The 287,805-nt window shown below is 39.8% G+C and overlaps 4 protein-coding genes and 4 long non-coding RNA genes across 24 annotated transcripts; 3 read left to right on the top strand and 5 right to left on the bottom strand.

Moving 5' to 3' along the window:
• Positions 1-15,205: 15,205 nt before the first annotated feature.
• On the bottom strand, positions 15,206-32,215 carry LOC113942800. Of its 2 annotated transcripts, XR_003526057.1 has the most exons (4): positions 32,092-32,215; positions 31,637-31,789; positions 19,297-19,417; positions 15,206-17,100 (listed from the first exon to the last, which is right to left on the bottom strand). It is a non-coding gene; the product is annotated as an uncharacterized LOC113942800 (long non-coding RNA). The 2 variants fall into 2 exon arrangements; XR_003526056.1 differs by lacking the exons at positions 31,637-31,789; positions 32,092-32,215 and having other exon boundaries at positions 15,206-16,089; positions 16,922-17,100; positions 19,297-19,489.
• Positions 32,216-44,469: 12,254 nt separating this feature from the next.
• CEP57L1 (centrosomal protein 57 like 1) lies at positions 44,470-69,588 on the bottom strand. Of its 6 annotated transcripts, none has more exons than XM_027634026.1 (11): positions 69,470-69,588; positions 55,673-55,817; positions 53,765-53,944; positions 53,065-53,186; positions 52,521-52,637; positions 52,172-52,249; positions 50,457-50,555; positions 49,647-49,724; positions 49,309-49,538; positions 47,528-47,672; positions 44,471-45,463 (listed from the first exon to the last, which is right to left on the bottom strand). In XM_027634026.1, exons 2-11 carry the CDS (start codon positions 55,812-55,814, stop codon positions 45,248-45,250), a joined length of 1,407 nt encoding a protein of 468 aa, XP_027489827.1. In that variant the 5' UTR covers positions 55,815-55,817; positions 69,470-69,588; the 3' UTR covers positions 44,471-45,247. The 6 variants fall into 6 exon arrangements, with proteins under 6 accessions (XP_027489830.1, XP_027489827.1, XP_027489829.1 ...); XM_027634028.1 differs by having other exon boundaries at positions 69,568-69,584; XM_027634024.1 differs by lacking the exon at positions 69,470-69,588 and adding an exon at positions 57,250-57,893.
• A 669-nt stretch (positions 69,589-70,257) lies between these two features.
• On the top strand, positions 70,258-147,991 carry SESN1 (sestrin 1). Of its 3 annotated transcripts, none has more exons than XM_027633919.1 (10): positions 70,258-70,536; positions 138,360-138,425; positions 139,316-139,516; positions 140,442-140,624; positions 141,905-142,147; positions 143,417-143,564; positions 144,380-144,492; positions 144,734-144,924; positions 145,138-145,282; positions 146,869-147,991. In XM_027633919.1, the coding sequence occupies exons 1-10, from the start codon at positions 70,273-70,275 to the stop codon at positions 146,953-146,955; spliced, it is 1,641 nt and encodes a 546-aa protein (XP_027489720.1). In that variant the 5' UTR covers positions 70,258-70,272; the 3' UTR covers positions 146,956-147,991. The 3 variants fall into 3 exon arrangements, with proteins under 3 accessions (XP_027489720.1, XP_027489722.1, XP_027489721.1); XM_027633921.1 differs by lacking the exon at positions 70,258-70,536 and adding an exon at positions 130,880-130,897; XM_027633920.1 differs by lacking the exons at positions 70,258-70,536; positions 138,360-138,425 and adding an exon at positions 138,738-138,827.
• Positions 89,923-93,759, top strand: LOC113942810. Its single transcript, XR_003526061.1, has 3 exons — positions 89,923-91,534; positions 92,709-92,786; positions 93,572-93,759. It is a non-coding gene; the product is annotated as an uncharacterized LOC113942810 (long non-coding RNA).
• Positions 119,237-137,275, top strand: LOC113942811. The gene is made up of 3 exons (XR_003526062.1): positions 119,237-119,247; positions 123,723-123,725; positions 137,004-137,275. It is a non-coding gene; the product is annotated as an uncharacterized LOC113942811 (long non-coding RNA).
• Positions 139,511-215,591, bottom strand: ARMC2 (armadillo repeat containing 2). 9 transcript variants are annotated; one of them, XM_027633914.1, is made up of 21 exons: positions 215,428-215,519; positions 214,995-215,047; positions 213,973-214,089; positions 212,899-213,146; positions 211,594-211,666; positions 209,258-209,426; positions 207,808-208,018; positions 193,710-193,780; positions 190,236-190,328; positions 186,205-186,383; positions 185,056-185,158; positions 181,953-182,173; positions 176,608-176,753; positions 174,270-174,369; positions 162,829-163,150; positions 161,266-161,388; positions 159,340-159,453; positions 157,832-157,964; positions 156,390-156,547; positions 152,070-152,226; positions 139,511-139,623 (listed from the first exon to the last, which is right to left on the bottom strand). In XM_027633914.1, exons 4-21 carry the CDS (start codon positions 213,114-213,116, stop codon positions 139,617-139,619), a joined length of 2,598 nt encoding a protein of 865 aa, XP_027489715.1. In that variant the 5' UTR covers positions 213,117-213,146; positions 213,973-214,089; positions 214,995-215,047; positions 215,428-215,519; the 3' UTR covers positions 139,511-139,616. The 9 variants fall into 9 exon arrangements, with proteins under 9 accessions (XP_027489715.1, XP_027489710.1, XP_027489711.1 ...); XM_027633909.1 differs by having other exon boundaries at positions 212,899-213,130; XM_027633910.1 differs by having other exon boundaries at positions 186,205-186,380; positions 212,899-213,130.
• Positions 215,592-237,323: 21,732 nt separating this feature from the next.
• On the bottom strand, positions 237,324-251,156 carry LOC113943024. Its single transcript, XR_003526161.1, has 3 exons — positions 249,639-251,156; positions 243,143-243,812; positions 237,324-237,507 (listed from the first exon to the last, which is right to left on the bottom strand). It is a non-coding gene; the product is annotated as an uncharacterized LOC113943024 (long non-coding RNA).
• Positions 251,157-251,740: 584 nt separating this feature from the next.
• On the bottom strand, positions 251,741-253,046 carry LOC113941032. The gene is made up of 2 exons (XM_027632195.1): positions 252,339-253,046; positions 251,741-252,196 (listed from the first exon to the last, which is right to left on the bottom strand). Exons 1-2 carry the CDS (start codon positions 252,873-252,875, stop codon positions 251,741-251,743), a joined length of 993 nt encoding a protein of 330 aa, XP_027487996.1. The 5' UTR covers positions 252,876-253,046.
• Positions 253,047-287,805: the final 34,759 nt, after the last annotated feature.

Raw genomic sequence — 287,805 nt, 5'->3', positions numbered from 1 at the left:
GAGATGAGATGAGATGAGATGAGATGAGATGAGATGAGATGAGATGAGCTCTGGGGAAAGTCACCCACTCTACATATTTTTAATTTCAGTGCAAGTGAAATACATGGTGAAAGAAATAGTGACAAATAAAAAAAAAATATGTATCTATACCTCCTCATACTGGCATTAAGGTAGTAATAGGAACCATGAGTCTGCCTGGGCCAAGCTAGACACATTGAATGCCCTTTTATTTGTACCTTCAAACCACAGGTCGTTCAATTAACACAGTTTTCAGTGCTCAGCTTCCAGCTAATCAGCACTGAGTAATATAAAAAATAGCTCTGTACCTTGTTAGTGCACAGTAGCCCACATAAAATCCAGGAGTTAGTAAGTGGGCATACAAGCCCCGAGACTAAGCTCTGTTCTACAGGAGGAGCAAAGTCATGTTTGATGGCCTTATCCTGGCCCACTTAGTATTTGTCGTAATTTTGCAATGTTTTCAACTGTAAACTCGTTGATGCTTAGAAACTCCTGAGAGGTGTCTGGATTTCCTCCTCTAGCTAATTAAAGGTTATCTCCATAGGGTTTGATGTGAAACGAGAGTCATATAGAATGGTTTGGGTTGGAAAGGACCTTGAGGATCATCTGGTTACAACCCATAGCCATGGGCAGGGACAGCTTTCACTGGACCAGCTTGCTCAAAGCCCCATCCAACCTTGTCTTGAATGCCATCAACAGGGTATGATGAGACAGCCAGAACTCTCAGACCACCAATTCACACATGAAACAGGGTGTTTGGGAACATGCCCTTACAAATGAGATCCCATCAATATGTTTTTCATGGTGAAGACCCAGTGCAGTGTAAAGCAGATGGTGCTTGGGGATTTGCACATGCACCTGACTGACTCCTACCCAGCAGAGTGGGCTTGGTCGGTGTGTAACAATTACCTTTACAAGGCACGGAATAAATCTGAAGAATGCTGAGGAGAAAATGAAGTAGCTGATGTGGTCACTTGCAGCAGACAATCTTCTGTTTCACTCCCAGATGCTGAATTTCCTCCACTTACTTGCTGAACTGCTCTGACTTGTTAGACTTACATTTCCTCCCTAAAATATCATGAATATCAATTCTGTGCTTGGTCTCATAAAGACTGGCAGCTCTTCCTACTAAATCAATGCAGATTTGCAATTCTGTATGCTTTCATTTACTCTAGTTTTATGCTACAATAATTCACTGGGATCATTGAAAGTCACAGAAAAAAACATTTCTCATTGAGCACAGGCATAATGAAACTGCAGCAGCAGCATAGAGGCAGTACCCTATTTATAAATCAGACAACATTACAACATTTACAGCATTTGATCATCTGCAAATAAAATATGAATATTCACAGATAGTCACATTTTCAAATATGTACATATAATTGCATATCTAGATCACTTGTCTGGAAAATCAGTTTGCCTCCCCAAAACCATAAAAAACTACATACATTCCCCCACACCTCCTGTGTAAGTTCCAGTGGCTCCTGCTATGAAGGAACCTCAGAAATGTCTGTGCATTTATATAAAAATAATCCTAATTTTCAAGTAGGAACAAGTGGTACTTTTCCAAGTTGTTGAAGTCATATTTCAAAAGCGGCACAGGCACTTTGAAGTCCAGCGGTACTAAAAAAGCACACTAATTCCACTGCAGATCAAGGAGAACTGTTATCTCTTGCATATAGTGGGAAAAGGAAAGACCAAAGTGGTGAAAAAAGGCCATGTTTTGAGGGCTGAGTTCTTTCTCTTAATTAAGTATTATCTTGGCTTGGGTTAGTGATAGCTTGTAGACAGGTCTACCAAAGAGCACCTTGGCTCTGTTGTAGTAGAAAATGGATTTATTGCCCAGAGAAAAATTCTTCTGAGCACAGAGAACATCCTACATGTATTAAAAAAACAGTGGTCAGCAACTGCCTTAGAAGTAAATGGGCGGACATGAGCAATGTCCTCGTTGCTGAGAAATACTTCAGCCTATAAACAAAGTATAGAAAAGTTGGGCACTGATGTTTCAAATACATGGAGTTCATAATTCTGAAAGTCTTAGACTGCTATCAGACAGACTGGTCTGCATGAGGACTTACTGCCCTTCACAGCACCGTCCATGGGTGTTGGCGATCAACCAACCAGCTTGTGGCAGGTACTGCAAAGCACACAGCTCCCTTGGCATCACACAACCTTCACATGGGCTGAAGGGAGACACCACGAAATTTGCCCCATTTTGTGTGGGCAGTCATACTACCCACAGCACTGGTGGGTCCCTCAGTGCAGACACAGCCTCTGACATCCTGCAACCATCTCCTTTTGCTATGTAAGGAGGTTTTACAAGATTATTTCCCAGTTTTACATGTTATTCTGGCATAACAGATGCATGACCACCTTATCACTGCCTCTGTTGGTTGTATTGATTGCCCTCTGTGTCTGAGTTTGATAAATTAGCTAATACCCACTGACTGTAAATCGGCAAAAACTGATTCAGAATGGATGCAGCAGCCACTGAATGATTTACAGAGGAGAGGAGACATCTGAAAACAAAAAATACAGTTACTGCGATTCTGTGGGAAAGAAACCATTCAGCATTTAGACAGTAAGAGAGCTCCAAATGTTTGGAAGATCAATCCTTTTCAACTGGTTCCTCAGTTCCACTGAAGACTTCAGTGCTGCAGGATCTGATTAGAAATGAAGACAGGTAATCTCAAACTTGTCTGTGTCGGGACAGGGTACAAACCATGTAGTGGTAAAACAAGTTTGTTCTGGAGTGAGTGTTGACCCTAGAACCTCCTTTAAATTCATCCCCAATGTAAGCAAAGAAAGTGTATAGGACATTGCTCTAGGAACAGCAATTCATCCTCACAAGCTTGCAAGTCACAGCTGCAGCTGCATGTGATGTCTTTCCCTCCTCTCCCCATGCTAAATCTCTGAGTGACCCAAAAGGAGACAACAGAGAGTCATGACAACATCTATTTTTTGGGTTTGAACTTAGAAAGAAACTGGTGTTGTGTCACACAGGAAATGTTTTGGCCTCATTCCCTCAGCTGGTTCATGTCTAACAACTTTTGAATCCTCTGACTAATTTTAAATACATTTGACATAAGAACAGAGGTCTCAAGGGTAAAAAAATCCTTCCAGTTTTGCTAAATCAGCATTCGGCTAGTGAATTCTCTGCTCAGGGAAAAAGCAAGGAGGGTTTGATCCCTAGCTATTTTGTTTGCTATTTTGTTCAGCTCCCAGGAGGCAGCAGCCAGCTGGGTTCCCAGCATCACAGCCAGACAGTCAGCACGTGCACAGCCACAAACCTGCAAAACACAGTGTTTCTTGCTTAGCTAGACAGCAAACCACAGGCACTTCCCATTCACAGGAATGGGCTGAGGATACCGCCTGGTGGTGAGGGATTGAGTACAGGGTGTATCAGGGATGCAAGAGGGGACTGAGGAGAGACAGAAGAGGTATACTAAGGAACTTGGAAAGAGATGGCAATATAAGCACAGAGAAGGCACAACAAACCCTAAAGAATCTCTATTTGCTTATGAATTCAATATTGCATACGAGTTCACAGCTCACCACTGTAAAGCATCTGTCTCTGGTGGAGACACTAAACAGCTGCGAAAGAAAATGCAGGACAGAGCCCTACAAAAATTTAGCATGTATGAAGCAAGAGCAGCTTCTGAACACCATATATTAAACATGGAATGGGACAAAAAAAAATCCAAATATAAAATGAGTGAGACAAATGCTGGTGACCTTGGCAGGTAGCTCTTGAACCAACTTTATGGCATCAGGCTGGCATTAATGTTTCCCATAGCAAATAGTCTTGACCCTACTTCTCTTTTCAGAAGACAGAACAAATGAGACTAGTGGGAACTCATGGTTTCACCATCCCAGAAGAATGCACATTTCAAGGTCAGGTTGTGATTGCTAGCCTTACTGCATACCACAGGCTTTAAGATTTCGCCTGTGCCTTTTGAATTCCATTCATCTCCAACCTCTTTCAGTCCTCTCTTGGGTATTTTTAGCTGTGCTTCATCACTTACCCAACTAATAGACTTTGAATAAATCACTGATGTGGCGCCATTTATTTTTATGTCATATGCTAATACACAACCACTGCAGTTCCTGTAGTCATCAGTGATGCTGTTCCAAGTGTTGTGCAGGACTGCCATCCAATTGATTCTAAGCAGAACTAACAGATAGCCTCTTAGGTCTAGGTCTGAGGAACCTTATTATTATTAGTGCAATGTGAAGAAGAGGATCCTGCTAACCTTTATGTCCAGGGTATGGGGAGACTGGATCAAGTAACAAAAGAGGCTTGCTGGATGTCTGCCAAAATAGCATGATCTGACAGGCTAGGATAAGTTGCATCCTCCTTATTCCAGATGGACACAAGAGTAAGGAAAGGGAAAACAATGTGTTAGGCATTTCCTCTGCTACTCACTTTACAGACATCACTCCCTGTTTTGTAGTACTTCAGCAGCTTCATTTATAGAAAGGAGGGGTAGCAAGTAAGGGAGAGCATTCTATTATATTTGTATACGATGTTATCATTGAAACATGACTAAATGTGGAGATCAAGGAAACATTTCATTCATTTGTGCTTAGTGAGTTGTATTCTCAGCTCTACTCTGTAGAGCAGGACAGTGCCAGACAGTGCAGCTAAGTGCAAACAGGCTGGTAAAGGAATAGATACCAAATAAAACCTTTGGTTTTCCTTGGTAAATTTTTAATTACATGTCTGTGTGCTGCAGAGCAAAGGCCATGACTGTGTAGGTGGCAAGAAGGATACTTTGTGGAGAGCTTTAAAGAAAAAATGTCCATGGCCAGGCAGCCTGTGATACAGTTTTTATACATTAGTACAAAGAGGAAAGGACTAAGTATGCAAAAAAGCATTGAAGACTAAGGTAGTTTTCTTTCCTTACAGAACAATTAACACCAAATATTGTTGTTATATGTGCATACAGCCACACACAGGCATCCTGCTTTATTTAAAAAAGTTTCTCAGACTAAATTTTGCTGAGTTAAAGACTTTCATCCCAGTAAGGATACCTAGATTAGGCCACATTAACAAACAAATTTTCAGTGCAATTTTAGAACTTAATGATAACCAGTAGATCATATCATATCATATCATATCATATCATATCATATCATATCATATCGTATCATCCCTAAGAGAAAGAAAAACAATAGAGAATTTTACAGTCTACTAAACCCATGACTGAGACCTTGACATACTCTAGCAAACAAATAATAACGTAATACACTTTTTTCGCTTGTTCTGCAAATTAAATTGTTCACTTGCATTACACTGTCTCTTGTACAGACACTAAACTCTCCAATATGACTATCCATTTCTTGATGCTTAATGATAAGCTAGATGGAATATATCTGTAATAAAAGCAAAATTATTTATCAACATGGAGTACGACACAGAAACAAGCCAAACTGAGGATAGACGGAAAATAATGATAAATTCAGAAATACTTTTTTTTTCCCTCCTTTAAATTTGCAACAATAATGAAATTGGTCACTCTAGTCCTTACTTTAGTGATATTAGGATGTTGCTTTAGTGTTTAAAGAAATCTTGTAAGAAAATTAATATAATCTTGTGACTTTTTATTGTTGACTTTACAATACCTCATAAGCTCTTCCAAGATAAGCTTGATCTGTGCCAGTGAAAAATTTGCTTGTTCAGTTTCTTTAAGTATTGGTTACTAATGTGGGGGTTTGTGCTTGTCGTGGTTTGAGCTCCCCAAAAATCCAGTTTCCAAGCTTCCCCACAATTTGCTTCGGTATGAGAGGGTTTTCAGACATAATACAACTGCTAGCATGGGGAAATTATATCACAATTTATTACTAACACAATAAATACTATAGAAACTAAAAAGCAAATAAATACACAGTATTAATACAATCTCTACCACCCCTGAGGCTCTCCCACATCAAACCAGAAGAAGAAAAACCATCAGGGCAATAGCTAAAGTCTCTCTCTCACTGGGGTATTGAGGAAGGGGTCTTTTGCATCTCCACCAGCTCCTCGGCCTCTGCCAAGGTCTCCTCCTGGACTGCAAGAGAACACTTGCTGCACCAGGTCTTCATCACGAGCTACAGGGAGTCAGCTTTTGAGTCCTTTCCCTCTGGTTCGTGAAGATTCCTCCCAGGAAGTAAGATTCAGGGATTTCTCCACCTCTTCTCCCCAGGTTGCAGGATTCTCTGTGGTTTTGCTCAGTCTTTATACCACAAATAGTTTTCACCAAAAGTCTTTACCCAGAAAAAGCCTGCTTGGTTTGGCTTCTCTCTGTTTCAGCTGCAGCTTCAGCTCAACTTCTACATGTCACGGGAGGCATTTCTCCCCCTGCATTCCTCTTTCGGTTTTCGGCTGCTCCCACCTAAACCTCGCATAGGGCCTCCTCCAAGCCCCTTGGACCTTCTCTCCATTGCTCAGTCTCTACTCAGGGTTGCCTGCTCCACCGCTGTTGTGTGGGGGGGAAAGTGGCAGCGAGATTGCTTGAAGTCTTTCTCTCATCCTCTGCCTGGAATTCTTCCAGCTCTGCACGATCTCTGCTGCTTCTGCAGCTCTGGGCCACCCCTCGGCCCATCTCTGGCTCCAATGCCGTGCCTGCCTGCCAGGGGGGGCTGGTTCCAACCCCTGGCTGGCCTCTCAAGCCCCACACCACCATCTCTTCAGGGCAGTGGGGGGAAGTGGCGAAGAAACCACTCTGGCCCTGACCGAACCAAGGCTGTGGAGGCCCAGGGGCTCCCCAGGTTCGGGGGCCCCTTGCCACCCCTTGTGGCTCTGATTCTCTCTGCCAACCACTTCCTTCCGGCTTCTGTAATATCCTAATTTCACAGGGGCAAAACGCAGCTCTGACTGGCCCCTGATTGGAAACTCACCTGGGACCAACCACTTCCAGCCCCTCCGGGGCGGGGGGGGCAGCTCAAACCACGACAGTGCTGCTGCACTGTCTTCTGGGTTCTGATATCCATTGCTGCCCCAATTCAATTAGTAGCTGAAGTTTCATTCCAGGTTACTTACCAGTGGTAAACTTGTTCGGAACAGCCCAGTTTACACAGCAGACTAGACTGTATGCAAGCGAAGAGGACGCAAACAACAGCACGGGACTGCAGATGGTATATGGGGAGTCAAATGGGAGTTCTGCTGCCCATGCTTAGCCACAGAGAATGACTGAGGGGATGCCCTCCCTGAACATAGTGATAGAATTCACAAGTTGTTTCTTTTCTTCCTCCTAAACCCTAGGTTTAAAATACACACAACACACACACATAGGCAAACTAGTGTATTTACGTATGCTTTTACACACGTTTATCAGCTCTTTAAAGAGTAAATCACAGTAAAATCTACCTATACCAGTCACTTTCCCCAGAGGAAAAGGGAAGATAATAAATAGCCTTTTCCTTGTTCAGAGATTGGGTCCAGTAGTCACTGAGTTGAAAAACAAAGATCAAAGAGGTCACTTCATGAAGTGCAGTATAACTCTAGGAAAATAAGCTTTCTTTGTGCTCAGAGTTAGGAATTTATCACAACAGTTTCTGAGGTCCTGTTTCACTACCTATGGGGTTTAGGGCACTCGCTTCCAGGTCAGCCCCATTAGGAATAGCTCGCTTTGAATGAAAATGCACTTTAGTTGCAAAATTGTCAGCATTCTACACAAATTCAGTGTTTTCCTTACTTTCACTACTCAACAGCTTCAAGGGAGCATTATTCAATCCCAGACTCTATAAAAATAGGAAACAATTCATGCAGCATTTTAAATTTTATGCGTGAATCATTTTATGTATTTTACACACTGAAGTTTTTGTGGCGTATGTGTGAGCCTAAGCAGACTAAAGGCTTGATCCCATCTAATCTAAAGAGATTTTGCATCGTGGAACACAAAAAAGTTCAGTCTACCTATCAACACTGCTGTCATCTCCCAGGAGAGATGTAATGAGTATTGGTGGGATGTGGTCTGCTTTCTCCATGTGAGATGCTGATTCAAAGAGCATGGGCCTCAGGTACAAATACAAAACCTGCTTTCACTGCAAAAGCCTTATATAACTTAGAGACAAATCCACATGGATGCATTTGAAAAATTTTCTTTCCTCCTGCTGTAAGCAGTACACATCTAGAACCTACATCCATCAAGTTAGTTTCAATTAGACACCTGCATTCAACTTAAAACATTTCTTGGCATCTGAAATGGTATGATGGATGCAAAGTAAGTGAGTGTTGTACCCAGATGGCTGATGGTTGCTTAGTATCGCCCATTCAACTCAAACAGACAGCACTTACAAAGGACAGTCAGCTGGGAGCCTGTAATATCATAAGGGAAAATAAAAGGAAATAGGCTAACTGTTTCTATTTAGAAAGGACTGCATTTGGCAGAGAGATGAATAACATTATTTTAGACTAGAAATTGGTCAAAGAAGTGACTGCCAGAAGGGAAGCTTCAATAGACAAGCAGAGCTCATACACATTATTACTATTTAAACAGTGACTTCATGACTTAAGAAACGTTTATTCTAGATGCCTCCAGTAAGACACAGCCCTAATACAACCTCCCCCATTTAATGAGTTGTTAGAACAGTCCATCAGCAGACAGTAAACATATGGTATAGATGCAGCCACTAGCTCAGGAAACCTCTGAAGAACCAAGTGTCAGAAGTCGGGCACTGTTCTGCTTTTAGCATTCCCTCCCTACAGATCCATCACTGCACTCCTTCAGATGCAAGACCACAGCAATATTGATCTGGCCTGTGATGGCTCTTCTCATATAGTGTAAGAAGATGTTAAAAAAGAAGGCTTTGACTTTTTGGTACAGAGTACAAAGTAGTAAGATATTCCCTTGCTTCCTCCCAGCATCAAACGAGGTGTTTTATCAATCAAGCAATCAGATCACAGAGAATGTATGTTGTGAGAATGTGACAAAGACACAAACAGGACCTCCTAATCTTTTAAAATCAGGTGTCATTCCCTGCCTGCAAAGTAAGAGCAAAAAAGGGGGAGGAGGCAAAATAATGTATGATAGACACCATATGCATCAATCAATAATAATATGGACCAAAGCCAAAATCAACTCCAGAGTCTTAAAACAAAGAGCTCTGTATAATTATTATAAATGTTGCTCTCAGTTGACCAGTATAGACATATAAAGGGCCTGTACAGAACAGTCATGGGTGCACAAATCGGCTTATTGTTGCCGTGTAAAGGGGGAAAACAGAGAAAATTAAAAGACATTGAAAAGGTGACTGTGTCAAACAAAACCAGAAAGAAGCAAAATTCAGATTAAACCTGCACTGTCTAGCTCTAGTTTTCTATAAAAGGTGTCACTTTTCATCAAACAGTAGAAGACAAACACTGAGAATCTGAGAACTGGGGAAATACTGGGGAACAAAGAGAAGCTGTAAGGAACAGTACATACAGCATAAGGGATGTAAGGAACAGTATATACAGCATAAATGTGTGCTTTTAAATGTAAATGACCTTCCACTCCAAGAATGGAGAGACAGTCAAGTAATGGGAGTAATTCTGGCAGAGTCCCCCTACAAAAGTCTGACAGGAGCTATGGTGTGAGGTGGAGGAATCCACAAATGTGGGTACACTCACTACATTGAACAATGCATAACAGGAAAAGAGATCAGTAACCTTTCTGATGTTTCAGTCTGAATCTGAGTCTCTATCAGTTCATATGATAATGAACTGTGAACATCACAGCAAAAGAAGATGTAAAAATATCACCTCCAAGTAGCCCATTAAAGAAACTATATGTATGGTATTTAGATTGACTGAACCATCATCTGTTAAATGAAGATAACATTATGCTTTATGGCTTTCATATTCGTCATGAGGTCTTACTTTCTGTCATAACTTTCCACTGAATTCTTATCCTGGAAAATGACAGTTTACTGCTATTTTTAAGGGTTTTCTAAGTATGTAATCTCAAATAAGTATGCCCTCCTAGTCCTGCTCCCCCAAAAAATGCAGCCATGCGATGATCTGGACTGCCCATCTGTCTTCTCTAGATAACTTTTAAATCAGTTGGTAAATATTAATGAAATCTGATAGAGACAGGACTTTCAAGATACCAAGTTCCTACAGATTTCACAAAAAAAAAAGGTAATTGGATATTGATTTTTTAAGCTAAGTGAAAAGTTGTAGTGCAGCCTTACCCCTTATTAATTACCAGAAAATATTTGTGAGTGTATGTATGCATGTGTATAAGTAAAGACATACAGAGATAACCAGCAGAAGTTTAATTAGAATTTCTATTTCATTAGAAATCTGAGTATCCAAAAATAAACACAAATTGCCAGGAAAGGAGACCTCCTTGCATCATGGAATTGCTTGGGTTGAAATAGGTTAACCTGTTGGTTAGTTTGTTCAAGAAAGTTCCACATATCAAATTATAGATCAAGAAGTTGTTATTTCAATGGAAAAGAGTTGTGACAGAAAATTAGGTTTTCCACTAAACTAAGTGAAATCATCATGGCTCACATACCTTAAAGATGTCTAGGTTTTCAGCTGCTGAAAATAAAATCTGCTGACTTTTTGACACAGATGCTGAATTTTCAAGAAGAAAGCCAGAGAAAGGGTTAAGACCAAGCAAAACCATGACTGAAATGTCATCCATCCTACACACCCAACTTTGCTATTGCAAGCAATCATGTCTCACAAATCCTTTCCATAAATGAATCAAGCCCCACTTTAAAACTGTTAATTTTCTACCCTTTGCTCTTTCTCTTCCAGAACTTTATTGTCTGATTCTTAGAAATCCCCTATTAATTTCAAGCTTAAATTTATTCACAGTGATTAGATCCATTTGTTCTGCTGCCAAAATTGGCCTTTAGCTTAAACAGCCTCTCTCCATTCTCAGTGCTTATCTTCCTGGTGTATTTATAGAGAACAATCTTATCTTCTCTCAGCCTTCATTTTTGCTAGGATAAACAAGCCAAGCTATTTCATTTGATTTTGTAAAATGCATTCTTCATTTGCCCTCAGCATGCTAGTATATCTATATTTGCCCTTGTTCCAGTCTGAATTTATCTTGTCTGAATACAAATCTCCAAATTATACTTATTAATCCAGGTAAAGTCTTACCAGAATGACATACATGGCATCAATTTTCCCTCTATTTACTCATTACAAAACTCATTGCCTGACTCAAAGTAAGAAATAATGGCTCTTCCCTCATCAGAGTTGCAATATGTTGACAGTTTACAGTCATCCCATGGCCAGCTAAACACCCAGTTCTTTCTCCTCCTCTGTTACTTCAAACAATAAGCTCAAAGGCCACAGGAGAATTTCCTACTATTTAACCTTAAGCTTTGTGTTATTGATGTTAATCTCCTTTCTATTAGTCCAGTCCTTAGAACTGGGAATTCTTCCTGTAAGATATTTCCAATTATTTTCCATATCAGTTTTATCTGCCAACACTACAATGTCTCAGATTTAATAAGAGACCCTTTTACGTTTTCTACTGAGATCATTAATAAAAATGTCAAGCAATATGGAGCTGAACAATGGGAATTTCACCAATAACCTACTTCCAAGAAAGTAGTTCAACATTAGGCTTTGTAGCCTCCCCATTATCTCAGTCCTTGTCTTTGTCTTCTGGTACGAATTGTCATCTCCTCCAGCTGATAACTCCATAAATGCATGACACTGACTTTCCTTGTCCCTCTTTTCCAGTACTTCACAATGTGCTTTTGTGATTCTATTACTCTGGATGGGTGGGACATGACAACCCATCTTTATATGCTTCTTCACCGAGCTGCTACAAGGAGAACAGCATCTTCCCTATTTCCAATGAGGACAGGAGATGAGGTAGCAAGCTTAGACTGTTTTAGTGCACATCTGTGCTAGACTTTAAGGGGAACTTGATAATGGTGAAGCTGGTGAAGCACTGTGACAGACTGCTTGGAAAAGTCTATCACATGGTGTGTTTAAGAACAGGAGAGGTACCTTACCTCATAGGAAAACATAAGTGTAGCTGCCCCTTGCTTGGGGTGAGAGGGAAAGATCTCACAGCTTCCCAAGGATCATTTAGTCTGATACTCACAGAATTCACTTTTCTTTTTATATGACCTCTCTGGTGTCTCCACATAGAAAAATCACCTGTTCCCAGGCAGGCAGCATCACTACCTCACCCCCGGACAATTTGTTTGTTATGAAGTTTGTCTACAAAGATGTTTAGAAAGTCAGTTGGGGAATAAAAATTGGATCTTGAAAAACCATTCTTAGTGAATGGCTGGAAAAACCTGAAAGAATGAGTTCCAGGGTCACAAAAGGAGCAGTCCAGAAAAGACATAAATGTTGATTTTAGCACAACAAGTCATAAAGAAAAACAATATGTGATCATGTGAAGACTGCATCATCATATCCATGCAGAAGTAAACCAAATTAGATCTGCTCTGGCAAAACTAAATTTCCTAAAATCTAAATGCTGGACTTCTACAACTTTAGTGTCTTAGAAACATTGCCTGCATCTGTTTGTCTCATCTCCAGCTTCTGTTGGAGGAAAAGGAAGGAGACAGAGGTAAACACAACAAGATCCCTCCCTTCCCCGTTGGCAACCATAGTATAACTTTCTGATCCATGCACAGATCTTTGATGCTGACCTCTAGGATTTAAAATTTAAAAAGAAAATAATTGTTTGTGATCTGCTGTGGATGAGAGAGTAGTAGGACACTGCCAGTGGATTTTATTGGCAATGGAGAGATGCTGGATAAGTAATTCATGTATTTAGTTCTAGGGCAGGGAGAGGAGCATTCTGGGAGGCTGTACCCTTCTGCCTTTGGTTTGCCTCTGTACTTTCTTGCCTGTCACTGTCTTCACAGTCTCTTCATCTAACCAGTTCTGCCTCCACGCCTCAAAGTTTTCATTTTTATCCCCAGTTCCTTGATTAGCAAGTCCTGCTATGACTGGTTTGGGACAGCTTGAGACAATCTCTATACCAAATCACTCTCAATCCTCCACCACCTCCTGAGGTGTGTCCTTGCCCCACCCCAATTTGCTGTGCACCTTTTTCCCCCATATTTTTTCTTTCCAAAAGCAAGAAATCCACTGGATTTTAGTTCTAGCCCCTGTCTCCCAGCTTTATAGCTACCTCAACTTGTCATTCCCATTCACTGTCTGCCACCACACTTAACAAGCCAGCTGTATCTTCACTGCACTCCCGCCCAGCTCCTGCTCCAGTAATAGAGCTGCCACTTCTCTGCAATCTGCTCAGCCAGCTTCCACTGCTGCCTCCAGTGAAGGCAACACAAGTGACAGTGCAGGCAAACAGCTCCAGGTACTCATTTTCAATGGTCAGACCCAAATCAAATGTGGATCATTTGGACCAGCGCTATTACTGCAGTGGAAAGTCCTGATTTGCCTCAGGTTATAGATATATCAGGGCACACAAACTTCAGATAATGTCTGCAATAATGTTGCAAGAACGTAGTTTAGTTTAGTTTATGTTGACCAAACTTTGCAGGAATGAAAGCATAGTGTATCACTACCTAATGAGACTTCACAAACTTGAAAAGTATGCTCCAAAGCATACTTGTATTACAATCTTGTAGAGAAATCAGATCAAATTATTCATTTTTCATTTCCTGCAACAACTAAGCTGACTAATTAAAAAAAAACCCCAACCTGCTAGAGACATCCAACATCAGTAATTTCATTCACAATAATTAGCATTTATCAAAATTATAACCAACCAAATTTGGAGTCCTCTACCAGGAAATGGTGGACATTATAGAAATAACTGGATTCAACTGTAACAATATTTGCTTTAATGTCCAGTCTTTTTTTTCTTTGCAGACTTCACACAGGCACAAATGTAAAGTCTAGAGATTTATTGTGATCTCACATCAGTTTTAATTGTGCATATTTTCTTTCTCATTAAGCTGATTGTTCCTACTTTCTATCATAATGAGGTCAAAAGTTCTACCTCTCTGTGTTAATTCACAGAAAAAAAATCTTGTTTTAAAGGTGGATAGAATGGATCTTCATTGATCTTAAGCAAAAATTAAATAAATTAAGAATCACATTACTAGAACTTTAACCATCAACTGTAATTGAACTAGCAAGACCACACTCTTGGGCATTCTACTTGAAAGAGCTACTACTAACATAAGCAAAAGTGGAACTTACATCCTTTTGAATCCGAGAGTTGTAGAAAGTTTCTGGTTTTTTTACATAGTTAGCCGCTTGTCAGCTATTAGCTGAAGTACTTATTTTGCTAGATTACTTGCTTTGCTGCCTGTTTTTAGTCTGCAGATGATGTGGAATTCTGGGTAGATACACTCAAGAGCCTGCCCATTAAAACTGCTGCACTTGGAAATAAGCCCTCAGATAACGAACACAAAATCACAATGTCTGTGTGGGGAGGAATAAGGGCAAGGGGCTTAAGACATGGGCAAGAAGCAAGAAAGGACCTAAGGCAAGGAGTTCTTGTCTTCTGGGTGCATAGCAGCTGCTGTGTGACCCCTTTGTATAACACAGAGTGTTGCAGGATGAAAAACGTGGGGCAGGTCTGTACCGCCCCTGTACTGCAGTTAATGTGTGAATTCCACGTGTGACTTCACAGTGCACACACATCCATCCATCCGTCCATCCATATATACAGCTGGGCAGCTGTACTCAAAAGAGTAATAGACTGTGGCCAAAGGGCGGGGAAAGTATTAACATCAGGTCAGAATACTGCAACAAACCTGAGGCAAGGCTAACCTCAGCAATTACTTTCACCATTACTGTTTAATATTTGGTACCCATAGGAGTACTAATGTCCAGTGCACTGCAAGATGCAATTATCAAATGCATTGTCATGAAAGGGCAGTGTAAAGGTGGTGGGAGAGCAATCACTTTTTTCCTTTTTCTTTTTTTTCTGGATATCTAAATAGTATGAGAATTTTATCTGTTTCTTGGTTCACCTTAAGACTGTAATTTTTTCAAATAGTCTTACTTTCAGGTGTTGGATCCTGAATTTTTTACAGTCAATGTGGTGGCTGGATGGCAGGTGCTCACCAAGAAGCTCTATCATTCCCCTCCTCAGTAGGACAGGAAAGAGTGAATCTAACAAAAGCCTCATGGGTTGAGAGAGGGGCCAGGAGAGATCACTCACCAGTCACTGTCACAGGTAAAACAGACTTGACTTGGAGAAAATTAATTTATTGCCAGTCAAAATCAGAGTACGATAACGAGAAATAAAATCAAATCTTAAAACAGCTTCCTCCCACCCCTCCCTTCTTCCTGGTCTCAATTTCAGTCCTGATTTTCTCTATCTCCCCTGACCAGTGGGGCAGAAGGATGGAGAATGGGAGTTACAATCAGTTCATCACATGTTATCTTTGCCACTCCTTCCTTTTCAGTGGGAGGACAGCTCATGCTCTTCCCCTCTTCCCTCCCACAGGAAACAGTCCTCCACAAACTTCTCCAACCTGAGTCCTTCCCACAGGTTGCAGTTCTTTTCAAACTGCTCCAGCACGTGTCCCTTCCATGGGGTGCAGTCCATTATGAACAGGCTGCTCTAGCATAGGTCCCCTGCAGCATCAGAAGTCCTGCCAACACACCTGCTCCAGTGTGGGCTCCTGTCCCCATGAGGCCACAGGTCCTACCAGGAGCCTGCTCCAGCACAGGCTTTTCATGGGATCACAGCCTCCTTTTGGCATTCACCTTCTCCAGTGTGGGGTGCTCCAGGTTCTGCAGGTGGATCTCTGTTCCCCCATGGACCTCCATGGGCTGCAGCGGGACAACCTGTCTCACCATAATCTGCACAATGGGCTGCAGGGGAACCTCTGCTCTGATGCCTGAGGCACTTCCTCCCCCTTCTTCTACACTGACTCTGGTATCTGCAGGGCTGTTTCTTCTCACTCCTCTCTCTGAACGCAGTTACTGTTGCACAGGTTTTTTTCCTCCTTCTTAAATCTTTAATCCCGGAGGTGCTACCACCGTCACTGCTGGGCTCAGCACTGACCAGCAGTGGGTCCATCTTGGACCCAGCTGGCATTGACTCTGTCGGACGTGGGGGAAGCTTCTAACAGAAGCAAACAAGCCTTGTGGGTGTATTCCCTCTGGGCATCTGCCTAAAACTTATAAATAAACACAAGTGACATTAGCCAATAAAATCCACATATAGTTAGAGTACAAGTCAAAAATCAACTATTCTTTATTTAAACATAAGCTGGAAAAACTTCTCTCTATACATATACATATATATATTTACAGGTTTTCAAATCAATTATCTCTATACCCACTCTTGATGAATCATTCATGCAAAAATTATTTTGAGTCTTTCATATTCATTCAAAACAAAACTTGAGCTCCAATGATGCTGACAATGTTCCATTTTTATTGCTAGCAATATGGTAGCACCAGTGGCAACAGCAGCACAACAGTAGCCTATTGCACCAAACCCCAAACTTCCAATTGTGGACTAAAAGACAAGTTACAAAAGCTAGCTAATTAAACTTCCCAACTTGCAGCCTCTGAAATCAAAGCTCAGAGAAAGAAAATATCCTGTGGCAGTATATAGAGGAAAGCTGAGGCAGATTTTTAGACCAGAGGAAAAACATGAGGATTTGAAATGCTGTTCTTTAATTATAAGTGCAGCAATTCACAGCTATCATTTTATTTACCTTCCGTGCCTCTCAACTATTATTTCCAGTTGTCACAAACAACACCAGATGTGGCATGACATATGAAGCTCTGCAATTTTCCAACATTTTATTTCTTATGCTGAGGAAATTATAGCTTTCTCTTGAACATCGGGCCTTCTATTTACAAAACATCCATGGACTTCATTTTTATATTAGTAGCAACCCATCTTAACACTGTAAACCTGTGCAGGCTTTAATCAAAGTTTCCCATTATGGATTTCACCTCCTACTCACCCAACGTGGCTGTACCGTAAATTCAACCTACTTATTGGTTTACTGTGTCCCTCAGCAGCTTGAGGTGAAGTTGCAAACACATACATTCATCTGTGTAGGTGCTGACATACACTGAAGCTTGAGATCAAACCGTGGATGTTTATACATGATCTCAATCTTCACTTGGGCCAAAGTTAATCTTTCCTCTGGGTTTCAAAGCATGCTGGTGAGCTTCAAAGTAAACATATAGAAGCACATTTAGTAGTGTTTATTTACCTAAATATTCATTCTTTGCCGGGGAGAGATTTCTGAACATGGTGGTTGCTGCCTGTATCAAACCAACAGTAAGCTGGTGCAGCATCATGTTTCTAGTACAGGATATTACTGAATGCTTCATCAGAAGGCTCAAGAACAGAACATGGAATAAACCGCTCACAGGAGAAGTTTCTTCCAAATCTCGTGAAGTTAACTTTTGTTTTTTTCTACTGAAACATAAAGATTTTTATTCTACCCATTTTTCCTTTTACAAAGTACCAGGCAATGCACTTACTGCTCTGAAAACACCTGTTTCTTTCCACAAGTAATCCATTCTCATATATTTGAAAAACTCCATTTCCCTCAACTTGAAACCTGCAGACTCATGCAAGACTTTCCATTACCACATTTGGCAGTCACTGTCACTGTTAGTCTATATTTTTGGGAAAAACTCCAAATTAATTGAAGATGTCATTAAAGATGTACAGCTACTCAAGCCCTCCTTAGGCTCCTTTATCAAGAACAGCTCTAAAGGGTTTTTTAAATAAAAGTTTTAATTACAAATACCCACAGCATAGATCAGAAAAAGAAATGTTCCAAGCACAGTGGCACATGGGAACTCTCTAGATGACATTGTAGTACTTTTTGGTCAAATGGTAATTAGAGGATTGCCAATATGAATGTCTAGTGCTCTTCCTTATGAACATATTGATAATGTGCATTATGCAATATGCAATGATCTAGATCTTCCTCTTTTGCATTGACACTTAAGCAGAAAAGCATTCACATTATTTTCCTTACTGAAACCAGAAGACTGTGGAAGAGGAAGAAACAGAAAAGCTTAGGAAGTAACTCAGTAGCTGAGATTGCAGATTTCAACAGTCAAGTTGTCTGATTTAGAACCTGCCTGACCTGAACTGTTCTGAGGAAGCTAAGGAAGTGCTTGAGCAATAGGCCGTTAGCAAATTTTATATTGGTTAAGCTAAGCTGTCTCAGCTGCTGGACAAAGTGCTATTGTTTCCTCATTCTTCTGCATGAACTCTGTCCCACATGTTAACAAAGCCAGCAAGACCCATTTCCATTCCATTTCAGCTAAAAGCAAAAGACCTCCAGCAACAGCACATTTAACCCTGCCTAGAGAGCTGTGTTGTGAGAGCAATTCCAGAATATACTCTGATGGTTTTGGAAGAGAATTACCGTATTGTTGTTGTAGAGGTTTCATTCTTCTCTAGCAGGAGTTTTTTCTTCAAAAAATAAAGTAAGTTTCCTTAAACAGAAGACCCATGATAAAAACGAAAGGTAAATTCACAGGGGTAGCACGATCATACAGCAGTGGAAAGCAAAGTCTGTTGCGATGAGGGCAGAAGCTTGGTGAACTAGGCAATTAGACAGTATTTTATATAGCTCTGTAACACAAAACTCCCCTATGAAAATGGGAGAGTGGCCTTGGGAGATTTCCTAAACTACATACTTTTAGTTTAAAAGGTTTTCTATTTAAAGCCTCTTCAAGAGTACACAGGAGATTCCTTAACATCCTCTACCATTCCTATTTTGAGAGCTGCCCTGTTACTCCAGGACTGAGGACAAAACATTTCAAGTGTGTAAAGGCAACCTCAATTAGTGCCATTTCTCCCTATTTCTGAAGTGGATTATCAGCTCCTTTCCACTTCCTGACCCTTTTAGAATTGTCCTTGAGACTGCTGAGTCCCATAGAGAGAAATATATTTCCAGACTCCTCTGGGTCCATTCCTCTGAACTTGTCCAGTCTTCATCTTTCAATGTTCAAATCTCTGGGCAGAAACCCTGTGTGCTTCCATGTTCCATGGCAAAATACATGTCTGGAATCAGAGGGAGGAAGGGGAAAGACGTCAGAATATGCAGCAGCCATTGTGAATAAAACTGTTATGCTTTGCTTAATACACATTTAAGTGTTAGTTTGTTTGTTGTTGGTTTTTTTAACTACATAATAAAACATGGAATTTTTTTTTGCTCAAATAGATTAAATAACAATGAGAAAGTAAATTTATATAATAACATTTATAGAATATACATGGTTGCTGGCTCTAGCATCTCTGTATAAGCAACAGAAAACATTGTTGGAAGGGAACCTTACACAACCTGAAGTGAACTGATTGCAAATTACTGTTTTCAAACCAAGAAAAGCTTCTGTACCTGGCATTTTTTCCCCAAGAGAGCAGTTTCACAGGTCCAGAGGTCAAGCAGCACAGGGCATTGATCCAGAGACACGAGCCAAGGATGTTGCTGCCACTGAATTGCTCACAAGTTACATTGCCTGAGATGCACAAAAAAAGGAGAAAACAGTATCAGAGAGATTTCCACATGCCTACAGTCCCACAGTCCCAGGGTTTGTGGTAATTCTCTTTATTTATAGCACAGGATTGTGGTTTTTGCTTGCAGGGAACCCCAGGACAGAAAAAGATTTCAACTTCCATAAGCTTTGGCACACCCCAGAGTATCCTGCAAGGAGCCATTTGGTTTAAATTTATCTCTTCCATCATCTTTTAACAAATATTCTTTGAGAGGTTCAAGTTCAAAAGAACCACACCAAGAGATAAAGCCAGAGAAAACATATAAAAAATAGGGGAGGAAAGTGAATAGAAGCTTAATTTTTCCCAGCACCAAATCATGTTGGGATCATCTTCATCCCTTCACCTTCACCCTCAAATCAAAGACAAGCAATATATACTACTCAAAGATAAATTTTACAAAGAGATATGGCAGGCCAGACAGCAGATTGAGGTGAGGGCTTTCTTTTCAGATGGCTTACTACCAGAAAAGTTACTTTTTGTAATTTAAAAATTGCTGTGAAAGGAGGAAAAAACATCACTACAAATGTTTCAACACTATCAGCCTATGAGAAATACTTAAAGAAATCATGCTTTAGTTTTCTTGTGATACCATGTAAATTAGAGCTATTTTTGACAATAACTGACAAATGCAGTAGAGTGAATCTGAAAAGTTTAGGGCTGCAGGGTTAAAAATCAGCCTTGGTGTAAATAGAAGAGGCTTCCACAGCTACTCTTCAGCTCCAGACTTGGTCTTATTTTTCAAAGCTGAACAAGAGGGTAATTTGAAGTCCATGATCACTGGAAAAGTCAGCATGTAAATAATGTTTGAGTCTATGGCACACAGAAAGAAACCATAACAAGAAGGAACATAGGGCAAGTCGTATATGATCAGTCCTCAGGACTACTGTGTGAGGGTGATAATTAAGTCACCTATAAACACAAGATCTGCTATTCCAGACTCATTCAGTAGCCTGCCTCCTGTGATGATGGAATCACAGAATGGCTGAGGTTGGAAGGGATCTCTGGACATCACTGAGCCAACCCCCTGTTCCCAAGCAGGGTCACATCAGGGTCAATTGCCCACGACTGTGTCCAGTCAGATTCTGAATATCTCCACCAGCCTCTCAGCAAACCTTTATCAGTGTTTGATCACATTCACAGTTAAAAAATATTTTCTTGTGTTCAGATAGAATTTCATATTTCAGTCTGTGCTCAGTGCCTTTGGTCCTGATGGCAGGGATGGCTGAGAAGAGTCTGGTCCCTTACCTTCATTCCCTCTCATCAGGTGTTTATACACACTGATTAGTTCTCTCCTTAGCCTTCTCCAGGCAGAACAGTCCTAGCTCTGTCAGTCTCTCCTCACATGAAAGATGCTCCAGAAAAAGGGTTCATAATGAGGACCTTCTGGTGACTTCAAAAGAGGTCCTACCAGCTATTTAGACATTCATAAGTTTGTAAAGATTTTTGATCATCTTGATGCTCAGGTCTGCCCTGCATTCTATCAGAATATTCAATCTTAGAGAAGATACTAAAACATCAAAAGCATTATTCTACCAATACAGAAAGTAATCTCAATAATTTGATTTAAGAGATATTTTATGGAATTCTCTGCACAGTGTACGTGTTTGTGCCATTTATTCACTGTTTTCTAATGACCCTCCCCTCATACTTTCTACAATTCCAAGCTTTTTCCTCCTCACCCATCTAGAAGTACAACTGCTCTTTTTTAGAAACCTGTTATACAGACTCCCTTAACTCATATCTTACTATTTAAAAAGGAAAAAAGAAAACCCAGGAAAAAAAGGAAGTCTGGAATGTCAAGTAATTTGCAGATTCTTATTTACAGCTGAGAAAAGTTTAAAAGTGGTGGGAAGTAAATTTAGTTCTGTTAAAAAGCAATCCAAAACATTAATTAAAAGACATTCAGAAGCAATTAACATTTTTCTTTTCTGACTCTCTTTCTGTGCCTTGAAGATGTGCTAGCTCGTTATATTACTTAGCTGCATCAGTAAATGTCCTTCTGTGTTATTATTCCCTACAGGGTGACTTTGATGTCTGTGACCCTGAATAAGTGCAAAATTGTGACATTAACATCATGTGACAAGCAATTCCACATGCTCAGTTAGGTCTTTGTAGCACATTTATCACTTAGCTAACTAGGAGAATAAAGAAAAGTCCCAAAAATCCAGTCAGCACTTGGACTTGCAGAAGTACACAACAATTCAAGGAGTCATGGGATTGACCTACCTTGAAAACAGCAAACTGTCACAGGTCTTTTAGACCTGTGGATATCTTATGTTTATCTTTCTCAGTGTACTGGCTGGTCACAAGCACCAGCTGGTTCCCAAGCTCCTTTGGGTCCTCTAAATTCATATCATGTATTATGTAAACCCCTCACTGGTCTCGTGTATGAATACATCCATCTTCTCTAGTGTGAGAGTTGTCATGGTTTTCCACCTCTGCAAACTCCGTAAACAGAGTGCTGTGGACCTGTGCTATGAAAAAGAGACACATAGCAGCTGTCAGCTCTGAAAGGATTGCAATTCTGTATAATTAACCTAAGAGTGGACCTCGCCTCAGAACATGTCGCTAGCAGAGAACAACTAAATAAAATATCGCCAAAATATTATTTTTTACAGGGAAGACCTACACTGTGTCTTCATTTATGCTACCACAGAGTAAGCCAAACTGTACGAAATTGTTACTGCGTCTAGTTTTTCCTTCAGTCATATACATTCACAAAAAAACATCAAGAAGACATGAAAAAGCAAAAGATTAGCTCTTGAACTAAGGTAGAACTTTTTTCTTTCTTCTAATCTAGCTCAAATTTGGCAAAAAGTGTCTTAAATTCTGACATTCAAAGTCGACATATTTTTAAAGCCCTCTTGGCTAAGTTCCACTTGCAAGATCTGTAGATAAGTTCTCACACACAAGGACTTTAGTGCTAATTATAAAGAATGCCCATTGACTGGTGTCCCAAATTGCTATGAAATCAGCACTTGTTAAGTAGAATAGTTTAACAATGACCTTAATTTTCAAAAAAAACCCATCAGCATCTTTAAAAGAGAATTGTCTACCTTGGCAGTGAGTCATTAGCAACGAATGTAACACCCAGGCAAGAATTCAGTACTGCAGTCAGCAGAAGTGGTGTTAGTTTTCAAAAGATTCTGTTTCTTAACTGTAAGTGCCACACAGAGAATTACATACATCTGTCTCTAGATGTATAATTACTGAAGTTAATCTTCCAGTGTAAATAAACACTTGGGGTATAGGGGTAATAGCCATGGAATTTTCTTAATGGTTCTTATTATAAGAAGCTAGCAAGCAAATACAAGGTTCTCCTTTTCCACTGTTTGTTTTTGCTGTTTCCTGCTATGTAATGCACTTTTGTTCTCAGTTCAGTGCCAAATAATGACACACGATTTATTGGGACTTTCTGTTTTCACTGGCTGTCCTAACATCTGCCTTGACAAGATCTCCAGTGCTACCAAAAGTTTCCCTGTTAGCACCTGGGTGTCTTAACTTTTATTCAAAGAAAGGATGGAGAAAAGGAAAAGGTATTTCCTTCGGTCATGGAAATCTGAGTAAAATTTAAATGTATTCAGAAGAACAGCTTGCCAGCTTCAGAGATATGTGCTGGATCAGAATTAATTCTTTACCATAAAGTTAATTAGGCAGCCCTGCAAAATGTACACCTAATTTGAACATAATGTTGGATAAGCCTGGTCAGATTCCTTTCCTTTTTTCCCTGTGGTGTTCTGCACTCTCTGTTCTTTCCTTATTCTTCTGAATAGACTATTTGTTTCGCTGATCTTAATTATGTGGTGCAGAATTTGATAAAGGTTAAATCAAAGCCCTTTATAGAACAATTAAATTCAACTTGATTTAGGTAAATAACTGAGCAAATACTAGGGTGACTTCACCATAGCAGATAGGAGGGGGGTTTGGTTGTGTTTTTAAATATCCTTATGAAAAACTTTCATTGAAATATTTCCACTTTCAAGCTCTTAATTTTTTTTTTCTGGCGATTCCTGCTCTGACTCACTCCTAAAAATCTCAGTCAAGACTACTGCACTCAGCAAAAGGGGCATGTGACTACAAAACTGGAGAGCTCTTAAAAACAAAACTAAAAGGAAATGAAAACTTTCTCCCTATCATATTGGGAGACTCCATATGGGATTCATATTCTTAAGACACTGTCCATATTTTTAAGACACCTTCTAAATACAACTTATTCCTATAAAAAAATGTTATAACTCAGTTATGTATCTATAGCAACAAATGGAGTAATTGGATATTTGTGCGTTTTTTTGCCTGCAGGTTTTGATTTTTCTCCTCTAGCTCTGCTCAGGTTTACTGGGACTTAAAAATCCCTTTTGGGTTATAAAGCAATATTTACACACCTTTATCTACTTTCTTCCAAGCTGAATCTCAAAAAGTTTTAAGGTAGTATAATGCAACACATTGGTTTGCAGGGCCTTGTGTCATTATAACACATGCCTCTGATCACCTCCATCCCAAACAGCCTGCCAGGGAGGGTGCAACAGAATCAGAATCTCAGTTTTGGATACTTTCTGTGCTAAGCCATCTCACCAGCTCACATCTTACAACATGGAGGGATTCCTAACACAGGTACTCCTCCGATTTTGGGCATAGATTAAATGATAATATTTTTAAGAAACAATGCCATTCATTTTGTGTTTATATCACATGCCAGCAAGTATGCTAGATAGGTGTCAGGTAGTTTGCCTGTAAAATGGCTTTACTGTTGTTTCAGTTCTTGAAAGACAGTCTGTGCAATAAATTAAAAATAAACCCAAAACACATTAGAAACTGTTGTTCAGGAAATACTGTTGCCTCTGCTTATAAATTCACTGCCAAATAAACTGTAATAGGATTAGTAAATATTTATCTAGGCTTTAGCCGAAGTTCAAGAGTATATATCCATATCCCTGTATTAGTCCAGAAGAAAGAGAGCCCAGTGTGCAATAATGTCTCTCTCATTGCTAGGGCTCTCTGAAGTACTTCACAGCTAATCTCCCGATCAGAGTGTGTACACAAAAGGCCAGAACTGATCTTTGCATCATTTCTTCTGCTACTGAAAAAAGAGGAATGAAGATAAAGGTATGCTACTTGGAATTTAGAAGGAGACTTTGTCCCAACACCTGCTTCCCAGAAAGCTAACAACTCCCATTGGAAAGTAAAAGTTTTTAAATTACTTTTTCTGACTTGAAAATCTGAAGATGCTGGAACAGTCTGTTCAACATTTCTTTAGCAGAAAAACACAGTTTTCTAGTTCCAAGTAGCTTTAATTTAAGAATTTTAACTGGTTATATTTTTAAAGGATAAATCACAGAATCACAGAATATGCTGAGTTGGAAGGGATGCAGAAGGATCATCGAGTCCAGCTCCTAGCCCTGCACAGGACTATCCCTAACAGTCACACCATGTGCCTGAGGGTATCATCCAAACACTTCTTGAACTCTGTCAGGCTTGGTGCTATGACCACTTCCCTGGGAAGCCTGTTCCAGTGCTCAACCACCCTCTACTAGTTTTCTTCACCTTTTGGGTGAAGAAAATCTTTTTAATATCCAACTTAAAGCTCCCCTGACACAACTTCAGGCCATTCCTTTGGGTTCTGTCACTGGTCACCACAGAGAAGAGATCAGTGCCTGCCCCTCCTCTTCCCCTCATGAGGAAGTTGTAGGCTGCAATGAGGTCTCCCCTCAGTCTCCTCTTCTCCAGACTGAACAGACCAAGTGACCTCAGCCACTCCTTATACAGCTTCCCCTCAAGGCCCTTCATCATCTTCACTGTCCTCCTTTGGACGCTCTCTAAGAGCTTAATATCTTTCTTATATCATGGTGACTAAAACTGCACACAATATTCAAGGTGAGGCTGCACCAGTGCAGAGCAGAGTGGAACAACCCCCTCCCTCGACCAGTTGGTGATGCTTTGCCTGATGCCCCCCAGGACACGGTTGTCCCTCCTGGCTGCCAGGGCACTGCTGACTCATATCCAACTTGCCATCAACAAGGATCCCCAGGTCCCTTTCGACAGCACTGCTCTTCAACATCTCATTCCCCAGTCTGGACGTACATCCAGGGTTGCTCCATCCCAGATGCAGAATCTGTTTCATCAAAACCTCAACCCAGATATGGCTAGTAACACATTTGACCTCCTAGTTTTTCATTTTTCTTCCAGACATAAAAGAAAAACTGATTTCTGGGCTCCAGCAGGTCATAGGATGAGCATAGGGCAAAATCATAGTGTGGAATGAAGAAGTAACATCAGATTAGGCTGTAGGAAAGTTTTACTGTGATGTGTACATAACACCCCCAACACAAGCATATATTCAAATCTCTAGCTAACGTTCTATAAAATGAAATTAAATAGTTGGGGTTTTTTTTCTCACTCCTTTCCAGCATACTCTGTGCCGTAGTACAAAGAGTAGCAGAAGAGCAGCAAACAGGAAAACAGCTACACCTACCTTGGTATCAATTCCATCAAGGCCTTCTGACAAGCATCAGGAATTACTCTACCAGTATCAGTGACATTAAACTGGCATTAGTATTAGTGTAAATGAGAAGGTCAATGTGAGTCACACAGTATTTATTTATTGTGGGTCATTATGGACAGTGATTTACTTGGCATTATCCAATTAACTTCCTCAGACAATCAAGTAGATAAGAAAAACTCTTCTATCTTCTCTATCCCAATTTATTTGTATGGCATAAATTGGAATTCTTTCCAGTTTCTAAAGGCTTCATAGCATTGATCTTGGCATTGTTTTTTCTGATTAAAGAAAATCTTATTAATGTATCTTTACAGATTTGTGCTTGTCAAATTTATCCCTCTCAACACAAGACATCCTAACAAAGCTACTCACAGAAGTGACATGGATATACTTAGGACTACGTTGGCAGTTCTATAAATTTGCAAGTTGACATGAGTGTATTGTCTCCAAAAATTCCTTCAAGCCTAACATCTTGATGACAAACTGTCAGGCAATGAATTCTTTACATAATCCTTGCAATGATAGATTATCTGTGAACAAATTTCTCTATCCTTACGAAGTATGATCATCCTCACTCATCCTGTCCTCATTGACTTCAAAGGTCTAATTTCTTAAACTTTAGAAACACTAAGTCCTTCCATCTCTATTACTTAAGATAATATGAGATCAAATAGTATCAAAATATATTTTCCTGAATAATGGCATTAGTTGTACATATCTGTTAAATACAAAAATAAGTATATGGACTGTCGGTGAAGCTTCTTCACTTAAAATTTCCAGTCTAAAAAGAGAGACAATGCTGTTTGAAAAAACTTGAGTGACATGATGAAAAAAGTGACAGTACATTTTTGAATAGCAGCTAAACTTTTATTTTAAATACACTGAGACCAGGACAGCATCTTTTTTTTCTTTGTGGAGGAACTAAGTCTAGTTTTTCAATAACCTTGATGACTAGACTGTTTCAAAATTGAGATCAGTCGTGTTCCTTGCATGGCCCCCAAGCAGGTACTCCTTCCCAACACAGTTGTGGACTTAGCGGACTTGAGAGAAGATGAAGAGCGCAATCCTGTTTTCTTTCTTTCTTTTTTTTTTTTTTTAATTAATCATCATGTCAACCCAATGTTTGGGGTTTTTTTCTGAACTTTTTATTAAGTAATCAAATATTTTCTAGTCTGGGTCAGCCTGAGGTAGGAAGAATTTCAGTATGTGGTAGCTTTTCCTTACAGAGAAATGTGGATATATTTTTTAACACAGAGTTGGCACCAGGCTTGGGGAAGATTAATCAGCAGGAAAGAGGGAATGGGTGGGAGACTAAATGGTCTCTCTCTCTCCCTCTGTTCCCTTTCCCCTGCTCCTGTATTCCTGACCTGTTTGGTCCTGGCCAAGCGTGGGGGTCCAAGACCTTCTCATTAATAGTAGGGCTGCATCCAGCCCTAGTAGCTGAGACCTTTCCTCTTTAAAAAACAAGAGCAAAACAAGAAGATTTTTCAGTTCTTTCTTACCTTGCCACGAGGGCCCTCTGGTGCAGGCATGTGTAGAGTGAGACAAACTGAACATTGGGTTGCAGATACAGAAACTTCTGGGATGTAACAGTTCTCTGCTTTTATACTTACCAAAGTAGTGGCTCTGAAGGACTTCTGAGTCAGAAAGACAATAAAGAAACAGGGAATCAAAGTCCATCTGCATCAAAGGGATACCTTCACATTCAGAGGATTAGTCACAGAGCTCGCCACACAGTTACTACAACTTCCCCAGATACCAGAGAAGTAGGTCCTACTTCTCATTCAGTACTCTGCCAGTGAGGCCATTTGGGTTTTTTCCCCTCCTCCAAAACATGAAGTGCTCTCACAGCTTCTGAGCCTCTGTGAGGTGATGCCCACAGATGCCACTTCCTCCTTGAGAGGAGGAACTTGCTATCACACCTGTCTCTGCACAAAGCAGGCATCTGCTCTCAGGTCCACTAGCTGCCGAGTGGCTTCCAGCAACAAAAGCACGCCACCATCCTTCCTCCCCTCTCCTCAATACACACATGCTAACCCATTCCCTAATACCATTACCCTCCAGTAAATACTAGGGCACACTTCTTGTGGCCAAATCCACACCCCAGTCCTGCTACAGACACACACATGTTATTTTTACATAGGTGCAACCTCACACTGCTTGTGCTGTACTGGACCAGTGGCTGCAGAGGAGCTGGTGAGCACCAAGGAGGAGAGGACATTATGCATATAACTTTGGCACACCACCACACACTGCAGCTGGGCAGTTCCTGCTTACCAGCACTAGCAGGAGATTGAATTCTGAAAAAGAGGAAGGTTGGTATCCAAACAGAAATCTATTAGAGAAACCCTCTATCAGAACTGACAAACGCCTGCTAGATGTGTTCATTGGCAATTATTTATAATTTCTACCCTTCTAAGTACCTGGTGGGGCTCAGTTCAGGCACAGATCTCCTCCCAGACATGATCATAGCTCTGCTGTCCAGAGTCATGAAAAGAAGCAGTAGAACTTGACCTCACAGGATTTGTTTCAAACACCTTGTGTTCCTGGAGATCCTCCATCCCTCTCTCTCTCTGTCCAAGACCTTGTTTCAGATCATATCAAATACAGACAAAAGATTCACAAGGCCAATGAGGCAGCATGCCAGACCCCATCCTGCAGTGAGTCAAGGTCAATTCAGAGCATCTAGCCTCTGCAGCACTGCTCCTTACTGCTTCTCCTGGATTTGGGAGAGTTCTCTGCTGCCCCCTCTGCAAGGTGAAAATTTAGAAATGGACTTGCCTGTTATAACATAAGGAGGAAATACACCAGATAAGAAAGAATATGAAAATAGGTTTTTTTCCTGAGATTTACATAGAGGAGGGACTACCTCTCTCCTTTCCTGTTACCCCTCACCCTTAATGAGTGGTAATCAAAATCAAACATATTGTATTTGGTGAGAAGTCACTATGGAAAAAACCAAGAAGAATGATCTTTTTTTTTTCATTTTATCAGTGAGCTGCAAGGCCATTTTACTTCTGCTAGTGGTGATGATGGTTTGCACCCAAGCATTCTAGAAAAATTACCTGCTGTGGCAAGCTTTGAAAGAACAGTTTCTTTGTGAAGTATTTGGCATGGCGAAAAGGTCTGAAAACAGAGATCATAAAAGAAAACTTATCTCACTGCTAAATAAATTTAAAAATAAAAGACCATAATTGTCTAATCTTTCTAAGAGTATCATCAAAATAAAATCCATTAAATTATTTAAAATATTGTAAAGCCGACCTCAGCTGTAAAATCTACACATCCACTTTCTGACTTTCGGAATGCAAGATGAGTTCTCTCTCAAATGCTTTGTGAGACCCACAAAAGTAATAATAAATGTTAGACAGAAACCAGGGAGACTAAATATATACAGAGTACTGCCAAATCCCAGGTTAAATAAAATTATTATTATTAGTAGTAGTACAAAAGTAATTTTTAAAAAACACATGTAATCTCGCAGGAGTTTTCTTAATTGCCACTTCCATCGGAAGTATAATTTGAAAAAATAGTCATGTTTTAGCAATTATTAGCATCAGTAAAATTTTGTTGACAGGAATTCTAGCAAAGCCTTGATAGGAATTCTAAAGGTACTAAGAACAGGAGTTTTATAGGACTCTTCATCACCTGTTTCGATGATAACCTCCTTGCTTCACACGGGAGGAAAAAAATTAAAAAGGAGGGTGCAGGGGGGTAAGTAGCCTTTAATAAAAATGTAAATTAAATATCAAACTCTATGGGAATTATTTTTCCATTGATTTCCCAAGTATTTCCTTAATTCACTTTCTTACTGGTTGGGAGTCAATGATTTCTGATCCATTACTGCTTCTCTACTAAACAGATACCATCCAGCAGGGATCCCACATCAAGGCTTGCCCATAACTTGAACACATACACAGCAGCATCTGGGACACTGTGACAAGCCCACTACCCCCTTTCTAGACAGTAGGGATCTTCAAGTCAGACAGAGGTATTTGGAAAGACTGGAGTAGTGGTTCCTTGGGAAGAGAAAACAAAGATGCTCAGTGACATTTCAGGGCTGAAACAGGCTCACATGAGCTTGAGACACGGCTTAAGGCTGCTCTGGTGTACTCAACACCATCAGAGCACTAAAGAAAGAAAGAGACAGCACATCAAAGACTTTCCAATTGTCAGATATGTGACTATTGATAGAAGAGGGCACACAGGGGCATGACTTCTGACAGCTTCAGAGGAGCTATTTATTTTCTGGTTCCTGTGTAAAATTGAAAGCTGAACTACAAGGTGCTCTTATTTTTTGTAGTCCTTCAGGCTCACCCAGGGGATGAGAGGCAGTACCATTATCCTTTGACTGCAAGATCAGTGTTACTGAATGATATTTATATAGATCCAGTCCTACAGTAGAAGTTCACCATCTTAATTGCATTAGTTCATGTCATCTTTCAGAGGAAGAGCACTGCTGTCATACCAGTTTTACAGATGAGGGTACCAGACCTGCTCAAATTTCACTGGGAAAAAGTGGCAAGACTCCAGCACACCTGACAGTCTGTCACACCCACAGCTCTTTCATGCATCTGCAGTAGGAGTGAATGAGCAGACCTTACTGGGCAGGTGCAGGTCAGCCCTGTAGGGTATACTCAGTGAGTAAGATGCAATTAGGACAAAGGAATGTGAGGTGTAAGAGGTGCCTCAAGCTCGATGTGGATGCAAAACAGACCTGATCTGTGAATATGCATTGCCATTTTTCCAAGGAGGCTGGGTAGCATGCAACCTAGACAGAGCTGTCCTGCAGCACATCCTCAAAATGTCCAAAACCAGCATTATATTACCGTAATCAAGAGAACCTGTGAAGCTAGAACCAAAATAGAGACACTCAGTAACAGCTCCCTGGGGTGCACTGTGCCCTACCAACTTGTACCTTGCTATTTGAGTCTCTCTCTTTATCTTAGGAGCACAGGTCTGAACCTTGATCACCTTAAAAAAAAAGGCAGTTCTGAACAATCCCTTCGAAACAAATGCCAGGGCTGATTTTGACCTGACTTAGGTGAACTTCAGAGCTTTTGAATATATATGGAAGTGTGCAAGCTGCCTTTTGAAACTGTTGAACTGAGAAAGACAGGGGAAAATATCTCTACAGCACCTTAGTAATGGGTCTTTAATGAATTCAGGCGTAAATACATGATAAATAAACCTGAGGTAACTTTTCTCTAGATTTCAATTTCCCTGGAAGAGCCCAATAAATAAATTAAAATAACTTTAAATTAAATCACTTTAAGTCATGTTAACTCTAGAGATTTTGAAGGAAGGTCCATCAGCTTAGTTCCTTTCTTCCATTGTTTCAATTTCATCAAAAGCTTTTGTTTCCAGGGATCTACTTTAGGCTTAACTTGGTTGTCATAAAAGTAACAAAAAACCTTATGAATACTGCTACATGTTTTTGATACAGGAGGCAATATTTAATAAAGAAAATGCAACACATGCATTTTGTATTTTCAACAGATATGAATAGAGGCTCTTGACTATACAGAAATATTGTAGTTTGATAAGGCCTGGATTATTAAAAAAATATTCACTCTGTTTGTCAGAAGGAACATTTTAGATTTTAATCACTGAAATGTATCTTGGTACATCCTGAAGACTGGTTAGGACTAACAATAACTTAAAGAGGGAAGTTCCTCATAATTACCTTTAAGTAAGGGATCCAGTTGTCTCTCTTTTTCAAAGCCCTGGCTGGATCTAGAGTGCCCCAGTTCTCTGACTGAAAAACCTCTGCATCATAAAGTGGAAAAGTTCTCATTGTCAGCTGTTTGCAGAAGATGCTTCTAAAGTTTTGGAGAACCTAAAACACAAAAGGAGATGGTACTGTTATAAATTTCCTACGATTGATATGAAATCATAGAGCAAAGTAATACTGCATATTATGAGAAAAAAAAAAAAAAGGAGTGGTAAAGGACTGAAGGAGACATTCTGGTCCTGTGTTTTCCATCTTTTCTAGCAGAGACAATGAAAGTCCCTGCTGTTAATTCTAGTGACTCCAAAAAGAAGACCAGTGTTTTCTAAACCACTGTCCTTCAACCAAAGTCAATAGCAGATCTCTTATCACTAGCTTTGTTAGGAGTAACATTAGCCTAGAGGATTTACTTTGAAAATCCTGTTCAAAAATTAAGAAGCCACTGCCAGCCTACAGTAAAGGTAAGGTACATCATTGCCTAGTTGTGTAAACAAGTCTGCCTGTGCTTATCTCTGATAGCTCAGTGAGTTCAGCTGAACTACTCAAATGTTAATTTGAGGAAAGGTTTACAGACCAGTTTATGCAACCAAACCGTCCTTTTCAGCTGACCACCTGCACTCATACAAGGTGCAGTTTGTAAGGCAAGCCATGCATTTAAAAGCAGTGTGCTATTTCTGTTAAACAGTTACGCATCTCTTCTGGACCCTGGACACACGGTGGAGATTTTCAGTTGGTTTCACGTTTTAGATGACAGAAAAAAATGAGTTTTCCTGCTGGTGTCCCCTGATCTGTGGAGGCTGGCAAGGTCCCGGGCAAGCGTGTGTTGCAGTCGACCTCTAGTGGAAGTACCACAGCTCAGGGAGACACCAAACAAGGGCAGAGAAACTGGAGAAACACACAAAACCAACAAAAACACGAGTGAGAGCTAAGAGAACAAAGGTAGGGCCTCAGAGCCATGATACTGAAAATGGAAATGTCAGTTGTTACTAGAGGTTAGCAGGAGCAAGCTGAACCTTTCTTCTGCTTCCTGTCAAGAGCAAAAATGCCACAATCTCATTTTTGTGACGCAAAACACAAACTCGTAATAAATGGAACTTTCTTCCATCCTTTTAAATTTTTTTTTCTTTTTTTTTAGCATTGAGAGATGCATTTCACTTACTCCATCTCATCAGCTGAGTTATTGAGATTCTTAAGGTTATAGTCCCAGGTTTTAGTTCTGTGCCAGGGCAAAGTGAAAACTGTGTCCTTGTGGCAGGATTCTGCAAAAAGCCATAATCAGACCAGCTGGAGAACATCAACACTTCAAGCAATGTGAGTGTAAGCAACATGTCTGTAAGCAGTGCCATCAGTGTCCTTTGCTTTGTATCCACACAATGATGTAATTCCCTTTTATTTAATCCTGAAGCTGAAGTATGTCAGAGAATGGAATGTGATGGGGGGGGGAAACCCACACTGTGTGGATTTTTATTATTTTCATATCTGTTTTAAGAAAAGGCCTTCTGCCAGACCCCAAAAGACAAACAGCTGTTGGAGGTTAAGGCACCTCCATGGTCCTTGGAGGAGTGCCTATCTTCAAGCATGGAAAGGATGCCAGCTAACAAATCCTTCTGTCTGAACAGAGTGCTGGCTCAGGAGCATACAACACTCTTCTCACACACACCTCCCAAATCTTCACATGTCATAAGAACTTTAAGTATGTTACTATTTCAGAGTTATCACTCTCTGGTATCTGATTCTGGTATGATGCTGCTATCGCCAACTTCTGAAACAAGAGTGTGCTTGGGATGGTGAATTTGGCCTGATATCAGTGTTGGAGAGTCTGTTGGCAACATAGCACACATTTTTAGAAGAACTGAAATGTTTTCTCCTTCTTTACATCATCTCAGGCCTGCTCATGGCTTTGAAGGATACCAGTATTCCTTCATCACTGAAGAGCCAAAACTACTGTGTTCCTGTAAGTTTTGTCATATTTTCTTCCCTTTTTCCAGCTCTTTGATGGGTATATTTAACACTGGGGGTTTGTTTGTTTGGTTGATTGGTTGGTTTTTGTCTTAGGCCAAACCATAACAAACAGCAGCATTTTTTCTGCTACTACTTTTCCAAAGATTTTTGAAAGCCTAAATAAGTATCAGCTGATTGTCCTTTACCCAGTATCGGTGAGTACTGCTGATACATGCAAAGATCCTAGCAGGTAAGTTAGAGTTTGCTAAAGTTCAGCAAAAATCTTGGTGGTTAGTGGAACTACATGTAATCAAATTTTTTTCTCATTGTTTCATCAATAAAGGGCCATCTGTGTTTCTAATCCATGCTTTATTTCTGCTTTGTTTTTTAATGTCTTGTCTAATCATTCTGCTGTTTCATCTATGATGCTCAGATCTACATTAATCTATAGCAGATTAATGAAGCTTATGATGGTAATATGATACTGTTCCTCAAATATTAGATAACTAGATACCGAAAATCAAAATGAGCTAGAGCATGTTTGATTTGCTTTTAATATCAATAAGGCTCTACTCCACAGAATGGCTCAGGTGAACTTTGTAATGTTGTAGGTCTTGCACCCTTCTCTGTACATTATTAGCCCATTATATCCAAGATCAAGGATCATCCCTCCTTCTCCTATCCTGTTCATATAAGAGAAATGTGGCAGGTTCAAAGGCCTTCATTTGGTTAGAGCTTAATTAGACCACTAACAAAGGGCTAAAGGCCCCTTATCTGTAAATCTGCACTTTCCCTAGCGCTGCTCTCAATGCTCACTGGTTGGGCAGTGCTACTCCAGCTGAGGGCTGTGCCTTCCTCCTCTGTGCAGACCCACAGGTACATCCCTTGTGGTAGAGGTTTGCAGTGAAGAAAGGAGACAGGTAGAACAAGTCACAGCCCCTTTTCATTCCTCCACCCTGGCCAGCCCATTCCTCACTTACAAGGAGAAGGTGTGCCCCCCCAGGAGAGAGGGATTGTGCTTTTCTAGAGAAAATGTGAGCTCCTAAAGTTCCACACCATTTCCACTCTGTAACAGCATGGGTTAACTCATAGGACTTAAACACCCTGTGACAGAAATGCTGCCTTGCTTGCTAAGTACCACTCACACAGGTAACTCTACATAAACAACATCACTCCCTTCCTTCAAAAGGAAAGAGAACTTGAAAATAACCACAAGCAAATTCTCCTAGAGTTATTTTAGTATAAGTCTTTAAATAATACTTTTCTTCTCTTAGTTTCTCCAGAAACAGGCCACCCACAGAAATATTTTACATAATATTCTTGCAGAAAATTGGCAGGATGAGTTTCAGGATTTGGCATAATTGGAAAAACATCTTGGATTCTCCACCAAGTTGATCCCACAAGTATCCTTCTTAACAGCCTGTCTTTGCAGCCCAGGGCACAGTGAGGCTGGAGGAGCAAACGCTGCATATTCAGGGCTCCAGACTCTGAAATCTGAACACGAGATTTCCAGGATTCTTGCTGACTTTAAAAGCCACACTCCAAACTCCTTAAGCATACAAACCAAGGATGGCAACATTTTCACTGTTAACCTTTCTCAGAAAATACATATCAACAAAAGATATGTAGGACTGTGGTTTTAAAAGAAAGCTGATAATTTCTCACCATTTCTTCCTAAAACTTTTAATCAGGGAAACACATCAGTATTAAAAATATCTGAATTCCTATCAAAAGCACTTCTTAATTTTTCCCAGTTGTCTTGGACCACATCAGGATATTTCTCATCAGCCACATTCATTCTATGAGAAATAGGCAATGGCTGGAGAACCTTGGGTTAAGAACATATTAGTTATTTTTCTTAGTCATTTAGAAAGCATAAAAACTGTTCAGTGGCAAATTTAGTAACAAAATAAAACACAAAAGAGAAAAAACAAACAGTAGTTCTCCATTGTATCTAATTCCAGAAGTTTATTCACTGTCAATGACTTGTAGAACTGATAAAATAAAATCATTGAATAAATTAGATAAAATAAGGAATTATTCAAATTTATTTCCAAAAGGTGATGCTTAAATAAACAAATACTCCCCAAGTCTGCAGACTTGAGATGTTTCAGTCCCTGACACTGTCCTGCTCTATCTCTTCAAGCTTTCTCCTCATCCTGGATCTCCTCAAATCCAAGCAGCTTAAAGCTAGCTACACTGCACACAAGGAGCTCACTACTCCACTTACCTAAATTAATTTTTATCATTGCAGTATTTCCTTTCTAGTAAAATCAATCTGCTAGAAGAATTGAAAGTCACATGTACGCAGTCTAGTTCATTAGCTACAAATCTCTAGATTTCTAGATTTCTTACATTGATCTTCCTTGTCTATTTTCTTACCCAAGAGTTGGATGTTTCATAATTATACTTCACTGTTCAAAAAATGCTCATCTTACCTGGAGAAAGCTGCCTTCAGAGACTGTAGGTGACACACTATAACCACCAGCTGTAAATCATCAGATCTTCCTGTGTCACTGGATTTTTCTTTCCTGTCAAACAATTTTACCTTGCCACTGAAAGCCTTGCAGCCCTCAAAACGTTGTATATGTGACTAATTTTCTTTTGCTTATATACATAAAAGAGAGACTGTCACTTTTGCATTTTCTTCCTGAATTAGCTAGAAGGCCATTGCATTCCCACTGCACGAGGAATCATAGCTTGTGAGTAATCTCAAAGGTTTATTTCCTCCCTAAATGATTACAAATGGTATTTCTGACCCAATGAGGAAAAGGGAATTTCAGTCCCAATAGTGAATCTTTCTGAGCAGCTAATTCTGACTATAAGTAGACAGCTGAGAGTGAAAGTCTAGACGAAAATTACCCTTAGCATTAATAGCTTTTAATTTGGGTGGAAAAAAAAGCAGTTGCTGACACATTGTTTTTCATGAGCAGCTGCTGTGCTAGATGTACACATGCTAGATCCTAGGTTTGATTCTCTCCTGATAAAGGGGATAAAACTGTCCAATAACACTGTCATGCACACAAAAGCTCTTCCATCTTAGCATGCTCAAATATTTACTCTGGGCTAGCAGAGTAATAATGTCTGCAAAAAACGTGAATAAAATCAGAAATAACCAGCAAATCACACATTTGTAAACAATAGCAGCTTGACTTTATAGGAAACTTGGACAGCATATAGATCACCCTTAGCATTGGAGAGTAACACCAAAACAACAGCTAGTCAGCCACCAAAGTGTACTTCCCCTAAGCTGACCCAGTGGAAGTAGTATTGGGTATTTAAAAAACCCTAGTTAATAGAAGGAAAATGGCAGAATTCAGTCCACCGAACCTAGAAATTTGAATTCCTCTTAAAAAGGAAAATACAAATAACAATAACCTGCAACACAGATGTCCTAGAACAGCACAAAGCCATCAGAGAATTGGGAGAACCTTGTCCCAGCCCACCTGATCTGGCATAGATTCTCGTCCTTTAAAGAAAGAGAAGAAGAGAAAATTTTCATATCATACAAGGGAACTGCAACCACTGATATTTTCATTCCTGTTTTCAGAAGGGAGTTTCATGCTGGTTTTATATCTTCAAACGTGCACAATGCAACCTGCTGGGCCAGAGAAAGCTCCTGGGTCCTTGCAGTAAGTGGAATCCCTACCTGGGCCAGTAGCAGGGGCAAGCTTGCTACTGTGTGCTCCCTTCTCCGGGTTATTCCCAGCTCTCTACCTCCCTCTGCATGACAGCAGTCTGAATAACACAGGGATTTGCTTCTGGCACCTGCAAAAGGAGAACACGTTGAATTTATCTATTTTTCAGGATACAAAAAAAATTCTAAAGAAGTGGTAAATAGAGAAAAATCATTAGGCTTTGAATTTATTTGAGAGTTGTCACAAAAATAAACGCTGCAGAGCCAGGTCCAGATTAGTATTCAACTAGGGTCATGCTGTGTTACTACTGTGCAAACAACATTACGACCCTTCCCATTCTGTCTTTACAGGCCAGATTCAAAAAAACATATAAGTCTCTCTGTTTTAATTTTCAGTTATTTCTTGGTAACAAGCAAAGAGATCTTTTTTTTAAACCAGTGTATATTTTAGCCACCTACCCATAAACCTTTCTTCAGTATTACCTCTCTTTCTTTTCTGAAACAAGATGCATCCTTTGGAATTCCAACAGAGTCACAGGGAAAAAAAAAGTTCAGTAGGATGCTACATACAAGGTGGTATAAAACAAACCTTTTTCAGGCCCAGCATAGCTCAGATGGTGAATTTAAGAGTAAGCAAGTTTAATGATATGAAAAGACTATATTGAACCAGCAGAATATATTTAATTAATCAATGTTTTTTGGCAAACTCTTTCTTCCACCTCAAAGCCCTGAAAAAGTCCATCAGGATGTTTGTCAATCCTATGAACACATACTACAATGCGCAGCTATGCAATGGAGCTCCTTGACAAGCATCCTTCACAATTTAGTCACCTTCCTAGTACACCTGTGTCACAGAAGGGGGAGCTGAGGAAACTTTTGGAGAAGAACTGGTTTTTAATTCCCATGTATCAACACTGGACATCAGGAAAGGGATCTTCACCCAGACATTGGTTGGTCACTCGAGCAGGCCCCTAGGGAAATGGCCACAGCACCAAGCCTGGCAGAGTTCAAGGAGTGTCTGGATGATGCTCTTTGTCATATGGTTTAGTTTGAGGTAGTCGTGTGAGGAGTAGGGAATTGGACTCATTAATTCTTATGGCTCACTTCCAACTTGAGATATTCTAAGATTCTATGATAAATATACTTACAGGAACCATACATTACACATTTTTAATGTACTTGAGTGAAACAAATCCATGAAAATTAAAAACAGGTGAAAAACTGGACCATTAAAAAAGGGGGCTCCTAAGTCTCATCCAAAAGCAATATATGGCAAACTCTAATGGAACACTTCAGAGTCTTAAAGAGGTAGGATCAGGAGGGGGCTTATGATCATCTACCACTTCCACTGCTCTAAGGCAGGAAAAAGTAAATCTGTTCCCTAAAGGTATTTATCTATCCTGTTCTTAAAGATGGATGGTCACTACAGATGGTCAGCAACCTCCTAGTCTAGAGATCAGTGTTTATTTACACTGTCTTTGGAAAGTTTGAATTTTAGCCCATTATTTTATGCCCGATTCATAAGTGCAAACAGAAGTTTATCTCTTCACCTTTACATCAATCTCCCATGTGTCTCAAGATTTATAATCTAGAGAAAACAGAGTGGAGACATAAATCCAGCTCCTTTCCTTTTTGTATTAACTGTCCTAATCAAGTGTTCTTCACCTCTGTTTTCCTCCACATATTCTCCAGGTAGTCTAAAGCTTCCCTGAAGCACAGTGCCAAACTTGGGCACATTGCCATAGTTTGCATCTCATAACCACTGAGGAAAGTGAGCGCAGCTGCCTTATATGTGACCACTCTGTTTATACATTGTAGCATTGGAGATGCTTCCTCTTCACTGTAAGAAGGACACACTTGAAATGCTAGGGAGATCTAAAGTTTTGCTTACAATATGCACCATGAAATCAATTTAGTTTATTTTTTGACATTCCTTTCCATTTCAGCCACAATTCTGTGGTAAACACACAATGGAAAAGCTGGTACTCCTGACTCCCATGTGTGTATTCAGATCTCAAAATTGAACAGTTATACACACACAACTTTTGTATCACAACTGAAAAAAAAAAAACAAACAAGAAGATACAACACGTTGCTATAACTTCACTCTCTCCTTCATTCCCCAGCAAATTCTTGGTACCTGTATGCCCCACTAGGCATTCCCTGGAGTATCCTGTTGTCTTCTATTTCCGCCTTCAGCTCTGTCAGCTGTGCTGCTAGTTCTTGTTCCAGCTGCTGGACATTCTCAGTAGAAGAGAGCTGGCATACTTCCAGCCATTCTGCCTATTTCATTTTGGCAGACTAAAAGAGAAAGCAGTCAAGAAGCAGCTCCTTTCTCAAGAGCAAATCACTTGTGAACTCTGGACCTGGAGAACCGTGCACGCAAAAAGTACAAATTTCCACTGCTATATAGACAATATCCACTTCATTAAATAATTGTTTATTCATCATCTCCTTTAACAAGAAGACTTTTCTTTTAATATCAGGAACAGAACTGGGTGAATGTGATTTTTCCCAGCTTGATTGCCAGCCTGAGGAAAACAGGAGAAAAACTGGGTCTCCTGCATCCCACTAACAAATGCAATCTCTTCCCTCCTTCACCTCCATTCTTAATGACACCTCAGAAAGTTTAGGTAATTAAGCATAAATTTGATGTGTTGAATAAAACATTTTACACAAGAAGAATCAAAACTTTTTCCTTTCTTTTTTTTTCCACAACCAAATATGCTGACATTCAAAATCTATTTTCTCCCCATTTTTCTCACCTGAAATTATTATTTAAAATTGACCAGAATAAAAGGAGTGAAAGAATTTGCAAGAAATGCCACTTTTTAACAAATGTGCTGTTTGTAAATAACCACTAGTACGAAATTCACTCAGTTCTAACAGGAAACATTTGGTTTGTGATAATTTCTAAAGTAGCCTTGCTCTCTTCTCAACATCTGGAATTGGAATTATTCTATTCACTTTTTAGAGGGGGTATAATCAAATAGAAAGAAAAGAATAGCTTCTAAGGGAAGAAGTAAGTAATTGCAGAAAGATTTGATGTTTCTTGGAAGCAAAGGGTAGGTAAGAGGATTGTAATCAATTTACAGAGAGATGCCTATCAAGCTTGAACTAACAACATAAGACACAAAATCTGACACTAAAAGCATAATATAAACAAGGTAGAATAGCAACTACACCTTGGCAGCAGGAAATGACATGCTTTGGAAAGACTGAATTTATGTTAAAGGTAATGAGATAGTCTGCTATTTTAACAAATTGACATTTATGTCTGAATAGCACCATTCAAAGTTCAAAGGGAATCTATGTGCAGTAGATTTACTTACATTGGGGAACGAAGATAAAGATTTCTACTAGATTAGTACTAAAAAGAAAAAATGTGCCATGCTCTACAAATGCCTTCAGCTGGTCACTGAACCTAGATGATACTCCAGACAGTTTTGGCAAGTGAGGAGAACATTTAGAGAAGCCATCATAATCTGGGTCAGAATGGAAGAACAAAACTAGACCTGAATGTTAAGTGCTAACACCCAAAAAGATCTAATTTATATAAATTAATAAAAGCAATTAGAAAACTCAAAAGCAACCAATACCTCAAGGATTTTGATATTAGAGAAGCTGGAGAATCTTTAAATCAATGATTAAAAGTTAAATGGAACTTGCCTTCAACAATAAAAGCAGAGGGAAGAGGTTGGAAGCAACCATGGTGGAGCTAACCCAAAAGTCAGGGCTAGGAAGCCCAAAACTAAAGCAAGAAATATCAGCTAAATTAAAAATTGCTAAGGAAAATAAAGACTGGGATGTTCTTCAGCTGTACAACTAAGAAGGAACCAACAGAAAAGAAATGATGCCACTATGCCAAGTGAAGTTCGATAAAAACAATTCAGATATAGCTATAAAACTAATGGCAACTATTTACCTCAGCTATTTGATAACATGGAAGTAAACTTAGGGTAGCAGAGTGATGCAGTGGGAATATAAATTACCATTTCTGGGTACAAAGAAAAAACTTCTGGCAAAATAGTTAAGCTGCCCATAAACAAATTCAGGTTGCAAAAAGAAATCATCTTAAGTAGCAACAAAATAAAATCCTCTAGTATACTGTGTCTTTCCAATGAAAACAGCACTGAGACCCTGATATCCTAGTTTTGGATTAATGAAACTACGCATCAAGGGGAAGTCACACTAAGTGCATTCTCAGGACAGGCACCCACATTTAGACCAATGCACAAGAGGCTGACATGAAAACAGGAGGAAAAATGGTTGTATGCAGAGCAATGCACAGAATTCCCAGGCTGTCAGTAGCCCAGGACTTACCCAGTGCTTCTGGATTTTGAAGAGCTCACCCAGGAACCCCAGAAATTAGGGAAAAAAGCTTCACATTTCATCAAAAACTACCTGGTCAAAATCTTTGTACCATATAAATACCTTAATTTAGGTTCACCTATCACCCCAGACTCCCTGTGTATTCAGTAGAGAGAATCAGGCATTTGGGATAAGATTCAGCTGACCTGTTTTAGCTGTAACACTTTCATCAGAAATGCTTGCTTCTCTTTGCTAATCTAAGACAGACTATGGCACCCACACGGGGAGCCCATGGAGACCTTCAGGTAAGCACCTGAGCCATAGCACAGGCAACTTGCACAAGCATCAACAGGTCCCAGCAGGGGACACAATAGAGGCAGCCTTGACCACTTCAGTACAGGCATTTTCCAGCAGAAAATGCTTCATCAGAAATAAGAACACTTGTTTTATTATCCCCACTTCCTTGGCTTTTTTCCTGCTATAAAATCATCATGTGTTTGTACAGTATTCTTATTCTGGGAATGTCTTTTGGTCCACATAAACATCTGCACTTAGTTGCATTAGCCAGTATCCAAATCTCAGTGAGATCCTGCCCTGATTATTTTGTTCTGAATGTTTTTGCCAGCTTCTATTCCCAGAACACCCTGGATTTACAGCTATGTCCAACCTCCAACTTTGCTGGTTAGAATATTTTAACTCACATGCTCAAACTGAATGCCTTTTGTACTAGGAAAAAGCCTTTCCAGTAGGCTTAAGTAATAAAGCATTAAATTGTGCTGGCATATTTCATTAGCAGCAGGAACTGCTGTTGCATACATTTTGCTGGTCTGTATTTTTCAAACTATACTGTTTGACCTACATCTTTTGTCCAATTTCCTTAATGTCCAGCCATAAAATATGACCCTAGATTCAAATACCAAGAGAACCTATTGTGGCAATTTTGCCTAACTCAGTGTAAAACAATCCAGATTTGGAGTAAATAAACCAACTAGCCTTTTTTGGGATCACTGTGTGTTTTTGTCTGCTGCCCTGTATAGCTAGATCCAAAACATTAATAAAAAATAAATACACAGTTTCATCTGAGAAGACAAACAAAAACACACAGGATATAAATCAAAACAAGGATTTGTAAAAGAGTAGAGTAAGCACTGATTGAGCCAAAAATATACTGTTCTTGTGAAGAACTCTGCTCTGACCACTGTGCTTTCTCCAGTGTACGTTTGTGGAGTTCCAGGCCAGAATATTTTTGGAGCATAAAGACATGAAGCATTCAGATCCCAGCAAAATTCACTGTCATCTGCCTAATTCTCGTGGAGCTGAACTTCGCCACAGTTGTGCACCAGCTTAACTTCACCCCTGCAGCTTCTAGGGAATTATTCACTGCTGTGTAAGGCTTATTTTACGTGATTGACAATTGCCTCAAACTGTGAATATGCTAATTAATAAATACTTCAGCTGACCTCCTACTCTACCCTCCCAAGATACAATCTGAAAACAAATTTTCTGCCTTTCTTCAAGCAACAAAACTGGTTTGGGATACAATGCCTTTGTATGTGGTTTGAACCTCCCAGCCCATGCTGAAATGTATCTGCTTTGCTTTAGTGTGTGAAAACACACGTACTAGAGAAACAAAAGCTTCAGAAAAAAAACAGCAAAAAAAAATTAAAATATAATTAAATCTTTTGAGATGAAATACAAGTGATTTACCCCTGTCAACCAATGTAATCTCATGTATCATCCATTCTTATTTTCCCCTCTCAAATCCCAGCTCCTGGGTCTGAGCAAGACAGCTTTTTTGGCTCATGGTGCCCCTCTGAAGCAGGCAGAGATGAGAAATGTCCAGCTGCCGGCAGGACCAGGTTCACCTGTTTCCCTTTCCCTCCAGCCACTCACCCCTGAGAAGGGCAAACACAGTAATTTTGTTCTGGGACTGGAGAGGTTGTGTCAATGCACACATTTTGAAGACTGTTGTCATTTAAGCACTGTCCCACCCCTCTTGTTGACCGGCCCAAAGTTGCAGCCCTCCACCAAAGCCCCTGACCAAGAGGGGAGCCAGGGCCCTCCTTCTCCAGTTCCAGCTCCAAAATAGCCCCCTCTCCCCAGGATTTTATAGTCAACTAAAATACCTGGTCAAGACACAGAGAACAGGTGATTTATGCATTGTATCCCTGCCAGTATCAGTGATTCCAGTGTCCAGAAATGCATAAACCTACCCCAGAAAGAATGCATAAACCTACGCCAGGAAAATACCATGCTTAGAATTTTATCTAAGTCTTTTTAAGCATACAATGTGTTTTTCTAAACCAGAAATAATACATAAGAAGGATGGCTGTGCAATTTAACAGAGTGGAGGAAACCCATCCCTGAATATCACCTGAACAACCTGGTCTTCCACGGTCCTGATAAATACATTTAGGGCATATAAACTACACACACACACACACACATATATATATTAAAAAGCTCACACGCATAACTCCTGTCAAAGATTGTAACACTCTATTCTAAATATAAATTAATTATGTGAAATTTTTCCTAATCCTTTGCCTTGAAGGGTGCCAGAGTAAAACTTACTGATCCAAAGACTCAACCTTCCACTAGGACCATACCCCATTACTAGCCTTTATTCAAAACCCTTGACAGTATGCCTCCAATTCTTATTTCTACCTGCATACAGGCTTGAAAAAACCACTGCATTCTTTTTATAAAACAGATCTGCAGCAGAACTTACACATCTGGAAGAAGCTATTTTTTTTCTGCAATATGCAAACACCCAGGAGATTCAGTATCAGTCATAACCTCAAGACAAGAATTTATTGCAGCTAAATAACCAGCGTTGATTTGAAGTCATCATTATGTTTTTTACTACATATACATAGTGGGGGGTGGAAAAGAACAGAGTCACCATTAGCATAAAGATCCATCTTGCATTTCTATAAGTACATAAATTCTACAATATGTACGGGTACACAGTTCAAGGTCTCCCATATGACAGCTCAGATATTGTACATTGTGCTAGAAGCAGGTTCTGTTGATGAGAAGACAAGCACCCAAGTGTTTGGTAGTGGCCCCTTCCATGCACTTAATCAAGAACATTCCCATATTATCATGGTTAAACCACATCATGGGTTGTGCTTCCAGACCCCAGCTGTCCCTAAGACTGTCAATAAAGCTTACAGAGTAATAATATTAATAATAACGAATATATATTTAAATAAGAGACAATATGTCTTCTTCTGCCTCAGGTGCAATGATCTGAATCTTCAGTTACTAGAGAAAAGGAAACCCATTGCTTTTAATTGCATAGAAGAACTAGTCCTAGTTATTCTGGAAAAGCAAACTCTAAGTATCTCCTTGGGAGAGGGAGAAACTGGACACCAAAGATCGCACTCTATTTTAGGGGTAAAAAAGGTATAAAATTTTATTTGACAAGTTAATAAATAAGTATTTAATTAGTCCATTAAAACACTTTATTACAAGAAAGCATACTCAAGTTATAGCTACCCTACATGAAAGTTGATTCTGAGGTGAACAAATTGAGAATAAGCGGTTTAGAATCTATATCTACATCTATACTGTATCTATTTTATTTTTAAAAGGTATTTTGTGCAATTAAAAATTTGTTAGATGTCAGACAACTTCAAAGACTAATATAGCAAACTTCAGAACTATTATTCTCAGATGACATCATCTTTTTTCAGAGATGATTGAAGTTTCCTCACAGTTTTTAGCAGCTGAAGAGAGCTTCTGCTTTTCTGCCCAGGACAAGATTTAGACTTACTTTCCTTTAGAGTGACTGCAATCTCTGTTGCTTCCTTTTGGTCACCACACTTTAGTTTGACATGAGTTGCCCTTTGCTTCAATTTCTGAGTTTTTCTCTTTAATTTCTGCACCTAGGAAGAAAGATAGCATGTTACGTACTCCAAAGACCACAACTGTACAGTTTACAGGATTTATACCAAACTCCAAACTACAGATGTCCAAGGAACATTAAAAAAAAAAAGTTTAAACTTACTAATCTTGCACAATTGTCTTGCTTTAACAGAAAACTGACCTTGCCCATACAGAAGGAATTACAGAAAACTAACCTCACCCACACCCAACAGGTTGTTGAATCCCATCACTCCCTAAGGTGAAAATGCTTGCTCGAGAGAGGCAGAATATCATCTGTTACCAATCTATATTTACAACAGTCTTTTTCCATTTCAGATTGTACTCCCCTAAAAAAAAAAAAAAAAAACCAACAAAAAAGCAATAAACCTCTAAAGTGTATACTGTTTCTTATTGGTTACTTTGTCTAAGCAGCTTACTTTGAGGTCTCCCTAGCAAAAACGGAAAACAGAATAAATAGGGTTAATTGCTAAAGAATGTTTTTTTAAATGTCAAATTATAAGTCTTGACTTGCACTTGGCGTGAAAAGGTCACTTCCCAAAGATAAAATTAGGCTGGAAGCATTCCAAATGCCAATTTAGGCTTCAAGTCCATTTCTAAAAATAATTAATTTTTAACTTTAATTGCATTCTAGAACATAGTATTAACTGTGAAACACCAAGATGACTATGACATTTTCAGAATGACAGGTTCTAGAAGTAGAAATATACATCAGAAATATTAAGAGTGGTCTGTACAAAATACAGACCTGTGTGCAAAAGCGTCAGTATAGGCAAAGGAGCTATGGGAATGGCCTGTATTGATAACCAGGGCATGACAGACAGCAATTATACAGACGTTACTATTTACATAATGATCCTAAAGGGTGTGCTCTGATAAGGCTATACAGGAGCACAGACGACTTGCCAGAAGATCTGCACCCTGATAATAGGCAAGGATGACAACAAGGTTGCACCATATTGTACGTGCAAAACAAACACAAACTGTAGCCATAAAGATATGTAAAAGAAAGAAATAAAGGTGTAGTTGTCCACTTAGGTTCCTGGATGATGAAGTCAGCAAGATTCTGAGGCAAGGAAAACACCATAATCCCAGAATATCTGGGATTTATTCAAAAAAAAGTTGACATTGCCAAGAGAGGCAACGAGGACTCAATATTGCTAACATGCGACTCTAACAATTCTGCTTCGATACAAAGCACCTTCATGCTTGCAATTACATGGACAATAAAAAGTTTGAGTGAATAAAATCTATCACAGAATGAGCATGAATAAAATTGGTCAGATTTAAATTAAATTAACTATAGCCTCCCCATTTCATAAGGCCTCACACTGAGTTTTGTTTTGTTTCCTGTATAAGTAAAATTCCCAGGTGAATCTATCTATCCTGAAACATAAGATGGAAGAACAGAAAGCTATCAGACAGAACTATGGATTTAATTTTTAATCATATGTTCCAAAACAAATTGCTACGAAAGAGTTAAGCTGTTCATCTACAGAAGAGTGATTTTATATGGGCACGTATGAAAAGTTGTTATCTATGGCTCTAAACCAAATACTGACAGAATGCAGACAGGTTCAGGGTTAAACAAAACTGAAAGTTTTGTCTGGCTATGATTTTGGAGAACCTCTGGTCTTTAACAAGAAGCTTCAATATTTCAGAAATATAAAAGACATTTAATCCAGTCTGTACAAGAATTATAGCTTCTATTTTCTTATTTCCCAGAGGGACATGAAAGAATGAAATCTCAACAGTTTGTCTTAAAACAGTGAGCAGAAGTGACAGACTGAGCAACCCAGCTCTGTATTGCAGAATGGACACAGGGCAGGAAGTTTTCCCACTAGCATACATTCCTAGCTGCCAGCTGTGAGCACTTTTTCTTGATCAAATGAAGGAATTGGGAGGTACAAGAACACGAGGTAGCAGTTTAATTACAATAACTCATACTGGAACACCCTGGCTCAAAACATTCCAGTGACATTGTAGCTGATGACAACAGGAGGCAGAGTTGTGGCAGCCTTTCAACTAGAACGTGACTAGCTAGAGACTTTTCACGTTATTCTTACAGTAGCTTGATGCTTTATCAGCTTGGATATTTGTTCTTCTTTAATCTCCATTTGCTTTACAAGGCAATCCAGCTCCTGTTCCAGGCCTTCATGAACTCTGGAATCTTGAGTCTCCTGTATCTGCTTCAGAAGTTCTTGATGCTCACTGTTAAAGACAAGAATGGCACGCTAAATATTCATGATACAGTCCCTAGGATTTCTTTCAATACTTCCAGTGTACTGCAGGAGCTATTAGCTATTCTGTCTGGAGTATAGTTTAGCATTATTTACCCTCTCACACAACACACGTTAATCCGGTATATATTAACATGAGAAAAGGAAAAGCTTTTCCCATGCGTCTGATTTTCTCATTCCAAATTTGTAGCTGATGTCCACCTTATTTCTCCCTCTTCCCACAGACTTAACAACTACACATACAGTAGTGTATGTGAGATTTTTTAAAGCAAACAGCAGCTATGCAATGCAGCATTTTCACTTCCTGCCTGCTTTAGTGCAGATTTTGAAAGCTTAGCGTAGTGCAGAAAAGTATTGTTTAAACTAGTACATTCAAGTTACAATTTTTCTGACAGATTACTCAAATTAAAATATTCTATTCAAATTTAAATTAACCATCTTAACTAAAAAAAATTGTGTAGATCTTCTTGATACTTAGATATATGAACTAGTTGAAATCAGAGACCCTCTCCTAGATAAGTCACTTCTTTACAAAAGTCACGGCTTATTTTCTGACTTCGAGTAATTGCTGCTCCTTGACAGTTTAATTGAAGCAACTGGTTGTTATAAAAAAAAAAAACCCAAAGCCTGTCCTTGAACTGCCATGAGTAAGCCAGACATTGTTTTTTGAAGATGAGGTTGCTTGCCAGTTTAAATTTTGCCACATCAAGGGTTTCAAATCACTGTCAACATCCTAACTGGTTTAACCAACACACCCTCCTCTGTGGTGTGTGTGCAAACCACAGCTCATCATGTCAACAGGTCTGCTATGACCAGCTACATAGCTTTGGCCCACCATTCTACAAGCTTGCATTAATCAGAAGATGCGTAAGAACACAAGTTTTGGTCCTCATTTACTAGCATGGCTAGAAAGATATATACACTCCCACTGAATGCATTAGCTTCTTCCACACCCTGCCCATTTTCTAGCAGGAGACTGTTCCTCTTTCACAACCCCCTTACAGGACCAGCAAGTTCTCCTGCAACAAGCAAACAGTATGAAGGGCACACTGACTGAGCACAAAGATCCATCAGCTACACATGTACAGAGAGAACAGAGAGTGAGTAAGTACAAAGGAACAGGACAGATGTTGTGACAAGACTATTCATGCCAGTGCTGTAGTAACCTATTCCACCACCCAGACTGACTGCATCCTGCAGGCCTACTCAGTATTAACACCACCTTTGCAGTTTTGTCCTGAAGAACATTTTTGGCCTACTCCGTAAATCCCAGAGTATGCTTATAATTTCTAAAAAGCACATGCTTAAAAGATTTTTTGTTTGCTGCAGCTGTTACTTCAGTAGCAGCTCATGTAAATACAGGATGTGGAAGCAGAAAAACCCAGATGAAAAGTATGTTGCTTGCTCACAAGACCAGTTAAACATTAGGAGAGAAAGAATTTTTTGAATGAGAAAAATCCTACCAGTCAAGCCTGCTCAGGTCATTCTGTTGAGGAGTAGCCCTACACCTAAAACAGGCTAGGCTCAACTATATATAGCACACCTGTAGCTTCTCAGGGCTACTGCTGAAGTCACTTTTACTCATAACACCAGGGATGAGTACTCACGAGCTCATTTGGCCCAGTTCATCCTGTGTGGCCAACAGAAGGTCTGAAAGACTTCTGGTGGCAGTAGGTGACGTGGAACACGATGACACATATTTTGAAAGGGCACTGTGTCTGCAAATCCCAGATGTAGCTCCTCTTTTTCTTTGTGATGAGATACATGGATTGCGATGCTTCATAATATGCAACACGCTTTGTATGTTTGCACTGACAGAATGGCTGGAGCTGACGGACTTAAAGAAGAATTATTAAGTGGTTTACAGAAGTAAATAACAATTACAGTAAAGAGACTTACTCAAACTGTAGATGCCACTTTAGTGAGAACGTTGGCTTCTACCCACCTTCCCAGCCACAAAAGGTAGTTCACCAGCCTTTACATGTAATTGTGAAAGGTGCATTTTCTTCATTGTAGGATTTCTCTGACATAAGAAAACATAAGGCAAGAAATTCCAATCTGCTGACCCAAGAGCACAATCTTAAACTTTATTTTTTTAGTAAGTAAAATTCAATTAAACACACAGAGAAATGCATCACCTCAGTTTCCCTCTGGTTTTAAAAAAATAATTTCCCTCCTGTATGTGTAGTGAGTAAGACTTTGTAATAGCTGAGATGAATAAATTTTATTCCATATGCATGTAGCAGATAGTTTGATAATTAGGTTGACATTAAAGAAACTGAACCTTGCTTAAATTTTCAAAACCACAGTTGCAAAAATTTGACTGATCTGCAACATGTGTTGCAAAATGAATTCTCTCAATTTCAGCAATCCCCTCAAAACACACCATCTTAAGATGCTGAGTTAAAACTCCTTTGGAAACTAATTTTGCCAGATAAACTGAAAGGCAGCTAAGAGAACATGTGGGATGGCAGTAGGACTATAACAAAGGTTATTGTTGAGCTGGTAAGGGAAGGTTTTCCAGTGAGGTGCTAACAACCCTAGTACCACTTTAATTATTGAAGGAAGGAAAGAAAAAGAAAAGGAAAAGAAAAGGAAAAAAAGAGTTATTCAGCACTGTTTGTCATTTTGAAAATGGAGTAAAGTGCAGCAGATGAATCAAGTGCCTCTTACATCACTGTTTTTCACAAATTCCAATCTCTGTGTGAGCCAGATGCTATCAGCAACAGCATGCTAATAAAATTTTTCATGTTACCTTCTTAGGTTTTTTCTTCTTCCCATTTTCATTTTCAGGTTCACATTGAGATGTTGCTGAAGACATCAAAATTCTGTTTATATGAAATCCTGTTTGAAGCTGTGGGAATAAGCAAAAAAGAAAACAACCATTTAATGTAATATTAGAAGTATGAAACATCATAGTTTAATTAATTCCCTCTTTCATGCATAGATAAGAACCAATTAAGGGAACTATTAAGTGTCCTGCTTGGAAGGCATAAGCTACTCTTAAAAACTGAACAGATTACTTGGAAGGCAGGGTGTTGGGTAGATCTTACAGCGCTGTCTTGGAATTCCTCATTTTCATATCCAGCTGCAGCAGCTGTATTTTTCCACTATGACAATCAGCACCTGAGATAAGCCAATTCTGCCACATGCTGGGGATCTGATCATAAAATCCAAATAATATGAACATTTGGCTTTACAATCTGGGGACAAACTAAGCCTCTCTGTGTAACATTGAGGTCAAAGCTGCTGGACAATCCTTAGATTGCTCTGTAGTTCAAAGTTGGTATCAAGGCCCATGATAAACAGGATAATAATCATTCTCAATTAAACATAGGACAAGGACTTTGTTTTGGCATGTGTAACAGTTCCGGCTAAACAATGCTGGAGGTCCACCACTAAAGTGAGAATATTCTCGCTTTTCTGTCATCAAAAGGAAGTGAACCATGCCACACCCTGTGTTTCCCAGCCCAGATCCAACAGACCTAAATCCATTCTGCAGGGCACTAAGATGGCACCAATACTAGTTTAGGACTCAGTTTATACTACTGCTAAAGTCAGACTACCTGCTCTGGGAAAGTCATTCTTAGTATGTTTCTCAGAAGACAAAATCTCTGTTCTAGGCTTTCTGCTCTGCAGCAGCAAGCCATTTAAGCAAGAAACCCAAAAGTCTGCAAGTTTTCAACTGTGTCATTCTACTAGATTATGGAGGTAGTCAGACACCTGGGCTACAATCTGCATGTTATTTAAAGCTTTCTGGATTGATGAAAACCCATCATCCTTGGATGAGGTATAAAAACTGACAGCAGCGATGAATTAAATTAAAGTGTCAGCTTTGTTTATGGCTAGGTTCTTTCAAAGTAACTCTTCAGCTCTATATTAACCCACCCCACCCCAAGGGAACCCCCTCACAACTGCTCTCTTTCAAATGGCTGCTACTTATCCACAAAGTGAGGTTTGGAATGCTACTACTTTGCCCCTTTAACAAAAGGTTTCTTTGATTTTGCTCTCTTCCAAAAATATTCCTCTCTCAGATGTATGGTGGCCCAACAAACTGATTATGGCTTCACAGAATAATGAATTATTCAAGATCTCATTTGATGAACAATCACTGATCAAAGATTTTTCCAAGTATAGCTCTATTTCTAGGTACTGCAAATAAAGGTTATCTGATTTAGTTGTAGATTTTCTAGAAATTAATCTTCTACCTAGATCACTTAAAGCAGCATTGAGGCAGATGAACTGTGTCATTAATACAAACCCAAGTAGAATCTTCACTGAGATATGCAACACACCTGGCAAGCTTTTCTAATACGTAGTTTATAACTAGTCTAAGAAGTATTGCTGGAGTTCTCCCTGGGTAATAAATATGTGGAGTTAAAATGTAATAAAAAAAGAAGGTATTTTGGATGAGAGAATAGCTTTCTTCAGTCCTAAAAAATAAGATAAAATAAAACCTTTTCAGTCTACCTGAGAACTTTTATCTTGTATTAGCTTACGTTGATGGTCTTCCTTACAAATCTTTTCTTCTAAGTGTTTGATCTTGTCCTGAATTTGAAGACAAGAATGATTAGTCACAATTCAGTTTGTCATGCTGAATCAGAAGTCTGAAGTAGCTTGCAATTGTAATGTGGGATAACAAAGGAATGTAGCAACTTTTAAAGCCCAGACTGAAAAAAGACTCATGCACATGAAACCAAAGTGGCATTCAGTCAGGTACGCTTTAACAGAAGTAACTTTTGCAAAACTTATTACTATTGATAGTATGCCATAAAATTATATCAAATGACTTTCAGACTGTCATTCCATGGATGCTTACTTCGGCAATTCTCTGAGTAGTAGTAAGTTGAAGACACTCTTTTTCTAGTATTTCAAGCTTTTCAAGTTTTGCATGCAGTTCCAGCCAGTTCCGATCTTCCTCTTTCCGCAGCTGGGCCTGGAAAAAATAAGCCAGAAAGGAGTTGGCAGCTGAGTGAAACTGTTTCAGATAGAAAAAAAAAAAAATAAAATCCCACACTACAGCAAAGGTGTTTGACTAGTTTAAATTTCATATTTTTTAAATTGAAATGTGATGAAAAATACCAGGCAGACAAAGATGACTTAAGTTTCCAGCAACCTTTTTGTTTACCAAATGTGCAAGTATTAGCATGGTTTCGCTCATTAGGAGTTCCACCCAGGGAGATTTTCATGCAATTCATTGAATGGTTGTCATCAGCCAGTCAGTCAGACAGTAAATTGCTTCTGTTTGCTACCACCCTGAGCAAAGCTGAGGAAAAATGATGGCCATAAAAAAATTCAGATCCTGCACATTTCTGTACTTTTGAACTATATAGTTACTTTGTAAGTATGTTAGAAGGCTTCACCTGTTGTTCTAAAATAATTTTCTTTTCCAGTTCCACACTGGAAACCATTTTCTTCATGTAATCCAGCTGTTTCTCCAGCAGGGAGCAGCGGGACTGTGCTGCATTTAACTGCTCACTTGCATCTACAGAGAGAAACAAGACGTTTGGTACAGCAAAGGGAGCTACACATTTAGCCAGACTGTAATTTCATTGAGGAGGTCTCTGTCTTCAAAACATGGAAGAAAAGTGTTGTTAGTACGAACCAATCATATGGTTAAAATGTATTTTATATATAAGACATGAGAATCAAAATGTTTTTTCAGAGCTAGTCTCTAATTTGAATTCCAAAGACGTGAGCACTGCAGTTACTTTGATCTGTATCAGCAGATATCTAACCAGAATCTGGTTTCTTCCCTTCTCCTATCTTTTCTCAAGTTAGCAGTGTTATGTAAGCAGCTGCTTGCTTATTGTAAGAGTTAAACATACCACCTGAAATATGTTTAGTCTTTAAAATAGCTTCATGGGTTATGCAATACTTCATTAATATATGTAAAAAAATATCTCAACTTGATCCACAATTAACAAGCTCCTATACCTCCCCAGTTTTGAAGCAAAGAATGAAGGGGGGCTGTGTTAATCAGCAGTTTTTAAAAACAAACACTCCTTGGATTATATAGTCTTAGAGCTGCTGTGGCTACACCTTATCACTTAAAAGAAATACCTTTCCTCTGTTGCATCAGTTCTTGATGTGCTGTGTCCTTCTCGTAGGATTCATGTTCTAAGGCCTTCTTATACTGAGCAGCTGCTCTGGAGAGGCTGTACAGATCAGCTGCAGCCTGTGACTTCTCCAGCTCTAGACGGTGGATCTTTTCTTGAAGAGTTTTCAGGGCTGCTACTACAGCTAGCAAACAATGCAGCAGTTACACCTTAAGTAACAGTTCCCAATTGTGATGATGATGATGATTAAAAAACACTTCACACTGCAATATAATACCTAAAGTTTCTTCCTAGGATCACTCCTAAAATTAATTATATTAATTATATCAATTATATTAATTATATTAATTATATTAATTATTAAATATACTAACATATGTAGAACATATTTCGGAGAAAATGGACATGTCTCCTGCATAACTGAGGTATAAAACATTGGTCCTATGAGCAAAACTAGTTTCACTCCAAATGGCAGCAAGCACAAAGAAATCATGACAAATAGAGTATAATAAATCCTGGGACTTCTGCTTACATAGAAGCAGGGAACACAGGTATCCAAGTGAGGTCACAAGTTTTGGTGTAATACAACTGGTCTGCAGAGATTAGAAAAAGAAAACATGCTCAGAACAGGGGGAGAAAACAGATAAAAAGAGAAAATTTAGCACTACTTTATTGTTTCAAAAGTTAATGATTCAATACCTAGTTTCTTGTATTTGATGATTCTTTAAACCACAGAAACAAGTTTGCAAGATTTTGCTTTTAGCTTTTTGACAAATCAGTATTTGTCAAAATTACGCCAAAAATAAAAGTTGTAATTTCAGCTACAAGAGAAAGTCTACCAACACTCCAAAAGGTATATACACCTGTGGAAGTTTAAGACATGTTCTGTAACAAGTCAAGTTTGTTTTCTGACATTTTGTAAGTCCTTATTCCAATTCTCTCATTAAAGGAATACCCATCAAATACTGCTAGCTCCTTAACAACTTTCATCAGCTTAAAAAAACCCCAAACCAATAAAACAAAAACAACTTCCCCTGCCACCCCTCCCCCCTCAAATAAAAACCAGATACCCAAATGCATAAAGCAGGACCATCTTTTCCATCTTTCTATTGGTATGTCAAAATTTCCTTATTTAAACACTTAGCTACGTAACATTACACTGAACATTTTAATGCCCAAATGCCCAAACTCTGCACAACATATGATAACTTCCCAAGTTGCAGATTTTTCAGGTGAAGAACAATGATCACATGCACACTCATGGGCTATGACTGTAAGTCCAAGGATGAGTATCCTTATCATCCACCAAGCTCTCCAGATACACTAAAGCCCCCAAGCATTTGCTTTGTGAGCTCCAGAGTAGTCACCCATGAAGGCACACAGCCACCATAGTGGACCTGTATTTCATATAGACTAACTTTCATGCTGATAACTTTCCTGAGAGTTTGGATTGTTCAGAAGTTCTCCCAAGGAAACATACCACACAAAAAATCACCTAGAAGTGATTTTAAGCTGTACGGAGTCAAATAGTGCTACGCAAAGCCAATTTCAAGTCATACCATACTGGAGGTACCATACTAATGACCTTTTTTTACTGTATTTAAAGTCATGAACTGGTTCTGCTGAGTTTGAAGCATCCTCCTTTGCTTTTAGAGGAAGTCTGACAACTTTAAGTTAAACAAATTTCAAAGGCAAAGTTTATAAGGATGTTAGAAGACTTGCAGAGGTTTCCACTCCAGACATATGACTTCAGGGAGACTACTCCCTCAGGACACATATACATCCTGTCTCAATGTCAGCCTGATAATCACAAAAAGCCATTGAACTGAGTAAAACAGAATGGGGAGTTTGCTCAGGAGATTTCACATGGAACAATTAAAAAGATCGCTTTAAGGACATATTTTGGCTTTACCCTGGTTATTTGGGATAGAAGACCTGTCACCAGCAACAGCTGCCAACTTCTTTGATTCTGTATAAGCAAAGGCTGCAGGAAACATGTGATCTGGTGGCTGAAGAAAGCTTCCTACGAAACTGTTCTTTGATTCAGAATCCATAGCCTGTAGAAAGAGAGCTACTTAACATTATTAGTTCTTTAACAGACTATGTAAGATTTTTCAAAGTATGTCACTGGGCTGTCCCTGGCTCTGTTTATATCAAACCACATCATGTGCCTAATAATAATAATAATAATAATAATAATAATAATAGCAACAACAAACCCCACAACCCCACACAAGTCCTGTATTTTAAAGTGACTCCAAAACAATGCCTTTCATAACACTAAACACAGCTCTCTTTGACCGCTCAAAATTTCCCAAGATTTTTCTCGGTGGTTTCTAGTAACTTATGCTGATTTCTGTACTTTTAAAACCTTAGTATTAACAGTATTTTCTATTAACTGTTTTACAGACTTCAATGTCTTGCCTCTAAGTGCTCCCTGCAGAGTAAGCATTACAAGTTTTACAGCCTGTTTCCATTTGCAGCCTCCTAAATGCTTTTCTCTCCATCTTTTTGGATGAAAAACCAAATTACACATGGTAAATAATGTCTATCATTACATAATAAAGACACAGTTCTCCACATTTAGTGTTGAGATATCAGAAGGATATTTAATATGCCATAGCCCCAGCATTATCTCCATTATTAGGCATATGTATTAAATCCTGTTTCTCTACTCCCTTTCTCCCCTGCCCTTTCACATTCTTTGTTTTATCAGAAGCACATCTGAAGACAGTTCACACCCTGTCAAATAGTGATTTTCCTTGATACTCAAGACATGGACAGTGAAACTTGCAGAAAGTGCTTTAGGCTATTACAATCTCTAGGAAGTTAAAGCAAGTTTTAAATCAACCTGTTGCTACCTAGCAAAATAATACCAAGCATTTCACTTGATACAGTGTAAGAAATGAAGAGTATATACGGCTTCAGCTAACAGAAAAACAGCTTATTTGAAGGTTCAGTGACACAACAATTATGGTATCACTTGTTTAAAATACAAGGCATGCAACTGGAGCAGTCTTCCTGCTTGGGCAAGGCTATTTACAGATGTTAGTCTCCAAGAAGGTCACCCAAAGGAGGTATCTAGTAACAGGAGGAAGCAAAATAAACCAAGACTGGAGCCTGTGGATGACGCAGACTGGGAAAAGCCATTCATACTGGGTGGGTGGGGAAAAAAGTTTTCAATAACAGAAAAATTTTCCAGGACCAGCTCTTACAGCACTGTTTCAGAGGCCATATAAAACAAGAAAAAAATTACCCCCCATCCATACCATCTCTTCAAGACATGCACTAAACCAAAGGTATGCAGAAGCCCTTTCTTCCTCCTCCACGCTGCCATCACAGAGATGTCAATATAAGCATCTCTTCGCCAGAGCTTGCTTGATTTAAGGCCTCCTAAAGACCACTATTTTTGTGTGCTAACGCTCCCAAGGCAGACCACACCATTCAGGGTGGACCCCCTGCCCCGAAGTGGGAAGCTATCCAGGCTACCTTTGTACAACAGGCCTTTTCCAAAGAGTTTCCCATGGGCCATCCTGTCCAAGCCCAGGCCACAAGCTGTCAGTGCTGGGTTGGCAGCAGGAGGCAGCCAGGCCCTCCACCATCTCTGGTAAGAGGTCCCACCTGGTGACCCTGCCACATTTATGGCCACAAAATCTGCTTATAGGCCTGCACAGCTCTGTCCTGGAGGACCGGAAAGGCCGTGCAGGGACACTTGACTGATTCTAACAGCCTGCCAGGCCTATCGGACATGTCCAACAACACAAGGGGCAGTGGCAGTGAAGGGCACAAAGCAGGGAGCTGCAGAAATCTCAAAATATGGATGGGAAAGTCCTGTGGCCACAGGGGTGGTCGGGGCCAAGACAGGGGAGAAGATGGTCCTGGCATGGCACAGTACGCCAACAGTGTTCCACAAATAAGAGATAAGCAAGACTGACCAATCTTCCCATTGCTTCTCAACCCCTACATGTTGGTGACGAAAATGACGAGTAAAAACAAGCATATGCGCATGCAAAAAGTTTCCCACCGCTGCTGTGAACAAAGGAAAGCAACTTTGGAAACACCAGAAGAAGGTGTTTTTTGCTCACACAACCCAACCTTGTGGCAGTCAGCGTAAGTGGAGACTCGCTTTTCCAACATCCTCTGGTGGAACATGGCTCCCTCGCATGCCTGTGCAGCTATGCACCAATTAGTTTCCTTATTACTTTCACATAAACAAGTTTTGCCGTTTCCAAGGAGATGGATCTGTGGGCAGTTATAAGGAGGGCAGTGATCCAAAACAAATAATGAATAAGAGAAGGAGGGAATAAAGCACCAGAAAATTTGAGAGTTTTGGTACAAGCTCAGCAACACGAAAGTGCAGGAACATGGGGGACACCCACTTGGGAGAAAGGGAAGTAAAAACCCTTTAGTTCTGCAAGTGAAACCAGAGGAAAGTGAAAGAGAAGAGGCCAACTCACCCACCAGCTGGTGATCCAGCTAATCCAGTGTGGGCTTCAGCATGAAAACCTGCAACTTTTTCAGCACAGAAGAGGGTAACATACACCCTGCAGCTGGAGTGGGGAGATCCCCAGGCTGCTCCGAACAGCACAGGCTCAGCAAAGGGTGTGAAAGAAAACACCACAGGACCAAGACACCTGTGTTTGCAGAAACTCAGCTGCAGGCATAGTTATGGATGCCTTGCTTTACCACAGCTTCCTCAGACGCAGAGGCTGTGTGAAGTAGGCTGAAGTAATGGTTGCTATAGTGCTTGGAGGCTCTGTCAGCATAATTACTCTAGGAGAGGTGCTCTGGTGTTGTCGAGTCCTAATATCTTAGTAGGTAAATATAGCTTATAATGATCACACTGCACAGGAGTAATGCCAACACTGCAGACTTCAGGCAAAGAGATGTGCCAGGAAAAGGATCAAGTCACTCTGCAGCAGCAAGACATCACTAAACATCCCAGCCACTTTCAGCCCATTGCGACAAGAAACCTATCAGGAAATAATTAAGTAGCTTGACGTATGTTTTAACGTCAACTGTCCTACCATCAACTTTTTTCCCCAAGTATTTAAGCTTCTGTAAAACCATCACAAACAGGTTTGCTTTTTAAAAAGTCTAACACAGCCCACATCCATTGCAAGCTTAAACCACTCTTTTATTCCATGCTACCATGGACACCTGCCCTAGAGAGGTGCTTTAAAGCAGATATTCCCAAACAGTGTTTGTACTAATGTAACTCCACAAGGCTTAGGGGGATCTAGCACTTGAACAATGCTCATTAAAGCAGCCAGAACACCATTGTTTAGACAAGCCCTTCTTTGAGGAAATCGGTGCACTCCTTTGAGTTTGGGGAACAGCCAAGGGAGAAGTATGCATATTAAACAGAGGTTGACAAAATACCCTAGTTATACAGAGAGGGGAGGGGAAGAAGGAAGAAATGCTGCACTCCCACCCCAGCAGCCTGCACTGCTGTGGTAAGCAGGGTGAAGCACTGTGCAGGTGCAGGTCACATCTGGAGTTAGCACCAGTTCTTTGAGTTTTTAAACCAGAACTGGCCCAGCCTGTGTTGGTGGATGCAACAGTGATGCTCAGATACCCAATGTTATTTTACACAGAAAAACACAAAGTAGTTGGTTCCTACATACTCTGCATCAAGCATAGGGCAACTTGGTGCTGACCATGGTCTTTCCATTTAACCATCAGCCTGGCCAAGCCATCTATGTTTTTCTCCAAGTCTGAGCCAGGAGGCTCAAAGAGTTCTGTGCCACACGTTTGTAACCCTGTGCATGGTGCATGATGCTAGGCACAGCAGATTAGCTCTGTGACAGTACTGCACTAATGCACATGCAGTGTCTACTTCCTTGCTGCAGCCAGCGTGCTCATCCCTGGCTGGATGATCATCCCTCAGTGGGACCACTTCTGCCTGCTGGCTCACCATCCCATGCAGGCTGAGAGCGAGCTTGCACAAAGTATGCTGGGGAGCAATCCTGTCATCAGGTCCATACCTGTATATCTGACTGACATGCCTCAAAGGAGAGTAAGCAAGCTGGAGTTTGGTACCTTAAGACAAACAGGGAATTTCCCATTTCATTTCAGTCATCTAAGCACTAATACAATTTACTTTCATACAGTTTCCACTTAGTTTTGCTGAATGTGGCCTGCATTAAATGCCAGAGTACTGGATTGGGTTGCTGTAAAAATCAATTGACATTTATTGCTGTCTTTCAGCATAACAACATTAGGGAGTTATAGAACACAACTGAAATCCCAAATGTTACAGAAAGATCAGTTATAACTTCTTCATCCCCCTCTTCCTCTCCTTTCCATTCCTCCCCTGCATTGCTAGCCACATCATTAAAAAAGTTTTAAAAAAATGTCTCCCAAAGTGAAAAGTCCTGAAACATTTTGCCACATACAGAATTATGTCCCATACTGTAAAGCAGCATGTGGAAAAGCTTTTTCCACATGTGAACTACAGCAGACTCAGGGAATAATGCTGGTTTAACAGTCTCTCAAAAGATACTAAATGAAAAATGTGATAATGTAAGGAATGTTTCCACTAAGTTCTCTGATGTTTGTTATCTCATGGAGACACTGGTTCATTTAAATCACTTGTGAGGGCAACCTTTTAGAACCAAAGAAAGAGGTGCTGTCAGAACACCTTCAAAGGAGAAAAAGAAAAAAACAGATCAAAGCATTTTTCAGAAAGAAATACAAAGATATATATCTTATGACCTGACCTACTGGGCATGCAAAATTTATAGTGGTTTTTTTCATAACTGAAAACAAAGTCTCAGATGAACCAAGGAATGATTCACTGTTTATCTGACCTAAGAGAAGTTTTAAGAACTGCCCCAACACAGGCTATACCAAGAAACTCCCAGAATTCTGGCTGCTGCTTTGACTGTACGAGCCAAGCTTTGCTGGCGAAAGGCTATATGAGAAACCATTTTCTTGACACAATCCAAATTGGTCTATTTTTCCACCCTTTCCTTTGAGAATCAGGGAAAGCTTGGTCAGCTGTAGTAGCTAGGCTGCAACACTCAGCCTTATTCCCAACAGAAAAAGAACAGTACTTCCACAGACAAAAAAAAAGAAATAAATAATGTTGTAGGCAAACTGCACTGTGGTTTTGGGAACATCCAGTCTCTAGCATCCTGATACAACTACTTTAATCAGCCTGAAACACATGACATTGCTCAGGACATATCTAAGTAACTGGTACTCCCATGCCATCTCTAATCTAAGTGGGTTAGAAGTGAAATGGCAACAGCTGCAAAGTAACAGGACGTAAAACCTCACTGAATCAATAAAGCATTTCAACATGTTTTTAAGGTTTGTCATGTTCCAGTTTAAATAAGTTTAGAGAAAATGGCCAAAAAATTGTTAGAGAAATTAAGGAACCTGGGGGCGTTTTGAAAAACTGACACAGATGAGTCCATGGGAGTCAGTGTGTTGTACAAATTGCAAGATACACACTGGCAGTCTCAGAATTGGATATATAAAGGTTAAGTGCCCAGTTTCTTCTTTGATACTACGGTAGCAAAACCTATTCATTCCTGAATCTCAAGTCTTATGCAGAACTTTCATACAATAATTGTTCTTCAGTCTTGGAAGAAAAGGAAAAGAAAAGGCATTTTATGTTTTCTCATGACACTGTACGTACTGTCAAGTAGGATAAAACCTGGCATTTTAATGAAATAAAAAACAAACACCAAAAAACCAACAAGCTCCTAAGACTTTTCACCGTGTCAGACCTAAGCATTTATATTCATATTTTTCTAGTTCCTAACTGCTAGAGATAAAAGAGAACAAAAAAAGAGGAAGAAAGAAAATGGAAATGAGTTATACAAGTACTTTGTGAACAAGGCAAAAAATAACCTGGTGGGGAAAAAACCGAGCTATTTTTATGACAATTTTTTTAGGAATAGGTTCTAACCTGGAAGTTCGAACCAGGCAAGCAAATTTGGGTCATAATGTCATTAGAGTTTTGTGTTTTTCTTCAATGAGCACAGCAGACCCAATTCCTCATTCAATTGGGCCTTCATTCAAAAGGGCATGATAGACTCATAATCAATACTTTCTGGGGAAATCCAGTTGGTGCAAACTGCTTTAACCGTATGTACAGACAATAACTGAACTCGGAATTCAGAGGAGCAAGACTGCAAGTTCCTATCTAGTAATATGTAAGCATGAAGGCATCTAGCCTGGAATATAGTGTTATCAAAATAATTACATTTATAAATCCTTAATCAGTCCAAAGTAATCAAATATAACCTTTTTGTAATAAGCATCAAACCCAAACTCAAATACTATAAATGGTCACTAATATACTTCCTCACTTCACTCATAGTTCCTCTTCTCCTGTCATCCACCCCCACGCTGCAGTTGGGTTTTGCCCCTCATCTCCTCTGTTTTCATTGTATTTATATCATCCTGTAGCTTTGTTCCTTGCCCTTCTCCATTTGGCATTCTTCTTGTCCCACTCCCTCTTCTAGCATAAAAAATTAGGATTTTTTTCAAAGTAAAAATACCCAGTTTTCCCTCAAACAAAAATAACTATCAAATTTCTTCCTTTTATACTTAAAATCCAGTTCCAACAGATGCTGTTTGCTCTTAGTACACTAACTGATGTGGTAATTGAAGGTGGTTTCCTCCATACTTTACATAAAAAATGTAAGAAGTTCCTTTTTCTCTTCACTATTATTTTTTGCTGATGCCATCACACTGTCTTCCATATGTAGTTTGTTTAGCTTAGTGTGTCCTGACAGACTGGAAGGCAGGAGGAAATTACTGGCTTTGGCCATAGGCCCTTGATTAAAAGGAGGAAGGTTTTGCTGTTGTGGAAAGGGAAGGTTTTCAAGGGCAAGTGACTCCAGTATAAAAGACTAAATCTGTGTACAGGCAGAATAATTAGAGATTAGAAAGGCAAATGCGAAAAGGAAAAGTCATATTAGAGTAGGGCAGGGGAAATGGAAGAGTGGGTTGAAATGACAATCATAGTGAAGAAATATTACGAGGTATGGGATAGTTCTTGCAGGTACTGACTCATTCACAGTAAATACTTTCACTGCATGATAATTTTCACCTTTTGTGTCTCAAATATTTAATAGTATCATTGACAGATTGTTACGAACGTTGCAACTTTAGGCAGATGAAACACACAGATTGTGTCGTCACCGCTGCCTTGGAATTTATTTTTAAAGTAAACTTCTGTTTTTACCAATATTTTCTCAAGGAAACACTCAGTCTCTTCATCCAGCATCCTAGCACGAAGATAGAGTAGGAGGTAGATTTTTAGACAGATAACTATAAAAACTCGACATGGATGAGAAAAGAAGCACAAAGAAGGTAATCACTCATAGGATTTGTCTCCTTTTACCAACTACCACACCTACATTTTTTTTCCATATATTCCTATGCTACTGATAGCTAGGCACCTGGCAGGGAAGAAGAACTCCATTCTTCATTTGTACATCAGGCAACCTAGGCATCAGAATGAGGAAGAAAAAAAAAAAAAGATGCTAACAAGGAAAAGATAAGTTTCACTCCAGGCAAGAAATTATTCCCAAAATCCTATTTTGTCAGGAACAGTTGTCTTTAACTACGCAGAAAAATTGCAAGCGGATCTGAGTCAGAGAAACTCCTCAATCTTATTCTGGAGACCTCTTTCGTTGAAGAATAATTTTAAATAATATCATCTGTTTACATGACTCAGAATATTCATTGCAACTTCAACGCATCCTCATTGTGCATCCTGACCAGGCACAATATCCTAAGTATTACTGCCAAATAGTTTATATATCATATGGTATAATGAGTACTCAGAAATGCAAAAATAGTTTTATCACTACTTCTGCCCTGAGTATTCAAAGTCATTACTTGCTTCTGTGTATTTAAACTTCCATGACTTCAGAGATGCAAAGTAAATCTGAGTAAGACGCTACAAAATTCTGCACAATGTTGCAAACAGAAAACTAACTTCAATTGATTATAAAATTTTTAAAGGCATTTCTTCCCTGTTAACTATATGCAGTTTCTGATTGCAAGGCAATTTAGTGGATCTCTAGTGTCTTGTCTTAAATTCTTGCCATTCTGTGTGATCTTAGTAAGTTAGAGGGATGGGACTGATAAGGGACTAATGTTCCAGGATACCCGAACCTTTCAGCCTCAAGGCTGAGTGTGGTGATGACAGGCTTGCATTCCCTGAATATAAAAGAAGTGTAAGTATAGGTCCAAAACAAGCAGCAAACTCAGTAAGGAGCTAACAAAAGTTGAGTTGGGGGAGACTCTATGAACATAGATAAGTATGAAGACCCACTCTCGTGCTTGGCACCTTTATACTCTTTGGACTTAGAATTTGGAGTCCTTTTCTGGCAGTGAGGGCCAAATCCATTCTTAAAAACAATGAATAAAGAGTCTCTGTAGCTTTTCTGGTCTGTGACTTCATTTCATGCAGCTGTTGGTCACAGCATTTTTCTTTGTGTTACTGCTGGAAAACACCAAGGTCTCTACCAACAGACAGCCTGCCAAAGGTGTTTAAATGGCCTTCTGGCCTGTCAGCAGATATAAATTCCCAATAAGCAATGTTCATTTTCTTTTAAAGTGCAGCTGGAGGAAACAGTATCCATCTTCTCTGTGCTGTTACCCAGCGGCCATAGCACTTGCCTGGAAGCGGGAGTTCCTGAGGAACATTCATGCCTCATCCCTGACGATCATGCTAGACTGGGAGGAAGAAGAACAGGAAGGAAACAGGGAGTCACCACCTTTTTGTTTGAAGTTACGACCCTGTTCTGAAAAGCACATAAAAGTCTAGAACAAGGATAAGGCAGCTGAGGCAATAGACAGAGTAAAACAAGGATGTGTCTCTCTCATCTAGTTTAATTGTCAAAACAGAGACCAGGGGTTTATTCATGCATTTTTGTAGTAAATAGTTCCTGGATAAAAAACAGCACTGGGCTTGGGACTAGTTACCAGAAACCAGGAATAACTGCCTACAGCTCCCTGTGTCTCCTTCCTTCTAGTTCACACCAGTGTCACACATTTGCCGTGCTTTCCAAAAGGGCATAAATTCAACAACTGAGGTGATGAATGTTTCCTTTCCATTTTGCAGTCCTTTTGAGCACCTGGGATACTTTTCTGGGAGTTAGGAGGTGTTGACATAAATGCCTTTGAGCTAAAAGCCAATATTCTCATCACTGATGGTGTACTGAAGGTCAGCACTCTACCAAATACAGCCAGGCACTGAAGCTAGCTGTGGCTACAACAGCAGAACCTGACTTGCTGGGCTTGGAGAGGTTTCACTCAGCTGGACCTCTCTTGGAGCTGCTCTACCTACTTCCTAGGCCACAAATGGGCACAAAAGGGAGACAGGTACCAAGATGCCCAGTTTGGAGCAATTCTGAATATTTCTATCCAGAAACAGACTAACAGAGTTCAGGTGGCTGCTCAGTGGAGTTTTTCAGAACTGAACTTTTAGTTCACCCATAGTCTTTTCTTAGCCTTCAGTGTTTCAGGCCACATTTATATAGTTAAGTACTGTATTTAAACAGTTAAGTATAAATGTAGTATAGTCAGAGGGTTGGCAAAGTGCAGCAGGACTTTAAGCGGCCTGTAGTTTTGGTATATCACAGCCCAGCTTTTCTCAAAGCAATCCACCCTTCAGCATAAACCTATTCCAAAGGCTTTCTGCATGAAAGATTTGGTCTCCTAAGAAGCAGCCAGTGACTCACCTACCCATCCCTTCTGCATTTGGGACCTCTAAGGAGGCAGGGTGGCAGACTTTGGTGCATATGTACACCTGCAATGCATAATAGGCCAGAGCACGTGCTAAATGTACAAACACATGCTCAGAAGTAAAACAAGGCCACCTTTTGTCCCACATAAAATCATAGAATGGTCTGGGTTGGAAGGGACCTTAAAGATCACCTTGTTCCAAACCCCCCGCCGTGGGCAGGGACACCTTCCACTACACCAGGCTGCTCAGAGATCCCATGCAACCCAGCCTTGAACACTTCCAGGGATGGGGCAGCCACAACATCAAGAGTTTCTTCCTAATACCTAGCTTCTTTCAGATTAGAGCCATTCCCCCTTGTGCCACTGTGAGGTATTCCATTCCTATGCGCCTCTGTTAAAAGTCCCTCTCTAGCTTTAGGTACTGGAAGGTGCTGTAAGGCCTCCTCAAAGCCTTCTCTTCTCCAAGCTAAACAACTCTCAGACTAAACTCCAGGCTAAACTGTCTCGGACTGTGTTCATAGAACAGGTGCTCCAGCCTCCTCTGATCATCTTCATAGCCTTCCTCTGGACTCACCACAACAGGTGCACATCCTTCTTACGCTGGGGACCACAGAGCTGGCCACAGCACTCCAGGTGGGGTCTCACAAAAGCAGAGTAGAGGGGCAGTATCACCTCCCCTGAACCTGCTGGCCACACTTCTATTGATGCAGCCCAAGAACACAGTTGGGTCTCTGGGCTGTGAGCACACACTGCCAGCTCATGCTGAGCTTCTCATCTACCAGGAGCCCCAAGTTCTCCTCAGGGCTGCTCTCAACACATTCTCCATCCAGCCTATATTTTGCCTTGGGATCCCCTGACCCAGATGTAGGATCTTGCACTTGGCCTTGCTGAACTTCAAGAGGTTCACACAGTCCCACCTCTCAAGCCTGTCAAGGTCCCTCTGGATGGCATCCCTTCCCTCCAGCACATTGACTGCACCACATACCTTGGTGTTGTCAGCAAACTTGCTGAGAGTGCACTCGATCCCACTGGCCAGGTCACTGACAAAGATGTTAAACAGATGTTAAACATCTTAACCTGTAGTTTGCTCAGTCTTCGAGGATAGTCTGTTGGAATGATATATAAGTCTGGACTTGACACCAAGCCTGAGCCTGTGTTGAAAGGCAGTAGAGGAGTAGCCTTTGGCTTTTTGGTATCTCGCTGCAAAACAAGAGTCACAGAACTTCGTTTCCTCAGAAGGTTACTGTGAAGAAAAACGCATTATACTGTGGAGTGCTGTTTATTATGGCAACATGCCAATACCCAGATCTGAAAAGGGAGGGTGAACTTTTAGAAGATAGTGATCCCATCCTAGGTATTTACTATTTGGAATGAAGTAGGCCTTAACAAAACTAGGTGTATAGGAAAGCAGTTGAAAGAATGTAATTTAAAAAGTAGTTCTTCCTAAGCTGCATGTTAGCATTAGTTCTACAGTAATCGACAAAATGCATTCTGCAGTAAACTGCTCTTCCGTGACATACAGAAACCAGAATGCACTTTTAAAAGTAAATATAATATATTTTAGGCCTTAGATGTTAGAAAGGACATGAATACAACCACTAGATACTGTATTTTCAAACATAATTCTGCCACTGGGTATCATTTGCATATGGCTATAGAAGTTCTTATCTAGTTAAAAAAAGAGGGAAGTCGATAAGTCATCAAGGAAGGAAATAGTGAGGTTTAAAACAGCCACAAATTTGTTTTTCTTCAGCTTATCATTTTGAAAACTCAAATGCTGTAATTCTGGATGAGCTGCCAGATTGTTTCCTTCATAATTCTGCCTTTCTCTTATCCACTCTTTAGAGATCAAAAACAAGCATATTAACTTCAGTCAGTGAACACGCAAATCAAACAAACACATTCCCCTAACTTCAGGCTCTGATTAATTCCACTGGTAGCCTTTGACCTTGATTTCCACAATGTCTTGCAGTGCATAAGGAAGCTTGAGCTTGTATCAGAAAACTGCAGAGATTTGGTTTGGAAAAAATAAACCACCTTCATCTCCATTACCAAAGTACTACACTAAAATCTATAAAACAAAGAGCTGAAATCTGAAGTTTAGGCCTTGGAGCCAGTTTCACAATCTGTTTCCTGTAGCCAGAGTTCACTTGCAGCCAGTGGAAAAAACAACTTCTAAAAGATAAAAGGCAGTGCTGTGGCTTTCTATCAGTCTTACCATTCAGCATGTGAATATAGCTATACCAAAGTCTAAACCAAAGCTCCAGTTCTAATTCTCGTTCACTTTATTGATCTTGGATATATGTAGCCATTATCAGAGACACCCAACAAGTGCAAACTTATCACAGGAAAAATAATATCTACCAACTTCTGAAGATCAAAATTTAGATAGAAATAAAGCAAAAATGCTCAACATGTCTATTCATAGGTAACTGGGAGACCATAATGAGTGATGACAGAATGGGACAGGAAGCTGAAGTGGTAGCTAATGTAAAAAACAAAACAAAAAAAACCCCAACAACAAAAAAAGTACTGGCAGAATTATTTTCTTTGAACCCATCAATCATGATGGGTGGAGGCCTTGAGTGTTCAGAGAAGTCAAGACCCATATTTATTACAGGTAGTGATGATTTTGGCAGATACATTGTTCGTGAGGGTGCCAAAGGCCTGGAGGAAGCAGCTGTGTGAAGCAGTCCAGGCCCGTGCATGCTGCCAAACAATAGCAATGTAGTCTCCTTGCAGAAAGGATTTTATGAGAAAAAGAGACTGATCTTCTTGAAAGGCACAGGTAATGACAGAATGACACTTCTATTGCAAGCTTTAAAGAAACAGGGACAGGAAAAAAAAGGGATGTCAGATGAAGAAACCAGATTCTTTACAAATAAAACAGCTATTGATGGTCCAAGTTCTGTTCCTGGACTCAGAAGTGGCTTCTGTATCTTTCTGTGGCAGAAGAGTAGATTGTTCTGCATTTACCTTTAGTTTTGAGGTTTGAACTTTAGAGTGGGAAATGTGTACATGAGAAAAAAAAAGTAATTACGCAAGACACTATACAGGCCCAATGTCCTGTTCCTAATTTACTTTCAAGTATTCTTTTGCCTTTCAGTATGCTCAAAATTTTAGTTTCACAGTTGCTTCAATGTGAGAGCTGTAAACAGTTCTGCCCTTGTCTCCCTCTCCTTTTCTCTGCCAAGAGGTGAACTGCATCAAGGAACTGACTTGGCTGAAAATTAACCTTATCAAAAAAAAAAAAAAAAGACCTTTTTTTCTCTTAAGTAAAAGCATGGGAAACAGCAATACCAGCCCATTTCGTGGCAGATTACACTTAATCACAGCATGGCTTAGGTAGGCAGGGACCCCTGGAGACCTTCTGGTCCAACCTCCCTGCTCAAGTAGGGCCACCTAGAGACAGCTGTCCAGGACCATGTCCAAACGGCTCTGGAAAATATCTAAGGATGGCGACTTCTCAACCTCTCCAGGCAACCTGTGCCAGCGCTTTGTCACTCTCACAGTAAAAAAGTATTTCCTGATGTTCAGAGGGAACATCCTGTGTTTCAGTTTATGTCCATCCCTTCTGACACTGTCACTGGGCACCACTGAGACGACCCTGGCTCTGTCCTCATTGCGCCTTCCCTCCAAGTACACATAAATGTATAGATATATACACGGATAAGATCTCCCAGATCTCCTGTTGAGCCATCTCTTTTCCAAGTTCATCAGCCCCTGCATCATTTGGATTAAACCCCTTCCCTTGCATTAACTTGGATAAAACCACTGCAGAACTGTTGTCCAGTTTAAATACTGCAGGGATGTTTTACCCCCTGCCATTTCAAGTGATGACGGCTCCATGTTTCACTAGCATCGACTGTTTTTCCCTTCCCTCTGACGAGTCTACTTAAGCTGCGTCCAAGGCTCCTGCTGAAGCGCGCCTCTCACACGCCTTCAGGGTCGCTTAAAACACGTGCGTGCTTTAGCTGTCGCCGGTGCAAACCTGATTCGGGGATTGCTTCACTCCCCGCTGCCGCCTGCCCTCTGCGCTCAATGACGGGAACACCCCGCGCGCTTCCCGCAGCGAACGCTCCCTCTTACCCTTCCCCAGCAGGATCCGGCGGGGCCAGCGCTGCCCCGCGCTGCCTGCTGGGACATGTAGTTCCCTCCGTGCGCAGCGCCGCCTGCCGGGACACGTAGTCCTCGCTCGCGGGCGCCACTGCACTGCCCTTCAGCCGGACTACACATCCCAGCACCCCCTCCTGCCGCTGCCCGCCACGATTGGGCCGCCGCGAGCGAGTGCTGAGAGACGATTGGCTGATCGGCGTGCCCGTCATGCGGGCTCCCTGTGCTGGCGGAACTCCTGCCCCCCGCCCGGTGTGAGGGGTTGCCGGGGGTCGGTCCGTGGCGGCCCCGGCGGGGAGGGCTGAGGGGCGGCCCCGGCCCTGCCTCTCCCGGGGCGGCCCCTTCCCTCCATGCCCGGGGCAGGGAGGAGGAGCCGTCGGCGCCGCGGGGTGGTGGCCGCCCCTCTCCCCACCGGGAAAGGCGAAGCCGCAGCGGCGCCGCTCGCTCGGCAGCCTCGGCGCGGGAGGGCGGCGGCGGCTGTCGGGGGCACCCGGCGGGGCTGAGGCGGCGCCCGCCCGCTCTGCCCCCCATGCGGCGCGGGCAGCGGGCTCTGCGCTCGTCGTCGTCTGTGTGGGCGGGCTGGCGGCTGCCGGGAGCCCGCCATGGGGCGGCCGCGGCGGGGCTGCTGAGGAGGAGGAGGAGGAGGAGGCGGCGGCAGGGGAGCGGCAGCCAGTCGGCCCCATGGAGGAGCGGGATGGCGAGGTGCGCTGGGACGGGCTGTGCAGCCGCGACGCCGCCGCCCGCGCCGCCGCCCTGGACACCATCGGGCAAGCCGTGCTCCGCCGCGCAGAGAGCATCGCCCCCGCCGCGGCCCCCGACGGGCTCCCGGCGCTCGCCGCCCGCGACGGGCTGGGCGAGGCGCTGGCCCGCCTGCTCATGCTGTCCAAGCGCTGCCCCTTCCCCGACGTGAGGGAGAAGAGCGAGGCGATCCTCGGCGGGGTGCAGGTGAGCGCAGCAGAACCCACCCCCTTTGACCGCTGTGGGTCGGGGGCTCTCCCGGGCCCGTCCCGCGCAGGGCACCCTCGGTTTTCTGAGGTGTGACCCGCTCTGTCAGGTTTATTCGTGCATTAATACGGGCCAAATGATCTCCCCCCTCCCCTCTCCCCGCGAAGAAACATTCAGAAAAGCGTTACTAAAAGGCAAGGCCGGGGGGGGGGGGAAGTGTCTCTGGAGACGTTCAAATCCCGCTGGACGCGTTCCTGTGTAACCTGCTCTAGGGGACCCTGCCTTGGCAGTGGGATTGGGCTGGATCATCTCCAGAGGTCGCTTCCAACCCTAAGTATTCTCTGGTTCTGTGAAAGAGCGTGAAGTCTTTCAGTGCAATCCGGCGGAGAGGATTTGGCAGTGAAGAGCTGGAAAGCTGGGACATCCCGAAGGAAGCGCTGAAATGACAACTTGAACACTCTAGTTTCGGTCTGCGTGACCAGTGCCGCGATATTACTAGGTTACCTTTAACAGAAAAGCAGGAAGTATTGACATTCGAGGTTGTGAATTGAAAATATAAATGGGAAATTTTGGGGCATTTAAAAGCCGTGTGAGCTTCAAGGCTAACTGAGCCAGAGCCTGTCAGAATTCCCTTCTTGCTTATTGGAAAATAGTTTCTCCACCGGAATCGATAGGATCCAAACTATTTTTTTTTTTTTTTTACAGCTCATAGGCGGCCTAGCCAGTAGAGGATTACTTTTACTGACCTAATGCTAACAAAAAATAAATGATACTTTGTACTCTTCCACTGTTACAATCTAATTATAGTTAGTCGCCTTGCAATTCTCTTGCTCACCTCAAATTTTTGTGCAGGTCTTGAAATTCTTGTATTAATGGGTCCAGCAGCACTGCTAAAAATACTACTTGCTGGAGAACAGGAGAAGGAAATTTGGGTATTTCTTTTAATCCCAACTGAATACATAGAACTATACTTGGAGTTAGCTGCCCTATTCCCACTGTTGTGCTTTTTATCCCTGAATGTTAACAGGTTGAATAAAGGAGAATCTAGGAAAAATAACAACAATAATAATAATATTTAAAAATATTATAGATCTAATAATTTGTACATTGCATATATGTGTATTACATGAAACCCACTACATATAATAATATATGTTGAAATACATTCTGAGTTTGGATTATTGGAGCTGAAAGAGACTCTTTATTTTATCTAACTTCTCAGTAGTGTGCAATGTGATAGATACAGTATAATTTATTTTGTACAGTTGAGGCTGTATGGGATGTTTTTCTCAAAGCAGATTTTTTCTGTAGAAGCTGATGTTTTTCGCATGGTCTATGTGAAAAGCTTGACAGCTTTTCTTTAAAAACCCAAACCAGTGAAACAAACCACCCCAAACTTGAATATTAAATTGAAAACTTAATTTGGCACCTTTGCAACATCATTTTCCCTGTTAAAGATTCAAATGAGAAGTGAGTTTTTTAACCAGTGAGAATGATGAGTCACTGGAACAGTGACTTCCCTGCTGAGGGAAGATGTGTTTTTATCAGGTTCAAGATATCAGTCTGTTCAAAGGCCAAACAGATGGTTATCTCTCACCTATATTTTGGAGGAGGTCAGAATAGGTGACCTGATTACTCCCTCTTAGGTTTTTATGTATTTGAAGTTAGAGGCATGATCAACTATTAGTCTTGTTTGGAAACTTTGTTACCAGCTTTTTTTAGCTAGGCAAAAAAGTTCTGGCAGAAAATATGTCCATCTTCATTAAGAAAGTGCAAGCTCAAATCCTGTGGTCATAGCTGGCTTGATTAATAAAAATAGATGAGAAAGGTACAACAGATATGAAACCAGCTGAATGCACACAAGCTGCAGTAAAGGTTTAAGAGCAAATTAAGCAAAATAAAATCAAGCGCAACATTATTTTAAGATAATCTTTAAAAGCTGCTGCAAGAGAGATGTATTCTACATTTTATGAATTTAGAGTGGCAAATCTTATTTCTTGTGTCTGTACTCATAAATGCAGATGTTTATTGTAATATTTGGATCCACATGTGTGGAAGAAATAATCCAATCCAAGTATTCCATTTTGGATGCTGAGAACTATTGTCAGGTGTAAAATGTTTTTCTGTTGATTACATGGCTAAGAGGAATTTTATTTAAATCTCTGCAATGAAGATGGCAGATAAAGCAAACTATTAAATATAATTATCCCATAGAACTTGTGGCTTTCAGCTGTGATTCCAAAGGTAAATAGCTCAGTAACATTGTAAAAATGTGAAATTCTATTCAGAACAGCATCAGTACTCATAGGACTAACTTGTATTACTTTAGCTCCTTGTTTTGGGATACGAAACAATATTTAAGTCCACAGCAATATGTACCATTATGCCATCTAAACCTTGCTCTTTGCCAGGTTATTAAATGACTTAGAGCCCAAGGCAGGAGAGGCAACTTGAAATCCAAAAGTTCTCCTGAGGACTGGGGTTCCCCTCCTTCTCTCTCCTGTCAGAGGGTCCAAATCAGACTAGTAGTCTGAGCCTGGACTGATTTATTTTTTTTATCCTTCCCTCTCTCCCCCTCCCTCATTCCCCTCAAAATGGAGAATTGTAAAATGTGCTTTCTTCATCTTTCAGCTTTGCTTCCAGGATAAATCAGTGAGGAAATCCAAGATTTGAATTTTCCACGTGGTCTAACGGCTGTTTCTGTCTGGGGCTAGTGCCCTCTTGCCCGTTGGGACAATCAGCAAATATTTAGGCATGAGCAACTGTGCTGCTGGTGTTTTTGCAGCTTTGTGTCTGGAGCAAGTTGGTAGAATGCATTATATGGCTGGTGTGAGCTGCAGGCTTGGCAGCAGCCGGTGTCAGCGTGGCATCCCTCTAAGCCTGCCTTTGTTACGGTCTTTTTTTTTTTTTTTTTCCTTTTCTTTTCTGCATAAAAAGTCCTCTGATATGTGGTGGAATGCTAAGTGTACAACTTTCTTCTTTGCTATTAAAAATAGCATTATTAATGCTATTATTAATAAATAGTATAAGAATTTATAAAAATTAATTGTTGCCTAGCATCAAGTCCTGTTGATCTGACTTATGTTCAGGATATTGAGTTTCTTATTGTAGGTTATATATATATTTATATATAATAATATATACATTTAGCCATTTAGAATATATCTAATTTCTCATTTAGGTTAGACAAGTTGTTTTTGTAAGTTATTACAAAGACAATATCAGCAAACTAGTCTCCTTTTTTTCGTTAAAACTTCCTTACTTTTATTAATAAAAGCAAGGTCCTAAAGCCACTTTGACCAAATAGATAATTTAAAAAATATTTTATAAATGTTTAAATTGCCATGCTTTAACGAAGTGAAAAGTGCTTGAATGTTTGCATTTGAAAATATTTGAGTATTTTTTTGAGCTAAAACCCCAAATACATATCATGGCTTTAGATAGCTTCTTGCACACGTAGTATTTTGCAAGTATTTATCCCATATTGCCTATGACCTTGCAGAATAGCCTGTCATTCCACCTAATATGTGTCTGCACACCAACACAAATATATTGGGAAAGAACAGCAGAGGAATGTCTAAGCACATGATTATTAAAAGAATTCTGCCAGCCTCCATCGGATCAATTAGATTTATGAGACTGGAATGTAAATACTAGGTGTACGTCTGTAGCTGGAGAAGAACCACTGAAAGTGTGAGATTTGGTAGCTAAAATCTCTTGTAACCATCCAGTGGAAAAGACTGAGCGGAACGTATTGCTCTTCTGGGGATGTAATTCGTAAAAATAGCTTTTTGTACAAACAAAGAGAATGCACAGATGGGAGACAGGTTCTGCAGGTGTGACAAGATGTCACCATACATAGGATAAAAGATGACAGAGCAGCAGAATAAAACCCATAAATGTCAAAAAGCTTAGCATGTAAAGCTTGACTGGAGACAAATACAAGGAAGAAAGAAACTAATCTCAGCCTCTAAGAAGTAATGTAGTTATACCAAACCCTTACATTGAAGAGGAAAATTAATAATGAAAAAAATAACTTTGCTCTCTATTGATCTTTTCATTGATGTAAACAAGAGATATACAAAAAATGGGAAACTGTATGTTGCTGAAGATGCAAAGTGCACAAAGATACATGAATAAAGCTGGGATGGTCAAAAACATAAGGAGGTATAGCTAAAGTGAATATTGAAAGAAAGCAAGAAATAAAAGATCCACAGATTAATGGATTAACAGGTAATGCTGAGGTGATTGAAATGTTTTGGGGTTTTTTTGAAATGGTTAATCCAGACAGTGTAGTCAATAGCCATGATAAAAGCATAAATAGTACCTTCCTAGGCTGGGAGGGGGGGAAATACCTATAGGTTGCTTGGATAAGCAACAGATTTTCAATCTGGTAGGGCCTGATGAAATTAATTCCAAGATGCTTAAAAAAACCAACTTAGCTGAAGCAATCTCATGTAGTGGATTGCAGTCTCGAGGTGGAGGATGGAAGTAGCAGACTCGAAAAGATTAATTGGTGCATACCTCTTCAGTGTGGGCTAAGTAGGATGGGATGAAGATGAAACTGGTGGATTTTAGCTTTAGCTCGAAGAAAAAATACTGGACCAGTGGTGAAACACATTTTTAGTGACTATGAGAAGTTGAGTAACGGCCAAACCAGACTTTTCCAGGATGAAATCTTTTAAATCCAGCATTGCTACTACTTTTATGATGGAGTAACAGGCCTTGTGGTGCAGAGATTCTATAATGTTAATAGGTTGTTATATTGGAGTCCTCAATGTTCACATAATATTCTTATTAACAAGCTAGGGAATTATGATCTATAAACTACCCTGTAATGAGTAAAATTAGCTGGAAAACCATACCCAGAAGGCAGGTGAGGCCAGGTAACAAGTATTTGGTACAGACTGTACAAGGTCCTGTCCAACACAATCTTGAGTAACAAATTTTTACACTTTGTTGAATTGTAGATTACAAGCTGGGAAGGAAAGTAAGAATACTGGAGAACAGCCATATAATATAAAATCATTTTAATAGTTTATGTGAGCTTGTATAATCTAGTCCTCTGATTTTTTTGTGAAGAAAGCTTGAAGTATTTAGTGTTGGTATGGTTGGCTAAAAGGAGGCTAAGACAATATTTTCCCAAATAAATGGGGGCTGGAAGGGATGAAAAGACTGCTGCAAAAAGGAAGGAAACATGAGCTAGAATGAATGATCAATGGATATAAATTTCAGGAAGACTTGAGTTAGATGTTTGGGGAAAATTTCAAGGTTAGGACAGTAAAACATGTCATGTTCATCACTAGAACTCTCTTTGTCTAAACTGTTCTTAAAAATCAGTCAGGAGCAATATGCTTATTTGATCTCTCCCTGGGAAAGGCAGAAGAACATTAACTGTTCGATTTTTCTTTCCAGCCTCTTTTTCTGTGTTTTAGGTTGGTAACTACTTGGAGAGACTTTGAGCACTATCTAAGTCTTTGGTCCTTTGGTCTCCAAGACTGTATTTACCAGAGAGGTAGCGCTGGAACTTGTGATCTGGAACCCGTCTCTTATATTAAAGCATCAGCTGGGCTTGGGGAGGCTTTGAGTACCCCTTTGTTTTCTCAGGCCTACTGCTCTGGGGGATAAATGTAACAGAATTCCATAGTTTGCTGAGGGCTGTTACAGCACAGAAGAGAGGGGTCATGTCAGCAGCCAGATATATCTGTCTTACAACCTTCAGGCACTGATTGTGATCTAGGCTTGCTTGGTAGTGGACATGGAATGGAATATCCTGTCAAACACTTTTATGGGTTTAAATGAAATGAACATCCAGAAAGGTCGAGAAGAGTTCTAGTCACAGCCAAAGCAGACATCATGTCCTCTTCCTCTGCCACAGTGGCAGGACAAATAAAGCCAGGAGAGGAGGTATTGATTCTCGTGTGTGTGTGTTCATGAAGGATAAAATAGGAGTTATTTTCCTGTTTCATTGCTAGATTTTTTTCTAGCAATGTGAAGTCACAAGAGAGTTCGCTCTTTGCTTTGTGGATGCTCCATGTTTGAGCTCTGTGGTGCATGCTTGTTAAGAGTAATAAGGGTAAAAATTATGATCCTTGCTCTCAAATGGTTTATCCTAATGACTCTGATATTACAGAAGACTGGCTAACTTTTGAAATCTTTAATCTGCTGTTGGAGTAATCTTTGATAAATAACTTTATAACTTTATCTAAAGTCTTTTTTTAGTTTTCATGCGCAGCACAAGTAACTTTCTTAAGTGAACTTTGAGATCTGTAGCTAGGCACATCTGTTAGGTTGTGGGGTTTCTTTTGTCCAAGTGAATTTGCCTGTGTCCTGCTGCATGATAGGGATGTTGCCCTGTGATGTTTACTGTTGGTCAGTCACCATAGAAATGTATCTCAGATGAAATTTATTGTCTGTTGAAGCTTATGAATTTAAATATAGTATCCTCACTGGTGGTGATGAATTTGAACCATCTGGAAGCAGACCAGTTTCCCTGCACAGTGCCAGTACCCAAATCGGTTTCTGTTTCCCACAGTACTCTTACATAAAGTGAATTAAAGCATCCTTTTTTGTGAGTTCACTCCATAGCAAAAGTCTGTTCTGTCTCTTCCAGCAATTAGGTGGAATGGATTTGATTAATTATTGTAGGGTGCTCCCTTCAAAATCCACATGTTGTTTTACCAGATCATTAGTTTAGAAAACATCTTGTCTTTTAGGGTATTTTTTGTGGTGTTCAGATACTCTTGCTTTTCTCAGTGTTGGGAGGGATTACTGAAGTAATTGCATGATGCACTTAAATGATTAGTCTTATTTACAGCTTCTGCTACCTCCACAGTATTTATTGTAAACATGTTCTGATGATGGTCTGTATCACACGTGTGGGGCAAGACTGGCTGGAAAAGTTTAAGGGAGAAGACTTAATCTTGACGTGTCAGGGAATATTCTGAGCAGGGCTGTGAACATATTTCTTAAAAAACTTAAACTGCCAATAATACTTAAGATTGTGTTATCTGCCTCCTCGCTCTTTCAGCCTATTTGCATCCTTTCTTCAGGCTTCAGGCAGTTGAGAGAGATGAAGTGAAATTTTCTTTTGTTGAGCTTGTCAACAGCAGAATTGCCTGACCTTGGAAATGTCTTTGGTTGGAATAAAGAGGTGCTTGAAAACAGTGGAGGTTCTCAAAGTGATTTGAAGTAAGGTACTGGGTCACTTCTAATGCTGTTTCTGTGTTTGGAGCCATTCCATAATTTTCTGTGCTAACTGTATGCCAATCTTCTTGTATGGAAATGAGTTTTGCTTAGTCCACTTTTTCTTATAGTTGTTTGGAATAACTTGATCTGTAAATTTATGAGTTTATGTGAATTGATTTTCAGGGCATCATAGCTAGAATTTTTATTTTCTAAAGAAGTGAGGAGTGAAGCATACATTTGATGATATTATCTTGGTTGGGTTTTATTTTTTGGCTGCATTGAAGTGCTTTAAACTGAAGAAATCGAACTAAAACGTTTCCTTATCTCTTACTGTTTAGTAATGAGGTAAGCAACTATAGGGTGTACATCGGTGACTTAGATACAGAGGTTTGTTTCCTGTCTTTTTTTTTATAGGAGGTAATATCTACAGATCTGTAGAAACCAGAAATGCTTCAGCTTGAATACATTTTGTAAATAACAGCATCTGTTCTCCTGACCTAGCACTTACTAAGTCATACAAGCTTTTTTTTAGATTTTTTTTTTTTTAATTTTTCTTTTGCTTCTGCTTCTCTTTCTAGAGGTAATTCTAGAAGTTGGCTGTTCATTTCAAGTCAGAGCTGGAGATGATCCTTTCCAGTCTACACTCATGTATGCTACTGTCAACTGTTAATCTTAAATGATTTTTCTCACTCTGATACTAATAGTCTGTGGGTAGAAGTGATTCTTCCCCTCTCTGCATTGACTTTGCTAGAATTCTGCTCTTCTTTAAGTTGCCAAAAACACAATTTATTTTTACTTGAATCTTAAATATTTTTTTTTCCTATTTATTATGAAAATAACTGTCTTCATTTTGGGGTCTTGGCATACATTTGAATGCTTTTTGCTCACATATGAAAAAATTTTATGCATCTTGAGGAGATGTTCAAGCAAAGTGAAAAGCATTAAGAATTTGAAAGGGTTTATAAATTAGCATACTATGTGCAAAACAAATTAGCTTATGGTATTAGGTAAAAAAAAAAAGTATGGACTCCTAGGTTGTGTAAGATAATGCATCTTCTATTAGCTAACTTAAAATAAAATTACACTGTCTCACTGTGACAGATGTAAAGTGAGCACTGAAGAAAAACTTGCTGTTTTATCTTCTTACTCTTGACTTTTTCTTCAGGTCAGGGTTTCTCCTTTTAAAATAAACATAGTGGAAAAGTACTGAATATACCATTGTGGGCCAGAAAAAATAGTTTTGAAAGCTTGAGTATATTTTCCTGTGGATACTGAGTGTTTAAATTTCCAAAAATATGGTTGCTGTCAGTATGGTTTTCTATTCTAGTAAATTGTTTACAGTTTAAGGGGGATGGGAGGGTGGGAATAGCTTAGGTCTCTCTTCAGAAATCAAGTGAAAGATGGAAATCTTCACTTGGAGCTACATACGTAAATTAAATCCAAAAAGTTAAGTGGTGGTTTTTTTCTTGTTTACTGCTTTCTTGATGTTTCCAATAACTTTGACTTTGGTTTTTTTTCTTTGTTTTTTTTTTTTTTTTTTTCTGGAAAGCTTAGGTTAGATGCCTGCCAAAAGTCGGTTTGGGAAGGTGAACTGGTTTAGTTCTATTTAAACCTGGTAAACAATTAACCATTTTCCTTACTTCAGCTTTATGTAGAAACTAAGCTTGTTCTTTCAAGTAATTTTGGGTTAGAAGTATCAACCAATGTTGTGTTCTAATGCCTGAATATTATCCCAAAATACATTGGGCTCGTATTTTAAAAATAGAGGTGATGGCACTTATGTCATGTAATCTGATATGTGTCCTCCTGGGCAACTACAGGAACTTACTTTCAATTCAGGCATTGTACTAAAGGATAGCACAGTGCTTCTGAAAACATGTGGTTGGTTTTTTACTGTAAATTAATTAGACATTGTAGCTTTTTTTTCTCTATTCTATGCTCTCTGGAGTCAATAATAAGGTTTTCTTGGTGTCAGGTCTTTCCTGGCAAGTCCTTTGTCTCCCTAAATAGCTGACTGGCTTTGTGGGCCTAAGTTTTCAGACTGAAGGTATAGTACCCTCTTAGTTAAATTTCCCTTCTGGGATATTTTTGCTTGCTATTGAATTGGTTTTAAGCAATTTTCTTCCAAAACAGGGTTTTGTTTTAAGAATTACTTAACTCCTAGAGAGTAAACATGAAATAATATGATATTTGTTAAAAGGCAGAACAACCTTCCTTATTTAAAGCTCTAAAGCCTTTCCTGTGTGCCTTTTTTTTTTTTCTTGTGGAGAGGAGAACCTCTTTTCTGAAAGATTTTTTTCCATTGCAGCTTGTTGCTGAACCTCCACTGTTCCTGGTGTTTTGATGCAACAAAACTTTTAGCTTTAAAATGCAGCCTGTTTGCCAACACAACATTCCACTTGGATTAAAGTGTTCATTGGATTTTCAATTTATTTGAGTTTTAAACTAGATTCACACTGATTTCCATATAGAAGAAAGACTGAAGAGAGGAGAAGTTTTTCTCAGTCTTTCTCTGAATTTTGAATCAATAGTCAGTGCAAATTTGTGTTGGTTTAACAGTACTAAATATTTGGCAGCTGCCACGCACAAAATGTGTTCTGAAGCTCATCATGTTATGAAGATAAGTCCTTACCAGGACAAGATTGCTTTTGATATTTGCCCTAACATCATATGTATCCATTCTGTCCTTCCCACTTGTGTTACAGAAAAGGTTTTGGAAGCCTTATAACTTTACCCAGATTACTTTTTTTTTTTTTAAGAGTTACATTTATGATGGTTGCTTGTATTTACATAGAAACCGATATATAAATAGTGTTGTATAAGAGAGGCTTAATTCTGACATTTTTATTGCTATTGTTCTGTTCCAGGATGCAAGAAAATAAACCAAATGGAAATGTTTTTGTCTGGCTTTTAGAAGGCATATTGGTATCTTGGTTTGTAGTGTTCTGCTTTTCTATCTATTCATAACATGACAGCTCTGGTGGATATTGTGTGGAATCTGTCAGAAGAGTATGTGTAAATCGGGAAGGTCAAGTGTTGCTTCTCTTTCCTTCATTTCTTGGTGTCAGGACTTTCCGTTAAAAGATTTGAGTTTTTGAGTAAGGTTTCATTCAGAATGAACACATGACAGTTTTGCCAAGATATGAACTGGGTATGCCATCATTTTTCCAAAATACTATGTACTAGAATTATATTAGGAAAAAAACCTCTCACTTTTTTTTTTCTTTGTATATAGTTGGTTTAGGCAGCTATAAGGAGATGTCTTCTTGATTCTGTAATAAACATACAAATCTATATCATCATGTGTTTTCCTAACTTTGGCAGAAAAATGAATACTAATCTTTGCACTATGTACTACTTGAATATTTGTTTAAAATCAGAGAGGACAATCCAACTTGTAAAAATCATCGAGTCCCTTTGCTGTCCAGAACTTCCAAGAAATGTAAGTGGAAATCAAATTGGAAAGAGCACATGCTGGAAGTTGTTGTTATGTATATACAGTATGATAAGATAGGCAATCTAATGAAGACCTAACTCTAAATTCTTAAGCCAAGCATAATTTCTTTCATTTTGAAACAGCACTGAGGGATTTTAGTAGGGATAATATTTTGTGAAATTTCTTCTCCTTCTGTGTGTAACAGAATAATATAATTTAATAGCCTCGTTTGAGACTTGATTCCTTTTTCTGGTGCAACAGTAGATTCTGATGCTCACTGAAATCAAAGATTCCATCTCTTAGAGATTAAGACAGTCTTAATCTGGATAATAGAGCCTGTTAACTACTTTCTCTTCAAAATGAGTGATACCTTTTACATAGTTTGTGCTTTTGAACATTGAGCTCTGGGAAATATTGAACTCTGAGACTTTGAGATGGCAAGGGAAGCTTCTTGTAAGAAGTTACTGGAATTCTTAACAATTCTGAAGATTGAGAATGAATAAAGACTTTAACCAGCATGCTATATAATATTCTGTTGCAACAGTCTGATTATAAGAAAATATAGAAGACAAACAGCTATTATGTCTTTGTGGCAGTTGCTTTCCTTCATTTATTTAGATGGGATAATGACTGTTTGCAGAGCATGGTCTGATTTGGAAATCCACTCATCTGCAGTAGAATATCCTAAAGGGAATATTCTTATTATTGAAGTAAATTCTAAAGTTCTAGAAATATCTTACGGCAATCTTTTTCATTTCTCTCTTGTAGTGGAAATGAAGTGTAGAAATGTGTGAGGCGGGATATTTGATAAAGAACGTTTTGGGCTTTTCTTCCGCCTTGGTTCTGCATTTGTATTGGGTTTGCATGGCAAGGTTTTGGTAGCGGGGCAGCTACAGGGGTGGCTTCTGTGAGAAGCTGATGGAAGCTTCCCCCATGTCCAATAGATTCAACACCAGCCAGCTCCAAGATGGGCCTGCCACAGGCCAAGGCTGAGCCCAGCAGTGATGGTGGTAGCACCTCTGGGGTAATGTATTTAAGAAGGGGGGAAAGAAAACCCTGGGTAACAGGAACTGCAGTCAGAGAAGAGAGAAGTGAGAATATATCAGAACAACTCTGCAGGCACCAAGGTCAGTGGAGAAGGAGAGGGAGGAGGTGTTCCAGGCACCAGAGCAGGGATTCCCCCATAGTGCAGACCATAGTGAGGCAGCTGTGCCCCTCAGGTCCATGGTGGAGCAGGTCTCCGCTGGCAACCTTTGGAGGACTCCATGCCAAAGCAGGCTCCTGAAGGAGGCTGAGACCTTGTGGAAAGCTGTGCTGAAGCAGACTCCAGGCAGGACCTGTGGCCATCTGGAGAGAGGAGCCCACATTGGAGCAGGTTTGGTGGCAGGGCTTCTGACTCTGTAGGGGACCTATGCTGGAGCAGCCTGTTCCTGAAGGAACAGGTCCCATGGAAGGGACCCAAGCTGGAGCAGTTTGTGAAGAACTGTAGCCCATGGAAAGAACTCACTTTGCAGAAGTTTCTGGAGACCTGTCTCTTGTGGGAGGGACCCCACAGTGGAGCAGGGGAGGAGGGAACAGCAGAGACAATATGTAATAATCTGACTGCAACCCCCATTCCCTTGTTTCCCTATGTTGCTGGGAAAGGGGAGATAGAGAAAACTGAGAGAGAAGTTAAGCCCAGGAAGAAGGTGGGGGGGGGAGTAAGGTGTTTGAAGATTAGGTTTTATTTCTCATTATCTTACTCTGATTTGATTGTTAATAAATTAAATTAATTTCCCCAACTTAGGTCTGTTTTGCCCACAACGGTAACTGGCGAGTGATCTCTCCCTGTCCTTGCCTCAACCCGTGAGCTTTTTGTTATTATTCTCTCTCCCTGGACAGCTGAGGAGGGAGTGATAGAGCAGCTTTGTGGGCACCTGGTGTCCAGCCAGGGTCAACCCACCACAGTATTTGAACTAGTTCTTTGGTGTGTTTTTCTGAGAGTGAAGTTCAGAATTTGCTGCGATATCAGTGTTTGCTTGGTTGTTACAAAGCTGACTGGTGACTCAAAAACTTTCTGTGAAACTGTACTGCTTTTAACAAAGTGTTTGCAGGGGAAGATTTCCTCAGTAATAAGTGAAAGTCCCATGAAGACTAGAAAGAAATGTACACTTAGAATAGCCAAAAGCTTTGAGCATGAGGGTCTCACATTCAAGTCTATGCTTTGCCCCTCTCAGATAAGTGATTTGAGAGGGCAGTTGAACAAAGTAGAACTTCTTAAGCAGTAGAAATTGCATGTTTTCTTTTAAAGCAGTAAAAATGTTATGTTTGCCTTGGATATAGGAGTATCTCATTTAAGCATGAGTGGGATCTGGACTGGACTGGACTGGAGTTTGAAACCTGGTCTGTCTCATCTCAGAACTTGACTTGGAGAAATGAGGACCTGGAGAAATAAGTAACCGAGGTCTTAAAATTTCATCAAGTTAGGAAAAAGCACCTGTTGTCCAGCTGCTGTGAAATTCATTTGCCCTCAGTCCAAAACTGCTTTAGATTAAAGCCAAAGTAGTGAGGAAGCTTTGAAGGACCTGTGAGGTGGGGTGAAGGATTTTACTTAAGTAGTTGTAATCCAGTTTTTAAATAAATGGAGTTCAACAACAATTTTGGTGAAGACTGAAACATGCTAAAATAATTTTCCCAATCATAACTTTTAGTATTTACCTTCAGTTTCTTTTTAAAACACTTCTAAATATGTTAACTTCAGAAAACTAGGATGGAGAAGTTTACATGGCTTTTTGAAACTTCAGCTTCTGGGATCTTTTTTTGAAGGGGAAGGAAAATATGTTGTGCTACAGAAAATGTCAGATTTTTTTTTTTTGTACCACAAGAGCAAGGCATTTTTTCTTTATTCAGATGAAACTTATTATGATATTAAACGCATCTGTTTATTAGATTGTTGTGGATGGATTTTTGGTTTTGGTTCTTTTTTTGCTTTATTTTTTTTTCTGAACAGTTTAATTTTGAACTGGAGTATTTATTGTCTTAGCAGTAGTATTTTGGCCACCTATGCTGTCGCATTTGCAGAGGGAACTGCTTTACTGAGGGCAGTTACATTATTACTATCTGATAATCTAATAATTATAGATCACAAATAAACCAGCAGGTACTTCATTAAGAGTGTTGTGTACAACATACAATTTTGACATTATCCTGAAAAAAAATCTTAATATTATTCCTGAGAGTATCCCTGAATTAACACAACTACTGCTCATGTGTGCTAAAGTGAAGCATATGTGAGCTTGCAGGGCTGATGAGGCTGTGTGCTGGCTGGTCTGTCCCAAAGCCTCTTAATACCTGGCTGCAGAATTCCCTTTCAAAACATTCTTTGTACTTCCATTTATTATAAACAATCTTGTGTCTCCTTTTACAGATTTCAGGTTCCCTAGAGTTTGTGATCACTGTGCCAAACTGACACTCTCGCTTGCCTCTTAATCTGAAAAGTTGCATCTTGGGTGTCGAATGCAGCTGCAGTGTTTTCAGGACTAAATTGGCTCGCTGTGGGCTACCAGGTGTGCCACCAGAGCAGTAAATAGATATAAGTCCACAACAGTTCAATTAGCTTAAGCAAGCTCTTCCTCACTTGTGCATGCTTCACAGAATGCCACATGGAAGGAACGTAAGCTGATGGACCCACTCCAGAAAGATGTAATGAATTTGAAGGAACACTTGGGGGAGACTTCATGTCTCATGTTTTGTTTCCAGTTTTTTGACTTGTTTGAAGTAACATCAATGTGAATTGAGATCTATTATTCTAAAACTCTTGAAAGATGAAACTTTTGTCCTTATTGCCTTATGCTATTTCTGGTTACTGAATAGTAACATGAAAGCTTCTTGACATAGGGCATATTTTTAGGTATTTTTGTTGGTGATGGTATCTTGCTAGTTTTCTTTAGAAATAGTGTAATTGTAACTGACTGATTAGCTAGATATGAAATCAATGATGCGTGATACAGGTATAGGAAAGGGAAAAGAGGAGCATGCATGAATGAGAAGTTGGTGATAGTAGGTGAATCAGCAGTTTATATATTAGTTATGAATGCTCACCACTATGTTCAAGGAGCATGCCTGTTTTTATTTTATGATTGTCAGAATTTCAGTTTTATAATGTATTTATCTTCAGCTGAAACGTCCTAAATTGTATCTCTGTAATGAATCTGTATCTCTTGTGTTAATCAAGACTTCACATCAACATGTCTTTAGAAAAGTGAAACGGAAAGAAGCTGTTAGAATTCACCTCTTCTAAACACAGGATGCATATGTTCCCACATATTAAAAAAAAAATCCAAACCCCAAATCAACAACAAAAAAATCCCCTACTCAACTATCATGATGTTTTAATTGTTGAAACAGTTGGGGTCAAAAAGCTGAGGTCTGTGGAGGAAATCAGGTGTGAGTGTGTACGATGGTGTCTTCTATTGCTGTTCGTGGCACAGACTGTCCCTCATCTAGTGAGAAAATACTAGTATAAGTACTAGGTGAAAAGAATAGCCATAATCAGTCTGGTTTCTTTTTCTGAAGGATCTAGCAAGGACCTTTCTGAAGGACCTTGAGGGAAATGAAATTGTCAGAGAACTTAGGTGAATAACTCCTAACTTTTATTTTGAGCTTACTAATGACAAATTTTAAGCTAGCACATGGCAGCTGACTAACTTTCTAAGGGTAGATTCTACAAAAGAGTAGATTTTAGTTGGGAGGAAAGGGCTGACATTCAATGTTTTGGGACTTTTTAGTTCTTATTAAACAAAACTTAACCCATGAGCACGTTTAAGCTATCTCTAGACTAAAATAAATTTTTCTGCTGGACTCTCTTATCTTAAGTAAAATCATGTGTTGTGTGGTAGTGTTGCTATTTGTTACTTTTTTTTTTCTAATATGAGCAGATTAAAACTACTGCATTTTCCAGGCTAAAATCTATTTAAATACCATTAATTGTCCACTATTATAAAGAAAGATAGTAAAGAAGATAATTCTTTGCCACTGGAAGTCCATGCTTGCTAGAAGAAACTGTGTTACTTTCTGTGTGAATGTGGTGCATTGCACAGGAGTTACTCAGGCATGCTCAGAGGGACCCTGTCAGTGAAACTTCCTGGCAGCATTTTAGCTTTTATGCTGCTGTATGACTTGGCAGCAAGGCTTCATCCCGTGGGAAGGGTGCTTTACTTAGTTCAGCCCTGGCTGTAGCAATGACCCAACAGACTGTATGTGTCCCCAAAGTTTTACTACCAGTCTTGAATGCATCAGAACATAGGTGGTATTTCTAACTGAAGAAGAGGGGGAAAGACTCTGTGGCCTTCTAGATGAAAATAAAATACTCTTCAAGTTGTTTCAATTCCTTTACTGTATGTATGCAACAGAAAGAGTTAACACAGCTTGTATCTTTGAGGTGTTTTCATATGCAATACTCTAGTGTTTCTTGTGATTTTTTACTGTTTCTTACAGCCTCCTGCAGGTGAGTGGTAATTCAGCCATTTGGTATACATTCAGATCATGTTTGTGACAGAGCTTACTACTCAGTACTTTTATTGAACAGTTTGTCCTTGCTTTGTTTGAGATATATCGTTCACAATAACAGTAAAAGAGGTGAGGTTCTGCAACAGATGGCACTGTAGGAAAAGGTAACCCTAACAGGAGAAAGTTGTTCCTATAGCAGAATGTCAACTTAAAAATTGAAAGTTGGAATCATCTAGATAGATTCAACTTCTGGTAGGTGCTAGCCACAAGAATGCTTTGCTTTTCAAACTTAATGTTTTTATAGTACAGCTGATGGGTTTTTGTTTGATTGGTTTTTTTGGTTTTTTTTGGTTTTTTTTTTAATAGAATAAGATCTCTTCAGATTTCTGGCACTTATAGTCACCAATATGGGAATTCCCTGTCCTGTATTATTCAGCAAAACAAAGGTTCTGATATTATTCAGCAAGCCAAAGATTCTGTGCAGTCCAAAGACAGGAAATGAGTTCGTGAAGCTTGTGTTTCTGCCCCAGCTTAGAGCTTCAAAACCCGAGATCCTTCTAACCCTGTAGCTAAAGTCAGTGAGCATCTAGGCAGAACCTCATCAGGTGCTCAGCCGTGAATAAGGGTGTTTCAGGTTTGGCAGTGGGCAATAGTTCCACGCCTATGCTCAAGTAAGCTCACTCTGGATCCAGAGATTAAATATTTCCCTCTGTCTCCTCTCAGGGCTTGCAGAACATGGTGTTCTTGGAGCATGTTTACTGAAGACCTATCAGATGGGCTTTGCACAAAACAAACCAGAGCTACCCCTCCCACTCCTGAGTAATAGCTCAGTGGTTAGAGCATTCCCAAAGAGTGAGGGCTCTAGATTCAGCACCTTTTCTCCCTGAGGTGATTCGAAGTCATGCCCCTTACATGCCTGGGCTCCCAAGAGGAAAGAATTGGGCTATCTTTTTCTCTAATTTCTGGGATAGTGAACGCCTTAAGAATTGTATGTAAAGCAGGACTAGCGCAACTGGAAGTGCTGACAGTGTTGCCATCTTAACTTTGTTTAGGGAGGAGAAGGTGAAATCACCTTGAGTTTATTAATGACTTGGACTTGGCCTCTGTCTTAAGTGATCTAACTGCTGAGGTGAGAGCACCAGTCTCTGGGCTTGAGGTTGTGGTCTTGAATAAATGCAGTTGCTTTTGGTGGTGGGCAGAAAGGTCTAGCGCACTGGGAGACTGGACTGAAGATGCACTCCTGTCTTCAGTGCTTCCCATTGGGTAACTTAGGTGAGTTCCAACTTGACTTGCAGGTTTTTTTGAGTGCTGGTTAAGGTGCATTACCCTCTTCTATTTTTGTATGACTGTAATAGATAAAACTTTTGTGTTCCTGGGTAATAGACTGAAGTGTGATCTTTGCTAAGAGATTCGGATGTTGAGGAAATGTTGTCTTAAGCATCATTGGACTTGTCTGTAAAGTGTAAATGTTGACCTTCTACTTAGATACTTCTTCCTTTAAATATTAGTTAGAGACTTCTGTACTAAATAAACTACCTTTGCTATGTTTCTGTGGTGAGAATGCACACAAAACTTCCAGTTTACAAGAATTTGAAAAAGGCAGTTGAAAGTGGAGATGTTTTGTGTGATTTGTTTCTTGCACATGTTTATAGTACACAGTCTATCCTAATGCATAAAGACAGTTATCCTCCCCTCCCCAGTACAGGTAAGCATGTTTTTCTTCAGTGAGGGTCCTTTCTGAAGGCTTGAGAGCTTTCCTCTTCCTAGTAGATCTCCAGACTTCTTCCAGTTCATGTCCCCTCGCACTTGAGGGCACTGTAGGTTCGTTCTTCCTTTATAGCTGAAAGGTGCTACAAGCTCTTGGTGGAGGTCTAAATCAAAACCGTGTGTCTCTTGGTGTTTTTTGTAAGTTTTCTCTTTATTTATCTTCAGTTTTGGAGAAAAATGTTCTCATCTAGAAGTTGCCATCAAAGGAAAAGAAGAACAGTTCTTTAAAATATCAGTGATGTTTGTATGGAACTTCATAGAATAGTTTGGCACCTGGAAAAGAAAAAATTAGTCTCGAGCAGATTTGCAACTTCCTTTCAAATTTAAGTGCAATGAGATGTGAGTGACCTGCACTACAGCAGCTAAGTGGCTGAAACGGGGTTACAGAACCAGCAGAACAGTCTGAAGGAAGAGCAAAACAGTGTCAACAAGTTTTGTACACTGTTCTGAGTTTAATACAGGGTGAAGCTCAAATTCTTCTTGAAGAGAACTGTGTACTCTTGTTGTTACTTAAATTTTCTCATGTCAGGCTTTTTCACTTGACTGTACTATGCAGGAACTAGATCATTAACATTAAAAGAACCTGAAGTTCTTCCAAGTTTATATTCAGGCCAAATGAAGTAAGCCTCTAGCAAACATGCAACTAGATGACATAATAGCATGTATTAAAGGTGCAGAGGCCTTTTTGTTCCCCATCTCCTAATTACATCAAACAATAGGAGATGAAATACATGTCTCTTTAGTGATATTGTGCTTCAGCTCTTTAAAAGAGCTTCATTCAAACTTAGATCTGTGTGCAGTTGAATCTTGCTCATTGTGGATGGCCATGGGCATCCTGAAATGCCAGAGGTTCTATGAACAGTAGCATGAAAATCTGCAACCTGAAGAGCAAGCGAGTGTTTTTCTGCGACTGAACTCACAGGGTAGGCTGTAACACTTCCCTTCATACTCAGGCCTTCTGATTTTAGGGTAACATCACATGATTACATGTGAACTAAATTACCATTAACTTTGGAGTTGCTCATCTGTCAAAACTGATTTGTCTGATTTGCTGTGTAACACAGGTCAAGCAGGGAGTGTACCGTCAGTTGCTGTGGCTGAAGTGACAAGATTTAACTGACAAGATGGTGGTAAATTGATTGTTTGCAGCTGTGGGAGCTTACTCTGGTAGCAGCTCTTATTAATGTTTATTCTTCCTTCTGTGTTAAAGTATGCCTGCATGCTAAGGCATATATTCCAGCATCTTCAAAACTTTTTCTTAAAAGATTTTGGAAAGGAAGGAAATGTAGCAAATGCCAAACATCCAGTGGTGCTGCAGACAATTATTGGTTTAATCTATTGGCAGTAGATTAAAGAAGGTGGCTCATGATGGCCACTTCTTTCCCTGTTTTCCCATAAGACTGGGTTAATATCCCCCCACGTCCCTCAAGCGACATTAATTAGTTATACAATACCTGGGGTGACTGTTTAGTGACCTCCGAGTTGTAAAAGCTTTTATGAACATCAGAAGCCTGGAGTTATAAATATGGAACTTCAAAATGGTGTGAGGTTTTTTGTTTGGTTGGTTGTTGTTTCTGGAATAGATAGCATAGAACTGAAGGTTGGCCCATTGTCAGGTTAGCAGGCTTCCTTTGTGGCGATTCCTTCCCTCTTCTGTGAAGTTTTAATCTTCAAAATATCAAATAGAAAAACGAGCAAGAAAACCAAAGGCAAACAAAACCCCCATAGCTGTCCTTTCAAGATCATTATCAATGTCCTTGAAAAGATGGACAGGTCCGTTCAGCCCTTTACTGTATATAATTACACTTAGTGTGTAGAACCAGGAATGAGGCAGTTTAGGCAAAATGGAATCTGGTAAGGATGACAGTACTTGATTTCTCCCTGTTGGAAATCTGGGAACGTCCCCAGCCTAAACAGTGTACGTTTATTTATCCCACAGTGGCTTGTTCCATGTGGACCTCTTCTAAGTTAGTGGACCCAGTTGTTTGGGGGAACATAAGCTGAAGGAAAAATCAGATACTTAACTCTGGCATTAGGCTTTCATGGAATGAGGAGGAAGAACATTCAGTGTTAGATTGTTGAGACAACTGAGTAGTGAATCATAACCTTAATGCCTATTTTGTTCCAACTGCCAAATAAAATCATATTATTGGAATGAAGTAGCATATATCCTGCTACGGCACAAGAATACTTGGCAGTTAGCAGCCAATCCTTTCACTAAGCTCTATGGCCAGGGACTGTAAGGGAAGAGCAGAACTTGCAAATATTAGGTTGGCAGAGTCTTGAAAATAAAAGCAACATGAATGGTAAAATTCATTCAGTAAATATCTTTATTCCCAGGCTAATACAGATTTTTAACTGTAATGTTTTTGTTCAAATTCTCTATATTCATGTTAACCAAATGTGCAGGGTATTATTGTTGTAGCTTTTTTTACACTTACTCTACACCATCAAACTCATCACTGTTTTTGGTATTAATTTCCTTTGAGGTAGACCATCTCTGGTCTCTGTTTTGCAGATTCTATTTTCTGTCTGAGGTCTCTGGGCATAAATCAAATCCATGTCTGATGACTTGATGACTGCCTTAGTTAGTGTATCCTAAACTGAACTCCTTTCAGGTTTTCCCTTCCCTATTCCGTCATCATCTCATTGCTCTTGCTTCTTCCTTTGCCATCATCGTACTGTTTTCCTACAATATCTCATGGTGTGCCGTGAAATCAACACATTGTTTTTTAAGATCTGGTCAGTTCCACTGGTGCTTACTCCGTGGAGCTGTTGATTTCTGTATTGACTGTACAGACAGGATCTGCCCAACTTTGTGTGCCCGTGAAGCACATACCACAGTGGGACTTCCAGAGTGCACACACTCGCATCGCGCAGGATGCGGGGCTGCAGTAACGCATCCCTCTGACGCACGATGGCATAACAGAAGGTACTGCTGAGGCAGGACATGGGGGTGGGGAGGTGAGGAAATAAAGCAAACAATGTTGAACTGCCTGACATCTTAAATGACAGAAAAACCGTCAGCCTGTGGGAAGTCACGATTTAGTGTTGCAGCTCCTTGACAGGGTATGACAGTTTAGGATCATCTGCATAAATCTGAGGTATTGCTGAAAGCAGGTAAGTGTAGTAGAATGTTTTTTGTTTGGTTGGGTTTTTTTGTTTTGGTATTTTGACAAAGATTTTTTTAAGATACTTGTGCAGAGGCTTTTTGCACTATTTTTCCAGTCCTTACTGATGAACCAAAAAGACCCCCCTTGGTAGGATGATGTAACTGTGTATTCTGCTACCATTAGAGTGTTATTCAAAATGTCTTATTTTAGTCTGTCTGAACACAGAAAATTACATTCCCTGTCTCAAAATTCTTCTTGAAGGTGCTAAGTTTCTCTAACAACCTTAAAACTTATTTAAATATTAAAATCTTCTCTAAAATGAAAGTTATGAAATCATAAACTGTATAAATAGACAGTTCTCTAATAAAATAATTTTGATTTCTTCCTAAGAAATTAACACTGGGATTGTGGTTATTTTGTTGTTCAGTCATTGTATTTGCAAATTTTTACAATGAATATATAAACTTGTCAGCATCAAATTCTACTAATCAAAGATACTGTAGTTAGCCTTTAAGATCATATCTTAATTTCTGAAGCCTTTGCCAGCTTGGTGTCACATTCACATTCAAGTGTCCTGCCGTTGAAAGGTACTTTATCAATTGGTTGGCAGGAGGGACAGAAATATAATCTCTCAAGCATGTGGCATGTGCGTGTTCTCTCTGACTTCCCAAGACTCCTTGCTAAGAGTTCTTCCTCTGGCATTTCTCCCCAGAGTGCACCTTCTGCTGCTTCAGTAATATTGAAATGGGTGTGACAGTTTTGGGAATGACCTGGGAGTATAGCTGAGTTCTGTTCCTCGCCCTGCCACTCTCTGAATTGCTGTGCGTTCTCAGATGAGTTATAGCCCCTTCAGTTTGCCTGTCTGTAAAATGGAAATAATGCTCATGGAACTTTACAGTAATTTTAAGTTATGGGAAGAGCTGCTAGGATGAAGTTACAGAGATATATTTAGTTGAAGTGGCAATACTTCCAGTTAACTTGTATACACTACTACACTTTAGAAAACTTCTGTAGCGTGCCATAGTAATGTGATGAAAATTATATATAGCTGGAATATGGTGGAAATTAACTCACCTAAGAGATGTTGTAATTTCTTTTGAGACTGTGAAAAGGCAACATACAGTGGTGTTACTTGCCATTTCATTTTATTGCTATTTCACTTTTCATGTGCTTTAATTCAGAAGTGGCTAAACTTGCTCAAACTTCCAAAGAAACTGAATTGAAGTCGAGAGAGAGAAATAGAGCAGGACGAATAGGAGGTGAGAGTAACCATGTGCTTGCATTTTCCTTCCTTAGAATCCTAAGACATTTCAGTTTGGGGGTAGGGTAGATATCAAGACACTGAGCTTTTTTTGCTGGCCATTGAAATGTAGTTAGCTTTGAGGAGCAAGGAAGCTGTTTAGCAGAACACAGCAGTGCTGCACAATATATCAGGATATAAAGAACAATGTAGCGAAAGTATAAGGGAAAGCAGGATTTGGCCAAACTGCAATCTGACCAGTCAAGAATGGTTTGATAACCAAAGAAAAAAAACCCCATTGCTTGTCTCAGTATGTTTACCTGTCTTTTTAGCTTAGAAATCAGCAATGGGCTTTATTGTAAAGCAATCCTTTAAAATGGTGACCTTTGGAGCCAGGCTGGATTGGCATGCTTTACACTAGCACAACCTCAGCACAATTACAAGATAAATAAGGCTCGTAGGATAGACCCTTGTATATTTGAAGGGCATAGTCTGATAAACATACTCTGTTTTCATATTACTTCTCCTGCCATCTTACGAGTTGTATTGCAAAGTGGAGCTAGGCAGGAGGAAGGTGGAGAATTACATCATCTTGAAATATGCTATGGCTGCAAAGCTGACCTTCTGAAAGCTGTAAAATCAAGCTATATTATGCTATATCTTTTCTGGAAGGTAGATACAAAGGAATAGTTCTGAGCTTGCAGAAGTTGCAGTGTTCACTTTGAGAATGGGAGGACAAATGTAAGCCATGTTTTCACTTACATGAGTGTTTTCTCTTATGAAATTCATATGTACTTAATGTAGGGTGCCAGGCTGATCACTACAACTGTTTAAAATAGAAAAGCAGATGGAACAAATAGAAAGATTTACCACACAGCTTGATCTCTCCCCCTGAAGCAGCCATTCATCATCAGCACCGCGGAGACAAACTGCGAAACAAGTTTCCCTTTGTGGCTCTGATTGGGCTTGGAGAGGTGGCAGAGCTGCACGACAGCCTCAGGATTGGCTGGGCGAGAACACACCCAAAAATAAGATACAATCTCTTATATTTTGCCTGGAGATCTTTTATCTTGCATTTAATATCCAAATAAACTAGAGCAAACACAGTTAACCTCTTTGGAACGGCTGTAGTACTTTAGATGAGTGGAATGAATTCAGGTTTTGGGGGTTTCGTTTGTTGGGTTGGTTTTTTTTCTTTCTTATTTTCTCCTGAGTACAATGAGGCCTGTGTGAGTTGTCTAGATCTATTTGTATTTTTCTGAGTGGTTATATATGATATTCAAAAGCTTTCTTGTATTTTAACTAGAGCTGAAAGTTGTTTTCTGACTTTATAAGGTATTGACTTCAGCTTATAATGAAAGCAGTTATTCTTTTAAAGCAGTTTTTATGTCTGTTCTGTAAAATATTTACACTTGCAGTACTGTCTTTCATTGTTTTTGTAAATATCAAGTTGCTATTTCTGATCATGTTTTGGAGATCTATGGCTTTTTAAAATTATTTTAATCAATTTAAATAGATGTGGAATTATCTCGGAAATTTTTTTAAAGTTAGGGACCTAAAATGTTGTGATGCCCTATGTAAAATAGCTCCAGACCATAACTCAGTGAGAGACTTGATCAACTGCAGTGTGTGTTCCAGCTGAGTAAGTATCTGGCATAACTGAATACATCAGAACTCATTAACCTACTTCCTCTCTCTCAAAAAAAAAAAAAAAAATCAAGGTAGAAATTTATATGGAAAATACATATGACTTTTGTTGTGGTTCAGATTGGATGCATACAGAACCAGAACGCTGTGAAAAGCTAGTTTGTGAAGAAGGACCTCGTGGTTGTTATCAAAGAACAAGGATTTGGACAAGCACCAAATACAGGAGTATTGGCTCTAGGGGTTATTGTTTTTGGTAGAAGAGGCAAAGATACCTGGGAGCATGAGAATGGAAATGGGTGAGAGGGAAGATTAAAGGCAAGAGAAGTTGACTACCAGAAAGCTCTTAAATTGGTTTTGCTTCTGTTATATTTAAATAAGGATAAAGGCAGTAGTTAGTAATACTTGAATTGCCAATCAGCTTTTGGGTAAGCACCTATATTTTTCTTATCTACATAGAAAATTAACATGTCAAGATTTTTAAAAGACTAGCCTTGATATGTTATTGGTTTAAAAACTGGTGAGAGTTCTTGTTTTGTTGTCTTAATCGACACTCAACCTCTTAAAATATTTGCTGATACTAAGTTAGTTAGTAAAACTGGAAGCTGGTAGCAGAAAGCTTCAAAAAGTGTGATTGGATAGCAGATGGCATTTCAGGCTGACAACTGCAAGATGTGTGTGTAAGGGAAGGAAACAAATTCTCATTTTACATACTGTGATGGGCTGTGCTCTGTTTACTAGTCAGAAAACAGTGAAATTACAATAGAGCTGTCTGTTCAAATTTTCTAATTTCTAATTCTTGCTAGAGAATTGGACTAGTATTGTGCTATTTCCTACTCATATGAAAGAATAAAGAGTTTTCAATGTCATTGTTGGGTGGTAGGTTGTAAGCAAAATGAGATGGCTTTTTTATTTATTTATTTTTAATAAGGCACAGCTAAATTTTGAAACTTTATTTCTGTAGGCTAGTATGGCTGACAGTAGCTTATACTGGTTTGGACAACTACCCAGAAAGTGGGGCAGGTTTTTGGAAGGGTATTAAATGCACTGCCCATCTCTGGCTCACACTGAGTGGCAGATTGCTGGAGGCAAGCAAGCAGCCCCTCAGCAAGGCAAGTGGGCTGTGAAACTTCCACCTTATGCTGTTTTCTGAGCCTTTGGTTCTGGTTGCTGTTCCTTCTAGCATTAACCAAGGGATGACTGTGCCTTTGTCCCAAACATAGGAGTAGCACTCCCTCAAAAACACAGTGAGCCAAACTGCTGGGAGAAAGTAGAAAGGCCAAGGGTCAGAAGTGTAAATGAGGGGACACTGAGTGAAGCACCTTGCTGAAGGAGTCCCAAGGAGGGTTGTTAGTGGCCACGTGCTTTTTCTCAGTCCTCTGCTTAACATATATGAAATAAGAAGTGGGGAACACAAAGCAAACTCCAGAGTGGCTGGGGTAGCTGTGACTTCAGCAGAACCATTTTCCCCAGTGTTTTAAGCCCTCACGTGGGGAGGGATATAAATAAAAAGAGGAGGAGCAGTGCAACCAAAATCCCAACATGATTTTTCAAGGAATTGCTAGGAGATTTGGCTTTTGTTCCCATCAACCTCAAAAAACTTGGACCAGGTTTCATATTCGGAGGTGAATATATTATTAAGATAATATTTTAAAATTCTTGAATGAATTGATAAAGGGGTTAGTTTTAGTAAATGTATTTCAATAATAGTGGGAGATGGGTATCCAGAGACTGATAGGACAGAGCTTAATGTTGGTGTGCTTGTCGTTTTAGTCAGAGAGGCTATCACCTCACATTTTACTAAACAGTGTAATATCTCTCTTTTTAACAACTACACTTTGTCATTTTTTATTTTCAATTTGTAGAGCAGTCCTGGATTTTTGTCAGATCACCAGTTATTTCCAGTACTTTAAAGATGCCCAAGGCTTAATATCGTAAAAGGAGTCCTTAGATTGCAAATGGCTCAAACCCCAAGACTGTGATTGAAAAAATTAAGCACAGGAAGGACTTTGGAAGCAGAGAGTTATAAATTTTGCAGGTGAGTGTTTCTAGATTATGAATTAAATGCCCATGGGGAAACAAGTATATTCTAGAATGCTTCCACATGTTTTTTTTCCCCCCGAGAGTGTAAAAAAAGAGCACATCAAGCTTGATGCTTATAATCTAAAAAATAAATCAAACATTATAAAAGAAGAAAATATCACACATACAGTCCTCTTCCTGGGAGAAGGGTTAGAGAGGAATGCAAACTACTAGTAGCTAAATTTCATGATCCTTTGCATACTGCTGTAAGGCACTGATGTGCTGGTAATGGCAAAAGAGGATACTACACAAAGCAGAACTGAAAGTCTGTGTGTAAGTGGTTTAGCACCATTGTATGAGTCAGGTCAGTCTGGTATTAACTGTTGGTATGAGATTCATAGTTCCATTTGCTCATGCACCATTCAAATAATAATAAAAAATTCCCAAGAAATTTCACATTTTGGCCATGTGCATTAGTTACAAGGAAACCAGGAATTACTTAGATTTGTTTTACTGTCGTCTAAAATAATTCTTTTAGGTCTTATATTTTAATGTAGATCAGTATGATAAAATGGTAGAATGGTTTGGTTTTGAAGCTGCTGAGTCTGCTCTTGGGAAAGGTCTGTTCCTCAGTATGATCCATTAGGTCATTCTTGGCTCCCACCAACTCACAAAACAGTGAGACTTAAAGAAATAAGTTGTAAGTTTTGTTTATTGCCTTCTGGTTCTCCAGCTTGTAGAATTCATGTACTACAGATTTCTTTTGTTGTTCATTTAAGATTCTTACATTTACAGGCAGTACATATATGACTAAAATGTGTCATGAATTGACAACTTGGGGTACTGGTAGCATCTCAGAACATTTACTTTATTAAATACAGTGGAACTGGCCTAGTGGGTAACACTGCACACAGGCAGTAAATGCTTAACAATGGTTATAGTAGGAATGTGTTTGTGTTGCTTCAAAATGGCCTTCTCCCTAGTCTGCTTTAAAACAAATGTAGGTCTCTCTCTCCATCTCCCTCTCTCTTTCTCTCTCTCTGTGTGTATATATATATATATATGGGGAGTGGGTTGGCTCAGTTGGTTAGAGCATGGTGCTAATAAAGTCAAGATCATCCCCATACAGGGCATTAACTTAAGAGTTGGACTCAGTGATCTTTGTGGGTCCCTTCCAACTCAGAATATTCTATGGGAAAAAAAAAATATATATAGGAACCCTTACTCTTGACTTATCTTTGCATTTGTCTTATTACTTTTTCATTATCTTAATTTTAATCTTGGAAAAACTAGCATGGATGTGTTTCTGAGAATAAAACAAAAGAAATTTCTCTGAAAGCCAAGGACATGAGCCTTTGCTAGTTGTGTTTCTTCTTCTCACCTCAGTTTAGTGAAGGGGAAAAGATGGAGTGATAGAAAAGACGGAAGGCGTCCTTGTTCAGGAAAGCACCAATCTATTGTCTAATGAAACTGAGAAGAAAATTGCAGCAACTGAGATGGTAAAGTAATTCAACAATAAGAACAGCAGATGGGGGAGGGCAAGTACAGATGTTTGGATAGGAAAATGGAAAGTGGATTGGTTAGGTAGCTCAGAGAAGAACTGATTAATTCCTTGTCTTGAGAGGATGCAGTGTTTACAAATAATAAATTTAAGAGGAAGAAAGTTCAAAGTCCTCTTGTGTGTAAGTTTCTTCTTTTAGATCTTCAAGGAAAAGGTGAAGCTTTTTAAAAAAGTTCAGATTTATTTTAGATAATAGAAGCCAAAATTTTATCCTTGAATGATGGAAATGTTTAGCTTCCACCATGCTCACTTGTCCAAACCTTTTATCATGCAGCCCAGGGAACAGGCAAAGCACAAACACTTAATGAATTCTAAAATTTAATTACATGTTTCCTGGAAGAAGTAGGAACATATCTGTTGTGTCAGCAAATTAAAAATCAAGTCTGTAGTGACTTCAAATTTATTGTGCACTTAGTATCAATTTCAAAGCTCAACCAAAGTAACCAGCTTCACCAGCTGGTGCTAATTGTTTCTTACAATGGAGAGTCTTAATCTAGAAATAAAGGTGGAAGCCATAAAACTGTTGGTAATCTCTGGTGTTAGATGTAATTTGTTCAAATTACTGTAACAGAGTAACTGGGGGGAAATGGAGAGGGGGCATTAATTCCTGAATACATTGGCAGTCTGTATGATTCTGTGACTAAACATGCATTAACAGTGCTTGCTTTAGTAGGAGAATATTCAGCGCTGGAACCCTGTCTTGGTGGCTATTAGAATTATATTCCTTTTACTGTGGGGCATTGTGCTCTCTGTGATATCCTCTTAATCTTGTGTTTCTTGTGAAAATAAATCATAAGCCTGCTGTGATAAATGGCTGAGCAGGAAACACCTTGGTACCCTCAGTGCCTTAAAAAAAAGAGGTGAAAGAGATTTTTGCCAAAAGGAAGCTGATAAATAATTGTCTTCTACACAGAGGGATTGGACTGTTATACCATGCTGCTTCAAGTGGAAACTAAGGCAGAAATATGTAAACAGTTTGTTCAGTCACTGTAAAAGCTCCAGATTCTGTAGCTTAAACCCCCTCTTCTCTGTCTTTACTTCTGCAGACAGGTGGCTGTAATCTCTCTATTGAAAAACTAAGGAAAAGAATGAAAGCCTGCAAAGTAAATGTACTTAAGAGTAAAAAAGGCCTTGAAACAAAAAAATAGATTGCAAGCGACTTATCTAATGTTTAAGGCCACTAAATCAGAGTTGGAGCAAACAATGAATATGGTTTGATTTGGGAGGAATAAGTGCATGATTCAGTAATTCGGGTTGTTTGATCAGTTTATAGATCAAATAGATTATGAAAATCACCCTACATCGAGATAACTTTTGTTATTTCTGCGCATTCTAAGGCTTTTCTTTTTTCTGTCTCATAGTGCTACACCTCAGAAGTGTTTGTCAGTCTAAAATTACCACAACGTAAATTCTTCTCCATTTTATCCACAGCTATAAACTGTAACACTAGAAGTACTTTTGTCTTGTCATTAGTGTGTGTTTATTTGGGAGTTTTGTAGCTATACCCATACTTCTTTCTAAATTAGTATTGCTTTATATCATGAGGCAATACCATGTGCAAAACCTGCACAGATATGCCCTAACTTCTCCTTGAAAGGATTGTTATGACCTTTGAGAGAGTCTTATCAATTTTTTTTGCAGCAGATCTTTGGATATTTGACAGGAGCACTTGAACTACACAAGAGGTGTTTTCTTTTTTCTCATGACTACCACTCAGATTTGTCAAGACTATAAATATTAAAAAGAAGGGTTTCCCTTTTGTGCAGTTACATGCCTCTGAAAACTTTGCAGCAGTTGCAGGCATTGCCCGAGAGTTTGAGGGAGCTATCAGATCAGTTGTGAGTGGAGGTGTAAGGGTAAAACTGGGCTCTGTCCTCAGTTCCCCAGTCTAGTCTTGTACACAGGGTAGATTTTAATTTTCCTTGGAGCTGCAATGGGGGGAAAACATTACAGTGGAACATGGGTATAAATGTTGCTGTTCACTAGAATTTCTGGACTCTTAACAGTCTGATGTGCAGAAAAACTTCCTCTTGTGAGTAAAGTTATGCCTGTACCTCAGGGCACCAACAGCAGTGTTGTGTCAGTGCCAAAGTTTGCAGGCTTGAAGCTTAGTGGGAGTTTATGCAGGTGGTGTTTGTATTCAAAATCATTCACACAACCTAAATTCTCACACCTTGAGTGCTGATGTTCTCTTCGCTTACATAGGACATGCAATCCTCACCATAGTCACAGTTGGATTAAATTCTGGAAATATAAACTCAAAATTTAGTCAAGGGCAAATTTAGCACTTTCCCACGTCCAACTTACATCTTCTAAACTTTCTGATGTAGGATATTCTACAAATCAGGGACTACCAAGAGTTGAAAAAGGGAAGTTCCTGTGTTTGTGCACATTGTCTCAGATCTCTGGTGCAGCTCTGTTTCATTGTTGTAGTCTATTTATGCTTTCCTGCAAGTTCTGGAAATGCTGAAACTGCAGAAAACCAGAGTGTGGTTCTCAGCAACTGTACAGCAAGTTCTGTTTTAATCACTTTCATCAACTTTATCCTACAGTGAAAGCTGTGTACTGTATCTCTTCATCTTGGGGAGGAGGGAAATTTAAGTTGTAGTTCAGCCCTATTCTAATGTCTGATTTACATATGGAAATCATAACAATAAATATGTTAAACCTTTCCTAGGATTGTCAGAGCATTATCAATCAATAAATGGTAGACCGAATAGTTTTGCACCAGCAATTAAAACTCCTGGTTGGCTTATTCAGCTGAAAAATACTTTCCTGTAATATGGAAGTATCATTAAGGAGGTACTGCTGTTAATGTGACCCTTGGGTATTAAATTAGGAAAAATTATAAATTTCACTTTCAGCTTAAAAACAAACAAAAATGTTTACAATGTTTAATTGGAGATAATAAATATGAACTAATGTTAAATATCAACATTAAATGCAATTCTCCAAAGTACTTCAGAAAGTGATGCTTCTATTCCAACGTCATGAGCTGTACTGTCATTCAGGTCTGCTTTGGTGATACTGCATTGTTCTTCTGCCTAGGAAGTACTGTTTATAAGACACCTGAAGTTCAATTCAAGTGTTATGAACATTTAAAATCAGGGGTTTAGAGGTTTTGATAATCTTAATAGTTTTTAGAAGATCATAATATTAATTTGCCCGATGTTTAAGTGTCTGTAAAGTACCAAACATTGCTAAGAGGAGCAGAACCTACCTTACAATTCTGAAAATAGAATCCCCCATCTCCCAAACAAACACTGTGTCTCAGTGTGCTTTGTGGAGTGTTTTATCTCTCAGAATGTTTTGTTAGATGGCTCAACTCCAGAAGAGCTTTAACACAATCAGCCTGTTCTCCTCTTGTATGCCTTGCTGATGACATTTTCCTGCTCTTCATTATTCAGGTCTGTAATAAGTGCTATGTTATAATTGCTTCTTCTTCCCTGCACATCACTGATATATATATATATATTTCTTCACATATCTAAATTCTTCCCTATTCTGTTTTTTCCATGTCATATAGAACAAGGTTTTGTCATTGTGTCCCAGGAACTCAAAATTTAATTCAGGCTCAGGATTGAGCTGCTCTGGGACTATTTTTTAAAAGGCAGCTTTCCATATCACCTTCTGTTTCTCTGTGGGTGCCTGAACATACAGCACACATGGTTGATATATGGTATATCTACCATATATATAATCTAAATCCTACTTTGTTTGGTTTGTGGTTGTTTTTTTTTTCCCTGAGAATAATGTAAGAAAACCCTACTCTTAACTGGTATTATGAAATCACATTTTCACTCCGAGGAAATTCAAGATCTCTTGTTATTTTCCTGCACATGGCATGACTTAGGCCCAAGTCAGAAAGCTCTTTCCATAGCCAGTTTCTTGTCTAACATGTACCTCACTTAACCCTGTCTGTGGCTTCTTTTCTTCTCCTGTATTCCCCTGCATCTCTTAGCAGTCTCCAAAAAGTTTGATAACCCTGTAATGTAACATCCTTTCACTGTTCTTTCTGGGGACTTTGCAATGCCCAAGTAATTATCTCTTAGGGCTCCTTTCTATGTGTTCCTGTCCAAGCCTTAGTATGCATCTAATCTAACTATAATTTAAGCTAAGTATTTATTTCTCCCAATGTCACTAATATATTGATTCAAGGCTGTAGAGTATGAGTGTATTCTGTATCTCTTTTAACTTAAGTTATTCTGACATGTCTTCCAAAACAGCAAAAAAGCCCTAAGGTTTTCCTGTTTTATTAAGGATAAGTATCTTATTTTGGCTTGTCTGGAATGTTATATGTGTTTGCAGTATAATAAATCTTTCTCATTATTAAATTTTTAAGAATCCTTTCTACAGTAATGTTTTAACTTAACAAACTAATTATATTTCACTTAAGTTCTGTTTTCCAACCACTTTATAATTTATTTTGACATATGAAGTTACATTGTTACCATTTCTTTGGGATAACGTTGTGACAAAAAGATTGATACCTTAAGCCTAGGAGTTGTAAGTATGTCAGATACGCTATTTTGCTGTCACAGAAAAGATTCTTCCCGTACTGGCAATCCTAAATTTTCTTTAGCAGACAGGTAGCATGAACTAGTTACATTGCTGAAGTCTTCTGTTGAGCATCCAGTAGCAACCTTGACAGTATTTTGGAGTAAAACTTGATGCATTACTGGCCAAAGGGAGAAATTGTTCTAGCAGTAGTTGTTAGGATGGACTGAAGATTAAATTGTTATGACAATAACCATACTTGGAAACCTAATCTATTATTGGAAATTTTTTTTCCTGGATGTTACTATAGGGAAGGGAAAGATTCCTTTGGAACAACTCGTACAGTAATAATATAAACAAATACTGTATGTAATGCACAGGGTAGGTTTAAACATGGATTAATCAGTACAGCAATAACAATAAAATGCATGCCTGCTTTTTATCATGTCCCTGAAAGCAAAGTGACTTTGGAACTGCTTTGTCAAGCAAGTCTGAGCCTATGGAGGGACAACAGAAAGCCTCAGGCACAATTAACGTAAAACATGTCGGGCAGCCCAGGCTCTGGAGCAGATGAGTTTAATTTCTCTTTGCATGTATTTCATGCCCAGAGCCTTCTCAAGAGGCCACTCGCCATTTCTTCCCTGGTGGAGAAGGAGGTATCTTCCTCCTGATATGTTAATTTTTCTCCTTCCATCTTTCCTTTCCCTAGGGCTCTTTGAGTTTTCTACTTGCAAAGCCTTGAAGTACCTTTCTTACTTTGTGGAATTTAAGGAATGATTTTTTTGGTAACTATTGCCTTTGAGGTACCTGGAAGAGTATTCTTTTTGTCAGTCTTTGTATCAGGTCACTTTTATATTCAGTCCCTTTGGCTCTCTGATGCAAAATGCTCAGACTAGAAAGCATCTCACAGAATAGTTGAGAGAAAGAAATGTTTAGGCTACTAGGCCAGGTTAGAGAATTGTGATAATCTGATTCAATCTCCTGTATGTAGGTCAGGGAATTTTGTTTCTCTACCAGAAGTTGAATATAACTATATATTTCTGAAAGATCTCTAAATTTACTTAAAAAATTGAAGCAGTGACATACATTTCCTGTAGTACAAACTTTCAGAGTTTAATTTTCTTGCTGACAGGAAATGGTACCTCTGCAAGATATATTTGTGCAATGTCAATTTCCATTCATTACAGTTTTCTGTGAGTTAATTTATGAATCTGAAAAAACCCCTTAATTTTTTTCCCAATTTTTTCTATGTTTTAGACATCTTAATGAGTCTTAAGTGTGTGTTTGTATATAAATAAATATGTATGTGTATATATAGATGCAAAAAAATCAAGTCATCTCTCAACTTCTATAACTTACCTATACTGACGTTTTTAAACTGAGAGGCCCTTTTCCTTTACCAAATCAAACAGGAGCCGTAAAAATTCTTCCAGTATTTCCAAATGATTTTGGACACCAGGAAAGTCATCGTATTCTCAAACTGTCACGTTGGCAAGTATATGCAGGAAAGGTGGTTGTTTGTTTTACTTGATATTTCTATTTTTATACATTTTAGATCAAATTAGCCTTCTGTACAGCTGAACCACACTAAAAAATATGGAGTGAAGCCTGATCTGCAGTTCCCAATGTTCTTTTTGGAGATAGTACTTTCCCAAGCATACATGTTGATTATTTCCTTTGTCCTTATGTGTGGGATACCTGGATATATTAAAATGTGTTTTCGTGGAACCACAGAATAGGGAAGGACCTGAAGAGAGCTGTTAGATCTATTGAGATGCCCCAGGGAAGAACCATTACTATGTTTGGCTGTACATGAGAAGTTTTATCTGACTGTTTTAAAGACTACCGGCTGTCAAGACTATACAGACTCTCTCTTCTCAGTCTCCTCTTTATGTCAAATGTCTTTGTGGTGTTTTGGCTTTACTGCCCGTTCTCAGTCATCTTTTCTAGGCATCTGATTGTTGGTGAGAATGCAGAGGACAGCATTCAGTTGATACCTTTGAAGTGCATTGGCCAAAACGATGGGGTATTCCTGCTGAGTAGAACAGAGAGGTTTGCTTCCTCTGTCTTGCAAGCTGAATTACTGTGTGTGAATCACATCGAGGTTTTGTTAGTTTTTTTCATGTTGACCTCATGATGCCGAAATCCTTTATAACCTTAACTCCTTTCAAGCAGTCTCTAGCAGAGAGTCTCTAGCATTTTGTTTCCCTTTCCTGTCTTTGTATAGTTGATAATGTCTATGGGAGAGTAATAATTTAAGTATTTTTCCTAAGAGTTGTATTCCCTGTTTTTAGATGATTTCAGAACATTTCTCCAATTTGTCAAGCACCTTCAGAAGTTCAAGTTTGTCCTCTCAGGTTCCCTCAGTCCTTACAAGCTTTATATTATGGGTTCATTTATGTAAGCATTCTCTGCATGCCATGATTCAGGTCACCATTCTGTGTAGAACCAGATTTAGGGGGTATTTGCTGTGGAATCCCACATGGTATACTTTTTCATGCTGGCAGTGAGCCACTGATCAGGTGCTCTTTCAGCATAAGACAGTTCTGTGTTCATACTGCTGAAATCTCATAAGTTTCCTTAGCTTCAAGTCACAATTGTAACGTGTGCCAACGTCTTCCCTTGTTCAAACCTATTACCTGTTGTGGAAGGTAAGTGTTTTGTTAGGGATCTGTCCTCAACACGCATGTCAAACTGAATATTGCCTTGCACTCGGTTGCTTATTATTTTTTAGGCGCTTACAAAGTGCTTTTCCAAATTTTTGAGTTTTCTTTTTTTCACCTTTTTTTTCAGGAATTGAAATTCATCTGGCTGAACTGGTTCCTTTTTTATTTCCTTCTTTAAATGAAAGCACTGTGTTTCTTGTTTCTCTAGTTTTTGGTACTTTGCCCATCCTCCATAAAATCTTGAAAACAATGCTAGCCCCTTCAGTCAGTTCTTTATAAATGTAAGGTGAAATATAAGCAATTTTTTTTTAATTGGCTGAGCTTCTTTAATTCTCTCTAGACTGACTTTCTGTCTTCTAGTCTGACAATTTGTGTTGATGTTGAGCTTTGAGAGTTAAAAAAGGAAATTCAGATGGTTTTGTATGAGTAATGTTATTGTTTTGTTATTTTCCATCCAAATATTCTCATTTTTGAACTTCAAAATTTTTGCTTTTAATTCCATGTTAGGAGGACAATGGATGCAGAAATACTGAACCTTCTGATTTTCTGAGGTTTTGGCAGTCTTTTTACCTTTTAGGGCTGTGCAAGTGTCCTCCTCTTGCCTATGTCACAACATCTTATTAGGTCCTAATGGCATATGCTAGTGGAAATAGCAGCTATACCAAATAATTCAAGTTATTTTTGACCATTAACAACATAGACCAAAATACAATAAACAAGCAAGGATAATGTTGTTTCCAAGTGGAATATGGACAGAAGATCCAGACAAGGATTTCTGTTAAGGTAATATTAGACTAGCTTGGGCTTGATACTGAAATGCTTTTACTGAATGTTAGATGGCTTGTACTAATTTTTCCCAGAGAAGCAGTGATGTGCACTCTCTTTTTTTATTTGCTTTGACTTATTATTTAGGTCTAATGAAAGAGCAGGAAGTCAGCTATGGCTTTTGTAGCTGAGACCAGTTTCCTTGTCAGGAAAATCCTTTTATTTAAAAGAATACATGTTGTGTACACACATGCTCACACATTACATTATGGTTAGCACAAAAAGTTTAAAGCCAGACATCTGAAATACAAACTTTTATGGAAGAAAGTCTTTTCGATTTATTAATAGCATTTAAAGAATGCGGTAGGCCCTTTACAAATAGCTGTGAGTTGTTTACCAAAGTCCCAGTAATTTACAACCAGATGAATTATAGAAATCTTCCAAGATATTTAGAGATTTAGATTTTTTTGGTTTATGAAGGCACATTTGAAGAGATGAATCTCGAATTTTCAGAATTTGAAAAACAACTAAATTTTCTTGGCCGTAGACTTTGACAATTTTTGTCTGATTAAATTGAAAATGAAAAGATAAATGTTCTTTTCAAAGTAAGTATAAAAGTTCCCTTATAAAGGAGTAGTTGCATCATGTTAATTTAAACTCTCTAAAACTGTAAATATATTTAACTTTTTGAGATATCATTCTATATTTTGCCTCTAATCTTTGTAATGTAAAGTAAAGTAAAAAGGAAAATATCCTTTCTTAACAGAAGATGAGTGAAGCCTACCTGTGATTCTTTCCTTCCTCATTTTGTGTAAATCCCCTTCTCATCCAGAATTAAATCCCTTTGTAGCCACTCTTTATTGTCATTTTCTCCTTGTGCTTCCCTAGATGAGAATCATTCTCTAGCGGTCAAGTCATATGGCCTAAGACAGGGCCAGAGGACCAGAGAGTCTGGAGGAAAGTGCCTTGTCAACAAGGCTGACACTTAAACCAGAGACGCTTGCACTTGTAGGTGTGTGTCACAGCTGTGCAGAGCTGGTCTTGGGAGTCAGGTGTTAGAGCTCAGGCTTCCCTCGTCAAAAACAAAATCCTGGAATTCTGTGATCCATTAGGCAGGTGTGCAAAAAAGATGGTATTCCTGGAAACAGGCTGCTTAGATATTAAAGCAGCCTTTTAGATATTAAAGCACAGTTGCAAAATGGATTAATCACGCCAGTCTTGGCTATATATACTGTAATTTATGGCCAGAGTTTAACTTGCTTAAAATTGCATTGTAGCTATGCTAGTTCTCTACTGTCTCAGGTAAACAAGACCTGAATTTCTAAGCTTGGCAAATAAAACTTCCTTTACCTCTCCCATTTTTTGAAGGGGGAAGAGCAGCATATCACACAGGCTTTCTTGACTACTTTAAAGACTATTGCAGATTTATTTAAACTTTTGCACTGGAGTCATTGAGCAATGAAACATACATTTTTGGAGTGATATAACCAATGTCTGCTAGCCAACTCGTGTTTTGAAAAATTATATGCATTGAAGTACTCTTATTTGACAAATGTTTATAATAGACAGTATTTCCAAAGATTAATTACAGAATATACCAAAATATACAGTATAATTTTGAGCTGTTACCACACAGCCTATACAACAAGCAGGTTTCTTTGGTTTTGAGGACTTCCTCGTTGTACCTGAAGACACACAACAGAGCCATTTCCCCTTCATGTTTTACCTATGCATCTCTCTCAAACCATACATATTACTACAGTTCAGGTAGATGTTTTGCTTTAGAAGGTGTATTACCATGTTTGAGAAATAAAGGAGGCTGTTTCTTCAACATACAAACGTTTTGATGTCCAGGTAGTGGCTGAGTGAGGGATTCTTGAGTTTATTTTCTGCCCTTCCCCATTTATACTCGTGTCTTGAAATAAGCATTTCAACAATAAATTGACATCAGTAATCCAGCAGAATCTTTGGAATGCAGTTACAGAGAGCTGTACGCTAATTTTGAATTAAAAGTAAGCAACATGCAGATATTTGGATTACGTATATTTAAATTTGCTATTTTGGAAGCTAAGCTTTTCATAAATTTCTTTTCTGAGGCTGAAAAGGACCAGAATTTGGAATCTTGCTATGGCTCATCCAGTATTGATAGGCAGTGTCAAGTTTAACTACTTTAAGCTTCTTCAAACCTGTAGTTTTCATGTTTAAAGCCTAGAGTTACTTGCACATCTGTCACATGTGCTTTTGTTAACCTAGTGATTACTCCTAGTGACCTTATGAGGATGAAGAATTGGAACTGAATTTCTGTATTAGAATATACTCCTACAGAGTCTCTTATCAGATGGTAAAGTGCTTACACTTTCACAAGGAAACCACAGCAGTAGCTGTTCCCAAGCTGACTTGACAGTACTGCAAGAACAATGTTTGCATAGTTTTGTCAGTAGTCTGTTTTGCGGGTGTTGTTCCTTACGCAACCCAGCTCATCAGTAAAATATAAACTGTTTTGAATCCTCATGTAAATAAATGTACGCTGGGTTATAAAAGCTTCTTGTTCATTTGGTTTTATCTCTTTTCTTGTTTAAGCCATTTGTAAACAGTGTTTTCAAAGTTACACACATAGCTTGTGGCAGTTTAACCAAACCCATTTTAAATGATCGGTAGCAGTTCAAGTACAAATGCTGCATATGGCTAAGGCCTTGGAAAGGCTGCTTTCTCAATGGATCTTGTCTCCTCTCACAGTATGGCTCTCTGCTGAGCACAGCAACTTGCATGAATGCTCACTGGTTTTGACTCCTGTTAGTTCAGTGAACTCTCTAGTAGAGTAAGAATGAATCTAGTGGTCGTCCAGGATTGAGCAGCATCAGCAAAGCCATTTTAGCTGCCTGAAATCTAGTTTTTTGTGGTTGTTAATGATGCAAACAGAGTTATACTGCAAGTATGAATCTCGGTTATAACTTGACCTTCTTTATAGCTGAGTGTCTTCTAGGAGGCATAGACCTGTTTCTCACTTTGAGGCAGAGTTTATTAGCTCTGAAATGGTTAAAACAGTGTCATAGTTGTAGGGCTTCTGCACCAAAGCTGGCTTGTGTTCAGACACCTTCTTGCGCCGACGGTCTGTAGACATGCACTTTAGACTTTTGAACCTGGATGAATTTGCAGGCTCAGCTGCACAACTGTAAAAAACTGTTTTTAAAAAGGTTTTGTTTATGGACTGAATATATTTCCTGTGGAATTATATGAGATATAGTACAAGGACACTAATTATATGAGATTAGTTGCCCTTACACTATGAGATACGGTGCAAAGGCAACCAAATAATGCTGCTTGAACAGAACTGCATTTTTAAGCAGATGTAAAAGAACTCTTTGAGATGTGAGCTGTAGGAGAAGAATTGCCTCTCCAGATGGTAAGGTATGCTTTCAGTTTCAGATAAGTACAGCACTTGGATAGAGATGATCAATGTACTTAAAGACAACAATAATAATAAATAATAATCTCTATCAGATATATGTAGAGGGGGATTTCACGTGGAATATGATTACATATGTAGGCATTTTTCCTTCATGGATTACTATACTAATGCATATTATAATTTGACAAACATCAGATTTTAGTCTTTTTCCCTGGGTATTAATTTATTCTTATTATGTTGTGACAGCTCCCAGACATTGTAGTCATTGACTGGGTTCCCACTGTGGTGAGTGCTCTAGCATGATATTTTCTTTCTGCCAGTCTCTAATGAGATTGTAAGCTTGTAAGTAGGAAAAAAGTGTCTTTCTAAGACTTCTCATGGGAAATTATTCCATGTAGACTGAAGTGCCTGATCATTGCCTCAAACAGAGCCATAATGATGAATAAGAAGCCAGTTTAACAGGGAAGAAAATCTAGCACTGATTGACAAATAAAGGTGAAAACAGGGCTTATGTGCATCACTACAGGCAAAATTGTTTTATTTAAGGAGTTCTTGAAAGGAGGCAAGGAGTCCTAAGTTACTTTTAGGATGAGAGAAAAGGGCTGGTAACATTGAGTGTTAAGAGACCTACAGTTTTCCATCAGTCTTCTTTCTCTGTCTTTACTGTGCAGTTGTACACACAGACCTGGTGCAAATGTTCACAAATTATTCCAAGGCTCCAGTGAAGGGAAAGGCTCATCTCAGCTACGACACTGTCTGTCAGAGCTGCATTGTCATTCAAAGATGAGCTACCGTAGTGTCCTCAAGCTACCACAGGTGCAATATGTGGCTGTTCTATGGCTGGACATGATGAATGGTATTCTACTGGGCTTTCCTAAGATCCATGTGAATGAATGTACCCACAGTGGTATATACCAAGTTTTTACCAGTCTGAATTCCTTCCTTGGGAACAGACTGGAGGTAACAGCTAAAACAGCTAAATTGAGCGTATCATCGGACTTTTAAAAAGGTCTTTTCTTAATGTTGCAGCAGAATGTTCTGTAGAGCCACATGTTGAAACAAGCTGCAGGAAAGAGAGCTAGTGGCCTTTCTGGAAACGTTGTACACATCTCTTATTTTCCACTGGATCAGACTGTGCCCCCAGTTTGGCTTTTTTTAAGGCAGCACTGGCTGTCTTGATTGACAAGAATCGCTGCTTCTGTCACCTGGAATCACTGCCAGTTTCCTTCCCTTAGCTGACTGTCTTGTCTGTTTCCTTTGTGCCTGTTGACTTTATAAATTCAAGTGCTTTGAATCTTTTATAGGTGCTTACATCTAACCATCTGGATCAGCTCTAACTGGAGATCTTTTTTCTCTTCCCCATCACATCCTTCTATTTGTCGTTTCATCCAGAAGCTAGTTGGGATCCTTTTTGCTTTCCTATCTTTTCAGGTTTGATGGAAGGTCTTTTCCCTTCTACCCTGAATTTCCTCTGTAATAGAGTTAGAAATATCCTTTTACATTGACTCTGGAAAACTGGAAAAAACCTACTGTTATCTATCCATCACCTACATCTCACCCTAGCAGGGGTCTGGACTTCCACAATTTTGTTTCAACTCTACCCAGGAAAACCTGAAAAGAGTTTCCACACATACCTTCCTTTTATCAAGTGTGACTAGTTTTTTGAAATCTGAACATCATGTGCTTGGGGAATATCTTACTTGGAGACTCGTTGGCCACTCTGAGTATACTGAGGGTCCTCAGCAAGACTTATTGAACAGCTGTGTATTTTTGTTTCCCTTTGTGTGTGCCTTGAGAGGCTTGCTGATAATCATCTCTGTTCTTTGATGTGATGACATCTGTTGTGTGAGGGAAAAAAAATATATGGGCTTTCCAGGATGCAGGACAGGATTGCTTTCTGTTTGCAGAGTTCTTGTGAGCAGGGAATATGGAAAGAAACAATAGAAGAGAGCATAGGCGGAAAGTTCCTTCTGAATTTAAGCTACTGTTAAGGAAGCACAGAGATTGACCTCTGGCTAACCAGTCAAGGGAGGTGATTGTCCCACTTTACTCTGTGCTGGTGTGGCCTTAACTCGAGTCCTCTGTGCAGTTTTGGGTACCACAATACAAGAAGGATGTGAAGCTATTAGACAGCCTCCAAAGGAGGGCCACAAAAATGGTGAAAGGTCTGGAGGGGAAGCTCTATGAGGAGCAGCTGAGGTCACTTGGCTTGTTCAGCCTGGAGAAGAGGAGACCACAGTACATTTGCCATTACTTGTTTTCAAGTTGTGCAGAACAAGTAGAACATTTTGTCCCCATCTTCCGAGGCAAAGATGAAACAACTAACTTGCTGTCCAAGGCCATTCCCTGTCTCTGAAGAAGTAACCCTGATAGAGTAACTAAATAGTGGGGCTGCTGGAGAAGAACAAAAAATGCTCAAGAATTTTTTGTCCCTCTGTTTCTCAGTCACAAATGCATTGTGGCCATAAAAGGATTGAGAATAAAAAGGCTTTGAGCCTCATTTAAGTTGAAATACCTGCTGTCAACTGTACTCTGTTATGCACTATATTTGATGCTGTTTGCTCCTGAACTTGAGTTTGTTTGGCTTTATAGCTGGATGAAAAGACAGTTGAGCGGTTGAGTCACACTGCAAGACATAATAGGAGTAAGTCTTTCCTAGCAATATGTTCTGTGAAAACTGGTGGTGTGTTAAATTCTTCAGCAGTTAGAAAGTGAAGATAATATTATTATTTTTTTTTAATAACGCTGAAGAGTCATTCTGGGTTCACAAATCCATTCAGATAATGGTACCAGGTAAAATATAGATCTTAACAATAAGGATGCTCAAGCCCTCTTTACTTAGGTAGTCATGGCACTTCTATCATTAGAAGCCTTTGAACAGGTTAGGCAAACATCTGTCAGAATGACAAAGCTGTAGTTGATTCTGCTGAAACAGGAGGTTAGTCTTGAATAGGCTTTGAAAGATCCCATCTGTCCTTTTTCTACAGCTGGGATAATTTTGTAATTTCTCGTGAGTGTTTCCTAAGTATTCCAAAGTATTCTTCATGGTGTGCTGCACAAATTTCTTTTAGAAAATCGCATTTTATTAGTGGTCTGGGAGATTAAAATATTCAAGAATATGTAATAATTTTCTGTCACTTTTCCATTAGACTTTTTTACACCCACCAGGTAAGCCAGGCAGAGTTCAATAACTATATATTGAAACTAAACAGCTGCTTACTTTACAAAGTTACCTCAAAATAGCAAAGTTGTTGGCTAAACCTCTTTATCACACAATTTTTCTCGGAAATCACGCTTAATCCAGAGCATATATCTCTAAAATAAGTTGTCTGACCAGTATTTCTTTTCCTGCTCTGGTATTTGTAGCAGTGGAGACTTCAAGGAGAGAATTTCTGGCAATTTTGATGGGGAGAAAAAAAACCAACCAAAAGTGTTTAGCAAATGTTCTAAGGTTGTTCTTTCTTTTTTGAATAAAAATAGTGTTGTAGCTCTTGTAACAGCATATCAGACTTGTGGGGAAAGGTACTTGCTTTTCTTAGATGAGCTCGTACAATTGATAATAGTAGATAAGCTTTTAAGCCTGATCTGAAGTAGAGCTTGCCCCCTGTAGTTTTCCAACTGCTTTACTTGAAACAATGAAATACATTATTTATAAATAAACTTTATTTTCTTACAAGATTCTTGGTAAATATTTTTCAAAAAAGAAATTGCATATCCAGTGATCTTCATGTTTACTCCTATGGAATTTCTGCTCTGTGACATTGTCCACATGAAACAGATTTCTACTTTTAAGCATTATTAATGGAAGATGTAGTATAGGAGAGATTAAATGCTAGTGAATAGGATTTACCCTCTTCTAATTTGGGCAAAACTGGGATTTAGCTGTTTCTCTGTAAGACCACTAGACAGTTGAATCTACCCATTCCAAAGACTTAATTTTCCTACCAGTTCTTCCAGCAAGTAAGCAGCATCTATTGGTTTACCAAAGAAGGTACACAGATCTTTATATTTTCTTCCAAAGGGTTTGAATTTCTTTTCCTTCCAGAATTTAAATTCATTTTCACTGTCATGTCCAGGGAGCTTTAAATAGTGCAGTCATGGGGAGAATTGGTGGTATTCCAGCAGGGTACATTTGTTCAAATAGGGCACTGGAAGTGCCATCAGTTCTTGGCTATAACAGTGGGATACTTCCTAATGGAAATAGGTATTCAGAAAGGAAGATTGCTGGGTTTGGAAATGCTGTTTAGAGAAATTATTCTTCAGAGTACGATATGCTATAATACCTCAATAGCAAATGTCTTCTTTGAAGGAATTCTTGTTCTTTACATAAGTTTTCTGTATGGAAAGTTGGGGGGGTGGCACCCCAAAAGCCCTATTTATGTGTTCCTAGGCAAGACAGTAAATAATCTTCATGGAATAACCTTAAGCATGCTCAGAAGCTTGTCATATTTGTGTGGCTGTGCTGTGTTTACACATGCTGCCTAGGTGAGATCACTTGCTTTGCAGTGTGATTGGTACGTGCCATGTTATTAGCAGCTCAGCTGCATGGAGATCTGGCTATTCATAAGTGCCCAAATAACATCATGAGGTTACAGTGATGGAGCCAAACTGCACATTTTTAGATCATAATCCTCCAACTACGTGCATTGAAGCAGGGGGCCTGTGACTGACACTTTTAAGGAGATTCAATTAAGCACTTGCCGGATTGCATTCAGATGCAAGTTGCTTTTTCAGTTTTTAAGGTTTGCCTCATCCTTCATAGCCCTTATGGAAAGGCAATCCAGTCCTTTTTATTATCGTGTTAAACTGGTAGGGACACCAACAAATAGGGAGACTCAGCTATCTCACCTGTGCTGACTTTGCAGCTCAAACAGGTACCAAGAAACCCTCCTTTTTTTCAGTCGGAGAAACTGCATAAAAAGAATGATGAGCTTTAATGAGGGATTGGTTTTGCTAGGTTTACTTCTGTCTCCTCAATGTGAATTCCCTGGGTATGTCATCCAGAGAAAGGACTGGACCATGACCATATTGCTGCCAAATGAGTAGTCACAAATGTGTTTTGATGACAATATCCCTCTTACTCTGAAGGGCAGGAAACCATACTTATAAAATGCAATGAATGCTCGTGAATACGGAGAGAATGCAGTAACTAGATAACGACTGTATGATGAAATCTGTTGAAGCAGGCATTCATCAAACAATATTTTTACTAGGACTTTAGCTTCCTCACCTACGTGGAGGTAAGGGAGAGTGAGAAGACTGAGAATGTTGCTGCTATCATGGTAGTTTCGTGCTCTAGCAGACTGGTGAGAATGGGGTTGTGTTGACTTACAGTAAAACTGCATTTAAAAAATGAATTCTGCAGCCATTAGAGTTAGAAAAATATGTCTCCTACAGAATTTCAGTGTTTTGTGTGTTTTATACAAATACAGAAAGTGAGCTGATTGAATATCCCCACAGCTATTGTATATTGATGTTCTTTATTTCTACCCTAGATTTGCGTGGATGCAATGTACTCCCAAATGTCTGTGGCTTGTTTGTTTGTTTCTTAAATATATACCTTCACTTCCCAGTGGAATAGCTGTCCCGTTCTTCAAGTAGTATTCTAGTTCTGTTTATGTAATGATTTGTGTGATCTCTTGGAAAAAGCATAGGCTGATAAATATCACAGATAAGTAATTGGAATATGTTTACATCATGTTTTATGGTGCTGTGTTGGACACACCTGAACTAGCTCTGACAGGCTCGTACAGTGCAGTGAATTACTGTGTGAAGAGATAACCTCAGGTCCCAGAGGCTGTCCAGCTTTGCTGCCGAGCCCTGTGCTGCTGTTAAGAGCCCTGTGCTGAAATGGCAATGCTGCTTCCGGAGCTGGTGTGTCGAGCAGTTCTTTTTGGTGCTGTGTGTCATGGCTAAATAATCCTTGTTCAAATCAATGGCCCAGATTCTTACAGAGCTTTTTCATAAGGCTCTTATTGTTATCCTGGACGAGACCAAAGGAAGCAAATCAAATGTTGGGCTATGTTACAGGCAAGGGGAACCAAGACAAGATGTGGCATTCTACATTTTCACCTTAAATGCTCTTTAGCTTTGGCCATTTTACAAAAGGCGCGTCAGAAACAGGCAATTTATGTTACCAGAATAGGCTGGATTTTGGATGAGATGAGAAGATGAGAAAAGATAGGAGAGGGATTAATGGACCGAAAAGAGCTAGTTTTGTGTTCCTGTCTGTCATCTTATTCCAAGAAGTGATACATAAATTAAAAGCCATAATAAGTTTTGTGTAAAGCAGAGTGTTACAGGATACTCTGGAGGCAAGAAGGAAAAAAAACTTAAGGCCAAGTTCTCATCTCCCACCCACTCCTCCTCCTCCCAGAAATGCCCACCTGCCTCTCTATTGTCAGTATTTACACTAGTTATATTGAAGGTGTACAGTTATAAAAGTCTAACAGAGAATAGCAAGCTCATCAGTTACATAAAGGAAAGAAAACACCTAATCATTATAGCATGTCTGGACAGACTCTTGCAATTTATGTCTCTTATTGGTATCTGCTAAGTGTAACTGATGGAATGGTAAATGATGATTTTTAGTACACATCTTGAAAAAAGGGGGAGGGGAGAGTGAGGGGACGGTAGAGCTCTGCACAAGCATTAAAAAGCCCACCTCACCAGCTGTGCATAAGGCAGCTTGTTTTACCTGTGTGCCAGGAGACTGAGATAAGGTTAAACACTATGTACAGAATTCAAGGCCACGGTTTCTTTTTGCTTTCTTATCTGTACAGACTTTTCAATTGACTTTTAAGCCTTCTTACACAGGCTGTTTAAATCCCATCAACACTGTTTATAAATGGAGATTTCTTTAATAACTCAGCCTTACCCAAGTAGACAGTTTTCAAATTACTGCTGAATGCTGTTGTATTCATTAACTGTCTTAGTTGTGCCAGCTGTCTATTATTTCTTGCCTTCTGAAAGGCTTTGAATCCCTCTTTGCTTTGGGACTTAACTGGTTTTGTTAAATTGTGTTAACAACTACTCTTACATCATTTGTCTATGGCCTGTAGTGTTAATTGCAAAATCAATGTGTGCTGGTTTCAAAGTAAACTGGTGGGAGAAATGAACCCAACTGGAGAGATTGCAAGTCAGAGTTACAATTTACTAAGAAGATTACAATAAATACAATGATACAGAGAAAAATTGGTTTTAACTCCCAGAGATAGATGTATGATCCAGTACTCTGGGACAAGAACAGAACAGTGTTTGTTGGCCCCTGTGCTGAGCACCACTTGGCCCCCCCTAGGTGCAAAGTAAAAGGAAAGTAAAGCCTGTTGGTCTGGGTGATGGTCGCAGTTCTGTCGAGAGTGGCAGCTGTAGTCCTGTTGAAGTCCTGGCCCTCCTCTCGATCTGGTGAGTGGTACCAGAAGTCCCAAAACCCGAAGTTTATATATGCTCAAGTTCAGGTGGGAATGCCCAGTACCTCCCCAGGATAGGCAGTTTCACAGTGGGTGATTTAACTCTGTGAGTCGTGGGATATTTTTGGAATCTTTGATGGTCTAGGTCGTTGGAGCTGCCTATGTCCATGGGCCACCAGTGCAAGGTGGCCCGTGAGCAGAGATGACCTGTCAGGCTTTGTGTGAAGGTGTTAATGCCTTTCCAGAGGGGAGTTATCACAGCTGAGTCATTGGTGTGAAGACAAAGAAACACTCCCCTGCCTCGCAGGGTTTCTTTAACACCCAGCTTGTAGCCTGAGGTGTCAGGGATGCCCTGGGCAGCTGCTGCAAACGATCCATTTATTAACAGTCCATCAGAAATGACTTAGAGGGTGTAGAATACACAGTTTTGATTATACCTACATAGTGATAAACTGGTCCCAGCCCCTGTAACTAGGACACCATGATAATTCCATGTCTCTGAAAATCTATGTGATAATCAGATACTCTGTGTAACTGTGATTTGTTGTATTTGTTCCGAAGAGGAAAAATAAAGGCATCTCAATTTTTTTTTCAGATGCTATAGATTTAATAAGGTTGTCTCTAAATAATGCTGCTGATTTTAGAAGGAAATTGTAATAACAGTTCATCGGGTAACACTGAAGACTAGTTTTTGTCTGTAACCAGTGCTGTATGAACTGCTGTGTAACCAGCTGGAATTGTCTCAAGTTTTGCTGAGTGTTTGTCCAAAGAGAGAAAGCAAATACAGTAACTGCAGTGGAAGGAATAGATAGGCTACAATTTTATTTTTCACATTGGATTTGTGTGTTTTTGTTTGCTAGCAGCTGTGCTTAATAATAAAACTTGAAAGTTCAATTCTAAGAACTGAGTCCATCTGAACAGATTATACAAAGCTCTCAGGCCCTTGGGAAGGATTTAGTTGCAGTTTGGTCAATGACTCAGGTAAAACCATGTCTTCCATGAAATCCTTGCCCCATCTTAAAATTTTCAGTGTTTGAAACTTCAATGAAGTTTAATCACGTACCAAACCTCACCTCCCAAAAGCTGCTTTTAGCCTGGGATGTGTGCTTTCCAGTCATTGCTGATGTACTACACAGCAATTTATGAAGCTGCTGTCCTGGGTGAGTCCCTGTACTAAGGGGGGTTGTCCCTAAGGCAGACAAGTAGAGGGATATCTTTCCCTAGGAGACCTTGGACCTAGATACTCTTTCCTGCTCTCCCCACCTAAGCCTCTGGTTTTCCATCCCTCGTTTCCAGAAACTGCCTTTTCTGGCTTTGCACTCTCCCCTGTCCTTAATGACTAGTGGATCCAGCCATCAGGCACTAGGGAGGAGTGCAGCCTGTCTTCTTCTGCTTTTACACATATATGACATAGAGAAGAGTTTCCAACCTCTACATTCTGAGTTCTTCCAAAGCAGAAGGAAGTTGTGGTGTGATATTAGCTGAAACAGAGCCTGCATTTACTGAACTCGTGCAAGTTTCATCTTCATAATAACAAGCTCACATCCAGATAAATTCTGCCAGACTTTGTGTTTCCTGAGGCAGTCCATACATTTTCAGTCTTCAAGTGGCTTTGATAATGAGACATCAGCAAAGTAATGACCAGCTTTGCTAGAAGTTTTTTGGAAATAGTAGCAACCTGTAGCAGAGCAGAAATCAGGCTCTTGCATACTTTGGTAGAAAGTCTTTGCAGGCCTGCTTTGGTTGTGGGGTGTTGTCCTGAAGCTTCAGTACATCACCCTAACCCTTTTTACTTCTAGTTCTCCTGTCATTGAAGAGCTGAGCTATTCTGGGAAGTAGTGGGGGCAAAAGAAATTGAAAACAATAAACCATCGGAAAAATGGTGTCCTGGTTTCTGTCCGTATACCTGCTTTTGTATGACCTGAGTCAGTGACTTTTTATATTTGCATTTGCTGGATCTAGTACATGGTCGGAAGGGAGAACATATCCTTGTTCTGCATATGGCACCATTAAGTAATCACTAGTGCTCATAGTAGCAGTGTCTGGAGTCAGGTGAGCAGGGGGTGCTGATGTACAGATCCGGGGCACAATTCAGTTAATTACAGCCCAACCAGGTTAACAGCAAGCAATTCAAGGCAGGGTAGTAAGAAGAGAAAAACTGTATTTGTCCTACAGTAGTCTCTGATTCTTTGAAATTAGGTAGAGAAATAATGGTGGCACAGGTGAAACAGTGAGAGAAATGAAGGAGGGTTGGTGTATGGAGGAGAGAGCCCAGGCTGATGAGAAGGAAGTCAGCTTTTGACTAAATTTCGATTAGTGTGCACTGATCTGAATCTCAAAGCCCAGCTGTTCTCTCTACAGTCTTATCTCTTTTAGGCATCTTCAGTAACTGGCTTTTGTGTTCTGAATTTTGGGACTGTATTTTTTGAAGGGGCTTCCTGCTAGGGAAGAACTTGTTGTACAAGCCTTACTGGTACATGAGAGATACACACATATGTTGATATTATGTAAATGTAAAGAGTTCTCATATCTACATTTGATTCATATTTAAGTAGATTTTCTATTACATAAAATAGGTCATGAACCCAGGATTCTGCTGAAATGTCTTTCAGTGTGCACTCTTTTGAGTCGCCTAGCTGCACTTGGCTGTACTAGTCCATTTGGAAAAATACTGGGCAAAGGAAACAGTTGGAAAATTATTTCACAATAAGGAACAGACATGCTGATTCTTAGAAGTGCCACTTAGAAGTTAATTGAAAACCTTGGAAGCTTTCTTTCTGGGTCTTTCCCCACCATTTCACATAATTGCAACACTACTTTAAAAAGTTTTCAAATTGGTTTAAGGGCACCTAAGATGGGATCCTCTGCTTGATGTAAACTGTTGTTTGTAAGCAGCAAGCCGTGGAGATCAAGTGCCCTTCTGCCCAGGAACTGTACGCTATCCAGGGTGATGTACACTCACTTAATGTTCCAAGTTGTTACCAGACTGAAAATATGTGCTGTTTCTTCAGGCACTTTGCTTAAAATCTTCAAATCTAATTTGTCGACTCTAGTTCCCTTCGTGTTCCTTTCACAATGTTCTATTAGTGACAGACTTTCTGAGCAGCTGCCCACTGTCTTTGCCCCCTGAGACAACTGGAAACGTGGGCTAAAGGCTGTAGATGGTCTGATCAGGAGGTTCACATTAGTGTCAAATGCAGTTGTGTTCCTTTTCCAACAGTTGGTGGAAGTTTTGTATGATGAGTGGAGGAAAACATTTAGGAAGACACTTGTATAAAACATATGGGGAAAATGGATGCAGCTGTATTCCTTCAAATCTGATGGTGACCAAAATAGTAGGACAAATGCCATTAACATTTAGTTGATACTTTGCTAGTTGACAGAAAACATAAAATAAATTTGCTTTTAGAGATTTTATTTACTGTTTGAAAACTATAATGTAAGTGCTGTTGCTCTATTCTGTCAACAAACTGTTCGTAAAAAACCAGTTGCTATATTCCTGTATTTTGTAAAAAAAGTTTTAACCATACATAGCTCAGTTAAGAATTTAGTACGATACTCAAATGCAAAATGCTTCAAAATAGGCAACTTCCACCAAGAAAGTATGTCTAAAAAGGAGTGGAAAAGGCATGTACTTGCCAAGTTCAGACTTCTGTTTCTACTGCAGCTTTTGATGATATTCCTGACTTGTAAATAGGCTACAGTCTTTCCCATGCCCTAGGTGCTTGGGATTGAACATGTTTTTAGCTACTGTTGACTTAGAATTGTTAGCTAGTAACTCTCAATGTGAGGCTGATTGCTTTAAGACTGGCTTGGACACCTCTGTGCCAAATGTTCCTTAGCACTGTACTTTTAGAAAAAAGTTTTGCATAGTGACTTGTTTGTGGTTGTTCTCTCTTTTTTAATAGCCACATAAATGTCAACCAGCTGGCACTCGAGGCAGCATATCAGGGTTTTAGGATAACTGTGTCCAGTACCAGTACCTTTCTGTCGTTCTTGTATCCACGTGCCTTCTTAACTTAAACTCTCTCCTGGCCAGTATTCTTGTGATTCCTCTATACTCAGCCCTGGATTTGTGCCATCTATCCCATACATGCCGGTTACTTATTACCAGGCAGGCCTGTCAGTGCCTGAGGATGTCGTGTCCCTCTCTTGGGAAACTTGTGGCCAGTAAGGCTTTCTCAAAACAAAGGATCATTTGTTGATATGTAGAGCAACAATTCAGAGACAAGAATATTAAGCCAAAAATCTAAATGTGTGTTTTGTTTTATGCGAATGTCTGGTTATGAGGCAGAGCAGGCAGTTGTGGGTTGTTTTTTTTCATCAGTGAGTACCCATGCAGAGATTTAGTCTGTTTTTAGGACTTCATAAATAGTGCTGTCATTACCCACACACATTCCTCTCCCTTCCACCCCTGCCCTGCCCTCCCCTACCCTCCTGGAAGGTTGTGTAGACAAGGGAAAAAAGGAATTTGGTCATTCGGGGCTTCTGCTATCTGGTTAGAGAGTCTCTGTAAAATGCCGCATGCATAACGGAGGTGTCTGATGTGTTTGGAGCAGGGTCAGACCTATTATATGTGTAGTGCCCAGTGAGATAGATGGTTCTGGGTGCACTGCAGTTACATTTCATGTGTTTTCAAATTTTGTTGAGTTAACAACATGTATGGTGCCCGCCTGGGCTGTGCCCATGTTACCATCCAGAAATGTAGGGTCCCTATGAGTTTCTCCCTGTGAACCAGCTCCCCAGCTTGCCTCCAGCTGATTTCTTCTTCCCTCTGCCCCTCAGAGCAGCCCGTGTTAAAGGTTCACAGCCGTTAGGAGAATTTGTCCAGTTGCTGTTTCATGTGAAACTGGGCAAAGTCCTCCACTCCTGACATATTTGCTGTACAAGCTTATTTGGGGGTTATCTTTCTTTCCTGTTCGGGTCAGCTTAGGCGTGGTCAGACAATTAATTTTGGTTTCTTGTACAAGACCATTTCCCTCAGCCAGAGGGAATGTGCTGCCAATGTGCTGCCAGAAACAACCTGAAGTCTCAAGTGACTCCAGTTTAAAACATTCCCTCCTGGCAATGTCTTGATTGTATTTCAACAAAATAATTAGTGTAGGACAGCTATTAAGAAAGTGCTTGCCTGTGTGTGTAATGCTGCATTATTCTTCTATTCATCTATATTCTGTGAATTTATTGCAGAAGATGTAGCCCTTGCACATGGAAGAAAGAATATAGGTGATATTGCAGTATGAATTCAGGGACGTGGGGTTTTATTTATTTATTCTTACAGAGCAGAGAATCAGCCTCTTAGAAATAATAAGGAGCTCAGGGAGCCCTCGCGTTTGCCATAATTGAACCTCCCTTTCTGGATCCTGGTTATTGCAAGCTCTACACTTTAGCTGCTGGCTGTGGACATACAAACACCTAACCTTAGTAAAATGACTCCCACTAGGCTTAAGTTTAAATCTAGACAGATGATCCTCAGGAGTCCTCTTTCTTTCCATAGCCCAATGCCTGAGTTTTTGCTGGTTCAAATCCTAGTGCAGATCCTGACTCTGTTTTCTTTGTGAACCCCAGGCATAAGCTCACCAAAATGATTTCTCCTGAACTCATCCCATTCTTGTTTGTTTTAGCCATTGTGCAGTGATCCTTGACATCTCCAGACCTACGCTTTGCCAAGTAATTCCATATTTGCTGCAGCTCTAAAGAGCTGGCCTCTGGCCCTTGTTGGCTACAATCCAAGCGTGGTTTAGCCTCAGCCCTGCCAGCTTCAGAGGAGTGTGATGGGACATGTAAATTTCTTATAAGTCACATTACACATTAAGTTATAAATAATAATTTGTTACTCTTATGAAATTTATCTTTACATCTACAAAAATAATAAATTTTTTTTATGGTAGTCTGTCTCAAGAGAAGGCTGCTCAGGAAGACGACAAACGCACTCTGATAAAGAGAAAGCATCCTCTCTGCTGTTGTTAGTGATATGGGCAAGTCAGCAAATGAACTAGAGGTTTTTTGGTAGCATTTTAGTTTACAGGCTTCAGTGATTATTGTTGCATTGTAATCGGTACTGGAAATATGTTCCATTTCTGCCAGAGTTTTCATTTGCTGCCTCGTTTTGCTGACTTAGAATCCCTGCTGAGTGTCCAGGGGGCAGTTGTCACACTGGTGAAGGGACAGGTACAGATTTGTAGCTTTACTGATAAAATGAGAGGGTGTTTGAATGCTATAGCTTCATATCCAGTAAAACAGATCTATAAGCTCCTCTTTTAATACTATCTTAGTAAAAATGTCTGTGTTTAGTATGGTATGTGTACATTTTTACTTACTTTACGTTTGAAAACTGCTATAGATTAAGCTTCAATGGTAGCTTGGACTTCAGCAGTATTGAGTGTTTAAGATGCTGTATATAGTAAGGAGACAGGGTGGTCCAACAACAGTAGGTGGCCTTTCTTCTCTCAGCAGCAAGTGGTTGATGTAAAATTATGATTGTTTACAAACAGTGGATTTAAGGCTAAGTTCCAATATTGTGGTTAACTTAAAAAAAATAAAAAGACACTGGTATTTGAACAGAAAGTGCTAGAATTGGTTTCAAGACTGTTTTAACTTAGTTCCTCAAGAAAATATGCTTTTGAGAAGGTAGGTGGGGGAAGGTATTAACAGTTCCATGATCTGGACATTACCACTGCAGTCAGCAGTTTTACAAAGTCCAGAAAAGTATGTGGATTTATTCAGATGCCGAGCAGCTCAGTTGCAGAAATATCCCAGCAACTTTACAGTTGTCCTGCAGGGACCCAAAGCCTCTGTGGCCAGTGGAAAAGTGCCAAGGTAGCAGTGGCAGTAGGAGGGTAAGATGATAGTCCCACAGGCAGCTTGATGCCAGGCCAGCTTGTCCCAAGGGCCTTGAGGGAGCTAGCTCTCCAAGCTCTGAAGATATTTAGAAGGATGCAGAAGTGCTGTGTTAAACAGGGGCACGTGTACAATGTCCTTGAAGCACGTGTCGGCAGTGGCATTGCAGGTTGCTGGGGCTCATCAGAGCGGGTGTTGGCTGTCCCTGGTCACAGGGCAGGGGTGGCTCCTCATGGGTTAGGAGGCTTCTGCTCCCTGCTGTACCTCCGGGGGGTGTCAGTGACCTTTTAACTTTAATGGAGAGAAAAAGAACCAGCGAATTACTGCAAGTGGCAACATCGTAAAACCCACTGCAGGAAAGGGTATTGATTGCTGAGTAGGAGACAAGCCAGATCTTTTAGGGTTTGTATCAGGAGGAAATCAGTGCTTTTCTCTGTTTTAGAAAGCAAAGGGCAATAAAATGGTTTGTGTCAAAAATCTTAGCCATGTCATCTTCTCAAAAGGGGAAGAATGAAAAATACAGTGCTGTCTGAATTTAAACAATAATAATTGCCAAAAATGATAAGTAATACATGATTCATCTAGGTAATGTTTTTTCATGATTCTCCTCAAGCAGAGGTCTTAATGGGTTTGGTTTTGAGTATAAAAGCAAAAAGAAACAGATCTGATATGAAAATGACGAATCTGGTGTCATCTCCTTAACTTATAACAATCAGATGTTGAACTAGAAGATAATCTGTTTTCCTAATGGTCATCACTAAATCAGTGATGTGAATTACTCTTCTAGGATGATGCTACTTGCTTTTGTACTTAACTTTTTGCGGAGACAATGTTCTAAAGGAGTTGATAAATCCTATATGATAATATTGTACTTGTCTTTATATATTAGGTAAATATGGCGAGAGATTCAGTATTGAGGAACTTGCAACTGTCAAGTTAGTCATGACAGACAGTGCAAGGGGAATACAGTGTTATAGTTATTTGGACTTTTTTCCTAGTAAAAAACTTTGATGGTTTTCCAAAACTTCCAGACTCGAAAAAACAGTGTGTATTATGTGGGTTACAGCTAGACTATGAAAACTGGAAATAAAAGAACTGATTCTTCTTTTTTTTTTTTTATTGTCTGCTGCTCTGAGGCACTCTAAGCATGTGCCTGAAAGTGGCAAGTGTACAAAGAAAGCCACAAAACAGTTCCCCAAACTGCAGTTACTAACATAAGGGTTCCTGAATCTCTAGCAGTAATTCCTGTATTAGTTTAGTACTATTTAACTTATCTCATTGTAATAATTAAGCTACAGGTAAATAGCTAAGAGTCATTTTGAAGTGCACTAAATGACATGACATGCTTTTGTCACAGTCCATTCTTCTTACTTGTCTTTTTGTGAGGAAAACATTGAATTCATTAAATACCTCTCCCCCAACCGCTCCCCCCCAAAGGAAACCCCACAAAAAATCACTTAGTTTTTGACTGCAGTCTGGATATATGTGAGATTAAGGGTTGACTTGAAGCCTGACAAAGCATTTTATAAGTTGCTAGTTTGTTCCTTGGTGAAGGCTCTGCAGAAATAAGCTTTTTGTTTGTTGCATCTGCAGAATCAAGTCAGGCATGAGCCTCAGGTCAGAGTAGCAAGCAATTTTCTAGAAACACACCTGAGCCCCTAAAGGTAAAGATGGCAAAAAGCTTCTGATGAGCTGAGCTTCTGGGTTGCATGTCTGTATGTTCCAGAATATGAAATCAGGTTTTAATTGCACCTTTTTCTCAGGACACCTACACAGCATTTCCTGCACACTCGCTGTAACTTCACAACAGTGCAACTCTGGATCACTTGCTCTCATGGTAACACTAATTCCAGTAAAGCCAAGTGTAACACTTCAGTACTCCTACAGGCATTTTTTTTTCCCCCATGTGTTTGCTGTTGTGTCTGATTTCTGTCAGAAGCTAATAATGAGATGCATTTCACTGTTTTTTCTTCTCTTTTCATATAAAGACTATTTCTGAGGTCAAATGCATTTAAAAAAAACAACTCAGAAGCTCTAAACTCAGGGAGATGATTCAGCTGGCCTTCCCTTGCTTTGAGGACATATGTTTGCATTGTGTAAAAGGTTTGTTTGCAGTTGATTGCCCACTGAGTGATAAGGCTGCCTCCATCTGTGCAGGACAGGCCTTCCACAACCGCATCTTTACATGATAGTGGTGAAGCAGGGTCAGGCAGCATTCCAGGCAGCATAGCAAGTAAGGTACTGCATTGTTTCATTGCTCTTCACTGAATCAGTCATGAGGACTAGGAGTTGCGGGAAGTGTCCAAGGGTGAATTTTCACCCAGTGAAGACTGGATATTCATCCATTTTTAGTATTCATTTTGGAGAGAAAGGACTGGAGTATAAGATGGTAGCATGGATCTCATCTTCAAGGAGCTGTGAAAAATGTCTTGGGCATTGGCATGACCTGGCAGTTCGCTAACTAAAGGAAAGAGAGGAGACTTCTTTAGGTCAAACCAGTTCTAGACAGCTGTGAGCTTTGTTAAATTTTATTTTTCTTGACTCAACTCCAAATTCACTCTTTTATTAAACTAGTATTGTTTAACCTTAATGCTTGTTTAGTACTGAGAGACTGTGGAGTGACTGGCAGCCCACAGATGTTCCATTCCCCAGGGTGTGACAATCAGCAGCTGGACAGCTGATCCCCTCCTTATACACCCTCTAGCCACCAAAAGATCAGAAGTTACCTGTGAGTTACCAAGGTCAGCTTTGAAACTACTTGATATGGACTTTGATTTTGGGAGAGCTGGGTCTGGAGGGAGTTGTTAACCAGAGTATTCTTGTGTGGTGCAGGAGCGTAGAGCCACCTCAGAACCAGTAGCAGAAGAACCCACAGCTAGCCAGACAAACAACTTTTATAGTTCAGCTGCTGTTTATCAGCCTAGGAGGAGCTTCGTACCCTCATAAAAAGAGGGAAGAATAATCTGGTAAGACATTCTTTCAATCTTCTAAGCTTTAGATATGCATCTTTAATCTACCTATTTGCAGTAGTCTTAGAAACCATACTTCTGTTTTCATGTCCTTGCCAAAGCATGCATAATCTCAAGATCTCAACTTCTTAGAGCTCCCTGAATTAAACTTTGTACTTCTGCTACCTAATAACGGCTGAAGGAAATGTTAAATTTGGACAAGCCTTGGTGACATTAAAAACAAACAACTTGTGATTTAGAGGTGGGTGAGCTGTAGAAATATTAAAGGCAGAAATCACCAGAAAAGTGGCTCTTTGGGGGGAGTAAGAGTCCTAAGTGATGAACCAAGTAGTTCAGGGAACAAATGGAGTCACTGGAGTTCTTGCAAGTCAGTGAGTTAAAGTCAGTAGCTGTGAGAAAAGCTTAGGTGAAACAACCGAGTCTCACAGCCTCTGAGAAAAAAGATGGTGTGTCTTTGGTGGAGAATACAGTGGGCTAGAAATGGCCTGATTTATAATGACTCACAAACCCCCGTAATTACGTGCAGGTCATTTGCCTGTTAAAGCTGAAGATGTGGCCATTAAGAAAGCAGAATGTAAGAAAGATCCAGAAATAGAAAAATAGCATTTCAAGGACAGATAATGTTCAAAGAAAAGACAATAAATATAATGTCTGAATATGGTAAAATGTTCAGTCTTAGCCAGCTTTACAATCCTAAAGACTACAAAAGGAAAGCTTCTGTATATTGGTCTAGACTCATCTCCTGATGTGGCCAATTGTCAGCCCTCCACTCTACTAAACAACTTGTTTTTGTTATTATTATAAAGGTATCAGGTGCAATGACATTCCTAAGGGGCTGCTCCTATTTGACGCATACAGCAAGAATTTAAACTGTAGGAAGAATACAGTTTAGTCTCCTCCCTAGAATTGTGTACCATTTCTAATAATAGAGTGATTTTTTTTGAAGATTTACCATCATATTAAGTTTAAATGAAGGAGAATGCTTTGAAATACTGACCATTTTTTTCTTAACTCGCATGCTAGGATGATACATTCTTCTATTTAATTTAAATTCTTTCATCATTGTAATGAATGGCTTGATTGCTGTGCCATATCATTATCATGATGAAGATTTTTGTTGTTTTAGAAATAACAAGTGTATAATAAAGGGATAGAAGAGATTAAGAGATACATTTGAAAGGGTAGTGGCTGTAGACAGTGAGGAACAAGAGGACTGCACAAGGAAATAAATGTTCAGAGCAGCTGGTGTGGGGCTGCTTATTCATTGCTGAAACACCTGGTGATTTCATTAAGGCTTCACATATATTAGGTGGAGCTAAAACAAATCAGGTAGCCCAGAGCCCCAAAGAATTGTTTGGTTTTATTTGTAAACGTTCCTGGGAAAGAATCATCTGATCATCCTCCAAAATATTAGTTTGATATCTATGAGCACTGCAGTAACAGGTGTTCCAAGTGTTCCAGCTTGGATAGCCTTTCTGTGGAAAGAATTTAAGATTTTGGTTTGCCAGTTTTTAGAGTCATCTCTTTGTGCTGAACTTGACTCAGAAAAGTTTCCCTATTGGACTGAAACAGAACTGTTCCAAGTTATAGCAGCCAAGTGCAGGCACCTTTTAGGTTCCCCAGGACATTTCTTTTAACCGTAGCAATAAGGGAAAATTTCATTTCTGATAACTTAGAGTGCACAGAGGTTAAATGCCACTCTTTTATACAAGCAACTTTCATGGAAGTGCTTGCTATGAAGGAGTATGCTTCCACGCTTTAGATGGTATTTGTTTTGAGTATCTCTCATGAGCTAATTCTGGGTGAAAGGAAACTGAGTACCTATCAATATTTTCATGTTAAACATCTGTTGCTGTGTTTTCCCTTAGGAGCATTTCATTAGATCGCTGTTTACTTGCATCGATACAGGGTCAAACATACTGTTGTGTTTCCCCAGGGGAACGCTCCAGTTATGCAAACCATACCGTAGATCTGTCCCCATGTCCTCCGGCTGTGCTGTGGTTTGCACTCGTTAGTACCCAAATGAGCTCTATGCCAGTCTCAAACCATATTCGCTGATGAAATTGCTCATGTAATTTGTCTTACCAGCTCCCAAATAGAAATAATTTCAGTCGGCAGTTGTGTACTGGCTTATAGATGAGATGAGCAGGTGGCTCAGGTTTGTGTGTGCTCTTTAATTTGGAGGAGTTGCACTTTGCAAGTACTCGTGTGAGGGCTGGAGTGGAGAAAGGGCTTGCATCAGGCTGGAGTGATGGGATTCTGCTAAGTCAGAGACATACCTGGGGCCTGAGCAGAGCTTATGTACTCAGGCCATATGGGAGAGCTTTTAAGTCCATTATTATTTGTTTGCTGTGGCTGTGCAACTTCCTCTTCCCCTTTGTACACAGTTTTTCTGACATGCTGTCACTGCCTCCATCTATCCTGATAGAGAAAGCAAAGGACACTATATAATTTCCGACCTTCTGTTGTTGAGCTGGTTGTTTAAAGAGAGAGAATTTCCCTTGGATGATGTCAGAGAAGAATCTGTATCTGCCAAGGTTCTTTGTATAGGAACAACTGTTAATATAAACAGGCAAATACCCAGGCAGGGCAATTGACCACAGTGGGGCAAAACCACTTTGGAAGTGAGGGAGTGCTGCCCTTCCTCCCCTCAGCCCTTCTTCTGAGGGTCTTAACAAATTCGTTGAAGGTGATGACCATTCATCTGTCATTCAGGAAGACTCCTTATGGTGAGGCATCTCCTTGCATTTCAGCTTTCAGGTAATTCCTCTCCTTTTCAACAGTTTTTCTGAGCGCAAACCAGTTCTTTTCCTGTGTTGAATGAGGAGCCCATCCCTTCTTTTTGTTATGATTTGGCCTGAAGTAAGGAAGTAACCAGTGGGAATTAGTTTATTTTTTTAGGTCACAAAATGCAACCTTCCTTGCCAGTGTTGCATTCTTCTTTCTCCATGCTTCTGTCGAGCATTTCACAAAGTGCAAGTAAGATAGGAATCACACTCCATTTCTTCTGGAGAAACTTATCAGCTTCAAGCCAAGGCCCTGAGAAAGGAAAGAGCTATGGTACCTGGGCATCTCTAGGTAATTTAACCTTATAACTGCTGCTAAGCCTTCAGCAGCAGAGTATCCCTTGGCTTTTCAGAGTTAATTGCATAGCCCAGAGAGGTGGTGGTATTTGAAAGGTGTAGAGGAAAGGAAGCCTTTAAAGCTCTTGAATTAGAGATGTGCAGAACTGCTGCCTTGCATCACGTTCCCCTGACAGCACTGCCCTCAGTGTTTTCTGCACTTAGCTGCAAGGTTTGTACACCCATAACAGGAACAGGCTGTGAGCAATTTTTCAATGTTCAGTTTTACATTTAACAGAAGTGTAAAGTTCAGTGGTGTGGAATTTCCCTTCTTGGTTGTTAGCTAGCTTGCTAGGTCTCAAAACCGAGCAGCCTGAATTGTAGGCAGAATCCTTCTTCCTCCAGGTAGGTATGTTCCGGGGTTCAGAGCTGTCCTGGCCCTCCTCCCATCAAAACTCCAACAGAAGTTATCCTCTTGAGGTCTATCATATTTTATTTTAATTCAAAATATCTGAAGGAAAATGATGTAACAGAATGTAACATTACAAATTTTATATTGCTGCGAAAGAAAAAAAAAATCATGTGGGCCTGCTCAGAGACTTGTTTCTTTTGAAATAATGGATTCCATAAAATCGCAGACCAAAAGAGGTGGGAGATGCAAGGCATCTGGCAGAGTTTACAGCCCTGGGGGGTCGGCAGGCGCAGCACAGCCTCCTGCAAACAAAAGCCGAGTGTTTTGCTGATGCGATTGCAAAACATATGTTTGCCCAGGACTGTTATGATCTTGGGAATAGGCAGGAGGCCAGATTTCTGCAGCAGCAGCAGCAGCAGGCACTTAGTCACACAAATATCTGCAAAATGTGAACCTCCTGCGATTTCTCGGTTTAAAAGCCGTAATTATTTTGTTGCTTAAAGAGAAGGTAGAAACTCTTGCACAAGGAACTGGGAAAAGCGTCGTTCCAAAGAGCGTCTCTGTGCCGGGGAGGAGAGCGAAGCGGAGCCGAGGGGGCCGGAGCTCGGGGCCCCGCTGCCGGGCCGGGGTGAGCTGGGGGGCCGCTGCCTCTTATCGCCCTTCCCGGGGCGCTTGCTGGCATTCCCGGCAGCGGGAGCCGCCGTGGGGCCGCAGCTGGTGCCCGGCGGCCGCTCCGCCCCTGCCAGGCAGGGCGGGCGAGGGGGCGGGACGGGGCTCGGTGCCGCCCCGGCCCGGCGGTGCCGCGGCAGAGCCGCAGCGGGGCCGCAGAGCAGCGAGCCCAGGGCCGAGCCCTGCAGCGCCGGGCCGCCAGCACCAGGTACTCGCGGGTGGCGAGGGGCCGGGGGTGTCCCTACGCCTGGTCACCGCGGGGCTGCGCCTCCCCGGGGGTGGGGGTCTCGCTCCCCGGGCGCATCCCCCGGAGAAATCCCTGCTGGAGGGAGGGGCGGGGGCCCGAGCAGCTCCCTGCGGGGCTGGGAAGGCAGGAGCAGCCCTGCCCTGCGGGCTCCTCTCTTGGAGGGTGTCGTTCGCGGGTCGCAGGTCCTGACTACCTGCGGGATAACCAGCTGCTGCCTGCGGTGACTGTGCAGATCCTGTCGTTATCCTGCCCATCGCCCCTGGTCCCACAAGGGCTGTGTACCGCTTGTGTGTGTGGTGGCAGGGTGTCTCCTGTGGGTTCTCAGGCTTACCCAGGTGGTTTTATGCCTTGGAATTGCCCGGTATTTATTTAGTTCTTGCACAGACTTGGATTATCCTTTTGAAACAGTAAGGCTAGTCCTTGTAGTGCTGATGGGGGAGAGCTTGCTGTAATTGTAAACAAGTGCAAGTCCAGAGCATTATTGTGGGCAGGAATGAACCTGCTGTTTTAGATCTCTCCTGTAAATTTCTTAGTGTCACCACATTAAGATATTTTTCTTTTAAAGGAAATTTTTAAATCCTCAAAACCACTGCAGGTTGCCACAGAACTTGTTTTGAATTTTTCTGATTTGCACTGATCTAGTAACTCGTTGGTACCTATAGATACATACATATTGCTTTGACACAATCCAGCAATACCCTCTATGTAATGCAAACACTAAGTATCACATTTAAAGTTGTTTCCTCCTGTCCCACCAATTTATTGGTATTTAAACAGTGTTTACAGCAGGGAAATTGCAGACATTCATTTCAAATCCTTTGCTCTTTAATCTTTCTGTTTCATTGTACGTATTACAGAAGTGCCAGATAGAAAAGCTGGGCATTAATCAGTGAAATTCAGCCTCAGTTTCAGTGAGCTCATATCAAAAGTAACTTGGGTTGTGGACTCTAGGCAGTTGTGTCACAAAACCACTTTAGGAAGAGCTGTTACTGAGGAAAAATAGGATGCCTTGAGACTACTCCAGCTGGACCTGTTTGTACTACTCAGATCTAGAAGATGACCAGAGGAGAGGTGTTAGAGCTGGAGACAGAGTAGCCTGGGCTTTGCTTTTATTCCTCCCGTTGTGAACAAGGTGTGTGACCTTGGGGACACACTCACTTGCCTTGATTTCTGTCTTGAATCAAGTCATGTAAACTAGATGGGGATGTTTTTAAAATCAGAAATTTCAGTGGACTTGGAGACATTCAGAGAAAGTACACTTACTGATATTGAAATTAATGTAGTTTAAGTCTTTAAATTCATATAGGAATAATATATTCTGTGTGAAATAGAAACAGTTCAGCATTTGCCATGCTCTAATTACAGTGAAGAGTGGTAGGTCTGTGGAACAAAGTGCTTTGTAACAGAGGGGGAGTACTTGTTCTCAGTTCTTTAAATCTGTACAAGTGGAGACATGTCTGGTGCTTCAGCTGAACGACAGTCTCAGATGCCCAGCAAATGGATCCACTGCAGAAATTTAGAGTACGTGAACATTTTTGGGGTAATTTTTTTCCTGTCATTATAATGTGAATCATGGTTTGTTTGAGAAAGCCACAACAATTGCAGTTACTTCAGGATTAGGTAAATTAATAAAATAGGAAAAACTGCCAGTTCTGCATAGCCCCACATTTAGAAAAGGTCTAAAATTTGTGGGGTATTTTGTGTGTGTGTGTGTGTTTGTAAGAAAAGAAACATATTTAATCACTTCTCTTTGTTTCTTAATCCCTTCCTTTCCAAAAGCTCTCCATCTGATATGAAACTGCAGTAGCTACTGCATTTTGCAGAACTGAAAATACAGCTTTTAGGCTGAGTATGTATCAGCTTGGTGACAACTTGTCCTGTGGGGCCAGTTGTGCCAGTTCTTGTTGTTAAGGTCCTAAACAAGGAAACTCCATTTGTAGCCTGTCAGTGTCACCACCAGTGAGGTTTTGCTGTCAGTGACCTTTAAAGGGGAAGTAGGAACCAGACACAGTGAGTGAAGCAGCAGCAACAGCAGCGGCAGCATGAAGCCTCTTAGGCTGGTAAGTGCCAAAGTCTCTCTTGGAAATGCAACACAACCTTCTTGGACACTTAGATGCTTAGGGGCATTTCATCCTATAAGCTTATAAAGCCCTAAATGGGTATTTTTAATGCCCATGCCTCAAATCCATTTTGTAGTATACTATGCTGAATTTTCAGCACTGGCACGTTGGAGGAATTAATTCTCTTAGGAGATTGTGTTGAAGAGTTTTTAACCCACAGCTCATTGTGCCTTTCTGAACCTTAAGCTTGTGTAGGAATGCACCTAGATTACATAAAATGATGACTGGTTTTCTAGGAAAATGTTACCTCCAAAAAAAATCACCTCAAACTCATTTCCCTTCTCTGTTTCCTTACTTTAGATTGTTTTATACTGTATTATGGGGTGTGGTTTTTATATAATTTTTTGAATTTGAATCTAGCAGCTTTTAGTGCTTAATCAGGACACAGATGATTCAGATAAAAATGTTTATCCAAATGTGATTTAGTGAAGTAAATTGATAATTACAATTTTATTTTGCCTATGGTTTGTCTATGATAAAATGTTCTCTTTGCCATTTAGAGAAGGCCTAAATAAGTATGTAAATAAGTCTCCCTGCGAGATGTAACATTTGATAGTCGTACTTTGCTAACACCCGGGAAGCAGTCTGAGCATTGTGGGTCATAACTAGTGCTCAGCTCATGAATCCTGGAAGACTGAAAATTAGCAGTTTGGTAACAGTCCCCAAACTCATCAGACAAAACTATCATTGAGTTTTGGGAGAGGTTTTGTGGTAAGAGACAGACCTCTAGCTGCAAGGAACCAGTAGTGAGGGAGCAACGGGGTTGCTGGAAAAGCATTTACAAACCCTGTGGAAGAAGAACTGCAGCTAAGGTTTGATAGCTGTTCCTGTTCCAGAGGCCTCGCGACTTGGCTTGTAGCTTAGCTCTGCTGCAGAAGGTGCTTTTCTAGGTGAAATTTCTGATACTGAATGTCTGCTTAGGCTGTGACTTTTTATTTTCTTCACTTGCATTTTTAAGAGACAGAGCCAAAGCAGACGATGTTCTATTACTAGCAGAGGTGATGTGTGTTGTACTTTTAAATATTTATAAACCTCTTCTACACATCTGCTGTTCAATTTTCCATCTCAAGCTTTTACTTAAATTTGATAGGAATGCTCTTCCTGTCAAGACACTTTAAAAAGTTAGTAAAAAGTGGACTTGATTGACAGTCATAAGATACAGAAAATCTGTCAGTTGTGTGAGTTTATATGTGTTGGAGGCTTTAGAGTGGTCTTTTCTGAGCACGTATGTGCACGCAGTACAGATTTTTGGTCTGGTTGTCCTTGTGGAGTTGGTTGTGCTAACTAGGCCAGACTGGTAAAAGAGAATGGTAACTGGGAAGTATGTAATTAAGTTTGCAGACTTGTCTCATTAACTTTTCTGTCTCAGTCTGAAGAGCTGTTTCTTGGTGTGAATTTGCATAAAACATTTCCTGGCTGAGAAGTGTCTGAAAAGGCCCTCAGTCTGCTGGTTACAGCATTACCCCGTGACTGGAGCTCAAGCCACCAGTCTTCTGTAGCAGTTTCTGTAACATGTGTAGCTTTTCTGTTTCTCAGGGGATTTTTTTCCCTCAGTGGGAGATCACTTGTCCTACCTCACAGGAATCTTGCATTTTCTAAACATGAAGTGAGTTCCTCAGGTGATATGATGATGATGATGAACTTCACCCGGTTCCTGTTGAACATAGTTCCCATAGAAATAATGATAGTGGCTGTAGAGAAATACAAATTACGTTACATAAGGGGAAAGAGGAGGCTTTTCTGGGATTTTCAGGGTTGTCTCTGCCAAAATAGCAATACAGCATTTATATGGCAGGTGAGCAGTGGAGTGGATTGCCACCAGGCAAGGCCCACCTCCCTCCATTAGCTTGAGTTTCTGGGTGTTGGAAGTGAAATCTGTTCCACCCTTGGTCCTCAGCTTTGCAGAAACCTGAGTTTTATGGTCTGGCTTTGAAGATGGAGTGCCTCTGATGCAGCATCATCATTATTATTTATTATTATTGTTATTATTATTTATTTGCACCTAAAGCCTCAGTTGTGGTTGGCTTTCTGCTGAGCTTGGAGCTCTATTCAGCTGCAGAGTTTCTAAACTGAATGAAAGTGGTGTGGTGAGGTTGACAAACAGGAGGAAAGGAGCTGGGAGAAGTTTGATGCAGAGAACACGTCACTAAGTAGGTCACTTTGGTGTGCAACTCAGTGGTCTGGAATCGCATGAAAGTTGCTTATACTTTTGTAATAACCAAAATAATTATAGGTTTTTTTCCATCTGCTGCTCGTCCTGGCTTCGACTGCTTTACCAAGTGCTTGTTGGTGCTTCAGATGAGGTGGAGCTTGAGGAGGAAGGTGCAGGAGAGAGATGTGATGTGTCTGGTCAGGATGCAGGTTTTGCCTTTGAAAGGGAAGGAGAGTGGTGCTCCTTGAGTGTATTTGGAAGATGGAGGCTTAGTGAAGGGTATTGTGGAGCATAGAAATATGTTTAAAATGAAGGGAAGATTCACTAGGACTGTTTTGAGAATTATTACTGTGTTATCTATGTAGTATTTGAAATGTTGATATACTGGGAGCACCCCTGCTATTTCTGAAGTACTAGGAGAACTTTATTAAATGCTAATTCCGAAAAAGAGGGGAAGGCAGTATAAAGGGTTTGCCATAGCTTTTAACTGAAGAATAAAAGTTTTCAAAAGACTTCTAACGGGTCAGATTTTACACAAGTCTCATGACTGTGTTAAGCATGCACCTTATGACAAGCTGCTTCTGTTCTCAGCACGCTCTGGGAGAAACTCCCCTTTTGCAGGTGGGAAACAGGGTCATCTTCACAAACCCTTTGCAACTTCTCTGTCAGAATAGAGACTTGAACCCAGGCTTCTCAAGGACTGGGTTGGTGCCATGATATCAATCAGGGGGATGCTCCCTCTCCTCAGTGAAAACAAAGCAATTTATTTAATCCTTAAAAAACCTCTTAAGTCACTTTGCAGAGAGTGTTTGGTGAGTTAAGTAATGTGTAACCTGTTGTGTGCAGTGTAATCGTAAGTTTGACCTCTGCTTTAAAAAACTGAAGTGTGTTGATAGTGATGTATTTTATATTGCCAGGCAAAATATGTTAGCAGCCTGCTCATCTTAAATTGTGGGGTTTTTTTCTTCCTCCTGCTGTTCTGGGAAAGGGAAAGACTGAAACATAGTTGTTCAAGAATTAAACTTCAAGGTATTTTTCTTGGAGTGCTTGATTTGGCAGATACCTGCTAAATGAAATGCTGCTTACAGACTGCTAATTTAAATGATGCTTACAAACTTTTTTTGCTTGCTGTCATTTAGATGTAAGATGTTTCTCTAATTTGCTAGTGTAGTTGTAGCTGAAATAAGAAGCTCTGCTAGCGCATTGAGAAGAGGTGGCAATAAATTCCATCCTACAAGTGACGTTACTTGGCTGACAGGGAAAATTTGCTTGTGAATGTTGGGACCCTCAGCAGGAAAAAGCTGTATTGCAGAGAAAGAGTGAAAAGACTACTAGTAGAGAGCTGCCCTTTGATCTTACTTCATCCAAATAAGACTTGAGAAATTAAGACATCTGACTTAGGATTTAAGGAGACTGTCAGAGTCTGAAGAGTTTGATGGTTGCCACTTAGACCTGTACTGATTGTTTCTGGCTCTGAAGCTGGTTTTTAATCTTAGGGGAAAATTCAGGGAACGGTAACTGATTAATAAAATTGCTTTCATACAGTGAACTCATGCAAATAGAAACCTCAGCTAAAGACAGAAAGAGTGCAGAAGTGAGTGCAACCAGCATCTCATGTTTATAACAGCCTTTATTTATGTGGGGAAAATGTAGCAAAGTTAAAAACTGCATTTGGCAGGAAGTTTTGGGGGCTTCATCTGCTCTTGAGGCCTAAACCAGCTGAAGATGCCCCTCTGCTCTGTGTGGCCTGAACTGACTCACTATATGGTTATTTATTCATCAAAATCCGCTTTAGAACCTGGATGGTTTGGGCTATGGAATGGAGGCAATGATTATATTCTCAAAGACGATTGGGAAAGAGGGAACAGATAAGGAGCCCAAACCATTAGTTTATATATAGCCTAGTGTTTAGCACTCAGCTCCATCCTTTGCATTAACCCCAGGTCTCCCTCCATCTATAAGAGTGCCATGTCATCAGCTGCCCTGCAGGAAGCTGGTCTGGGTGGCAGGACTCCCATCTTGTCTGGGGAAGCCAAGCTGCTTGCTGGGGAGTAATCCCCTCAGGAGAGCTGGTTTGCAACAAATGCTGCACATGTGACGGAGGGAGCCTCTGGAGCGATGGGGAGGTGGGCACGTGTGAATATGTGTGGTGAGGCCATGTCCTGCTTTGGTATGTGCCCCCTGGACCCTGCTGTGCCTTCTCTGAGGGCTGCTCTGTTCTAAACGCAGACACTGCCCTTGAATATACGGCTCCCACCCTTCCAAAGGGAACGAACGGTGTAACAGGCAGGGCACAAATGCATCCAAGGCTTTTAGGCATTTGCTTCTTGGCTGCACAAAGGGCCCAGAGTGCTGTAGGCCAGTCAGTAAGCTTCATCTAGCTGAGGGAGAGGACAAGGAGTGAACTGCCAGGGGGTATCCAACCTCCCCCTTACCTGTAAGGTAACGTGTCCACAGAAGTGTGTGCAAAGACGTGGCTGCTGCTGTTCTGATTGAGCAAAATCCCCTCCCTTCTTCCCTCCAAATGTGAATAGCTTTTTATCCTGTCTTGAAAAGAAAGCAGATGCAAATGTAGATCAGGTACTTTCAGCAGTTTGAGTGCTCTTTGAGGTTGGGAAAAAGAAATCTGATTAGGGTTACAGCTGTTTCATTTCCTGACAGATGCACAGAGTGTTGTGTGCTGGTGTAGTGCGGATGTGCACACACACAGCAGCCTCGTTTTGTATCAGTGGCATAACCACACAGCAGCCGGCATGTTCTGAACTCCTTGTCCTGGACACCCTGCCAAAATATGCTTTATGCAGAATTTTCTGTGAACCAGGCTGTAGTGTGTTTGTGTGTGTATGCGTGTGTGTATGCATGTGCATATAAATTTGTATGTGTTTTCTTCACTTGACAGGGCCTTTGTTGTTGAACTTTTTGTTGCTGGAGCGGGGCAGTGCGGTGTAAAGAAGCACAACTAATTATAAAGCACTTGTATAAAAAAATAATCTGCATTTGTACAAACAGTACTAGTAAAAGTGCCTGGGTAAGAGTACCACAAGTACCCAAATAAGCCCGACTCTGAATGGAGAACTCTCTTCTGTCTTGCAACCACAGCTAAAAAGTTGTTTATAACTGGATGCTGAGGTGGTGTAATTTTCTCTTCTAGGAACTTGGAATAAGAATTCCTAGACCACTGGGACACGGACCAAGCAGATTCATCCCTGAGAAGGAGGTGTGGTAGTATTTTCAAGTACATAGTGAACTTTATGCTTTTAAGGAATGTCCTTTTAGTAGTAGCCCACATTTGCTTTCAGGACAGCTGCTGAGCTGCAAAACATTTTCAGTAGTGATCACATTCAGTCCTGGGAAGACTTTGGCTACAGTTCTAGAACAGTAAGAGCCTTGGGGAGCTTTGGAATAGTTATGACTCCTCCCATACTGCTATCTAGCATGAGAGAAACCCAATACTGTTTCCTTGTGAACATCCGGATGTAATTTCCTACTGGTCCACAAGGTACCTGCCCCCCTGCTCTGAGACTGCTTTTTCTTGAGCTGCTGCTACCATTCTGAAGAATCTGAGAAGCTTCAGAGTGTCGTGGCTGAGCATTTCTGGTGCTTCTCTCCTGATTGTCTGGTAAGAGAATTTGGAGCAGAGGAAAAGTTAGTATTTATGCCTGTGGTTTTCTAGGAATTTTAGAATCTTAAGTTTCAATTTCCTTTTATTTCTCTCTCTTGTCATTTTAGCTAGCTTTTTACCTCTTTTCCTCTTTTATCCATAGTAAAAGTGATTATTCAGTTAAATTTTAGTTATAATGAACTAAGTTAGATCAAGCTTGGGTGTTCAGGAAAGTGAAGGTGAGACAGTTAAAAATTAGAAATCAGTGTTGTACTAGAGAAAGACCAAAGCCAAAAATCTTCTTTTGCTGTTATAACCATTTGCGACCTCCTAAATGAGAGGTATTTAAAAGGATTTTATGTGCCTGATGTGCACTAATGCCATTAATAGATTTATAATATAATTCCTTTCACTCGGAGCCTCCGAGCGCTGTGGTAATACATTTATTTATTGTTTCATTGGTGGTACTTGGACAATATTGCTCATTGCTCTTTCTGTTCCATCAGACAATTCAGGTGGGAAACGAAGACGCCACGATGCACACGCTGTTTGCAGATTCTTTTGCCACGCTGGGCAGACTGGACAATGTTACCTTGGTGATGGTTTTCCACCCGCAGTATCTCGAAAGCTTTCTAAAAACTCAGCACTATCTGCTGCAAATGGATGGTCCACTCCCGCTTCATTACCGACACTACATCGGGATAATGGTATGCAGCCAGCAGAAACAGCCACTCTGGAGCAGTCTCTGGTCTTGTTTAATAGCGCTTATTACTGTGTTTTGCAGTTTCTAGTTGGAAAGGCATTTCATCAGGAGCTAAGGGGAAAAGCAGAGTAGGTTTGTTTGTGTCTGGCTCACAGATTGTTTTATAAGATCAGCACTTATTCATAGTCTTGGTAGGAGTGTGAGAAAAAGGGGAAAAAATCTGTTATAAAAATTAGACAATTGTTTGTTATTGGTGTCCTTAGTATCTCAGAAACTGTTTCTCAGGAAAGCTTGTTTCTATGTGTGTGTGTCCTGTCAAATACACCTCCCCCTAAATCAGTAGTCAGTCCCATCATCTGTTTCTGAGCATCTAAATTCTAAGCAAGTTTTCTGCCAGAAGTGGTTGATTTCCAATCTGCCCATTCAATGACCTTTGCTTGCTGAAGTTGAATTAAAGTTTTGGGCCGCATCTTAATTTGATGCAGAAAATATTAGTGTTTGAATAAATGATAATGAGTCTGTCTTGGCTGAAGAGCTGCCTGTAGTCTCTCTTGCTGTATGTGTTCTAAAACCTGCTTTTGCTGGTAAAAATTCACCTAGAGACGGCTTCTGTCCCCTGGGGAGTATGATGCAGCATGCATTACTTGCTTCAGGACATATAATAAATCCATGCCTGTACTTCTCCCTGGGTATAGGCATGTTGCACCTGTAGCCAGCATAGTTATAGTGTATATGAATGAGGGATATTTATGTTGTGAGAACAATAATCAAAACAAGCTGATGTGTTCATCTCAGAAATTTTTTTTTACTTCAGCCTTTGATCACTGCAAGTGTTATTCTTGCATATTTTGAGGAAATGATGACTTATGTTACTTGTCATAAAGCACTTTCTGTAACTGTTTTCTGTATCACACTGTTTTCCTTTCTAGGCTGCAGCACGACATCAGTGCTCTTACCTTGTTAACCTCCATGTGAATGACTTCCTTCATGTTGGTGGAGACCCCAAATGGTTGAATGGTCTGGAAAATGCACCTCAAAAACTTCAAAATTTAGGAGAACTGAACAAAATGTTGGCTCATCGACCCTGGCTTATCACCAAGGAACATATCGAGGTAGGTCTTTCCTGAAGTAATGTGAATGTACCCTTTTTTCCAGTAATGCAGTTACAGATTCTTAGGATTAAGAGCCAGACTGGACTAAAGATGTTCTCTGTTAGTGACTTTGATTTCAGCGCTACATCACTGTGATATAGCATGATACAGTATCACTTGTGCCCTTGTAAAACTAATGTGATCGTGTGCCAGTGATCATAACTGCTCTTAAATGACTAAAATTTAATTTACAACACATTTGTAATTTGACATTTCAGAGTGTCATGTCGGAGTTCCATTGGTGCAATAACGATGTGCTCAGGTCTGCCACCTCCTTAAGTCATGTGCTTTCAGTAGCCTGAACCGCTGGGTATTTGAGATGCTGCCACCACATTTTTGCCTGGTTCAAATGCTGGGTTTTCAGGCTGGGTTGGAGGGAGCAGGCTGGCAGAGCTGCCCAGGGGAGCAGTGGTGGTAGAAGCCAGCCAGGACCACAGCACCAACAATCCACCAAGGGGCTGCTCCTCTGAGGGCCACCTAGACCAGCCAGCTCCGAGGGCATGTGCAGTGTGTGTGTGGTGACAACAGCTCTCATGGCCTGCCCTGGGCCAAGCCCTGGCTACTGGAGCACCTCCTCTGCTCTCTCTGTGCCCTGAGCAAGGAGGATGTGGGTGCTGAGACTTTCTCAGTGCTGCCTTGCCAGGCAGAGAGGTGATGGCAGGTCCTGCTGGGAGGCAGGGCACTGGGCTGTGCGGGAGGGCTCATGCTCTGCCAGAAGGCCCCAAACCTCCCACACTTTCCTGCCTGAAGGGGAAGTTGAGAGTTTGAAGCTTCTTGTCAAATCTAGAGCATTCCACCCCCAGGGACAAGATGGAGGGAGCCCGGCCCTGATGCCAGGTTCTTACACAGTTGATCTGCAAGGAGTTGCCAGGGTTTTCTGATACTGCAGAGACCATCTGAAGAAACATGCAGCTGTTGTGGTTGCATCTTCATTTGAGGTGTGAAATTTCAACGCAAGTCAGTCTGGCCTTGATACAAACCACACACTACAAAAGGGAAACCCAAACTGATTCAACTGCTGAGGACCAGAGAGGGGAGAGAAGTCATCTCCTTTGTGACTTAACCTTGGCAGGTCATCTGGTAACAGGATACTGAGCACATTAATGGCAGCAGAGAGTTAGGAAGCAAGATTGGATGTTGGAAAAATAATTTTACCTGGTAAAGAAATGTGTTGATCAGTTGCATTAAGGTGGGGGTCTTATGAATGACTTTAATACTTTTGTCTTGCATTACTTTTTAAGCAACTTTTAAAGACTGAAGAGAACAGCTGGTCCCTGGCAGAGCTGATCCATGCAGTTGTTCTCCTTACACACTACCACTCCCTTGCTTCCTTCACATTTGGTTGTGGGATCAGCCCGGAGATCGACTGTGAGGGGGGTCACACTTTCAGGCCCCCTTCCATCAGTAACTACTGCATATGCGATATTACAAATGGTTACCACGGGGTGGAGGAAATCCATGCCAGCCCAACTGGAAGTATTCCAGTAAGTATCTGTCTGAACAAACAATCTCTTTCTATAGTAGTAGTTTCTTTGTAAACTTAACACGTGGAGGGTGCCTGTCTCTTTTCATTCATGGGGAGTGGGATTGATGAGCCTAAACCAGTTGGAAAAGTGTATTTAGGAGGAGCTGAAATGACAGTAGTAAGCTGGGGGAAGCTACCAAAGGGAGAGAGATCCAATCTCTGTTGTCTATTTTTTTGGATCTCCTGTCATTCATAAAAGCAAACTGAGATGACTCCAGGTCTCAACTAGTTCATGATATGTGTCCTGAGCAGCAGTGGCCAGGAATGCTTTTTTCATGGGTGCAGTGGAAAGTGGGCTCTTCCTTTGATTCCAGCCTCTGACTTTGTTGCCTTGAGGTGTTTGTGATGCATCACACAACAGATCATTTTAACAGATCATTCACAGTTTTCTGACTGTCTTTAAAACAGCATTTCCTGCCTGCAGCAGTTATGCTGGTCTGTACTTGCTTCCACTTAGTGAAAAGCATGATGTTAACTGCACTTTGGTTTAAGAACAGGCCATGAGGGCATTTTCTGCTGCAGGTTCCTTGCCTGCGAGACTTTACTGCAACGGTGTGGGTTTAAATGGCATTTAAATTTTGTTAGATGGAGCTTGCTGGCTCTCTGAAGGAGCAAACTGCAAAAGGCAGAGAGGAAAAGGGCAGAACTGTATAAGTTAAAGATAACTTTATTACACTTTGTGCTGATGGATTTTTACAAGACTGAATGCCGAATTAATAGTCTTGTGGTGTTAAAACAGTTCCTGTGAAATACGATTATCTTCAACTGGCTTTCTTTTGAGGCTTCATTAAATCTGCATTTACACTCATTCTTCCTTTTTCCTTCAGTGTTTCTTCTCTGTGAGCAGAGAAGGGGAAAAATACAGTTGGGTAGTAAATTGTGGTTACTTCCTCTATCGGAATTTCTGTTACAGCTCCTTGTTTTTCAGTTGTTAATTTAGATAAAGTAAGAGAAACTAATTTTAGTGTGCGAACCACTTGTTCCAAAATGCTGTAGTTTTTAAATCATGCTAAAAACTCGAGCAATTTAACTGAGAAGAGATGATGACTAAATGTGAACCATTGGGTCAATACAGGTTTCTTTCAAAAAATGTTTTCCTTGAAAAATCCATATTTAAATATGTAAATGAAGGATATCAGTTGCATTTAAATTTTCTGGCTTGACAATTTCTGCCATCATTGTCAGTTCTCGTTGCATGAAAATTAAGTGTCTTTCTCTTCTTTTGAAGTCTACAGAGTCGGTCTGTGAAGTTGAAGCTCTTATGGAGAAAATGAAGCAGCTACAGGAGTGCAGAGACGAAGAGGAGGCCAGCCAGGAAGAGATGGCTACACGTTTTGAAAGGGAGAAGAGAGAAAGCATGTTCGTGTGTTCTTCAGGTAGAACAGATGTAGAGTAAATATACCGTTATTTAGACTTTCTCAAATTATTTGAAGAAATACTTACCACTGTAAAAGGGGGGGGGGGGGAGTGTTATTATTTGTCTTGAAAACATTACCATTTCTTTGAAAGGATCAAGATTAGGGATGCGTTGTTTTCTTCCAGAACACTTAAAAGCAGAGTAGTGCCAAAATTTGTGGCTTCTCTGAAACACACCATAACAATACTATGTTTAATAAAAATCTCCAGCAGAAACGGAATCTCTCTTTTCAGAGATTTAAAAGTTTCACAAGAGATTTAAGCATCTCACAAGACCCTGTAAAAAGGCCTTAACACAATTTTTCTGTTAGTGTGTATGAAATGTTGCTTTCAGGTGACTGAGAGACAATACCTAACCTCTTACAGGTTTAGGGTTGTCATGGGCTCTTCAACAGTTTCATCTGGAAGTCTCAGAAGTCTCTTTTTTAAGAAGCAATCTGTTCCAAAATGGGTTTTTCCCCTGACATTTTTACAGGCCCCTTGAGTTAGGAGGAAAGTGTCCCCTGGACTTAGGGGACAGGGTGAAGACTGGTGCATGAAAGAAGGGAGAAAAAGATGTTTGTCTGTTAGAAAGAATCTGAGTGTTTTTCATGGAGTTGCCTCCATAGCTGTAGTCACACTGAGCTGTACCAAAGAATCTTCATACGGGTAGTCCAGTGAAACTCTGTGTTTGTTTAAAAAGCACAGAGACTCCCATTCTTCTGCAAAAGTTCTGCTAGGAGACTTTCAATTTGTTCTTACCAAAATTGTGTGAAATTCTGTTTGATATTAACAGAAGATGAAGAATCTGCAGCAACAAGAGATGTGTCTCGTCACTTTGAGGATACCAGCTATGGTTACAAAGACTTCTCCAGACATGGAATGCATGTGCCCACCTTTCGTGTTCAGGTAACAAGGATGGGGTCTGCTCTTGGGAGGCTTAGTGCACAATCTGTTTCTTGTGCCCAATACCAAACATGGAAATCACTGTGCTGTCTCTTACTGCCCTGTGGATGAGGCTTAAAGCCAGCAAATGAACAACCCCCACCTCCCAGTGGATTACCTGCTCTGAGATCAATTACATTAAAGCACTGGGTCTTCACAACGTCATTTCTGACATTCTCCATTCTGCATTTTTACTTATTCTAAGGATTATTCCTGGGAAGACCATGGCTATTCCTTGGTTAATCGTCTTTATCCAGATGTGGGACAACTACTTGACGAGAAGTTTCATATTGCTTATAATCTGACTTACAACACAATGGCCATGCACAAAGATGTGGATACCTCAATGCTAAGACGAGCTATTTGGAACTATATTCACTGTATGTTTGGAATAAGGTCAGTTTTACTATTTTTATTCTTTCTCAAATTGAAGCAGAGTTGTTATTTAAGTAAATGTGTGTATTTTTTAAACATATTTGTGTTTATGGGGTAGGGCCAGTAGTGGTACAAATGACTCAACAACTTCTTTTGCCATAGGAACTTAAAAACAATGCAAGTGAAATAACTGCTTCTTGAAAATGAAAGTGATTTTTTTTCAATTCCGAACAGATACGATGATTATGACTATGGTGAAATTAATCAGTTGTTGGACCGCAGCTTTAAAGTTTACATCAAGACTGTGGTTTGCACTCCTGAAAAGACCACAAAAAGAATGTATGATAGCTTCTGGAGGCAGTTTGAACACTCTGAGAAGGTACAGTTTGCGCGCATGCTGAGGGACAGACACAGGTCCCCGATCGATGCCACCCTGACAGGCACAGCTACCCAGCTAGCACTTAAGCTTTAGCTGATGTTACTGGGATTCTACTTACAATCAGTAAATTTGTTAGGAAGTGTAGTGTTCCCAGGCTGAAATACCTTCCCATTTCCTACTGCATGTTTGCTAGCTAACAGCTGACGTGGACTGCGCAAGCTCTGAGCAGTATGGGGGAGTTAGACATGTTAATGCTACAGCTTCACCTCAACTGCAGTTGGTACTGCTTGTATCCCAGAGAGGCACGGAAGGGATGTTAGATCCATCCCTCCCTTGGCCTTAGACTTGGAGCAGCTGCTGGTTTGGCCAGGGTCTGTGCACTCCCCTGGTCCTTTAAACATGGATGGCCCCAAAGCAGTTCTTTTACGGTAAAGCCTGAAGCCCTGCTGCTGGGTTATAGTCTGAATTGCACCTCCCAGTCATATTTCTTGCTGTTAACTCCCAGATATCTGCTCCAAAAAGTTTACATTCTCCAGTTTTTCTTTGGAAAAATATTTCTTGGCCTTGCTTAGAATCAGTGCTGAAACATAAAGACGCCTGAATCGTTAGTGTTCAAATCATCAAAGGCTCTATTCTTGCTAAACCCCCTAAAACAGGGTCCTGTAACTACAGTGATTTAAGGGTGTTCAAGTAAAACACTTAACCTATGTTTTGGTTAGACTAACTGATAGATGAGCTTTTCAAGCACACAGATTCTCCTTTAAAGCCCAAAACTTTGCATCTCCGTAGCCATCAGAATCCAAAGATCCTGCATGTACGTGTCACTGAATGCAGTCACCAATCACGCTCAGGGAGATCATGCAAATGAAACCACACACAGCCCTCACATGCTGGAACAAACTCACAGCCACCTGCTGTCCGTGAGAAAATACTTTCCACGCCCTCCCCCACGCAGTTTCTGATCTCATCCTCAAAGAAAAACATTAAAGACATTGAGGAGATGAGCTTGGGGAACACTCTGGTAGCTACTGAACACCTGTGTCTCAGTAAAGACAGCAGTTTTGTGGCACTTTAGAGTTTTTCGTGTGCCTCACCTTGGCTAACCACTCCACGTTGTTCAGGTGATAACTACCTGTGTGTTTCAGCAAACTACCTTATCAGCTCTGCTCCACAAGTACCAGCTGCCCTTTTGCCTTTAATTGATTACCTTCACTAAGCTAAATTTGAGCAGGCCGTGCATATTCTGCTGCTGCTGAAGAAGGGCTTGTGTGCTTGAAAGCTTGTCTGTTTTTTCCAGCTAAACCAGCTGGTCTACTAAAGGGTGACTGCCTCTTCCTGGGAGCGTGGCCCTGTTTAGGTGCACGTGTGACCCCCTGCTGTGCAATGCCACTTGCTCTGTCCCCGAGGAGCTTCATGGCAAGAACTGATGGTCTGGGTGGCTCACACAGGCAGTGCTCCCCTGCTGCTGCTGCTGTGGTGGCTGCTGCTGCAAGCACTGACACGAAAACCACAGCCCTGCAGGCTTCCTTCAGCTGCAGCACATCATTGTGAGCACACCACTAAAGCCTGACTTCTCTTTCCTGAAGGTCCATGTAAATTTGCTTCTGGTAGAAGCTCGGATGCAAGCCGAACTACTTTATGCTCTGAGAGCTATTACTCGCTATATGACCTGATGTCTCCGGCTGCCTGTTGACGTTGGAATGTTCTGCAGCTGCAGTGTGGCAGAGGAAGATACGAAGCCTCAGGACCAACAGTAGCTATAAGTTAAGATGCCCATTGTGCCATAACTCCTTTAGTTTCAGCTATTTCCATGTTTGGAATATCGTTGCTGCCACTCGGCAGTGAATGCTTGGCAGTTGAAAAGACAGGGTTGTACAGAAGTGCTGCCTGCTCATGGTATTTTGGCTTTAGACAGTATGGGACATTCTATGAATTTGTGGCAATATAGCAAACTATAGATATATAGATCTTGTGTTAAGGCAAATACTGTGGGAGTTGGAGCGCGAAAAGAAGTGGGATTTGATGACATTTGCTTTCCCTACAAGAATAATTTTAGAAAATCTTGATGCTGCTATTTGTGCAGGTGGAGTGAACAGACCCAGGCTGTTCCAGTTAAGCTAGAAGTGGAAGTGAGCACTGCTATTGTCTGAGCCTTTACTGTGTGTGGTTTCAAAAAAGCCTTGTTATTTAGATTCCCTTTTTAATCAGAACTAAACCTCTTCTGTCCACAGTGATAATCTGAAAGATAGCAGTCAATTTTCTCAACTAGTTTAGCCTTAAAATGCTACAGGACGTTTGTTCAGCATTATTTCGTGAGCTCCAAAGTGCAATGGTCTTCCTATGGAAAAAAGGGGACTGGAGTCCTCAGAGCTTTTTAGAGATCTACCTACCTAAAGTGTCAAGTAGCTTCTTGTCCTCTTTTTCACAGATGAACCAAGAAGGAGCTAGGACAAGGTGTGGGAATGTTGTTCTAGACTGCCAAACAGTCCTACTGTATTACATGCCCAACGCTGGTCTTACTGATTTTTGCAGTTGCTTAAATAACTAGGCTAAAATCCATCTATTTTTAGTAAATCAAAACATGATTAAAATGCTGACGTTTAATATACATTGGTTTTGGAGAACACATGAATACTTTTGTATGAGTGTGAATTGCTTTTTAAATTTGTCAGTATTACTGGTATTTTTGAAATAAAGGTAACAACTTTTTCTCTTGGTGTTTCTGTGTGGTTTAACTTTAAGCTTCTGTTCTTACTGGTTCAAAGACCACATAAAAATGTTTGAAACAGTAACTGTGCAAACATACTTGAAATGATGAGCCATGAATTTTTCAACTGAGTCTAAAATGCTGGGAGAAAATAAAGTTTAAAAACATAGATCTGGATCTTCATTAATACTGTAGTAGGAACACCCTTCCTATACTCCTGATGTGTTCGCCCTTCCTATGGTCCTCCACCTTCTATTTAGGAATACTCTGTCATGTAAGGTTTTCTCTTTTCTCACAGGCAACGGACAGGGTGGGCTCAGAGATTCCAATATATGTTAATGCAATCACTTATTTTCAAAAACTAGCTCTAAATATAGTTTTAAGAGTTAAACTGATTTTAAAATCCTTCAGTAGTGAACTTAGTTCCAGATTAGGCTGCTGATTTTCATTGGCTGCTGCCAGAAGGGTGGTGAGGTCTGTGCAGTCAGATGGAGATAAGTCAGGCAAGAGGTAACGGGGAGGAGGGGTTGCTAAAAGGGAGCAACAAACTATTTTGGACACACTCCTACAACTGGTTGTAACAGGGGTTGTAGTCCAAGTGTAAAAACTCCTACCTGTTTAGAGGAAGGTAGAAGCCTTATTTGTAAGGCAGGAAAGCATGTCTTGAGTTCAAGAAGCATTTGGACAACGCTCCCAGGCACATGGTGTGATTCTTGGGGTGTTCTGTGCAGGGCCAGGAGATGGACTCAATGATGCTGATGGGTCCCTTCCAACTCAGCATATTCTATGAATCTATGAAATGGTTTTCCCAAGCCCACAAGTAGAATCCATTTGATTTCTGACCTCTGGCCTGGGTCTCAGCTCAAACTGGTTTCTCTTACTGCAGAACATTCTGGGAACAGTTTTTAGTTTACAGTCCAAGAAGCTAAAATACCTAAAAAAAATCTAGGGGAGAAAGATTAATAAACCGTCAAAAATTGTGACTAACAGGAAGCATCTGGTGCTTCCTCTTAACTGAAAATACAGGATTTTTAATGTTCCAAAAAACAGCAAAACTTTCCTGTCTAAGGGCATATCATACAGCTGAGCTGTGCCTTTCCAGTCTGTGAAGGATGTTTCTGCAGCACCTCAGTCTCCTGCTGCTTTTTGGGGTCAAAGGTAGACATGAATTCTTCCAAGAAAGCTAACCTGGCCACTTCCATCCAAGGCTCTTCAGACACATCCAAGTGTCCTCTTCCTTTTCGAGCAGTAAACACGGCATATGTGTGTGTCAGTGGCTGCTTATGGTCACAGTTGCCATCAGAGCATGAGCCACAACATGCAGGCAATCCCAACTACACACCAAGCTACTTACTTTGGAGAAAGGGCCTGAAAGTTTTTGGGGATTTTCCATTAAAAAATGCAGAGGGGTTTGTGGTCCTAAGTAGAAAACAACCAGCGAGGCTGTTTGTTAAGCACAGTGTCAGCCAAAGACAGCGGGGTGAGTCTTTAAAAACAAGACAGTGGTTAAATTGACAGATGCCTCATCACAGTAGCGATGGCTGCCCGGAGCAGCAGCTGTTGGAGGGCACAAGGGACCAGCCCCAGCCCTGCCTCAGTGACCTCAGGTGCACTGTGCTCCTCAGCTCTCAGCCCTGACAGTCCCAGGTAGCCCCGCAGAGCCCCAGCCTGTGGCCTGTGGGAAGGGCAGCACCTTGTGTGTGCAGCAGCAGCAGTGTCACATCCCCCTCGGCTGCAGAACTGGCAACCCTCCCCAAAGGGAGGTGTCGCTAAACAGGAATGGGCTCCTGCACATAAGAGACCTGTTTCATTGAGGTTTGTGGCAAAGATACCCAAATGGTAGACAATGTCATAAGAACACACCTGATTCAGCATTCTGGGGCTGCTGCTTCTTACCCACAATTTTTTTCTCCAGAGAGAGACATGGGTCCATGCAGTTCTACTGGAGCCACTGCCAGTCTTTGCTGATGGGTGTTCCGAGGCCAGTGCTGCCCTCTCGGCTCAATCCAGCATTTCTGAAGGCACCTCCTCCTGAAGCAGAGGCCAGAGCTCACACACAGTGGCTGCCTCAGCTTCAGTCCCCACAGTGGGATCCCCAGATCCGCCCTGTGCTACAGGACACAGCGCTCCAGGCCCTTGGTTACAGTTTGATCAGCAATGACTTGACGTAATTAGTGTTTTATTTGATCAAATCTTAATCACCTGAACACCACCTTGACTTGAGCCAGCCCTCAGTTTTGGGCTGCCTCTGACAGTCTCGGCACTTGTCAGTTCTGATCAGAGCTGCTGACAGGGCTTAGCCATGAGGCCCGTTCCACTGCCCCCCACCCTGCCCTGCACAGCCGGGTCTTTGCCTGCCTTGCCATGACACAAATGCCAAGAACAAATGCTCCCTCCCCACAGGGAGTATTTACTTGTCATCCTTTCTTTAATACTCCCCAAAAGTAAATCCATTCTTTTCTCCAAGAAACAAATGGAGCCATTTATCTTCCGTTCAACTTCAGCTAAAATTAAAATGGCAAAAGAAGGGATGATAATTGAGATATTTTCAAGCTCAGCAGAGCTGTTGTAAGAGCCAAACCACACCAAACTGCTGAGCAGTTCCTGCCTGTGGATTGCAGTGATGGAGGCTGCCACACGCTCCTGAAGCGACTCACTGTGGGGCTGAGCCAACTGGGCACAAGAAATAACAGAGCTGCTGAGACACAAAGAATATAGAAAATTTCATTACCTTCACTGAAGTTTCCTTCTCACCATTCCCAAAACCTGGACCATGAAATCTCCTCGTGCCTGGCCTATAGAAGCAGGGGCCTAAATTAGGAAAAAGGTCTCCCTTCTCTTCTACTATGGCTCCACTTCCCAGCCTCCTCTCTTGCTCTCCTCACCCGGAAGCAGAGGCCTGGGCACTACCAAAGGTACAGCAGTGCCACTGAGGGAGCTCTGAATCGCTGCCTTAGAACAACAACTTCTTCCAGCCTCTGCAAGGATTGCCAGGCTGGAAACTCTCCTGCTGCACACAGCACAGTGTGATGCTGCTGACCCTCAGGAGCAGGAGCCCGGCAGCCTCTGCACAGCAGTTTATTCTTAGCAATCTGAGGTCAGAAAAGAGAGAAATAGGTCAGGTCTGTACAGCTCCCTGGAGCCAACCAGGCTGTTAATGCATGAGGCCAGCGATGCGCCTGCAGAGCTAATCCATGGGCTACAAGCAGGGACTTCTACATGCTGAAAGGATGAAAACTGAGCAACAAACAAGCCAGCAGCAGTCAGAAGGAACATGAAGGAACAGGCCTTTTTTTGACCCAAGGATGGAGATGTAGGTTCAGGGGAGACAACTGGCCAAGAAGTCTGAGAAGCAGAGGCACACAGGTGGCTCCTCGGAGTGTTGGAAAAACTGAAAGAAGAACACAACAGACCAGCTAAAATCTTCTCTGATCAGGGATACAAGTGTTTTGCCTTAAGATGTGAAGTCCCAATTTGGGAAAGGCCAGCACAGCTTATATCCTGTAAGTGCCAAGGCAGGAGCTGGGATAGCTGGGATACTGTAGACCCCAGTCACAGCGTATCAGAAAAAGAAAGGGGAATCTCCAAAGGAAAGGGAAGTGACTTTCCCCCAACCACTGACAGCATTCAGTCTGAAGAGTGAAGCTCATGAAGGAACACAGCACAATGCCCAAGTAGCATATGGGTTACCGTGTCGCACAATTTTGTATAAAGTAAAAGCATATACAAGTCTGTAGGTGAAATGTGGCTCCTGTCACATAATGTTCTTCTGTACTGCACAGCATTTTTGGTACCACAGAGGTCCAAGTACCTTCTAAAAACTAAAAGTTCAGCAAATACATTTGTTTCTTTTTCCCAGCCAGGAAATTATGGAATCAACAGACAAATCACACTGAGCAGCCGCTTGATCAGCTCAAGTCTATTGTAAAAAGTAATTACACGTGCAAAAATTTCATACAAGCTCTTCAAAAGATAGCCACGCTCTTTAACATTCTTCCTCATGGCAACATACAGGTATATTAGAAATATAAAGCTATACAATTTACACGACCAAAAAAAAAAAAGAGAGAAAAGACTGACTAAAATGGAGTAATAGGCACAGCTGGAAGAAAGGAGTGATGGCTTTGAATTCTATCAAGAAGTTTCTCTGCCACAGGTTTGAACTCTCTTTCCCAATGTAGTTTGTGGGAGTCCCTTCTCTCTCTGTCGAGGTTGCAGTCCAACACTAGTTTTTCATCTGCAATGAAGGAAAATATTGTCATCAGTTCCGAATAAAAATATACCCAACTATGTATTTTATGACTACGGCACATACAGCTTACCAGTTGTGCACGTTGATGGCTTAAAAATAACTCTGCACTTCAGATAAGCTGAGCATGACTGTCTGAGGGATTTAGATTGAATTGAAAATAAAGGATGTTAAGGTCAGTAAAACAGTGAAAAGGGCATTGCAGGTTCTTTTATTCTTACAGGTGTAGTTCAACTGTATTTCCAAGACCAAGGATTTACTGGGACTGTCGCTCTGCAAAGTACCAGGATTTAACATTACCCACAGTAACTTTGCTAAGGTAAGGAATCAATTCATCTAACTACAACTATGTTTTCCCTGTCACAAATTGCTCTGCTAATCTGGTTCATGGAGACCCTTTCAAACTCTATCTACTATCATACTGAGGGAAACTGGAGCACACTAGTTACTGTATTACAGATGCCCTCCCTTCCTCACAAATTTTAAAAATAAAACAACAGAACACTCTTTAATAAAGGCAAGCAATGTTAGGAATTAAAGGAAGTCATCACTCATTATTCCCCCTCTGTTATGCCTGGCACTGGATGTGGCAAAGAGACAAACTCTTACAGAAAAAAGAAATCAGTCTGCAACCAGAAGCATTCTCCTGAATCCAGGAATGCACAGACACAGCTGATAATGCTGAACAAATGTTTTCATACAGTTTAACAGGAGGATATTTGACATTAGGGTGCTTTACTTTAGACCATAAATGGGCCTAAAATGAAGGTGGAATCCTGCTCCAAATGGGAGTGTCAAATGTGACTTACCTTTGGCCTAGACTATGAAAGAGCACCAGATTCACAACATGTTAAACGAGTAACTCTGTCAGGGAGCTTACTGCACAGTCACAGCAGGTAAGACAACTTGGGGCTGAAGAGAAACTTCAGTTCCCACATTTTGAGTCAAACTTTGTGTAGAAAAGAGATGCTCAAGCATCCAAAAGCATGCCAAGGTGCCTGTGCAGAGCAGATGGCCTGAGCTGCAACAGCTAGAAAGGAAAAAGCAACATTCCTTGTGCATGGAGATGGGCTCAGGTTCATACAAAGCTACCGGCAACTGCAAACAGTACCTGACTTCTGTGCCACTACACTGCTTCTAAACTACCAAAATTAAACGTGAGGTAGATTACAAAAGGGGTTCTGCATAAAGAGATGCCATTTAAAGCCTTTCTGTAATAAAATAAAGAGAAAAGACCCATTCTTTCAAGATGGATGTCATATCTCTGCAGGAAGAAAACCTGTAATCAGAGATAAAATCCAGCCTCAGTCATCAGATCCACATTTGATGATACCATAGGATAATTTAGGTTGGACAGAACTTCTGGAGCAGAGCCACCATATATAACGTTGCTCTGGTCCATGTACTGTTGAGTACTGAACATCTCCAAGGATGGAGATTCCACAGACTTTCTGAGCAGGCTGTTCCAGTGCCTGGTCCCTGCCATGATGGAAAGTTCTTTTCCTAATGTTTAACTGGAACTTCATATTATTGCAACTTGTGTCAGTCTGCTCTTTTCGTATCAATGGCACAGTAACCCAACATGTAACACAGTAACCTAAAATGACTCCTAGCAGCAGAGAAGTGAAAGAACATGAAGTGGAAGATAAGGGATTATGGGCCTTGTTTTCAGGGAGAATTGCTTTGCCTACTCCTGATTTTTCTACCCAAATTAACTATCTTTAACACAGAGCAAGAAACATTTCTCCCTTTTAGTAGACAGCTGTTGCTCCCAAAAGTTGATTGAATGTTTATGGAATCACTGAGGTCAAGAATTCCAGTACTACAAGAACAAGGGTCAGAACCAGTTCAAAGCTGAAGTGTTGAACTGAAACAGTAAATTTCCCAAAACAGAACGTGAGTAACACTGTGGATCAGCAAGGATTAGTGTTCCACACGCAAGCTGTACATCCTCAGATAATTTAATTTTCCCACGACTCTCCTCAAAAACTAGGAAAATTGGGTACTGGCCAAACAGCATATGAACTGGCTGCAAGCCCAGGGAAAAGACAAGCACACTGGGTCTGCACACTATGGGAGAAGCTGAAGACCAAGAGTGCAGACTTCAGTGGTCTGCAAGGGCTACTCACCCTTGTAACACTGGTAAGACAGGGGTCAGGAGCCCTGGAAGCTACTAGCATGTCATGCAAGAGTTCACATGTACTGAGATTCCAAAATAACCTCCTCGAATTGATAGTGGAGGTAAAGATGAGTAGAAGAAAAAGTCTGGAAAGAGCAAGGAGAAAAGAAATTTCACTGCATGACCGAACAGAAGAATGTTATCAAGATAGAGGCTCATCTCCACTGCTATTCTTGAGGGCCTGGAATAAGGCAAAGCTGCTGCCAGGGGCCTGGGAACATCAGCCTCCAGAAGCTTTGAGCCAGTAAAGTGACGTGGAACTCGAGAGCAGCTGAAAGAAGACAAATGACAAGTGCCACTGGAAAGCAGAGCTGCTGCATATCAGGCTCCGGGGATCAGGCAGGGAAAAAGAAAAACAAATGGTGTCTTTTGTCCAGCTTTTCTCTTGGGCCCAACATCTTTTCTCAGGCTATTTCCACTCCCTTTTAGCTCCCTCATAATCTCTTGTCATCTTGTGCCAGGTAGGGGAGGAGGCCAAGCACAGCAGGTGAAGTGAGGTGTTGCTGTGCCATGCTCCACTTTTTCCGCTTCCTGAGGGTGTGCTGACCCTTAGGTTGAGTTCACTGATGGTCAGCAGTTGCCTCCTGCTTCCTGAATGATAGAATCAGAGCAATGACGGTTCAAGGCTGTTACTGAATACAATGGGAGGAGGAAGGTATAGGACAGTATTAACCAGCTGCTATTACTAAGGTTTGTTGGCTTTTTGCACACAGAGGAACCAGATCCAATGAGTAAGATGTGCTTCTTTTACAGCTACTCTTCTGACTACAGTGTGAAGAAAGACTAGCCCTCTGATTTCATTCTAACCTACTTTTAATTAATTTGTCATTACAGTTGCATTACAATCACAATTGCAACTGCAATTGCAATCATACATGAAATTCCAGTTCATGACAGATGTACCTGTTAATGAGAGTCACAATTACTATCCAGCCTGCACTCTGCAATCAAATCAATTGCTCAAATAAGCAGTGTTAAATGCAGAGGAAAAAGTTAAGTACAAATTTTCTAAAATGAAGATATATATTCCTTGCTGCGTGCCAGAAATTTCACGCATGATTGTGGCTGTAAAGTTGCAGAATGTTAAAAAGTGCACTAATAACCTTGAAATACTGATATTTTCAGGTAAATAAATCCTCACAAATTCACCCACTTTTCTCATTGTCTAAAAACAAGAGATCATGGGGATCTCACATTCTGTCTGGGTCTGACAGCAAACATACACCTTTACTCAATTTCCAATTAAAACCATATCAAAATTAGTTAGTTTCCTTCAATTTCATTGACATTTTAAAGATTCAAGTGTTTTTAAAGATAATTGCAAATGACCTGCCCAAAATAAAATCCTAAGCAAAGCAGTGCTCAAAAAATAAAGAAGGAAAATTACATCTCTTGACTATAGGACTATCAAATAGCAACTAAAGTCTATAAAATTTGAAGCAAAAGTTAAGTGTCCAGATGAAAAGATCCAACTGGGTAAGCGCATCAGGGTCCAAACGTTCACCTTCCAGCCTGCATTTGTGAAGGAGCAAGTACACCCTCCCTGGTTGAGGGGAAAAGCCATATTCCCCAGTGGTGTCCAGTGTGTGCTGTGCAGTAACCAGGTGCATCACAGCCAAGCCCTTGCTCCTCACAACACCTGCAGTGACCTCTGAGGCCAGAAGGGCCCACACCCAGTGAAAGGTATGCACTGAAGGTCTAAGCAGGCCAAAAGGCAGCTGGTGGAAAGCATTACGTGCATGCCAAGGAGGCAAAGTAGAGTGGGCAGTGACAGCAGAAAATTCCACCTTGGCAACCTGTAAGACCTGAGGGAATGTGCTGAATGGCAACAGACCACTGTGTTGCTGGATAGTCTGTACCAGCCAACCACTTAAAGCCACATGACAGGCTTCCCAACCAAACTAATACTGCTTTGATTTTGCTTCTTCCATTTCTTTTATTGAGGAAAAGAGACCAAGATTACGAATCTCACCTAAAAGTGATGTTAGCAGCACCAGCAACGTGTCGGTATCTCCTCCAAAGCATGAGGCTGCACTTGTGAAGTTTTCACTGTAGTTCCACAGGGTTTTGCATATCAAACAAGACAGCTGCCAGTCTGCCGGCCCGAAGTCTTGCAAACAGTCAACTAACCTGTCAGTACCAAACAAAAACAGTGGTTTGCTCCATCTAATTTTCTCCTGAGTCCTTCAAAATCTGTAAGTCTAGAAATGTCAGCAAACTCTATGAAAGTTTGCAGGAAAATTCTATGTTAATAAACTTCAGATGCTGTTTTCTTCCTCAGTAACTTCACCCTTTTCATTCAGCGTAGTTCCCTAAGGATGTGAACATGCCTTTTGTCTACATGTACATGTGTATGCTGCCTGTACCTGTCCATCCCCTATAACTTTTTAACCCAACTGGCCAATTTCACTGACATGCATCATAAATGTAACCATTTCAGGGACACTAAAATTCTATCAAATTTCATTACAATTTGTGACTGTCCAAATGCTGTTACTGTTTTTCCTTCACAAATTTTCAGACACTGTATAGAAAATTTCAAATTTATGATTCTATATGCTACAGAATATATAATAGAAATTTCTCACATTTATTATTCAGTTTGCCTGTAACTTGTTTTCACTCTACTTTTTCAGCTTTATATTGTAAGTTAACTAAAACATGGGAAGGAAGGATGAGAAGATTATGCATTGTTTACACTGTATAAAAAAGTAATTATACGATGTATGAACAGGAAAGCTTATTGTTTCATAAATGTGGGTTGGACCAACTGCTTTATAAGCATGGGAACATGATCCTTCATGTTCCTCCAATTAAGCTAGATCCGCTATTATCTGAACATCAAAGCTGCAAGTGTTGCATCAACATTTAATATCCCTTATAATATCAGTGCCTTAAACTTGAACTCCCAGAGAGAGGAGACTCAGGAGCTGTTCTCTGCCGAGCATGGCTACATCAGATAGTTCTCCCTACAGTACTAAGTAGTTACAAGAATTTCAACACACCATGTGGGATATCATGGTTCCTGAAGTAATCTTCACAGTCACACCAGATACACATTAAAGGTGCCTGTTAACTGGAGCCCACATAGCTGAGTTGAGTATAAGTAGCTACTGCAAAGCCATGCCTTAGTTGCTCTGTAGTATGGTGCTCTCCTCTGCTGTATATATCAGCAGGATCTTTGGGAGATTATTCTATTGGTTTTGGCTCTACAGAACGCTAAACCACTTTAATGCCTCTGCAAAAAAATCCCCATATGAAAGGCTCTTTCTGGATGAACATTAGGTGCCAATTTATCTTCTATGCTGGCATCTTTATTACAAGTTACCAGCCCCAGCAAAAAACAATCCAACTGCAATGTTTTGGATAAACTACTCAAAATTGCCTTTTTCATAAGCACAATCAGGAACTTACTTTCCAATTCCTCCTTCTTCCATCAGAAAAGCTCCTTTGTTCTTATCTACTGTGAGATTGAGCAGAACTCCACAGGCAGAAAAACAGACATCGTGGTTCTTGGAATCAAGCAAAGCAATCATGAACTTGTATACTGGATTGTAAAGAAGGAAACAGTATTACTGGGAAGATTGGCTTACCATACAAGTGCCATTACAACACACTTATTAAAAATGTATCCTTAGAAAGCAGGATATCCTACCCAAAAACTTAGCCTTGTAGCATATTACTGTGACATTTGTAGAACAGGTGCATGACTGAGAGTATAACATCATGCAGAACAACAGTTTTATTTTAATTTATTTTATTTTATAAAAATACACTAAAGAAATGTGAAAATCCAATTCAGAAGACGTCAAGTTGACCAAACTGAATTGAAGTTTATTTCTTAAAAGCATCACTCTCCTTTCAATTGCACAGTCAGCAGAAACTGCTAGGATTTGGCATCTGGCACTGTTCTTCAATCTGAGTGGCAGGGTTGCCCCAGACTGCACTGAGTCCAGCTGCAACTGCTGCAGCCTGGGGCTCCTGTGGGAGACAAGCAAGAAGCAGAGGCTGGACGTGCAGCGTCTCGCAGCGCTTGCTGACACTGACTGGGGACGCTGTGGAGGCAACCCCAGCAAAGGAGTCAGTCTTGCCTAAAGGAGAGGCAGCCTCTCAGCTCTTCCTGAGCTTGGCACACCGTCCACAGCCTCTCCCAGCTGGAAAATTCAGTCCTTTGACTGAGACAGTTCACCAGCGACCAGCTACTAAGTGTCAGTTCTCCCTTTACCTCCAAAAATGGTGCTTTGTCCACATTTGATATAAAGGGTTGCATATTGTGGTGTATCACCTCGCTTTCAGCGCTGTCAGGTAGGTACCAAGAAAATTTACAGTGAACTGGTGTCTAATTAAACTGATGACACACCCTCTGTGGATAGCAAGGAGTTGCCATTTTTCCCAAAGCTCTTTAGATACCCAAAGCAAAAGGACTTGAGAAGACTTGTATCCTACTTCACCCAGAGGCAAACAGGAGGTCTCTTTGTTGAGGCAGTGAAACAACTGCATCTTACAAAGTGCTAACTAACTGCTGAACATGGTATCAAAAATATGTGATTATGAACCTAAATGAGAATTTAGTCAGATTTTCATTTTATATCATACCACTACTAACCTGTAGGATTTGGAAAGCTTGATGAGTGAAGGGAAATTTCAAAATTTGAATCTTTAGGAAAAAGAGAGGTTTTGTAGTATTTACCTTTGTGAAAGCACCATGGTGTATTTTGCTAATCCAATATTTCCATTTTAATGAAACTGAAATAAAACGGCATTTATAATGACTACTATTGGATTCTAATGTTTGCCTAATTTGCAAAACATCAGGGAAGATTGCTTCTACCCTTTAACTGAGACAGCTTATTAACAATCTTTTCTTTTCAGAACCATGGACATTTAAAAACAGGAGTCGTACAAATGCAAAAGCAACTCACTCTTTTTCTGCATGATGAAGTCACAGACCTCATGATACTGGGAAAGATTGCCAAAGACTCTGACAGCCTCCACAACTCCATCCATATTGTCACTCATCAACAGCTTCAAAAGCACTATTGGTTTGCAGAGAAATTAAACAAAAACAATTACCTGTATATCACAAATACGTGCTTGGCTTCTTATCAATGAGTATCAGAAGCAAGCAGCAACAGCAATAAATATGAGAAATTTCTTATATTTAAGAAATATACAGTTATCTGTCTGGTGGCAGTGAAGGGGGTGAGCTGATGGTAGAGTAAGAACTAAATTGTGTAGGGTTTTGAAGATGAGACAAAGAGCTCCAATATAGGGCTAAATGCAAAGGAATAAACAAAGAGTTATGGACACAGTCCAAGCACAGTTGTAATAATGGGAGCCAGGTTTGCTATGCATTTTTGAGTGGGCTCATGTGGAAATTCAGCAAGACATAATTTAAAAAATGTTGTAATATATAAGAGAATTGATTCAGATCCTGAACGGATGGTCTTATGGCAGGATGTCTCCTAAAACTCAAATTATTTGCTGACATTAGCTCTCTTTTCTCTCATTGCTGCTATAACAAGGAAGCACATTTTCTCTCAACAGCTACTTAATATTGTCTCAATCTGAAGCATTCACTTCCTTGCTGCTTTCCTGCTTAGCAGCTTAATATATGATCAGTGTGTAACTTCAGCAGCAGAATGAGAACTTCAGCATTTCACAGGAAGAGCTATCATCATGGGGGGGTTTGCTGCATGGCAAAGGAGCGATGTTACAGAAGTTACATTTATCAGTCGTCTGTGAGTATGACACAAACCACTGAAATCAGTCCATCATATAGAGGATTTAAATAAGTCAACCCTTAACCCTTCTACCACAGAAAAGTGAAGGAAATAAATATAGAATAGAGGTTGGCTTAGTTCCCATTACTTCTGTCTCTGAATGTTGCAATACTGAACATGTCTTGAACTTGTCTTAAAGAAACATCTGAAATTATTATTTTTTGTCTTTGGGAACCACCACTTGTATCAGCAAACATTCTCAAAATGTCTCCTGGAGGAGGAAGCCTGCTGGTCTTCCATCAAAGGGTTCTCTTTCCTCAGTTCAGGCAGAGGAAGGTGATGGCACTAGTTTCACATGCTAACAACAAAAACAGAAGAGGGAGAGCAAATGGGACAGGCAGAGAAGTAATTTGTTTCCACATTTTCCAACCAGCAGTAAGAGGCAGCTGGCTTATAGGTGACAAAATGAGTCATGACAGAACAGCAGGATATTTTTTCCTACTCCTCGTTCTACCTGTTGTGCAAACTTCAGGTTCTGTCTATCCCCCATGCCTTGTCTATTTAGACAGAAAGATTTGCAAGACAAACTCTACCTTTTGCACAACATTAACACAATGAGACCCAGAACTCAGTTGCAGTTCCTACACATCAATAAATTATTGCTGTCCATACTGTCAGAGGGGAGAAGCCCCCAATACAATACTGCCAATGGATTTATAAGCCAGAAAGGGACAGAAATCAGATTTTGCAGGTACAGAAAGTACCAAGAAGAAAAAAAAAATTTACTGTACTCTGATGAGAAGTAAAAAGCCACATGATCATTTTGGCTCAGGTATATGGATTTTTAACAAATCTAGCAAAAATTACAACACAGAAAACAATACGGCAAATTCCTTTCGGCAGTCAAAGAAGGGGTTTTGTCAACAACCCAGCTACTTTCATATAAGTCACAGAATTACTTTCCAAAAGAATCAGAAATCATTATGGGAAGAATTTAGCCCTATGAGCTTTATATTCCTACAGTACGATACCACAAAACGCTATCAGTGTCTTTACTTTCTGTTATGTCAGAATATTTCCACTTTCTAAAAGCTATACAAAAAGTAATATTTTAAAAGTCCTTACTTTCAGCAATGTGCAGCTTCTTGTCTTGAAGCACAGAACTCTCCACTTGGTAGTACGACAAATTGTTGATTGTTGTGGCAGCATTGATGACCAGCTCTTCACAGTCATCGATGGACTTGTATTCTGAGAGTCAAAACCCACAAAATATATGTAGATTCACACTCACATGATTCTAACTTAGGAGTGCATTAGATCTCAAAAGCAAACTTAGTAATAGTTTACATGGCCACTATTATAGTCAACTATTCTGTTTTTCAGGATCATGGCAGAAGCTAACAGGAACACCCGATCCAAAAATGGCAATACAAAGTCACTCTTTACAACTATTAATTTACAGAAATCATTGTGAGTAAGGAAACATGATTTAAAATCTAGTTAGTTAAGGCATTTTACAGAACCTATTTGCTATTTTAAGATGGCACTGAGGAGAATCCACATGCAGAAATAGGGTTATGGGATAGACACAGAGAAATACCAAGGACTATTATACTGAAATGTTAGGTACCTCGAAAAAAAAACTGGATAAAAAATCTTTAACAATATTTGAAAGATTCTCTTAGAGTTCCTGACAGAATGTTAACCAGCGTAAAATCCCATCTGTAAGTCTGAAAGTTGTGTATACCGATTTATCTGAGGTTTCTGGCCTCAGAAACCAAGAGTGAAGGAAATAAAAGAGGGGAGAGAGAACATTTTGTAGTAAACTGACTGATGTAGTAAACTGAGTGCTCAAGAAGAGGGGAGGCTAGCAGAGAGAAGCTTTGAAGCTCAAAAGCATTTACACAATGATTAAGACATTGAGACAGTTTCAACCCATGAGAGAGAATGCAGTTGTGAGTCTGCCTTCTCTAATCCCCCATGACTATGAGATAGTGTATAATCAGGTTGATTGTCTTAACATAACATTTAATGTTCTCATCACAGAGTAAAATACACTGAGCCGTCTGAGCTGTATCTTGTCAGTGCTAAACTCTGTTACAGGGACAACAAACCCAGTCCTACTCTGTAATTAGATTTACAAAGGGATCGTAAGTGGTAAAGGAACTACAGTCCTAAGCCTCCATTTGGCAGGAGAAGGACACACTCTTCCATCCAAAAGAGCTAAAAGGTTGGAAAAAGAAGAAAAAAATATGAGAAATTTCTTTGAGCAGGCTGAAAGTTATGGGCGCAGAGAACAAAAAGAATACTTAACTGAGAACAGTCACAAAAAATGCAAACCTTAAAAAAAATACCACCACCAAACACACCTATGTAGCACCTGACAAGAACAAACTTCCCTTATATATGAACTCTCAATGAGATGCGTTTAAAATAAAATTTGTTTTCTTATCCTAATGATCATATCTGCAAATCTAATCACTGAATTAAAAACTTCTACGACATCTTTCCCCAGATACTAAAAAGTCTGTATCAAAGCAGCAATGCATCCACTGTCTCAAACAGGCCTTCTACATAAAATAGTTTATGAATATCAGCAAACTGACTTCGGGTTTTTTTGCAATGAAAAATCCTGAACTCTCATTATAGGCTGAAGGAAGATAACAAACACAACGTAGATTTTATTACCTAGTACTGTAACAAGTAATTCAACAACACGATGAGCAGCTGCCAGGGTGGCTCCTACGCTGGGATGAATCGAGAGATTGGCCAGCACTCTTATCAGTTTTATCATAACATCTTCTGCTTCTGAAGGATGCTTTAGGTGGTTTTTTCCTTTTCCTTCTCCATCATGGTACCATGTCTGTGCATTCAAATCAAGTTCGTAGTAGGTTTGGAATAATGATGTCAAGGTGTTAATGCTTTCTTTTTCTTTAAAAAATTGCTCACGGGCCTGGTTATTCTTTGCTGTTAAATTACCGAGAATGAAGACGATACGGATAACTAAATCCTGCAGTAAAATAAACAAACAAACCATATTACATGGAAAACATCAGAAGGTATTAGCTGCTTAAAACGATAACACTTTATTTGCTTCACAATTCAGGTAATAGCACATCCAGAATGACTGAAGGAATTCCAGATACAGCACCTAGAAATAATTTTTTATGCTACCGTTTTCATAACCCAAATCACATAAGAAATCAAAAATGTCTGAGAGAACTAGGATAGCATTGGGGTAATTACTAATGGGATATACTTAGTATAGGTCATCTATTTTTACCAAGCCCACAGTAATCTTAAAACATCTTAAAACAGCACTTTATATAACTAGAACAATCATATGGACTAGAGCTTACTAATCTTTCAAGTGTCAGCTGTGATGGGCAAAGACCACAACCTTTCCTCCTCTGGGCCTGGTAATGACTGTAGAGGTTAAACTCCATTCCACTGATTTATTACTGTTAAAGCTATGTTAGATCTTACTCATTTCATTGTTAATTTCAATTGCTTACAGACAGCCAAATTATTTGTTCCAGATTTTTACCAGAAATGTAATCTAAGTTGACTGGTCTGTTATTCTCCAGTTCCTCCTGTTTCTTCTTTTAAAAACAAGCACCCTACAACCTTGAAATTCTATATAATTTTTCAGAATCCCAGTGATTGGAATCCCCTTTCTGTCCTTTTGTAAACACCAAAGGTAAATTGCATCAGGCCTAGCTGTTTTGAAGACATTTAAATATGCTCCAGGTCATTTTTTAGTGATAAATGAACTTAGGCTGAAGTACAGATTATTCATTTGGTCATACTTAACCCTTTCAGAAAAGAAGCAAAAAAAGGCATTCCACAAAATTCACTATTCACACTGACATCTGTCAATAATGCTCACGTTCTTCTGAACACTAGAGCAATTATTTCCTTATTGTCTCCTTACTCTACTATAAAAAGTTTTCTTGTTTCTTTTTATGTCCCTTTTTGGTTGCATCTCATTTTGTGTTTTTTTTTTTTTTCCATTTTGATTTTTTTGTGCTCTTCCTACCCTTTTATTCTTATCATTGCTAAGTGATAAGTATTTTTATAAAGTATCTTGAGATCTCATGATTTAACCAAGTTGCTCTCTTAAAGCACTTTCTAGCCTGATCTTCAGTGGGATAGAGAATTGTACATACTGAGATAAAGCCTTTCTGTGGCAAGACTAGTGGATCCTAACTGAATGGCATTTAAAAACATACCTATCTTTTTTTTACCCACCAGTATGAGACAAGAAAACAAAATTCTGAAAGTCTGAAGTGACCCAAGTTTAAACTAATTAAAACATTTGCTTCTGTCACTTGCATCAAAACCTACTCATTTCCAAAAAGAAAAATCTGTAGCTTTATCTTAACAGTGCAGGTAAAGTAACAGCATTTCTTCAAGTATATCAGGGCCATCTACCCTTACAGATGCACTTGCACTAACCTAGAATTTTGCTAAACAATTTACATGCTGTTTTTCTTCAAATATCTGAATTATATTTACACATATCCTAACCCTCCCTGGTATTAATAATGTAAGTTAACGAGGCACTGTCGAACTCTGTTGAAGTATACATACTAATACTGAAGGAAAAAAAGATGTGTAAGCAGCAAGTCCTTCTTTCTTACAGGCCTTCACCAGTAAGTTTCAGGTTTTAAGCCTCTGCCACAAGACATTGTCAATAACATCCTCTCAGGAACATGAGTGCTATCATCGGACATGAGAAGCAGCAATCTCCTAAGTGAGGAAAAGGTTCTCACATCCATATATTTAATTTTAGTATCACTCTGTAGGACCTGCTTCCACTTTTTTTAACTAGGCATCATATTTTTTGCTAGCATCTAAATGTCATCAAGACAAATTTTTATGAGCATTCTTACTGACTAACCACTAAGAGCTTTCACCTTTGCTGGCATAACACCCAATTCACACAGGCTGTAAAAATTTGAAACAAACAACTGATGAATCAGAAGAGAGAACTGAAAAAAGCAGGCAGTCTAGTTCGACTCGTTTATATTGACTTTCTAATTTTGGTCAGAATGGTATCAGCCCAGCAACAGCTCTGCCCAATCAGGAAACAGACAAACAGGTACCGCAAAGCAATCAACTGATATTTTGAGAAGTGTGATCTCAGCTGTGCTTTCCACCTACAGCCTAGCAAAACAAACTTATAAAACACTTCTTTTTTAGCTAAGCATATCCGGTTTTAATAGAATAGTATCGAAGATTCATTATCTTCCAGTGAAAATTTAACTAACAGAGTCAAAGAGGAAAGCTGGTATTGACTTCTCCTGAGTAGTACAGTGCTCAAGGGTTTGTATTATTTTTGGCTATATTTTTTAAATGCTCATGGGTAAGTGCTGTAAGAGTAAAAAACACATCTCAGAATTTCTGTGTAAAAAGTACATGCAAAGTTAAATGACATTTTGAAACTGCTTGCAAGACTAAACCTGTGCAAGGCCCATGGGCCTTTTTGTACACAGCAAAAAAAAAAACCAACAAAATATTTTTTGAGTATTAACTGCATACAGAATTTCAGACATTCTTGCACACTTACAGAAAAATTACATGTATCAGATCAGTTTATGTAATATGGAGGTTTTAACATGTATCACACTAAAGATAAATTAAAGACAGGAATTACAGTCAGTTATTTCATCTTTTTAGAGTGATGCATTCATGTGAGACGTGCTGTCCACAGAGTACCCAAACCTGAGTGGAAGGCTATATATGAGACCACACAGCTTCACTTATATAAACAAATTGGAAGAAAAAAATCAATAAAAACTTGAGAAGATGGTCTTTTTTTTTTGCTGCTATCTGTGAAGAAACTGTGATATTTTCGTTTTTAAGGTGGTACTGGCACCACATACTCCATCAGCATTTAACTGTTATTCTTCTGGCAACTGGAACATTCATATTTGATCACAGATATGAAAGATTTCTTTGCTTATCTACTTGTAAAAATCTATTCCTTGCACTGCCCTAGTAGCAAAGGGACCTCATGTACTTGCTGAGTCACAGAACTTGACAACAGTTTATCTTGGCAATTAAAGTATACCTGCCTTTCAGTGTAAAGCCTGATGAACAGAGGCACAAACAGTACAGGCTTACTTATCAGTAGGAAAGGAAAGCAAATTAGGTCAATAGTTTCTAACTAAAACAAGATAAATAAGGAAGGGGAGTCCACTCCAGACTCTGCGCATGCTGGCCAAGTACCTGTTGTTAATTTGTTTGGTGCCTGCGCCCTCAGAAGGGGAGGGATAGTACAAAATAAAAGGTCAGATGCCAGCAGCTGTGTTCCTATTGAATCATCAGCTGTAAATCAAATGTGCTCTCCATGTTATACAAACTTCAATGGAGTTAGTCAAAATTCTACCATCTGCCCTGCTTCTTATTCAAATCTAATTTACACTTCACTTCCAAATTTGTATTTCTGCTTTATTACGCACCTTGGAAAGAAAATCTGGGAGTTCTCTTTGCAGGGCCTGATAGTCTACTTACAGACAAAATTGCAGTAGTTACACCATCCTGGAGCTAATCTCTCGCAAACACAGTATGGATTCATCTTGAAGTGATGTTCTATCTATGAAAGTTCTTGTTCAAACCCAGAAATAACAACTGACACAAAATGAAACTCAATTTAAAGAGAAAAAAAAAAAAGGCAGGGGGAGGAGGGGGGAAAATGTGCTTAGAATGGCGTAGAATAACCTGGAAGTATCAAAAGCAAACAAAGAAGTTCCTGACTGAGGAATGTGAAATAAAGAGCAGAGAGGAGAAGCTTTGCCATAGTAATAGCAGGGAGTACTTTGTCAGTAAAAAGGGAACCCCCTTCCACCCCACATATGACTATATGGATGTATTTGATAAGGAGAGGCCATTGGAAGTATGTAATTATAATTCTGTGTATCCACATCACAGGATCCTACCCGATAATTTCTACACCCCAAAATATGATCTGTTAAGCTAAACTTTTCAGAAAAGGATTCATTTGCACTTAGTGACTTTTAGCAACTCATGTTCTTGGTTTGTTTGTGGACACCTGGAGATCTGGGAAAGGTAACAAAAAAAAGCAAGCATGGTGTCATCAGAACATTTGATGAAAGGCAGTGTACGTTCTCTAAAAAAAAAAATTTCAGAAATGAAATTAGTGGGAAAAAAAGTTGAAAACCACATCCCTCACAGTATTACTCTGATTACTGATCTCTCTAGTTAAAATCTTTATTCTTATTACTAGTTTAAATTTGTACAGCTTTAGCCACTATTTCTTATTAGCTCTTTTTTCTAGATTAAAGACTAGTATACTAACAGAAATGTCTTCCTTGTGCAGATTCTATGAATAGGCAGCTTCCTAATGGTCTGACCTTTGTCATGGATAAATTAATTTGCTTGGGCTTTTTTAACTCTAATCATTCCTTAGCTCTTTACAGAGGTGTTCCCAAACTTTCAGCATCTTTCGTAGAAATTAATACCAAAAACTAAGGCAACATATTTTAGTGAGAGTGTCTCACCAAGCAGTAATATCTTCTTATTTGACACTCTAGTATTTACCTATCATACATTCATTTGCATCTTTTGATACATCAGAACAGCAGGCTTCTATATGATACACACCAATGAAGGCTGGTTGACTACAAACTTTGAGCTCTATGTTCCTGATAACTTTATACTCAGAGTATATATCACATATTCTGCACTTTTCTTACCATTTTTGCTTTTTCTTTGAGACAAAAAAAAGGAAAAAAAGGAAAAAAAATCACAACTAAAGTATTAGGAAGATGCAAATACAGTGTCAGCTCGGCATACTATCAGAAATATTGTAGGGAAAGACTGACATTCTGAGGTTATTCACATTTGTCAGGAGGGAAGTTCCTTCAGAGTTGTCAGAATATTTATCCTAAAGTTGATACTTCCTTTTGGAAAAAAAAAGCTAATTCAGAGAGAATGAATAAGCAGTTATGAATATGCATGTCCACACACAAAACACAGGAGAAAATCTTATATTTTTGCTCTTTAATGGTCAATTACTATATTCCCTTTTTTAACTGTCCTAGGCACTATTATAATGTTGGGCTAGATGGAGGAGGAATACAACTAAAAATATGTATTTGTAACTGCAGGAGAAAAGAACCACATTATCAAGGCAAGTTCTTTGTAGGGTTACCTTGACAAGAACTTCAGCAGAAGTAATGGCATAAACAGCACTCAATCTCCTTTCCACTCACAATTTATTTTCTCACCTATTGTTTCCTCAGTATTTGTGATCAAGGAAGTATTTGTGTGGCTGTTCAACAAACTAGACTGGAAAGCAATGCAGGTGATAACTCAAGAAAGAACTGGGATTCTTTTTTTTTGGTTGTAAGGCTATTGGAAGCTGGGTCAGTTCTCTGACATGATATATCATGCTGTCACACAAACTGTCCTCAGTCCAAATGAGGGACTGAGGCACAGTGGGAAAAAGCGAGTAACCAAAACACAAAGAACACTTAGGTCAGCACTGATGACCATTTCTTTAGAAGCAAGCAATAGATAAAGAAACACACCACTGCCCCCAATAACAATACTAATAAAAAAACCTTTGGTATAAGACTGTGATGTCACTGAGCAGAGTATCAGTAACACTCTCAAGGCACATAAAAGGCAAACGTGTATCTAAACCAAACAGAGCTGCAACATTACACTATATTGTGAAGAGCGTGTGATTGCCTCTGGGTATTACATGACCTATATTATATGACTGACTGAAACAAGTTCCTGGGAGCTCATCACAGAATTCTCCATAAGCCAGCCAAAATACCAGACAGAAAGACCAGTCACTGCATGCAGATATGCCTTTGCCTAATAAATAAAGCCAAAACAAAGTGGGAGAATTCCCTGCAGTTACAGGCCTCATCTGTGACAACCTTCCCCACTGTAGGAATCCTAAGAGCCAAAAGGGCATTCAACAGCCTGAAATGAGTGGGGATATTTTGGGGGGAGTGGCGACAAGAACTAGTCTCACAAGCAGAAGCCTGCTTGCTCACAGAGGACCACAAGCTGATTTGGGACCCACTACCTGGTGGGTGCATTTGGAAAGAAAGCTGGGCAGATCCAGGCACAGTGAACCTGATAAATGTGGACATATCCTTAGAGAGGACAATAAGGCAACACCAATCTATTCTTCATTTAATAGTTTTTGACAAACTGATTGTTAAATCAAACAGCAGTGTGCAAATTACAACAGAAAATCAGTCCAGTTCTCCTAACTGATGCAAGAGATGCAAAAATAATAACAAATATTTTCAAACACATGAGGACCAGGAAGTTTGTCAGAATCTGCAGAACTAATTGATGATCAGGATAAAACAGAAGCACTCAGAGAAGAAAATGTCATTGCAGAGAAGCTAAATGAGTTCTTCGCATTGATTCATGCCCACTCTGAAAGCAATTAGGGACATCTCAATGCTACAGCCTTCTTCAGGGAAGACTCATCAGAGGATCTGTCCAAAAACTCAAGCAATCACAATCTTTAAAGATTTTAAGGAACAAACTGACAAAATAAAGAGTAACATATCACCAGGACTGGATAATTACCAACAGTTCTAAAAGAACTAATTAATGAAATAACTTAATTACTAACAGCAATTTGCAACCTCCCGAAACTGCTTCTATGCTTAAGAACTGGAAGGGTAACACACGAAAACATCCCAAGTGAGATTCCAGCCTGGTGTCTGGACTAGATAAATTAATACAGATCACAAAAAAAGAACAAAAAAATTTGTGGACAGTCAGATAAACACAATCAGCTTTAAGGCTTCTAAGACCCATCTGAGATCACCACGGGGCTTTCCAGGAGACTTTTAACAGTCACTTACCAAAATCCTAGCAAAACTAAGGACTCACACTGGAAGGGAAAATGTCTTGGTACAGATAAATTATTAGTGAATGGAAAACAGGGTAAATTAGTAGTTCCTGCAATGGTGGAAGATGACCAGTGGAATTACAGAGTGTTCTGTGCTGGGATCTGTTGTGTTCAACTTGTCCATTAACAACATAGAAAAGTGGGTGGCAGCAGTGATATGGGAGAGTCTCCTGACTTCACTATGATATTCAAAGTAGCAAAGATGAAGGCTGACCAAAGAGTAGAAAAAAGATTTGTAGTCAACTGGTAATAAAATATGCACAAATTTAAATGCAGATGAACATGAAATGTTGTGTGGAAAAAAAACAGAGCAAACATACCTTCATGTATAAAATGACTGCCTTTGAACCAACCATAACCACCTGGACAGCAATCCTGGGGTTAACGACAGATTCTTCATGGGAGTTCAATGCTCACGGGAGGTCAAGAAAGCAAATAAAATATTAGGAATTATTGGGAAATAAATTTATGCAGGCACGCAAATCTGTGACATGGCCACATCTTAACTGCCATGTTCTGGTTTCCTCAAAAAACAGAGACAGAAATCAGGATTGTAAAATGCCCTGAGAAAAGCAACATGGATACACAATGGTATGGAATAGTCTCTATATCAGAAAGGTCTAAGAAAGGACTCTTCAGCATGAAGAAGAGATAACTCAAAGAAGATATGATAAAGGTCTAGAAAGCCAAGGGAGGTGTGAAATGAACAATGGGCTTAAATATTCACTGCCTTTTCAATACAAGAATCAGAAGGAATCAAATAAAGATAGTTAAGCAAACAAAAGGAATTACTTGCTATGGCAACTCCTTGCCAGTAGATCTTTAACATATTTATATGGGGGCAGAGAAGAGACTCTAGAATTTCACAGAATAAAAGTCAACTGAGGTTTATTTCATACACAGCTGGCTGAGGATGTTTCCAAACTGGAAAGAGCTGGAGGTCTGGTAAGTATACACAGGGAGTATCACACATGCTTGTTTTTACTGTTCTCTAGACATCTTTCACCACTGCTGAGTATGAACAGTAGACTGGATGAACTGTTCATGTGATCCAATGTGATTATTATTTTGCTGAATGGGCAATTACTGCATCCAGTGATGTCAGATTCTTAAACAAATGTTTCCTAATTTAAAAAGTTGGATACTTTGAAGTATAAAGGGATTTTGATATACAAGAGACACAAGATTGCTTCGATATAAATTTTAGTATCGCACCCTGTGTTTGTGCACTTAGGATTGAAAATAGATTCCTAACTGATAAAACATTACACAGGAGCTGGCAGGGCCCCAAAAGGTCACCTAAGCTCAGATAGTGCCTGCAGTATTGACAGAAGCTACTGCCCTATTTAGGCAATGTGCCTGTTCCAAAAGCATGGCCTTCTTGTGACTTATGACAATAACCACAGCCTGAGGAAGTCACCTTTTATATAGTTTATCTGAAAACTTTAGAGATGATAATGATGTGAGAAAGCGGAAGAGCATCTTGCTAAAAGATTTCTCAAGATCAGCAAAAGTCTACAATGCTGACTAGAAACAGAAGCGTGAAAGTTCATCCTGCAAGACAAGCTCTACAAGAATACTTCTGACACCTTTCACAGCATGTGGCAGCCACCAAAGATTTTTTTGTTATTCCACACAAAGCCAACCACAAACACATATTTCATATGTGTACAAAAGCACCGTTGAATTCCCCAGTTCTACCTTGCAGATCCAGTTTTGCAATTTTCTGTATTCCTTACCTAAGACTAGGACACATGGAATTTAGCAAGTCTCACTAACTCAATATCTCCAAAAGTCTTTCCCATAGAGTTAAATCACTACTCTTCCATTCCATCTGATTCTTTTACCCAAGAGAGAAAACAAGTTGAGAAAAAAAAGAGCTGAAACTGCACTGTAGTGAGAAGAACAGACACTATCTGGGTGGCATCCGTGGAATTCAGTCTATGGTGAGGGTGCAAATTATTAATCCTATTTCCAGTGCTCACATTTTTACTTTCACGATACTTAATACTTATTTTTAAAGTCACAGTTATGAAAGCACCTGAGAAAGTCTGAATGCTATTTTTCTTCTATTTTTTCCACTCTATGTCTCTAGTTGCCATGACTGCCAGTAAAAAACCTGATACCACAAACTTTACAACTTGAAAATTCAGAAAACATTCACATACTTCCTTTCTTCACGTATCAGTCTTTGGTCCTGAGGGCTTTTAATGCTTTGTGTTAATAATGATGATTTTATCCTCTTCTTTGCTTCTTCCCATCGCAGACAACTTTACTCACTCTGCTGTTACTTGATTTCTTTTCAACTCATACCAATTCAAGCTATAAGTCACTAGCTGTCAGCATTTTAAAACAAAGATTAGCAGTGCCAACTACACCTCAGGAAAAACATTTGCACTCCTCATAGCTCAAGTGTTTATTACACACTACAGAAAAAGTGGTGCATTACATTATCTATATCCCTTTTTCTTCTTTCTCCAGGGCTTCACTAAGCTGGCAACTGACAATTGCATGCTTGTTTCAAAACTGCAGTAAGAAATAATTATTCTGGAAGTGCTGCACATATTATCATCACAACATAATAGCTAAGTTTTTTAAATACATAAGCTATTTCTTTACTAATTTGTATTTTAATAAAATAACTGACAATTTAACACAAAAAGCAATGTTAATCTAGTGAACAAAGATGTATTTCAGGACCACTTAACAAAGCAGACAAGCAAGAACTACCTAACAACAAAGAATTTGAAGGTATGTATGAGCCCATAATTTGTTATGACACAAAGCTATTACCTCAGGAGCCTAGAAAAGTTCCTCTTAAAATTACAGATTAAGAATTGGAAGGAAGATGTTACTTAATTTAAACTCCTTATTCCCAGTTTCATAATTGGTTGCATTTTTAATACAGTGGTCACAAGGAAGAATAACTGTAAGTCTAGGGAAATATCATGCCTTTGATATTTCTCATGTTATTTACATAGCATTTACACAGCATTTTACTAAAGTGTCTCTGAAGACTACAAAATGCAAGAGCAGCCTGAATGTAGAAATACTCAAATATGCTGCAGAAGTAGTAATCAGCAGACATTTAGAAACAACTTCATCTTTGTTCCTCTTCTATGTGTATTATCGCAGAAAACACGGATGCAGGCAAACAGGAAAGGGAGAAATCTTTTTTTATTTGGCAGGAGAAAGAATAGATTGTTCAGTGTAGTTGATTTGGTTACCCTCCTTAACTCACTTTAACAACAGCAGCACAAAAGACATCCTTCCAACAAACTTCCAGGAATTACTAGCCCTGGCATAAATATACAGGATAACTAAATGTCCTCAAACTAGTTTAGATGCTGGAGCAGTCAAGAAAGTTCCTTACTTTTAAGAATAATCTTAATGTGATTTAATGTTCTATGTTTTGAAACCTTGTTCCACCTTTGAACATTTATGCCTTACCTAAAAATTATTTTCATCTTACAACTTACCTAGCAATACAGCTGAGTAATTTGCTCCCCAGTCTTAGAAGCATATCAATCTGTAAGACTGTGATCCTGCACCACACTCCAAGAGCCCAGTGCTCCAGGAAATGCAGGAAAGATCGCTATGATATAGCAGGACAATACAGCAACACCTAAGTCTCGAAGTTCTAATTAAGTTGGTAGTAATCATACCCAGAATTTTATCTTTTATATGGTGCATTTTGAGAAAGTCTAAACACTTATTTCTACATGAATGTCCCAAATGTGGTACTCTAGGTATATGGTTTTCTCTGGTAGAGAAGAGATACATTTTGATAGTTTGTGCAGTTAACAAGTAACATATTTTTCTCTGCTTTCCCATTGCTTAACTCCAGAAAATTCACACTTTTTTGCAGAAGAGGACAGCAGGAGAAATCCAAACAATCTCCTACTACTAAACATTCAAATAAACTATTTGCTTTCAAAAGTATTTTTTTATAACCAAGGAAAAAAAAGTACTCAAACAACTGTTTCCACATACAAAAGACAGACAAGTTAATCAACTGTCCTCTGTATTACTTTGAATTTTTAACCTGAATTATTTCACTTCATTTGTTTGCTACTTCGACATGCTGTCAACCATTTAAAATTTTTATTTGGTAAATACTTAAAAGTAGGTCACTGAAAACAAGCTTATACACAATAATACACAGACACATCAGAGGATTAATATATAAAAATCAAGAGATGAAAAAACTGACCTGCTGCTTCTGGTGTTTGTTTAGTAGGGCTAAAAATAAGGTGTAACATCTGGAGCAGGCTGCTAAAGCTGCACAGAAGTCACTGTAGGAAGAAAGTTTGCTACAAAGAGAAAAAATAAAACATAAATGAATGAAATTATTTTTTTCCACAAAAGATTTAAAAAAAAAAAAATCACTCTGCTTTTGACTCTCAGAGCTGTATTTTCCAACAAATGAAGTAAATGCCAATACTCTGACTTCTAGCAGAGGCATATGCAGTTACATAACAGCACAACAGAAGTCTAGATATCCTTGCCACAGTGAATTACAGGAAAAAGCAAACATAAGAAGCTTCCCAACCTGCTTGCCATATGGGCACAGTATGCCAACACTAGCACTTCTTAGTGCTAAATGGGAGAACTGTAATGTCAAGATGACGTGCAAAGTCAGACAGGAGAGGAAATAGAGGGTCCCTTCCTACGGCGTCTAGAGCCCAATGACAGCACTAACAGAACACATCTCTCACCAGCAAACTACAGAACATGGCTCTTTACAGACACAATTCTATCTCTGCGCATTCCCTGACGTGTGGGGCTCCAGCCCCACACTGCTCACCTTGACCATTGCCAAAACAGAGAATCAGACATGCTTCGGTCACACCAGAAATACCGCAATAACAGAACAATCTAGGATAACCTCTTACCTCCCACAGAGTCAAAATCAGGAAAGATCCATGTTGATGTTCAATCAAAAACAACTATGGGAAGACTTACAGACTTAGAGAAATGAATAATCTAAAGAGATTGAACATATTCTCTACGAGGAAGTTGCCTAAAGTTACTGATTGAGAGAAAAGAATAATCATTCTGTATTACTAGAAGACAAAACAAAATTCAAATCTGAGCTCTGTACTGCACAGTACACTTTTTTTTGTGACTGCAATTTCCAGAAAGGTAATTAAATTGATTTTATGGCTAATTTGTATCCTTGGAGTATGGAGTTCTAAACTTCAAAAAATTGAAGCAGTAGAAAACTTTAAATAAGACAAATTATTTTTGCTCCATATTGAATTCTAGATTCAATGTCCTTAACGTCCTTATCAGAATTACAGTGTAACTATTGATTACACTTAATTACAAACCCATTACCCCACTTTCCATGGCATTTTCAAAGTAAAAGAAATGTTCTCTCCTCAGAAGAAGCAAATACGCTCTAAGTGCTGTAATCATTGCCAGAACTCATTTTTAGGAATAAAATTAGAAACAGATGTGGAGAAGGTGGCATGGAATTGGGGAAGCAATTCACATGCTTTACAGATAGCAAAGGACCAGATTTGTCTGGTTTCAGCTGTGGAGAGGAAGGAATGACAGCCCCTTATATGTAGCTGCTCTCTGAAGCACGAACCGATCTCATCCAGAAAGGAGAATATGACAGATGATTTGGAGGGGCTGAACAGGAAAAGAAGTCCATATCACAATCTCAATGAACATGGAGCCACAGGCAACATGACTCAATACAATAACAAAGCAGCAATGGCAAACACTTAATCCAGAACATCATGCATAAACTGCCGTTATAACCCAACTAACTCCTGAAATTACCAACAGTTGATTTCACAACTTCTTCAAAATCTTTAAATTGTTTGCAAATCCATTTAGCATTGGATATTACAAGCTGGTGCTTGGTAACCGCACCTGGGAATTTTTGACTAAGAAACTATTCAGACTGCAAAATGATCTTTTTGGTGACTCACTCACGCTGATCTCCCTCTCAAAAGCACAACTTGGGAAGCAGCCGCTGAGCTGCTCATAAAACTGAGATTCTTTCAGCGCCTCCATCTGCACACTCAAGCCCTGATCCCAGAGATTAATCTCCTCAAACACTCTGTGACAGCTCAGAACAATGAACACTGGTCACATTTTCTCTCTTCTGTATTTTATGTCACAGTACACAGTCCCTGATATAACTTCAGTTTGGGTAATTTCTGTCATTCTTTTTTTTAAAGTATGGTCTAAAATAGGATTAATAAATACCTAATAACATATGCAGCTTTAAAACATAAGAAATGCTAAATCTCAATCAGAATCTGTGGGATCAAAGAATGACACAATACAACAAAACATTTTTCACAGGCACAATGAATCTGAGTTTGTAAGGCTACAAATAAAAAATTCTGTTAAGTATTAATAAGGACACAATAATCATACGAAATCATTAAATTCCACACAGAGCTTTTTAAAAACCAAAATTTGATGTAAATCTTCCCGCTTTAGTGCTTGATCCTGCCTCCTCTGAGGTCACTGGAAGCAGTAACAGGGACCTGACTGCACACAGAACTAGCACTGTGTTCTATAGGTACCTGAGTATCCTGACGATGTAGGTGCAGACATCCCGATCATTCACACGCTGCTCCAGCGCCACACAGAGCTCAGAGGCAGCACCACTGCAAACGAGTTGGCACCTTGCCGGAGGCAAGTCAGCCAGGTTTCGCAGAGTAGCTGTCAGCTGCATGCAGAATATTTAAACATTTGTTAATCACACCTTCTTACAACAGAATACACATTGCTTTGAAAATTTAATAAAGCTCATGTCTCATTTGTAACATCTAAGGCAGTCTGAATGTCCTGTTCACATTCTGCAGGTATGTATATACCAATAAATAACAACAGGAAACATGTAAGCAACAAGATTGTGTATTTGAAATAACTGTTTGAAAATGAAAGATATTGGGTTTGTCTGCATGTAACCTCCTCCTTTGAGAGACACATGATCTTTAATAAGTTTTAAAATCTTTCATGCATGTCTACAACCCTATAACAATTGGAAAACAGGTGAACTGCTGTACATGGTTAAAGTAATTTTTTGCATGTCTGATTTTGAAAATTTATATTTAAGTCTTGCAAATTAATACTCGTATATAATATAAATTTTAATAATAACTGTAAATTGCAAATTAAGATGAATTTATTTTAAAATACAATAAAATTTATTCCAATTAAAAATATTAAAAGTTAATCAAGATCAAGAGAAATTCACTATAAAATATATAACATATATAATATATATTATGTGTATAATATATATTTATAATATAAAAATGAAAAGCTTAAGTGCTCAAGTTTACTTGGAGCAATCAAAATATTTTCATGTGATACTGTTCAACTTAAAGGAGCTTTATGCATAAAATTTCTAACATTTGCAGATATACAAAATGAACAAGCTATTGCATATTTTGAAATATTCCGGTTGTCTTCCAAGGTAAGAGTATTCAAATGCCAAGGTCAGACAGGCAATGACATGTAAATTAATCTTGATTTAATCCAGAACTTACTATAAAATGAATGTGAAGTCATTCAACCTTATGTGAATATGTGAGTTCTTCAAATTTCCCTTATTCAAAGAGTGAAGTTATTAACATTAATTTGGTTTTAAACGCAGTTTGATAAGGCACACAAACTATCTGTTCAAATTGTTTGTTATCACAAAAAGCTCTGGAAATTAAGTCTTTTATCACTAAATTGCATTGCTTGTCCAGTGATATGTAATTGCTAATTTTAAAGAAAAACTCTGACAAGGAGCAGGTTAAGTTGTTGTGTTTGAGCTTTTGCACATAGGATTCTATGCACTACTCTGTCCATTCTCCAGCAGCTTTCAAATTTGCTGTCCTATTTCAACAAATTTGGCAAAAGTGGACATGTCTTCAGTTACCAAAGGATGTTCTGGAGCAACAGGAGAAGAAACAATGGGTCAAAATGGAGAAGCAATGCACAGGGGGGAAAAAAATTATGGGATAATGTGACTGTGATACATGAATGGATTTAGCTTCAGTACTACATATGAAATCTATACTATACTCAGAATACACAGAAACTGAACCTACAGAAGCCATTTGCATCATATCACTCATAGTTTAAGAAGGCACCTGGAGTTTTTTTGTTATTTTAACTTAACAACTGCAAAAAACAGACATTTCCAGATGTGCATTCTTTCTCAAGACATGATGCTTCAAAAATTAACACAAAACTGGAGACATATTTTAATAAAAATATTTTGATGAAATACTTTAGTTTTCAAAAGTTTTGGTAGAAAAATTGTCAAATGCAATAGACACAAAAGACTCCATTCAATGCTCACATACAAGATGTTCACAGTCAGCCTAGAATGATATTTGTTGAATTCTAGTTAAGTTTAGCAACAAAGAAAATGGAGGATAAATTCACATATCAAAAGTGTTGCTCAAATGCAGACCAGAGCTTTTACTGCAGAAGAGAGACTTACATATTAGATAATGAAAAAACCCCAAATCTTTATCACTAGATAATGGTGCAGAGGTCTCCAAAAAGAGAGTAAACTTTTTCACTGCCCAAGACAGATGGTTCAAAATCCTCCAGCAGTAAATTGTATCAAGAGCCATTCTCAGACAAAGACAGGTTGGAAAGGAAAAGCAAGGCAAAATAACATATACACTTAAATGTGGTAAGACAATGATATTCAGCAGTTCATAGAACACAAAGGAACAGTTAATATATATATCCACAAAGGAACAGTTAGTATGCAACTGAAATTTGAAGAGTACAATTTAAAAAATGATAGAAGCTAGACAGCAGATGAATTCTAGAGAGATCCAGATTGCTTCAAGCAGACACCATGACTCAGGGAGAAATGCATAACAACTGGCTCTAGCACTCCCCACCAGCCCTAATCCTTATCTTGCCATGTGAAAGATCAAATTCACCCAAAGAGAAAATTTAACTGCAGAGAAATGCTGTTTTTAAAGGAGAAGACATTTAAATGCTTTTCAATTAAAGAAAATGGAGTACTGGCTAAGTCTCATCAGTGACACTTCAAAAATCCTGGCTTTTGAATAAGCACTACCATATTTTGTACAAATATAACCAGACTATTAGGTTAAGTAACATAAAATGAGCCAAAGATGACCTTGGTTTCATGGTCTCTGTTAAGGAAAAAAAAAACAAATTATTGCAAATATTTTTATTCTTGTATTGTGGGACTTCTGCATAAAATCAGTTGTGGAAGAATGAAGAAATCAGATAGGGACTTTATTCCCACAAAAAAGATCTAGCAAGATTATGTATAACACTGCCATCTGGTGATTGTGCAATTATACAGTTAAGGAATGAAGAGCTGGTCCCAGTTAACTGAGATACTTCAGCTATCAGGATTAAGAGATGGCAGAGCCTCCCTCAGAGACCACACTGTGACTATTTAAGGTGCTTTTCTCCCCCAGTAAAATTTGTTCTCTATCCCTGAAGACTTGTATTTATTCTTTATTTCTGTATGTCACTGGATATTCAATCTGTTGCTAGAAGTTACACTATGCTAAAAAAATCATGTTTATTCTGAGGACACGAACCACAGAAAAAACTTTCTTCGATACTCTATCCCTGGAAACAGAACTATTCCTTCATCTATGACAACTGAACAATTAACTCACATGGAAGAAGTGCCGCACATAGATCTGTTGAAGGAACTGATATGAGAAAGTTGCACAGGAATTCCATAGCAGTAGGAATCACTACTTTTCTCACAAGAGGAAGAAAAACGAAGTATCTCTACTACTATAGAGGAGAAGACAAACAAGTGAAAGAGCAACCTCAGTGAGAAACAGTTGTCAGTATGACTTCTCCACAGAACTCAAGGCCTTCTTAGAAACAGCCAGTCTATCCAAACCGTACAAAATAGTTTTGCTACACTTCCAATTCTACCGAAAACAGCAGAGAACGAGAGACTAAAAAAAGAGGTGTAAAATGTAACATTTACAAATTAAACCCTTAATCTAAAAAACTAAATTTATCCACATGCAAATAATGGAAGAAAAACATTTCTGCAAAGTTCTGGGTAAGTTCAGACAGTTAGTCAAAATGCTGAAAATAAACGGATTCATTAGTTTTGTTATTTAGACATCATTTGTTATTTTAAACGCCCCCACTGGCAAAGACTTTTTTTTATATCTAACTGACATAAATTTCCATCTCTTTCGACTCAATAATATTCCCATTATATGTATTATACAATTAATGCCAACAGCAGCCATCAAAGTAATATACTTCGCTTTTAACCATTCTCTTCTTGCTCTCAGAAGGATAAATATTTTTAAAATACACACACATGAAAAAAGATACAGGACATTTCCTTAATTTAGGTTTTAAAATGCCTGCCAAAAATACAACCTGATTATGCACTCACTGAAATGACCACTCAGCTTCCATATGTGAGGAATCACTCTCTACTTCTTCATCTAAGCTACTTTCCTTATAGTTTAGGTATTTTAAGTCAGTATCATCTTGCAAACTACACTGAGACCAGAATATATTCTGGACTCCTCAATAGGGTGTTTCTACCTAAACTGGTTGCCTAAGGTGACACTGCAGTAGTACCAGGACTTCTGAAGTTTAACCAGCATCATTCAAGAAAAATATGGTCATTAAAATCTTGACCATGTGCAAAATCCTGAAGTTTGTACATCTCTGGAAAAAAGAAGGCTTGGAAATCCCATATACAATTTTTGTACAGAATATAAGGTGTGATACCAACAAAATGGTACAGATTATTTTAGAATTGTTTGGGGAATTCATAGTGCCCCAAGAAAGTTAACATGTCAAATACAGGAACTTAATGATGACAGGACCAGAAAGGAAGAAAATAGGAACACAACAAGCACAACATTTCCAGTTTCATCATATATTCTCCCAGTCTGAAGCAATTTGCCATGTCCTTAGCAAAATATAAGTACTAAGCCACACCATTTCATTCAGTGTTTCATAGCATCTCCCAATCTGTTTATGTTTAAGATTATACACACTACTCTGCACAGACATACCTCATAGCACCACTAAAAAAACAGATCAAAATCAGTAACAGTAACATGATGACATATGTTTTTTGTTTTCTCATATAATTTCAAGAAGTACAATATCCGTTGTTTGTAAGTTAGTAAAGAACTAAAGAAATCTGGTATAATTAGTAACAAACTTAGTGCAAATACTACCTCAGCAAGTTGTCCAATATATTTTCCTATGAAGTCCCCAGAAGTGACAAATGCCAGGAATCTACCTTGATAAATACAAAAAACTCTGTGTTTCTAAAACACTAAGGTTTAAACAGTTTTAGAGCAAAGGATTAATTTTCATAGCCACCACTCATCAAGGTCTGTTACCTTCAAAAGATTCAAAAAGTGTTCACTTTTGCATCAACTTTTTCCTTATATTACAGTTCTTCAAAAACACTTTGTCAAAGAAACATAGCTATATTTTCTTATGAATTTTAAAATACATTATTCTTGCAATAAAAAGCTTTCTGTAATCTCCTAAAGTATTGCAGAACCAGTTTGTATTTAGTATTTCAGCTTAAAGAATTTAAACAGAGAACACATTTTTATCTGTTTACTATAACATCCAGAACATTGCCAGCATCATAAAGTAATAATGAGAAACTGGTTTATTAGGTACCCAAAAATATTTCTATTAACTTCAGAATTTCTACAGCCTTTAAAAGTGACTACACAAAAATATCTATGGTAATTAAACTTAGGTCCTGAAAACTTCATTAAACCTCTTAAAAAGAAGTCTACTGAAATATAGGTACAATTCTGTCAGTGGCACATAGGGTTAGCTTATCTCCTCTAATTAAATTTTTAATTTGCCCTTGAAGTGTGTACTTTTAGAAATAAAAGTAAATGCTAACCTGGACTAATAAGTGGCCCAAGTTGGAGAAATACGTGTCATTTTCTTTTACGTTATTAATCTGCTTCATTAATTGCAGCAACATTTCAACAGCTCCTTTGTTGACCATTTCATTAAGGAGTACTGCATTTCCAGACATGAATTTTATAGCTCCCACACAATAGAGGAGAGCTTCGTTGTTTTTGTGTAGATCTTCATTTCTCAGAACCTCCAACAAACAATCTAAAAGGAAAATCATTATTCAGAAACTCTAATATTAATATTTATATTTGATACAGTCCAGTCATTGAAGAGATTAACGATTGGGAAAAAAAACCCTCAGATTGAACTCTTACATTTCTAGTAAGTGGGCTAGAAAAATTGGGTATTTGGATTGAAACCAAGAAACAATTATCGATGAATAAGAGAATGGGCCTGACTTTTGTTCTCCTAGGCTTCAAGAATCAGCATAAGTTGTAAACACAGCAGGAATCATTGAAATCACCAGTCAAGATTTGCAAAAGTGATTGTCTGTGCCTGGAATTTTGTGTACTAAACTTGATGCATTCTAAAGAGGTTTATTCTCACTACTTCCTTCGAAATCAAATGTCTTAAAGCCTCTCTAATGGACCACTAAAAAGCACGAGGACCTAATTCAAATCTCACATTTGAAATCTGTTCGTAGCCTTTTCAGATTTACTTTTTATGTAGGTAAAGTTACTGTAAAAGTCCTGTTCTATGCTACCACTGTCAGATATCTGAAATGTTAAAATTAACAGCTGATAATGGGCACAAGCCTAGTGTATCTTTCACAGTTAAACTGAGACATGCTGAATTTGGTGAGGGTATCTTAAATGAAAAAGTAATCCTGACCAACTTTATACTTTTGAATTTCTAGTAACTGATTGAAACAGATAATTATCTCTGCTTACTATGTTCCATCAAGTTCCAGTTGAATAAAAACATTTTCCTATGTCATTAAACTGAAGAGATTTTTAGATATTTAAAATTTTTTTCTGTCTCAATCCTAACTGAAACTTTCTTCAAGTATATGAGGTTATATGAATGATGTACACTCACACCAGGCTCTTGCTCAAACTCTCCCCCTCACCAACTAAATCACCTGGGTTGTGGGAATGTAAGAAATCAGTTTCAGGTTCCTGCTCTGCTCAGTATCCAACAGGGTCTTGAACAGTAGTTGTCTATCTGGGGATGAACAATCAACTTATTTCTTCTACTGGAGCTGCTCCACTGCACATAAATAGTTCACAGGGCCAGAGGAGGAAAAAGAAATTAAATATATAAGCCAGTGACTGCAACAGGAATCTGGGTGATTATGATGTAAATCCAGGTTTATGTCTTCTGCCTGGACAAGCTGGGTCCAAAACATAGAGTGAACAAGCAAACAAACCAACCTCTACCAAGAATGTTCTTTCCTTCATTAGTTTTTAAAATACAGAGAAAGAAGAGCAAGCGAAAGAAAACTGAATGAAGATGGTGAACTTGCCACTGGCTGCCGCAAGAGAGGAGCCCCGAAGAGGAGATACAAGGACTCCCTGAAACAACATCTCAGCCTTGGCCATACTGATCACCATAACTGGTCTAACTCTGGCCTCCAATCAGGAGGCCTGGAGACACATCATCTATAACGCTGCTGATGCTTTTGAGAATGCGCGCAGGATCACCCTCGAGGAGAAAAGACCACGTAGAAAGAATTGTGTCTTGTCGATACCACCTAAGGAGTCCTTCCACTGTGCCTTTTGCAACTGGACTTGTCTATCTCGCACTGGCCTTTTCAGCCACCAGCGTGCTTGTAGCAAATGTGGGTAGAGTCCTTCCCAAATCTTCATTTGCGAAGCCCAGCCATGATGACATAGACATAGCCACGTGACTTGTCCAGATGCTAACCTCTACAAAACTGTAGTTTTCAGTATCCAAAGTCAAAGCAACCTGAGCTGTTCTCTTTTCTGTGAGTCCCTTCCTTAGTACTGCAAAGGCTTATCTTTTCCTTATTTCTGACACCAATTGTGTACTAAACTTAAAACCATGAATACTCTCATCTAGTTAAGCAGATACACATATACTTTAACTTACACACATGCAATAAAGGTTTGCAAGATCAAGGCCCACAATAACAAAACATACTGAAGTTTTAATGAAATAAATGACTATCAAATGAATACTAAATGTCATTCACACACTCTCATTTTCTTCATATTTCTTATATTTGCAAGGGGTTTGTGTGCATGACACAAACATCATTACAATCACTAAGATCTTAGAGCCACTGCTGACAATTCTCCAAAACCATTGCCCCAATGCGCAGCAGTAGCTATAAAAAAAGTCCCAGTGATTGTTCTCAAGATCCTCCCTGATGATGGCCAACAATACAGTCAGCATTATTTCATTCCTATAAAATTTGGTGCAGACAGAGTTTTAATTCTATACAGTTTTGTACTGTAAATCTCAGTAAGAATCTGCTGGAGTTTGAGAAGCTACAGAGAAGGGCTTATAAAACAACTGAATGACACAATATCCTTTCAAAGAGAGAGCTAAAAGGCTGAGATGCCTCAGTCTTGAAAAGGATAAGGCACAGATACGTGATATGAATGTGGTTTAAAAAATCATGAAGGTGAAGGGTAAGCTGACTAGAAACTCTCACAAATCCTGCAAAAACTACAAGCAGGGGGATAATGAAAAGTACATAGATTTAAAACAGCAGACATAGAATTTCTGGAAATTGTTGTTCTGTGAAGTTGGAGAAGCAGACAGAATCAGAAAGTTCAAAAAGGAATTAGGCAAATTAATGAACAAAATACCTATAAACAGAGATTAAAAAGGAATTAGAGAGGGATGCACCATCTAATATCCCTAAAAGAATATAACAGTTCTGAATGCTGGGGGAGTAGAGGGGAAACATCATAGAAAACATGTAGACTTCGATGCTGTCCCTAGACAGCATTGTTAGTTAGACACAGAACACTGGACTAGACCAATCATTAGTTTGGTGTAGTAAGCAATTTTTAATCTGTGACTAAGTGAACTCTGAGAACATTTCCTGAAAGATGAACAGTCTAACTGTTGAATTTCAATGTCTAACTTACACATAAGAACAGAATACATACCCAATAATCTATCATTTTGAACGATGTAATCATTTTTTTCATTCCTGCAAATTTTAAATGCTAGCTTGCAAACACTAAGAAGATTTTTTCCATCCACTTTCATCTGCAAAAAAAGTGAAAGACATAAAAATCACAACTAAAATCTACATACAAAAATGTACCATAACATTCTACAAGTTCAGACACCATGGCAAACTTGTATTCCTAGTGAACTATTAAATTCCAGATGAAACCCTAACAATATACTAAACCAAACTGAAAAAGTTTGCAGAATTAAAGGACTCTGAAACACAGATAGTTTAAGCTTTATTTAGCACTGTGCTGACTGACTTTAAAATAAGGTGATATACAAACTTTTAATGTAGTAAGTATATAAATCTGCAGACAGTATATCAGTAACTTATAGTTTTTCCTCTCACTCTTACAGAGAAATTCTGTACAGAAATTATTGGTTTGGCATCCATGGCCATACCACAAAGAACTCCAGGACAACAATACATGTCATAATAATAAAATAACTTACACTGCCTTAAAGGAGCAGTGTGCCACACCTCCCCCAACACTCACACACAAATTACTAAAATGTCTTCAACACAATGTAAGCTGGCATCCTTTCACCAGTGACTGTCCATACATACTTCATAGAACATGAATCAAGAGGTTCAAAGAGGTTTAACCAGAAATACTGAAGAAAGAGATTAATTACACTTACTTTCAAAAAAACCCCAAAATTTTGTTTTGGTATTTTCAGATAAAGGTGTATAATAAGGTCAAGATATTATTAAAAAACTAAGCTTCATTTCCATGTGTAAATTTTTGATTGTTGTTTTGTTCAAATCCCTGCATGTGTGTCCCATCTTAGGACACTGCCTCTTTTCCATGCCTATACAATATTCCTGTTACCATACACCAGCTATCCTATTTTATGCCCTTCCTTCCTCCCCCAGATGTAACTTCTTTGAAAAAAATAAGCTTCAACAAGTGCTGATGTAGATGAATGGGAGACATGTATCTCTGTGGTAGTAAACTGTACTTAGGAAAGTGTTACTTTAGACGCAGTTTAAAAATATGAAATAAAAAATTAAATTCAAGCTGTAATTCATGATTTTGAGCTTCACATTCTACCAAAGAGCATTTCAAAACACTTACAGCCAGAATAATCTTTGCCAGCTTCAGGCAAAGTGGATCTGAATCAATGTCTACAAGTCTATATAATATCTTCAGAAGCTCACTTCTTCTTTTAAAATGTTTTCCAAGCATATTTCCTTCATTCAATGCTTGATAGAGCTTGGTACAAGCCAGACAAAGATTTTCTATATTGTCTTCTACTTGAAGGGTGTAGGAAGGGAGAGAAAAATAAAAAATAATTATCAGTGCCACCTTATCCAGAGCATCTCAACAGATAAAGACACAGGAGAACAATATAAAGAATGGGTTGCACAACAACAAAAATAAGGCACCAAATAAATCTCTTAAAATGATAATATGATTCTCAGAAAGAGTTTTATTTTGCTTTTTCAAAAAGAGGAGACTCAAGACAAGAAATCACACAGCCAAAATAACACCTAGAGCTAAAATGAAACTCACCTTTAACGCTTAATAATCAAATGTCTATCAGGAAACTGTGTCTCTGAATATATTCTTTAAAGTGCTCCTACCAAACATTGCATGGGAAAAAGAGATAGTTAAGGAATATTTTTCTCCCCATATACATAACTTTATATATCAAACCTTGCTGGGATTAAGAGTAACTGAAGGTAAAAATTTGTTTATTTGTGTAAAAACTAGAATGTATAGCAGAGGTGCAAGATACATTTCAGTAGGATGTTGGCCTAGTGACAAAAAAGTCATCTACTTCCTCACCCAAGTCCCCCAAACTATTTAAAACATACAAAGATAAAATCTACAGTAAGTTATTACAAAAACCACATCTCAGCACAATGGAATCATGTACATGTTTAATTTAGAGAGAAAAGGAAAAGTCTTGTCTATTTTTAATATGCAACAGTGAGATTTTTTTCTCTTACATTTGCTTTTGTCTACAAGGTGATACTTACAAAGCACCATGTAAATCCACTTAAGCTGCCTGTATAAACTCTGCATTTACTCAGGATGTACTTCACAGCTAAAACAGAATCACAGAATCATAGAATCACAGAATCAGCTGGGTTGGAAGGGACCTCTGAGATCATCAAGTCCAACCCTTGATCCACTACCACAGTGGTTACTAGACCATGGCACTAAGTGCCACATCTAGTCTCATCTTAAAAACCTCCAGGGACAGAGAATCCACCATTTCCCTGGACAGCCCATTCCAGTGCCTGATTACCGTCTCTGTAAAGAATTTCTTCCTAATTTCCAACCTAAACCTCCCCTGGCAGAGCTTAAGACCATGCCCTCTTGTCTTGCTGAAAGCTGCCTGGGAGAAGAGACCAAGCCCCACCTGGCTACAACCTCCTTTCAGGGAGTTGCAGAGAGTGATGAGGTCTCCCCTGAGCCTCCTCTTCTCCAGGCTGAACAGCCCCAGTTCCCTCAGCCTCTCCCCATAGGACTTGTGCTCGAGTCCCTTCAACAGCCTCACTGCTCTTCTCTGGACCTGCTCCAGCACCTCAATATCCTTCCTGAACTGAGGGCCCCAGAACTGGACACAGGACTCCAGGTGTGGCCTCACCAGCGCTGAGTACAGGGAGAGAATCACTTCCCTGGTCCTGCTGGCCACACTGTTCCTGATCCAGCCCAGGATGCCACTGGCCTTCTTGGCCACCTGGGCACACTGCTGGCTCATGTTCAGCCCTGGCTGCTCTCCAGCCACTCTGTCCCCAGACTGTAACGCTGCAGGGGGTTGTTGTTGCCAAAGTGCAGGACCCAGCACTTGGCCTTGTTGAACCTCATCCCGTTGGAATCAGCCCAACCCTCCAGCTTGTCCAGTCCCTCTGCAGAGCCCTCCTGCCTTCCAGCTGACTGACACTCCCCCCCAACCTAGTGTCATCTGCAAATTTGCTGATGGTGGACTCAATCCCCTCATCTAAATCATCAGTAAAGATATTAAACAGAACTGGGCCCAACACTGATCTTTGGGGATCATACTCAAGGAGGTAAAGCACTTGTTATAAAATACGTATTGCCAGAAAATTACAACAAAAAACATGTCTGAGAACCCAAACCTGTCAGCAGATTCAAGGACCCATCTCTCATGCTGAGCAGTGCCTGGAAGCTCTCAATTTGCAATCATCACACTTGAGGAACAGCAATGACTATTCCATTTCTACTCCCACCATGAGAGAAAATTTAACAAAATTTAGCATTATTCTAAACCTCTGCTCCAGTAAGCTGTGAAACAGAAGTAGCGAGGAACCAAAACTGAATGCTCTTACACTCCATTTCATCGAAATTAACAACAACAAAAATTATTCATCACTCATCCCATGGGGCGTTTTTGAAGCTTATACTCTTGAGCACCAGCATGTAACAAAATAAATTATTTGTTCCTCTGGAAAAAGAGACTTTGGGGCTCTATTAGTTTTTGTCATATAACAATCATCTGAAGCAAAAATCAGAGGATTTTAGACAATAATTAAGCTCTAGATCAGACTTCAGATTTGTTTTTGAATGGAAAGCTTTCCACAAATATTTTTGAGGGAGAAAGGGGAGGAAAAAGGCTTTTCTATTAATATATGAAAAGCTAAATGTGAACTAAGTGCATGTGCAGGGAATCAGCTGCAAGGTATGAAGCAAATGACTGCACATGAAATTAAAAAATATTAAATTACTAACAGGTCTACTCAAAACATTAAAATTATGGAATTCTAATATTCATGTTTATAAGAAAAACTGTAACTATGCACCAAACAGCCTAAAGAAAGCAATATATCACGTGGCTGCAGGAGGTAATGATGCAATTCAGTTACAAGTTGTGTGAATATTCAAGAAGCAGCAAAACTCAGCTTTTAAGGTGTTCATACCACTGCATTCAATCAACTGGTGAGAAAGTATCATTAGATAATGTCACCTATTATTAGAAAAACTATGCCCTAATCAAGTTCTCAAAAAGCTAAATAAACCCCAACACACTAAAAAAAAACAAGTAAAGGCTGAGGAAAAGGGGCATGAAAATCGATTTTCCTTAGCTACATTCACAACAAAGGAAAGACATGATTAGATTCTACCTCTAAATTTTATTTTGCTTACCAACAAAAATATCACACTATGCAAAACTATAACTCAGTGGCTCATATTTGACAATCCTGGCATTAAGCAACAAAAATGTGAAGTTGCATAGCTGTTTTCAAATTTCCTGATCACTGTTTTTCTACCCATCAGTGACAGATGTAGGAATGAGAATCCTGTCTTTTTAAAATAATTACGTATTTTGGGAATCACTTAGTACTGTACTGGTGTTTCATACTCATCAACAGCTGCAAAACTATGCAAAAAAAATTCCAATCTGTATCATGTTATAACAAACACTGCAAAGGATCCTGTAAAACAGAACCACTTGTAAAAACAAATCTACTTTCTATATTCCCACCATTCAGATAAACATAGTGTCTGCTGAAAGCAACTGAACAACCTTTTGAATGAAATGTTAGAATGGATTTCAGAGTTTAATCTTTCAAACCATATTTAATTTACTCAATTTTGCTTCAGTATTCTGGGTCATTACCTACTTTTTTGATACATCTAATATTTTAAGCATAAATGGAAATTTTCATTAAGATTTCCTTAGTTTTCTAAAATTAACTGAGACCTTCAATACAGCCTACGGTTAAAGCAGTGAATCTGTGCAGTACTTTATTCTTAAAATTATTACCTCATCACTGATGCTAACCTAGCAGAGCTATGTGATCTAAAGTAAGGTAATTCAGTCAGACAAGATCTTCCCTAAACCATTTTTGTTTGTGGTGGGTTTTTTTTACAGCATCACAGAATGGATAAGGTTGGCAGGGACCACTGCAGGTCACCTGGTACAACTCCCCTGGCTCAAGCAGGGACACCTAGAGACAGGTGACCCCTAGACTGCCCAGGCTAGTTTTACACTGTGAAGTCACTGAACATATGAAAGCATAAAAGGCCACACAGTCCAATTACTGTTACTATTTTTTAGTAAACACAAATGAGTCCCATGCTTCCTGCAGGAAACAGTACAGAAAGTAAACCCTTTCAAAAACAGTGTTACCCACTTTTTTTCAGTTCATGTAGAATTGGCAGAATCTTTATACGCCAAAAGACTTCTTCCTCTTCCCACTCATTTATTCTTGTTCCATCCTCTAAGCCTTCAAAATACATTCAAAACAAAAGCATACATTCAGTGACGGTTTCAATTTCTACACAAATAAATAGCTACAAATACTTTATTTGCCAGTCAGAAAAAACCCCTACATGTCCCATTTTGCTATATTCTGGGCTATTCTACCTGCTCAAGCTTTTGTTTTTATTTACAATTTCTCAAAAAGAAAAGTTTCAAACAAAACTAGATAGATAAGTATTTTGGTATATAAAGCTGTACTCTAAAGGTTTTGTTTGCTGACATCAATGTTTCATTTGATTGCTGAATTTGAAGGTAATGACTACTTGTATATCAATATGTCCAACTGTATATCAACTATTTTTCAGCTCTGTGTCCACATGACAGCTTATTCTGTGTTTAAAAAATCCATACTACAGACAATCCTCTAGGACTGTACAATTTTATCTAGTGCACGTGCGTGATATTATACTAAAATTGATTCACCGACTCTTTGGTCAGTTAGTGAAAACAGTCTTGTTAGTTATTACATCCCGTTAGCCATTCTAACTATTTCATGCAATTATTTTTGAGACCTTTACAATTAAATTTTTGTAAAATGCATGTTTCCCTCCTATTCTTTACTGCATTCAACAATTTTTCACACAGCAACTTGGGAATTAATAGCAAATGTTCTGCCTCCAATAAACATGCTAGAAATCTTGAAGGCAACTAACTCCCAGTTTCCTTGGTCACACTCAAACAATTTCCTGTGACTGAGAAAAAGCTGCTGTTCATTATCAGAAACCTTGTCCACTTTGCAAAGAGAAGTGTTTAAAAATATTTCAGCTTATTTTATACTTTGTTTCAAAAAGAAAATAATTTTTAAAAAAATCTATCACAGACATCAAGTTAAAAATTGGTAGACCAAAAAGTCAGTGGACTAGAATTCTGGAAACAGGACTGGGAGAATGGATCTGTGTTCAGATTGGACACGGGAGTTGGTGAAACATGGTTTATTAAAAAGTGGATTCCAGGACTGACTTTCATACGGATGCAGTATCACAGGGAATTATTCTGACTTGCTGAACACTCTTTTCATGTTCACCTAGCACTATGAGAAATGACAGAATTCTGGCCTTAACCATTGGCCCATTACAGATGGATAGCCAGAGTTTCTGTGCAACTTGAGATTTAAAGGATCTAACAGTTGCTTACAAGGTGCATACAGGCATATGTTTGGAGTTCAAGACTGGGTTAAGCTCTTTATCTTGCAGGCAACCAATATTGTTGTTATAAAGATGGGGTCTGGCTTGTGTTGTGTTTGTTTTGTGTTTTTTTTTTTTTTAAAGGGAAATAAAAGTCACACAGCACCACTAAATAACACGAAAAAAGCCATTAAGACTAGAATACATACTTTTTTCTTAAGTGACAGATTTGTCTGAAAGTGTCTCCTGCTGTTCACTACTAGCTCTTGCATTTAAATGACAATGTAAATTCTTAGCATAATCATCACCAAACACAAGAAATACCATACTACATGAGAACACCAATTAGAAGGTTGCATCATGAGAGCAGTATCTCAGACCTTAAAACAATGACTGTCTACTAGGCATTACTTGCAACTGTGAAACAATTAAAAACTTCCCAGTTTAAAAGCTTGCTCTTTAGAAAATAATCCAGATTCTTTTTCTGATCTGTGTTAACTTTAATTGTCTATCTACATTTTTTACATAATGAATCTATCATATACACCTATTTCAACAGATTATACAAAAATGTTGTTTCATAAGTAATACACTGGTAAGTATGTTTGTTATTAGAATAACTATATATTGTTGGTTTTTCCATATATGCATAGTAGTACATCTTATTAGCTAATATTATTGTTACTTATTTTGCAGACCATTTTTATCTACTAGATCAAATGAGTTGATAATCTTATTTAGACCGATAAGTAGCTTAATTAATAAAACACTATGCAGCATTTGCAATAAAGTGAAAGTTCTGCTCAGGGAAATGTAATAGCACAGGTGAAATGAGAACAATCAAATAGTTTATACTGTTCCTTCCTGCCACAAAACCCACATACTGACTCAATTATTTCTTTTCTTTCCGATTTGTAGTTACCTCAAACTGAAAGATGAGACTGATTTTCTAAGTACACACATGCTTAACTTCATTAGGCATTAAGAAACAGAATAGTACAGGCATGCATTTGCAGATAGGACCAAACTTCTCACTTAAAAAAAAATTAACAAAGCCATTCAAACTTTAGTTCAGAACAGAAAGAACGGATTTTTTTGTACCACTCTGCTTCTCTTGTCTCATATTCCTCAGAAAATGAAAGTCATAATGGTATAATTTTTAAAAATAAATACCTCTTATAACTAGGACAAAAAGAAGATAATAAGCTTTTACTAAACAATATTAACCCTAGCAATAAGAATGAACTGAAAATACATGATTATAAAAAATCATTAATAAATTGTAAACTTGTATGTGTCTCAGTCCTGGGAGATTTTCTGCCAATGAAAAGTTAGGGTACTAGCTGTATTTAAAATATTGCAGAAGTTGTCCTGAACTTTACAATTGAGTGAATCACAGTTCAACAGGAAAAATACTCAAGCAAAAGAATGCAGCAAGTTGGAGTTGGTTGTCTCAGTTTTTCATAGGTCTTAACTGCTGCTTTGCATTCTGGTTAAAAAAAAAAAATCACTAATCAGTCTACATTTATTGGTTGCTGTTTTTAGCATGTAAATACAAGAGCCTTAGCAACACTGAGCTTTCAAAAGCTGTGTGCTGCCTGACTTAAAATGTTTAGCCTTTTCACTGAATACTGAGTGGCTACGAACAGATCAATACTAAAACAGTCTATCTCCTCTCTTAAATGGAAAAGCATGAACACAAATCATATCAGAATATAGGAATAATCTTTAAATGAACACTCCACCCAGGACCCCACTACAGAGAAGAAATGATGGAGGATTCCTACTGCTATCCTACTGTTTATTCTGGGATTAAAGATGAAGCATGCACAGACTAAAGAAACTACATAATGTTAAGAAAAGTAGATACAAAAAGAAACAATCCTAATAGCACACGTGATTTTTTTTTAATAACACAAATAAAATAGCACAAATAAATTAAAAGGTTTTTAAGAATATTAACTCCCATGACATGGTAAATACTCTCAGCCTCTCTGAAGGAAATGAAAGCAGAGCACATTACAGCCTTGGCCAGAACGATCCAGAATAACGCAACTTCTCAATTCTAGAAAAATCGTAATAAAGAATAATGACATTGCAGTAGAAACTTCAGGTTTCCATACCAGACTCTCAAATAAAGAGATCTTCAAATCACAAAAATTAGATCATTGCTATTTGATTTCACATTTTTTGAATGGACATTGAAATGCCTTATGAAGTACCTGTTACTCTTCTCTTCCAGCCTGAACTCCTTGGCCATGATGAATTTGTGCCAGGCTTTTTCATCTGGTCACTAAAAGATACAGTATGGACACACAAAAGTAATATCAGAATGCAATTTCTTCACATACATTCAGCATATGAATAACTAATTGGAAAAGATTATGTTATTTTACTAAGTTAGTAAGTTACCTGCACATTAAAAGTGACATGTAAATACAACTTCCTCCAGTACCAACTACAAAAAGCTCCTTCAGAAATACTGACATATTCACACCACAAGAGGTCACCATTATGGAACACAAAACCTAAAGCATTTCTATTCATACAATAAAACTGAAAGACGAACCAAACTCAATTCAGAAAGAGCCAATTTTTATTTTATCATCAGTTTCACTAACTGAATATAAACTCAACTAGCTTAAAACTGTACCTTCATCCATTCATAAGGACAGTGTTATTTTTCTGACAGAATGAACATTTTACAAAGATTTAATGAGAAGACTTTTCAAAGAAACAAACATGCTAGCAACCTTTAAAGAATATACTAGAATTTCCAGGTCTGCCAGTAAATTATTGCTAACTGCATAGTGGTCACTAGTTCTGTTAGTACAAGAAGCAGGAATGTTGCCATTTCTTTGTAAAACAACAGTAAGTAATGCTGTAATTCCTGCTGATTTTATGGTCCGTCTTTCTTTGGCCAGAGGAAACTACTACATACATCTGTAATAAGTCTATTTATTCTGTTTGCCTATCTGCACAGTCAAGCAGCACTGATCTAAAAGCAATACATAAGATGTAGACTCTCTGCTATTAAACTGGAGTCTTTCCTCCTTTAAATTCTGTACTAAAGACAAAGGTCTTAATCAGTGTTTTCTATTCTCAATGTACCTTTAGTTTAACACTTCTTATTCCATTTAAAGTTCATGTACCAATACAACCTAATCTCCTGAATTTCCTTCTAAAGATGACAGCAGTGTGTTAGCAATGTGATTTTGATTTTTTTTGAACAGTTAATTTAGTTACTATAAGGCTTAAAGCTGAACTGTTGTTTAAGTGGTTTGCTGGATTGGCGCCTAAATCCTGTCTGTCAGTCCAGACAGAAGACGTAAGTCATCCTATCAACAGATGGAGACAGAATAAAAGACAAAGCTCTTGCAAGATCAGTTCCCTACAAAAGGGACTGGAGAGCTCACTGTGATCAGTCAAAAATTTCCCAAGCAATCACATTACAGAGGAACAGTTGCTTCATTATGGCTAACAGTGAATAATGCTTTCTTTTTACAGCATGTGGATTTAAGTGCTCCAAAACCCAAATGCTTACACAAACTATCTTGAAATTATTTCTGCTCATATACAGCAATTTCTACTCCTCTGAGGAAGTAATGCCTTAAAAAATAATAACAATTAAAAAAAAAGACAAGTGCTTGCATCTCTACTCTAAAATTGTCTGACACCTCTAAGAAAGAAGAGTTTTACAGCACACGTTAAATACAGTTCATTGCCTTGACAGAAACTAAAATCTGATTCCATTTATGTGAATACCTTGTCCTATAAATTTTAGAAGTTTCAGAAATGTTTCTACAAGTTTCAGCCATCCCTGAAACCAAGACTATAACCCGAAAGGTCACTGGATAAGCACGAGAACAAATTCAGCATGATGATACCACATGCCTGTATGAAGACGGATGTTTGAGTTTGCTTTCCTCAGAAAAAGAGTTTTGTAACTATATCCCGTTTGTGCTTCTTCCCTGCGGATGTAAATCCCCACAATGAATGCAAGAAACCTCAACAAAGATAATCCTATGAGTTTTGTTGGAAGGAAAAGATTAATAGAGAAAGACACTGAAGAAAAGGATGTGATAACTTACTAGACAGAAATACCATATATGTGAGATGTAGAGTAAGGTCATGACAACTGCACGAAAAAAAAAAAGTTTGGTTGGAACCTATTGTTTCTTAAACACCAGTATCAACCAGTTTAGAGACTTAAATGAGTAGGAAAGCAGACTGCTGTACTGCTGGTATTCTATCTAACTATCTGTGCTTTTGGGAAGCATTCTTGTAAATTACTGGTACTCTCATTATTTTCAGAAAAAAGAATACACTGAATACATACATAAATGAGAATGACTGGTAGGCAGGCTTATCTTTAGGGGGTATGTACAATTTACCAGTTTTGTGAGAGATTATAAAATTGTTTTATATAATCTTCACCATTCTGCCAACTTTGTTTTAGTTACAGAAACTTTTGTTTCATTATCTTTACATATCTTAAAATTTTTTTACTGAAACTTAAGTATCTTGTTAAGAACAATGCAGTTAAAATGTAATCAACCTATTCTAAAAAATAAGTTACCTACTATTGAAGGGAACTGGCTTCAGAGTGGTTGCCTAGGAAACAAAGTCAATTGGCAGAAATCTGATCATCTGATAAGGGGCTCATCAAGAACTGAACTGACAGAGGCTCTGATGATCTACAGAAGAAAAGGAACTTGGCAACTGGATCATCTCTATCCTTCTCATATAAAAGAAATCATAGTAGCCTCTATGAAGAATGCTGCTTTCTTGAATGTACACAGAGTGTGAGGACTTCCAAAAGGAAAGTGAGCCAGCACTGCAGTAGTGTGGAGTGGTGAGGTGACCTTGGACAGATGCCAGGTACCCAATCACAATGCTCTACCACTCCCCTCCTCAGTAGGACCGAGGGAGAAAACAAGATGAAGAAAAACTTGTCAAGATAAAGGCAGTTTAATAAAGCAAAAGGAAAGAAAACTGCAAGATTTATTCTCAACTTCCCACCAGCATGGAATGTTCAATCATTTTCAAGGAAGTAGGGCTTGAGTATGTGTAGCGGTTGCTTTGGAGGACAAACCTTGTAAGCATGGATGCCCACACTCTTCCTTTCTCTTAGCTTGTATTGCTGAGCAGACATCACACAATATGGAATATCCTTTTGGTCAGTTTGGGCCGGCTGCCCTGGTTATGTCCCCTCCAAAGGTCTTGCCCACCCCTAGTGGTGGTGCCTACTGGTGACAGGTGAACGTTGGAGAGACAGCACTACGCTGGTGGAGCACTGCTCAGCAGCAGCCAAAATGTTGGCGTGTTATCAACACCTTCTAGCTACCAATGCAAAGCACAGCACTGTGAGGGCTGCTCCGGGGAAAACTGATTCCATCTCAGCTGGCCCCAATACATGTTCAGTACTTTTCCCTGGTGAAAGAATGGATAATTAAATGGAAGCAGCATTTATTCAGATTTTCTGCATGTTTAGACATTTACTTGTTTGTTCCTGCCATGAGCCTCATGGTAAATCTGCAAACTCTCACTTTCAATGGTATTCCAGGGAAAACTACTTTTCTATGAACTACATCCCAGAGGCAAAGAACCGAACTAGTAATCTCCAAAGAAGCTGCACACCATAGCAAGGTTTGAATCACAAATGTGAATGTAAGATTCCAACAGAGGAACAGTGCTTGGGCTCCTTCCTCATATTGAGCCTCAAACATCTGAGAACTTGGCTATCTCTTTACTTGCAAAACAGAGTCTGATAATGGGCCTGAATTTTGGGTGACACTGTTCCTTAGATTTAGACTCCTAGCATTGTCCCTGGTACAGTTTTGGCCCAAGAAAGGTGGCACTTTCCTTGACAAATGGCTGGGCAGAGGGCACAGATAAGTAGAGGTAGGGACAATCCCAGACAGTACCTTGTGTGTGGGAGGGAGGGAATTAAAAATACTTTAATTGTATTAACATAACCCATGACACAGCAGTTGACCACCAAGCCAGAGACTAACTCCTTTGTTTAATTTTTATCAATTATTAGTACAGATGTATCCCTGGTGCCCCCAATTATTTAGTTACTAGCTAAGAGAGACACATGGCCTAATACTAACAAATTAATGCTTCTCTGCATAGTCTCTACCAAACACCTGTGATCAGTCAGGTAGCAAAGGTTAACTAGAACAAAAAGAGAACATGATTATCTTTCTGAATTGTCCAACTTCAAGGCATTCCCTCTCCACACTACCTGCTCTCCTCATGGTAAGGTTCCTATAATACCTTACATATCCTTACAGCTTTGGGAGGCAAAGCTAGATAACATGGAAGTGGGAGAAGAACAGAGAAGCACAGTAAGTGAGATAGTGTATGTATTAGGGAGAGTTCAGAACATAGTGAAGCTGAAACCATAATACCATTGAAAGCTCAACAAAACTGGTATTTGTTACCAAGAGGTGGCCAACAAAACGAACAAACCCAAAAGACAGGAATGAGGAGAGAAATAAGCCCTCAGTATGACTCCCTCAGTCACTCAGTTGTTGTTTATAAAGTTATCTTACCGACCCCAAATGCCTAGAATTACCCACAGCAGAAGCTGCATCCTCGGGGAGTCGGCAGGTTCACACGTAGTGGGCATCCCCGCAAAACAAAGGCAACACTGTCCTTGATGTGAAGCTAGCAACCCCCCAAAAACGAGCTATCTGCTTTTAGACAATTAACTGGATGACCTCAACCTAGGCAGGTGTGGCCAGCACCACCCAGCTAGAGGCCCACCATCCCATCCCCCGTCATGCAAGTAATATTTCTTCTGCGCGTGCGTGGCTTTCCCTGTGCCTGCGTACTGCACCCGGGGGAGTCTTTTCCAAATGAGACTAGGGGTTTACTTCATCAATATAGTCTTCAATTTCTCCTTCAAGCGACCTTGGAGGACAATTAGCCAATCATAAAACAGCAATTAACAGTTTATACAAGAACTCTCTTCAAAGATGAAGTTCCCATTTTATCAGTGCTTGTTTTCTCATAACTTGGTAGGGAAAGAACAAAACTTTTAAAGGTGGCTGGGCCAAACACAGACCAAAAGTATCAGCATCATTAAACCCTGATACAGTGCAATATAGGATGAAGAATATATGGGTTTGTTTTCAGAGAGAAGAGTAAGAATAACAGGGAATGAGCAAAAGACAAGGGCAGCAGGGATGGAGAACTTCATAAGTCCCAAACTATTTGCTTCTGCAAGTGCCAAGGCCTCACACAACTTTGCTTGTCCAGAGGTTATGAGGCTCTTCTTTTGCACCCATGTAAACTGAATCCATGGACTCTCTTGAAGTAGAGACAGGAACCGTGACTATCCCATGTAAACTGGAATCTGAACAGACTCTTAAAAGGCAGAGAGCTACTAACACACAGACTGTGCATCACGCCGTGAGTAAATGCTATGAAAAAGCGGTAGAGGAGACATTATCTGGCATCTGGAAACAGACTTCTTTTCCATTTTTAAACAAGGAAATGAAAATGCATTGCCAGCTTTGTGATCCAGAACATAATATGATTCTGCAGAGCACCCTTAAGTTTGTACTTATGGGTATATTTTGTTGGCAAATGCTATATGACTGCTTAAAGCAACTTCTTTGGGGCAGGGAGTGGTTGAAGACACCAGATCCACCAAACTGGTTTCCACTGACATAAAAAGAAGGCTTAACATCTGAGGACTTTCTGGAGACTGACTAACAAAACACCATTTTCTCTCACTCAGCTCCACGCAAAACTTCCCAAACAGTTGTAAATCTAATCATTAGCAACATTTAAACCAAAAAAGGTACCCTGGAAGATACTTGGAAAGACATACAGGATGTTGCCTTCTGAAGGCATCACCTGCATAAACTACAATAGCACCCACATTTACAGAACCCACATTTACATATAGTTAATAAAATACGAAACAGAACATGCTTTAATTGGTCCAAAAGCTTGTCTTCAACTTTACAGTGTATCAGAATAAGACATAAAACTAGTAAGTACAGACGCTCACAGTAAAATCTCTTCAGAAGCTCCTTCCTGCTAAGAAGCCTCAGTCTGTGCTGCCATCACGTGAAGGATCACCCATGTGCTCTCGATAAAATGCTGGCCTCACTGCTAAGTAGCATGTTCTATAGTAAAGTAATATTTAGTTGGGGGGGCGGGATTCTGTTTATTTTAAATAAATTTCTAAGGTAATTGAGTTCATTGCCTCTCAATTTGTTTCTTTGATGCCCTTTTTATTCAGTCAGAAAACTGTAATTATAAGCACACAATTTCTAAACATCTGTATCTGCAGAGCCTTTTCTATACCCATGGAACCACAATTCTTATCTTCTAAGTTCCTTCCTCATAAGGAAATTCAAGCTGCAGACAGTTTCATTGTTTATCCTTAGAGCCCTTTTATTTTTTGTCTTTATTTTGGTAGGATAAACAAACCCAGTCCTACTTAATCTAAAAGTACACTAGCCATTTATGTAATGAAAATATACAGAAGTCATAATAGGTCACGTTGAAAGTCCACCTTGTTTAGTATCCTCTAACAGTGACCAAAAAAGCTTCTCAGATGCCTGCAGCAAATTGAGGGTGCTGTTGAGGTGCATTACCTACAGTTCTCCTTCAGTTCCTGCCTTCATGTTTTTCACTCAGATGCATTCCCCATCCTCCTTTCTCTTTTCTTCCATTTTCCCTCCGAAGTCACTCAATTTTCCCCGGTGTATTTTCCTTCATTCCACTCCCTTCAGCACTAAAAAACTTTCTTTTTCTAGCTTATTTAAAATCCAAAAATGTGAGTCAAGTTTTTACAAATTTGATTTTGGATCCTACATATATCAATGTTTTCAGGTCTGCAAAAGTCTAGGAGAGCAATTTCTAACTTTTCATAAAGCTCTGACAAAATTCTAGGCACTAGGCAGTAAGTAAAAGATGCAGACTGTTTATACATAAATACAAGCACTGAACATCTGATTTTACAAACATACGTTGTGTGCAGTGGAATGCCAGACATGATGCAACTACACCCAAAAATCAAGACATTTTACTAAGTGTTATGAAGAACAGATTTACAGAAATGTTAAGCAGATCCTGGGGGCCTATTTAGGCAAGCTAGATGTATCAAAAGGACTACTAGGCACAAAGGTGTTCTTTCAGACTAGACCAGAGTTCAGTCCCCCCAACTGTGGATAATCCTTAAACAGATACGCCATTTAAAAAGTTTGTTCTTTGTTATGTTACTCACATGTATATTCAGAGTGTGACTACATCTGCACTGTAAACTGGGTTTATTTTTATTGCTAGAGGTATCCAGGATGGCATGCCTTCTACTGATAAGGATCGCTTGGCTATTTAAACAGTTGGGTACTTTCCCTTCCACCAAAGATTTACAAATTCTATATGAACTACAAAGGAAAAGCTGCAAGGAGGTTGTGAAAGTATATACAACCAATAAATCCTTAAAAAGAACAGTCAGTTATGAGTAAATACCTTTTCCTGTTTTGAGTGCCTGCCATGGGGGAGAAGAGCGAGTTCTTCTCACGCAGTCAGTGACGGTATCACAATGCACCCTTCAGGTACCATATACATTGATAAGACCCCTGATGAGCCTTTCTTCTCCAGCTGAACAGTCCCAGATCTCTCAGCTCTACTTCATACAAAGGACTCCCTTCATATATTAGTAGCTGGATTCTCTCCAGCTGTTTCATATCTCTTTTGCACTGGGGAGCCCAGAACGGGTCCCAGAAGTCCAGGTGTGGTGGAGCTTTTCATGATGTGCATGAACAGGGTGCTAGGTAATCTCATCTAGGCTCTCTTTTCCACAAAATATTGGGCCAGACAATCTTCTGAGGTCTTTCCCATCCTGAGCTGTTCTATGAACTTGGTGTCCACCAGGATACCAGGTCTTTTTCTGCAAAACTGCCTCCCAGCTGGACAGTCCCCAGTATATAATGTTGCCAGGGGTTGTTCCTCCCCAGATGCAGGACTTTGCACTCGTCTTTGTTAAACTTTGTTAAAAGCATCAAGTTCCTGTCAAACCATTTCCCCAGCCTATCGAAGTTCCTCCAAACAACCCTCTGGCATATCACCAATGGGTTGTTTATATCTCAACTGCCAGTTACCATTTTTTCTAAATTATTCAGAATTGTGGTCTCACAAACTGTGCATCAGGTCTCCTGGCAGAATCGCTGCGGAGCACTGGGCAAAGATACACATGGCTCTAGACCAAGTTTCGCAGGGCACAGCCAGATTCAGCAGCTTCATCTCAAAAAGGATAGCAGCTCCAGGGAAAGTTAAAGTGAACTAATGGTGATCCTGGGAATAAGGACGATGCAGCAGACCCTTGAGTCAGCTGCAAGGGACAAGGTGGTGCAAGGCCCACAAGGCAAAGGAGGGGAGTCAGATGTGGAGCTGCAGCAAATGAGAGATGCTGCAACGGATCTTCTCAGAGAAGGTTCATCTACACAATGCTTAGGAACCACTGCCTCAGAACACAAGCCCCTGCTACCATGATTCTTCCCCCGCAAGTGTTTAGTGATCAGTAAAACAAGAGTGCTAACTCTAACCCATAATTACCAATGTTAACAACGTTACTCTGTAGACTTTGGAAGAATAAACAACATCTAGTATTTTTGCCAAAGCAACTAACAGGAATTGGTTGTAGCTTTTGGCAAAATGAGAAAAATACATATTTTGTTTTGTCATTTACTCTCATAGAAATTAATTTTTCCACATGCCAATTAACATATGCATTTTTTATTAATCCTCCTATTCCTATTTCATTATACTATCCAGACCTTTTATGCACCCAGAAGGACATCAGAATTAGCTTTTTGTATTGTCTTTCATTAGTTGAATAGTAGGGAATATGCTTTTGTGGTTTTTGTTTTAAAGCAAGGGATTTCATCCTGACCCATAACTTAGCAGTTGAAAGGCACTCTGTCTTTTTAGATGAAGACTTGACCTTTACTGAGCCACTTAAGAGGACGTGTCCCTACTTTGCTCAGCTACCGCAGAATCTTCCATTCTATGGTGTCATATGAGGAACAAACAAGATAGATACAAACACAATCTGGAAATAAGCAATAGGTATGCCTCAAAGAAAAAAGAACTATAACAGCTCAATTTTTAAACACTATTTTCCTTTTAGAAAAAATAATACAGATAGCAAATTACTTGCAGACAGATAAAAGAGATATAAAATAAAGTAGTAAGCCTCTAGTCAGTCCTATTTCTCAACTATAGAACTTTTCAAAAGCATGCAAATAATTGAAAAACTAGTAATATGGATGTCCTGAAATTATTTCAGAAATTGTAGAGGATTATATCATAAGGAACACCGTAAGAAAAGACAAAAACAAACGGAGTGAAAACTATAATCAGCTCTATAACTGATACCACTGATATGAGAAAGGATAATCAGCAGAAAGGCAACAAAATTTGCAAAAATATGTTGACAAATAGGCCAGCTACACTCTGAGTCATCCTAGAGATCGCCAAATAACAATTCTTCTATAAACACTATTACACATATAGTTCATTTCTTATGACAACTCCAGTGATAAAAAGAAGATAATATTCTTATTTATACAGGCTACTAATGAAGAACTTCATGCACATGTTAAACAGTATGGCTTAAAAGAATAATCCAGGCTGATTTAAAGTCTCTATCCTTATCCTTTTTATTCTTCAATCTTTGCACCTTCTGCATAATAGAGAAAATATTACCAATATCGATTTGTGGCAGGGCATCTTTAAGCAACTACACAACTGATAGCCTAATGCTAACCATGAAAAATACCTAAAATACTAGCCTAAGTATATTTGAGTCTGTAAATCACACCATCTTCATCTTCCTAACCTGAATCTTGCATAAGTATTCCAATTTTAAACAAACAAACAAAAAATTAAATCCTTTGTTACTACAGCTCTACCTCGACTGAATTGGCATTCCTTCCCATTCTAGCATTACAATTCAATGTAATAAGGATTCAATTAGTAATAAGGACTCTCAAGACCTAGATCTCCCAGATTTGGAGATCAATGACCTTGACCTGAAACTTATGACTAGAGTGGAAAGACTCTCTTTGGAGTACGCAGTAAAAATGTGCCTAACTCCACTGTCTCTTCCACCAGCGAAGAGATCAGAGATAACTGCTACCTGTTAATATTTTATTTAGAAGTCTATAAAAAGTTCTAAAGAAAACAATTCTTCATTCCCAATGTTCTTTCAGTATTCCCTAACCCTATACAAAACCGGGCACCTTCTTGGAAGGGCACGTGTCATTCTTTCTTTGGAAAACTCTGGAGAAAGCTCTACCTGTGAAAGATTTCCCAACTCTCAGTTGTTTCTTTCTTAAATTAGTGGTCCAAAGAGCAAGTGAAACTGAGGCAGAAATAGAGAAAGATTAGTTAGAAGTAGATTAATTTCCTGTTTCCCTGTCTTTATGAGAACTCCAGAAGTCATCAATATATAGAAGAAAAAAATCCTGAAAAAAAGTCTGGAGAATCAGCTAAATTATACAACAAACTAATATCCACACCACGTAATTAATTTCAAAAAATCATTCAGAGCAGCAAAGAATAGGTGTTCCCTTCAGGAAAGAAACTTCTCCGTAGGGATCCTTTTCTTTGAAGAGAAAAGGAATGTATATTTTGGGCACAGATGTGAAGGTAGTTTAAGCAATCAAACAGATGTACTTTCCAGTGGTTCCCTCCAGCCCATCCTATTCTATGAATCTATGATTTACTCGTCCCCTACTGCTATCATTTGCTACTGAAATATTCCAAAACTCTAAAAAGCACAAGAAACAGAAAGTAGTGTCACGGAAGCAGTTGATGAATACATGTCAAGGATACTGCCAAAGAGGCATTTATAAGGAGAGCAATGGTGAGAGAAAACAGCGTACAGTATATCTTCTTTACAGCAACTGCTAAACCTTTTGTAGCTATTTACAGAAATCACGTATTAAAAGAAGTGTAGAACAGGCCACTTGGGAATGAACTCTTTGCCACCAAACTTTTCCTCACTGAAGGCACCTGCGTTTCTAAAGAGTCCTGGAATAACATGATAAGCCTTCTGAATTTTGAGAAATTGGAGTAGGAAAAAAACAAACATTTTTTCTCACCAGGGAAACTGTTGCTCTTCATCAGCAAATCTGCCGTCACTGTTGACACTTCTGTTGAAATATATGAATGCGGAAAACATTTTAGAAGTTTCATTTCTATAGCAATCATAATAGATGGCAAGGCACAATGGCTGGAAGAAGATGTAAACAAAACTTAGCTTCTTTATGATTGTCAGAAATCATTTCTTGCTTTCCTAAGGCAACATGTCAATAAATTCAATCTGCTTCAATTAATATACCTATTCTATTACAACTAGATGGTTATTTGCAAAACAGAATTGCAAACGAAATGACAAATAATTTTTCGCCTCAAAAAGTCCTTCTCTCTTGCTGGAATAAAATACTTCCCTTCTGTTCTCTTTAAAATAAATGTGATAGCATTAATGGCAGGGATCTGCCATGCCATTTTGGCATGCTCTACTGTTTCATCATTAGCAGGGAACCAGCTTTATTAGAAAAGCTATTTTGGTCCATATACAGGAACTGTTGGGAAAGGGGAGTAAGGAGTCTCAAACACCTTCTCCTATAAGAAGTGTACTATTTTTACAATCCACTTGCTTAATTCCAGCAAGGATTTTAAATCACTGGGATACAGAATGGAGGCTGACACAACTGCTTCATATCGAGAATGTCAGGACTCTAGGTAATAAAAGATTTCACATTCTTTTAAGCCTTCATCCTATTACTCCCAAATACAACATACTTTAAATAGAAAATATCTTGTAACTTCATACAAGATGCCTTAAGTATTTACGACACAGAACCAGATGCAACCTAATCCTAGCAATCATCTAGTATCTGTAAGCATGTTCTGCTGAGAAAGCATGCCAAAACACTCTTACTGAAATGAGCCCTCTGTGGTTCTGGAGCCTTTTATATACCACTACTGTGAAGACCAAACTCAACAAACTATATAGAAGGCTAGGTTTGTGGTACCATTCAACTGCCCTGTCAGGTGAAGAATGACATCTCTGAACTCAGACAAGGACACAGATCAAGGTCTGCCTGACTCGTGTGGTATCACACACAAATACTGGACGAACGTGTTCATTGGTGTAAGTCTCAGCAATGAGTTAGAAAGTATGAGAGCAGCTGAGATTATCTACAGCCTTTCCATCATACGATAGTATGAACTGCTTGGGCTGATACAGATGAGGGATCTTTGTCCTCTGCTAAAGGGAAAGTACTTTGTATTATTCTTGAGCATATTGCAGCTCTGCAGTTATGTCTGGTACTCTAAGCCATAAGAGCACCTAAATAGTGTCAGGCAGCATTGCTTAGGCAGCATTGGCATAAACCATCTCTCACTCAAGCACACAGAAAGCATGCACAATCCATAGGAGAGGTAAAAACGGACTATTCAAAAACACAGATCTTGCATGCAACACAGAATGATGGAGGAATATTATATTACTCTTCTGTTTTGGAGAAAACTAGTCAGAACAATATTGGAAAACAAATTTTTTGTATTATCCTAAGGCCAGTAACCTGAGATCTAATTTAAGTGATGCATGAGATTCATGACTGCAGAAAGCACCAGTAACAAAAACCCAAGCTCAAAAACTTGCAGAGCTCTCAAACTTATAAAGAGAAACATATAATTTTGAACACACAGAGAGCATGTCTAATAGGTTAACTGTTCAATTATATCTGCAAGTTTTAAAATTATGACTCAGAAGGAAGGTCATTCTTTCCAATGAATAAAAGTATCAACTGACTCCTTTTCTATTAGAGACACTTGGATATCATCAACTGAAAGAGGAATCCAAACTGAAAGTAGGACTGAAAACAGTAGGATGGACATTCCACAAAAGGAACTACTCATTTCAACTGCAATACTAAAGTACTTCTCACCACACCTTTACTAAATAAAACTCAAACTACAGTCATTTATGTAGTATGATAATCCATACAGTCTCTATCTAAGAAGTTTTCGGATCACTGATTTCAGAAAATTATTTTGCACTGAAGCATTCTCCTCGGTACTTTCCTTTCTTTCACCTACATAGTTCATTGCTAGGCTTATTTTCTCATTCTCCGTCCCTCCATACTCATGAAGCTTTTTCTTTGCTAACAAAAGTCTTCAGTCTTTCAGATTCTGTCTTTTTTTAAAATTCTGCTTACAGTTTAATATAAAAAAGAGTGCTATGATAGCTCTGCTATGTATCATTTGCTGTAACAGCCTCAATGGACAACATTATTTAGTGCTGTCATCAAGTTAGTAAATTAAAGGCCTTTCATTTTATAAAATTAAGAATATAATCTTTAATATGAAAGATACTAAAGAATATCCAAGGAAATAGATTTTTCCTAAACATACAGACATGCTAGAAAGAAGATATCTACTGGCAAATACTTATCTGTAAGAGTGAACAAGTATTTATAAGGATGTGTTCTTGAAAATAAAGTGGGTTTCGTTCTTTGTTCTTGAGATTGACAGATCTGACAATGTTATTAGCACAAAATGGTTGTTCATCCAACTACTAAAGCAGCAACTGATACACCTACTGAGCAAAGTGCTCAGTAGGAGGGACTATTCCTCCCTCTGCAAGAATTCAAGTTGGAATCAAAAGAAAAGCAATTTATTTAATTGTGAATTAAAGAATGGATATAATAATGTAAGTTCAGTAAAAATAGACTGCATGCACATAAATCTCATTAATTTCTTATACCTGTTCAGTCGTCTAAAAAAAAAAGAAAAAAATAAACCAAAAACTCAAAGCCACAAAAAATTTTGCCTCTATTGCCAATGAGTTTAAGCCTGTTTTTGGTGTATAATCACTATTTCCCCCATACCAGAACTGAAAAGGGCTCTACTCATCTGTTGAGCTAAGAGAAAAACGTATAGCACCTTAAAACAGGACTGAACTGCAAAAGTAAGCACACTGAATTTACACCTGAGTATTCTACATGCAATGATTAGAAGATTTAGTTTTGAAATGTTGATGATCAAACAAAATAAAAGTTATTTATTTTTTTTACAAGTTAGTCTTTTGAGTGCAAAGATTTCCTATGAGAAGAAATGTAAATTTTTCTAATAATCTAAACATATTTTCATTTTAAAGAATATATAGTGTTACCTTCAAATTCCATCAGTTTTGAACATTTTGATACTTGCATAACTGAACATTTAGGAAGAGGGTTGTGTGGAAGATGCATATTACCATCGTTGACCAATACTGACCTTTCTCCTCTCAGCTGAAATGAAAATTTTCCTGATGTCCCTTCCATGAAGTCTTCACTCTCCGATATGCTGATACACTCATTATAAATTAATTCTCTACTTTTATCATTAACTGGTGTGTACAACCTTTGCTCTGCTAAGTAGTTATTATTACTTCTGCCAAGATTATTCATCATCATAGCTGGTTCCTCAGAATCTAGTTTCTCTTTGTCTGAAATAGTCAAAAAGAATACATTTTGTAGAAGGGTCCTTACACAATACACACACACAACAGAGCTCAAAATTAATTACTGTTTGTCATGTTACATTATCAAAATTTGCTTGTACCAATTTAAAAGGAAAGAAAGCTTAAGACTTTTAAGAGTAAAGTAATCAACGTCTTCTTATGAGCAGCATTTCTTTAAGTCTTTCAATTTTGGGTTTTAACATCTCAATATTTCATCTTTTTTTATTTCCTTTTCACAGATAAGTGGATTTCACCTTGTGAAAAAAAGTGATTGTTTTTCAGGATCTGAATATTACGCAGGAACTTAAGAAGAAGATAGCTGTTAATCTCGTACCTTGGTATGTACAGTGATAAGAATCTCCACAAAAAACCCTCACGTAAACATTTGCATGATCCCCAAAGGGGAGAAGAGACCAACTCAGGCTATAACTACATTAGGTTCTCAACTTCTTCAACTACAAATATCAATTTATTAAGGCTAATGGATTAAACTACATATAGGGGGACATTATATAAAGATATATTTATAGAGTAAGTACATAATAATAAAGCTTACTACTTTTTGTTAAGACTTATTTTGCAATAAGGTAAAAAGTGAGATATTCAGTTTATCATGTAAAGTAACAATCCCAGACAATGTAAGAATTGTCATTATTACAGGTGAGTCTTCATTAAAGACAGAGTCCCAGCATATTTCATTATGAGTTAACATGCAGGAAGTCAAGATGCCTCTCATCTGCAAGAAAATTACTTCTAAATCCCACATTTAGCAACCTTTATTAAGTCTCCACTAAAGAAACTCTTAATAGCAAATACGATGTAGTTGGAGGCCTGTCAAGACATATCATTCCTTTTTATTCCTCCTTTTATGCTCAGTAATCCATCAGGGAATCTCCTTAGATGAATGGCATCTCATTATCTCTTTAAACGTGTCACCATTTAATGTTAATTTTACCCATTGAAGAAAACTTTCAGTAAAATTCCACTACTTGTAAACCTATAGGAAAAAGAGGCATCTGAGTAGCTTTCAACTCACTTTCAGAGGCAAAGGCCAGCATCATTTTTGGAAACCACAGTTTCAAAACTGCCTTAAAGTTGTTTTAATACTTTCAAGATTTACACTGAAAGGACCTTTAATATAATAATTCATGTAATTAACAATATTAAAACCCATCATGCAGTTATTTTTCTAGCAAATAGTAATACGTATCAAAACATTCTTACTCTGATCTGGAAGAACCACTTTAGCAGAAAATAAACTTCCCAGAGAACTTGTTCTATATAAGCATGCTCGAGCAGTGCTGACTTTTCTAACCTCTGCAGCCTCAGCAGGAGGTTTTGGAAGGAAAACAGAAGAATCTTCATCTTTTGCAGAAGTGATTAATACTGGTTTCTGTGACAAAGATAAAGAAGACTTTTAAATAAAAGCACAGATAATTTCATTTTCATACAAGCAAAAATTAAAAAAAAATAGAAACCCACATGATTTATAACAAAGGGCTAAGTTCAGAATAGAACAGAAATTACATAGGCTTACTCATTAAGAAATTTTCATATCCAGAATCCAATGATATCATTCCACCAAACAACCAGATGTCTATACCATTATCACCATAGAAAGCCATTAAAAGCCAACACTCAGGGTGCAGAGAACAAAAACCAGCTGGAGCAGAAAAGCTAAGAATTATTTATTCCTCTTAAATGCTCATTTAATTACATCTGCAACATGCTTATTTATCAAAGAAAATGCGCCAAAGACTTGTGCTAGCAAATCTAGAGCTCCATCTATTCTTTGATTTGTATTTGAGCACTAAAATAGTATTTCCAAAACACTTTGAATGTGTTCATGTGTACTACTTCCTATCACACTGAGACAAATCATGCAGATCCAGAATGGAAGTACAAGTTTTATTTATACCAGTGTCTTGCATCTTAGAGGATGTGACCAGCCCCCTGAACCTCTCATACAAAACACCTGATGTGCCCTTTCCCTACATAAAAGCACTGACCTGTAATATCAAGATTGTCTACTAATTTCCTCATAATAAAGAATCTACTAGAAAGCCTCCAGCCAATCCTTCTGAGCTCTCAACACTATTAGCTGAAGATAGCCAAGAGGTGAGACCCACTCCCCATAACCACTATGACTAAGTCCTTCATTTACAGTGTAGTGTCTTATATTTATTGGTAAAGCAAAAAAGGCAGTTTTTGCATTGGTCAATAGTTTTCTCTAATTTTTTTCCATTCTCACACATGAAATAAATGCAAATTTAACACCAGTACTTAAATACAACCGTAGATGTATTTAATCTAAATAGAAGTATGGTCAGAATTTTTTAACTTGATTGATATAAATACATTACCTTATCAAAATTACTTGGATTTCTTGGATTTTTTTCCCTTAATTTCCAAAAGAATGCTATATTTACATTACTGCCTTGAAGAAGTAATGTATACAGCAAGTATATTTTATTGATTTAGCATCCCTGTTCTCTCAGGTACTAAACAAATGATCGTGATTTAATCTTGTATTTAAAGATCAAATTAAAAAAACCCGAAACTTAAAAGAGCAGATACACTTATAAATTAAAAACAACTTGCAATTTTCCCAGAAAGTGAAAAGAGGTTCTCCAAGTACCTCTGTTTGTTTAGAAATAAACTACAATCATTACATTTTATGGAAGTGTAAGTAAAGCTGAAAGCACAACCACATATTTACTTTCAAATTACTGATCACAGAGACAGTGAATAGATGAGATTGGAAGGGATCTCTGGACATCCAATCCCTGTGGCTCAAGTAGGGCCACCTAAACTCAGGACCATGTCCAAGAAGCTTTTGAAGATCCTCTGGGTAACCTGTGCCAGGGCTTCAACAACCTCACAGCCAGAAAAGTTGCAGTTTGTACCAACTGCCTGTGGTCGTGTCATGGAAAAGAGTCTGACCCCATCCTCTTTCCACCTGCCCTTCAGGTATTTCTACACGTGGATAAGATCCTCCCTAGTCTTCTCCAGGCTGAATGTTCCCATCTCTGTCCCTTCATCACCTTTGCGGCCCTCCATCAGACTCTCTCCACTAGCTCCATGTCTTCCTTGTACCAGGGAGCTCAGAGCTGGATACAGGACCCCAGGTGTGGCCTTACCAGTATTGAGTAGAGGAGAAAGATCATTTCCCTCAACTAGCTGGCAACACTCCTCCTAATGCAGCCCCAGATACCATCAGCCACCTTCTTAATGGCAAGGGTATGTTGTTGGCTCACATTGATGCTCGTGAACATTTTCTATTTTAGTAAACTTACACAAGAGAGCTGACTCAAGTATCTGTCTTCTGATTCTTGTTAATGTCACTTAGAATTATAATGCAACACAGCAGTATTTAAACAGTTTAAATTATTTTCAGGTCTCTTTTGGGGAAAAAATAACAAAACTGACTTTATAAGTCTCAGACTAAAATTGCAACAGGCCTCCATTTTCCCCCAACATCTTTAAATCATACCTTTTCCTAACATTACCGAGACACATATTTATGTCAGTACTGCATGAGTTATTTCCAGAGTACTCACATGATCCAGTGGACTAAGACGAACACCAGACACTGGTCTTGATTCAGCCAAATCAAAACTGGATGCATGAAGACTAACAAAGAAATGGAACATAATATGAATAAAGCAGACCCAGTGTTTTGCGATCCGTTGGTTCTTTTAATTTTATGTTTCATCCCTTTGCCAATGAATATGGGGAAAAGAAGGAAGAAAGGTAGAGTGACAAACTACTTCACACTATTCCTCTTCTTTCATGAATACTATTCATCTTTGATATCTGGGAATCCAGCACAATAAGGACGAATTACAAGATCACCTGCACACCTGCCATGATACAGTTTATTTTATACATCTATAACAATTCTCTAATGTAAGCCTAAATTCATGCACAAACCCAGCTGCCCAAGCTATTTCACACAAGCTGCTGAACATCTTGTGCAAGCATGACATGCTCCTTCCCACACAAAGAAGCAGCACAGAGAGAACAAGCATGGATGTCAACCAGAGGGACCTCATTACCTGATTACCAGGCTCTTGCCTTCTGTAAGGGCACAACACTATGCACTAAGGAGTATCGTATCAACTGAGTTCCCGAAGTCATGCTGCCATGAGAACAGCATGGACACTGACTGGCTTATATAGTCAAACACGTTTTGGCATTCTTTCTGGCATGCCTGACACCTAACATTACAAATACAGTTCATATCTCCTCCCTGCAGTCACTATAGAACGGTTACGTATGGAGAGCTAAAAGATGATGGAGAAAATGGTTGAAAACAGCTCACTACATAATTTTTTTTCTCTTGTCATAACAGACAGATCTATTGAGCTCTGTGAACTTTAGTACGTAATAAAATCCCACACAGAAATAATTCTGAAGTAGCATAAATTTTGGTTGAAAATGAGCATTTCAAACTTCAAGACCTACAATTTTACATTTAAAAGATCTGAGAATGCTCTAAAAAAGATCTAGCATACAGGTTATGTGGAAACAAGCAAGCTTTCACATGTTCTTGGAAAAAAGATGAAGACTATCTCAATTAAAAGCATTCAATTTAGAATTTCAGAAAAAGGTAAATAAGAGACCACTTTCTCATACTATTCTCCACATAGAAAACTAGTGTAATGACTGCCTCTGGCAGCTCTAATCCACAGGAACTTCCTGGACATATAGATTAACACCAACAGTAAGGATCATTAGAAGAAGGCAAAGGATGTGATTAGGAATACAGATTAACACAGGGAAAATAATCACCGGAAACATAATTACAGAATCAAATCTCTTGCTGCTAACGGATATTTGAAAAAATCTTAAAGCCACAGTACCTAAAAACTGAAGGGGGTCTATTTTGAGGACCTCGCAAGGATCCAGATCCAAAAAGTTTCCTTTGACCATCTGTAGGTGTAAATGGTCTTCGAGTTCCTACTGTTCGTAGAACATTTCTGGCTTCATCTATAATCTCAGAACAGGTCTTCTGCTTTGCCACTGAAAGCCAGTAGAATGGTTCTGCCTTTTTTGTATTTTCACTCTTTGAGGCTTGCATTCCTCTGCAAAGTACTGCACAGGAAGAACACTGGATAATATATGTGAAAGGCACAAAGTATTACGCTAGTTTTAAGCCACAAACTATTAATTCATCACTAGTTATGCCACCTCAATGTGGTTAAAAAGGACGTAATAACTAAATCCTAGACAGTGCCAAACTAGTGCAAAATAAAGCTCATTGATACTGCGTTCCCCCCTCTGTTCCCCAGTTCTATGGGAAAATACTGAAGAGCAGAAAGCATCTGCCATGGAGGACCCTTAGTTTTTTACAGGGAGCTAAAATACACCACCATGCTTCATGGGCCAAACGTGATCCTTCCCAATACCACAGAAAATCTGTTTCTTGACACTTGATTACTTAGGAAACATGACAGCCAAAACAAGAATTCAATAATATGCTGTAAAGAGACAGGATTTTTCCAGCTTAGGAAAAACCCAACATATATCATCAACCTTACCAAGGGCAGCTTCCTAATAAGTCAAAGAGGCATTACTATCAGTAACTGAAGCACAGTTATCAGCAATTGTTAAGCAGAGACAAAGAAGAACAAGCAATCCATTTTCTTCCTCTGAAAGAAATTATTCCTCAACCCACCCCCAAGCACATGAAAAGAAAGATAACACCAATGTAACACAAGCTGTCAACCCAAACTTCCAATCATTGTTCTGTCCTGCTGCCTCTTCTGGCAAATGCAGTGGTCAGCGAAAGACTTGCTCCAAACATCTCTCAAGCCTGGCAAACCCAATCGCTTATCATGGTGCAGTTCTCTGTAGATATCATCCTTGTCATTTTACAGCAAACTCATCCTGAGTCTTAAACCATCCAAAATTCCTCTTCTGCTTTTCAAACTTACCTAAAAAGAAAAACATGTTTCTGCACTGTGACTCAGACCATCTGGTAACTTCTATTCTCTCACATAGTTAATGACAATGAACTGACAGTAGACCAGACACCATCATCTTGGTTATTTCTAAACTACGGAGTAAAAAAAAAAACACAAAACTTATTTCTTTAATTTCTCAGTTCAGTTCTTCCTGGTTTGCATTTTTACTTTTCCAATCACTTTTTCTTCCTTTGACAGCCTCTACATTCTGGCACAGTGTCTTTCACTGATACACACCCAACTCTTAAAGCAGAACTACCCAACATACAACTGGATGTTAAGGAGAAGTGCACCAACTTCTTTCACTAAATGATGTGTAATTAAAAAAACCACAGGAACAGATCAGAAACCTGAGACTGTCAGGTTTTTTTGTTGTTGTTGTTGTTTTTTTTTTTTTACAATTTCTGATTACCATTAATATATTACTTATCTTCACTGTGAGAGGAGCCCTGAAGAAAAGATACAAGGACTCCCTGAAACAACATCTCAGCCTCAGCCATATTGATCAACATAACTGGTCTACTCTGGCCTCCAACTGGGAGGCCTGGAGACACACCATCTATAACGCAGCTGTCTCCTTCGAGAACACACGCAGGATCACTCTCGAGGAGAAAAGACAATGCAGAAAGAATCATGTCTTGCAGAATATACCATCTAAGGAGTCTTTCTGCTGTGCCTTTTGCAATCGGACATGTCTATCTCGTATTGGCCTCAGAAGCCACCAGCGTGCCTGTAACAAATGTGGACAGAGCCTTCCTAAATCTTCATTCGCGAAGCCCAGCCATGACAATGATGATCTTCACTGTGACTGAATTCAGTTCTCTATGCTCCCTACTCTCCCCTCTATTACAATGTGATTCAAAAAAAGTAAGGAATTCCACTGCAGCAGCCTGTTTGAAGCAGTTATCCAGTCAGTTTAGTAAGAACATGCAAATAATAGCTATTACTAGACATGATTTAAAGCACCAGCAATTTAAACACCAGCAACTTACCAATCACAACTGATACACTTTCAGCTTGGTGAAATTTTGAAGCAGAGAAATCACTATCAAAAACAAACGAGAACAAAGTTAATCAGAATGAAGTCTGCAACCCTTAACAGAGCGAGGTTTCCAGTACAGCCGTGAGACAACACGTCCAAAAGGAACTCCCCAAATAAGCAGCACCTGTGAAGTAAAAGCGGACCCAGCCCAAACCCGGCAAACAAGCCTCTCCTGGGAACGGAGCACTGCCAGCTGCCGGAAAACGGCACACGGGTTCTCCCTCTCCGTCCGCTTTTCCAAAGCCTCCAGCCCAACTTTCATATATGTTGGAAGGGACCCACAAGGATCACGGAGTCCAACTCTTAACTGAATGTCCCACACGGGATCCCCCATGGGGATCGAACCCACAATCTCGGTGCTACTAGCACCATGTCTAACCAACCGAGCTAATCTCAGGGCTAACTCGCCGCACAGCCCGGCGGGGAGGCATCCCCGGGCACAGCCACCGCCACCGCGGGGCCCCGGTCCCGCTCACCCTCCCGCCTCGCCGTTCCCATAGCAACAGTACACACCATGGCGCCGCTGGGACGGGGCCGAGACCGCAGTGGGGCCGACCCGGGAGCAGGACGGGGCTGGGGCCGGGGCCGGGGCCGGGGCCGGGGCCGGGGCCAGGCGGACCCCTCACTACCCTGTGCCGGCCGATGCCGCGGCGCCCGTGCCGCCGGTGCCCCCGCGCTGCCTCCGCCGCTCCCCGGGGGGGACCGGGGACCCCGAGGCGCACGCGCGAGCACCTGCGGGCGCCTGCGCGGCGCAGCCGCTGCCTGAGCAGGGCGGAGTCCGCGCATCCCAGAGATGTCTCTGCGTTCTGGGGGCGGGGTGCGGGAGGGATCGTGCTGCGGCGTTGGCCCGTAGGACGGTGGTTTTGTGGTGGAGGGCGCTTCTTCCCGGCCAGTCCTGCCTCACGTTTAGCGATAGCGTTTGGAAAAAGCCCAGGGTTCAGTTGGCAGAAGTTACTCGGTGTGACCTGTTGCCAGTTTAGGACTCTCTAAACACAGACAGGGGGCCCAGTTTAGAAAGGAGACATTGTTTATTCTGCACAGAGTGCAAGGTGAAAGTTTTCCCCAAACCAAGCACTCCAATTCTCGAAAATGTACAGAATCACAGAATCATGGCTAGGCTTTGTGAACAAAGATTTGGGAAGGGCTCTCCCTAATTTGTTACAAGCACACTGGTGGCTAAAAAGGCCAATACGAGATAGACACGTCCAATTGCAAAAGACACAGCAGGACTTCTTAAGTGGAATATTCTGCAAGATATGACTCTTCTGCGTTGTCTTTTCTCCTCAAGAGTGATCCTGCGTGCTTCTCAAAGGAAGCAGCAGCATTACAGATGGTGTGTCTCCAGACCTCCCGATTGGAGGCCAGAGTAGACCAGTTATGTTGATCAATATGGCCAAGGCTGAGATGTTGTTTCAAGGAGTCCTTGTATCTTCTCTTTGGGGCTCCTCTCTTGCGGCAGCCAGTGGCAAGTTCACCACAGAGCAGGATCTTAGGGAGGCGGTGGTCCTTCATCCTTGAGACGTGCCCTGCCCATCGCAGCTGTGTTCTCAGCAACATGGCCTCAATACTTGTGACTGCTGCTCGTTCTAGAACAGACGTATTGGTCACATAATCTGACCAGTGGATGTTTAGGATTGTGCGGAAGCAGCGCTGATGGAAGTGTTCTAGGAGATGCAGGTGGTGACAGTAGATGACCCATGATTCGGATCCCTATAAAAGAGTAGACAGCACAATGGCTCCGTAAACACTGATCTTTGTACTTTTCAAGTGTTTATTTTGCCATACTCTTTTATGGAGTTTTTTGAAAGCGCTATATGCCTTTGCTAACCTGTTGTCTATCTCTCCGTCAGTCTTACCATCCGAGGAGATGAGGCTGCCTAGGTAATTAAACTGCTGGACTGATTTGAGCTCTGATTCGCCGATATGGGAATGATGGAAGACTTCCTGAGGTGCAGGTTGATGGAGAACTTCTGTCTTCTTTAAGCTGACTTCCAGCCCAAAGAGCTCAGCAGCCTCAGCAAAGCAGGATGTTAAACACTGCAGAGCTGCTTCTGTGTAGGCAACAAGGGCGGTGTCATCAGCATAAAGCAGCTCCCGGACAAGATGATTTAAGGTCTTAGTCGCTTTAGGTTGAAAAGGCTTCCATCAGTACGGTATCAAATGTAGATACCATCTTCTTCATCGAGGTCTGCCGTGGCCCTTTGGAGCATCATGCTGAAAAAGATTGTGAATAGGGTTGGTGCAAGAACGCAGCCTTGTTTCACACCACTGGTAATTAGAAAGGGCTCAGAAAGTGAGTCGCCATATCTGACTTGGCCATGCTGATCCTCGTGAAGTGAGATGATCATTTTAAGGAACTTGAGGGGACATCCTAAACGTTCCAAAATGTGCTGTAGACCTTTTCTGCTCACAGTATCGAAAGACTTGGTGAGATCAACAAAGGTTACATAGAGACCTTTGTTCTGTTCCCTACACTTCTCTTGCAGTTGTCTGAGAAAGAATCATAGAATCAATTAGGTTGAAAAAGACCTCTGAGATCATCGAGTCCAATCTGTGACTGAACACCACCATGTCAACTAGACCATGGCATTAAGTGCTACATCCAGTCTTTCGTGAAACACCTCCAGGCACAGTGACTCCACCACCTCCATGGACAGCCCATTCCAATTACACTATACACGCACTTTAGCAAACAAAACCACTGCAGTTTATTGGCTGCTTCTCTTATTGATTCATATTCTACCTTCTATTGGTTAAATTATTCTCTTGCTTCTCATGCTAATTAGTCCACATGCTCAATCTTTCTCTTCTTTTGAGTCGGTGGCTTTCTTGAGTTGGTGGTCTGTGGTGGTCTCAATCTCCCACTGCTGGACCCAAGAGGCTGTGAAAGGGTATCAATCCCTTGCATTATAAGGGATCTATGGCCAGCCAGGTGACAAGAGACACAGCAGGACACAATAGACAGACAGGTGACACAGAAGGAGCCAACACAGAAAGACCCCAGACTATTCGATAAAAGCCCAGACGGTCCTTACTTCAGGGTCCCTCCTTCGAAGTTATGAGGACTGACAAGGCAAGACTGTTTCACAACCCCTTTCTCATTCTCTGTAACTCTCTGGGCAAATTGTTAACTATTTCTGACTCTTGAGGTGTCAGCATCATTGTGGTAACCTTCTGTCTGAGCTGATTCACACACTGGAAAGGGAGATATTGAAAGTTTTCCACAGTAAAAACCAGGGGTCACAGTCCTTGTATAGCAGCAGCCACAAACCCCCATCCCATCCTTGGGTCATTCTGGTCAGGCACTGAGGGCTGGATTGCTCACTTCAGCAGCTCCCTGCCAGGGCAGAAGCACTATCACATCTCCCGCTTGCCTCCTGTTCTCTGGAAGGCCAAAAGGTGGACATTTTCACACTGTCTGTAGCAGAGCTTTGCATAAATGGGTCCCACAGGCCTGATAGCTTAGTTGGAGTGGCACAAAGGGCTCACTTGCAGTGACTTCCCCAAGCTGCCTCCTGGCAAGGTTCCACCAGAAATGCATCCACCTCCAGGTTTCGGGATCCCATTGTCCAGGTGCACCAGATGCTCGCTCAACAGCTTCCTTGCATGCCTCCTGTTATTGCAATGGGTAATGTGATCACGACTCGTATCAGAAAATCTCCAGATATGTAACAACAACAAAGACAGGCCTTTTGGGGCAAGTGGTTTGTTCATGACTGACAAGGACAGTCTTTGTTTGCTATCTCTGAATGTGTTTTGAAATTCATCTAAAAATTGCTGTAGGAGGGTAGTTATTACCGCTTTATGAATAATAGAAAAACAGAACAAATACGGGCCCATCTGACCAAGCTTCTTCCTTTGTTCCTTTATTATGTGTTTCAGATATATCTGAAAGCACTTTCCAAATAAATGCACTTTGTACATATTCTTGTACGTAAATATATATATACTAGCGTGAAGTTCCTTTAACTAAATGCTTGCTAACCTAACTTTTAATTTCTTATGTTTGTTAGACAAGAACCCTGTTGATATTTTAAATTCATTTTGTCTTTCTGATTATTATTATTATAAGTCTTGTTATGCCCCTCTCTTCTACAAAAATACCCTCTTCCAGTTCTTTTTTGATTCTGACAGGTGTTATGATAGCAGTAAAAAGATCTCCATGTGTAACCTTACCTGGTTTACATAGCACCTGCCATTATCTCTGCTAGCTTCTACTTTTTCTCTAATTGTTAGATGTCTAGTCCTCTTTCTTCTGCAACCAAGTTCAATACCTCAGAAATAATGAAAATCTTGTTATTACTGTACTTGCTTTTCTTTGTATATTCTTCCTTAAAAGTGAAGATAATCTGTGCATGTGCATGTGCATGCATGCTATTTTCAGATCAGTTATCTTCTTTTCTGTTACTTTCTTCTGCACCTTTCTTTTATTAAAATAATGCAAGGGAAGTTTCACAGAAAAGTGTGTAGATCTGTTTCCTAGTAAAGCCAGTTTGAATCTCTTCTTACTGTTATCATCTCATCATTCTTTAGTCAATTTTTAAATCCACCCTGTTAAACCCAGTAAGCCTTCTTTCGTGGTTTCTTCTTTAATCCTTTTCATATGCACATTATTTTTCCTCTCTCTGTTTTCTAGATCATCAAATTGAAAAGTTAAATTTTATTCATTTTCTGAGCTTTGGCAATTATAGCAAATATTTCTTTTGTGATCTCTCTGCTCTGTCTCAATTGTTACAACTTTCTCACTTAAATCCTTTCTCTTACGTGCTTTTTATTTATTGAACTCTTTCAGCACCTATTTTAATTGCAGGTACATAATTAAGTCGTGTTTGCAATAACAGTGCTTTAGGATGGAAGGATCATCAAAACATATAAACTGACTTGGTCTAGGCAAGTTAGTATTTGCTCAAGAGATTGCTGAGGTAAAAGGAATGTCCTCTGAGCATGTCTGCCTAACTAATGAAAAAATGCAAAGTATCCAATTATGTCATATTCATTCAAATTACTTCTGTTTTTTTGGTTTTTTTTTTTATATTTGAGAAACGTGAAAGGGATTTTGTGCTGGTATCCAGTCTCAATTTCCAGTTCTGCTAACTTAAATCTGTCTAGAGATGAAATTTACCTGAATATTCAAGCAAACAGGGCCTATATTTCACTGCAATTCAGAACTAGTTAACAGTGTTAAGCACTTTGCCTGCTGAGTGTTCATTGATTACACTTGCTGCTTCCAGTTGCTGACCTGTAAAAACAGGGGAGCCCTGACGACACTAAGTTGAACATGAGCCAGCAACGTGCCCTTGCTGAAGAGGTGGCCAACAGCCTCTTGGGCTGTATCAGGAAAAGCATTGCCAGCATGTAGAAAGTAGTCATTTTCTTCTGTGCAGCACTGATGAGGCCACAACTGCAGTGCCGGCTCCGGTCATGGGCTCCTCAGTACAACAAGGACATACTGGAGTAAGTCTAGTGAAGGGCCACTAAAATAACTAAGGGACTGGAGCATCTTTCGTATGAGGAAAGGCTGAGAGAGCTGGGACTGTTCAGCCTGGAGAAGAGAAGGCTCTGGGTGGGATCTTATCAGTATGTATAAATATCTGAAGGAAGGGTGCAAAGAAGATGGAGACAGACTTCTTGGTGGTGTCCAGTGAAAACACAAGAGGAAGAAGGCACAAACTGAAATATAGGAAGCTCCATTTAAACATAAAAATAAATTTCTATGATGAGGGTGGTCAAACACTAGAACAGGTTCCTCTTAGAGGTTGTATAGTTTCCATCTTTGGAGGTATTAAATATCTGATTGGAAAAGTCCATGAGGGACCTGCTCTAGTTGGCTGCTTTGAGCAAAGGGCTTGGCCTAGATGATCTCCAGAGGTTACTTCAAACCTTATTTATTCTGTAGTAGATGTAATTTTTTTTTTTTAATTCCTTGAAATCTTATTCAGATTTGACTGAAATTTTAGATTTTGGAAATAGTTTCCAGTGTGGTCTGGTCACTGCATCCTGCAAACTCTGCACCTTACCCTCTCTTGGACCAGCACTTGATTCCTTCCATGCTCACTGTTCAGTCCCTTCAGTGAAAAGCTGAGATTTCCCAGTGAAGTTAACGCTAGCATCCCAAGTTAAATACCCCTCTGTTGGTATGTTTGTGCTGACATATGGCATGCAAGGACCTCTTGTACCAACTAACTAAGCATCATGAGCAATCTACCAGCTCTACACTCACTATGCAATTGTCCCTACATCAATGAGTGCATTCATTGATTTCCTGATATTTCTGCTGCCTCTGCCAGTGACTGGAAATCCCTGGCTTATTAGCAAAATGCCTGCTTTTCTTCTAGTCTGCCTTTTGATGCAACTAGACAGGTAGGGCTCCACATGACTTTGGTGCTGCTTCTCAGTTTAAGACTCAAATTTCTACAGCTAGAGCTGGAACAGCTATTGAGGAAAGAGCCTTTTTTAAAGAACAAATAGATTTGGAAGAAAAATATGAAGATTATGGAGGCTGCAGTCCAGTGTAAAGCCTAAAAGCCAAGATAAGAATGAGTGCTGGGTGAAGAAGAAGAAAGGCCTTTTTTTTTTTCTCACAAGACACAACCTTCAGTTTAGTGGTTCCAAGAGTTTCTTTTATGAGCATTTTGTTGTGCAGAACTTACGATGGCTCTGCATTCATCATGGAGCATACTGAGGTTGGACATGGCACTTACCATTCACAGAAGCCTGTGGTGAAGAATACCAAGAACTGGCTAAATTCGAAGAGATTTTTGGGGACAGAGATGTGGATAAAGTCAAAACGGTTAAGATATAAACCCTTTAGGGAGCTTGCTGAACACACCTAGATAATAGAGGAAGATGATTCACTGAATAGAGCTGGTGCATTAATGTGGTGATCTTTTTTACTTTCTCAAAGCATCTACATCAGCATTCCTTGTCTTTCCTCCTAACAGATTCTCCTGTCAAATTGTATCTATCAGGAATATTGAGAGTACTGAAATATTAGTATTTGGCAAAAGTTCATAAAAGTCATTGGATCATAAAATGGTTTGGGTTGGGAGGGACCTTAAAGATCATCTAGTTCAATCCTCCTGCCTTGGGCTGGTATACCTTCCACTAGACCAGCTTACGCAAAGCTCCATCCAACCTGGCCTTGAACACTTCCAGTGGTGGGACATCCACAACTTCTCTGGGCAACCAGTTCCAGTATCTCGCCACCCTCACAGTAAAGAATTTCTTCCTAATATCTAGCCTAAACCTGTCCTCTTTCAGTTTGAAGCCTTTTCCCCTTGTCCTATCACTACAGGTACTTGTAAGAAGTCCCTCTACAGCATTCTTGTCGGCCCCTTTAGGTACTAGAAGGTGCTCCAAGGTCTCCCTGGAGCCTTCTCTTCTCCAGGCTGAACAACCCCAAGTCTCTCAGTGTGTCTTCATGTGTAGAGGGTGCCTGCAGACTACAGGTGCTCCATGTCCGTAACATGACAAACTCATTGTTCGGAACTCGCCTTACACATGTGGTTATACACAGGTCCAGCAGGTCCCATACATACATATGGTCTCTAAGCTCTGTGTGTCTTCCATTCATCTATATATTCTACATGTATGAAGGCTATCTAAGGAATGCAGTTTTCTCTAATATCTGGAAATGTCATGGAATAAAACCCAAGCACTGCCACTGACTCAGTGTTGAATTCAGGAAACAGGATAGAACTCCATTCAAATGGAGTGACCCTATAAGACTCTGCAAGTTTTTTGCAGGAGACTGCTAAATTTAGGTTTTGTGGGTTGGTGGATATGTCTGTTATTTTTTTTCCAGTTACAGCATTTTTGTTTTTACAAACATCTTTCCAACCAGAACTGCCTTGTCTCTGTTGCCAGAGCTGGCCTTGTAACTCTATTAATGACAACAGAATAGATGGGAAGGAAAGCATGGGCTTTCTCACAAACAACATTGATATAAAATACTGTCTAGAGAGACCACCACAGAGAAGCACTGCTTTCATTTGGGTATTCAAAATAAGATGGGACTGAATTGGACATAAACCTTATTTACTGTTCCACCACAATCAGCAAAGCCCATTGCATCTCTTATTTCCAGTACATTACCCAGCATAAAAAGATTGTGCAGCAGGAAATACTTGATTTTGTGTAGCTTACTGGAGTCTGAGCACCTCAAATAATGCCAAAACGCCCAGATTGGCACAGCTTTCCAGAAAGGTGGCACCACCTATTTCCTCACTGTCTCCTCTTTAAGCAGGTCTTTAACTCAGGGTGAATGTGCTGTGAGGATAACACAAACTTGACATCCAACCCTGAAATTTTCTTGTATCCAGTGTTTATAGTATGTCTTGAAACTACAGTTTGTTCTTGTACTTTAGCAAATACTTACTGCAAATAGTTAGCTACCATTCATCATTTCTACGTCGCACTTATCCACAGTGCTCAATAGTTTAGGCTCCTCTTTGGGTATGAAAGAATCCTTTCATCTGCCCTAAATGAACAAGAGAGCTCTGCTGTTTGATACAGTCTGGATTTCTGGCAGTGAGAAATCTGCAATATGGAGAAACAACACATATAAAAATTGGTTATTGCACAAAATAGAAGAATTTTTTTTTAAATCTGACCCAATATTTACATTGATTTTGTGATGGGACATTGTACCTCACCGTATACAATGGCAGTTCCACAATGTGCTGCAAAGAATTACCAGAAGGCAGTCTACCAAACGCAACAGGAGGTATTCTGGGTCAGCTTCCAATAATGCCAGACTTCTTTTGCTGATAAAAACCTGATGATCTGAGGACACACTGCAGCTTTAAAAAACAGCCAAATGTGAACACATCCTACCAAAACAGATATGTCAGTAGCACATGCCAGCAGAACTTCTGCCAGTAAAACTTTCTAGTTCAAACAAGGCCAGAAACAGCAGCAGCAGCAGTTACACAACCCGGGGATGCCTCATGAGCGGAGTTCCTGGTGGCTGCTTTCACAGTGGCAGCAGTGCAAGAGTTGAGGGAAGAGCCCAGCTGCCCTTCTCCTCCAACACCCAGGCCAACGTACATCATAGCCTGTATCTCCTCTTCTGTAGGCTCCTGTTGCCGGCCTTGTTTGAGCAAGGCAGTCTTATGGCTGAAGTTCCGCTAGCATGAAGTCTTGGTATTCAATGGTTAATCTGCAGAAGATTTCTTCTTTGGTCCAGTTACATTGGCATTACACAGCACTTCTCTCTAGGCTGCAGTGCAACTGTCCATCTTCGCTTACTCCCCCTGCAGCCCCCTCTCTGCAGTACTGTGCCAATGCAGTAAACCCAGCTTCCAGTAGGTAATTTTCTGCTGAATGATAACAAAATGGCATCTACGCTCTGCTGGAAAAAACCCAAGATCTCTTTCCATCTCAGACTGATCAGCAGCACAAACGTAGGGTTAGACACAGCTGAGACAGGTATGAGCTTCATTTTGGCTGCTGTAAGTGGAAATTTTCTTTAAATTTTTGGACAAAATATTATGTACTTCAGTGGCAATCACTTTGCAAATACAGTGTCACTCTTGCAGGGGAAAAATAATTACTGATAATTATTGAACCATGCACCAGTACAGAGTTGGGGCCGACCTACTGGAAAGCAGTGCTGCAGAGAAGGACCTGGGGATCCTGGTGTACAACAAACTGTCCATGAGCCAGCAGTGTGCCCTTGTGGCCAAAAAGGCCAATGGAGTCCTGGAATGCATTAGAAAGAGCATTACCAGCTGGTCAAGGGAGGTGATCCTGCCCCCCTACTGAGTGCTAGTAAGGTCACATTTGGAGAACTGTGTGCAGTTCTGGACTCTGCAGTACAAGAGAGGCATGGAGCTCCTGAAGTGGGTTCAGTGGAGGGCTAAAAAGATGATTAAGAGACTGGGACACCTCTCTTATGAGAATAGGTCAAGAGAGCTGGGCCTGTTCAGCCTCAAGAAGAGATGACTGAGAAGGGACCTTATCCATGTATATATCTGAAGGGAGGGTATCAAGGGGATGGAACCAGGCTCTTGTCGGTGGTGCCAAGCAATAGAACAAGAGGCAATGGGCAGAAACTGATGCACAGAAAGTTCCACCTAAACATGGAGAAGAACTTCTTTACTGTGTGAGTGACTGAGCACTGGAACAGATTGCCTGGAGAGGTTGTGGAGTCTCTGTCGTTGGAGATATTCTAGAACCCTCTGGACACAATCCTGTGCCATGTGCTCAAGGATGGCCCTGCTTGAGCAGGGAGGTATGACCGGATGACTCACTGTGGTCCCTTCAAACCTGACCCATTCTGTGATTCTGCAAAAGATTTTCACTGATTTTGCTGACGCTGAACTCTCCAACTGGAATAAAAGATAAAATGTGGGTAAGGGCTAAGAAGGTTGTGAATCAAGGCCCAGTGTTTCCTGAAAGAAGAATGGTATGGCTGCACAACGTGGAAAAAGGAGGAGAGTGTCATCTCAGGCATTGGGATCATCTTCTCTAGGGAAGATGTGATTTGCAGGAATAGTAGGAAAGTGAAAAGAAAATAAATATGAGACAGGCTAAAGGGTAAAATTGACTGGTAGGGCAAAAATAACTTTAAAACAATTGTTTTAACTACTGGAGTCAAATGCATAGAAATAGTCAAAGTGATCACTACATCATGAGTACAAATCTTACATTCCAAATTTTTATAGCTCCAAAGAGGTATGTACATGAATTTATGAAAATCCGATTTTATTAAATAGGTGTTATTAAATTTTTGGTAAATTCAGGTATGAAATAGTTCTGATTTTTGAAGATAAGAGTTTGGAAAGTTTATATCCACTAGGATCTAAAATTTAATTTCCACTGAGCTGAATTTTATTTCCTGCAAATGTGAAATTGGAGAATTCAGTTCCTACTATTGTGATACCTGACTTGGAGTGGTATTTTACAAAGAGTTCCTTGAGGATACTTCTCCAGTCATATTTTTATTCATTACCTTAAAATAGGAAGATGGAGTTTTGTTAATGAAATTTGCTGATGACACGGAAGCGGGAGACATCATTAATAAGGAAAGGGATGGCAATATGATACAGGAAGACCTGAATAACCTTGAGAACTACAGTAATAGAAATGGAGTGAAACTTAATAGTGCAAATTGCAAGCTTGTGCCCTTCTGTACTAACACAAATTTCTGTCATAAGCTGCAAGGTCGTCAGTTCAGAAACAGAAATATGCAAGTTGTGCCTATGCAAGTTAACAACTGGCTTCAAATGTTAAGGGGATGTGAAAAAGGCAAATTTGATCCTAGAGTCTACTGGGTGACATATTTCAGTAGACAGTGCAAGTGAGTGTCTGGAGGAGGCAGTGCTTAGAGCTCCTCTGTAGCTCACTGTCATCCAGAGCATCCACATTCGGTAGAGAGGGACTGAGACTGGGATAAGTGCAGAGAAAGGTTAGTGAGACTGATTGAGGGACAAGCCTATCATGGCATAAGGCTACAGTGGCACAGCTTGTTTATTCTGCCAAAGGGAAGGGTGAGAGATTCTCTTCATATCATCTCTTTAAAGAAGATAAAGAGCAATTTATGCTCAAAGGCAGTGTTGATTCAGGAACAAATGAGCATTATTTGACCTGGAAAAATCAGAATGCAAATTTTTAAAAAGATTTAAAACCACTGGTGAAGTAAGACTGAAACAGCCTGAAGACTGGAGGAGTCAAAAACCAAAATATATTAAGAGATGTATTAAAGTTGTATAAAAAGAATGGGTTGAGGTAGTTGCCAGAAATAGCTGGAACAGAGATCCAGTTGTCCCATTCAGTATTCCTCTGAAAAACTTTGAAGTGATTTAGTAGCCATTCATAAAAAACACAGAAGTAAACATCCTTCATTTCTAAATGAGCTCTGCATTAACATGAATTAGATAATTTTTTGGTTGGTGAGCCGTTTCTTTGTTTTTCCTGGTAATATGAATAGCAGTACTGCTACCAAGGACAAGATGAATACCTGTGGAATTTTTTTATTTCCATCTACAGAACTAATATTTCTCCCTCAGATATCACTGAAGTTATTAGAGCATTACTTTTCCCAGTAGATTGTTTGCAGGTCAGTTGCCTGCCTTAGTCAAAGAGAAAAGCAAAGGAAAAAGGCAGCATAACACTGGGAGCCTTGAAAAGAAAACAACTGTTTTTGCTCTGTGTGTGTGTCTATGAGTCTGTGTGTTTTCTCTGTTATGCTTTGTTGTGCAACAGCAATAATCTCTATTGCTTTGTAGTATACTCAAAATAAATGGCTTTTTAGATTGATTACATGCCTCGACTTTGCTTTGGCTATTAATCAATCTCAGCAGCTGTTTATTGCTTTGTACATTACAAAGCAATAAAGATTATCCTTTAAAGAGCCGTTAATGCCTCATGGAAAAGTTTGAAAACCATTATTTTTAGAAATAGTACTGCTGATATGTAATTTTCTGACTTTTCTTTCTTCCTTCCATGTTATTGTAAGAGAGCTGTGTGCTTGTGAAACACACAACCAAGTGTCTACCATCTCTGTTGCTTCTTTGGATTCCTTTCCATTGCATCACGTTTCTTTCCTAAATTGCTAAACACGGTGCTTCATAGCTGGCAGTGTTTTGTGTGATGGTCCATATTCATCTGAAGTCAGCAATGGATTTTGCATACAAGGGTACCATCCTCAGAACATACCAGTATCAATACTATTCCTGTTCTTCCTCAAAGTTTTGTTGTTTTGTTTTTTTTTTATCAAGTACAAGTTTTAGGGTTTGCCTACAATGAAAAATGAACCAGTGAAAATCTAACAATGTATTTAGGAATGCAAAGCTCTCTGTGTGGACACTTCTATTCCATGATAAATAAACTAAGGAAAAAGGTAGTGTTTGTTATTTTGGAACACAAACTTTCCTGTGGGGATTGATACTCTCCTACGTACAAAAATATATTTCTACTTGTAGAATTACACTGGGAAAAAAACCCACTTTAATTTCTGACAGCAACTGCAGCTCAAATATTTATAGATATTTGAGTGATATTCATGTGACCCTGTCACTGTTGCAGATGTACACTCTTCATAATTTTGCCAAGCCCACCTCCTTTTGCAACACTGCTGGCCTGCTCAGCACCACCTCTGAAGAAAGGCTGGGCTGCTCTGTATTTTTACAGCTGCTGTTTTTCATCACTTCTTGTATTCTACAACCTGCCCCTGAGCACAGAAAGGAAGGATTGGGTGAAAGAATTATTTTTCCTTCTGTCCTTGTTTCTATGCCCAGTAAACCACAATCTGTCCCATCCTTTCTGTCTTAGGGAGATTTATGGTCAATGTTAAACCAGCAGCTTAGGTTTTGCAAGCTTTTCTGTGGTCTCCTGTCAGTGCAGTCTTCAGTTATGATGTAAGGGAAACCATTCTAGTGGTGAGAAACTGTTAAATTCAGTTATCTACTTTCTCAACTTAGAGTATCAACAAAAGTCCGGGGTGTGAACAAAATTTTATAATCATTACCCTCTCCTTCAAAATTGTCTGTTATCTGCTCGTTCTTATCACAACCACTAAGACCACCAATCAGCCACCGGTTGATGCTGAACTTGGTTCCAATCTCATTGTCATTAATAATAAAAACGCAAGAAATACCTGGAGATAAGTACAGATATCTCACATAGTAGTAGTGTAACCTAGAGCATTGTCCTGGTTTCAGCTGGGATAGAGTTAATTTTCTTCCTAGTAACTTTTACTGTGCAGTGTTTTGGATTTAGGATGAGAATAATGTTGATAAGACAGGGATGTTTTAGTTGTTGCTGGGCAGTGTTTACACTAAGTAAGGCCTTTTATGCTTCTCACACCACCTCACCAGCAAGTAGGCTGGAGGGCACAGGAAGCTGAGAGGCAACACAGGCCGAAACAGTGACCCAAACTGGCCAAAGGGACATTCCATACCATATGGCATCATGCCTAGTATATAAACTAAGGGGAAAGCTGGCTGGAGGCTGCTGCTCAGGAACTGGCTGGGTATCTGTCAGTGGGTGATAAGAATTTCATTGTGCATCACTTGTTCTGCATATACCAATTCTATTTTTTTTTTAAATTTTACTTTTTTCCTTTTCAGTCCTATGAAACCACCTTTATCTCAGCCCATGAATTTTACTTTTTTTTACTCAATTCTCTCCACCATTCCACTGGGGTGGAGAAGAGCGAGCGAGCAGCTCTATGGCATTTAGCTGCCTGACAGGTTAAACCACAGCAAATGTGCAAAAGCAAAGAAGAGAAAAGACATACAAAATTGCAATATTAATTTGGTGACAGGAAGCTTATCTGAGGATAAATGCAATAAAAGGGAAACACAGTGAAAAAGAGTAAGTAAGCATGAAATGGTGCATGCAATCCTTCTTCTTTCTTTTTCCTTTTAATTGACATCTATTGTAAGGATTTTTTAAATCATCAAAATATTCCTGGAGGATACAATTTCACATTTTGGTAGTAGGTGAATGCAGCCCATTCATGTTATGAGTCTTCAGTTTTGTAAAATTAGTTACAGAATTAGATCCTGTGGACTGACACATGTGAGAGGAAAAGACTCACTCATCTAAGAACAGCTATTTTTAGTAGGTGCATAAAGTGGAATGGATAAATAAAGTAGGTAATATGCCATGATGAATTTTCCTGGTGAACCTCATTACAACATCTACAGAACTTACTGTAGACAGAGAGTATGTAGTGGAAGATTACTTATCTTTTGAGACATCACCTGTCATCATCCCTTTTTCTGAGGACAAGATATAGAATACAGGCAGTGCAAAGAATTGCTCTTAAATGATACAAAAACTCCCATTCAGCAAGGCTCAATAGAATCAAAAAGGCCAGCATTGCAACATGCTGTGAAATGTTAATAGCCAGTGGAACATTAAAAAAAACCCTGAAAATAGCCCCATTGTAGATTTACTAGGATTTTTCAGGTATGTGTAAGTCTAAATACACTGGAAGTAGAGTAAGTATAAGTTGCTAAAACCAACACTTTAACACGGTCTATTTTACCTTAATTTCCACAATATGAATACTTTAAAAGTATGCTTCTTATTTCGAAAGCAAGGTTATGTTTTTGATGATAAAGTATGGACACAGAAACTGTGTTTTCATCATGTGAGGTAACATGGCTGTGGCATTGCTGGCTGCTGCAGCATCACTCAACCTTGTCCAGGCAGGACACACCGAGGAATCAGTTTAGGCTATTGACAAAGAACTGCACAGATACATCTTCTTTTGCTATTCCCATGGTGTTTATGAATTCCTGTTTTTTTACTGCAAAAATCAGTCAGGCATCTTGGCATCAAATGACTGAACCTTATTTGCGCCACACCACTAGTTTAAAAGTGATCAGTCCTTCACACATTAGAAGGATTTGACACGGATTCAAGCAATGAAAATTTGTCCAAGATGTTTAATCTCTGTCAGGTACAGGAGGTCAGTCAGTAACAAGACTATCATTAACTGTACTCCAGAGTCACGCTAGAAAAGTGACCTTTACAGTTTAGCATATGTTTAAACATAATCGACAGACAGGAAGTAAGATAATCACACCCTATGGGGTCTTGCAGCTGCAAGACCAAAGCTGGGGGAAATTTGGAAGGCAGGCATATTTGGTAGTATAGACAGAGTGTGAGAAGCAGATGAAACTGAAGGTGTAAGAAACAGCATTTGCTGGGTGGGAGAGGTTTAAAAGCTCCAGTATTGCCTTTAATTGTCTTCTTTTATCACACCACTTTTTCAGGCAGTTCTTTTCTACCTTTCAGTAGAAAAGGTACCTTCACTTACTGCTTCTGGAGCAAGCCCACACAAGGAGCTTTGTTCAGTAAGCTCTCAAATACTTTCTAATACTCTCCAGCTGTGATACAAGAATAAAATAATATTAGTAAATGTAAGAAGCAAATAAGGATCTCTTATTGTACAGCTGCAACCTTAAGACTACGAATATGTGCCAAAAGATGACCTACTGCCAAGCTAAATCCAGCCTGTTGTGTTTTATGGTACTGTAGTGTATTGACCAACAATCCTGCTCCTTCCTCAGCTTTCTGGTCATCTTTAGGATTGTGTTGAACAACAATTGTGTCTTGGATGTAACATCATTTTACTAGTGTGTTTATATATCATCTCACATTATGAAGACTTGGCTGTGACTGGATTCCAGGGTGTTATCAGTTTGCAAGTGATAGATGAATCAAACAAATGAAGCTGAACAACAAAGAATGGGTTCAAAGTGAAAACTAAGGATGTATGGTCACTAAAAGAAAATTTTCTAAGTTTATCATTTTTAGAAAACAATTGTTGTAAACTTCTCAGATATTGAGGTTTTGCCTTACATCAGGGGATATGAAAAGAAAAGCATTTATGAAGAAATGGTAGACTTCACTTCCAAAGCAGCCGTGCTTCAGAATTTGGCCCATTAAAATTTGACTACTGGCTAGCTAATCAAAATGGAATTTTGGAGTCATCAAGTTCAATAGAGAAATTCTCTCTTCATACTCCGCCAGCAATGTCAAAAGCTAATAAGAAAATACTTGTTGTAGTTCCAGAAAGTTCTGTGGGGACCCTGATCCCTGAATGATATACAAATTCACTTTGTTAGGAGCAATGTTTTTCCAAGAAAAGGACACACTGCAAATTTGAACTGCAAATTAATGAGGAATCTAACAAAAAAAAAGCATAGATGTGCTGGTTCTGGCTAGAACAGAGTTAATTTTCTTCGCAGTAGCTGGCACAGGCCTATGTTTTGGATTTATGCTGGAAACACTTTTGATAACACAGGGATGTTTTAGTTTCTGCTGAGCAGTGCTTACACAGCATTGAGGCCTTTTCTGTTTCTCATCCCACCCCACCAATGAGGAGGCCTGAGGTGTACAAGAAGTTTGGAGGGGACACAGCTGGGACAGCTGGCCCCAACTGACCACAGGGATATTCCATACTATAGGACAACATGCTCAGCATGTAAAGTTAGGGGAAGAAGGAGAAAGGGGGGGATTCTTGGAGTGATGGTGTTTGTCTTCCCAAGTCACTGTTAAATGTGATGGAGCGAGCCCTGCTCGCCTGGAGATGGCTGAACACTTGCCTACTTGTGGGAGGTGGGGAATGAATTCCTTGTTTTGCTTTGCATACATGTGTGCCTTTTGCTTCACCTGTTAAACTGTCTTTATCTCAACCCACGAGTTTTCTCACTTTTACCCTTCCCATTCTCTCCCCCGTTCCACCGTGGGGGAGTCAGTAAGTGGCTGTGTGGGGCTGAGTTGCTGGGTAGGGTTAATCCATGACAAAAGGAATTAAAAAAAACCCAATAACCCACTCCGCCTTCTTACAGAGAACTATTAAAAGAATGAAAGCTGCATTACACACTGTAAATTAGTTTTATAAATCAGTCCAATAGTGAAACTTGAGAAAATAAATTAACCACTTACAGGCCATCATCACGCAGTATTTTTTAGAACTCATAGTAGAAAATAGAGACTCTGCATCCCATCTTTTGAAGGCCAGTACAAAAACTCCAAGCCAGAAGTGGAGTGTGCAACTGCAGTTGTGATTACTCACTGTGTCACCTTCATTCTAGCTGAACGTGAGGACTGAAACCTTCCTCCAGCAACAGCTGACAGATCCACTGGGTAATGGCAGATGATGGAAGCAGCATAGCCATTCCTTCCCCACTTCACTGTGCAAGATACCGTGATTTCTACCCCATGCTTCCATCACTAAGACTGTGTGATGGATACTCAGAGATGGAAGAGCCCTGAAACAGGTCTTGAGGCCCTTGTGGAAGAGAAATTCTGTGTTACATGGGCAGATATGGGTTTTGTTGATCTACTTTGAACAACAGGTGTCAAGTTATTGGTTAGTAAAATTACAACTGACTAAAGTCAGATAACAGCCAGAAAGGTCATAGTCTACAACGCTGCTTGGATTCTTCATAATTTTATTTTGCAAGCAACAGACAATAAAATATCTTCACAAGTTTTAAACATGTGACAACAGCTGTTTAAATAATCTGTATTTTGGAAGATTGCTCCACCCCTTTTTCTATTGTCCATCCTCATCTTTCCCATCCCTGATTCAAAAATCATGAATTCATCCCCCAGATCATAACATCAGATCAAAGATTCTTCATGTTTATTGTGTCTTTTAATGACTTTTAAGTATCCTTTCACTTCTTAAGCCTGTGTACATTTACATTTTCATCTTTTCTCCAGAAGCACAAGGCCAGAGACACATTTTTCTTCAAATAAATACTGAGAATTTCATGCAAGTCACTTGACCTTTTGAGCTGCTACGTTAATAACTATGATAAATACAGAGTCAAATGCAGTCCCACTTGACCTTGCACACTGCTTCACCATGAAGCAAGAAACTGCTGCTGAAAAGCCACAAGGCAAGGGACAGAACTGGAACCTGGACTCAGAATGCTGCTGCCATGCTCCCAGTAACTTCCCTAATGCATATTAATGTGAACTAATAAATAATTAGTCAAATTTTCAATGCAGCTTATATTTATTTTTCATATAGAACTTCTGACTTCCTTTTTTCCACTGTAGAAATTAGAAGTTCACACTTAAAGAAAGGGAGTTCATTTATATCAAAATACAAACTGTTCCACAGTGGTAATTAGTGGTGTTTGGAAAATGGTCTAACCTGGAACGATCCCAGATCAAAACTGCAGAGCTAACATGCCTGTCCTTAAGGGTCTTTAAACTATGTTACTTTGTAAGGTGAAGATAAAACAAACATCACCAGACAGGTTTTCCCTCTAAATAGAAGGGGCAAACATCATTACTTTATTTTGCAAGCAATAGACAATAAAATATCTTCTCAAGTTTTAAACATTCTCACTGCTGTGAATATTTGTAATTAAAAGCAAAGGAAAGAAAGAACATGTGGTCTGGGAAAAATGAAAATAAGCCTTCATCTCAGTAATAAACCATTTAAAATATTTCTGTCAAATTATGTTTTTTCATCCCTAGCACACAGGGTAGATGCAATAAACAAAAAAAACCTACTCAGACAGCTAATTACAATAACATTGTGAGGCTCAGGGATTTAATTTAAGGTGCTCCTTGGGCTCACCCGGAATGTGCCACCTAATTACCTTCGTAATTGCAGGTATACATACTAAAAGATATCACCTGCTATACAACTTTTAAAGAAATGGTCAGACTGGTCAAATTTAGCTCTCCTATTACAGTGTCCCCTGGGATGTGGCTAAGCATCTGGAGATGATGCTGGACACTGCGCTTGTATGCTTTCTGATAATGGAGATAATTGTGTCCCTGGGTTATTCTCATGTAACAGTATAAAGTTACAAACTTTTCAGTGGTACCTGTGTTGCTGTTCATCAAAAGGAGGGGGTGGAGGCGTACAGCCAAAGCCTAGTGTCTGCCTAAATTTTCCTCCACATTTAGGAAGGTGAGCGATATTGTAATTTATAGGCAGTTGTTATCTCTGAGATAGTATTGATGTGAGGAGTAATATGGCCTTGTATAAAGGAGAATTCACATGTAATTAAAAAAATTACCTGTTTTTCAAAAGTTCTAGGTCCTTAGATTTACCACTGGACAGTATATACTGAAAGCTGGAGGGGGTTGCTCTATCCCATGCTTTTTTTTTTCTGTATTTGAAGTATAGAAATCTCCTGCAAACATTTTTCCTTTAAATTTCTTATGATTTTACCTGGTGTCCAACAGTTTAAGGGTTGCAGTTAATGGGGCTATACCTGGCTGGCGACCAGTTACCAGTAGTGCTCCTCCAGTTTCAATTCTAGGGCCAGTACTGTTCAATATATTTATAATGTAATATATATTTTCTTACCCCAAAACTTTTTCTGTCCTGAAGTGGACAAGTAGATTCAGCCTTTTCAGATACTCTACAGTTTCATAGAAACAACATCTCCCATAACCCAGATTAGTTATCTCTGCCATTTTTCTGCAGTTGGCCAGGCTTTTTCTGCAGTTGACCGGTTCTGTGAAATTCTGTGGAATTGTACAGTATCTGGAAAGGCTAAATCTGCCTGTCCACTTTAGGACAACAACATTTGTTGTAAGAAAGATGTATGTTGATACTTTTAGTACAGTTTAAAACCTTTTCGTCTTCCATTATATTTTATTCCTGTTGTTTGAGGCTAAATAGGATTTTAGTTGAAGTGGGTTTACCAGTCATCACACACCGCTAAGTGACAGTTTCCCAAAGAGATTGCCAAACCAGTTGCCTCTGTGGCTCAGTTTCTATACTGGTAAACTACTCAGAGGCAGGGCATTTAGTTTGGGTTTTAGCTTGCCACTATTCATATTGTTAAATTGTTTGACTGATACCTGACATGGCTTTGGCTCAGACCCCAGCACTAACCAGGAAGGATTTCCACTGGGCACCTTGGCAGGTTGTTACTGCAAGAAGCACAAAATGCAGCCATGCAGCACAGAGACATCCATGGGCAGATATTATGAAGCTAATCGCCCACAGTAATTTTTTTGGCGAGTTTTACTTGTTTTTACCCAAAATCCCTGGAGTGAAATTGTGATTCCACTGATTGAAAGACTTACCAGGGATTTTAGTGAGACCAGGATTCAGCTGGTGGACCTGGAGACATTTCAACTCATAGTTGCAACATACTCCATGCTTCTCATGTCTGCATGGAGCCTAAGTGTCTGTGCAGTGTGAAACTTCTGCAGTCTGTGATACTGGGCATCTGCCCTGGAGCACAGAGATTTGACTAAAGATGACCAGGCCTCAGAAACAACAAAAAATGTTCCTTCCATTCTTCCTATCTTTCCACATTTCAAAGGAATTTATGGTATTTTTCATTTCCTACCCCCAGAGGAGTATGGCCTGCTGAGCAATAATTCCATTTTGGTAACTCATCCTAGCAATTTCCAGTAGCAGCATTTCTTGTGTAGTCATATCTATACCGAAGTAAAGAATTATCTAAATCCACCATATTTTAAATAATTTCAATTATGATGCTGTCAGTTTTTATAATGGATGGTAGCACAGAAGAACAGTAGTCCATCAGTGTACCAGTGTAAAAAATTAGTTGTGATAGGGTGAAAAATTGAGCATTTTTCCCTATGATTTAAGGCATTCGAGACAAGGTTTTTCATATGAAAAGTAAAATTTCACCCATAAATCAGTAAAACCAGCTTTTAGACATGTGCTCTATACTTCCATTAATAACACTTTTTTAGATTGGTTGAGTCTCTTTCTGTTTTGTAATTAACTTATCAAGGAGTAATGGTCTAATTTTAAAAAGCTGACTGGATGACAGAAATACTATTTGTTCTAAATTGAAAATATTTCAGCATCTGCCAAGATTAGATTTCTGTAAATTACCCTTTAAAAACATTGATTTCTAATACCGTATTTCCTTTTCTCAATAAAATAGAAATATATGTTCAGAGGAAGCTGTTCTTAAGGAGGCATAGCTGAGAAACAAAGCCATTCCAGTAATATTAATCCCCTTCCAATGAGCTGCCAAAAATAAAGTCTCCATTTAATGCTACAAGTTTGGTGGGTAGTCATTTTTTATTATCCACCAGACTGAGAATCTGAAATTAAATGTTTAGCAATATTTGTATAAATGAAGAAGCCCCCAGCTCTATACTTTGACATAACTAGGACACTCTAACGTAATAACTTTCTTAAGATTAATTCTCCTCCAAATTAGTGCCTGATAAAAACATATGGCATGGTGTTTACCAGGAGAAAGAGCTCTGGTCTCATACATAAGCTTGTTGCATTCATGGCATAAGACCAATGCCACCTGAATGATGCCAAATAATGCCCTTTGGATATTTCATAGCTGTTAATCAAAGCAATATCAAGTTAGATGTAACATCTAAAATATCCTTTACCTGTGCTAACCTCAAATTTTGGTTGATATTAGAACCCTCAATGAAGTCATTTACTCTGTTTGGAAAGTAGAATTTAAAAAGTCTGTACTTGGCCAGACCAAAGGTCTTCATAGCTCGGTTCCCTTTTCCCCACAGTGACCAATTGTAGGTGCTTATGAAAAGCTCATTAGACATACAGATTGATTCTTTCCAGGGCATATCCTGTAACTCCCAATAATTCCAAGCTGGAGATTTCTTTCTAGACCACTGCATAATAGTCTTCAATAGGCTTGTCTCTAAAATTACTCTGATTCCTTTTTTAACCCATTCCCATTTTTATTACCATAACACTATGTGTATTCTACATTCAGTTCTCCATTATGGGAAAAATTACTTCTTGTGTTTTGAATCTGCCAAACAAAAATTTTACAGACTTCCATTCAGTTCTCTTATTGTGAGAAGCTGTACGTGACTGTTCTATCTGTCCTAACACCACTCACCATTTTATAGATTTCTTCCATAGTATCCTCTCACATACCCTTTCTCCAAATAGAAACATCTTAGTCTGTTTACTTTTCATTTACTATCTCCTCAGATGGAAAGGTTTCACAACTTTGATCATTCCTCTTGCTCCTCCTTGTAACCTAGAAAAATACAAGATAGAGAAAAGTAGAGTGCTATACCAGTGTTTTCCTGTGTAATCTCAGTTTCCTTCCTTGTGGTTTACCTTTGAACTGTGACTATTTTAATCAAACTGGTCAAAATGATTCCATGGCCTCTTTCTTGAATGGTAGTGATGTTCAGAAAACATTAGCCTGTATGGAAAATTTAGGATTTGTTTAAGTTAACCTAATTTTGCTAGCTTTTTTTCTCAGTCAGCAATTTGTAGTGTCCTTCTGCAATACTTTACAGCTGGTTTTTGATTTTAGTATCCCAAAGAACTTAGTGTCATCAGTAAACCTCATCACTGTATTGTAGTCTTCACCTTTTCAGCATCACTTAGTAATAAAAGACCAATAATAGTGAAATTGTAACAAATCTTTGTTATGAAAACAGTTGTATTTTTATCCACTGCTGCACAGCTTTTAAACAGTTACTAAACCACAGATTTTGTCTCTTCCTTCATCAGAAACTTAATTTTTTATGAGCCTTTACTGAGGGGCCTGGTCAAAGGTGTTTTGAAAACCAAACTGGACCCCTCTCAGCTCCTTGTTTGCTTTCATACACTCATCATAAAGGACTCTAATAGATTTTTGAAGTATAACTTCTGTCTCATAAAGCTATATTGACTCTTCTTATTCTAGCCACTTACTGCAATGCTAGTTCCAATTTTGGTTACAGTTTTAGTTTATTTTCTTGGTACAGAAATCAGCCATACTGGCTTATGTTTACCAAAAATATCCCAAAGCCTCCATCTTCAATTCTTCTGTTACCCAAGCCAATACAAGTGGCACACCACAAAAAGCAACACAGCAATTTCATATTTCAGCTATGCTGGAATTCAAGAATAGATACTGTCAAGTCCTGGCAATTTCAACAATTCAATTTTATCAATCTGTTCTAAGAGGGGTTTTTTAGTGAGAGATTTTAACAAGTTATCTGCATTTCTGCTAAAGATACGGACAACTTTATGTCCTGCCCCTGGCCCCTTGCTGTGTGTTGGTACTGGCTTTCATGAGGCTATATAGTCAAGGAAGGGACCTGCCTAAGCAGAAAACAAACACTATCCTCTCTCCAAATCAGCTGGTTTTGCCAAATAGGGTGGCTGATCTGTCTGTGTGTAACTGTAAGACCACTTCTGCTGTTGGCAGGTGTGGGGCATAGGGGAAGGATACAGCAAAACGGACTGAGACCAGCCTAGGCTAATTGTGAAACTGCATCCTGATACTTGAGCCTGAGGCAGTTTGCTGTCATTATCATTTTACTCATTTATGTGCATGAGGGATTTCCACAAAAACCCACGCCAGTGTAAGATTTAATGATACTGTTGAGAAAGGAGATGGAGTTACAATCTCTGAGAGTGTAGGAAGCTTCTCTCACCAGCAACATGACATATAGAGAATGGCTCCTTCTGCCATCATGGGTACAAAAGAAATACATTTATTGAAGAGCTGAGACAAGTGGGAACTCTGCCCATTCAACTACCAGTTCTAGCAAGATCAGATGAGACATTTTGAGTGGGACTTTTTTTTCTCAGCATCTTCCTGAAATCCAGAATGAGAACTGAAATTCACCTTAGCAGAGCTTTCAGGGGTTGTGTGGATACAGAGAATAGGCATTTAAACAAAAGTCTCATTCTACTTTGTAAATGTTTCTGTGATTTCAGCTTTGAAAAGAAACACTACTTTTCCCACCTGCCTACAAAGGGGTTCTGCATTAGGACTATCTGTAAATATTGGTTCATCTCTCATTTCTTCTTCTTATAGGTTTATATATATATACCTTTCCTTTAAATCACATATGCAAACATTTATACTTCTAAATTATATAAATAGAAGTGTGAGTGATGCTTGCAGAGAGGGAACACTTTTGAGTATACTAACAAAACTTCTTTGATGGACAATAATGGGAGTACACAAGAATATAAGGGGTTTTCATTGGCAAAACAAGCCTGTATACGTGTGGGCTGTAGCATACTCCAGCCAGATGGAGTGTTGTAGATCATCTTAAATGTGCAGTAACATGCAATAAGGTTTTAATGGAGCCTCAGATTTCTCTACACATTGAGCTCTTCTCATCTTTTGGGGCTGTCAATATAAGGCCCTGATGCAGCTCAGCTGCCTACAGTTGGGCTGTGTCCTTTGGGCTGGCAGGATACTAGAAAGTCATAGTTCAGTAGAAAGAAGGTTCATGAGAAAGCTCATCAGATCTACTGCTAGTAATGTTCTTAATTGGGAAAGCACTAAATGGAGTGGGACTTGGCCAGAAGTAAATATTTAATTTCTGTATCCTGTCTTGTTATTCCCACAGTACATCCAGAGATGTTTTTGTCCCTAGTGCAAGAAGAATGGTGTTCCTGAGCTGAGGGAATAAAGGACAAACATTGCTCAAATTCCACATTCCTATCAGGTCTAGGGATGAAAATTCCCATACTCTGCTTTCTCCATTTTGTTAATGCTCTTTCATCTTCAAATATATAGTTAAATTTCTTAAATTGTGAAAATACATTCAACAGTTATGATTCAAAAACATTTTGCATTTTTTTGGGAGGGGGAGGGCCAACTTGGACTTTTGTAGTGGTACAGACAGATGGTGTCCTTTAAGAATCTGGTGAGATTATACAGCTTAGAAAATCTATTACTTTAAGTATCTAAAAGAATACACAGTTGCTGAGGTTTTGAAACTGCTCTGTCCTAATATCACAGCATTCTTGCAGTGAAGGTTGATCCAGTCTATGATCTTGTAGTGTGGGTCCATATAAACACTAAAAGTGTAGAATATTGGTTTTACAAACAAGAAGAAGGATTCCATGGCAATTTGAGCAATGGAGAAACAATTTTGTGGATAGAATCCCAAACCACTGACATTTTACATTTCCTCTCAGGAATATTGCACTAAAATCTGAAGTAATGCCTAAAACCACATGGTATTTTTAAATGAATACATGAATAAAATAAAAAAAAAAAATCTGTATTTCTGTAACACCTAGGAATTCCAGTCATGAATGATAAGCCAGTCATAATAGAAATTACTCTAAATACAAAGCAATATGACAATGTTCTTGATCACAGAGATTTTGCGATTTAATTATTAGGAAAAAGAGAGGTAGATGCAGAGAGGTGTGGCTACTATAGTGAGTGTAAATCCCAGAATCTCTGCAACTAAACTCCGGCCATGACAAGCCTATCCCCACAGATAGTTTTTGAGAGTGACTGAAAGAAGGATAACATTTAAAATGGCCTGCCTTGCATGTTAGTAAAGGACAATTCAGACTTCAAGACTAGTGAGGAAGAAAGAATTCTGAAGCATGAGTTGAAACTCAGATAGACAAAGTATTATGGGAGAATTATCTGAGCAAAGATAGGAACCAACTTCCTTGAAAACCAGGAGAGGGAACAAAGACCCTCTCCAATGCCTGAAACCAATCTTTCATTAATAAAGCTATGGGATGAGACAAGTCCAGATAAGTTTCAATTTTTCAAGAAGACTGAACTATTTTAGGGATAACTGAGGGGAAGAACCATCCAGTTTTACACACTGCATGGATATTAGGACCCTGAGAACACCAAAGTTATGAATGAAGAACTGATTAGTCATCTAAGTCAGGATAACTTGCAAGAAACACATACAGCTGTGGCTTATTTATGCTAGGAGACAGAGGAAATTATCAATGAGGTGGATAGGTCAACTGGCCAAGATTTTAGTTTGGATAGAAAACAGATCTGGAATGAAGAGAAAAATGTCTTATTCCATCCATGTACATTCAGTTAGGAACTAAATGTTGCTCATCTAAACTAGATGCAAAGCTGCATAAATGTAGCCTCTATATACACCTAAAGGTGTTGAGACAAAAGAGGCTAGTGTGCCTATCAGGTCTCTTTCCACTGAGCTATGATCCTGATGTATTCAATAGCCACGCCTGCCTGACCAGCACTGCACTAGGAACCAGACTTAAAAAGGAAAGAGTAGAAACTGGGAGAGGAGCTTGGAGAGAGTGTGCAGGAATTGCCTACCATTAATTAGTCCCAGTTTAGAAACCTACAAGGCAGTCTTGAACTGACACGAGAGACTTCAGCATCTTGTGGTTTAGGTCAGGATGGGCTAAATGCAAACATTAATTATTATGCAATAATTGGATATGTGGGAAGGAGTGTGGCTATTCATCACCTCTGTTAAAGGGTAATTAATAATGCAAAGGACACTACAGAGTTACAGAAGAGTGGCTATCTCTACTTCCCCTTTCCTTGCTGACAGGACCAGTGGTTGTCAGTAATCAGGAGTAGTAACATTAATCGTGCTGGTTCCAGCTACACAAGCTTGGTCCCAGATGTCTCTGAAGGTAGGGCTCTGCTACTGCCCTTCAAATTGAGGTAGATGAGTTTTATGAGGCAGAGAGCACCATTCAGTTTGGCTGATCTTTACTGATCAGCCTATTGGTTGGTGGTCTATTCTAAAGTGCTGCTTGATGATGGGTATAACAGGGGCAAGTATTCTCGTATTAGGTTAGTTCTGCTACTTCTACCAATCATGTTTTCTTAATAACACTTGCTGATTTTGCTTTACCTGACAAAAGATACATCTCTGACAACTACATAGGAAGATAATGAAGATTGAACTGCGAGCTTCTGACATCAGTGTGACTACTTAAATGACATCAGCTCACTAGAGGCAGCTGAAGACTGTAAGGGACTTTGCCTATGACTTGGGAGACAGAACCTGCTGTTCTGGCCTAAATAATCCTCACCCACCTTCTGCCCCCTCTTTGTTCTGTAACAGAAGACACACCAACATTGTTTTCTTTTCAGCAGAGAATAATTAGAGGCCACAACAAAGCCACAAGGAGGGTTTTTTCTAGGTAAAATCGACTTGATAGAGGAAGACAGCTATGAAGTGGGAAGGAGACAGTCGTGGAGTTTGGACAAAAGTTGCAAACTCCCAAGAACATGAGGATTCACCCCTGGGGAGGAAAAGATGGGAACAGGTTGAGAGGAGGTAAAGAAACTGAGTACAGCCTCCCATACCTTGGCAGGTCTGCTACAGATCCATGACACCCTGCTGACTTCTCCCAGACTCCCTCCCCATCCCTACATGCATCTCCCAGGTGTCTCACAAATACCTTCTGAGATTTCCCTTACCATTCCCAGGAATCTGCTCCACTGACACAAAAGCTGAAAAATGGCAACTGCTGCCAAGGAGCTTTAAGCTGTAAATTCCTAACAGCATTCCAGCCTGGAGCCTTGCCCTAGGCAAATAGGTCTGAAGAGCTTTAACCCAAGCTCACTCCCAAACAAAAACCACTATTGTTTGACAGCTGTAAACCAAGCATACTATGGCTGTCCTCTCCTCTCCTTTACTATGCTTCATCCTCTCCTGCTGGCCACACACCAGATTATGAGAGACCTCAGGCATCAGCATCTACAGATCCTAGCAGCTGAACTGCCTTTATTGCTTGTCTCTACATTGCAGTACAGCTTGCACATTACTTCTAGAAATACCACAGATAAAAGAATTAGATAAACAGATCTGCCATGCTAAGCAAAGAACACTGATACACTCCTCAGCTTCCCACAGGTCCTTCCATCCCTAGGTAACATCTTAAACTATACCCTAATGGTACACCTCTGTTCCATCTTTACACTCCATGCTTGTTCACTTCTGCTTCTCTCTGTTGCTTTCTGCTCTTCTCTGTGAATCCTCTGGCATCTTCCAGCAGTTGCTGTGTCCATTCCAGTGCTGTATGCCAGTCAGGTTCCCTTCTCCAGAGCCCTTCAAATAACCTCAAAATTGCCAGGAAACAGCACTATGTAGTCATAACAAGTAGAAGATAGATGGTAAGATACTACCAAGTGCTCCATACTGGGTTGTTTGGCAATCACACAAAGCCAGAGACTCTGCCACAGCTTAGTCCTTTCAGCATTTGAATTCTGCCTGATCAACAGCATGTGACACAAGTTTATACGTGATACTGCAGCTAGTATGAAGTGTCTCACAGGATTTTCCAGCAATACACTTCTCCACATACCCAACCAGCTTGTTTTGCTGTGTATATATTTTTCCCATCCACACTTACAACCTGTTTATGTCTCTCCAACATCCTATCATAGGTGATTTACTGATAAATTAAATTTACCTAAATTAATCTGAAGACCAAGACGCACCCTCAGCTCTCTGCAGCAGATCACAACTTCTTCTTGGTTCTTATTTTTTAAGGATCGCATACAGCATTGCACCCCTTTTTCTGAGCAGCAGCTGACTTGCCACTTGATTAACAGTCCTTGTTTTGCTTACACTGAAAAACATCATGTAAGATTCAGGAAAGTTATTAAGTGGGACTGTTTTTTTTTTACTGTCTCCTGCAGCCTAGATTGTCACATTCTTTAATGACATCTTTATAAATCCTGTCTACTTTGGTGCTGTATGCAACCTACCAGGTATTGAATGCAACATACAAAAGCAAGATACCAAAGTACTTATGATACCAGTCTGCCCATAATGACCTGTTTTCTCTTTGTTTTCCTTTTTTGATGTGGGTATTTGGATAACTTAGAAATTAAAATTAGATCCTGCTCTAAGTGACCATTCTTATCCAACAGAATGAAAAGGGTACTCCTTATCCTTTCTACTACTGCGTGCTTTGCTGCCTCATGAGCAAATCTCCTTTATCTGTTATAAATCCCAGTAGGTGTATTCATTATGGACTAGGGATTGTGCAAATGAGTTATGATTCCCTTGGAAAAACAAAAACAAAACAGGACACCAATCAAACACATGGACACAGCTCTTAGATAAGCAATGCTGGATTCACTCCAGGGGCTTCTGCTCTGTGTTAGGACAAGTTAACCCAGTAGCTGCTTGGTGTTCTGTATTGCTCAGGACAAGAAGCTGTGAGTGCTCCTTCTTGCCAGTGTTGCCTCGTGAGTGGTTGATGGCTCCATTTTGGTCCTTAAACTTGATATGTACTTCTCCTGTATGCTAAATTTTATGAATTGAAAAGCACTGTGTGACTTACAACTCCTAACAGAATAATTATTCAAAGGATGCAAGAGAAGTTGAGGTAGAGAGTATGTGTACCAGAGCAAAGATGTACATTTTTTATCTTTGAAATTAAAGACCTAAGGAAATAGCATTAGAGATATTTTTCTGTCTACTTGGGAGTCAGGTACAATTTCAGTTCTTGTGTTAAAATTATCCCTTTCCTTACTACAAACCACAAATTCCAGAGAAATCGGAGGAGCATAGCATTTTAAGTGGTTATAGAAAGTAAAACAGTCCCATGCAAGCATGGCAGAGAGTATAAATCAACTCTGAAAACCATGGAAGAGGATGTGTCACGATTCCACTCTCATCCAGTGAGATCTGTCATCTAATAAGTGAGAATTGTTGTCTAAGGGTACTGAAAGTCTGATTTCCTCAGTAAGTCCTTCTCTATCCTGTAATTAGCCAGCCATTAGGAAAGAGGTGGACAACAACAGTCTCTGCTGTTTTGCATTCTTAGCTGGAAATAGCCCTGTACTGAGCTCAGTAAGCTTTCATGTATGCTAAAGATGCAGCTGTCCTTATGAAGCCATTCCACACAGGATTAAAGCAGTGTCACAAAAATGGTAGGTGTCTGCATATGCTCAGATGATGAAGAGGTGATGAGTGGTTTACATGGATTTGCTTTTTTGGAGCATGGTGCTTAACCCCCACCTAGATCATTCTCTAGGACCAATACATACATATGCATACTTATAGGATCTAAGCTTTATCACAGGTATTTTAGGCAAGAATTTATATCAGATGTCATGCTGGTATTTACTGTAAGAGTCACCTCTGGACTTAAATTTTATGCCAGCTATTGAATAGGGTTTTTTTCTGGATTGTGAGGAGAAAAAGGCAACACTGAAAAGTGACAGATAACTTTTAAAAACAAAAATAATCCACAAACTGGGCAATTCAGTAGACAAGCTTCTCCCTCCGTTAGAGAGGATTGTAAAAGGACATTCCTCTTAAGTTCCCTGCCCTTTATGGACAATTATACAGAGATTAATATTGCATAGTGACACGATATCACATCACACTATACTTCATCCCAAACCTAAGAGTAGTTGCCCAAACAAGCCAATATTTAAAAAATAGACTTTGTCTTATATGTAAAGATGTTTCATGAAAGAATAAAGTAAAATTTCACACTGCCTTAGGAACATTGTACATAGGAAATACTGCATAAAATTCCTCCTTATGCTATTTTGAACACATTCTTACGGCCTTCTTTGGTGTCCTCTGCCTTTTGGTATGTGCTGCCAAGCTACTAACAAAGTATCAAGATGCTAGTCATTCAGCTTTATCACAACAGGAAAGCTACAGTTCAACAGCATTTTAGAAATACCAATAAATAACGTGAAAAAAAAATAAATCTAAATCTCAGTGATGGTAAATAAACCCTCCAGTCTTCATAAACAGATTGGTCTGTTCTATTCTGCACCCTTCATTTCAGCACACACGAGTTCCCCATACTTGAGTTGCAAATGAGTGGCACATGTTAAAAAAATGTTTCTGCATGTTATTTTCATTGGCATCAGTCTCGGCACTGTTTTGGAGATGGAAGAGTTTTTGCAAGCCACAGCAGGGCTGCAAGGAAACACGTATTTCCCCAGTTGTATTGCCAGAATGGAGAATTAGTTTTATTCAAGCCTTTCATTTTTTCCCTGCAATCCCTGTTGGCCTAACTAGGGATCTGGCCCTTAACAGACCACCAAGTACCACTGCAACCATCGTCTTTATACTCCCTGATGGTCACCAGCATCCTCCATGTTTGTCTCCAGCAAGCTGGAAGAGACTTTTCTAAAGGCTGCACAGGATGCTTGTTGCAAGTGCTAACCAGGCAACACTGTGGAAGAAACTGATGTGGGCAAAATATACACCTGAGCCCCAGTGCATTCAGAGACAGTATGTGCAGGTAATGGCTTTCTGTATAAAACAGCTTAGAAAACAAACTGGGTTGGCCACCTAAGCAGGGCTGCAAAATTAAGAAGATGACTGTTTAGACATCTGAACCACTGGTGCTACACCAGAGGAGAAAAGTCAGAAGTTAGCTTATGCTCTTTGAGAACTTTTATGTGTTGTAGGCACATTTGGTTAATCAACATTTGCCTGTATTCTGTAATGTAGGGAAATTTCTTCAGGCTGAAAGACTGCTGCAGCCCAAGACTGCACCTTCTGGCATACTAACGCCTCCCACTGACTGCCAGGAGGGCTATTAGGTCCAACATATGAATATTGAAGCATTTTTTTCCTTCAGGAATTGCGCTACCAATCAAAGTGCTAAGGATACAAAACCATCTCAGAATTCGAAGTTTGTCTTGAAAACAGGACAAAACAACTTTCTAGGAAAACAGATGTGACAGCTACCATGCTGTGTTGCTTTCTGAGGCCTACTGGTATAGCCTAAAAACCCTAAGATGTACAAAAATACCCATAGTAGAGCCAAGGCCACACTTCTGACACAACCTACTGTTCAAAGAGCATAAAAAACACAGATCTGATCATCAAAACGAATTAAAAGGTGATCTTATCCTTCATTCCATGAAAAAAAAAAATCATTTGTAACTCCATTTCTGTGAAGAAAAGGTTAAATTTGAACAGCTTCTTGTGCCAAATTCTTAATTTTAAACACAATTAGTGTCCACTGGTATCTAAGACTAATTCACGCAACAGCAGCTGCAGCAATGATTTATTTTTTTTTCTGCCTAAGAAAAAAATACACTGAAATGTGGAATAAGGCTATGTCAAAGGTAAAATAAACCATAGTAGCCAGTGCCTGCCAAGAAAATAAGATCCAGCCCTGCAATCCTTCATACTGTTGAACCCCTCAGTCTCTGGTTTTCACATTTTCAGCTTGTACAGATTTCTTTCTTTGTGAACTCAAATGTCTGCTGGGACTGGGAATAGAAGAAAAGTTATGGTTAAACCCTTCTGTCCAACCCCACTCCTTGAATAATCAGAAGTAAAAGAAGTAAACTAATAAGTCTCTCTCTTCCAGCAGTCAGAGTATTACAAAATAAATTGCAGTTAATCTATAGCAACAGAACCGTCCATTTCTTCCGGGCAGATGAAATATAAAATATGCAGTAATGCTCAAAGCACTTGCTAATTATTTAACAGAGGGATTTTCCACATAAAACACATTTAAAAATTTAAAAGCTTCACTAGTCCTGACCAGAACATTTAAAAGAAAATTTTTATCAGTGATATTTTAAATCAGATGACTGCAGTAACCCCCTCTTGTAGCCTGAATTCAGCTGAATTCTACACAGTGTTATAGACCCTTCTGCAAAATGACAGTATTACATATCTCTAGTATGAAGCAGGAATGATTTTTAAAGATTGGCCAGGATGAAGCAGAGTTGAGACTAGGAAGAGATTTCCAGAGGAGTTCTGCCTTGTCTGAGCTTCAGTTATTGACATGCCTCCTAGTTTTTCTGCACCTGAGTTTATCCAGCTTTAACTGCAATCTTTGTAGACCCTGTAAAACTCTGAAGCTGAGCTGCTGCAATACACCATGATTTCCAGTGAGTATCATTTACAGTAATATTTTATTGCTCATCATCCAACATCCTCTTTCCTTAAACATCCTAAAATTTGGGGTTTGTTCTTTTTTTTCCTGTTTCAGTGGAGCTGCACCCAGCTGACCCTATCTTTCTCTTCAGAGCTGACGTCACCACTTCAGCACCATCCATCCATCTTCCTCTGCAGTGTATGCTCCTTTCCCAGGGCTGCAAATTTCACCTGCCATTAATTTTGTTCATTCAGCACAGTTGTTTACAAGAAAAAAAAAAAAAAGAGTTTGAGGAAATATCGGCATAACTACTAGCCTTGTTTCTCCAGACCTTTCTTAAGCAGATGTGTAGGACAAAGTGAGGAGGGGTCAGGAATTGCTGTCTCCCAGGGTCATATGAAGAGAATTAGAAAAAACTGCTGATGATCAAAAATTGAACAGATTACAAGTTTGGTTAACCTTAAATAAATAAAAAGAAAAATTAAAAAAAAAGAAGACTGGAGTTACACATGCCGATAGTCTTCAAAAGCATAAATTCTGTGGTGAAAAGGAAGGGAACAACCTGTTCTCTAAATGGGTAGGGCAAGAAGTAATGGAGTTAAACTACACATAAGGAGTTCTAATTGGAGGCAGTGGAAGACTGTCCTAACATGAGGAAAGCAGAGCACTCAAAGGGATGCCTGGGAAGGTTATAAAATTTCATCCCTTATTTGCATAATTTGGATATTTACCAGGAAAGAGATGGGGAGATTGGATCCTGCTTTATGGTAGTGAAATTGTGGGATGGACCATATGAACTCTTCACATTCCTTTCTGTTCCAGTAAGTTTATGCCATAACTGCGAAGTCCAAAAAGATCCATTCATCTTCCACTTACATATATGAACACCCCCTCCCCTTCCAACAAGCAAAGTTTATACTGCTGCAAGGCAAGGGCTTCATCCAGCCCAGCAGTTCCTGCCCCCAAAACATTCAAATTCATTTTACAAAGTGAACCATATTCCATCTTGCCAAGTGGGGTGAATGACTCCGCCTTCCCTTTTTTTCCCCTCCAAATGCAACAGCCCACATTAGGGAAAAAATTCTTCTGAAGTCAAATATGATCATTAGTTCCAAACATTTGAGCAAGATACATGAGTTAGGAGCAGGACCACCATGAACACCTCTGCCCAGCTTTCCATCTCTCACTAATGCTGATCTGATATCTTAGAGAAGGCAACACTTCCCCAAGTCACCCTGGAAGTAACGGAGCCAGGGACCATGGGGAAAAAGTTCAATTAAAACAACAAAAAAAATTATTCCTGAGCCTTGCTGGTAACTCACAGAAAATCTAGATTGTGGCACTGACAGACAAATACAATACATAAGCAACACACTGAGTGTAGTGAGTTAATCTTTATTCCAAGCAGCTTCCCAAACAGGGAAAACAAGGAAATGCAAAGGGGACTGAAAAGGCACATGGAGTCAGTTCCTGAAAGGGGTTCTCGCATTCTTCCATCTGACTCTCAGTGGAAGAACATCCTTAAAAGAAAATCAGATTCATCTTGAGGACCCCAAGTTATGACATGCCATCCCTTACCCTCACAGGAGCCACCTCCATGATGAGCCTTCCCCTGCTTTCCCCTACTGCTGTTGCCATATCCTGCCACAGCAAAGAAGCATGGTTTCAGTGACAGCTTCTTCACATCTAACAGTAAGGGCTTTTCATCCTTCTTTGGGGGTACCACCTCCCTCCCTCCTCCAGCTTTAATTGTCAAGTCCTGGGTCAAGCCTGGCTTCTCATACCAACCAGGACTCTGAATTTATGAAGCTTCATCATGAAAAAACATAGGCTGTGTACTCTCGCTTTCCTGTTTGGGAAGCTGTTGAGATCTTCAGTCCTCTAGATGTCAGAAGCCTTTTTGCTCCTGGCTTCCTGTCCCAATTTCCTCATGATAAATCTTCTCTGGCACCAACAATGTTCAGCTCAGTGACCTCCTGTGTATTCAGAATTGCTTTTAGGGAATCACTTCCACATGTCACCACACCATATGCCCTTCTGCACCCACAGAGCTGAACACACATCTTAAGACAACCAAAATGCATGTACTTATGTAGGCCAAAAAAATCTATGGTCACGGCACACATCCATCTGCAGAGAACTGAGAAAATCTTGCAGTCTCTTACCTGATATTTATGGGTCTTCCCATCATGAGTGACATACCTTTGTGTAAAGGAAGATGCCTGCATTTTGGTCACATGATGGATCAGTTTAGGTCACATGATAGGGAAAGAACTGTGCAACCATCAGGGTACTGGGTGTTAGACTGCAGGCAGGATGATTACATGCCTCAGGTCAAACAACTCAACAATCCCAATTTTCAGCCATTATTAGGCTACCAGATGAGCTCCAGACAGGTCTACAGCATATTGAAGCACAGCACAATTTACGTTTTCTGCCAAGACAAACCAGAGCATTTTTGGTCTTGGCTGTTTCTTCTTCTGTTGTAACCTAGCACCATTTCAGCTCCATCTGTGATTGCTGTGCTGGGAAGACAATAGAAAACAGAACATTTGTGATGAGTAGCATCTATCAGGTTTTAGTATCTAAAAGCCTTCCCTGAGACCCACAGAACAGGACCTGCCCTGACCAGAATCAGAAATGGAAGAGGAAAATCAGCCAGGTGGCTATAGCTGCTGTTGGTCTGCTTCATGGCCCAAACATGCACCTTTAAACCACTTTGGGATTTCCCACCTGTGGCAGTCCTTCAGGATCAAATCCTGAGGCAACCTCAGGCAACCCTGGGACACCAAGGGGCAAGTTGTGTGCCTTCAAAGTATGAAATTCACAGAAGCAACTAGGTTGGAAAAGACCTCTGAGGTCCTTGAGTCCGACCTATGACCTAACACCACCCTGTCACCTAGACCATGGCACTAAGTGCCACGTTCAGCCTTTCCACCAGGGACAGTGACTTCACCACCTTCCTCGGTGTATAATCACCCTTTATGTGAAGAAGTTCCTCCTGTTGTCCAACCTGAACCTCCCCTGCTGCAGCTTAAGACTGTCCTCTTATTCTGCCACTAGTTGCCTGGGAGAAGAGACCAACCCCCACCTGGCTACAACCTCCTTTCAGGGTGTTGTAGAGAGTGATAAGGTCGCCCCTGAGCCTTCTCTTCTCCAGGCTGAACATCCCCAGCTCCCTTAGCTGCTCCTCATAAGACCGGTGTTCCAGCCTCTTCCCCAGCTCCATTGCCCTTCTCTGGACTCGTTCCACCAACTCAGTGCCCTCCCTGAATTGAGGGGCAACGTCACCGAGCCTACGGGAAGGCACTGGGTGCAAATAAAGAACAGCGAAGGTATCTCTCCCCCTGAACAGCCGCAGAAGTGTTTTTAACGCAGAGAGCTGCCCTTTCGCCTTCTCTGCGAGAGCAGGCTCAGCGCTCCGCTCGCACAGCTGGCGGGCGCTCCCAGCGCGCCCCTCGCCAACACCCCGAAATTAACCCGCACCTTCCAGGACCGCCACCGAGACAAGTTCGCGGCGAAGGGGAGGAGGGCGCTGCGGGGTCCCGTAAGGCAGGGACGGCTCGGCAGGTGCCGGGCCACTCCCGCTCACGGCCCCGCGCTGCGCCTAACGCGGGCTGACAGGGGCTCCCGCCCCGCCGCCCGAACCCCCCCCCCCTCCCCGCGAGCCCGCGCTGACATCACCGGGCAGGATTTAAATAGCTCCGCAGCCTCCTGCTTCCCGGATACAGCGCGCACCATTGGCCGCCGCCGCAGCCAATGGCGGCGCCGCGCCGCTGCCCTCCGCCAATGGCGGCGCCGCGGCCGGCGCGCCCCTCCCCTGTCGCTAAGGGAGGGAAATACAGCGCGGCGCGGCGGGCTGTCAGGTGCGCCGGGCAGCGCTGGGGTGCGCCGGGCGCGGGCATCAGCCGGGGGGCTGCTGGGGTGGAGGGTGGGCTCTCCTCCTTTAACACCCCCCCCCCGTGTTTTTCGTCCCTGCTAGCTGAGCTCCCGTAGCCAGCCGCGTTACTCGGTGCGCGAAGAGTGTGGAAAGTGGCGGTTCTCCGCTTTGTTTTAATCGCTCCGGTGGCGGCGTCTCCGGGGCGGTGAAATACGGGACGAGCGGCCCCGCCGTGCTCCTTCCTCCTCGGGGAGAGCTGGAAAAGAGAGAGAGAGAGAGAGAGAGAGAGAGGGGAGCGCGATCGGTGGTGCCTCGTGGGCTGGCCGGGCTGCTGCCGGGGCTCGGCGGCCGCAGACGGTGGATTTGTGGGAAGCGGACGGGATGAGAAATAAACGCACCTGGCCAGCGGTGTTTAGGGGAGTGGGGGCCGGGTGCCCCCGCTGGCTGCCGGAGCCCTCGGACTCCGGACTCGGACCCGCCGAGCTGCAATGGACGCTGCCCGCCGCTGGCCGCAGAGCGGAGCATTCCCGCCGCCGCCGCCGCCGCCGCTGAGGAGGGAGAGCTGCCCGCCCGGAGCCGGCCCGCAGCGCGCCCCTCGCCCGGAGAGGGACCGGGGGTTTCCTCTTCGGCATCGCTCCGATGAACGTGGGCTGTGCCAACCGGGCGCCCACATAGGTTGCATGGCAGCCGCGGCGCGAGCGAATAGGTAAACGCCACTGTGTAGATGTGCTGTTCGGAAAGGAGGAAAAAAAAAAAAAATAAATTAAAAAATGCGAGGATGCGGATGTTGGGCCTGGCACAGGGGACTGGGCTGCACCGGGAGATGGAATAGCCTCTTCTCCTGTGCCTCGCGCGGCGAGATGTAGCCTAACGAAAATGAAGTCCTTACGTAAGGCGGGCTGGCTGGATGGCTGGATACCTGCTGGGTCCTGCATCGCCAGCCGCTGCCCCGCCAGAATTACCTGGGTCTCTCCCTGCCATGCCGCAGCCTGTCACTGCAGGGCCTGTCCTAAAAGCAGACTTTCAGCCGCAAGAGCTCGTACATTTAAGAGCTGCGTAGCATCGTGGAACAAACATAAATCAATTGCATTCCAAACTCAGAAAATGTAACCCATTTCACTTGTTACCAAGCTTACAAGCTTGAAAGGAGAATGCATAAATCTGCTTTGCTGTCAAACCATAATAGTGTTGCGTAAAACATTTCTGCTTGGTTACTGTTTATTGCTTCACACCCTCCAAATATTTCTGACTTGTTTCTTTCCCGTATCCACAATGTGTTAATACGTTGCCTGAATATCCTAAAGATGTCGGCCTGCATATTCAAAAGGCAAATGCATGTGCAAAAATTGTAGGCAAAACACAGAACAGGCTTGAGACTTTTTTTTTTATTTAATATCAGTTTCTGGTTCTCCCTACATTTTAGAGCAGGGTAATGAACTTTATGCCTTGCTACTTTTCTTCCCCATTCCTCCTCAAATTAAGAACACAGCTTAAATCACAGTTTTGTTGGAGAGCTTTTTTTTAAATAAGATAAGAAATTCTTGTACAACATGAAACATTAATTATTGCAGGAGAAGCTGCAAATACTTACTGGAGAGACCTTGGTAAAAGTAAAAATAAAAATTAAAAGAATGTTTAATCTTTCCCTGAAACAAACCCACTGAGTTATCAGAAATCTGAGGTGCCTGCCTGTCTGCATCTTTGTGATGTCATGAAGTTTGTGTCAAGGCTTCTTTTCCTTTAGGAAAGGTGAGCCTCTAATAAGAAATCGTTCCTCCCGTTCTCCCCCGTGTTTCTGTTTCCTCCTTCTCCTTACCTGTTATTCCTCTCAGTGAAGGATGAGGACTGTGAAGCCTTGTTTTCCCTTCTGTTGTTGCAGAACTCCATGGATGTATTGGAAGTAAGCGCCGGGAGCATTTGGTGATGTTTGGGGGAGGAAGGCACAAGCCACCAAGGCCCTATTCCCTCCATCTTGAGCCTTCCATGGTGATATGCAGCAGCACAGGGAAGTATGAAGCACTGAGGGACAGAAGTCAGTGTTTAAACTTAACTTCGCTTCAGCGTAAATGACCACGCAAGTTTCAGATTAACAGAGGACCAGGGGTAGAATAGCAGAAGTACTTAAGGTGCCTCTTTTAAAAGTTCTGTTTTGCATATCTAAAGCTTAGGGAAATGTTTAGAAAAGTGATTATACACATGTGCTTATGTTTACTGTCCTAACAGGAGATGATGATCCGCATTATCTTAAATGCTAGATATGTCTTGGATGCATCTGTGTCACCTCATTGATTTCAGGGGAACTGTATTGATTTAAGTTAGTGAAGGCACTAACCCAGCTAAGTTTTAAATAGTTAGAATATTATTCTCCCTCTTTTTCAGTCAGATTTGCCCTTCATGTTACTTGTGTTTCATAATCCTCCTAGCTCTCCATTTTGTCATTACAAGACCAGCATCTCTACTGTAGGAAAAAAAAAAAAAGAGAGAGAGAGAGGACACCCCCCCCACACCTCCCTCCCAAAGATAGTCTTTTAACAATCTGCTCTTTATATTAATGTTTAAATAAATTTAGGACACCAATGAACTGGGTTTTTTAATAGGCCAATTTAGTTTCAGTTTCTTACACAGTTATTTTTTAGAGCCAGAAGCTCTCAGGAAGAGAATGTGTTCGATGCACCAGAACCCTTTAGGGTTTTGATAAAAGACATGATATCATGAGTACCATCTCCACTTCTGTTATTCTTCTTATATAGTAGCAGCAAGATTGAATCACCATTTTTAGCTATTCTTCAGCAGAACTCATAATCTATCAATGTGTCAGCTCAACAGCAGTTTTCTCTTCGCACTAATGTGAACCAGAAGGTCCAGCTATCACTGATTTTGACAATTTTATTTTATCTGAGATTGCATGTATTGCAGAAGTTTGAAGCAAATGAATTATAGGACCTATTATATTTTCCTAAAGATGTACAGAACGTAAAATATGTCATCTAAAACATCTCAAACTAATTTGTATCAGATAACATTCCTATGTTAGGTGTTTCATAAGCCTTACACTATAAGCACTATTAAATATTTGTGTGATAAATAACAAGTATAAGATCAAATGTGGGTTCTGTATTTTTTTTAATGCCTCAGAGTGCCCTCTGTGTTGTTACATAATGCATCATAAAGAAATACGTGCCTTCATTCTCTTAAAATCACTCCAGCATGGATAGTACTAAGCTTTCCTTCCAGTCCTCGTTATGCAAGTCCTCGCTACTGCTAATAGCTGTCAGCTCTGCATGGTTACTTAAAAAACAAGGTAACTGCAGACTTTTTGTGAGGCTCCTTGCATTTCTGGAATTTACAGTGAGTTGATTCCAGGTGCGTTGCTCCTTTTCCCAGCTTTAAATAAAATTATTATGAACAAGCAGATTTTCCCCCATCAGAAGAAAGTCCCACTCATTCCAATATATCACACGGTAGTCTGGTTTTTTGTTTAGGTGCGTCTATAAGCATTTTATATTATGAGTATCTGAATGCACTTCAGTGTCAAAACACAGTGGAATAGACCAGAATGCAGTAATATTTTGAACGTCTGTTGGAAAATGCAGGCATATAACTAAGTACTGAAAAAATACGTAGCACAGTAAAAAATCCATGACCAATCTAGCAAAGCTATTAGGTAACAAAAAAAATCCATATAGGCATTAAGGACTATTATTTACAGTAAAATCTCTGTTATAAGCAGCATTCAAGTGAAATTGATGAGACATCTATATAGAACAGAAAGAATCCTATTTTTACAGCCATGGTGCAACCTTCTGTATTTCTTTACTTAGGAAACAGAATTTTACTTGTCTTTTTGTAAAGCCATAAAATTAACAGCAAGCTCTTCAGAGAATTAGGAACACTGCCTGACTTGTGAGATTTTTTTTTTCCCTCTGTGAAACACAGAGATCATTGGTGGCAAAAAATCAGGAGAAACCTGTCTGGATTTTCATGTAGATCTTTTTGAGTGCCCCGTCCTTTAAGAAGGCCTCGGTTTTAAAGGTATTGAAATGGAAATATCTCAAAATTTGTCATCCTGACTATATACAGAAAAATTTTGCTCTCCATTATACCAGTAGAAGTATACAAGTAGTAACTCAGTGATGTGTCACCAGGAAAGGAGGGTTGGTTTCATATTCCATTGATAGATCTATTAGTTTAACAATCCTCTATTAGTTTAACAATCGTCTATTGCATTTCTAAATTTTTTTAATCTTTTTGTTGCTCTTGTAAATTTGAGGTACTAGCTTATTTGTTTATTTCCATTTTCTTACTTGTAAATAATTTTGAAAGGTTCAACTATATTCTGTTCAGATTTTGTTATGACACATGGAAGATATATTTTTTAAATTCCTTTGGCAAGCAGTGGGTTGGTGGGAGGAGGTCTACACTGTAACACAGTATACCTACGAAATTGTTCTCCAGATATAATAAGAAAGAGCAGAATTACAGAAACAAGTAATTTGTCGCCGATATTCATGCAGTGCTGGTATTTTATTTTAAGCTGGATTCATCAAACACAATAAGGAGTAATTTTTGTCTGATATGAAGTTCCCATCTAAGGAGACTAAGTGGTTTAAGTTTAAACTGTGGTTTGAAAATACAGGGAAACGTTACTGGACAGTTGAGAGTTTGATTCAGTAGCCAAAGAGGACGCAAGGAAGTAAATTGGAGAATGCTTTTTTTTGTAGTGTTTGAAATATGTCAGGAAAACATGTCACTAATACATTTCTGTGGAGCAGTTACTTTACCTACAAGATGGTTTTGCCTATGAAGCACAAGGATTTTACCACAAGCGTCTGAATTATGTAGGTTATAAAGGGTTCTGATGCTGTCAGAAAGCAAGTGTGGAATGTTGATGTGTGAACCTCAGATATTTGAGCGACATTTACTGACCGCTTTTGCAGTATTTTGTAAGTTCGTAACATAGTTTTAGTAATAAAAATTTAGTGAAAATATATGAGGTGCACTAGTGTAATACTGATTAGAGGTTTTTTTAGATGGGCCAATTACCATGTTTAGTAAAGTAGAATAAAAATGAGATGGCCTGGGACTAAGATTATTTTAAAAGGGAGATTTTTAAAAAAATTAGTATTGGACTTATTCTTAGTTAGTATTAATTGCTATTTTTTTAATACAGTTTTCTCTTCTGTTAAGTTCCATCACTCTTTTTTCCGAAATACTGTGTCCCGGCACCGAAAGGGGGAAATATAATGGCTACAATTAGCTTCTGTTTACTGGAGCAAAATGATTTTTTTCCAAACCTAAATACATGCATTAATTTGCCAGACTTCCAGCTATTTTTTACGTGTGGTATTTCTGAGAAATAGATACCGATGTCCATTTTAATGCAGCTTACTATAGTATAGCAGCCGAAATCGAGCGTTTTTCTCTTTGGTAGTCAGATATACAGAATTGTTGGACTGTTTGCTTGTAAGTACCTTAAAGCTGAATCGGAAAAAACCATATTTTTGATACAAAAGGTTAGGTTTTCCAGTCTTTACTTACTTTTGAGTTTTCTAGGTAAATGCTGCATAGACTGATTATCAGAAAAATCGAGGCTTACATAATCAAGCCATTCATTTTTCTACTGCCTCCCTTCCCCCACTTAGCTTTCATTTTACTAAGAAAAATGAAAAATTTTGAGAAGAAACTTACTATGACATACTGATTATATACACATTTTCATGGGACTGCATAGCTAAGCTATTTGTATGTATTTAGTAAAAGAAAGCAGCAGGCAAAGTATTAAAACCTTGAGCTGGCTAAACTTTAAAATTATAGTAATTAAATACAGCATTATCTAATATGCTGTACCTAGCTGTGTAGCAATGAGTCTTTTTTCTTTGCATGGGGAATTAGAGTACTTCTATGTCGTCTTTATTCAGAATAAGAAAAATAAGAACGTCGTACCCCATTTTTTTTATTCATCGTAAAGCTGATGTTCTTTCCTAAGGGAGTTGGTTCAATACCCAACTTTCAGAGGATGAGTAGTGATTGTTATTGACAAAATATATATCAAATGAATCAAAACTCTGTCCTGCTAGATAATTACAAATTGAATTAACTAAAAGGAATAATATTAAAATTTTATCTAAATATGTTAACATGAGCTCTTACCCATAGGTGGCAGTCATCTTTCACAGTAGCAGGGATGCCAAACTTTTGGTTCGTGGTATTCATACTTATGCTGAAATAATTTTGATGAGGTATGCGTATGTACATGTACATAAGCATATACATTTCTGTATGTTGGGAGAGGGGGAAGGAGGTAAAAATAACTGTAAAATTAATTAGTAATTGGGAGGAATCCGAATTGCTATATATAAGCAATAAGATAAGGAATTATCATATTCTGAAAAAAAGGTCCAGGTATTTAAAACCACAAAACATATTTTTTTACTGTCCATTGCTGACACTTATCTAAATTAAGTAGTGATAAATCAGAAATGAGCCAGTAGCCCTACAAATTGAACAGGAAGACTAGTATCTTGCCAGCCTGAGAGAACATGACCCTGTATCATGCCTGGTCCTCCAAACTACATTTCTGTTTTGTCGCCCATTATGTGTAAATTGCAGAACGGCCACAGTGATGATGGTGCCCTGAAAATCCCAGCAATAAGCTCCCTTAAACATTGAGCAAATATAGGAAAGGTACTCTGGTTGCAGGTGTCCTTTCAGCCATGGAGAGCAAGCAAAACCTGCAGGCTGCTGTGCTGTTCTGTGTCTCTTTGCAGAGCTGCCATTGACACCCGTGGCAGCACGGTGCAAGGGGAGGACGCTGCCTGCCGGAGCAGCTCGGTTTTGCCCTCAGCTTTTTGAGGGATTTATGTGGTTTATGGGGATTTCCTTTTGCAATACTGCTAAGGAGGCACTTGGGGCCCCACCAAAACCGAAGGGGATAGAAGGAGCTAATAAGGCCAAGTCATCTCAGTCTAAAACAAACAGAACTTGTGAAACTACACGTGTCATAGTGAGACGATAACATTCTTCTAAGAAAAGAACACCGAAACCTGGAATTCAGGGGTAGGTGAAGTCATATTTTTTTTTCTATTACAGCTACACTGGGACTCTTTTCAGTTAATATTAATCTAATATTGTGTCAAGGTAGGCCACTCTACACATTCAGCAGAGGTCAGGAACTAGCATTTTACAAAATGGAAAATTTGAAAAATAGACAATTATGTGTTGCTACTACAGTGTTTCACTGTGATGCAAGATTAAGGGCTCGGAATTGAGCAGAATGGTGCAGTATTATTAAAACAGAAGGACTAATTCTCCTTATGCAAGAGTTACAGCAACACACATCATTGTATAAGCCAAAGCAGGCTGTATGATTTCATAGCCAAACAGGGTATTTCCACAGACAGGCAATCACGACGTGACTAATTAGATACTTGCATATGCATGGCCCCATTTGTTCCCCAACTGTAATAATTAGGAGGATTGCACTCCGTGTTAGTTTACACTCTTGTGTAACACTATTGAATATAAGATAGCGGGTGGTGATAAACTGGCTGGTGACAAATGTGTAAATCTGATACATGTTTTGAAAATCAGAGCTTTCATAGTCTGCTCTGTCCTTGACTTGGGCAGGGCTGGAGAAGACCTCCTCTGCTGTTTGGGCCTGATCCTCTCTGTCACGGGCAGCCATGTTATACTCTTCAACTTAACATGCAGAGACACCAGACTCCATCTTGAAGCTACCCCTATCATCAGCTGATTTTATGTTCCTCTGCATGGTTAAAGATTTCAGATAATGTGTATCATGATCAGCTGAAACTCTCACATTCTACAAGGTCTTTGACTTCAGTTTAAAGGGTATTTCTCTCTCCTGGCATAAAGTCCATTCCAGTCTGTCTCCCCTTGAGCTTTCATAGGTTACTGCCAAAACCTGCTCAGTCTCAGTTCAGCCAACCCAGCTGTGCCATACCTGTCACAGAGAACAGTGTTTTTCCCTGCTGTTCTTCTAGCCTTTCTTTGCACCTTCATTTCCAATAAATCTCTTTTAATCTGCAGGATTAGAAGCAGGCACAGTGCTCCAGATGAGGTGTTGCTAGGGTCTTTCATGGTGGCATTAATACCTTTCTATTCCTGCTAGATACACAACAACTAATATTTTTATTTTTATTTATTTATTTTTGTATCAGAGCTACCTGCTGTCAATATCTCAAAAGCCTTGAGGACTGACTGAAACACCCAACTTACCCTTTTTTTATGGATGCTGATAGCAGAAGTTCTTTATTCCTAGTTTATGACCTTGACCTTTGCACTATCATAAAGGTATTACATTACAAGGGTGTCAAAAGACTTTTTTATAAAAGGGTGTAATCAATTTCATCCAAGCCACGGGCTTCCTCTGAATTTCCTGGCATGTCCAGATTTGTTCAGGAACCTCTGTGCCTTGCACGACTATGGACGTGAGCTGGCACACGCACATGATACGGTGCAGGGTGTTACAGGTGAACTAGCTTAGCTCACGAAAGAGTTGTCTCTAGTATTAGGTTACCTCAGGCACATCGCAGGGTATTATTTCAGGTAAGCCTTCCGAAAGCCGTACAGTACTTCTGACTCAATGTTCTGCACTAGCTTTGTTTGACAGCTCTGGGAGCAAGAAACCAAATTCTGAAACATTTTTACAGGATCAACAGAGGATATGGACTTAGTGTCACATTATACTGTTTCTACTGATCTTGTAGGTTAATTTTCAGTTTACAGGTGATGCCCATGAAATTGAAGGGGGAACGGGATGTACAAGAGTTTTATAATACTCTTGAATAACATCTAAAAGAAGGAAATTTTATTTTTTTCTTAATAGAAGAATCTGCAGGATTTCAGTTGTTCTGCTCTGCTTCTGGAATTTAAGTAATGTTATTACTGTCTTTAATTAAACAAAAAAAAAAAACTATTTTGGTTTTTTTGTTGTTGGTGGTTTTGGCATTAGTCCAATAGGACTTTCGTGCCCTTTCTTATACAGTATTCCACCCCCACTTCATTCAAGCAGTACCCCAACTTTGTGCCCTCAGATGATCATTCCTAGGTTAAGGTAGTCAGTGAAAATAATTAGTAAGATCTGTCTGAGATAATTCTTTAAGGAAGTCCACTATGAATTTTCCTCTAGTTTGAGACTTTCCCTTCAAAATGACTTTGCAAGCTCTTATTCTTATTAAGAGTTAATTTAGCAATTGCTGTCTTCCTTAGTTTATTTTTTTTTCAAGTAGCATATTAACAAATGTTTTCCTGAAATTCAGGTTAGGTCAACCCATTTCCTTGATGTAGAAAAGTAAGGTTTGGTGTTTTTTTTGTAAATGTCTGACTAGTGTGCCATAATCCATTCTTAGGGAAGCTTAATAGTGTTTTTCTTACTTTCTATTTATCCAATTTTATCCCATGCTTCCTCCCATCCAAGTTCTTGATGGACAGTCCCAATTTTTCATCCTTTTAAACTCTGATTACTTCTAAAATCCTGTTTGAGGTGACTGCTCTTCTGCTTGGATTCAAGGACCAAGTTTTCCCACTCAGAAATTAAGAAAGTCAGAACAAAACTTAAAGATTTTTGCCATTTTACCTCCATCTAAAGGATTCGTGGAGAAGCTCACTCACAGAGATGGTGGTGAAACATGGATTTTCTTGGAGTCTTTAGCATGTAGCTGAGAAGACCACAGACATAAGAGCATCTAAATCCTGCAATTTACTGCTCCAAGATTTTCATACTTCCTTCTAGTCCAGCCAAGGGCTGATCATATCCTGTAGGTTCTATAAAGTCTTAAAAAGAGTGTGAACATAGCTAAACAACTTGGTTAAGGTTGCTACAAGTTAAAAAGCATCCTTTAAAAACCTGAAGTTATACCCAAATGAAGAAATCAGAAAAGAACATCCATCTGGCGGATTATATATGTAAAACACTATCAACTGCATAAAAAAATTAGTTTGAGGGAAAACTCACTGGCTCAAGTTACTAATTTTTAGCAATGGTTCTAGAGAAAGATACAGTTAAGTACAGACTATTAGGCCTAATAACCAATCCAGGTGAACTAGTTAAAGAAAAGAATTAGTGACCAAATGGGTAAGTAAGGGTGACATTGGGGAAAAAACAGGCAGCTTTTGCAAAGGGAAGCGATGCCTCATGAGTCCCTCTGTATGGGGAGGGGAGATCTTGTCGACACACTTAGCAGGAATTAAAAAAAGACATTTGACATATTTTATCAGAGGCTCTCAAAGGAGTTAAGCTACACGGGCAAAGAGGCAGCTTCTCACGTGAGCAAACATCACATGAAAAGAGAGGAAGCAAAGGTCAGAAATGAACGTGATGGGAGTAAAATAGCAGAGCACCTCCACCAGCATTGTACAGCATGCTCAGAAATGTTCTGTGAGGGGGCATGAATAAAAGTTGCAGAGATTACTGCGAACATGAAGACAGGATGAAGGAAGACACTGTGAAGCTGAGTAACTGAACAACAAAACAGCAGATGAACGTCAGTGTAGATAACTTCCCTGTGATGCACAGGGGGGAATGACTGGGTCTCTGGAGCAGTGTTGTGAGGTTCTAATAAATGCTTCCCTGAAAACATCAATGCACTGCTTGGCAGTGTTCAAAAAGCAAGCAAAACATTAGGAATTACAAAGAAAGGGACAGAGACCAAAATTTAAAAAAACCCTGTTATTATGATGCTGTGTAAAACTTTTCTACCACTTTCCAAGTCTTGCACGTGTTTCTTTGGCCTGGCTACCTTTAGCATAAATGCATGGCAACACGTGTGTTTAAAAAACATTGCAAAATCAAAGCTAGAAAGCCAATATCAGACAAAAAACCAAAAAATCCCACTGTAGTAAAGGAAAACAACAGTTTGCTTCACAGGTTTCTCCTCCACCTTCAGAAAAGCCAAAAGGAAAAGAAACAGCATAAGAGGATAGCCATGGAACTGCTGCAAACACTCTAAGGGGTGATGAAGGTGAGTATGTAGAATACTTTGACCCTCATTTGCACCTCTCTTCCCCTCTTTTATCCGCGTAGATCAAATGTATTAATAATAGTAAAGGAGTTGTTCAGTACCATGCTGAAAATTATTGATAAGCAAGAGAGAGCATTGTGGCCAGGGTTGTAACACTAAAGCACACAAAACACGAGGCAAAAGAGACTTGATAGCAGATTCTGTTGACATGATTTCCTAGATGAGGCAACTGGGAATAACTCAGAGATCAAGATTATTTAATATTTTCATTAATGACCCTGTGCCAACAACACAACCCATGTATCCACTGTACTGATGAAATCTGCTAACAAGGCAAGAGCAGGGAGCTGCTGCTGATACACAAGAGCACTAAGCTGTTGCAGTGGAAGTGAATGACTGTGTCCCGTGCATTAATAAAGGAAGTAAAAATGTAATTAAATCCATGTCTGCACACTAAGGAACTAGTAGGAGTTTCAACTGCAGACAGGAGCTTAGAAGTTAAATATGAGGGTCCGCAAAGGTTCTGAACTGACCCAGTGGGACACTGGAGGGATGCAGCTGGGAAAGAAGCAAACGCCTGTGTAGGTTATAGCACGTGCGTATGTGGGACTTCTAGTATCTGGTTTCCTGACTAAATCGCATCTGCGATATCATTTGTGATTCAGATCACTTGTGCTCAGAAAATGTGAAACACAATCACATGCAGAAAGCTATTCGGGACAACGTGGAACTTGTCTTGCAAGAACTGGTTAAAAAGCATTGCATCCATTAACCAAAGATGGACAGGAAGGGCATCATATTTTCAGAGGGCTTTTATTCTCAGACTTCCACAGCTTTGCCTGTCCCTGCTGCTCAGGTACACTTGGAAAACTGAAGGCAAGGAGGAAGCAGGGCTGGATCCACTTAGCAGCTCTTCTGCAAGGCATGGAGGGTGATTGCAGGAACTGATGTTCAGCCAACGGGTTTGCCATGTACATGATGGATGCTAACACTTTTCACTGCTGTAAGGTGGCAGCAAATATTTTTAAGCACGGTAATCAATTTTGTTCTCTAGCATCTAATTGAACATCAGTAAATATGTTATTAAGATTCTTGACAGTGTGCTCTTTTGCAATCAAGGCCAAGATGTAGCCAGATACTCATCTTAATCTCTCCAGACACATTTCTAATGAATTTTTACAGTACCGAGAGGAAAGGTCCCTGGTCTGAAGTGGGACACCTGGATGATAAAAGCAAATTATAATTAAAAATACATTGTGTTTATGATGTCAGGGTATCATCTAAAGACAGTGGTAAAACCTTGTATAGGCTACTGCTAGAATCTTATGAATAAAATTGCTTACTTTAAATCACTCCCAGGATGTAAGATAGGACATTCCTTTGTTGACAGTGCTTTCTCTTGAATATTTATATTTATGGTCTATCAAGGCACCACCTAATACTGAAAGAAGCAGTATTTTGAAATAACTCCATTGTACTGCAATGTTTTCATTATCATTCTGTCTATGAAGGTATGGATAAACGTCCTTTCTGCTTACCAGAAATATGGGACAAGATTGAGGCTCTATACCCACTGCAAAGCATAAGTAGGGAGGGAAGCTATATCTGCTTAGGATTAGTATATCCTGTCTCCTTGGCTACTCAGTCCTCTATTTCTTTGAGTAATCAGTCCAAACTTCTACAATGGCAACTTTTTGATCTTTTTTTTCTACTGGGCTGGAGGAACTTTTTTACTCTGATTTTTTGGAATAAAATTTACAAATTTTACTCAGAAGGTCTGCTGAGTTCTACCATATATGAAAGCCAACCACTGCAGTGTATGCTACAGAAATAGATTCTAGTTCTTTTTTAAATTCACATTTCTAGTCAACCTAATTTTACTGCAAAAGAATTTTGTTTTCCTTTGACCCCTAGATTTTCTTATTATTTTTGAACCATTGAGAGAGGAAGGATAGAATCCTGGCCTCACTGCAGTACTGGAAAATGTGCAGAGAACTACACTGAGATGAAGGCTAAGGGTGTTCAGAGCTCAAAAAAAGCTGTCTGGATAGTGTAGTTTTCTTTGAGCAGTCTTCTCAACATTTTAGTTACAAAAACTACAGAACAAATCTAGAAAAAAATAAAAATCCATTTATCACCTTGTGCAGTATCCTCAAAAGGTTTGAGTAATAATAATACAGAATGAACAATGAATTTTAGTGGTCTGCCTTTTTTTCTTTTTCAGTTCTATACTTTTTATCATTGTTAGTTGACTCTTAAGTCTGTGAAAGCATAGGTATGTTTTAGTTTGGGTGTGGCTGTGGCATCACTTCTGGGGAAAAAAAAGGTGCAACAGTTATGCAGAGAATTATCTAATATTTCACAAACTCCAAATAGCTCCTGAATCGCAGACCTGAAGTAGAAGACATAAAAGTTGCCTGCATTAAGGTATTATCAGGAAAGCCTGAAGTGACATAGGATGGAGTAATTTCTAGCAAATCATTATTATCAGATACAAAGTAAATTTTCCATTAATTAATTACTACAATCTTTGGACATTCGTCCTTGATGTGTAGATTATTTTACCTTTTTTTAAGGAGATAGCAGAATATGAAATCTTTATTATTGTAATAACATGGCAAAAAATAAAAGGCAATAACATGGCAAAAATAACATGGCAAAAAAACCCCACAACTGCAATCAAGGTGGTAAAAGGGCAAGTCTATCCAAGCAGGGAAGAGAACATCTTCTGTGCCATAAATGCAGGCAGAGGTCAAATGCATAAAGGCAGTTGTTGAATTAAAGCATATGGGCCTCCTAGCAAACTGGGATTCCCGTGGTGCCTACCTATCACAAATCACAGAACTGGTCATGTCAGAAAGGACTTTAAAGAGTATCTAGTTCCAGCCTATGCCACTGTCCTTTTCCTTCCCAGAGGGCTCTCTCAGAAGTTGTCTGCTGTCACCAAGCAAGCCAGCAGCAGAGCGGAACTCTTGTCCCCTTACCCCTGTTCCACCATTGAGTTCCTGGCCCTTTTGCCCAGGTGAAGGTGGGTGAGCACAACACAGCTCAACTTCAAACCAGGTGCACTGCAAGCTGCAAGAAAAACACTTCTGATGTCCCTGTTCTGTCAGGAAGCCTAATGAAAATCCCACTTCCAACTGTAAAATTTGGAGGCCTGATTTGAAGGGTGCCACTTTTCAACCCTGGGCCATGGCCATAGAGATAAAAGCAGAGAGTGGCAGAATATAGTAATCTTTGGGATGTGTGGCATCATTATATTCAGACACTGTGTAAACCTGGTACAATAGCTGCTACTATATCTTGTTTGAACTTGAACTATACCTTTTTTAGGGCAGAGAAACATTTTCAAAATTGCCTGGACATCATAGCATTTTTTAAAGTATAATTTTCAGCTTTACCATTGCCTACTTTTTGGTCAAGTCAGGAGTTCACTTCCCCCTCATCTATTTGACTGTGTCAGAGGGATATCTGTATTTGCCTGCTACTGTGAAATGCTGGAGGTTCCTGCAATTTTTGTAGTTTCAGATTGTGGTTTATCTTGCCAAAATATCTGGGTATGGGGTTGAATACAAAAGTATCTTGTTCGTCATATTTGCCTTCTGCTCAGGGAATACAAGGAGGCTTTCACTGAGTGCAGAACATACTTTATTATTGGTTTTGCATGTTGTACAAGTCTTTGTTTTGCTGAATTCTCAGAACTTCTGAAGAAAAAAAAGAAATGTTGCCACATAAATGTCTTTCCAGAAAACAAGCAAACAAACCAAAGAGCCAAGATCTCCATCGTGGCGCCGCTCAGCTGACATTAACCACTTTGCACGAGAAGGGAGCATAGCCTGGCTCTACTGTAGCTGTATTACTGGAGATGAAAAGCAAAGGCAATATGTCCTCCAACCAGGGTTTTGTCAGAAAAGGATGTCTGCTTTCTATACAGACGCTAGCAGTGCCTGAGGGATGGGACAAGTTTTGTTTCCTGGTGACACGTATGAAACACCCTTTAGGTGCAAGAAAATAGGGCAAGTTTGGAAGAAAGAATAGTAAGAGTAAAGCAGGGAGTATTAACTACAAACGAAGGGGACAGTCCTTAAGAGGATAATTTTCTCCTTTTAAATCTGGTACCCGTATTAAAATTTCTCCCAGCAGCATGTGCATGACTGATACTTATTCAGCTGATAGCGCAAAGCAACAGTGACCCTGGCACCAATGCCGAGGCAATATTTACAAAAGGATGAACTATTTTCGAACAATGTCTCCAATGTACTAAGCACAAACAAGCTTTTCTTCAACATCAGGCATGCATGTTGTCTCGTTCCAACGATTTTGTTCATGTACAAATGTATTCATTGTGGACAATGCAAGGAAAATGTCATTCTCTATTTATATCCCAGTTTCCCTTTGTCCTCTTTACAGTATCTTGAGGCAGTGATGCAGAGCAGAGTCTTGTTCTAAACTCCTGCTATTTTCCTCCCCATCTTCTTCCAAAGCACTCACAGTTGCAGAGCCGCAGCGAGTTAAAAGGCTCCCTACAGCAGATTTTTTTTTTTGAGGCACAAAGATCGGTCTCTCTCCCTCTGCTTCCCAACAGAGAAGATCTAAGTCCTGCCTCTTGCTCCATCACTCAGAGCACATAATGGTCTTGGCAGCGGAGGATGTGGTGGTAGCAGCATTTTGAGCCATGTAAGTGGATGCACCTGGCACAGCAGTGTGAATAGGCGATGTTAAGGCAATTCTCCCCCAGTAATATATGAAACCATCCACTTCATCAACAGCCCCTCTGTGATCAAGGCTGCCTTTTTGTTGACTTGGATAAGTTCCCCAGTATGGTCAAAACAGAATAATGGAGGACTTTGAAAGAAGGGCCCTTGCACAGAAAATAATTAATCTAGCAGCAGAGGAGCAGGCAGAAAGATTTAGTGACACTTGAAAACAAAAAAACAAACCCCCGAGTCCTAGGACTAAACTAAAACCATGAGTGCAGGCTTACACTGTGTTTTCATCGTAAAACAAATCATCTGTCCTGAAAGCATAATTCTTGGACAGATTGGCCACCGTTTTGGGTAGGAATTAGGAACATTATTTTAAAGGACATTTCAGGGGAAAGCTATTTTGCCTTTCAAGTATTGTCTGATTTTCTCCAAGTTGGAAATGTTCACTGCTTTCAAGAGTGGCATTCCACGCTGATAAGCTTCAGTTTATTCGTAAACTGATAGGCATTGTTTTCCTACACTTAAACATATCTTTTAAAAAATCAATTTATATAATTTCTTACCATTAAAATCACTCTAAATTGAAAGCTCAACCTTAAGTAGAGTTTTCCTTTAATAGATTTTTGCACTCTTTCCAATTGTGTGTGTACAACAAAAGTATTCATGCATGCCTCAGATGCAACAGTGAAATGAATATAACACATTCCACATGTTCTAAGAAATTTAAAAACTTGCATTTCTGAAGGAAGAATATGTGACTGTTTTCCAGTGTGAGACTCCTGAGGTCTGTACACTCACTTGAATGGATCTCCCAGTAAAGAACATCCTTTATACACGGGATTCACATCCAATTCAAGCGTCAAACTATTCACTGATGATTATACTATTTGCACAAAAGTAATTCATTTTTTTCCCCAGATAAAATATCTCAATCAGGTTGAAGCAATTTTGTTCTCTGAAAGAAAAGTTTGAGACTTAATGAATATTACTAAATGAAAAACTTTTAATCACATAATGCATTTTATATAAAGGTTATATATAACACCAAAATAAATGAACTCTTCTTGTAGATCATACTTCTAATAATGGATGATTTCATATGCTTTAGCACATAAAAGATTAGATAGCTTTAAAATTAGAGCAGTCAAACTTTTAGCACAGCATGAGATGAAGATAAGGAGTATTCACTCACCGAAAACATCTTTTCTTCATCATCATCTTTCTCATCCTTAAGGAATTTTAAAATTGCAATTGAGCAATTCTTAGCTACTGGACAAAAATAACTTCTATTAACTGGAAAACATTTTAAGATCTTTCAACTTTACGATATAAACTGCTATGTGAAAGCATGCCTTATCGTTCCCATGAATTGAACTTTGACAAAGGATGGTAATTCTGACATTTGTAGAGATGATTAAACCCCCTGAATGACTGAAAGCTAAGCATAACCCTCAAGATTAAATGAAGATTAAATGATCATCTATTATGGAGGTATGCAATATATATTATTTCAACAGTTAGCTGGCAGCAATCATTCATTCTCATTTTTCATTAGATTTTTAGAAAGTAGCATCTCCCAAAGTTAATACTGGCATCTCCAACTAAGGATAGTATTGAAATTCAATTAATCTGGTTGTGATCTGATTTTTATTTTATTTTTTCAAAAATTTCTTACATTGCTTCATTATCATATTGAAATCATGCAAACAAATAACTGATTAATCCCCATTCAAACAGTGAAAAATCTGTGGAAATGTTTTAAGATGACTGAGTCTTTACTGAAAATGGAAAAAATATACTCTCTTCAGTAAAGTTTTTTAAAATTGTTTTCTCAGCACACAAAGAGCTTCGCTATGTACATGTCACTACAGAAGACCTTTTCTGCCAAAACATATAATTTTGTCTAAGGGCATGTCTTGGAAAATGCTACTTCTCAGGTTCTTTTAATCAGATGATGTATAATGAGTGACTGCAGCTAACAATATTTTATGCTTTTGTTGGTTCTACAGCAACTGGTATTACTGTTTTCTGTAATTTCACATTTCTTAGCAACAAAAAAGTTTTACTTCTGTTGTTGGAAGCTATGCTAGGATTATTTTCACAGTCTTCTCAATTTGCCTACTCTTATATCTGAAAATCCACCGTAAGCAATTGAAAAATGCACAAGCTACCTTAAACCTCATGACAATTATTGCTATCTTGGCTGATCCACTCAAAACCATTTCTCCACTTAATCCAAAAACCTAAAGCTCTTTCTTTTCAGGCAGCATATCCTGCCTCATGGAAGTCATGTTACCCCTATAGTCATAGTCAGAATCTGGGTACAGATGCAATGTGAGACATTAAAGTTATATAGGCCCAATGTTAGGTTATAATCCCTCTGATTACTCCCACTCAGTGCCGGGTCCCATCCCTGGATACTGTGTTAGATCTACGGACAGTACTGAGCCTACTATAAAAGTGTGTGGTCACCACTTTTAGACACAAAGATTTTGCATATGAGATGATCCTAACGGCAGTTCTTGTAGTGTCACCACCTCTAGTCTGAGCATGTATTTAAAAGGGATCTTTTTACATTTTGATGATAGTTCAATTTGGCAAAAAACTTTAGGATTTTTTGGGTTTAAAGGTACCATATGGATGTAACACCGGAAATGAGAAGAGGGTTTGGGAAATAAGAGAGATTTCACCAGAGAAAGATAAGCTTCAGCATCTGAGAAATCCTCTTGGGAGAGTGAATACTTAGCACTTTTCATAGTAGTTGTGAGATCTTTGTTTTGCTCTGGACAGATTCAGTAGTTTCCAGGCAATGGTTTTCAGCCTCAGTTTAGTGTCTGAGCCAGTGCCTTGAACCCGGAGCCACGTCTGTTATTTTTATTTTGGACAGGGTACATTTACAGGTAACACAGATACCCAGCATTTGGGAGACTCATTTGACACCTCCACCCTGGACTGGCTGTGGGCTGCAGGGGTCCTTCCAGTCCTATGTAGGGGAGAGGAGCCTTCCTGACCTCGGTGGAAGCAGACAGCCAAGCACGGCAAACCCAGCCCTGCACTCGGCTGCCATATGCCCGTGCTGTCCCTGCCCGGCACTGTTAAATAAATGGATGCTCTTTATTTCCTGGCCTTCACTAAATTGAAGATATATCCTACAGTTAACTGTTATTTGTATTTCCTTCAGCCCCTGTAGTCTGTGTTATGCACTTGGCCACTGTGATGTATGAGTGTATTATGAAAGCTGGACATTGTGGGAAATAGGACACTTGAGCTCTTGAACAGATGAAATATTTGATGTTGTGGAACAGGTGGAAACCCCTGTAATACAAATTAACTGGCTGTTTTTAGTGAGGCAATAAAGTGCAAATATTTGTTATTTATTTCATAATCCAACTTGTATTTTATACTTCAATGTTAGCAGATTACTTCAGATAACCACAATGATTTTACCAGAAAGAAATCTACTCTCTGAGCTAGCTGGCTCTGCAGATGAATGCCTCACAGCTGAATTCTCCAATTATAAACTGAAGGTTTTTGTCTGCAGCTATAAGCACTATAAGTGTTGTTTGGGATCTGTAGGAGAAGTTACATGATCCCAAGCAGGGTCAGTATCTCAGTATCCAAGGAGCTGAGAAGCTCCTGACCAGGCTGGCTCTGCATGGGAGCCAGTTGCCTGCCCCCCGCAGTCCCATCGCTCAACAAGCGCTATATCTGCTTGAGTTTTTGTCACCCTGACACACATTCACAGACCTGGGCCAAATATTTCTTAGACACAGGGGGATTGAGACGTGGAGACAGACCTGTCCTCAAACCATTTTGAAGCATGTTCATCAGTCTAAACATAAACATTGCACTCTACTTCTAGTCTGGCAGAAGTTGAGCAGCATCACTGACTTTCTGCTCAAGTGAGCACTGACTCCCACTCTCTCCAGGTGAAATATTTTAAGAAGATGCTGCGGGAAGGTAAAGCTTTATTTACACTCAAGAAGCTAATAAAAAAGAGGGGGGTTTAGTTTTCATTTCAGTTTTAAGTGAAACTTTAAAGACCAGATAATGTTTAAGCAGTAATAAACAAATGGCTAGAAGAGAGAATAAAATGCTTGTACATTTTATAGTTTTCAGAAATTTGGTAGCCATCTTCAATATTACCATCTAGTATGAATCAAAGGGAGATAATAGACCTAACCTCTTTCACCATCACTGGGATATCCAAACGTCTAAAAAAGAATCAAATGTCTACTTGCTGACCTTTTTTTTTTTCCCCTTGTAGCCAATTGGTATTCCTAATGAAGAGGATAATTTGTGGATTAAATGGCTATTTATTTCAATGTATTCTTGGGAAATCAAGCCTCTAATCCATAACAGTAACAGGTCACTGAAAGGTGGCTTTAGTGTACTGGAGCACTTCACACCTTCTAGGTCAGGCACTTGTGATGCATGTCCTTGTGCAAAAGCTTCTGTAGGATGTTTTACTTCACTCCTTAGACAGTGGCATTAAATTTGACAGCAAAATTGCTTCCACCCTCTTTATATCAGTAACTACATAAAGGTAGGTTAGAGCACATGGTTTTAATTTAGCCTTTAGTGGTTTTATTTGGCAAGGAAAAAAAAACTGTTGAGCACTAACCTTGAATTAGAAGCTGACCTGGGAATTAGTCAGCCTTTTTCTTGTAAATGCATTTTGTAGAGTATAAACATGAACCATCTATTTACATAACATTAGTGACAGTCAAATGATTTCTTAGGAGCATTAACACTGGAAATCCCAAACACTCCTTCCTTGCTGAAGAATGGTTTATAGCTCCTGAAAATAATCTCTCCAGCAAGTAACTGCAAACAGAAATGGCTGATCTTTTTCCAATCGAATTTAGGATTTCTATAGTATTTCACTAAGAAACCCCAGATAATAATTATAAGCTGCTCTTAAATGAAATGCAGGTCACCTCCCAGGGTGCATGTGGAAAGCTCTGACTGTGCGGATGGTGGTGCAGCCTCCTCCTGTACTATGGTGGCTTTATCCACTCTGCTACGGGGATGTCATACAAGAGCAAAGAACGGCCTGAGTTCTGCTTGACACTGGGGAGCCCTGGTGCTGACAGAGTACCAGTGATGGCTCTGAGGGATGTCAGGCGACAGCAACCCCATGGTATGCCTAAGTGTCTTCACCTGTACTGTTCCCAGTCTGCTGGGAAGCCAAGGCCCTTGCAGCAAGGAGCAAGGGATTTCAGGCCTTCTGAAGCTGAGGTCCTACTTCAAGTAAGGGAGCCTCCAGCAGGTCTGCAGACCACTTCTGCTTTCCCAGAAGGAGCAGCACAAGAAGCAGCCTAGCAAACTGGTGAGTCCTGCACTTGTGCTGCTGACTTTGACACATGTGCAAGCACTGCATCCTAACCGAGCTCATCGAAATATCTTAAAGGTTTTTAGTTTTTTTCTCACTTCCAGGTAAAATGAAAGCCATGAAGTGCCACCAGGTTCTGAAGTTCCTGTGTTTCTTCGACTGTGAGCTTTACTGTTTTTAAGAATAAAATTTTATAAAGTGGACATATTAAAAATGATGAAAACAAATCTGAAAAAGATCCAGATAATTTGTGTGAAATATATTTCAGGCCATGGGGGCGTTTAACAGGTTTTCAGAGGCAGAAAAGTAACTCGGCTCATTTTAGTTTATTTTTTGCCCACTTTGTGGAAAGAGTATTTTGTGGTTGTCATAGCTTTTTTTGTCTTTATTGTTGAATGAACAGCGGAACATACTTTCTTTTTCTGAAACTGTATTTTCAGAAGGTAATTTTTTTTATTATTGCAATAGGAGTACATACCATAGCACAGCACTTCTAGCTTGCTCCACATTTATCGGCATGCCCTGCCATAATATACCATAATAATTCTCTGAATTAAGATGGTATTTTTCATGCTTTCAGCAACAGCAGCAAGGTACTCTGCTCTTTGCTGTGTGTTGTTATTATTAGCTCACTCATGATCGAATTCCAGCCTCAGGCACTGGTTGTGTGATGGGGCCGAGCTCTGATGGCAGGTTTCAGCCCATGTTTTCTCTGGCTATGTTTGCCTTACCTAATTCATGATAGGGAACACAAACACTAGGTTGGACAGAAGGGAAGTGCACAGCCATTTTAGGTGTCCTCAAATTATAGCTTATGACTTCTCTCCAAACTAGAGTAAAGTGGGTTCTCTTTAACATAAAGGGTGGGAAGAGTTTTACTCCAAGCAGAGGTTTGTCAGTCCCAGCACCCTCTCCAGTAGGTGTGAATATGAAAGAAAGCATCTGATGTCTTCTTAGATAACCAGCAGCGCACCACTTTCCCCTGTCCAGCACTGTTTTGCTCACTAGCATCCTCCATGGGGGTGCCACTGGGCCACTTGTGCTTGGCATTTGGGGAGCAGGCTGCAGGAGGCACAGACAGCGTTTCATTGCTTTTCAGTGTTGTCAAACACTCAGTTTGGAGTGACCCTGCTGCCCTCTTGTACAGCATAGAGCCTTTCCCGAAGGTTTGGCACAAATACTGTTGCTCACTACTAATAAAATAAGGCAAACACCATCCTGGAGGAGGGTGTTAGTGAGTCCCAGCTGAGGGTGTGGTCCATTTCTCCTGGCAAACAGATGTCCAGAAATGTCCATGTAATGACTCGTAGAGAGAAAGCAGGAACATTGACTCCTGCAGGTGTATCTCCTGCCTCTTCAATAAGGCTGGGGCTGAAAAAGCCTGTCCTTTCTCAGGCCTCCTTCCTCTGGTGGTCTTCAATGTGCAGCAGAAAGAGTGTCCTGTAAATAAAACAGCTCCCTCCAGGACCAGAAGCCAGACAGAGAGGTGATCTGCATTCATTATGCTCTTGCAATAGTATCATAGAACCATAGAATGGTTTGGTTTGGAAGGGACTTTAAAGAATCACCTAGTTCCAACCCTCCTGCCATAGGCAGGGACACCTCTCACTAGACTGGGTTGCTCAGAGCCCCATCCTACCTGCCCTTAAACAATTCCAAGTTTGGGACATCAACAACTTCTCTGGGTAGCCTGTTCCAGTGCCTCACCACCCTCACAATAAATAATTTCTTCCTAATATCTGATCTAAACCTACTCTCTTTTAGTTTAAAGCCATTCTCCCTTATTCTATCACTACACGCTCATGTAAATAGCCTCTCCTTATCTTTCTTCTAGGCTCCCTTCAGGTACTGGGAGGTCACAATTAGGTCACCCTGAAGTCTTCTCTTTTCCAGGCTGAACAATTCCAATTCTCTTAGCCTTTCCTCATAGGAGAGGTGCTCGCTCCATCCCTCTAATCATCTTGGTGGCCTTCCTCTGGACTTGCTCCAACCAGTCGAGGTCCTTCCTGTTTGTATTAATTTTGCTCATTTACTTGTTGTGATCAGACATGAAAGTGGTGTCACTTCAGAAGGGGAAAAAACAATTCCTTCATCTCATTTCAGGATGACTGTAGGGAATGCAGTGCTGTGTAGCTAAGGTACATGTCCTGCTGAGGCAAGAAAATATTTCTGATCTTCACTAAAGCCTTCTGAACCCCCTGGTCCTGAGCTTGGATGCATCTGGGAAATTAAGTATTGCTGCCTATTTCTCCTCAGCAGGCCACTCTTGAGCTACACAAAGAGGCTTGCTGGCTGCATAGTCCTCTTCTGTTAAAAGATCTCCTTCTCCAAAAGAAAAGAATTGAATGAAAATTTTAATGTGCTTAAAACACAATTCTCTTGGAAAAAGACTTTGCCTGGCCCATCAAGGACATTTCTATTCCTGAATAAATTACAAGTCACGGAAAAAAAAAATTTTCTAGGCAGCATTGGATATAAATAAAGAGGAAAAGTTCTTGTTGTTTGCCCGGCTTGCCTTGTGTCCAAAATTGAAATGTTCTGCTTGTTCTGCTTTCCAATGGTAAGATCTCTTGCACCACTTATGTTCTTATCTAGGAAGGAAAAAAAGAAATCTTAGCAAGAAACTCGCTATCTGTCTCACCAGTACCATCACTAACTGGCATTTTTGGTAGTAGATCATTTTTTCTAAGCTAAGAAAGTGAAGTGTCGTCTTTGTGGCCCACATGACGAGCAGGAGCATGGCACAGAGGGGATCAGGTGAGCTGGAGTATCTGCTGTCATATTTCTCCCTATGGCTTTGGAAGGCAATGGTTCCTCCCAGAGATCTCCAGAGCCAGCCCGTGGCTGCCACTAGGCTGCCCTTTGCTTCTCTGTAGCTCCTTCAGGTTACAAAGCTTTGAATTTTCTTCCAGCTCTGTGGTAGGAGACACTGATGACAACTTATTTACGCTCCTGTTGTTTCTAGAAACCTCCAATTGGGTTCCTCCTGGCGTGGTTTAGCATGCCTACTGCCTGCCAAATATTTTTTTATAATCCTAAAAGCCTTTCTGTTGCTAGGTGGAAATTTTTTCTGCCTTTCAGATATAAAGTGACTAATGGGATACATTTCATAATACATCAGCAAGCATACTTGTTATTATCATATTTTAGTGCCCTTTAAAAATTACCAACCTGTACTGGAAGGATGGGATAGTGTGTAAATTGTACATCATAAAGACAGTAGGGCAAATTCTTTGTTCTTTGATAATCACATTTAATAATGTTAAGAAGGTTTATTGCATTCGGAAGATGACATTAAAAAGTATCGGTGGGGGGGGTTTTAACCAATGTTTTTCAGGAGATGAACAAATGTCCAACAGCAAAGATTAGGTGTTAGGACTGATGGGGAGTTTAGAAGCTGTAAACCTCATCCTGCTCTGACACAGATCTCTCTCATGTTTCCACGTTCACAGGCTGGGAACACAATTTCTCCTACCCCAGCTGGATAGCTGCTGGTTTTTTTCCTCCTGCTGCTGCCTCCTCCAGTTCTGTATTAATAGACAAGACAGAACATCAACCCATAGGAAAGCAAATGAATAGAGAAGTCATGTGGACAAAAAGGAGCAGTGGACACTGACATTGGACAGCATCTTGGAATAGCATTGAGTGTACATCCAAAAAAAAAAAGTGAGGAAGCCATTGAATCAATAAATGTAATCACAATTTTTGTCCTTTAGGCTTCTGATAAAAACTTTCTGTGCCTGTGACAGAGTCATTCTAGGTCACTCTCAGTCACAGGTGGGATAGTTGTAGCTTCTGAAAACCCACAGGAGCCGTGCTAAAACAAACAAACTTGGAAGATTCATCTATGGCTTAACAACTATTTTCACTTATGCAGGTTCATGGATTCTAGAATAAATAAGACTTACGTTCTTCTTGACTACTCTGGGGACTATATGTATGGTATGGCATATTCCCTGAGTTACTGCAAAAGAAAGAGTCCAGCTCTATACTGGAGAGCTCATCTCGACCTGTACTGCCGTACTTCTCCTATTTTTATATTCTTAAATGATCCGTCAATTGATAATTTCAAGTGAGAATTTTGCATTACAGAGATTTCTTTGTAAAAGTACATTTAAAACACCAGTTGATTTACGTTAGCTACAGTGTGATGGTTTTGGGTAATAAAGACATAAGGTTTTTGTACGTATATTGAAGCTGTTCGAGAATAAAGCTTGGTTATAATATGATCCAGTTGGTTCTGTTATGCCTTCTTACACAGTATTTGTAAGTGAATTAGCAAAATGGTTTGTGAAGATTCCTCTTGAGGAATCTTCACTCTTGTTAAAGTGATACCGAGAGGTCTCCTTGTAATTTTTAATCATTCCCAAGCCCTCCAGTTGAAGATATCAGATTTATTTATTGTAACTGATAATAATGACGAGATAAATGAACTCTGAGCCAGGGTTTGATTAAAAAAAAAAAAAAAGTGTTCAAATCTGGAAGAACTCTAGATTCAAATAAGTCTAGAAAGACTATACTAAAAATTGTGAAGAAAATTTAATTTTAGCAACATAGAATAATTTGGGTTGGAAGGGACCTCTGGAGCTCATATGGTACAACCCCCTGCTCAGAGCTGGACCAGGTTTTACGCCAGGTTTTACATTCAGACTCCACAGTACCTTGTTCAACTGAGTTTGAATATCTGAAAAAAACTGAGATTTTTTTTATGTATTCACTTGTGCAAATAATTTGCAAAGAAACAATTTACTCCTGGTGTTTCAAATAAGGGTTGTCTGACAGTGTAGGAATTTTGTTTTCAATTGCAAAATTTTGTTTACCTTTAAAATTCCTTGACACAGCTGAAGAGCAAAGAGAAATAAAAAAAAAATACCATTTATAATCCTGAAGAAACAAAAGCATAGAAAAAGTCAAATCTCATCATTATTTGTAAGACGAAATTGAGGTTATGATGACACTCTTAGCTGTGAAAAATAGATTTCTAAGTATGAATTTAGATACATGAAAAAACTTCTATGCCAGTAATCGGAAAAAAACTCAAATAAAAGTCCTTCAAATGTATTAAATGTGCTGAGTACTTTCACAGGTTTTTAATTTTTAACCTTACATGTCCTTGGCAGAACTGATTGCCTATCATGGACTCATTATAATGACTCAAACCTGCATTAGGAAGAGGACTACACAGAGGAAAGGTTTCTTTTCTCTATGTTTTTAAAATTTTTGCCAAATCTATATAAAAAAATACTGAAAATTATTGCTGAAATTTTGAGAGTTTTTATAAGACATCAGCTATCTCAGACCAATCTTAAAAGGTATTTCAAACAAAAGTATCTGAATTAGATTTTATCGGCCCTTTTGTTTGTTTTTATTCAAGTTCTGCAAATGTTAATATAAACTTTTTTCTCTTTTAACTAAAATATTTTCATTTTAGCTGAATGTCCAACTTCATCTCCAACACTCCAACACCATAAGGATGAAGGGATATTTATCAGCCAGCTTGCACATTGTAATCCACCATACAGTGTTCTGCAGACATGGAGGTCTTATCCAATGCACTGGTCTTAAAACTATCACTCTCATTCTTCCTCACACTTCCTTACACTTACTCTCATCCATTATAACTCTCATCTTTCATGCCACAGAAAATGTTAATAATGCAAGGGAGATTCCGCATTTTTGCCTGTACCAGGCTGTGTTACCCACACACACTTGGAAGGATGCATGAATAAGCAGAAAATGTTTCAATTGTCCAGGCTTCCCATCACATTTACATGTATAGTAATGCCAAAGAAACATGTAACTTGTGTGACAAAATGTTGCAGCTTGAACCATCTTTCTCAATATTTCTGTACAATTCATCTCTTACAAACCCATCCTACCACAAAAACTCAGAGGAATGAGTAGGTCTTGAACTAAAGACCAGTCCAAAACATTTTGAAGGCTAGAAAGAGAGAAACAAGGCATGGGATTAGGGCCATCTCACATGAGAGATGAAGCTCAGCGCTGGACCAAATCCATGACTGCTACAAGTTGTCTCGGCTCCACTGGCTGTCTAAGCATGGCAGTTTCCACAGATTGAGAATGCCAGTGATCAGCACTGTAGTTTGGGGACTGCTAACAAAAATGCAGGCGCTGGACCAGATCTTTCCAACAAATTCAGATGCACAGCTCACTGTACAGTCAGAAAGACCTACATGCCCACCTCCTGTTGTTTCTGCCACCTGTTTTAGCAGAAACAATAAAATAGGGTTTGTGTGTGTGCCTGTGTGTATTGCATAATTCACGATCCAAACTGAATTCAAAATATTTGGATGGCGGCCCGCCCCACACTTGCTTGGCGGAGCTGGAAAGGCATGCCAAGAGCAGCACCAACGGCTGGCAGCCCAGGATGCTCTGACCCCCAGGCTGGAGACACAGTCCAGAGACTGTGCAAGTAAAAAGGGTCCTTTTTTTTAAATCAGCTCTGTAGGCAGGTGAGGTTTGTGTTAGTGAAAGCAAAGCAGGGCATAGCTTTCAGCCCAGACACAGACCAACTCTCCTACTAGAGCTCTGCAGGTCATTCATTTTTTCCAGCATTTTATTTTGGTGGAGACCAGAAGCATTTGACAAGTCACTGCTGTTTTACAGGTGGGAGCTCAGCTCAGCCACACCTGAGAGCAGTGAGGTAAGGACTTGTAGTGTTTTATGTACTACTGTAAATATTCCTTTGCCTTTCAGTGCTGCTTGCAACCCAAGATTTCATCTGAGCTGGTATAATACACTTGCATCATTAACAACAATTACCAGTCATTGTTCCATTTGGATTTCTCTTGCTAATTAGATTCACTCTGACAATCTGTATGGCCTGTAAACATAACCCCAAAATCTTTCCACCGTGAACAGAGTGGAATATGAATAATCAGTTTAATACTTGTATTTGACTTAGCTTCTCAGCACCAACAGGTTAATCAACAGCCTACCAGGGCTCCCTTGTGGGAGAGTCCCACTCTGCTCCTGACTGCTCTTGCAAGAGAAGCCAGAGCTTGCCTGACTGCTTTGCCAGGCCTGGAAATGTTGTGTGGGTCTTACACAAGCTTTAGGAGCCACCACTTTTAATTCTTGCAGTTTTGCATGGGCATCTAGCTCTTCTCTTTCTCATTTACCCTTCTCTCACAATCTCCCTTTCCCTCTCACCCCTCACTTTAGAAAGGCAGCAGCGATGGAGACAATATCAACTCCTAGAGAAGCTGAAGAAATTCTGGAATATAACCTTGCAGTCCCTCTGTAAAAGGCACAGCCCTGCAGCCCTTTGCTGCAGGCACTTCTGCTCCCCTTGATGACCTGAGTATTTGGGCAACAAAACTGGGCTGGAAGCCATTTCTTAGCTGCTTGCTGGGCTTTATCTGACAGTCCACAGCAACAGCCCCTCTCCCAATGCATCTCCAACAAAGGCAGCAATGCATCTTTCAGACCCATGTTGCTCAATGTCTGACTAGCCTGAAGAATGGCTAGAAGGTCGGACTCTGCTCATTCCTGTTTGGTTAAACTCCACCTGGGGCACTCCTGCAAATTCCCTTCTCTTCAACATATGCATAAAAACTCCTGGTAATTGCCAGACAGAGTAAGATGTAGTTGGTTGCTCTGGCTGTGAAATCACACAGACAGACAGTTGTTTTTATTCACTCTTTTCGGTTACTTTTCCAAGCTTTGAGGAAAAATATTAAACCCAATGGAATTGCATGCAACTGCAACTGCTCCTCAGAGAATACCACTGCTGGAGTTGGACCCAAAAGGCTACGGCTCCACTACCAGGCACTGGTGGTAGAAGGGACTTCTGGGACGGAGAGTGGAACGTTGCATCCAGGTTCATTTGGCACCAGAGCACTGGCAGGCACCACGGAACTGGTCCAGCCTGGCCTTTCCTCCCTCCTCTACCCTACCCCCACTTATGCTACCTATTCCAGGGGCTGCTTTTGACCCTAATCCAAAGAAAATAGATGTGGATGTGCTAATGGCTGGCAACAATGAGGGCTGGCCTTAGGCTGGAACAGGCGGCACTTGAATACTTGAGACTGCAGGAGGGTGCTTTTTCCATCAAACTCCATACCCATCACCCCATGCATGTGCTCCAAGAACTTCACTTGCCTCCCAGGAAAGAGGATCTCCAGTCTCCTGGTCTCCCTTGCAGCTCTTCTCTGCTGCTCTGCTCTTAATGCATCATTCCCAAAAGGAGGGGTGGGAAGCGAGGAGAGTTCATCAGGGCACTAATTCTTCCTAATCACTGGAAATAGGTGCAGCCTAGGAATCCAGCTGGCAGCACACAACGCTCCTGTGACTATTTAATGCTGATTTTACTTTTTCCTTATTCTTTTGCGAACTGATTCACTCACTGTTAATAGCAAAAGCAGCCTCTGACATCAGTTTTCACCTGCATGACTCTTTGTCTTTTACTTGAATGTCATCCTCCTTTTATTACAGCCATTCTCAAGGTGCCCGGCTCATCCTGCCTGGCCTGCAAACCACCTCCGTGCCAGCGATGCGTCACGGCTTTGTGCAGCATGTTTCATCGACACAGTGCTCACATGGGCCAGGAGCATGTCATTAATGCAAACATTGAAACAAAATTGGTCCCGAAACTCCTATTTGAAAAACTCTCCTAGATAACTCCTCCTGACCTGAGATCTCCAGCATTAGCACTCATTGTTTCCTCTTCTTACCAACAACGCAATTCCTCTACTAATCTATTTTGTCTCCAGCAGCATCAGTGGTTTCTCACTTGACATCATAGCAAATACATTAAAGTAGTCTAGATAAAGGAAATCTGGCAGATATCACCTGTCTGGAAAAATAATTGTTTTATCAAAGAGAACCATCGGGTTAGTCTGGCAGGATGTACCTTTCATTGCATTTCATCCCATTTTTGATGTGCCTTTGCATTTTTAATTAGCCTTCAAGGCATGTTGCAAAGCCCTGCATACCAGTGAGTTCAGAGTTACAAGGACGATGATGGTTGACTGGATTATTTTTTAACTTGGCACAAGTGAACACATTGTAATGGATATCCCACAGTCATGGGGTCCTTCTCTGACTTGGCAGATGTATAAAAACAGTTGCTATTAGAGGTGCCACCTTACATGCTGGTCTTTCCAGAACTCCTGGACAGGCTCCCAAGAGTAACACTGCCTGCTCTTTGAACACACTAACAGTTCTATTTCCATATCCCTGTTCCCATTAACCAGCCTGTTTTTGCCCCTAGGATTTATCTTCCTTAAACCAGAGCAGAGGTAAAATACTCCTTTGATTGCAGGCCATGCCTAAATTATCTTTAATCTCATTTACTGCACTTCAGTCTGACTTTGCTTTTCTTCCTCTCTTACACCGAGATTTGAAGAAGTTTTTCCCATTTTTTTCAGGAATACTTTGCAAGTTTCAGTTCAGCTTTGCTTCTGACACTCACACTGGTATTACTTGACCTCTAAATGATCAAGTTCTCTTTCTGCAAGGCTCTCCAGGATTAACCAGAGAACTGAGCATCACAGTTACGTGGAGCAACAGGCAGGGTGCAGGACGCCTCACCTTCATGCCTGACTGTGCCTCTCCTGCACTCAAAGCTTCCACCTTCTCCACTAGAGCCAGCTTTGCTGAGAAACAACGCCCCACTTGTCAGTTTGCCCGTTGGCAAACTGAGTCTCAGACGTATACATCTCACACGTATTTGTGTTTATTCCCCCATTTGCTTCAAACAGGGAGAGCTACTTAGTTCAAAGCTCTGCTCTGTGACTAGATCCCTGGTAACTTAATTGCACATCAAAACAAAATTGCCTTGTATGACTGCACTGATGAAGATGTTTGTTGGTTGTCAAATCCAGGGATATCTGGGCCCTACCACTGCTAACTAAGCATCGAGTAATGCAGTCTCCTCAGATTGCCAAAGCACTGAATGAAGACATGAATAATTTCCAAAAGAGTTTTTATCTCAGCCAAAAACATGGACAGCAGATAAAGGAACAAAGAGAAAGCGTATTTCTGACCCTGCAGTTTTTCTCCTGCTGAGTTTCAGAGGCTGTGGGACCATCAGAAGTGCAAAAGCTTCTCAGCAATACATTGCCAGAAACTTTTATGCTGGTAAGCATGTGGTTATCATCCTCAGGTGTTCTAAGATACATGTTCCTCGCTACCTGAAGAACAGAAGCGGGCCAAATCCAAATGGTATCGAAGAAGATTTTGCTTGACTGATCTCTCCAGTGCAGATGTGTGTGTGTTTTGCACCCTCTGCACAAAGGACTATCTGGCCTTGCCTGTATGAGGTTAGGATAAGTGTCAGGAGTGATCCTCTCAAGATCTGCTCTACATTTCATCTATCCTCACCAAATACCACTGCCATCCAAGTCCTGCTGGATGTGTCAGCCTAGCAGTTAAAGAAAAAGAATTGCTCCTCCCGAGAGCAGACACACAACAAGTGCTGTCATGAAGAAGAATTTCATAGAATCATAGACTAGTTTGGGCAGGAAGGGACTTTAAAGACCACCTGGTTCCAACCACCCTGCCATGGATAGGGACACTTTCCTGCCCATGGCAGGGGGGCTGGAACCAGGTGGTCTTTAAGCCCCATCCAGCCTGGTTTTGAACACTTCCAGGGATGAGGCATCCATAACTTCTCTGGGTAGCCTGTTCCAGTGCCTCACCTTGGTCACAGTAGTTAATTTCTTTGTTATATCTAATCTAGATCTATTTCAGTTTAAAACCTATCACTTCATGCCCTGTAAAAAGTCCCTCTCCAACTCTCTTCCAGCCCCCTTTAAGTACTGGAAGGTGCTGTAAGGTCTCCCCAGAGTCTTCTCCAGACTGAACAATCCCAACTCTCTCAGCCTGTCTTCATTGGAGAGATGCTCCATCCCTCTGGTCATGAAAACGTACAAGGACCAAAGAAGCAGTGAAGTCAGTGCATGCACCACACAGCACACCCTATAGGATGCTATAGGACAGTGGTCACATAAAACATCTAAGAGGTCATCACTGTGCTGAATCCTGGCCTTAGCAGAGAAACCTTAGCATGCCCAGCTCCGCATCTTTCATTCTGCACTCAACAACCGGATGTGAAACAACAACTAAATTGTGAAATATCATGGGTCTACTGGGAAGCAAAAAGATGTCAATATTTTAGCCATGATGATTTTACTTGACTGCATGCCTGGATGAAACAACAGAGAACACAAACAGAGATGGGGCCAGAGCTTGCCTGTGCACTACTTTTGTCTTCCTGCCTTTCCAGTGCACCCATCACAGCAGCATCTAGGTGATAAGTCTGTCTCTTTACAAAACAGGAAGACTGTGGGCTGGTTGGCTTCTCTGATGAGCTACAAATTACAGGGATATTACCTGGCTGCCAGCCTGTGCTGTGCGCTGGGTAAGGCAGGCGCTAATGCAGGGTGCCGCGGTGGCCGGCGATAGGATAATTACTGTTATTGCAGTAGGAGAGAATAGCTGGGACTTAAGAGCCGGAGGGAAAAAGAGTCCCAGATATTGAAGCACCAAAGGCATTGCTAGCCTCGTGCACATAAAGGCGACCGACCTATAAATAATCTGACCTCTTTGTTCCGGTAAAATCGCACAAGAATTAAGACCCCGGTTCAGGAAGAAACTTAAAATGCATGACTAAACTCAGCATAGCCGAGCAGACCTATTCACATGCCAGGGGCCCGAAGGCATTTCTGCTCTGTGAGCCTTTGTGCTCACCTGCAAGAGCAGCTGCCGGAGGTGTCCCGCTGGCAGAGCTGCTGACCAGAGGCTGCAGGGGGCAAGGTTAATTACTGCAGGTAAAGGAGCCAAAGTGCCCTGCGAAATTTTGGGTGGGACTTCTCAATAGTATCTACTCTTTCTCCGCTATCTAAGTTACAACTAGAGAAAGAAACCTCTGTTAAGCTTAGTTACCTGATAGTAGTTAGCAATTTCAAACTGAAAAGCTGATATGTAAAGTGAAAATATTAAGTGTTAGAATATAAACCTAACAAATACAAACCAGAAATTTTCCAGTAAAACAAATCAGAGACCAAAAAATGAGATGAGCCAGCAGCGGGGCAGGCCATCTCTAGGTTAGCTTCACCTTGCTTGTTTATCATCTCTCTTTTGTGAGAAAACCCACCCAAACATGTGCTTGTTCAAATTAAAAGGCTTGTCATCAGGCTCAGAAAGTCCTTGGCAGCCTTGATAAAGTAAAACTAGAACTACTTGTGACAAAAAGTCTTTGATGGTTGCCTGAGGTGGGGAGTAGCACCATTTACAAATATTTTTCTCCTAGCTCTTGATCACAAAGACTTAGAAAAATTATATCTGAAAATTATTAGTAAATATAAATAGATTCATAAATCCTTCATAGCTTTTATTTTTTATCTTTGCATTAGAGAGTATATAACTATTTTCCTTGTGCTGGTGGTGGGGAGTAAACATGGAGAAAGTATGTGACTGACCCAGCATCACCCATCACCAGCCCCTGGCTTAGTCCCCTGTCTCTGGGATCCCCAAGAGATACATGTGTCCCAGGGAAGACATATACAGGGTGGGCACATTTTGTTGCTTAGAAGGTGAGTGATGGGGTTTGGTGAACACCTTTAAGCCCAGTGGGGTCTCAGACTTGATTGTGTGCCGGCTTAGCAGTTTAGCATCTGGCTGGCAAAGCAATAATCCAACAGCCTTTTTCCCAGGTGAGGGGGAAACAATGGGAAATGCAAAGTGATCTGCCAGAAAGTTTGCAGTGGTCATTTGGGCAACTAAAGGAGGTCCATTCACTCTCATTTGTGCTGTGAACACTTGGAGAGTGAGGAAGTCTCAAGTGCACACCCGTCCGTTTTGCTTGCCCTGTTTTTCGTTGTATCCAGGGACAGTAAGGGTGAGGAAAGAGTCACATTCTTCTCTTATGACTACTTATCCTGACCTACAGCACCTTTCCACTTCACCAGCCTTCACCATGCCTCACACGTATACATAGTCCCTAAAGCAAGCACTTTAAGACTGGAAGCGTAATCCAAGTTTGCATTATAGTTCTTCCTATGCAGCTTAGTCATTAGTTACCATGGAGCAATTAAGAACTAACAGGTCTAGCAGAGAGAGATGGTGTTTTCAGGTTGCTTTTTCTAAGCTCCCAGGACCATCCTGACTGCTGTCCTGGGTGGTTCACAGCCCCGTCACAGAGTCATGTCAGAAACTCTGTGGCCCAATGCTCTGCAGCCACATGTTGTGTGCACCCTGTGTTTACAGCATTTCATACTTGGAACCATGATGTTAAAAGCTGTATTGTCTGCCTGTTTCTCACCCTCCTCCCAACACCTGCACAGCCCTGGTGTCCCAAAGAGCTGCCAGGCTGCAGAAGAAGCCAAGAGGCAAAGTTCATCTTTTTGTTCTGAGGTAGCACAGCGCCTGGCACAGCTATTCCTGGTCCCTGACTCAGAGCACAACCATCTTCAAAATAAATAAAATGAAGAAGGAGAACATCTCTGGGCCTATATTTGACACTTGTATTCCCACACCACTTGACGTTGTATAAATGTACAGATTGGTATGGGAGTTATTTTGACTCATCTGTTTAACAATAATTTTATTTTAGTCATTATTTATTTAACTTACCAGCTAGACAAAAGCTCCTTAATTTCTTCATCTGATTTAATTGATGTTCTCTAATAGAATGAAGCTAGACTGGATAAGACAGTACAAACTGTGCCAGTCTTCTTCGGTTTGCATCTCTTTTAACAAGTCTTGTGACTGTTGCAGAGCCAAGGCACATCTTACATCTCACAAAGGAATTGGGACCATACGTGGCTGTATACTCTGGGACAAGAAGCCAAGAAACATGCCAAAACAGTAAGTGCTGACACAATAATTAGCATATTGATTCTCAATGCAAATTACCTCTTCATACATTGTGAAACGCTTTGCACTTTCAGACGACTTCAGAAGAGCCTAGAGTTTCTTATAGAGACTACAATAATTAAATACATTTCTTCAGTTGTAATATTAAAATACAATTCTGGGTGAAGGAGCTTAGAAAGAAACATGCATGATGTGCAGATAAAATGTATGGGATATGTCTACCTGATACCCCCCGAATCCCCAAATATGCACCATAAATTACATTCCTGAAGGAGTTTTCAGGCCGTTGGTATTTCAGGCCTTCTCAGAAGAACATTTTGCTTTTTCTTTGAGGAAAAATGATCTATACCTTGTGTCACCTCAATCTTGTGCCAAGGAGAGTAGTGGCTGCAAACTGAAGGATCGAATCATAAAGCTTAGTCTTAGCCCAGTACTTAACTTTCCTGGAAAGAGAGGTTCACTTTAGCAAACCCTAAAACAGACTGGCTTTCAGAGGAACTAATTTTTCAAGCTAAGTCTCAAGTGCAGGGGGAAAAATGAACTCTCACAATTACATACGTTGGAGTCCCATAGAAACTAGGATTCTGAAGTCAACACATGGAAAAGCTTAAGTGAAGCAACCTGTAACTTGCTGCCCAGATTAGTTCATACCCAGCTCTCATTGCCAACATTTAAAGTCTTTGTGAAATGCTAAAGTGTAAAGGGTAGCAAGGCCAAAGTCAACTGATATTAGGAAAGGGTGCAATAATTTTACAACCATTAACAACATTAACAACCCTGTGAGCCAACACAGAAAGCTGCCAGAAAGATCCAGAATTGCCTCTGCAAGGAGTAAAAATCCCCCTGCCTCCACAAGCATACTGCACTGTTGTAAAAATCAGCTAACTATCTAGATTGGAGGCTGAGAGGGCAGAGCTGACTGCAGTGCCAGAGGCAGATCCCATCCAGAGACAAGTGTGACACCATGAAGCACTCACCAGGACACCTAGGTCTGAATGTA

The sequence above is a fragment of the Corapipo altera genome, unplaced genomic scaffold, assembly GCF_003945725.1.
Source record: "Corapipo altera isolate COAL_440 unplaced genomic scaffold, ASM394572v1 2b, whole genome shotgun sequence".
NCBI lineage: Eukaryota > Metazoa > Chordata > Aves > Passeriformes > Pipridae > Corapipo > Corapipo altera.
Note: the sequence above shows the minus strand (reverse complement) of the source record. Positions and strands in the feature narration are given on the sequence as shown.

Excerpts from the sequence above, each read along its gene's own strand:
- CEP57L1 (XM_027634024.1), bottom strand. The coding sequence starts at position 57,285 with ATGGGAAACTCTTTGGAAAAGGCCTGTTGTACAAAG. Across the intron at positions 53,945-55,672 it reads TTCTATCCCAAATAACCAGG|CTGTAGTAGCAGCCCTGAAA; the intron begins GTAAAGCCAAAA and ends ATTGTTTGCTAG. Across the intron at positions 47,673-49,308 it reads GAACTGGGCCAAATGAGCTC|TGAGCATCAAGAACTTCTGA; the intron begins GTGAGTACTCAT and ends TGTCTTTAACAG.
- ARMC2 (XM_027633909.1), bottom strand. Across the intron at positions 193,781-207,807 it reads TTTCAGCTGAGAGGAGAAAG|TGACCAGATGAAAAAGCCTG; the intron begins GTCAGTATTGGT and ends TGTATCTTTTAG. Across the intron at positions 163,151-174,269 it reads ACAAACACCAGAAGCAGCAG|GATTTAGTTATCCGTATCGT; the intron begins GTCAGTTTTTTC and ends ATTTTACTGCAG.
- SESN1 (XM_027633919.1), top strand. The coding sequence starts at position 70,273 with ATGGAGGAGCGGGATGGCGAGGTGCGCTGGGACGGGCTGTGCAGCCGC. Across the intron at positions 140,625-141,904 it reads TCACCAAGGAACATATCGAG|CAACTTTTAAAGACTGAAGA; the intron begins GTAGGTCTTTCC and ends TTACTTTTTAAG. Across the intron at positions 144,493-144,733 it reads TGCCCACCTTTCGTGTTCAG|GATTATTCCTGGGAAGACCA; the intron begins GTAACAAGGATG and ends ACTTATTCTAAG.
- LOC113941032 (XM_027632195.1), bottom strand. The coding sequence starts at position 252,875 with ATGCAGGACCCAGCAGGTATCCAGCCATCCAGCCAGCCCGCCTTACGT. Across the intron at positions 252,197-252,338 it reads CCCTAAACACCGCTGGCCAG|CTCTCCCCGAGGAGGAAGGA; the intron begins GTGCGTTTATTT and ends TCTCTTTTCCAG.